The 287593-nt window shown below is 48.6% G+C and overlaps 3 protein-coding genes, 1 long non-coding RNA gene and 2 other non-coding genes across 13 annotated transcripts; all 6 read right to left on the bottom strand.

Moving 5' to 3' along the window:
- Positions 1-6075: 6075 nt before the first annotated feature.
- On the bottom strand, positions 6076-36179 carry SAG (S-antigen visual arrestin). Its single transcript, XM_061120115.1, has 15 exons — positions 36117-36179; positions 31767-31827; positions 29330-29374; positions 27000-27193; positions 25655-25714; positions 23946-24022; positions 22792-22927; positions 21754-21838; positions 19762-19834; positions 17255-17392; positions 15086-15163; positions 11912-11935; positions 10025-10080; positions 7335-7350; positions 6076-6297 (listed from the first exon to the last, which is right to left on the bottom strand). The coding sequence occupies exons 1-15, from the start codon at positions 36177-36179 to the stop codon at positions 6189-6191; spliced, it is 1215 nt and encodes a 404-aa protein (XP_060976098.1). The 3' UTR covers positions 6076-6188.
- An 11385-nt stretch (positions 36180-47564) lies between these two features.
- ATG16L1 (autophagy related 16 like 1) lies at positions 47565-91295 on the bottom strand. Of its 6 annotated transcripts, none has more exons than XM_061122488.1 (18): positions 91007-91292; positions 86979-87072; positions 80787-80892; positions 80011-80084; positions 78973-79224; positions 75802-75867; positions 73136-73222; positions 72418-72474; positions 71413-71515; positions 68688-68793; positions 62627-62697; positions 61908-61979; positions 53326-53446; positions 52972-53077; positions 50939-51088; positions 50794-50841; positions 49917-50018; positions 47565-49129 (listed from the first exon to the last, which is right to left on the bottom strand). In XM_061122488.1, the coding sequence occupies exons 1-18, from the start codon at positions 91119-91121 to the stop codon at positions 49036-49038; spliced, it is 1824 nt and encodes a 607-aa protein (XP_060978471.1). In that variant the 5' UTR covers positions 91122-91292; the 3' UTR covers positions 47565-49035. The 6 variants fall into 6 exon arrangements, with proteins under 6 accessions (XP_060978471.1, XP_060978472.1, XP_060978466.1 ...); XM_061122483.1 differs by lacking the exon at positions 47565-49129 and adding an exon at positions 49136-49713 and having other exon boundaries at positions 91007-91295; XM_061122489.1 differs by lacking the exon at positions 72418-72474 and having other exon boundaries at positions 91007-91291.
- LOC133041853 (small Cajal body-specific RNA 6) lies at positions 55026-55287 on the bottom strand. The gene has a single exon (XR_009689410.1). It is a non-coding gene; the product is annotated as a small Cajal body-specific RNA 6 (non-coding RNA).
- On the bottom strand, positions 70168-70443 carry LOC133041852 (small Cajal body-specific RNA 6). Its single transcript, XR_009689409.1, has one exon. It is a non-coding gene; the product is annotated as a small Cajal body-specific RNA 6 (non-coding RNA).
- An 18919-nt stretch (positions 91296-110214) lies between the features above and the next one.
- LOC133041630 (uncharacterized) lies at positions 110215-122194 on the bottom strand. 3 transcript variants are annotated; one of them, XR_009689271.1, is made up of 4 exons: positions 121245-122194; positions 121046-121161; positions 114260-114427; positions 110215-112126 (listed from the first exon to the last, which is right to left on the bottom strand). It is a non-coding gene; the product is annotated as an uncharacterized LOC133041630 (long non-coding RNA). The 3 variants fall into 3 exon arrangements; XR_009689272.1 differs by lacking the exons at positions 110215-112126; positions 114260-114427 and adding an exon at positions 119204-120714 and having other exon boundaries at positions 121245-121640; positions 121805-122194; XR_009689270.1 differs by lacking the exons at positions 110215-112126; positions 114260-114427 and adding an exon at positions 119204-120714.
- Positions 122195-123517: 1323 nt separating this feature from the next.
- On the bottom strand, positions 123518-277252 carry INPP5D (inositol polyphosphate-5-phosphatase D). Its single transcript, XM_061122482.1, has 27 exons — positions 276945-277252; positions 259315-259378; positions 222045-222195; positions 219537-219711; positions 215459-215599; positions 186793-186880; positions 180752-180832; positions 180522-180593; positions 178984-179107; positions 167399-167505; positions 165377-165479; positions 162859-163055; positions 162332-162449; positions 157122-157218; positions 156462-156600; positions 154520-154628; positions 154242-154330; positions 147848-147929; positions 145193-145282; positions 142850-142963; positions 141453-141535; positions 138253-138340; positions 133941-134090; positions 131558-131654; positions 130693-130959; positions 126018-126618; positions 123518-124729 (listed from the first exon to the last, which is right to left on the bottom strand). Exons 1-27 carry the CDS (start codon positions 277076-277078, stop codon positions 124727-124729), a joined length of 3564 nt encoding a protein of 1187 aa, XP_060978465.1. The 5' UTR covers positions 277079-277252; the 3' UTR covers positions 123518-124726.
- Positions 277253-287593: the final 10341 nt, after the last annotated feature.

Here is a 287593-nt window from a genome sequence, read left to right as displayed (position 1 = left end):
CAGTACATTCTGAGGTACTGTTGTTGTTCAGCTCCTAAGTTGTGTCCCTGTGGTACTATGGAGCTATGCTATTGTCCCCTTGCCCTTTCAAAGGGCTGCTACTAGGGACACAATGGCTAGGGACACACAGGCTGTCCTGCCTGCTGGTCAGCATGCTCTGGCCCCCACTGCACGAGGCATTGCTTTCCAGAGGCAGAATACAGGAGACCCACCACTCCTGGGGGCCACAAAGTAGCATCTAGTAGGGGGACATGGCCAGGGGAATGGATTCACAGCCAGGACAGGGCATGGCACAGCCTGATGCAGAAACTCTCTGGGGACACGCTAGGGGCCCCTGGCCCACCGGTTACACTGCCCACTGCTGTACCCACTAGCCACACATGGCTACTTCCAATTCTATTTCAGTTAATTAAAATTAATTTTCAGTTCCTCAGCCACACTGGCCACATTTCAACTGCTCAGTAGGTAAATGCGGTTTAGCTGCTACCACCCAGGGCCACACGAGATAGAACATTTTCTTGGTGGCAGAAAGTTCCCAGATGCAGGAGTGCATGAGTCCCGTTGACGAGCCACCGGGCACGTGCCAAACACTTGACCAGCAATTCTGGGCTGCACATGAGTCCCCCAGAGCAAGCTCAATGGTCTCATTCTAGAGATGAAGACCTGAGGTTCAGACACCTCTCCCAAGGAACGCAAGAGAGGCAGAACTTCACTTGGACCATGTGATTCCCAAGTCCTTGACCCTCTAGGGCTAGGCCTCCTAGGAGGCTGAAGCTCAAAGAAGTAGCAGAGAAGGGTCTTGTTAGGGGCTGACTTGTGTCCCCCAACAGCCGTACATTGAAGCCCTAATCCCCTAGGACCTTAGAATGTGACTGTGTGTGCAGACAAGGTCTTTAAGGAAGTAGTTCAGTTAAAACGAGGCCATTGGGATGGCCCTAACCCAGTACAACTGGTGTCCTTGTAAGAAGAAATGTGGACGCAGGCAGGGCCCGAGGGAAGACCACGTGAAGACACACAGAGAAGTCATCTGCAAGCCAAGGAGAAAGGCCTCAGAAGAATCTGACCACACCTTGACCTCAGGCTTCTGGCCTCCAGAATCCTGAGAAAATACATCCTGTTGCTTAGGCTCGCAGGTCTGTGGTACCTTGTTATGACAGCAAGGAGCTGACTGATAAGGGCACAAGGGGAAGCTATCCTGCCTCTCCACAAAGACTAGTGGTTTTATATCAATTGATTGCAACATGGCCATGCTAAGACGCTTCAGTCATGTCCAACCCTTTGCAACCCCATAAATTGTAGCCCATCAGGCTCCTCTGTCCTTGGGAATCTCTAGGCAAGAATTCTGGAGTGGGTTGCCGTTTCCTTCTCCAGGTGTTCTTGCTGACCCATCTCTCACGTCTCCTGCATTGGGAGGTGGGTTATTTTTTACCACTAGCCCTACTTGGGAACACAACCTTTACGACTTCCCTGGTGGCTCAGACGGTAAAGCATCTGCCTGCAATGTGGGAGACCTGGGTTCGATCCCTGGGTCAGGAAGATCCCCTGGAGAAGGAAACGGCAACCCACTCCAGTACTCTTGCCTGGAAAATCCCATGGACAGAGGAGCCTGGTAGGCTACAGTCCTTGGGGTCACAAAGAGTCGGATAGGACTGAGTAACTTCACTTTACTACTTGGGAAGACAATAACCGTATAGTGTGATACATGAGTGCAAAAACCTAGGTGTGTTGGGGGGAGGGACAGTGCTGTTGTCTATACCTTTTGGATGCTCACAGGGTACCTGGGATCCAGAATCCATCATTTTAGAGGTGAAAAGCCAAGGGCATAGATGTGAACTCAGGAGAGAGTTGGGAGGTGGAATCTGGCTGGAGAGGAGTCTATTTGCAATAATGAGAAAGTCCTAGAAATTGTCATAGCCAAGAGGAGCCTTAGGAAACGTGACCACCAAATGTCATGTGGGATCTTGGAACAGAAAAAGGACAGTAGGTTAAAAACTAAGGGTATCTGAATAAAGAATGTACTTTCCGCTTAATAAGAATGTGTCAATATTGATGCATTCTAGGGCTTCCCTGGTGACTCAGATGGTGAAGAATATGCCTGCAATGCAGGAGACCTGGCTTCGATCCCTGGGTTGGGAAGATCCCTAGAGCAGGGAATAGTTACCTGCTCCAGTATTCTTGCCTGGAGAATTCCATGGACTGAGGACCCTGGTGGGCTACAGTCCATGGGTTCGCAAAGAATTGGACATGACTGAGCAACACACACACACACACACACACACACACACACGTTGATGCATTCAGTGTGGCCAGTGTACTATCCTAGTGTAAGATGTTAATGATTTAGGAGACTCAGGGTGTGGAGGGACATACTGTACTTTGCCACTTTTCTGTACATCTAAAACTATTTGAAAATAAAGTATATTTTTAAAAAGAGTATTAAGCTTAGTAAGAACTGTATTACGTTCTGCAATCGGAGGCACATAACTGGCATATTTTCTCTGATGATCGGAGAAGCCTTTGTGTTCTAGGGTGGCTGCGGAGCTGTTCCCTTGGAGACCTCCCCCGAGGTGGTGCCTGTGAGCACGCAGTCACCGGGCGCCTCCTGATGGATTGAGTCACGCTGTGAATCATCGCTAACAATACGCTGCTCCTGAGTCTACCCCACCTTAAGGGCATGTTCGAGGTGGCAGTAATAACACACTTCACATCCAACCTAATCTTTCTTTTCTCGACCTGTCAGTTCAGAAGGGCACCTCCTGTCAGAAAGAACCGCTTCATGTTAGGATAGATGAAACGGTGCACTTGAAAACATGGGAATTATTTTACCCTGAACTAGGGTGATGGCTGACATCTGGAGCAGGACATTTCTTTGCTGTGTGCAACGTCAAGTTTCCCTGGCCCCCGGGGACCTGTGTCACCAAATGCTGCCCCCCATACGTTTCCAAATGCACCCACCTCCAGCCCCCTCCCTGCCCACCTGCTGAGGATCAGTAAACTAGACCCTTAGGGCCATGAGGTTAGACTGGGAGGCAAGCAATGAAAAATCTTAGAGGAATAGGAAAACATACTCTAAAAAGAAGTTATCTACACATGATAAAAGACACACACACAGACACATACGTGAATGCAAGTAAAAACTAAAATGGGGGAAATATGAAAAACATGGATGGACTATATGAATGTCAATTTCCTGGTTGTGGTATCTGCTATAGTTTTGCAAGATGTTACCTTTGGGGAATCCCTCTGTATTGTCTCCTACTACTGCATGTGAATCTATAACTACCTCAATAATATTAATATTTTCAACTTAAAAAAACTTAAGGGCAGCCATTGTTGAGTCATAAATGCCAGTCTGCCCCTTCTTCCCCGACAAACTCTCATATACAGATTCAGCATCAAAAGATGAGCAAAGGGCATTGCCTGGAGGTCCAGTGGTTAGGACTCCACACTTCCACCATATGGGCACAGGTTCGATCCCTGGTCAGGGAGCTAAAGTCTCATATGCCTTGTGGTGCGGCCAAAAAAAAAAAAATGAGCAAAGTTCTGATTCTTATCGACTCCAGGAAACCAGAGTTTAAGTCTTGACTTCAACTCTCACTAGCTGGTGTGACCTTGGGTAAGGGGCTTAACCTCTCTGAACTGCAGTTTTCTCATCTAATGAATGGGAGGCATGGTTGGTGCTTCCCAAGCATAGTGCAGATACCCAAAAAAACAGCAGCTTTCCCTACTTCTCCAGCCCTTTGGTTGCAGCACTTTGCCCCAAGTTCTCAGACACCACTTTCCCCCTGCAGCACCCTCAGCTCCCTGGCACCCTGTGTCTCCCACTGCACATACCTAGAAAGCCCCGGGCCACCCATCCAACCTGCACACAGACATTCTGCGTCCCGATACCAGGGGTCTGCATGCCAAGCAGACACATCCCTGGTGCACAGGCTCAGCCAGGCGATATTCCTTACCCTGGTCAGGCAGCGGTGGCTCATTTCCTGCTCCCACCCCAGAGCTCTCACGGGGGTGGCCAGCCGCAGATGGTAAACTAGCCAGCACGCGAAAGTCAAGCGTTTTGTTACCAAAATAACCTGGAGGGCCAGGGCTGTTCTGACCTTTGTTCTCCGGGGATTGGCCTTCCTCTCTGGCTCTCACACCCACACACTTTCAAAGGTCCGGCCTATTACTGTCCACCCTGACTTAGGATATCCTGGGGTCGAGCAATGCAGGAACCGAGTGACTGATCCTCTCACCAGGCCTGCCGGGCACAGTCCCAGGTCCCCGTCTTGCCCAGGATCTCCGGCGGGAGCCAATCACAGCCGAGCTGTGGGCGTGGGCAGTAGGCAGGCAGCAGAAGGGCTCGGATCCCCAGAGGAGCGTACCTCCAACCCTGAGTGTCCTGAGACAGGGGCGTGGCTGGAGTGGAAGCCTGCTTGCTGTTCCGTTAGCATGGCAGAAAAAAAACGACAGGGAGGTTGTGTCCAACCCTGCTCACACACAGGCCAAAGGCCCAGTTTTCTGCCTGTATTATAATTAGCTCTTCTCCAGAAATGAATTCTCATTGCGGTCAATGTCGGAAGGCCTCCTATTCATCACTCGAGTTCAGACTTCGATTTGTGAGTATGGGATCCCGTCCTAGGTTCCCGAGGAGAGCCTCTGATCTAAATCCCAGTCCTCAGGACACAGACAGCCTGTAATTGTGCCGAACAAACCCAGGTGTGGGGCTTTCCTGCTCTGGTCCTCTGCCACTGCTCTTGGTCCTGGAGACCTGACCCTGAGTGTCCAGCCCACACTGGCCCCCTCCCATCCACCCTCATGCCTCCTGTGAGTGGGTTAAACTGTGTAGAAGGCTCCAATCTCCTTTCATCCTATCCCCTTGGGGGGTCAACACATTCCCCCAGGCCCTCTGTGGGCACCAAGAGAGCCATTCAGTCTCTCTGCCGTCAGCAGCAGACCCCAAGGCTGGGGTACCACAGGCCAAGAAAAGGACTCCAAAGACGGGGTCCTGGCATCACCTCGGTTACATCTTCTCCTTCTTCAGCTTCACTTTCCTCCTGGACATGAGCTTTCCTCTCCCTGACCCCTTCAATGCCCAATCCCAGTGAAGGCAGTCTAACCAAGAAGCCCATGGGGCTCATGGAGAACCCCCTCTTCTAGGACAACCCATTCCCAGGGCTGGACTCTGCCATCGCTGGCCCCGAGGCGTTGATCCCCTGGCCAAAGTCGGGCCAGACTCTCCTTCCCAGGAACAGCACACCGGAACCAGAGCCTCAGAGACTAGGAGCTTGGTGCTAGGCCACCAGGGGTGAATGGCCAAGCCAGAGGGCAGGACCCGGAGCTCCTGGGCCATGACCCCTGGGGCTTCTCTGGTTTCCACCCACCCCAGGTGTGGCAGCTCAGATTCTTCTTTAAGTCAGTTCTCTGAGCCACTCTGAGTCCTTCTAATGCATTCCTTTTCCCCCATTTACACCAGACAACTGGAATTTCACGGCTTGCATTCAATAAAAACAAGCCAACAACCCAGAGCTCAAGCAGGACTTAGATTCAAAGCAAAGTGAAAGTGAAAGACGCCTAGTCGTGTCCGACTCTTTGCGACCCCATGCACTATATAGTCCATGGAATTCTCCAGGCCAGAATACTGGAGTGGGTAGTCTTTCCCTTCTCCAGGGGATCTTCCCAACCCAGGGATCGAAACTAGGCCTCCCACATCGCAGGTGGATTCTTTACCAAAGTTGAATAAGAGATGAAGAGTGGTTTTGTCCACATTCATCCACTGCCCTGTTTCTCTGGGGAGACTCTGTGGGTGCCTCAGGATAGCACAGGTCACTAGACACACTGCCCCGCGCCACCCCCTTCCCCAAGTTTCCAGGGAAACAGCCTACCCCAGAGGCCCTGGAGAAAGCCTGGGACACGCCAGCCCCCCGTCGGATGAGCAAATGATTTCAGGATGGCTTCTTACCTTGAAGGGTCCTTCTCCCCCCCAACCCACTCTCCCATGCCCCCGCACCCCCAGACTCAAGGCTGCCCCTTGCGTGTTACTAACTCAGTCAGCCTCCCCAACAAGTCAGCTTGACTCACAGCCGGGGCAGAACAAACTTTATTTCTGTGAAAAAGACCCACACTTTGTAATTCAGCATCACTAAAGGGCTAGCCCTGCTACCACGTGGCTAATGCCCCGCATCCCGCATCCTGAGCCGGCCTCTTCACTCATCCATAGCCGCCTCCTGCTCTGTCTTCTCTTCCTTATATTCTCCTGCATCTTTCAGATTTTGGCGAGCAAACTCCTCAAAAACAAAATTTTCATCCTGAAAACTAAAATAAAAACAAAGAACATTTTGATCAAGGCATGTTCTTTGGAGCTTGCGATGAAATTCGGAGGAAAAACAAGGTCCTTGATCTTCCTTTTGCAAGAGGAACCCGTCAAGTTTCTCCCACTGATGCAATGGGGGACAAGGCCGTCCTCCTCCTAGCCTTCCGCGTAAAATCACTTTAGCAAACAAAAATATGAAACAATGAAGGAACCCACAGAGCAAACACACATGCTTGGGATAACTGTGTGTGTGTGCGTGCACATGCATACGTGTGTCCTCATGTGTGTGTGCCCTGATAGTAGGGAGCAACAGGAAAGCCAGGCCGTGCGCCAGTGTTGAGAGCGTGGGGTGTCTACAGAAAGACCCCCCTCAAAGGGGTTTGTTTTGTTTTGTGCAGGTCTTAGCCTATCAGTAACCACTGTTGTGGCTGGCTCAGCCCTCATGGTTCCTGTTAGGATTGCAAGACGCCCTTCAGCAATAACCATCCGGAAACTTTGAGAAAATAAAGGTTTATTACTTACAGGACCTGGGAGGTACACAGCGCACCTGGGGCCACACAGCAAAGTCATGGATAAAGAGAGCTCAGAGACATGGGCCTGGGGTGTTCTGCCTTTATTTGGGTTGAGGCGGGGGGAAGTCTAGAGTTTCAAGGGCTCACTCTTTATTGGTGAGTTTTAAAACAGAAGAGCGGGGAATTTAAAGCACACTAAGACAAAAGAACAAGTGGCTCGAAGGATCTGTTACTGAAATCAACCAAAATCTCTAAAACAGAGGCGCCTCAGTGCGGAGAGGCGGCCTGGCTGGGATCTAGTCCTGTGGCTGGCAGTGTGTTTATTCGAGATAGCCATCTCTGGAGTGGATGCCTCTTTGAAGTAAGTGGATGCCTCAGCAATCAAAGCTTAAGTCAGGCACTTGCATTTAAAAAAAAAAAGAAGAAGAAGGAGAAGAAAAAAACAAAACACACACAAGTGTGAAGGCTCGCTCTAGGGTTGTGGAGGAGGAGGTCACAGAACGGGGATAATGCCGGGCAGTGCTCACCTTTCCATGGCGGTATCTGCGAGCGTGGAACAGAGGAGAGACATTTGTTAGCATCCATCCTGTCTAGCAGAAATCTTCTCCCTTCATTAGGTCATTTTACAGGTGGAGGAATAAAAGGCCAGGAAACACGCATTTCATGAGAATTGCATGTCATTCCTGCTTCTTGGCCAGGTCCCCCTCAGAGGGCCTTTCTCCCTGCATTTTTGTTGTCTTTAAGTCATTTATTGATTTGACTGCTCAGAGTCTTAGTTGCGGCACGTGGGATCTGGTTCCCTGACGGGCCCCTGCATTGAGAGCCCAGAGTCTTAGCCACTGGACCACCAGGGACATCCCTCTCCCCGCATTTTTAACCATCACCTCCTCCAAAAGTTGCCCCCACAACCTGCACCTCCCCAGATGGAACAGCCACAACCTCACCTCTAGACCCTGTCCCTGCTTAACCTCACCCTCTCTGAAGCTGGGCTTCTCTTTTCAAAGCCTTTCTCCCTACGATACGTCCTTTGGACCCTGTCCAGATCAGAGTCCCCGGGAGCTGTTGACGGCCCACCTCCCATGTGGTGGAAGTACACCGGGTCCTGCTTCCACGTCCCACTCTCTAGGGGTGAGTCCTGGGACTTGACACCGAACCTGCACCCCAGCAGCTATTGGGGGGGTGAGGGGACCTATCCCCACTGCACAGGGGACCTACCAAGAGGCTGATGCGTCAAAAACAACACTGGGCAAGAACCATCCTGGACACCCCCGCCTCGGTGATGAGCATAAAATTATACTAAGTGCGACCATCAGCCTTGAAGAGAGTCAACACCTGAATTCTGTAAGAATACTCTAGATAGAGGACAATAAAAACTCAGTAGCATTTCTCTAGCACTTACTGCGTACAAATCACTTGGCCTCTAGCCCTGGCAAGGCTTCTTAACTCTAGTTTATGCTTCCTCTGTTTAGCATCTCCTCGTCTAGACTCAGGGAGTCGGGGACCAGGCTAGTGAGATATGAGTGTGCATCTGCAAATGAAACTTGGGACGCATAAACCTCGGGGAATGAGAACTCCTAGCCTGTGGGGTGATTTCTTCTTTCTCCCTGAAATCTGACAGTATGAAAGATCATTGTCTTAGCCTTGATGTTGTAATACCAGTGTAAGGGCCATAATGACTGGAACATGAAGACGTCATACCCAGGAAAGGAATAACCCCACTTCCCCCAGGAGAAGTCTTAAAGTCTGTTCACAGGGCCAGAAAAGGATCTGACACCAGCGATGACATCTCCTCCAGTCATAGTTTTAAAACAGCCTTTTAAAATGTCCTTGAAAAAAAAAATAAATAAATAAATAAAAATAAAATGTCCTTGAAAGGGACCAGACTGCATCACAACCTCACAGTTTAAAATAGTGCTTTAATGACACAAGCATAAATGAATAATAATAATAATAAAAATACAGTTAGGCTGTGTGTTTTTCCCCCAAGGGAAGTTTTTGGCAAAGCACATTGAGTATTTGAATCCAAAATATTTGGAAGACATACTTTGAGACAAAATAGTTTTGAGACAAAGCCAAAATGAATACGGGGGCTCATTCTGATGTTTAAATGCTGTCTCATTATCAGTGTAGAAAGGCTTTTTATAAAATATAAGAAAAATAAACCCTGCTTGTTTACACCACTTTTACTTAAAATGTTCTTAATTACTGTAACTCTGGAGGGTTCTCATCTAGACATGTCCATTTTTCTTTCCTGCCAACTAAGCCACCTTAACACACAGTGGAGAATTTTCCTCAGGATTTCTGAGATTGCATCCATATTAATTTTGCTGCTTCATTTATCCCTTTCAAAAAAGCTGTGCTATGCTTAGTCACTCAGTTGTATCCGACTCTTTGTGACCCCTTGGACTGTAGCCCACCAGGCTCCTCTGTCCATGGAATTCTCCAGGCAAGAATACTGGAATGGATTGCCATTTTCTTCTCCAGGGGACCTTCCCGACCCAAGGATCAAACCTGAGTCTCCTGCACTGCAGGCAGACTCTTTACCGTCTGAGCCACCGGAGAAGTCCAATTCATGTATCATACAATTCACCTATTTACATGCACAGCTTTACAGCTAAAGCCCTCTGGTTTTTAGCTTGCTCACAGAGCTGTACAACCATGGCTTTATTTATTTTTAACATCCATACAAGAGCCAATGGACTGACAATTCAAAGGAGCCCAGGCGTTAGGATCCCAGCCTGATCCTCTTTTCTAGTAACTTCTGTATTCTCATCACAGCTGCCACTCTCAGAAACACTCACCTTCTAAATTCCTATTAATGCTCCCAAATGAAATGCAAAAGCATCAGGCTGTCAAATTTATCTTTCGCCCGAATTTTCTTTAAGTCTCAATCCAAGCTTATTTACAGCAAAGTGCCTGCTCTTAAATCATTCCTAACAAAACCTAACAAGATAGCCCGCATCCAAGCAAGGATGCTACATCCTCCAGGCACTCACTGGAGCTGGACAAATCGCCTGGACCACTGGCCAAGCTCCCTGACATAGTCGCTGAGCCCTGGTTTCTGGGAGGACCCGGGGCACTTGAATGTGGCCTGCAACCTTGGATGCCTGGCCCCCTCCGTGCCCAGAGACGCGGTCAAGGAAGAACTAGCAGTGACTAAGTAAGAAACCCGCGGGTGGTGTAGGACTAGAGAAAGCCAAGACAAGGCGTGACTGACCTGGGTCCTCTGGCTGAGGGTGCATGAGGCGGAACGGCACCTCGGTGGCCACTTCACTGGAAACAAAGGAGGCAGAGCGGTCAGGATGCTCATGGCTGTAAATGCACAGCTGAGCACTGTGGCTGCAGAACTTCAAGAAAGATCCCCAGGCCCCAGCTGAAGGAGGACTCAGCGAGGTCCACAACAAAACAAACCAGAAATCAGGAAGTGGTCAGGAAGGAATCTTTAAATGTATTCCCTGAAATGTGTTCCGGAAACTCCACTTGCACGAGGCTGAGGCGGCCAGGATTTTGGGGTCTCCCTTCCTCCTGGTTATTAGTTTCAGGGACATGCTAAGTAGTGGGACGTCCAGGGACATAGTGTATGCTAAGTCAGTTCAGTTCTGTCTGACTCTTTGAGACCCTGTGAACTGTAGCCTCCCCAGGCTCCTCTGTCCATGGGATTCTCCAGGCAAGAATACTGGAGTGGGTTGCCATGCCCTTCTCCAGGGGATCTTCCCAACCCAGGGATCCAAAGTATGTCTCTTGCATTGACAGACGATTTCTTTACCACTAGTGCCACCTGGGCCCCCCTGGTGGCTCAGAAGGTAAAGAATCTGTCTGCAATGCTGGAGACCTGGGTCTGTGGAGAGCAGTCCCTTGGGATGAGCAGAGTCCAGCCAATTCCAGAAGCTACAGGACTTTGAGGCAGCTTGGAATTTATACAGGAAAAGGAGGGCAGGGAGTCAGGAAGGGGCAGGAAAATCTGGACACAGGAAGAATGGAAAGGGATTGAGAGGGACAAGGGTTACTCCCTGTTTCACCCAAGACCTACCGCCTCCCACCCTGGGGTCACTGCTTTGGTCAAATCTCATTTGTTGATAAGGTGCTCTTGGTGGATCCTCGTGTGGCCAGGGTCTAGGAGAGAAGTTGCCCTGGGCTCCATGGGAGTGGGGGGTGACAGGAGTCAGTGACGGAATATATAAGGTCAGCACCTGCCTCAAACGTGTCTTACCTGCTGCCTCTGGGTGCCTGATTTAAAAGGCTGCTGTCACTATTCACAAAAGCCCAAAGCTGGAAACAGCCCAAATGTCCACCCGCCGATGAATGGATAAACAAAATGTGGCCCACTCATACCGTGGACCGAATCTCAGCCATCAACAGGAAAGAAGTACTGACATGTTACAACACTGACACTGCAAACATGCCGGGTTGAGGAGGGGACAAATATTGCCTGATTGTCACGAGGGGACAAATATTGCCTGATTCCGTTCACATAAAATGTCCATATGAGGCGAATCTACAGAGTTAGGAGGTAGATGAGCAGTTGCCGAGGAGTGGGGAGAGTAGGAGAGATGGCTCAGCAGGTACGGGGTTTCCTTTCGGGACACAGGGTACAAGAGCTAGAATTGGTGAGAGTCATACAACATTGTGAGTGTCCTTGATGCCTCTGAACTGTACTGTTTGTTTTGTTTGTTTGCATCAAATGGCAGGTGAGTCTTAGTTTTCCAACCAGGAATCAAACCTGTGCCCCCTGCATTGGAAGCACACAGTCTTAACCACTGGCCCACCAGGGAAGTTCCTAAACTGTACAGGTTTAAATGGTTAAAACGGTAGACTCCACGTTATGTATATTTCACCCCTGGACACACGTGCGTACACACAGGGGCAACTGCATGGAGTGTGCCTGTTTTCTGAGGGTGTGTCCATGTGCGTGTCTTCATCCAGGGGCAGACCCAGCTACTGTCTCCACGAAACATCCCAGCCTCACCCCATCAGTCAAGGTTTGCACGGTGTGAGCGGGCAAGTTTCCCATCATCGCTGAGCAGGACACTGTCCTGTTTTAAACCCGAGGTTTGTCCCCTTCATACCCTGGAATCCAGCAGAGAAGGAAGGTGATGAGGCTTACCTGGAGGTGAGCTCCCCCAGAAGGCTAGGAAACAAAAACACAAACAGGGTGACTGTCCATGGCGGTAACACGACCCTCCCTGCCGTTATTCAGAAGTGGACACGTCCCCCTCGGTTCCTTCATCACCCACGGCTTTCAGGATGTTTGCGCTCCTCACGGTGCACTCCGCTATTCCTCTCTGCTTATAGCTTCATGTCTTTCTCAAGTGGATTAGTTAAAAAGAGGAATCACTTAGGTTTAAGCCCTAAAGTTCAAGAATAAACCCTGGTCCAGAATTTCTCTCGTGGCCACAAAGGCACCATGAAATACCTGCTAAATGCTTACCTTGATGGCTACATTTGACTCTGTTTTAGATCCTCTCAGAGAAAGTGATACTGTATCTATATATGTGTGTGTGTGTATATATATATTTTTTTGTGTATATATATATATATATGTATATATTTTGTCCTTGCTGCAGGGCATTTTGGATCTTAATTTCATAGCCAGGAATCGAACTTGTGTCCCTGGCGTTGGAAGCACAGAGTCTTAACCACTGGACTTCCAGGGAAGTCTCAACACTATTCGCTTTGTGAAACAGGACAACTACAAGGTTATGTTAATGAAATCTGCAAAATCAACCCATGTTCTACTTTGTGGTCCCAACCAAAATTTGGGGAACTCTTCATCCACTGAGACTTATGGAATATACACATAGATTTGCCTTGATGGCTGAACTACCCAGGACTCATTAAGGTAAAAGGCCAGAGCCTTTGACAATGGAATTTGAAAAGGAAAATGAGAAGTCGAGTTTTCCCCTTTCAATGAGATTTCTTTCTTTTTATTACCATGCCATGTGGCATGTGGGATATTAGTTCCCCAACTAGGAATTGAACCACACCCACTGAGTTGGAAGCACACAATTTTAATCACAGGACCACCAGGGAAGTCCCTTGATGAGATTTTTAAATGGAAAGAAATTGAATTCGAAAAAAGATGGAAAACCATTTCCTCAGAACTATGAGATATCTGCGCTCTAGTGTGAGAAGGAGACTCCTTAGTCCTGTAATGGCTTTTTTGGGGGGCAAGGAAGCCCTCCCCATTATGGATGGAGCCTCCTGAGATGCACTGTGAATTCATTTCCCAGCTACCATGCTTTTCTGAAGAGAACTAGAGATCTCTTCAAGAATATTAGAGATACCAAGGGAACATTTTATGCAAAGATGGGCACAATAAAAGACAGAAATGGCATGGGCCTAAAAGAAGCAGGAGATATTAAGAAGAGGTGGCAAGAATACACAAAAGAACTGAACAAAAAAGATCTTCATGACCCAGATAACCATGATGGTGTGATCACTCACCTAGAGCCAGACATCCTGGAATACGAAGTCAAGTGGGCCTCAGGAAGCATCACTACGAACAAAGTTAGTGGAGGTGATGGAACTCTAGTTGAGCTATTTTAAATCTTAAAAGATGATGCTGTGAAAGTGCTATAGTCAATATGGCAGCAAATCTGGAAGACTCAGCAGTGGCCACAAGACTGGAAAAGGTCAGTTTTCATTCCAATCCCAAAGAAGGGCAATGCCAAAGAATCTTTAAACTACTGCACAATTGCATTCATCTCACATGCTAGCAAAGTAATGCTCAAAATTCTCCAAGCCCGGCTTCAACAGTACATGAACCATGAAGTTCCAGATGTTCAAGCTGAATTTAGAAAAGGCAGAGGAACCAGACATCAAACTGCCAACATCCGCTGGATCATATAAAAAGCAAGAGTTCCAGAAAAACATCTACTTCTGCTTTATTGATAACACCAAACCCTTTGACTGGGGAGATCACAACAAACTGTGGGAAATTTTTTAAGAGTTGGGAATACCAGACCACCTTACCTGACTCCTAAAAAATCTGTATGCAGGTCAAGAAGCAACAGTTAGAACTGGACATGGAACAACAGACTGGCTCCAAATTGGGAAAGGAATATGTAATGGCCGTATACTGTCAGCCTGCTTATTTAACTTATATGCAGAGTACATCGTGCAAAATGCTGGGCTGGATGAAGCACAAGTTGGAATCAAGAGTGCCAGGAGAAATATCAATAACCTCAGATATGCAGATGACACCACCTTTATGGCAGAAAGCAAAGAACTAAAGAGCTCTGTTTGAAAGTGAGAGAGTAGAGTGAAAAAGCTGGCTTAAAACTCAACATTCAAGAAACTAAGATCATGGCATCCGATCCCATTACTCCATGGCAAATAGGGGAAACAATGGAAACAGTGACAGACTTTATTTTCTTGGGCTCCAAAATCACTGCAGATGGTGACTGCAGCCTTGAAATTAAAAGACACTTGCTCCTTGGAAGAAAAGCTATGACCAGCCTTGACAGCATATTAAAAAGCAGAGACATTACTTTGCCAACAAAGGTCCGTCTAGTCAAGGCTATGGCTTTTCTAGTAGTCATGTATGAATGTGAGAGTTGGACTATAAAGAAAACTGAGTGCTGAAGAATTGATGGTTTTGAACTGTGGTGTTGGAGAAGACTCTTGAGAGTCCCTTGAACTGCAAGGAGATGCAACCAGTCCCTCCTAAAGGAAATCAGTCCTGAATATTCATTGGAAGGACTAATGTTGAAGCTGAAGCTCCAATACTTTGGCCACCTGATATGAAGAACTGACTCATTGAAAAAGACCCTGTGCTGGGAAAGATTGAAGGCAGGAAGCGAAGGGGATGACAAAGGATGAGATGGTGGGATGGCATCATCGACTCAATGGACATGAGTTTGAGCAAGGTCTGGGAGTTGGTGATGGACAGGGAAGCCCGGCGTGCTACAGTCCATGGGGTTGCAAAGAGTCGGATACAACTGAGTGACAAATGAACTGAACTGAACTGATGCTTTTCTGAAGCACAGTCAAAGGCCTTCTCCTTTTTTAGATCAACTTCCACAGGTGACCACATGCATACCCATTCTTGCCGGGTGTAGTGTACGTGTTTTGCAGTCTGCTTTTCTACCTTTTTCTCTGTAATGTTACATCAGGCAGAATTGTGAAACTAGACAGAGTCTTTCTCAAACCCTACCATGTAATTGGCAGAATTTGTGGACCTTTCTTGCTTTCTGTCTCCCAATCACTCGGGAACAAAACCATTCAGATGGCTGACAGCCAGACAGAGCAGGCGGCACGTTGGGGCGTGGACACTCACCCTGACACTGTGAGCTTCACCTTGATCTGGTAAGATACCAGGATCCCCATGACGGTCTTGTCTATTCCCTCCTTTACGCTGTTCAAACAGAGAAGAAAAACAGAAGAATGCAGAGGAGCAGTAGGAAGCAGAGACTAGATGGATCAACCCTTCTCCCTAGGCTCCCCAGGTGGGGGACCACCCTCTCCAAGAGACCAGGTCATCCGTGTTTTGCTGTGTCCTCACTGTCTGGGGCGCTGGAAGGCACTGGGTGGATGGGTATTTGTTGTCATTCAGTCACTAAGTTGTATCCGACTCTTTGCAACCCCATGGACTGCAGCATGCTACGCTTCCCTGTCCTTCGCTATCTCCTGGAGTTTGCTCAAACTCATGGGCTTCCCAGGGAGCTCAGTTAAAGAGCAGGTGAAGAATCCGCCTGCAATGCAGGAGACCCAGTTCGATTCCTGGGTCGAGAAGATCTGCTGAAGAAGGGATAGGCTACCCACTCCAGTATTCTTGGGCTTTCCTGGTGGCTCAGCTGGTAAAGAATCCACCTGCAATGCGGGAGACCTGGGTTCGATCCCTGGGTTGGGAAGATCCCCTGGAGAAGGGAAACGCTACCCACTCCAGTATTCTGGCCTGAAGAATTCCACTAACTGTACAGTCCATGGGGTTGCAAAGAGTCGGACATAACTGAACAACTTTCACTTTCACGTCAGTTGAGTCCATGACACCATCCAACCATCTCATCCTTGGTCACCCCCTTCTCTTCCTGCCCTCACTCTTTCCCAGCAACAGAGTCTTTTCCAATGAGTCGGCTCTTCTCATCAGGTCGCCAAAGTATTGGAGCTTCAGCATCAGTCCTTCCAATGAATATTCAGGACTGATTTCCTTTAGGATGGACTGGTTTGATCTCCTTGCAGTCCAAGGGACTCTCAAGAGTCTTCTCCACAGTACCACAATTTGAAAGCATCAGCTCGAGGCTGGGGACTAGGGGTGGGCTTTGCTTTACCATTGACTGACCGGATGACCTTGGCTGAGCCTCTCATCTGGTGAAACCTCAATTTCCTCATCCATGAAATGAGTAGAAATTCACCTTTTTCACCAAAGAAAGCATGGAGAGATGGGCGTGTTTATATAATACTCCATGAACGACGGAAGATCTTTACAAACACACATGTCATTTTGAACTTTGTGATTCCTTCACCCTTGAGTTCCTGGATCTAGAGTGTTGTCTCCCTGTTTGCCCATCTCCCAGAGCATCACAGACATGCTTAGAATCTAACACGCCAGCTGGCAAATCGTCCTCAGAAACCCTTTGGCTCCCATGATCCTGCTTTCTGCCTGGTGTTCACTGCCCCAACTGTTCATCTCAGAGCTTTTCCTGACAGCATCACCTGGAGGCGATCACTGGGGTCGTGGGTCACACAGGATGGCGAGGGGGCGCGGTTACACAGAATGGGGAGCTGGCAGTGAGCCCCGAGCCTGGTGACAGCTCCTACCCCCGATCCTCAGGGCTCTTCAGCACACGTGCTCCCAGGAACAGAAGCCCCAGAGGACGGTGAGGAATGGCAGGGGTATTTGACTTAGAAGCTTCGATCTAGTTTTTTACTGGATCCATTGCCTCAGTTCAGCCCAACATTCTGAGTTGGGTCAGCAGATCAGTGCTTAGTTTCATTTAAACCAAGCTGATGTCCGTAGCCCTCAGGACCTCCTGTTCCTTACCTTTCCAGATGGAAATGAATAAATGATGTTTCCATCCTTCGTGAGGTACTCAGTTCAGTGCTAGCTGATGCTATTTCTTAGAGGTATGAGCTGACTTTTCTGGAGCACTTAGTGTGTGCCGGGCCCCACATTTGGTGTGGCCTGTCTCCCATAATCCGTATCAGCTCTTATACCCTACGGATGGGGAAACTGAGGTCCTCACTCAGACAGCTGATGTTGTCAGGCTGGGGTGGCCCAGACGGTCAGCAAGGGAGCGGGGCTTTGGCACAAGGCTGTCTCCAGAGCCCAGAGCTGTAGTCGCTACGTCATAACAGGCACGGGCGAGAGGGTCCCTGCTCGGGCCACTGAGCATTGGCTTTGCACCGCCAGCCACCATGCCGTGTGCCAGCCGTGAGCACAGGACTGGGATGAGAAGACCCAAACCCCTTCCCCGGACCCCGCCAGCACTGAGTCTCGGGGTCTCACATGGTGCTGGAGGCCAGGTTCGTGTCCTCATGCTTGATCTTCCCGTCCAGGGCGATGCCCCTTCTCTCGCGGTTGTTGGCCAGCAAGGGCACCAGCGTCAGCGTCTTGGTCAGTGAGCTGTTTGGTGGCACTTTTTCCCTGTAGGAAGAAACACGGCGGATTTAGCCAGCTGCTCTTATGGCCACCGCGGCCCCCAGGAGACCTTGTCTATGCTCACGCAGTTCCCAGAAGCCAGGTTCCCCTCGACTCGTGGGAAAGAGCCCGGAGGGGCTGTGCATGTCTTATTAGAAGGAGGAGAGCATCAGTGACGTCTCACAACAGGCTGGCAGCAACACTGGAGCATTTCTCAGCCTGCTCCCATGGCTGAATTTCTGGAATGTTCTGTGGGGTGAAGTGAGACCGACTGGCCCAAGGATCAGGGACCACACCCAGTTTCCTCCTGAGACTCCGTGAAGCACATGATGGGCTGCAGGGTGACCGGTCAGGGCCAACTGCAAGCCCAGGCTGGGCATCGTCCGTGTCAGGAGGCTCAATGTGTACCCAGGGAGTCCCCCACATGAGCTGGACAGACTGGGCTGTTTGGGGTTCAGAGCAGCACAGGCTTTTTCTCCCCCAGACTGCCTCCATCACCAGCCAGGTGGGGCCTCCCCAGCATCCGATAGACACAGGGACCTCCTGCCAAACAGTGGGCCTGGGTGCAGCAGAGGGCACAGCAGCGTGGCTTCCCCAGGTGGGGCAGCGTCCCCGGCTCACGAAGCAGTGTCTGAGGCTGGAGAATCAGCTCTGCCACTTGCCAACGGGCTGTCCCCAGGCCTGTGCCAACAGCCACTGTGCAGCCTCACGGGCTCTCTGATCGCAGAGCCCAGGCGGGCTCTAGCCATGTTCCTGGCATAACCTTCATCCTTGTCCCCGGCCAGAAGGCAGGGCCCTGGAAGCCCTGCCCGGGAGCCAGCCTCAGGCCTTTCCTCGGCCTGCCCCCAGACATATGGGGAGCCCCACTGCCAGCCTCCCCAATCTCCCTGGGGAGTTGAAGGCGGCTGTGGCTTCTCCGGCCTCCAAGTGCACACAGGAGGCTCCTGGGCACAACCTTTACAGAATCCTCCTTGAGACAAGGTGGCCCACATCCTTGCCTTTGGGACCCAGGGGGAATCTTCTCTTAAAAAGCTTGGTTTGGGCAGCAGAGTGACAGAAGCAGAAATTGCCTTGTCAAGGTAACTGCAGTAGGAAGGGGCCCCCGGGCTGGCCTTCGACCATGGCCTGTCCTGCTGCACCCTGGCCGACGGCCTCTTCCAAGACCCTGGATCAAAGCCCCACCTGGCCACTTCCCGGCACCTTTGGGATCTGGGACTGGATGGTGGGTAACAGCTTGGGCATCAGGGCTGACCTGGTTCCCAGGTGGCCTGCCCACCAGAGCCCCCAAAGCCTCACTTTCACTCCCACATATTTGGATACCGAGGATGGTGTCCAGTTTTCTAGGACTCTGATGTAAAACGAGCTAAAAATAGGACCAGATAATGGGGTATATTAGGGGAAACCTCAGCTGGGGACCATTTCCTCCTATCATTGTTGGGCACATGCCAACAGGTGAGCCAGGAAGACTCCCAGGCACCGGTATGGGCAAGGATGCAGTCTGAAAGTAGAACTGACCCCAGGCTTGGCCCCGTGGAGGCAGTCAGTGGTTCATTTCCTGCCTCTCTCCCCTGAGATATAAACTCAGGCCAGGTTCTGCTTTAAGTAACAGTTTATCCTGAAGTGGCCTTTTAAATATTATATAATGTTTTCTTGCTGAATCGGCTGTCTTTCCTCACCCCACCGCCTTCCTCCAACGATGAGAGTATTTTTGTCGTACAATGGGGCTTGGAAAACAGGAAAACACCTTCCCAAATGATCCTTCCTGGGTGGGGGGTTGGTAACCCCCGAAAGCTGTGCGTTAAATGAACCTGAGTGCCTAGCTCAAAGTAAAACCGGTCAGGTCTCTTGCTGCACCGTGAAGAAGCCATCGCAGCGTTCTCGTTTGGGTTTTATTGTTGGTTTGTTTTCCATTTGATTTTTATTCTAATGGAGGGAGAAAAGTCACTCATGACAAGTGGCAGAGTACTGAGATAGCATTCTAATCTCCTCGTCATGGGTACCAGATTTTCAAATTGTGGAGATGATCAAAAGATAGAGAACCCTCATGTGGGCTGACAGGTTATTTGATGATCTGCTCTGGGGGTCAGAAACAGTATCAGATTCCTACCCACTTATTTAAGGATCAATAGAAGGCTCTAGCCCTTCCTGCTGTAACGGTTCAGGCTTCATTTTTCTCCTCCCCATCATTTCCTAGCTAGACCCAGCTCTCAGAACTCTTGTGACTTTGCAGCCCATGAAGTGAGAAAAGGGGAAGGACGTGGCAAGCTGGGGAGCTGGCTGACCGCTCTACTTCCTTCTGCAGCAATGACTGAAAAGGGGAACTTGACAAAGAAGCCGGAACCGCCCAGGAAATAGAAACCCAACCCGCTACTCACTGTGTTTCCTCCGCAGCCACCGGCTTGATGTAATAATCACTCGAGTAGAGAACCACGTTGGCCACTTGTTCCACTGCAAAGGGAGGTCAGGGTAGGCTGACTCGGTGCGGGGTCCTGCATGCCGCCTCCTGGGGGACATGGTTGGCCTTCCCTCTCTAATGGCCATCTGAGTGCACTTCTCAGGCTCAGCTTTAAGGCTGAGATTCCTGTTCTGGCCTCAGGCCAGGCTTCCCAGGTGACGCTAGTGGTAAAGACCCTGCCTGCCAATGCAGGAGACATAAGAGAGGCGGGTTCCATCCCTGGGTCAGGAAGATCCCCTGGAGGAGGGCATGGCAACCCACTCCAGTATTCTTGCCTGGAGAATCATGTAGCACACGACTGATCTGTGGGTGTGGTGTAGTGGATAGGAAGGTGGGCTCTGGGGCCGGACTACCTGGGCTCAAATCCCTGCCTAGCCATCAGCGGTGGGGTAGTTACTGAACTTCCTCGAGCCTCAATTTCACCATCAGCAAAATGGGGGTGATAATCGCATCTAACTTATACAGTTATTGTGATAATTTAAAAAGGTGATATTTATTTATTTATTTTTTGGCTGCACCTTGTAGCATGAATAATTTCTCCAACCAGGGATTGAACCCACACCTCCTGCAGTGGAAGCATGGAGCTTCCTGGCCCACCAGGGAAGCCCTCAAAAAGATGATTTTTAATTTCCATTAAAATCAAATTTGAGAATCAAAAGAAATAATTTGTGTGAACTGGTCAACACAGCGCTTGGCCTATATAAAGTTCTCAATGTCTGCCTTCAGAAATTCAACAGTTTCTTTCAAACATTAGCGGTTTGGATGTTTGGATTCATAAAATTTTGAAAAACAACTTAAAAAATAATTATCAAATGATACTTTCTCCGTCCTGCTGCTTTGTGAAATACCATATGGAACACTACATACAACATACTAAATAAATCACACCAGGTCCTACAGAGACTTAAAGGCATAGAAACTGAACTCACATAAAAACAAAACCTTAATGTAAACATGTATATTAGCATTAAGAAAAATCTAGAATATTTCAGTGTAAGTGCATCTGATTCCTGAGCCTTATCTATGATGGACAAGAGGGAGAGAGGAACGTAGTGGATGACACTTAGGTGACCAACTGTCCTGGTCTGCCTGGGACTGGCCTGTTTTAGCACTGGAAGTCTTTGGTCCTTGATCCTGGTTAACCCAGGACAGTTGGTCACCCTAACTCTGTCTCAGTCATCAAGGGCCTGAGGGAGATGTAAACGGACAGGTCTCCCTTCCAGGTCATTCCATCACGTCTTTCCACGTCACCCACATGAGACCAAGATCTGGGAGCATCCCCGCTCACTTTGACGCCCTTTGACCTGAGGCAGTGTGCTGGACCAGTGGGACCAGTAAGTCACAGGCCCCTTTCCCGAATATATGGGAGGCTGGGCCATCACATGGCAACACAACAGCAGCAGTGACAGTGGGGATGACCATTTACAAAGCATGTCCAGTGCACTCAATCAATAGATCACAAAAAAAAAAAAAAAAAAAAAAAAAAACCAGGAAGGTAGACCAGGAAGCCCTGCTGTGACTGCCCGCTGGATTCTGAGACGATGTGCATAGCACAAGCCCGCAAGGGACCCCAGGGTTCCCAGGCCAGGTCCCCCCACTGCTCTGTGCAGAAAGGAAACCCCTCCCCCCACCAGACCTGGACCCTCCAGGAAGGCAGGACAAGGAAGGACAGGAAGACGTCCTGTGGGGGATGTTGTTCCAGGATGGAAGATGACTCTAAGCTGGGCAGGAGACTACAGAGAGGACACTAAAGGGACCTCCGCCTCTAAGGTCCTGCTGCCCTGGCAACAGAGACAAACGGGAGGTTCCAAGGACCCAGGAGGGCCTGAGAGACCAGAGGAGAGACCCCAGGAAACTTGGCCACTGGGGACTTGGAAGGCTCTGCCATCCAGCTTGGAGCAGAAGGTCCTACCTAGCACTTTAATCTTCTTCACTGTCTTCTCTGTGCTGTTGGTCACGGTCACGGTCACAGGAATGGGCTCCCCGTGGTAATAGATCTGAAAAAGTTAGCAGATGGGGCAGAAAAGGGAAAGAGAACCTGGTCATGTCTTTCTAAATCCATCCCAGTCCTTTAACTGGAGGCAAAGTGGCTGAATTCCCACGCTTTCAAGGAAGACAAGGTGAGGGCATCGTGGCTCCTGTGGGGATGTGTCTGGTGCAGGTTCTGCTCTGTGTGTGGGAGGCTGAGGCGATGATGTGGGCTCTGGACACAACACCCGAGTCCCGAGAGTCACACAGAGCAGGCCCTGGGGCTCTTGAGTGGGATCATGAAGTTATTTGGGGCAGAATGAGTGAAAAGAGAGGAGAATGTGGTGGGGGGCAGAGGTGGAGCTCATCCAGTGGCGACTCTGTGCTATACCAGATGGGCATGTTGTTGTACACACACACGCACACATATACACACGCATGCATGCACACACACACACGTGTGTACACATGCATGTACAAACACCCATGCGCGCACATATACACATGTGTGCACATGCATGTACACAGACATGCACACACACATGCACACATACGGTCTGCCAGGCTTGTGTCAATGCGTGTGTGACTCTTGTTGACCAGAGGGACCAGAGACAGCCCTGGCCAGCAGTCCTTCACCTTTCTTGGCCATGACATTCACACGTGACACAGCCACCCCCTTACTGTTACTGCCCAACTTCAGTTTGAGGGAAGCAAACAATTTGTAACACCCATTGACGCCGCACTAAGAGGCCCCCTGGGCCAAAGATGGGAGGGCAAACCTCCCCCACATTGCTGGGACCCACTATGAGTAGAATGCAAGCCAGTTTGGCCCTATACTAAGGGTCACCTTCACTGACTTCAAGTTACGAAAAAGTCCAGTCATCCTCATAGGTTGGTGTTTACCACTACATCCAAGACTGCCCGCAGCCCACCCCCAGATGAGGGCCTGGGTGGGCTCCCTGCAGGCCGGCTCCGCAGTCACCTCTTTGCTGAGCGAGACGGCGAGGCGCAGGGGCTTGTCCGACATGAAGAACTGCCAGGAGGCCTCGGCTCGGGGCTGGGGACCCATCTCGCGCGGCGCGTGCTGTACCTTCCGGATCAGCAAACGCACGGAGCTCCTGCGGACGAGACGTCACGGACGGTCCCGCACCTGGGCCTCTTCGGGACGGCCCACCAGGTCGCCCCACCACCCCCCGCCTCATCCCCAGGCTGGGGTCCCTCGGGGATGCTCCTGATGGATGCAGAAGGACGGTAGCCAGGTCAGGTCTGGGGGCCGGGGCCTGGTGGGTGGTGTGGACCCGTCCGCCCTCCGAGGGTCCCTCTCACCCTCCCTGAGGACCCCGGCTTGGGCTCCTCTCAGGTGCAGCTGCGGTGGGAATGTGTGCCTACATGACGTTTCAGAACTCTCTACAAATGTGACAGCTTGTCATTGCCATCTGATACAAGCATCCTCAGGTGTGAATGCTGAGTATGAGGGGGCAAGTGTTGAGGGCACAGTTGGAAACCTCATTCAGGAACAAGAAAAATGAACACCAGGGCCTGGGAGGACAGGAGTCATTGCTTAGTGGGCAGAGTTTCTGTTCAGGGTGATGATGGCATTTGGGATACAGATAGTTTGGGGATATTTCCCAAATGCTATCATCATTTATATACCATTCAGGATAGATATATCATCACATATATATCCCATATGTATTATCATACATATCCCAAATGCTATATATAGATAGCAGACAGTGTACAAGTGGTTATACAAGGTAATGACTATGTTTAATGCCACTGGGCTGTACCCTTGAAAATGGTTAAAATGGTCAACTTCGTGTTATGTATATTTTACCACCACCACAACAAAATGCAAAGGAAGAAGGAAACTCAAGATGGAGGCTTTCAGGAGCTTACACGAGGTTGATAATGCTCCTGTCATTTTCTTCTGCTTTCCCCCTAGATGGTCAGCCATGGACACCCACCCCATGTGTAGATGGTCCCTCCTGATGGTCCTGACCTGGGGAGGCTCCGTGACCCACCACAACAGCCATGTGGGAAGAGTCTGTCTCACAAACATAAAGTGAGGGGTGGTTTCTTACCCCCACCCCTTAACTCCAGACCCCTCACCTATTCCCTCAGCCACACTCTTACTTCTTGGGAATTTTGTCCTCTTCCATATCCGTGCTGTGTGTGGCGAATGCTTTGATCTCGAAGTCGACCCCACAGCTCTGCAAGGGGGCAAGAGATGAGACAGGGCTGCGGTCTGCACCTCCCTTCTGGAGCTGGATGGGGTCACAGCTCACTCGGGGGGATGTTTCATGACACTTTCTTTTTCTGTATCAGTCATTTGCTTTTCAGAGCTGCACCAGTCAGACTAGATCTGGGGACATCCCTGGTGGTCCAGTGGCTAAGACTTTGCCTTCCATTGCAGGGGGTACGGGTTCAATCCCTGGTCGGGGAGCTAGGATCCCACATGCCACGGGGCAACTAAGCCCACAGGCCATAACAAAGACCCAGTACAGCCGAAAAATAAAATAAAAATTTTAAAACTATTGTAACAGATTCAATAAAGACTTTAAAAATGGTACACATTGAAAAAAAATCTTAAAAAAATAAAGACTAGATCTGGAAGTGTGCTCATGATGAAATAATGGCATTAGCTCAAGGAGAGTGCCCAGCGAAGCCCCAGCAAAGGCCACCAGCCTGCAGGTCGTGCCCCCCCAGCAGCTGCAGAGGGTGAGTCAGGCATCCTGACTGGTCCTCGCCTCCCTCCACCTCTCATGGCGTCCAGCCCACCCCTCGTTCAGTTGTCCTCGGAAGTGGCTGTGCGTGTATGTTACTGATGGTCCACAGCCTGCAGCCGGCGGACAGGTGCAATGCTCACAGGGCCCGTGGGGGTCCACAGACGCCCGTGCTGGGGCTCCAGTGCCCGACCCCGGCGGGCAACTGCTCTGCGGCTGCAGCCAAGCGTGGCCAGGCTGCCAGGGGACCTGGTGCTGGCAGCTCTCCCAACTTCTGAAGAGAAGCTGGAAATGGAAGTTGGAGCGAAGGCTCCTGAATTTTAAATCAACAAAATTAAAAATCTTGCAAGGGTGGAACAAATGCATCTGCCAGCCCCTCTGCCTGCCCCCCACCTGGCCCCAGCATGATCCCCTGCCCCCGTTAACCTCCTTCTCTCTTGTGTTAACACGAGGGGGTGGGGATGGGGGCACCATTGTGAGGCTGGGCCCTCCACCAACTAGCTCCCCGCAGGCTGACAATAGCATGTCAGTCACAGTCCTACTGGTCCTGTGAAACTGTGGAATCTCAACAACGCTAAAACCTGGCTTGAAAATAAATACGCATCCGTACCCACCAGCACTTGGAGTTCTTAGCCTGCACCGCTCCACGCCCACCCCATGGCGCTTCCCGCCCAAGCCAAGCTCTCCCACCTGTCTACCTGGGGCACGTGCTGTTCCTTCCTTATGAAACGCTTAGCACTTCTCTCTCTCTATTGATATTGACCAGCTCCTATGTGTGCTCCTAGACCAGCTAACAAGCTTTCTCAGGAAGGAGAGAGACCATCTGTTTCACTCACAGGGCTACTCATGGTTAGGAAATGCTCAAGGCAAGTGATAGGCTCATTATACGTTCTCTCTACTTTTGGGTAAGTCTGAACTCTTCCACAGTAAAAGGCTGAAGTATTACACCCTTGCTTGTTAATTGGTTATACCTCAAACAAAATAAAACATTTAAAATTAAAGAATAAAAAAATTTAAAGAATAAATAAATAAAACAGACTGCTTAAGAAAAAAAGAGGCTATTTTAAAAAAATCCTTTGAAGGAATGAATGAATCCCTGGGATTCATTCTGGAACCAACCTTGCCCACATCTTGCGGAGCTGGCTGCAGCATCACTGAACAGGGCAAGTAGTCAGGAAACTGTGGAAAGAAACAACAGATCATTTCTTTCAGAGAATGTTATTCCACGTGTATTCCACCATGCATGCATGGTCAGTAGTGTCCAACTCTCTGTGACCCCATGGACTGCAGTGCACCAGGCTCTTCTGAACAAGGGATTCCCCAGGCAAGAATACTGGAGTGGGTTGCCATTTCCTCGTCCAGGGGACCTTCCTGACCCTGGGCTTGAACTTGAGTCTCTTGTGTCTCCTGCATTGGCAGGCAGATTCTTTACCACTGGTGCCACCTAGGAAGCCCATATATACATATATATGTATGTATTATATATGTAATGTATATATATATATATACACACACACACACACACACACACACAAAACATAAACCTTACTATTTCAAGCATACAGTTCAGCAGCATTAAGGACATTCACATTGTCCTGCAATGGTCCCCACCATCCATTTCCAGAACTTTTCCGCCATCCCAAGCAGAAGCTCTGTACCCATTAAACATCAATTCCCCAATTCCCTACTCCCCCATGACCTGGAGATCACCCTCCCTCCTTTCCGTCTCCACCAGTTTAACTCCTCCAGATCCTCCATGTAAGTGCAAGCACACAGCATTTGTCCTTAGGCGACTGGTTTCTTTCACCTAGCACCACGTTTTCAAGGTTCATTCTTGTCCTAGCCTGTGTCAGAATCTCCTGCCGTTTTAAGCCTGAACCGTATAACTCTGGAGGAATATGTAATCTTAAGACCCACAAACATGCTAGTGAAGAGGGTAGCTACCCCCACAGCGAGTTCAGGATGGAGTCATCAGAGGCAGGAACATTGGCCCCAGGGTCCCTGGTTCCACCAGGGATTTCTCTCCCATGACCCCCAGGCTGTGCTCAAGGTTACAGACAGGATCTCATTTCACTAAGATCTCCTGGCTCACGGGGAACTCTTGCCTGCTTAGAAACTCCTCAGGGCCAACTGCGGGGCACGTCTTTCTTTTTATAGACAAGTGCAAGTGAAGGCGTGACACGCACGTATAATTAGGTGGTCGGATGCAGTTTAAATATTTAAACTGTAGGTTGAAACGGTGCCTTCAAAGGCTAGGAGGCTATTTTCAAGGACTTAAAAAAAAAAAGACAATGACAGCCTAGGCAGTCTAGAATTTCCTCAGTTCTAGAAGGGTGCAATTTGAAGGCCTGCGCATGTGAAGCCATTACTCTGGACCTGTTCCTTGGCAGCCGGTCACATCACAAGGTGCTGGGGGTGGAAGGAACCAGTGCAGTGGAGGGGGGGGTGCTGCGACATCACCTACCGTGAGCAGGAAGGGGTAGGTGTTGGCCCCCAGCTTCTTAATCAGGCTCTCCTGCAGCTTCGTGGTGGCGCCTGAGGCCCCCACGGGAGGGAACACCTGGACCTGGGAGAAGTAGAGGTCCCTGCGGAAGCTCAGGCCGATCACGTCGATGTCTTCCTGGCCGTAGCGGAAGGCACACGTCAGAGACACGTACACTGGGAGAGAGACAAGAAGGGTGGGCTTGGCTGGCCGGTCAGTCGGTCAGCCTAGCACCCCTGCCTGGGCTGACACCGCCTGCCTGCGGGTCTTGGCATTCAGCCTTCAGCATCCCGAGGGGCTGGGACCTGGGGAACTCATCACCCAGCTGGCCCTTCCCTCCCTCTGGCTTATGTTAATTACTCTAAGGGGCTGGGTAGGAGGGCAGTGAGGCCCCTGGGAGGGGTCACGTTTTGTCTCCTGACTCAACTGTTTCCCGCACCCTCCCCCCTTTCCCTCTTGATCCACCAGCTCAGGGACCTCAGGAGACCTTTAAACAGGGTGAGGTCATTCGGGGTCTGAGGGCAGGAGGTCTGTCTAGAGTTGAGAGCAAAGGTAAGAAGCAGAGCAGGAACAGCGCTAGGGAGTAAAACTCAAAACTCAGGAATGCCTGATCTGGACGTGGTCAGGAGGGGAGTGAGCCGGGGGGTTAAGGGACCAGACGGAGAGGTGAAACCAAGTCCCAGAGGAAATCCGTCTTTTCACATGGCTCGGAAACTTAATTGAGCTTTCTCTAAATCTTCGGCACTTATGAAAATTCACTGTGGTTAGACGGATGTAAATGGTGCCCCTGGCGGACCAGAGGAATTATATGAGGCTACACACGTCTTGAGTAGGAGAGGGAGAAGAGGGCGACAGAGGATGAGATGGCTGGATGCCGTCAGTGATTCAATGAACATGAACTTGAGCAAACCCCAGGAGATAGGGAGGAACAGAAGGCCTGGCATGCTGCAGTCCACGGGGTCGCAAAGAGTCAGACACAACTTGGTGACTGAACAATGACACGTGTTTTGAGGATGGACTGTTTACAGCTGTCGTTAATGTGGTAAATAAAACCACACGAGGTGCCCTGCGCTTGAATGGAAAGCACACCCCCCCATGTCCTCGGGAGCTGTGGGTGGAGGATTTTGTCTGTGTCTACCTCAAGGATAAGTGCCCCTTGGCGCTAAGCTCAGAAGAGTCACTGATCACTTGCTTATCCCTCAGCCGACATTTGTAGGAACAAGGTGCCCAGAGATGACCTGGATTTATGCCTGCCTTTCCGGAAAATGCTTTCCTGGCCAAGGGGGTGGGCTTTCAGGGCTGGGACTGGGCTTCTCCTGGTGTAAGAGAGGAGCAGGGCTCTGCCGGAGATAGCAGAGGAGGGCAGCTGTCAGCCTGTTTCTGCCCTGTCCCCAGGATGCTAGGGCCCTACAACTGACATACTCCAGAGCACATCCAGGGTGAGGAACAACTCCTTGTAGGCTGCTGATAGCCACGCCTCTAAGAGGCACGTTTCGAACGGAACTGAGTGATAAATCAGATGGACTCCCATTTAATTGACATAACTGGTATTAGCATCACATTGCTTGCCGCACACTTCACAGCAGCCAGAGATCACCGAGCGTGCTGCGCGGCCGTGGTCCAGAACCACCCGCATGTGCTCAGTCACTTCAGTCCGACTCTGCGACCCCATGGACTGTAGCCCGCCAGGCCCCTCTGTCCGTGGGGATTCTCCAGGCAAGGGTACTAGAGTGGGTTGCCATGCCCTCCTCCAGGGGATCTTCCCGACCTAGGGATGGAACCCAGGTCTCTGATGTCTCCTGCATTGGCAGGCGGGTTCTTCACCAGGAGTGCCACCTGGGAAGTCAAGAACCACCCGAGTCAGCATAGAAAAAACTCTGCCTTCCAGCAGCCTCCATTCCTCGCTTTTCAGATAAAGTCAGAAAGGAGCCCTCCTGAGTCTGCCTGGACATGGAACCATAGGACACTGTGGCGAGGGGCATGAGCACACAGTCTGTGGAGGGGCAGCCCTGGGCTCTGGGCTCCGTCTGCCGTCCCTGATCTGGTCGGCTGGGGCAAGCGGCTTCCCTGAGTCTCCACCTCCTTCTGGCAGATGCGGACAGCAGGCCCTGGTGCGAACAGAGTCCATGTCCCGAGGATCGTACGAGGGAGTGCGGGTCAGAGGCTCTGGCAGCGAGAATGGGTGTGCAAGGGCTTCCCCACCTCTCCTTGCACACACACACACACACACACACACACACACACACATCCCCTTCCTGCAGAGAGCCGAGACCAGATCGCCACTCCCTGGAGGGTGGAGGAGCACCCCTCACCTCTCTTGCCCTTCACGAGCTCAGGATCCACCAGTACGACGCCGTCTAAACCAAGAGAGAGAGAACAGTGAGGGTGGAGGACGTGGGAGAAGCAGAGGCTTCCTGAAGAGTGTGTGTGGCGCATGCTCATATCACATGGAATCCATTTTCGTTAGGGGAATCTTAGAAACGGAAGTAAACAAAGGGAAAAAAGTCACCCCATTTCCACTACCCAGAGACACCCATTGCATGATTTCTCCAGATTAGATGCGTTTATGGAAAAGTTTTTACTAAAAAAAAATGAGAACATACCATACTGTTTGGTTCACTGCTTTGCTCACTCAACTGTATATTCCAAACATCTACTCACACACACACACACACACACACACACACACACTGACATAGTGTGTATTAATCATTTAAATTGGAGCAGATGTGTGGCCATTTGCTCCAATGAAGAGATTTGTTATAAATTATTTAATCAACCTTCTCGTGTTAGGGCATTCAGGATGTTTTTGATTTTCCCCATTACAATTAAACTGCAGTGGACACCCTTGTAGGTAAATCTCTATCCACGGTGGACTTGAATGTGGCTTTTGATAACATTACTGCCAAATGACAGTTCTAGAAAAGGACATTGCTGAGGGACATGCTCATCTTACTGCCTGAATTGCCAATCTTTTACACTCTTTTTTTTTAAACAACAATTTGAGTTGAAGTAATTATAGATTCACAGGAAGCTGTAAAGATAGCACAGAGGAGTCCCCATGTGTCCTTCATCCAGTGGTTACATCTTAGATAATTGCATACAATCTCAAAACCAGGAAGTCGACATGGGTACAGTGTGTGTATAGTTCTAACTTGTTTCATCAAGTGGAGATTTTGTGTTACCAAGACGGCAATCCCGACACGGAACTGCTCCCTCACCATAACGATCTCCCTCCAGGGTTGTGCCTTTGTAGTCACACCCAACTATCTCCCCCCACCAACCTTAGCCCCCCGAAACCACCATTCAGTTTTCCTTTTCTATAATGTCACCATCTCTAAGACGTTATATAAATGGAATCGTAAAGCATATGGCCTCTTGAGATTGGCTTTTTCCACTCATCACAGTGCCCTTGACACTTACAAGCTCTAGCATGGGTTGGTAGTTCATTCTTTTTTTTTTTTTTAACTTAAAATTAAGTTAAAAATTAAAAAAAAAAAATGGTGGTGCATTGTGGCATGTGGGATCTTAATTCCTTGACCAGGGATGGAAACCATTCTCCCTGCAGTGGAAGCCTGGAGTTTTAACCACTGGACCACCAAGGAAGTCCCTGGCAGTTCATTCTTTTCCACTGTCAAGTAGTATCCCAAGGCATGGACATGCCCCAGCGTGTTTAACCTTATTCACCTATTGAGAGACATTTTGGCTTTTCCTAGTTTGGAGCCATTACAGACAAAGCTGCTGTGAACAATCACATACAAGTTTTTGTGTGAACATAATCTTTCATTTCTCTGTGATAAATGTCCAGGAATGCAAATTGCTGGGTCATATAATAAGTATATATTTAGCTTTTAAAGTAACTGCCAACCTGTTTTCCAGAGTGGCTGGAATTTTACAATTCCCACCAGCAATGCCTGAGTGATCCAGGGTCTCCACATTCTCGCCAGCATTTGGTATTGTCACTGTTTTCAATTTTAGCCGTTCTGACAGGCGTATAATGATATTTCATTGTGGTTTTAATTTGCATTTCCCTAACGACTAATGTTGTTGAATATGTTTCTTTTGTTGTTGTTGTTGAACATTTTTCTGTGTGCTCATGTGCCACTCATATATTTTCTTCAGTGAAATGTCTTTTCACTTTGTTTGTCTATTTCCTAATTGGATCTTGTTTTCTCTTTAAACTGGTGAGTTTTGAGCTTTCTTTATATACTCCAGAGATGAGTCCTTTGTCTCTCTCACACTCTTTAAAATTGTCTCCAATCAGCCAGTGGCGCCTGGATGATGTTTTAATTTGCCTTTCTTTGATTAGATTATTAACAAAGCCAGATTTAAAAAAAAAAAAAACAAAAAACACAAAACTAGTAGGTGTCTGATGACTTAAAGGAAAACCAGCATTAAAATCTCACCCCAGACCTTCCCTGATGGTACAGTGGATAAGAATCTGCCTGCCAATGCAGGGAACCCTGGTTCGATCCCTGGTCCGGGAAGATTCCCACATGCTGGGGAGCAACTAAAGCCCATGTGCCACAACTACTGAGCCTGAAAACTGCAGCTACCGAAGCCCATGTGCCTAGAGCCCGCGCTCCACAACCACAGAAGGACCGAGATGAGAAGTCCACGCACCACAACTGGAGAGGAGTCCTGCTCGCAGAAACTAGAGAACGCCTGTGCAAAGCAACAAAGACCCAGTGCAAGCAAAAAAATACACATATGTAGATTTAGAAAGATCTCACCCCAAAATCGACTTACCCACAGGCTCGACTCGTTCAACGTGGTCTATGTAGTCTCTCTTCCCCAGGTAGATGGTGACCTGTGAGAACAGAGATGGGTGCTCAATGGTCAGAGTACCCGGAGGCAATCATGTGAAAAATCGGCAACAACGGGGACATTTGCACTCGTTCTGCTCAGCCTCCCTGTCCTCCTCGCGCCCTGCTTGGCCGTAGGCAACGCTGTGGGCAGAGACAATGGACTGCGGGCAAGCTGTGGTCTTTCCTCAGCCTCCGAAACTGCTCCAAGGAACTCTTTCCAGCTCTTTCGGAAGACGCTGTTCTCCCCGCCTTTTCCCACCGAGCCCAGGTCTGCTGTCAACCAGGCAAACTTGGTGGATTCGTTGCTGATACTTTAGTGGAAAGTGATGCTTATGTGCATGAGGCTCCTGTCAGCTGTTTGCATGTTGAACCTTTCATGTCTAGCTGCAATCGAAAGGTTTCACCTCCTTGTTAGAAGAATTTCTGAACTCAGCTAGAGGCAGATGTTTTGGCGTCCCTGAAATCCTATCGGGTGAGCATCTATACAGATACAGCTTAAGAAGCGGGGAAGGAGTCCTGGCTGGGAAGGGAGAATCAGGTCCCAGCCCTCGTCCTGTCTCTTTCAACGCCCCTGGCAGCAAAGGTCCCTTTACCAACCCCCACTGTGGGAGAGCGTGGGCTGGATTCACCACCGCCACCACCTTAGGCCATGGCACTGTGACCGTGGTGGTGAGAATTCTCTCATGCATCTTTCAGCCATCACCGTGTCTAATGCAGTGTCTGGTACAGGCAGGAATTTAATCGACATTTGCTAAGTGCATCAATGAGTGAATGCATGGACCCTGGCTAGCCCCCTCTTCCCTAAGCCTCTGGAATTCATATGTCTCTTTCCATGGACAGTCAAAATAGTTTCTGTTGGCATTAAATCATCTCCTATATCTGCTCCCTTGTAGTGGTTATCCAGGAGGAGTGGATCTCTGTGGCTTCCAGGTTATTTGTGTGATTGATGTTGAAGCACCTGATCATAACCAGGTGCTGGGGGCGGGGTGGGTTATGGTGAAAGGATGCTTTCTGGGTTAAAAAAAAAGCTCAGCGTGTAAAAAGCCCAGAGCCAAGAGAATGCTTCTGGAGCTGCCTATGGTTTCACCTGCAGGTACGTAGCCACCAAATGGAGATGCAAGTGGCCAGAAAGGATCTTACAGGACCAGACCCTGAAGATTCCAGGAGGATGTGGAAGCATTTGAAACAGGATGAAAGGCCTGCAATTAAGGGGTATGTGGTGCTTGCCCTGTACCAGGTACCAAGCTAAGCACACGAAGTACGTTATTTCATTTAATCCTCACAACTACTCTATGAGCTAGGGGTTAAGCCCATTTTATGGAGGAGAACACTGAGGCTCTGGCTGCATTGGCAGCAAAGTGGAGAAGGGGTTGGCGAGAGGAAAGCCAGGTAGGCAGCTGAAAGCGGTCGGGAGGAGGAAGGACTGAGGAGTGAATGGGAGGGGAGAAGGTAGGGGGACAGAATGTCTTCTCCTTTTTCAAGCTGTGGCTGTGAAGGAAAGAAAGCTGGAAAGGGGACGGGGTCAAGGGGCTATTGTTGTTCTTGTTCTTGTGTTTAAGATGCATGAGGTGGGTCCTTGTTGTCATGCTCAAGCTGGTACTGGTAGAGAAGGAGAACCTCGGAGGGAGGAGGCTTTGGGATAGGACCCAAAGGAGGTGGTGGGCCACGATCCAGGCTGTAAGTAGCATGAACCTCAGTGGAAGCAACAGCACGTCCTCTGCTGCAATTGTACGCGGGGGAAGAGACAGGAGCAGGTGGAGAAAGTGGGGTGGACGAGGCAAGGCTCCAGCAGGTCTGCTGCTTACCCATCTGACAGCCACATGCACCATCTTCATGGATAAGTCACCAATTGCGTCCAGGGCCCACCATCCCCAAGTAGTTGTGTTAAGGAGGGCACCCCAGAGGATCATTCTTTTTTCCCCCAAGTTTTACTGAGATATAATTGACATATTGTTTAAGTTTAAGGTGTACAATATAACGATGTTTGTGTAAATCACAAAGCTACAGGCACAAAGCTATAAGCTGAAACTGAAACTCCAATACTTTGGCCACCTGATGCGAACAGCTGACTCATTTGAAAAGACCCTGATGCTGGGAAAGATTGAAGGCAGGAGGAGAAGGGGATGACAGAGGATGAGATGGTTGGATGGCATCACTGACTCATTGGACATGAGTTTGGGTAGGCTCTGGGAGTTGGTGACGGACAGGGAGGCCTGGCGTGCTGCAGTCCATGGGGTCACAAAGAGTCGGACACGACTGAGTGACTGAACTGAACTGAACTGAATAGCCACAATAAATTTAGCAAACATCCATCATGAAGGATGATTCTTGAATGGCCTGCTCCCATTCTTTGGGCTCAGGATGGGCTGAAGGTGGGCATGTAGTCAGTTTTGACCAATGAAATAAAGAGAAGTCTGCTGGAGAAATACCTCCTCACCCTTAAGAGACCCCAGGAATCAACAGCCTTTTCCTTCTTGTGGAAGGAAGTGAAGGTGAGTCCCCGGAAGCTGGGGCAGCCGTCTTGCCACCAGCCAGAGGATGAAGATCGCAGAAGACGGAGGAGTGGAGAGATTCACTGGCACACCATGCCCAAGGCCAGACAATACTTGCAGTGGGAATGAGCCTAATATGGAGAGTCATGGATGAATTATGTTTTCCTCCTACATACAAAAATTCTAAGTTTCCAAGGTCAAAGGAGGTCTAGCTAGGTGGAGTAAGGAAAAAGTGAGAAAGTGATAATACCCAGCAGGAGTGGTTTCTCTCTTCTTTTGCTGGAAGTCAAGATAAAGTTCACTGGAAAGAACCACGTTGGAAGAGAGCTGGGAGGATGAAAGATTGCGGGGTACCTGACTTGTCACCCTGAAGAATCAGGATTGGGTGGAAGTGATGGAGATCCTCAGGGAGGAGAGGAGAGGCGAAGGGGAGAATGTCTGTGCAGAGCCCGTGAGGCCCAAGAAGATTCAGAGAGTTTCCTTCAGGCCCAGTGTAGGCTTCAGGAGTCATCTGGAAGGATGACCTAGGTCCACATCCTCCAGTACTTATCTACTGGTGGCCACCAACACTTGAAATATGGCCACCCCAAACTGACATGTGCTGTAAATGTATAACACACATCACGTCTCAGAAACTCAGAAAATAAATTTAATATGTCATCAGTCTTCATTGGAAGGACTGATGCTGAAGCTGCAGCTCTGAAATTTCGGCCACCTGATGCAAAGAGCCGACTCACTGGAAAAGACCCTGATGCTGGGAAAGATCAAAGGCAAATTGAAGAGGGGGTGACAGAGGATGAGATAACTGGATGGTATCATTGACTCAATGGATATGAGTTTGAGCAAACTCCAGGAGATAGTGGAGGACAGGGAAGCCTGGCATGCTGCAGTCCATGGGGTTGCAAAGAGTCAGATATGACTTGGTGACTGAACAAACAGCAAACAAATGTTTTCAATACTTTTTATACCATTTACATGTTGAGTTTTTTGGTTATATTGGGTTAAATAAAATGTAGTATTAAAATGAATTCCCTGTTTCTTCTTACCATTTTAACATGGCTAATAGAAAATTTTAAAATTAGAAGTGCAGCTTGCATTGGATGGCACAGAACCAGACTGTCAGCCCCTCGAGCCATGCAAGGAGACACCATCCACAGAGGCTGTGGGGTGGGCCCTCGATTGGGTCTCCCGGGCCAGGAAGTTCACAGGCACATCTAGACTACCTACTGTCCCCCTGATGGAGCCAACAGTGGCATCACCTTTGCTGGGTATGCAGGGTGCCAGGGTATTGGTGGCCGTGCAGCCACAGTGGGCACTGTGGAGCATCAGGAGACGTGCCCTTATCCAGTGGTCCTGGAGGCCCATTAGGGCTTGAGAGCTTGGCACCTGGGGTGGGTGCCAGAAGGTAGAGAATTGCATGACCCAGCATCAGTGCTCTCCCCAGGCAGGTAGGCAAGACGAACGAAAAAGGCCCAAGTAAATTATAGGCGTTACCAAAACAACGTCTGAAATGTAAGTCAATGGTTCAAGGCTAGAAAAAGAAGTAAAACTGGAGGAGAGGGATTGGGAACTGAGAGATCAGGAGAAGATGAAGGGTCCTGGGGCTGAAGTCTTGTTGAGACTGAAGTACTATTTCTGCAAGTCATCCCTTTACATCTCATGTATCATCCAGCAGACAGAGATGGATGACACAGACATCACTTCCACTGACCTCACAGGGCTTTGATACTGATCCCATCTATTCGAAAAAGCCCGTTAAAAAAATCATCACTCGAGCCCCTCACGTCTGCCCCACTTACCGATTTGTCACGGGAGATCTTTTTGAAGATAACGTGGTTTGGGGCGGGCTTATGGGCCTGCATGTTGACTGTCGCGTTAACTGTCCCTGGCAGCTTCTTCCACTTTAGGGTGTACGTCAGGTGTTCGAGGGCTGTGAAAAGGTAAAGCCATCCTAAATATAACGTCGAGAACATTCTCAGAATAAAACCTACTCATGAGATACTGCGCATCCATTAGACATTTCCTTCTACCTCGAGATCCACGTTTGACTCAATAAGGCCTTTGTCTGGTTTGTATTTCACTACAGTGAACTGCCTTTTTTTTTTAAGGTATTTATTTTTTCTTGATAAGCCTCAAACACTTCTTAGTAAGCCTCACCAGCAAACCTCACTTCTTAGTAAACCTCACTTCAGAAAGATTCCCACGAGAAGGTTTTACTTTGAGACTAAGCCTTGGCATCGTCACAGTAAGCCAGATTGATTTTAAAATTCTATCTTGACGATGTATCATGGCAATTAAGGTAGAAAAAGTTCCTGCAAACCACAACCTAACCACTTCATGAATATCATTTGAAAAATCCGTTAAATCCTCTAAAAGTTCTGCTCAGCAATTCACACTAAGCAGAGTTCTCTCTCACCATCCCCAGCTCTACCCACAACAAACGGCCGTCCGAGCTGTCTGAAATTCAACGCCTTCCGAGTTTCCTTTACAAGCAATGTCCGTGGAAAGTAACTGGGTCAGAATGACTGCACGAAGATGTCAGTTTTCCCGGTCCTGGCTCTTTCCCAGCCGGCCCCGAGGTTCTGAGAAGGCTTTGCTGGAGGGTGGTCACGTACCTCGTGCGACCAGCCTGGAGGGCCCTTCGGGATGTGTGCCCTTCGGGATGAGGAGACAGCCAGCCCCTGCCCCGTCTACCCAGACAACTCCACACGGGCCCCGGCTGACCGCTCAGGGGGATTTGTAGGGAGCTGGGAGAGGGTGCCCCGCACCCACATCTCAGTGTCTAGAAGCCAAATCCCACTGAAGGAGCAGAGCAGTAACTGGATTAGTGCTGAGGCGGACGAAATGGTAGCTTCAGCAGTTCTCAGCATTAGGCAAGGGCCTCTCGGTCTCTCTCCAGAGGGGCTCACAGTGGGCTCGCAGGAGCCAACCCGCTTGAGCGGGGAAGGGTGGAGGAGGGGAGGGATGACAGCTAGACCAAAGCTACTTTCTATCTTAACCCACTTTGGGTTCTGGAAATAGACTGATTATCCCTTCCTCCCGCTATCACCAGGAGAAGGGATTTTCCAGAGCTCAACCAGCTTGATTAAACTCAGCAGGCAGCTAATGCAACCTTGGGGGTGGGGATAGAGACAAAAAGGTCAAGGAGAAATGTCAACCTCAAGATGAATCCTGGTGTTACGCAAGCCAAACAGGTGCTGTCCTTCTCCACTACCCCGTGGTCCTATCCATTAGGTCATGGGTCCTGTCAATTTTGCCCCTGGTATCCTCTGAATCGGTCGAGTCCTCCCACCCCCGCAGGGTCCACACCAGCCCCTTGGCTTTCCTGGACAATAATGTCTACTGCTGTCTGACTACATCCTTCCAAGCCCTGAGTAGCCACCCTCCCACTCAGCATCTCACCTTGTTCTCAGTTATAGGCGCAGAACTTTATTTCTGAAAAAATATTTGTTATTTGGCTGCACTGGGTCTTAGCTGTGAGGTCTTCAGTCTTAGTTGCGGCATGTGGGATCTAGTTCCCTGCCCAGGGATCGAACCTGGGTCCCCTGCATTGGGAGGTGGAGTCTTAGCCACTGGACCCCCACGGGAGTCCTAGGCACAGAACGTAAAGTCACACACTCCAGCCTCTGCCCTCCCCTCCCCATCTCCCTGCACTGCACACCCATCATTGCTTCTGCCTGGAATCACCCTCTTCTCCCACGCTCCTTGATTCTTTCCACCCTTCAGACTCCGGCTCAAGAGTCACTTCCTGACCTTTCACCTCCCCCAAGTGTTGTAAATCTCATTTTTTTTTTCCTCCAAAAAAAAAAAAAAAAAAAGTCACTTCCTCAGGGGAGCCTTCCCTAATCTCCAGACTAGTTTGGAGGCTCTTCTGCATCTGATGCTTGTCTGCAAGATAATTTTATGGTCTTTCATCTATGCTTGACTCCAGGCTCCATGAGGTCAGGGACCCCATGCTGTTTTGTTTCCCTTATGTTTATATTCCAGTGCCTGGAATAGAATATTCAGGAAATGAATGCAGGGGATGGTGAGGCCACTGACACGTGTGTGTTTTGGACTTGAGCTGGTGTCTGGAAGTGAAGCCAGTCTAAGCAGAAAGCCAGTTCTGATGTTTGGGGTGTTAGTATCTATTGAAACACCCCAGTGGCTTCCCACCTAAACCCTGCATGATCTGGGCCCCCTTTTCATAACTTTGTTCACTTTGCTCCAGTCAACTGGCCTCTTTGCTTTTCTTCAAACCTGCCTCAGGGCCTTTGTACCTACTGCTTCTTCTTCTGGAACACTTTTCCCACAGTCACCCGGCTCATTCCCTTGATTCCTCTGAGTCTTGACGTCACCGTCACCCTATCCATCTGTATCCTGGTGTACCACCCCATCCAACACTTCTGTCCTCTTCCTCTGCATTACCTTCCTCTGTAGCACCGACAACCATCTAACATAGAGGAGAACTGATTAATTTCTTCTTTATTGTCTGTCCCCCCGCCACCACTGTTATATTGTAGGTTCCAGGACTGAAGAGATTCTTGACTGTTTAGTTCCTCTCCCATCTCCAGTATCTAGAATCGGGGCCTCAATAAGCTTGGAGAAAATCGATGAGTTGCTGGATTGCAACAGTATGCTGGCTGGCAACAGCTGAAGTTGGGGAAAAAATTTCATTTCTATGAGAATAAAAATTTAAAAATATATCTAGATCTATAAGTGGATCTAGTTCCTTAACCAGGGATCGAACCAGGATTCCCTGGGAGCAGGGAGTCTTAACCCTTGGACCGCCAGGGAAGTCCTAACTTTTAAAAATTTTAACGGAGGAATGTCTGCTCACAAATGTAAAGAGAGTGATAGAATTAGAAAAACATCACTCGACAAACTCTGACTGTATTAATTGTGCCTTTTTATTTTCTGTAATTTTGATGCTTCGACATCTGGGGCTTTGCTGACCCTGGAGAAACTGCCATCCCAGGGCTAGTTTTTTCCCAGAGTGACTGTTTTTCACGTCCGTATCAGCCAACCCAGGATGTGAACACACCATAGGCCTCCTTTCCTGCTTTGCTGGGGGTCTCACACTCCGAACCATTATTGCCCTGCTCCTGTCAGCCATCCTGGGGCCAGGTGTCAGACAACTGGAGACAGCCCCTGCACCCCAGAGCCTGCTGAAGTAAAGAACCCATCTTAAGTCTGCTTATCTTGTCTCACCAGTTCTTTCTCAAGGAACCACAAAAAACCTCTTGCCCATGTTTTCTCCTCGATCCTTCTACCATCTCACTGGCCCCTGGTGCTTCCATGGGTGGCCTGCCCCACTTTGAGGAACTGTAAGTAATAAACAATCTTTTCAATGACAATGTCTTCTGAGCCATTGATCTCACCAGAGCTGAGTAACAGTAAAACTTAACATTGTAAAACACTGATGACATTACTGACTCAGATGAGGATTCTTTACTGGTGTCAAAACCATTATGTGAAGAGTTGCAGGGGAAATGTCTGTTCCTACGACACCAGAGTGATGCCATATGGATCAAGACTTCACAAGGTACAAGCCTTCTGCAACCACATGACAGGGGGAGCAGGTGTGGTCCGAAGTCAATCAGCATCTCCAAAGAGTCAACCACTGTGATGTATCATCTTGAGACAGCTGGAATCCATCAAGCCTTTAGACATCACTTCTCATTTGTAGGACATACAAAGAATAGCTAGATGAGACCACAAGAAAGCTACCAGATGAATGTAGAAAGCGGCTGGTATCTTTCATAAGTCAATGTCATAGAAAAGAGATGCACTGGATTAAAAGACAGTTAAGGGACTCAACATTCAGATGTACTGTGTGGTCCCCACTGATTAAACAGGATGTATAGACATTTTGGGCCCATTTGGAAAATCTGAATATAATCTAGTAACGTGTCAGTAATATGTTTGTTGGGGCCTCTCTAGTGGCTCAGACGGTAAAGAATCTGCCTGCAATACAGGAGACCAGGGTTCAATCCCTGGGTTGGGAAGGGCCCCTGGAATATGTTTGTTATTTGACCTCAGACAGGTGGCATGGAAATTACTGGACGAGGAAGGTTGAGATTGTGACTAAACAAAGGTCACAGGATGGTATGTGTAGTATGATCGCATTTTGCAAATGCACAAGTCTATGTGTGGACATATGTGGACACACGTGTGTTTTCATACACATTATATGCACAGTCTTCAGGGATAGGAACCAAGGAGCTGACATTGGTGGTCTGTGTGAAGGGAATGTTAGGTTTTGTTTTTAAGAAATCTTCTCTTTTCCCTTAAAAAAAAAAAAAAAAAAGGAAGAAATAAGAGAATTTCCTGGTGGTCCAGTAGTTAAGACTCTGAGCTCTCACTGCTGGGGGCCTGGGATCAATCCCTGTTGGGAAATTAAGATCCCATAAGCTGTGAGGTGCAGTTAAAAAAAAATTAAAAAATAATAATAATAAGAGGAAGAAAAATGACCGGGGCCCTTCTAGTGTCTCCATCAGCTGGCTGCCCTCGAGCTGTGGGCGCCCCTGGGACCCCCACTCTCCTGTAGCTGTGTTAGCCCCAGGTCCCCAGGGTGGAGGTCGCAGTCACTGACCTGTCAGCACTGGGACAGGTAGGAGAACCTGGGGTGCACTGCACGCCAGACCTCACTCTTTTTGGAGATCGTAGTCTCTGGTAGTCATTCCCAGACCCTGGTCTGTAATGCATTTTTCTCCGCTTGGTGAAGAATCGAGGAAAATGAGGACACTGTTGTCAGTTTTTTCATTTCAGTATAAAGGGGGGTTCTTTATTCTAAGGTTATGAAGTTCTAAATTTTTCTTTTTTCTTCCTTATTTGAAGTTTTAAATTTTAAATATAAATGTCCTTCTTCCTCCCAATCTTTATAGATACATACTCTGCATGCAACCAAAGCTACCCATCTTAAGTGCAGAGTTTGATGAAGACACATTTCCGTTGCCCCTAAAGGTTCCCCGGCATACATTTCAGTCAACTCCCTGTCCCAGGTAACCACTGATTTGCTTTCAGTCATTTGTTTTGCATTTTCTAGAATTGATTATGAATTTAAACAAACAGAGAAAAGCCAGAATAGTGTGATAAACACCCCCATAGTCCACACGGAGATTCAACATTTCACTGCACGTGCTCATCTATCGCCTTTTTCCTTTTGAACCATTTGAGAGTAAACTGCAGACACACACTTTACCCATAAATATTTCAGAATGCAGCTGCTAAGCATAGGGACAAAGTGTTCTTCCTTTTATAAAATAGAGAGGCGCGTAGATGGCAGTTTAGAAAAAAAAAAAAAAAATCCTTACTTGGCCAAAATGAAAAGTTTTCCAACTCTTGTTACAGTTCTTCTGGAAATTTACTGGTCTATTAATTCTCAGAGTCTAGGAGCCACTCCCTGGCTATGCATTACTTGTTTCTTGCGTCAGATCCAGTGAGAAGCAGCTACAAACCCCGTGTTTCATTTCCCAACACGAAACGCAGTGCCAGCTCGAGGGGGTGGAGGGTGGGATGTACAGCTAAGAAGCTTAGAGGCTTTGAGGCTAGGTGATCGTCTTAAGGGTTTATTAGGGCACATGCATGAGGGAAACTGCTTCAGTCTGCTAACCCATCAACTACAAAATGAAAACTTGTGTCCTCACGGCCTTAGTTCTACTGAAGCAGAGAGCACTGGACAAGTTTGAGGTTACTGTTATTTATGAAGAGTGCCAGGGAACCAGAACTACCCTAATTCCAACATGTACCTCGTAGTCAACTGGCCGTAAGAATAGAGGGCTGTTGTTATGGGTTGGGCTGGCTAATGTCTGAAATCCTAAGTGGAACCCCATGGGCAGGGATCTTTGAAAAACATCTAGTCTACATGCCATCCCTTGTGTTGAGCTCCTCTACAATATCCACAGGAAGTTGTTGAATGCTTCCAGGGATAGGGGAATCACTACCACTTCTCTTTGAAGTAACCGGGGGTGTGAGGAAATTTTTTGTGAGGATGGAAATCAGCCTCCCTTCTACCTCTCTGCATGGGTCTAAGTTAATCCAATCTCTTCCACATGTCAGTTTTTCCTGATTAGAATTTTGTTTGTTGTTAGAATATAGGTGCTCAGTCCTCATGGGCACTGAAACACTCACCACTGGGGTCCTCCCCAAGACAGATGTCAAACATCCATCCTGAGGCATCACGCTGACAATGGTGCCTAACACTCCAGGTTTCTGTGTGTGGGAAGCAAGCTGTGCAAACAGCCCCAGACTAGGGCCCTGGATTGTCATGGCTCACTGATGAGTCCACTTCAATCCCGAGAAACTATATCCGCCTCACTGTATTCTTTTCTCCATCTGCAGAAGGAGTCAAGGAAAGGCATCAAATGTAGAGAAGACCTTGAAAAGGTCCTGATCCACTTTCTTTCACCCTGACGTGAGCGCTTCTTCCTTTCTGGTCCTACCACGTGGGTCCCGACGCTGGAGGGGGCTTCAATGGTAATGAGTTTGGGGTTGACACCATTGAGGTGCTTCCTCCTGAAGTTGAGCTGAAGCTGAAGCTCCAATATTTTGGCCACCTGGTATGCAAAGAGCTGACTCATTGGAAAAGATTGAGGGCAAGAGGAGGAGGGGGCGGCAGAGGATGAGATGGCTGGATGACATCACTGACTCAATGGACGTGAATTTGAGCAAACTCTGGGATATGGCAAAGGACAGGGAAGCCTGGTGTGCTGCAGTCCATGGGGTCACAAAGAATTGGACACAACTTAGCAACTGAACACCACCACCACACTGAGATGCTTACTCCTGTAGCTGAGCAAAACTAGGCAGAGCCTTCCGGAGGAGTCTGCTAACAGCGTGTCTCCTCAGACTCCCGTGTTGCAGCCCATTTACCCCTCCGTGTGATGGTATTCAGAGGTGGGGCCGTCAAGCAAGGTCATCAGCGCAGTCCTGATCCAACAGGATCGCCACTCTCCTTGCACAAACAGTCCCGTGAGCAGACAGCTCAGCGGCAGCAAGGCCTCAGGATGGACACCCGCTGGCACCTTCAGCCAGGACTCCAGTCTCCGGGTGTAAGACGCTTCTGTTGTGTAAGCCTCACAGGCTGCAGAACTTCACCCTTGCAGCCCAAGTTGAGCAAGATGAGGGCCCACGCTTCTCTACGGAGAGACCAGAAGTTTAGAAAAAAAGAAAAAGGACACTCATCTAGCCTTTCTTGTTGAAACTCCACGTGGTGCTCATACAACACTGTCAATGCACTAAATGCCATTGTTCAGTTTAAAATGACTAATTTTATGTTAATTCCAACTCAATACATTTAAAAATAGTAGAAAAAGAAACTCATTTATTTTTACCTTGTGACCCAGTGCGTGTCTGCATGCTAAGTTACTTCAGGGGTGTCCAACTCTTTGCAAGCCTATGGACTGTAGCTCGCCAGACTCCCATCTATGGGATCTTCCAGGCAATAATACTGGAGTGGGTCGCCATTTCCTTCTCCAAGGAAATTATTTCGGCTGTGCTGGGTCTTCACTGCCTCACTCGGGCTTTCTCTAGTTGCGGTGTATGGGCTTCTCATTGCAGTGGCCTCTCTTGTTACAGAGCCCAGGCTCTAGGCATGCATGCTTAGCTGCTCCATAGCATGTGGGATCTTCACAGACCAGGGATTGAACCCATGTCTCCTGCATTTCAAGGCAGAATCTTAACCACTGGACCTCCAGGGAAGCCTGTCTTTTCTTTCTGCTGATTCAATTCTATTAAATAAAAACTTTTATTAAGAGTACCCACTCTGTGCTTAGCATTACCTGAAAGTCAAAGATATGGTTGATTCTGAGACTTCTAGCTTATGACCCCTTAGAACCTCTGCTGCCCCTTCAGGGAGCAGCAGAACATATGGCTTTCTTTCCATTTGGCTGTGCTGGGTCTTAGTTGCTGTCTGCAGGATCTTTAAGTTTGGGCATGAAAACTGAGTTGCAGGATCTAGTTCCCTACCAGGGATCAAACTTGGGCTCCTTGCATTGGGAGCTCAGACTCTTGGCCACTGGACCACTAGAGAAGTCCTTCATATGGTTATTTAGAAACTGGACCGCGTACAGCCTATCTTCTTACGGGCCTGGCTCACAAGCATACCTATCTACTGTTTAAGTCCGTTTCTCTGGAGAAATGAAGCCCAAAGCCTGACTTCCCCTGCTCTCCTCCCCAGGTCCTAGGGTGGGAGCAAATCCACAGGGCCTGGCACACAGCAACCTCCAGGGCGAAAGTTCCTAGTGGTGGTGGTGGTGGTGGTTTAGGGGCTCAGTCATGTCCGACTCTCTGTGACTTCATGGACTGTGTAGCCCATGAGGCTCTCCTCTGTCCATGAGATTTTCCAGCTAAGAATACTGGAGTGGGTTGCCATTTCCTTCTCCAGGGGATCTTCCTGCCCCAGGGATCGAACCCCAGTCCCCTGCATTGCAGGCAGATTCTTCACCAACTGAGCCACCAGGGAAGCCGACGATGTTCCCACGTGGGATACACACATCACTTATGGGAGGAAAGTCAACCAAATCCAGCTGGGACCTCAGGTGCCAGAACCGCTGTGGAGATTCTCCTCCATGTCCCCTTGCTGCTGGGCAGTGCCCTGCAGAGGCAGGCAGGGCTGCCCACGCCATCTGCTCCAGCCAGTGGGTAACAAAGGTGACCAGGTGGAGCTACAATTGGTGCTACAGACGCCTGCCTTCTTAGTGCATCGTCCTTGTTTCCCTTGCTGATGGCAAATGAATGGCCAGATATGAGGGAACCCACCTAGCTATGCCCGCTCACAGAAATGATGCTCGTTTGGAACCACTACATGTCATGGCACTTTGTTATGCAGCAAAAACTAACTGGATCTTGACTTAAGCAAGCCAATGCACTGGCACCATCAGGAGAATTCAAACACGGAATGGATTGTGGATGACACTGTTATTTAGTCGCTCAGTCGTGTCCGACTCTTTTGTGACCTCATGGACAGTGGCCCACCAGGCTCCTCTGTCCATGGGACTTTCCAAGCAGTAATACTGGGTGTGGGTTGCCATTTCCTTCTCCAGGGGATCTTCCTGACCCAGGGGTGGATGACACCGGGTCTCTGTTAATTCGGAGGTGTAACTATGGCATGGTGTCCTTATTAGGTCGCATGCTGATCTAGGGGAGAAATGGCACACTTCAGGTTTGCTGTAGAATACTCTGGAAAAATTGCTGAGAGGCAGGAAGGGGGCTCTGACACTGGTTGTTTCCTCCGCCCCTGTGGGTTCTGGATCCTCCAGACATGGGCGCTCCCATCACGCCCTCCGCTCAGGGTTGGAAGAGGGTAGCTCGGCGCCCAGCAGGATCCACGAAGGAGAGCTGGGAGCAGCTGAAGGCCCACTGTGGCCAGACCATCGAGAGGGCGGAGGAGCGTCTGGAGGGGACGCAGGGAAGTTGAGGCACAGGTGGAAACCAGAGCTCCGGGAGACAAGAATCGTCTTCTGGATGCGAGTCTGCTCTCATGGGCACGCACCACACATCCGACCTAGAATCTATGTGAATACGGATATGCTTCACTTTACTCAAGATTTCCAAAGTTTACTGGCTTGAGAACTGGGCATTTCTAGTGAGCAGGCTTTTAGTAAGACACACGACGATGCAGTGCAGACAAGCCTGGGCAGCTGGCCCCCTGAAGGGGCACCTCCCGCCGCCTCACACTGTGGGCGGGTGAGGTGGATGTCCCTGGGCACCAGGGCCCGCCTGGGGGCCAGGACTCTGGAACAGCTTCTTGCTTAGCTGGGAAGCCCTCCCCCAATCATGACAGGAGACCCTTCACCTCTGACAGAATCCGAGACCCCTTATGAAAACAGGCAGACTTGCAGGTTTCCTCACTGCCCCTGCCTCTCCCAGGGCCCCGCCCAGGCCATGAGCTTCAAGTCCATGCTCTCGTTCCCCAAAGTCATGGCTGGCTGAGGCTGTGCCACAGGTGTGAAGACACACAGGTAGCTCAACACACCTGCAAAACATGGACTTCCCCAGCACACACGCTCCTGCGGGTGGGGCAGGCCCCTCTGTTGTCCAGGGTCCACACGAAATCCCCCATGTGCCGTGATGTGAAAAGACATGTCGGGGCCTTACTAGATTTGTCAGATAAAAGGTGAATGTGTGCACAGTATATGCCTTACAAGACAGACACAGAACCTGATACATCACACGATTCTGGGAAGTGACTCAGGGAATATAAACTTTATTTTTGCCTGTGTCAGGTGGCATACAGGATCTTAGTTCCCCGACCGCAGACTGAACCCATGCCCCTTGCAGAGAAATGCTGAGTCCTAACCACCGAACTGCCAGGGAATGTAAATTTTAAGTCTTGAACTGTCAACCTGAGACATGCCAATGTTGGGATCAAAGCCCACCCCAGCTCCAACCAGCCAGGACTCGCTCAGGGAAATTTTAAAAACTCCCATGCCCACTCCTGCCCTGACAAATGGAACCAGGAGCGCCGGGGGAAGGGCCCAGAGGACCTGAGAGACAGAGAACAAACCATGAGGGGGAGGGAAGCATGTTCCACCTTGGTGGGAGCCCGGCCGGGTGAGCTGAAGAGCGCTTGCCAGAAGCAGAGAGCAGACGTGCTCCCCTGCAAAGTCAAGGGAAAGAGGACAATCAGGCTACTGGCTTGCTTGTGTTCAGCCTTTCTGAAGAATGACTTACCTCCTTGAAGTTGACTGCCATGGGCTCCCCTCCTTCCACTACCCCCAAGACTTCGGATCATGATGAAACCCCAACTCGAGCTGCTGGGCGACTGTGTGGTGATGGGCTGGAGAGAGGTCCTCGGGAGCAGGGGGGATACTCCAGGGTGACCCTAATTTGTTACGGCACAAGGCTGCTTCTAGATATCTTGAGCTGCTCTGAATAAATCACTCCTCAGTGAGGAAATTTATGCCCCTTCAGCACAGAAGAGGCCTGGAGGCTGAGAGACTCATACAGTTCACGATCTAGTCTACGGGCAGCGTCTCTAGTGCGGGGACCCGGGCTCCTGCGGCCACAACGCGGAGCACACCACACAGCTACCAAAATCCCCAAGAGAGCCTTCTCTAGATTCAGTTAAGATCTGCAAATAATGTGAAACTAGAACACTGACGTTTATAGACAGCAGTAACAATGAACCATGAGGAAAGGCAATGGGAAAGTGTTAAACCATTATTAAATGAGTTAAACGAATGAGTACCAGGAAAATAAATGAAAGAAATAGCTTTTTGCCCTTAGGATGAAGAGGAATAAAATAACCACCAAGAGGCATGGAGTTTTGAAAAGTATATAACAGATTTCTTCTTTTATTTACAATCAAGTTCTGTTGGGCAACATAATTAAATAAATAAAAGATGTGCCCTGGCCTGTGAACTTCAACTCCTGTCAACCCAAGTCCTCTGGACAGCACATGAGGGAGGCGAGGGCCGGCGAAACGGGGCGCGTGAGCCCCCCGCTCCTCGCCCTGCCCTAGCACTCGCCCCCAGCAAGTGTCTGGAGGACGAGTATGGAAGGAAAAAGATAAAGTGCAAATGAGTAACTGATAAAAATTAATGGTGTTTCAGCCGCTCAAGAAACTAAAATTTTATAAACAAGTAAGATGGTAAAGATACGTGTGTTTGTTTTTAAAAAAAAAAAAAGAAAAAGAAAAATAACTGCACAGGCCAGTTTTTCCCTGGCCTAGTCACATGTCCTGAAATCTAAAGATGGCATTCCCATGATTGCTGGAACGGGCTTCCTGCAATAAAGCACCGAGAGGGTATTGCACGTAGGCCTGGCAAAGCGGCGTGACCCGGAACCGCTGGCTCGGGGATAATACACCCGAGGCTCCTGATCCCACCCACCAGCCACCCTCACCCCCGCGTGGCGGGAAGAAGGTGGCGGGCTGACGGCTGGGAAGTTCCAGGGGATTCGGGAAATCAGTCTTCGCTGATTGACAGCACACCCGCTTTTCTGGAAAAAGTGTTTTGCGCTTCCTCTCCTACCCCCACCCCCATTTTTTTTTTTTTTTTTAAATGAAACAGATTTATTTCTTAGTCAAGAAATAGATATGTAGAACTGTTGGCAGCAGGGGTGGGGAGAGGCAGTTTTGAAGAACAGTTGCTTTCCAAGAACACTTCGGGAGAGCTAGGGAAATTCCAACAGTGATCAGATGAGACCAGAGTAAGAGCCTCTAATACAGACACAGAGCAGCAAGGAGGACCCCAGGCCCGCGTCTCCTCAGAGACCAGGGCAGCCCCCATGGGCTACCTGAGGGCAGGGGGTCCTGTTCGGGTTTCTGTTGATCCAATGATTAAAGCAGGTCCCCTGGGAAAACGACCCAAGGGGACAGGACATGCGTCAGGCCAGGCCCGACCCTGGAGGACGGGAGGAAGCACAGGGGAGAACCAACGCCCTGGCGTGGGGGCGCCTTTGGCACTGCCGCCCAGGGGAGAGCGCGGGCGCCCGCGCGCCCCCACTGAGGTATGCGAGGCGGGTGCCAGTAGTGTTGTTCTCGCCCCTCAATCAGGGCAGGACCCGAACCCCTGGCTGAGGGCTGCAGTGTCAGTGTTTGCAGTGTTAGCTCTTCCAGGCCGGCAGGGGCCTCAGCCGCGACCCTCGGGGACCCTGCTCGCAGGCAGGCCCCGGCTCGCCTCGCGCTCTTCTCGGGAGGTCAAAGCCACACCCAACACGCCCCCTGCCAGGACAGAGCCGTGGGGCCCGCCTGCTCCTCCAGCTCCAGCTCCGCTCTCTCCCGACGAGGGGCTGTCAATACTCCGACCACAGCACGGCCTTACTTCCTTTGTCCACAGTGACCACGTGGGAGCCGGCAGGGGACCAGGCCACCGCGTTGATGGACGAGCTTCAAAGGGAGAGGTGGGGACACGGGTGAGACCTCAGTGAGCTGAGCGCCAGGCTCCCTCGCCATCAGGGAGTCAGTCAGGCCTGTCCCAGCACCCGGTTTACTTGCCAGTGTGGCCCCCCACGCGCAGACAGGCGCTCACAGAGCAAAAGAACTTGGAGAAAGCCTGCTGTGATTCTAGGGGGCAGTTTAGGAAGGAAGGGAGCCAGGCCTCATCACGTTTGCCCTCAGGGAGTAGCTGAGTGAGCTAAGAGCGACACTGCAGCCAGGAGCGCCACAGGGCGCCCGGCTGGGGAGCGGGAGACGCCACCCTGAGCGGCAGCCCCGGCCGGGCCTGCCTCCTCAGCAGCAGCTGAGCCTGTGGGGACAGGACGAAGCTGAGAAAAAAGGGCGCCTGGGGCAAAGTATGTGAAAACCAGTGGTCACAAGCAGTCACTTTTCTGAGGAAAGGGACTAGAAGGGAGATGGGGCTGCAGAGGAGGAGGGCAGTGAAGGGGCAGGAGGACGCGGGGGTGCGCACACGATGAAGAGGCAGAACACAGGGCTCCAAGCCTTTCTCCAGCGGCCGCCCTAACTGGAACGTCCTGGAACATAAAGGAGCAGGAGCCGGCGGTCTGCGGTCCACTGAGAACGGCCCCAGCTTCTCTCCACTGACCTCGCCCGCGGCAGAGAGCCCCAGTGGACATGGCCCTCATGGGGTTGACCTCGGGTCCACGCCCGGGAGAGCACCAGGCCCTGGGATGGAGCCACAGGCCTGCTCAGCACCTCAGAGGGGCCGCCGTCTTACCTGTGATACTTTGAGAGGACCTTTTCCACTTTCCCGGACAGCACGTTCCAGATGTACAGCGAGCCCTCGGCCGCACCCGCTGCCACGTAACTGCCGTCAGGGCTGGAGGACACACAGAGAAACGGCGTTCGTCACCCACTCTCAAGTCAGCGTCCTCACGGACCTCTCCCCAGCAAGTCAGGTTTGGTCTTCGCTTATGAGTCAAACTCATGACCACTCCTGGGTACCCAGAAACCCCAGGACGCTATTCATAGCCGTTTTGGCTGAAAGCTGTTAGACCGTTATCTGGCCTCACCAGCTGATGAGAAACGGTGCCAGCGCAGCACCGTTCCTTCCTGGGGGCACACGTCCCCAGTCTTCTCAAGCACACAGGGAGGCCAAAGGCAACCCCAAGTGGTGAAGGGTTTCCCTCAGCTGGTGAACTGCCCGGTCACACGGTTCAGCGAAAGCAGAAAAGGAAGGACATGAGGACTGTGGAGGACCTTCTCCACAGTGCTGGCCCTGACCGTGGCAGTGTGTCTGTGAGAACGGAAAGGGAGGGAGCCCATTCCATTCCGCTGTGCTCCAGGAAACTCCCCACGCTGCCCGAAAAGCTCTCAGGGCTCTACTGTAACGAGCAGACAGAGGTGAACAAACCCGTTTATCACTGAAGCTTCCAGGAGGGCACACATTCTCAGTCATGGAAGGGACACTTTAGAAAGAGGGAGAGACAGCAACATCCAGGACTGAACTTGCAGGTACGCTCTGGGACACTTGCTCGCGTGGAGACACTGTACAGATTCAGCTCATTTCCCAGTGGGAGGAGGCCCCTGCCCTACCCTGAGATGAGCCGTGTTGGGGCAGGCGGGCTGGGGCAGGAGGCGCCCTCCCAACTAACCTGAACACAGCTCTCGTCCAGTCGGAGCCACACTTGAAGCCTGGTGCGCTGAAACAGACAAGGCACCGTTACCCTGGAGTCCATGCCACTCAGGGTGTGAGCGCAGGCAGGCCTCTGGAAACCCAGCCAGAGTGTCTTCAGTTACCTGAATGTCTGCCTGACAGCATTTATTCGTAGGTCAATAATTTTCAGCAGGTCATCTCGAGAGCAGCTGAGGAGTTCAGTTCTTTCTGGGTTTAAGTCCAGGGCAGTGATCTTTCCCAAGAGCTCCATCTCTCGGACGATACTCTCTGATCTACGAAAAAGATGGAAAATCTGAGAAAATGTAACAGAAAGGTCAGAACGTCCCCATTCCAAGCAGGGTGGCATGCCATGGAGCGGGAAGGGTAGTCAATTCAACAAGAACGCAGTAGTCTTCAAGGACAGCAGAAGTGCTCCCAACCCCACACAAACCACCTCAGCCTCGGCTTTTATTATTTTGCCATCAACAGATTCTATTAAGTAGCTGTGAGTATCAGAACTCTGAAACTGGTAAGAATTAATTTCCTTGCTCATTTCTGAAATACAGTAATTGCCAATCAGAGCTTCTGATCAGTATGAACCAAGCAGGGCTACTGTTTAATTTGTTTTACTTCAATTTTATCATTTCAGCTTATCCAAAGAGATGTAAATCTGCTTTCGCGGGTCTGGGCTGCGTTCTACGGACAAGTGCGGACTCTCCTGGGAATCCTGCCATACAAAGTTCAGCTCCCAGGCCCTCCAACCCATCCTGGCGACTCTAGACGTGGAGCCCGGACACCCTGGCCACCTCTTCTTCCTTTTTTCCTCCCAGTTCTCCTCTGGGCCGCAGTCCACGCCAGGTCTGTGAGTAGCAACCCTCCACTGGGCCCTGCTGGTGATATAGCCAAAGGAGCTGCTAACCCTCCTGTGGTCATTCCGTTGTGAACTTTCGATGAAAAGGTTTCCTACCCCAAACCACAATGAAGGCAGAGAGTTTACTTTATTGCTGCCGCTCCAGCTCCTGGGACTCAGGGCCTTCATCTGCTAAACTAGGGGCTGGACCAGGAGCCTTCTAATGTCCAGCTTAGCTCCACAATTCCGTGCTTCAGTTCAACTGTCAGCCAACCAGTACACCTGAAACTAATCACAGTCACCCACTTCTAACCAACCCAACCTCACCCCGACTAGACGCCTCCCCTTTGACTCCCCACACCTGGCCCGTCACCGAGACCCTAGCTCTCTTTCCATTTCCAGCCACTCAGCCCTCCCGACGGCTCCCTGAGGGCTGCCCTCCTGTCACTTCACACACCAGCTCTGATGAATCTACTCTCATGTCTTCAAAGTCCTCCTGTGAGGATGTCTGAATTTTTCTCCCATCCAACTTCTCAAAAATTCTGTTTTCCCAAATACTCTATTAGAAGCTGCCAATTAATGCTCTTTTCTGAATATGTTCACAGCATCCTCTCCCTAAATCTGTCATTTATTCTCCATCTTGCTTTACTTCTTTCTCCCCTTCCTCACCCTCCACATCTAACCTGTAATAAGCACCATCCAAACTCTCCCAGGAACCGACTCCAGCTCCACATCGCCCTCTGCTGCCCTGAGTTCAGCTCCTCAAGGCTTCAGTGACTTCCCTGCTCCTCAGACATCCTCTAAAACGGCCGATGTAATCTACCCGACTCTCGTGAAGGAATCTCTTGCTAAACACCTGACGGCTTATAAGATCAATGGCGTGCAGAGCCTGCGGCAATCCGATCCCACCCACCCTGTTATCTGCTCTCGCCTGACTCGCCCTGCCAGCTGCCCTCTGGGGCTCTTCTATTGGCTCATCTTGAGAGAGTCTTTAACATCCTTGGACAGCGGTGCCTAGCCCTGCTTCAGCACACCCTGCAGACTGGTATGTTGGTCTCCCCAGTTATGCTTGAATCTACTTGACAACCTAGTTGTTCCACTGTTTACCTGGCAGCTAGTACAGTGACCAGTGAGGACACAGGGCATGCTCAGAGGTGACAACTCTGACATTCTACTTCAGGGTGAAGAATATCCAACCGGGAAGATAATGTCGGCTGGAGCCCATTTCTGCCATTTCCAGGGCAGCAGCACAACCCACACACAAGACACCATCACAGTTCTAGCGCCCTCTCATCCCCCTCCCCACCAAGCTCGTGGGTGTTTTACCGGATGTCCCAGAAACGAATCTTCTTGTCAAAATGCCCACTCATCACACACTGCTCTGTGCAGACAATGTCATTGCAGCTGGATCCCGCAAATACCGTCTTTATGCCTAGAAGAACACCGAACACAAGCAGTCAGGCAGAGGCCCCTCCGTGCTGTGCACCCTTGCTTAAGGCGTCGGAACTGTTTATTTAAATGAAGCTTCAAACTTGAAAAACAGCCCCTACATGATCGCCACCCGACTTGAGACCACACTTGAAAATGTGTTATCACACTAAATGCAGGCTTTAACGCAGAAACAAACAGCTCCACTGTTAGTTATCAAATCTTTCAGACACAGAGACTGAATTTCCTCACAGACTTTGCTGCGTAGATCCCAGAGTTTGAGGGTCCGGTCGTGACTTCCAGAAACGATACGTGCGTTGTCCAGCAGGAACTTGGCAGACAGCACTTTGCCACTGTGTCCCGTGAGCGTGTGCTAGGAGATAGGACATAGCCAGGGTGAGCCTCTGGGCGCGACGCTGGGAGTCAGGGGCCAACTGCCTGGGAGCCAGCGCCTCCAAACACCCTGAGGTCCAGTCAGGGGAACTCAGAGACAAAAGGATGAGCGGCTCAGGGAAACACCCAGAAAGCCTGTCTCTGGGTACTTCCCACCGGTGAGGTATCAAGATGAAGAGAATAATCTCCCATCATAAATTTTAAAAAAAGGCTATAGAAAAATAAAAAATCCAACACCACTAGAACAAAGTTCACATGACCACATCCTCAGAATAAAGGAAGAGCAGGCAGAGGATCCAAACAGACATTTTTCCAAAAAAACACATACAGATGGCCAATAGATACATGAGAAATGTAAACTGGTGTAGCCATTAAGAAAACTGTATGAAAAAGCCCTCCAAAAATTAAAAAAAAACTGAAACCCCGTATGATCCACCAATTCTATTTCTGGGTACTTTTTCCAAAGAAAACAAAACCACTAATTTGAAAAGATATATGCACCCCTATTTTCATTGTAGCATTAATCACAACAGTTAAGATATGGAAGCAAGCTAAGTGCCCGATGGTAGACAAATGGATAAAGACATGGTAAATATATACAATGGAGTATCAAGTCATAAAAAAAGAATGAAATTTTGCCATCTGTGACAACATGGAGGAACCTAGATGGTATGCTAAGTGAAATGAGTCAGACAGAGACGAATATCACACAATTTTACTTATATGTGGGATCTAAAACCCAAATTTAACACCATACAAAACAGAAACAGACTCAGATATAGAGAACATACTGATGGTTGTGGGGGGAGTGGGGGGGTATGAGAGAAAAGATGAGCAAGATTAAGAAGTACAAACTCCCAGTTACAAAAGGATTCACAGGGATGGGATTTGCAGCCACAGAGTACAGTTAATAATACTGCAATGACTTCGCTGACAGATGATAGGTGGATGTATGGTGATGATCATTTGGCAATGTATAGGAATAATGAACCACTATTTTGTGCATCTGGGACTAACAGTGTGGTAGGTCAATATGAAAAAAAAAAAAAAAAAAAAGGACGCATAAAAACAGTATAATGAAGTACTCAGTAAAGGCTCTACCAAAGACAGCATACAGAACGAAAACAAAAATAGGATATCTGCATTTAGTCTTATTAGCCAACGAAATGGAAAAGAACAATGCATACACTAATGGCATCTATTTAATATTATTAGATTTATGCTGCCTCTTTAATCTTGTGTGTTATAGAAAAATAACGTTTGTCTTCTCCCAAGCATAAAAAAAAAAACACATGTAGAAACTTCCTGAATCTGTATCCTCTACTGAGGCTAATTACACAACTTAAAAAGGGGGGAGGGGATGAGCACCTGCTTGAAATTAGTGCTATTACAGATACCTGTCTGTACTGTTCTTGCCATTTTCTGCAAGTCGGAATTATAAAAAGTCAGTTTCCTATTTAAAGCAGACCAGGCAGGATCACTGGAGGCATAATTTATAAAAGGAAACATCAGGACTCATTAAATAAACAATTAAGACTTCCAGGCGTTTTTCAATCAGAGGTCTCAGCTTGAAACGTCAGACCACAGCCAGAGTCCAGCATTCCCAACAATCACCGCTTTTTGTGACCAGCTGTTGGATGCCAGCCATGGCGTCTCCCCGGGTGGCCAAGGAACGTAGCACTGGGTTGTAACAGAGGGTCGCTGCCCTCTGCCCATCACTGCACTACTGGAGCCCAAGTGGAGAGCCGGCTGGGGGTGGCAGGGGTGCCAGGAAAGGATTTGGGGAGTCAGCCAAGTCTTTCCTATTTCTCATCATGGATCAACATATTTATGTGTGGAAATCTCAGAGGCTCAGAGGGCATTCAGGTATTCACCAGTGTTTTTTATAATTTTTTTTTAAAGGGGCTTTTTTTTGGGTTGTTGTTGTTTCGAGGCTTGTGGGATGATGGATTTTAGTTCCCCAACCAGGAACTGAACCTGGGCCCTTGGCAATGAAAAGTGTGGCATAGTAACCACTGGTTCGCCAGGGAATACCATCCTCACCACCCCAAAAAGCAGCTTCTAAAAGACCCTAATATATTTACTATAACTGCTACCTTCCTGGGTTTCACTCCAAATCCCTGAGCTGAGATCTCAAAGTTGAATTATCATTTTAGAAACCAATCTTCCCTCTCTGCCCAGTAGAACAACTCCACATTATCACAGGAACAGAAAGCTCAGGGCCGCATGTACTTCCCCTCTTAGAAAGGGAAGTCTGCCCAGACTCCAAGCCTCCTTCCTCTCACGTTTAAACCTCTCTGAAGCTGGAACAGCATCCTACAATCATGGCCAGCCAGGTGGCAGCCGTGCCGAGGCTGTGTGACAACCCCCTACTGATCCTTCTGAAAAGATCAAGAAAGCTCTAGCAACAAAGCTTATGTTAAATACAGTGTATTTAACCTGTTCTACTGAAAAATGCTCAGTAGAAGTCATCTGATCTGCACAAACCCTGGGGAGAGACCAAAAGCTCGTGCAGGTACTTCTCATGCTATGTAAGCTATTAGTAGAAAACTATTTCACCAAAAAACTAAAATCGCCTATCACACACACCAGGAGGGAAAAACACTGCTCGTTAAGTGGACAATGCCAATGCACTCATTGTGCTGACCCTAACTGCATGTTAATATGGAAATATCCCTGCATATTTATCCACTACATTTTTGTTTCTTTCTGTACACATTTTTCCCCTAGTTGGAGTATAACTGTTTTACAATGTTGTGTTAGTTTTGTAACCCACTGTATTCAAAACTGCATAGCCTGGGCATCCACTTTTAATTTCACGGCACAAGCAATTTTCCATGTGACAGCTGAAAATATACAGTTTGGGGGTCTCGCTGTTTGGCCAGAATACCCTGGGTCTCTAAGTCTGTAAAAGACTAATCTCTTCCTCATGCTGCTTAGAAGGGCGACCCATGCACATGGCACACAGTTGACCCTCTAGAGTTTCTGTAATGTAATTAATATAGGCAAACAGTCTATAATAGGTAAACAGGCTTCAAGTAATGAGATTATAATCTAATTGAAACTTCCTTGGCCAGCAGATACCTAGATTCCTTTAAAAGTTTCACAATCAGAAATGATACTGCAATGAATATCTATGAGTATAAGGCTTTCTTGTGACTTATTTCCTAGCTCTTCACATGTGTTACTTCTAAAAACTCTGGATTTCTGCTTATCTTCTTCTTGTTCAGTTGGACAAAACCTGAATGAAGCTAGCTAGTTCCATCTCCATGCTCTCAATGGTATTGAATTTAGCTCCTGCAAGGAGATCCAACCAGTCCATCCTAAAGGAAATCAGTCCTGAATATTCATTGGAAGGACTGGTGTTGAAGTTGAAACTCCTGATGCGAACAGCTGACTCATTTGAAAAGACCTTGATGCTGGGAAAGACTGAAGGCAGGAGGAGAAGGAGACGACAGAGGATGAGATGGTTGGATGGCATCACTGACTCAATGGACATGAGTCTGAGTAAACTCCGGTAGTGGTGATGGACAGGGAAGCCTGGCCTGCTGAAGTCCATGGGGTCACAAAGAGTCGGACACAAGTGAGCAACTGAACTGAACTGATTCACTTAAAAATTGATTTTTAAGTTATTTTAAGTGGATCAGATTTATTTCAAGTTCTTTTACCCATTCAGTATTTTTGATACTTATTAATATCTAACATTTAACTTTTGGAACTTCCCTGGTAGCACAGTGGATAAGAATCCACCTGCCAATGCAGGGGATGTGGATTTGATTATTGGTCTGGGAAGATTCCACATGCTGCAGAACAACTAAGTCTGTGCGCCCCAACTACTGAGCCGCACACCCTACAGCCTGTGAGTGGCAACTACTGAGCCCACACACCCTAGAGCCTATGTTCTGCAACAAGAGAAGCCATCACAAAGAGAAGCCCACACACCACAAGGAAGAGGAGCCTTTGCTCCTTGCAACTGGAGAAAGCTGGAGCAAAGCAATGAAGACCCAAACAGCCCCCCTGGAAAAAGGTAACATTTAACTTCTAACACTACTTCAAGGTTTTATCTTCCTCTTTCAGAGCCAACATGAAGTCAGAGCAGCCTGAGTCTCCCAGCGGAACGCTCTCTGCCCTTTGCTCTGCACGGGCCTGCCCCGTGCTGCAGGGCCGCCCACCATGCAGGCAGTAACCATCAACGCAACCAAGACAGGTGACCTCAGAGAAACGCAGGCCTTGATGAGGAGGTTTCTGTAATAAAAACCATCATCTGAGAGCCAGGCCACACTGAAGCCCCTTGTCCACATCAGCGTTAGAGAGGTCGGCAGGGCAGGTTCTTCAACCCAGTTCCTCAGTTTTACACTCATCTTTTGAGGTTTTTTTCCTGGCTTTCCTGGTGGCTCAGATGGTAAAGTGTTTGCCTGTAATGCGGGAGACCCGGGTTTGATCCCTGGGTCGGGAAGATCCCCTGGAGTAGGAAATGGCAACCCACTCCAGTGTTCTTGCCTGGAGAACTCCCGTGGACAGAGAAGCCTGGTGGGCCACAGTCCATGGGGTTGCAAAGAGTCGCACACGACTGAGTGACCCCACTGTAAGATTGTTTAGGCAGAGTTGAAAACACCCCACCTTGAAAGGTGTCTTCTGGAACGGACCCCTTTCAGCACCAGGCTGTTTCTAGGACACCTTTCCCAAAAGAATTTTAAAGCAAGCACTCGACCAGCCGCTCTGGCCTTCTGGTCTCACCCGACACCACCCCCTCAGCATACGAGCTGAGGAGACACTGACCAGGGCTTGCAGCTCGTGTTTCAGAACACGGATGCCCATTCAAGCCTGCTAACATCCTCTGCAAAATATAGCAGCCAGAGCCTCCTGGACAGGGAGCCTACTCACTTCCTGGGCCCTGGTAAGGGTTTCATGTGGTTTCTGTGGGTATGCGAACTTGCTAAAAAGGCCTTCTGACCTCCTTCACACATTTACCAAGTGAGAGGGCGCGGCTGTGAGCCCTGGTCCAGCACAGGAGGCTACAAGCCCTGGCACCAGCCCCCAGCTCGTCAGCACCCAGCTTGGGGCTCCAGCAGCTCCTCCAGCGAGACTCGCCCACCTCTGCAAACCAGCTCACTCTACCTCCAGGTCTCCTCCTAATTTCAGACCCAAAAGCTGACACCTACCTGTTCAGAACTCTTCTACCAGGTACAAATACCATCCCACACCCAACTCCTTGTTTCACTCATCTAAGGGCCTAAAACGTAAGGAAGGCTGTATGTCCCTTTGCACTCTTTTGAGAGTTTTGCTATATCTCAGGTGAAAATGATTCAGGCCAACAGAACACAGGAAACAGCACAGGCCTCAGTCCCAAGTCTCATCTTTTCATCTGTTCACTGCTGACCCCAGGCAATTCTGCGGGCTTAGCGAAGCCTCGGTTTTCCCATCTACCCATCTCCCCTGGATTCCTGAGAATTAAAAGCAGTAACGTATTAACATAATACAGCTAGTGGATGCAATGAAGTTCTAGCAGAATTATTTAAATCCCTAAAGGATGATGCCATCAAGATTTTGCACTCATTATGTCAACAAATCTTGAAGACCCAGCAGTGGCCACAGGCCTGGAGAAGGTCAATCCTCAACCCAATTCCCAAGAAGGGTAGTACCCAAGAATGTGCTAACCATTGGACAACTGCACTCACCTCCCATGCTAGTAAGGTCATACTTAAAATCTTGCATGCTAGGCTTCAGCCAGACGTCCAAGCTAGGTTCAGAAAAGGAACAGGAACTACAGATCACACCGTCAACATTTGCTAAATTATACAGAAAGCAAGGAAATTTCAGAAAAACATCTATCTGTTTCATTGACTACACTAAAGCCTTTGACTATGTAGATCATGACAAACTACAGACAGCTCTTAAGAGGGATGGGAATACCAGACCATCTTACCTGTCTCCTGAGAAACCCGTATGTGGGTCAAGAAGCAACTGTTAGAACCCTGTATGAACAACTGATTGGTTCAAGATCGAGAAAGGAGTAGGACAGGGCTGTCTGCTGTCAGCCTGTTTGTTTAACCTATACGCTGAGCACATCATGAGAAATGCTGGGCTGGATGAGTTACAAGCCGGAATCAAGGCACGTGGGAAAAACATCAAACTCAGATATGCAGATGACAGCACTCTAATGGCAGAAAGCAAAGGAACTAAAGAGCCTCTTGATCAGGGTGAAGGAGGAAAGTGAAATATTAAAAAAACTAAGATCATCGCATCCAGTCCCATTACTGCATGACAAACAGAAGGGGAAAAGGTAGTGACAGATTTCCTCTTCTTAGGCTCCAAAATCACTGAGGACTGTGACTGCAGCCATGAAATCAGAAGACTGCCTCTTGGCAGGAAAGCGATGACAAACCTAGACAGTGCGCTGAAAAGCAGAGATACTACCCTGTCGATAAAGGTCTGTATGGTCAAGGCTATGGTCTTCCCAGTGGTCACGTACGGTTGTGACAGCTGGACCCTAAAGAAGGCAGAACACCAAAGAATTGATGCCTCCAAACTGTGGTGCTGGAGGAGACTCCTGAGAGTCCCTTGGACAGCAAGGAGATCAAACCAGTCAATCTTAAGGGAGATCAACCCTGATTCACTGGAAGGACTGATGCTGAAGCTGAAGCTCCAGTATTCTGGTCATCTGATGCGAACAGATGACTCATTGGAAAAGGCTCTGATGCTGGGAAAGACTGAGGGCAGAAGGAGAAGAGGGCATCAGAGGATGAGACGGCTGGACAGCATCACCGACCAAATGAACATGAACTTGGGAAAACTCTGGGAGATGGTGAGGGACAGGGAGGCCTGGAGTGCTACAGTCCATGGGGCTGCAAAGAGTTGGACACGACTGGGCGACTGAACAACAACAACAACATACGTAACACACTCGACTACTGGGTCTGTTTTAAGGTCTGCAAGAGTAATCCAACCCCACCACAAATTTCCACCGAGTAACTGATGGTTACCTAGAGAAGGCATGCCCAGGATGGACTGTGATGCTACCAGAACAGGCCAGACCACCTTTCCCGGCTGAGGATGCGGGACCATCGGGCCTCAACTGAAAACTCACCCGAGCATGTGCACAGATGTGAACCGGGACTTGAGAGGCGTCCAGCCCTGCCCACAAGCATCCAGCAGTCCACCTCCCTGTTCCTCCAAGAACACGAAACAGGCCCTTCAGCTGTCATTAGATAGCCGTCTCTGTCATCCTCACGTCTCATGCTTTGCACGTCTTTGGACGTGCAAAGTGGATCGTCTTTCAGCTAAGAATCAGGAACTACAACCCTTTATGTGCGAGCTAGCGCCTGTGCTGTGCCGTGTTTTAGTTGCTCGGTCATGTCTGATCCGTGCGACCCCATGGACTGCAGCCCGCCAGGCTCCTCTGTCCATGCGGATTCTCCAGGCAAGAATACTGGAGTGGATTGCCATGCCCTCCTCCAGGGGATCTTTCCAGCTAGCACCTAACACTGGCTATTTTCCATACAGTTCCGTGAAGGAAATGGAAAGCCCGGTGGTGAGTGAGCGGTGGGTTTCTAGCCATTCTTCTGGCTCCGTCCCTGCACCACAGCCTCAGGCCATTGGAAACGACCTCCTAGACCACTGTATTGCAGCCCCCCAACTCCCTGTAGATTATCTCTAGGAAGTTCATCTTCACATCATACATTCTGCTTGTCATGTGAGTTGACGCACAGGTTTGTATCAGGGGGTAAAATGCCTATCAGTGTCAAGTAAATCCTCCACCTCATCTTTCAGTAGCCTTCATTTAATAAGCTCATGCGAAGGCTGCTTCAAGCTTAAGGAGAAAAACGTGTCTTTAAATTAATCTATATCTTCTAACTAGAACAAAAGTGATATAACCATCAAATTTCTGTCTTTGTATAGAATCCAAGAGACTTCTTGGCGAGTGTGGGTTTAGACTGCAGATTTCTTCAACATCTGAACCCACGGTTCTTACTCTCCCGTACACCTGTCTCCTGGCTTTGTGTGAGGTGTTTTATCTCTATCATAAGTGCACCCACAAGAACTTCTCCATAGCCTACTTTCCAGCTCTACTTTGCGAGATGATTAAGTCTTGGGGTCCTTAAGAAACACAGCTTACACGCTGGTGCTAAAATAGCTGAAGTTAAGCTAAGACTGACCTACCTAAAAACCTTAGCTCTTATGAACAGAAGTATCCGAAGTCTTTCATGGAAATGTGATGGTTTCCTACGGCGAATATTTCAGAGCTGGATATTGGACAAAGAACGTGAAGTGGAAACATCAATTTTCCTAAGGAGGAAAGGGCAGGGGGAATCAAGTCTGATCTGCAGGACAACACACAATTCTCCTAACACATCACCCTGCCATTTCCTACATGTTGTGACTGATACCCAACCACAGGAGTCTGGAGGTTGTACTGACTTTCCTTCTTAACTGGGTCTTACCCGTAACCGGTAGTCATCCACGGTCCAAATGCGGCTTGCAAAATCATTTGAGGCTGCTAAGAGGTAAGATCCCTACAGGAAAGCAGGGGAGAAGGAAAAACAGAGAACTTCAGTTCACATGATACAAATTTCCTCATATCAAACCCAAGAAGGTTTAGATGACAAAAACCATATACCTGATCTGAATACCGTTAAAACCAGAATTCTGTTAACTTATCAATCCCTGTTACCTTCAGACCTCTCTCCTGAGCCTGCTCAACCTTGCCTGAAGGCTGTAGATATTACACCTCCAACTCAAAATGGAACTCATCCCCCTGTGCTCACTTCCACCCCACTTTGGTAAGTGCAAGTACTAATTCTCTACACCCGCCCAAGTCCACGAGCCCAGAGGCGCCAACTCCCCAGCCTCACCTCCCAGCTGTCCCCCAGCTGTAGACCGTCTCCCTTCCACCTGCACTGACACAGCCCAAACCAGAGCCTTTATCAAGTCTGGCAAAATGCTGACTAACTGGGTTCCCACAGACCCATCTTCCCTACCTATCTTCAACCTACTCACGATCAGCACTGACTTCTTACCCTATTGGCATCCTTTTCTAACATTAAGATAGAAAACAGCAGAGAAACCAGGTAGGTTATTTTTAAATTTCAAGAACCAGAGGTCGAAAATGGTTTCTAAATACCTCTCAACTCACCCATTTCCAAGGATATTAGGTACTTACAGCACTATCAAATTCAATGCTTGTAATTCCTGCATTACTGCCGGACAGGGAGCCCTTGAGCTCACATTTGTCTGCATAAAAACAAAGATGCCAACATACCAATTAAAATGAGGCACTTGAAACACAATGGAAGCTAATTACATGGTCAAAAACAACTTCCCCGCATCTTTACAGAATCAAGTAGTAGGACAAACAGCATAATGAGACCAAAATTTTCAGCTGACCAGTTCGCAAAGCGATGAATGCACTAGAGGGTGCAGAGCCCAGCATTTTCCAGTTGGCTCCTACATTGCTCTTTTTAAGAAATTTAGTGTCATCAACTCCCTTTACAAAAGTGCAGGACTTTAAAAACATGTCAGTTGACCTACAGTTTATTTAGTTATTTAACTTACACAAACACATCTTCGTCAACTTAACTATCACTTTCATAGAAACTGACCGTTAAAATTTCAGAACCCAAGTACGAAAAGAAAGTTCTACTTATAGTTATGTAAACTGGCTAGTCATTAGATTTCCAGTAAAGCTATTCTGGAGTTTCTGGGATTTATTTGTTCACTCTACCTATGTGAACCTAAGGTTCTGGTGAACCAGTCGCCTGCCAGCGCTCCCCTGAAGCCCACCTCACCCCCAGGCTCTCACCAATAGGCCCGGCCACTCACCCCTGGACTCTGCTTGCAGACTCTGGTCACCCTGAGGGCAACTTTACAGATAAAAGGATAAATCTCAATGATGCTGTGATTAAATTCCTTCTTTAAAGGGTATCTTAAGGATAACCTAGATAGACAAGCTAGGGAAATAGTTAGGGAACCATTCAAATCAAATTCATAAGACAGGAGCACAGAACAGTATACATTTCAATGGACAGCCTTTTCTTTCAGGACTTCTGAATGCTAATAAAAATGACATAAATATGGATTTGGAGCTGTCAAATACATTTATGGCCAGGACTATTAAGCTGGTGAGCAAATCCCTGAATTAATTTGCAAAATACAGCACCTTTAATGCCTTTTCCTGGATCCTAGCTTTCAAATGATTTTCAAGAGTCTAAAAAAGGTCGACACCTACTAATTAAGGACTTTATTTAGATTAGATCTTTATACAGACAAAAATACTATAGCAAATTCTAAAAAATATCTCTGTGCTAAGTCACTTCAGTTGTGTCCGACTCTGTGCGACCCCATCCCTGGGATTCTCCAGGCAAGAACACTGGAGTGGGTTGCCATTTCCTTCTCTCTGTGGCTCATGCCTAAAACATTGCTCTGTCTGGCAGGTGACAAAGTGCCAAAACCTCAGCAATGATCACTGAGCGCCAGTCTGCACAAGAGATGGAGCCCAAAAGACCAAAGATCCTCCTGTTTCATGAAAGGCCTTTTGGACTTGGTCTCTTCCAAGATTCAGTAAATATTAGCCAAGGGGGGGGGAAATTATACACCAAGTAAGCCATCTGTGGAGGAAAAGTCCTATAATTAGTTAGAACATGACTGATATTTGTTCCTGAAAACTTAATGCTGCCAGATATTCTATGTTATTTCTGTAGATTTAGTAGAAATTTTTCATTTTACTAACACAGTTTATGCTCTGGCACAAATTATGTCAGTATTAATTCTGATTAGTGTTCACTTCCTCTTTGACAGCAAAAAGCTAATACTTCTACTAGTGGCTGGATCTCTAACTTTCTTACAGGTATTTTTACTGACCAAGGAGTAAAACAAAAGTATTTCTAGAGCTATTTGTATTTATTTGCAAGGTATAATCAAAATAGACTATCTGTGCAGATATTTTTTTAAGTCACCAAATCTCTGTTCTTATCATTTTATGATTAAGTTTCAGCAATTCACCCAAGCTCAGGCCCTAGCTCACCACTCTGTCCACATAAATCACCCACATAGATCAAGAAGCGTCTGTGAGTTTTCGTCTCTCAAACAGGGGTGATACCCACCTGTCTAAGAGCACAGGGCTACGGTGAGGCTCAGAGGAAATAAAACAGACAAAGGCATGACAGCGCTACCTCTTGTTGGACAGTGAGCACACATGTGCTCCAACTAAGGAAAGCTGACAAAGGGGTTCCTACAGAATCCTTCAGCCTGTCCTTTGACCTTGTCTTGTTAAAAGTACATGTATATTTAACCAAGTATCAAAATGTGGAAAGTGGGCCATGCCTAAGCTCAGACATCTGGGAGAGGGTTTCACTAACTCCCCTTTCTTGTTTCAATGCCATCCCATTTTGAGTACTCCGAGGTCACTCCTAAAACAAAACGTAATCAAAGAGACTCTTGATCTTGGAAGAACAAGCCCCCCAGGTAGGAAGGTCTCCAATTTGCTACTGCGGAAGAGTAGAGGGCAATTACCAATAGCTCCAGAAAGAATGAAATGGCTGGGCCAAACTGGAAATGATGCTCAGTTTTGGATGGGTCTGGTGGTGAAAGTAAAGTCTGATGTTCTAAAGAACATTATTGTATAGGAACATGGAATGTCAGGTCAATGAGTCAAGGTGAACTGGACGTGGTCAAGCAGGAGATAGCAAGAGTAAACATCAACATTCTTATGAATCAGTGAACTAAAAAGGACGGGAATAGGTGAATTTAATTCAGATGACCATTTCTACTACTGTAGGCAAGAATCTCTTAGAAGAAATGCAATAGCCTGACATTCAACAAGAGTCCGAAATGCAGTACTTGAGTGCAATCTCAAAATTGACAGAATGAACTCAGCTCATTTCCAAGACAAACCATTCAGTATCACAGTAATCCAAGTCTATCTCCCACCGTAATGCCAAAGAACCTGAAGTTGAACAGTTCTACAAAGACCTCCAAGATCTTCTACAACTAACACCAAAAAGAGATGTTCTTTTCATCATAGGGGACTAGAATGCAAAAGAAGGAAGTCAAGAGGATACCTGGAGTAACAGGCAAGATGGCCTTGGAGTGAAAAATGAAGCAGGTCAAAGGCTAATAGAGTTTTGCCAAGAGAACACACTGGTCATAGCAAACACCCTCTTCCAACAACACAAGAGAAGACTCTACACATGGACATCACCAGATGGTCAACACTGAAATCAGACTGATTATATTCTTTGCAGCCAAAGATAGAGAATCTCTATAAAGTCAACAAAGCAAGACCTGGAACTGACTGTCGCTCAGATCATGAACTCCTCATTGCAAAACTCAGGCTTAAGTTGAAGAAAGTAGGGAAAACCACTAGGTCGTTCGGATATGACCTAAATCAAATTCCTCATGGATTTACAGTGGAGGTGATGAGTAGATTCAAGGCATTAGGTCTGGTAGACAGAGTGCCTGAAGAACTATGGACGGAGGTTTCTAACACTCTACAGGAGGCAGTGACCAAAATCATCTCAAAGAAAAAGAAACGCAAGAAGGCACAGTGGTTGTCTGAGGAGGCCTTACAAATAGCTGAGAAAAGAGAAGCAAAAGGCAAAGGAGAAAAGGAAAGATATACCCAAATGAATGCAAAGTTCCAGAGAATAGCAAGGAGACATAAGGCCTTCTTAAGTGAACACTGCAAAGAAATAAAGGAAAACCACAGAATGAGAAAGACTAGAGATCTCTTCAAGAAAACTGGAGACATCAAGAGAACATTTCGTGTGAGGATGGGCACGATAAAGGACAGAAACAGTAAGGACCTAACAGAAGCAGAAGAGATTAAGGAGAGGTGCCAAGAATACAAAAATGGTCTTAATGACCAAACCATGATGGTGTGGTCATCATCTAGAGCCAGACATCCTGGAGTGTGAAGTCAAGTGGACCTTAGCAAGCATCACTACAAACAAAGCTAGTGGAGGTGATGGAATTCCAGCTGAGCTATTTCAAATCCTAAAAGATGATGCTACTAAAATGCTGCACTTACTATGTCAGGAAATGTGGAAAACTCAGCAGTGGCCACAGGATTGGAAAAGGCCAGTTTTCATTCCAATCCCAAAGAGGGACAATGCCAAAGACTGTTCAAACTACCAGACACGTTAGCAAGGTAATGCTCAAAATTCTTCAAACTAGGTTTTAGCAGTATGTGAACCAAGAATTTCCAGATGTGCAAGCTAGATTTAGAAAAGGCAGAGGAACCAGAGATCAAATTGACAACATTCATTGGATCCTAGAGAAAGCAAAGGAATTCCAGAAAAACATCTACTTCTGCTTCATTGACTATGTGAAAGTCTTTGTGAGGATCACAAAAAATTGTGGAAAATTCTAAAGAGATGGGAATACCAGACCACTAAAGACCTCTAAAGAGACAGGAATACTTACCTGCTTCCCGAGAAATCTTTATGCAGGGTAAGAAGCAATAGTTAGAACCAGACATTGAACAACTAACTGGTTCAAAACTGGGAAAGGAGTAATACAAGGCTGTATATTGTCACTTTTCTTATTTAACTTCTATGCAGAGTAAGTACATCATGCAAAATGCCAGGCCGGATGAATCATAAGCTGAAATCAAGATTGCCGAGAGAAATATAAACCACCACAGATATGCAGATGACACCACTCTAATGGCAGAAGGTGAAGAGGAACAAGAGCCTCTTGATGAGGTGAAAAAGAATAGTGAAAAACCTGGCTTAAAAATCAACATTCAGAAAACTAAGATCATGGCATCTAGTTCCATCATTTCATGGCAAACAGAAGCGGGGAAAAGTGGAAACAGTGACAGATTTTATTTTTTTGGGTTCCAAAATCACTGTGGATGGAGACTGCAGTGAAGAAATTAAAAGACACTTGCTCCTTGGAAGGAAAACTATGACAAACTTAGACAGTACATTAAAAAGCAGAGACATCACTTTGCTGACAAAGGTCTGTCTGCTCTTAACTATGGTTTTTCCAGTAGTCATGTAGGATGTGAGAGCTGGACCAGAAAGAAGGCTGAGCACTGAAGAATTGATGCTTTTGAATTGTGGTGTTGGAAAAGACTCCTCAGAGTCCCTTGGACTGCAAGGAGACCAAACCAGTCCATCCTAAAGGAAATTAACCCTGAATACTCACTGGGAGGACTGATGCTGAAGCTTCAATACTTTGGCCACTTGATGCAAAGAGCCTGCTCATTTGGAAAAGTCCCTGATGAAGGCTGGAGAAGGAAATGGCAACCCACTCCAGTTTTCTCTACTGGAGAATCCATGGACAGAGGAGCCTGGCAGACTACAGTCCATGGGGTCGCAAGAGTTGGACACAACTTAGTGACTAAACCACCACCACTGATGGAGACAAAAGGAGAAAGGACGGCAGAGGATGTGATGGTTGGATGGCATCACCGACTCCAACTCAGACGTGAATTTGAGCAAAATCTGGGAGACAGTGAAGGACAGAGGAGCCTGGTGCAAAGAGTGCACCAATCCATGGGGTCGCAAAGAGTTGGACATGACTTAGCCACTGAAAAACAACAACAAGATGATACACCCTCCTTTTAAACTAATTAATGGTTGTGCTGCGTCTTCGCTGCAGTGCTCGGGCTGTCTCCAGCTGTGGAGCATGGGCTCGAGGGTGGGCAGGCCCAGCAGTTGCAATCCACAGGCTTAGTTGCTCCTCGGCCTGTGGGATCTTCCTGGACCAAGGATCGAACCTATGTCACCTGCACTGGCCAGATCTTTAACCACTGGACAACGAGGGAAGTCCCATACTCGTCTCTTTAGTCTCAAGCTTAGATACAATGTCATTTTCCCCCCCAGGTGATGGCCATTGGCATAATTAAATACACAGACTGATGTGTAATTTTATTACTAATTTTTATGTGCAATTTTACTAGTCCATGACTAAGACTTTTTTATTTCAAATCTAAAACCTGCCCTATCTTAGAAGATGCTCTGACTGGCATACACTTGAGAAAACACGAACGCTAAAGTATCTGGAATTTAGTAGCATTCTCTCGCCACTACTTGGAAACCCAGAGCACACACAGACGCGGCTGTGTCAGCTGTAAAGGGTAACTGGAAGTAACAATGCTTTGGTCAGATGATTCCTTACACAAAATACCGCAGATTTCAAGAAGATGAACAATTCAGACTGCCAACCAGACGTCACCAGCACACTTCTTTCTGTGTCTCACTCTGGAGAGACCTTACCTCCAAACACTTCCCAGAGCTTCACCCTGCGATCCATGCCTCCCGTGGCCAGGAGCCGGGAGCCCGGGCTGAAATGCACGGCATTGACCTCCCCGTCGTGCGCGTCCTGCAAAACAGACGCCAGCTTCAACCTGGGGTAACCGCCACTCCCAAGAAGGGGGTCAAGACAGATTAACGCTCTGGACGCTTAACCAGACGTTAAACACTGCTCAAAAAGTCATAAATGTGGGTTCCTGGCCCACAGTCTCCAAGGATTCTATTGTCATTAAATTCTTATGTTTTTTTTCCTATTTATTAAAATACTGTGCAATATTCTTAAAAAACATTCAAAACCTGTAGAGACTAACTGCCTAAAGTTTGTCTTTGAGTTAATTTTGTTTCTTCTAAGAATAATGTAATGTCAACCTATACTATGATCTTCACAGCTTAAAAGTAAATCTGTGGTTAACTGTCTCTCTTCTGGTCCAGACTGCATTAAAACACATATTAAACTATGTATCAAATTAGTGAAAAAAAATCCTTTTTTTTAAAAAGGCTTTCATTTTGATTGTCCAAGGGAGGGTGCACCTAACATGGACAGTCCTAACAAGAGCAGCTGCCGGTCCTACCAGGAGTCAGCGTTAGAGAGGATCCAGGAGTTCGTCCTGGAGACAACACGGCACTAATATTCACTGTTACAGCAGCCGGACCTCCGCCAGGTTTCTTAACTTTCTGAAGCCTCAGTTTGCCCATCTATAAAAATAAGGACTTCTGCAAGCTCTATAGGCTTGGATTGCGTCTGACCAAGACGAAGCCTTCAATAAAAGTAACAGGTGTTATTTTGGGAGAACTTAATTCTTCACAGAGAAATGTCTTGAGACTGGCATCCACACTGGACACATCTGAAAAGACGGCATCTGTGTTCAAGCTGAGAAGGGAAACCAGACAGGAAGCTCCCCAGCCTAGAGTGGGGTGAGAGAATAGTGGACGTCACTATCATCTCCTCTCTGAAAAGACCATGGATTTCAAAATATCCATGAGTAAAATCATGAGATCTGCTTTAAATTGCTCCAGCAAAAGTTTGTGTATGTGTGTGGTCGTAAGACTGGCTAATGTGACTAACTGAAGCTGCCCAACAGCAGTTTTTAATCCCTATTTCTACTTACATTTGAAAATTTTCATAATAAAAAGGCTGGGGGAGGTGAAGGCTGCAACACATGGATTGTAAATATTAAATCACTAAAAAGGTCACTCACTTGCCTAAAAAGGTCACTTTAGGAATACAAAATCTCATCTTTGCCTTTGCTTGGGACTGAAAAAGGTACCCCAACTGCTGAGAAAGTGACTCATAAAGCTGACTGGACTATAAATAGCACTTATGATTGCTTTGCCTTCTCGCCATCCTCTCGAGTCCCAGTGCCGAAAAGCCATCTGACAGGCGGTCCAACTTTCCACCTCCATACGATTCGTTTTCTTTCCAGTGCTCCCTTTCCACCCTGGAGGTCTCAGATTGAAAACTTGAGATCATGCACCATCACACCCATGGCTGCCGCTCATCAAGCTCCAGCGTGGCTGGTTTTGTTGGATACTGGTCAGCTGTGCACTGTCAACTCTTCAGAAGCATGCACTGACAGAATCCCATGCTATCAGCTGCTCCATTGGCCCACACACATGACTCAAATGTGATGGGAGGGAAAAATGGGCTGCTGGGAGCTGAGGGCAGGGCAGGGACTGTGACCTTATGTGCAATCAGACCTTTTACCAATCATCACTGACCTCCGAGGGGCCCGGCCCGTTAAGAGAATCATAGTTAGGAGCACAGTGGGAAGGGGCTGGAATGGTTCCCCATCCACCTCCTCCTCCAGAGCAGGACTCTCTTTACAATGACCAAGGTGGCCACTCAGTCAGCCAGTTCACTGTACAGAAGTAACTATTAAAAGTTTCCCTTTATGCCTGAAACTGAAAGCTCCTGCCAGGTAAACTCCACCCCATTCTAACAGCAAGTCTTTCTCTCCCCAAAGCTGCTCTCCCTGTGCAATCAAAGCATCAGCCCAACTAACTGGGCTCTGCTCTCCCCCCCCGACCCCCGGCCCCCTCTGGTAGCCCTGAGCCAGGGACTCTGTTTCCCTGGGCGGGTCTCATGCCTGCTCAATCACACCAGCAGGGACCTGGATCAACCTTTAGTTCTAGGACCCAGCTTCTCACACCAGTGTTGGCCGTGACATCACAGCAGCTTCTGCCCAGGCCTGTCTCCTGCTTCCAACCAGGTGTTCCTGATGGTTAGAAGTCATAGGGACGTGGGCATAATTAACGAAGCCAAGAGCTGCCCAACCGACCTTCCAGAACAGATCACTGACTAAAAACTCTTAACTGGAGCCAAGCAGTGATGCCAAATGCGAGAGTTATTCTCTCACGTTTCACTATCCCGAGTCAGTGTCCTCCTGTCTCACCCTTCCCGTCCTTTCTCTCACCCAGGGCTACATCTCAGACGGCGGCTGGAAACCAACTCTGTTCTCTGAAGACGAGCAAAACTAATGGATTTTGCTTTATTTTACCCAAGCAATCTTGCTTTGCTTATCAAAATATAATCAACCCTTTCTATCAGAGAGCCAACAGGTGTAAAAGCTCCACGTAAATGAAACCGGAATGGAAAGCTTAGCTGCAGCAGGAGAAAGGATCCCTCAATGGTCAGGCTCTGTTTCCGCGAGAAGCTTGGTGAGGCTTGGGGATGATAAACCACACTTACAAAGACAGACACTGCAGTCGTCGGCACCCTCACTTCTTTACTAGCACTGGGATGAGGATCCACGTTATCCTGGGGAACTGGAAAGGAAGAGACAGAGCGCCTCCTAAGAAGTAACATAAAGGACAGTGTTAGGACTATACGGACTCACGGTCCGCCCGCCATCTCAGCAGGGACTCAAAGACGCCGCTTATCAGTAGCTTCTTTTCCCTTCGAGACCCTCCAAACCACAGAACGAGCCCCCCGAACTGGAAGCGCCCTGACACAGTGACAACTGGAAAGACAGCACTTACCTTTGCTCTCCTTCTCGCTAACTCACAGACCCCGAAACACAACACTGAAAAGCAAGTCTGAACAACCGCTGCCCCCATCAAATAAACGCTAGACACGCCCTCAACTTAGCGTGACCACGAGCTCCAAGGGGCTCGTGGGTATTTTCACAAAACTATTTCAGGATGACTCCTAAGCCTGGTTACCATCACCCTCGGGGTACACTTGTGGTCAGGGTGGAGCTGAACACATGCCAAAAGGAAGAGCGGCCAGAGCTTGAGTTCTGCACAAAGAGCTCAACCTATCTGCCCCGCTCAGAGGGCGGACGGCGTGCCTAGGCACATGCAAAGCGCCCTGGTTATTGGCACATGGACACGTGATGACTGGGGCAGTGAAGCGGTGATGAACGTGGTTATCAACGACCCACACTCGCATGCTGGGCTAGGAGAGGATAACGTTTTCACCTGGCAGCATCGGAAGAGTGATGTCCCAAAAGGGGAGACTCGGACAGACTAAAGGGTAAGGCCAGAGGTCAGCACGCAGCGGGATTGAGAGAGAGGAAGTTGAGGGAAAAAAGGAAGAAGCTAAATGAAAAGCTGAAATTAAGGCATCTGCATATACTCTGCACTGAGATTCTGGTGCACGTTTAAAAAACACTAACAAATCATGTACATGTACTTAGGTATATTTATACACATATATATACACACAAGGAAAGGTGAAGGTTTTCTAACCTACCCAAAGATATTAGTGATAGAATCCAGAAGGCCTCCAGCAGGCTGCGAGAGTCGCTTACTAAAGAGGAGGGGAGGATAGGTTTAAACCTTAGAAACATTCTGCCCAATCAATCAATCAAAAACAGTCCACAAAAATAGGTTCCTGGGAGTAATGTTTCCCACCGAGCTCCCAAACCCAGCAGAGAACCCCTCCCAGGACTGAACCACCAGAAAACAGAGGGAGGGCAGGAGGGAACACCCAGCCTCGAAACCTCAAAAGGAGTAAGATTCCCGAGCCTTAAATTAACTTCCCTGGAAATGATGCCTTGGGCAATAAATCGTCTAACTGACCTAACAACTTTTAGTAGGGTTAAAGACAAACCCCATTCTTTTGGTCCTGCTTTGGCAAATTAAAAAAAAAAAATCCTGGAGCCCTGGTAAGAATTAAACAGTATGCTCTAAACAATCACCCAGCCTAACAAGGTCCCTCCTTCAGGAAGCCGCTATACTTCTTTCTGCTTCTCTTCACGGCTGGAGGCACCACTGAGGGATGGCTCCTTCCTAGTTACGGAGGGGCGAACGCAGAAAGATGGGGCTGCTCTGAAGCCCACACCCTCCAGGTTGAGTGAGGGGGGCTGCACGCTCCAGCCGGGGTCCCCGAACTGCTCTCTGGTCCTGCCCACGGCGGCTGCCAGGGTGCCCCCCGAGCGCTCCATTCCTGGCACAACCCGTCTACCTACGTGGCCGCTCTGCTGATGGCTCGCACAGGAGAGGTCTCCTCAGGGTGCTCAGAGGTTTCATCCATGAGGACTTCAATGTCATCATCCCTGGAAAGAAGGGCGAGAGGCCGAGTCTTTGCTTCTGCTGAACAGAAGCTCTGTGATGAGCCTGCTCTGCTAAGGCCAATAGGCAACGCCACTTCCTAATCACACACGGCCCAGGAGACTTGGTTGGGACAGAGCCAGTTTCAGCTTCTCTCGAGAAAAAGGAGCTTCCATCAGAGCAACATGAAAAGAAACAATCTAAGTCGAATCCAGAACTCCAGCTGAAAATAACCTGAGAAGGGAGCTCTGGATCTCTTCAGGTCTAAACACAGCTCCCACTTGAAAAGCACTGAAATAGTGGCTTATTAAGTCCATAACCACATAACCAGGAGCAGGGAAGATTTTCCTCATCAGAAGTCTCCTGCACGCCAACCACCAGACTGCAGTACTCAGCAAGAAACAGTTCCCAGGAGGCGGGCTGAGCAACACATGCAGGACAGCTAGGGACAGCTACGGTATACAAGAATACGCCAGGACAAGGGGACGGTCCAAGGCAATAAGAAGATGGACTGCTAAAAGGGCAATGAGATCAACGGGCACATAAACAACCCGGGTCTAAGTATTACTTTAAGAATAAAAGACAGGAAAGCAGAATCTAAACACATTTCATCTTTGACTCTGGCTGTTCGATGCTTATGTTTAAGTACTTGGTGTTTCTGACATTTGGTGAGTTCATCACATTACATGTGAAATAAGTCACAAGAATGTGTTCCTGGGGCTTCCCTGTTGGGCCAGTGGCTAAAACTCTGTGCTCCCAACATAGGGGGCCTGGGTTTGATCCCTGGTCAGGGAACTTTATCCCACGTGCCGCAATTAAGAGTTTACATGCCTCAACTAAAGATCCCACAGGTCACAAGAAAGGACAAAGATCTTGCATGCTGCAACTTGACACGGCCAAATAAATATTTAAAAAAAAAAAAAAAAATGTGCTTCTCTGCTGTTTATCCCACCAGAGGCAAAGCCCCTCTGGAATTCCCCTTCCTCCCCATTTTCCTGGTTGGAGGAAAGGCAAGTAATTAGTTTGGTCTTAACAACCTCCTACCAAGTTGCAATCTTCATGGAGAAGTAAACTGATAAAAACTAATAACCCGAGACTTTATTACCAAATGTTTGGATTCACAGGAACTTGGAAGAGATTCTCCCATGATTAATTATCTGGATTATGTAAATATAATCTATACTTCAGAACCTGTTACCAAGCAAGTCAAACCAAGTTCAAGTAAATTTATTTTCCTTGGCCACTGATTCCAGGATCCCGTGTAAATGACCCCCATCTTGGCCAGGGCTTAGAGGAGAACAATGGTGGGGCCTGAAGACAAGAACAGGCTGGGCTTTCTTCTCCTCTCGCCGGTGGTTTGGGAAGAGTCATCTCTGTTCACACAAGGGTAACACAGAACAGCAGAGATGGCAAGAGTGATAAACATGAGCTGAGCCTAAGTAAATGGTTTGTTTAAGACAGAACTGTACAGTTACAGGTACTTGAAATTGCACAAAGACCTAGAACCGTGAGAAAATACCAGCATCTGGTAACTTATCAAAACCCTTCAAAGATGAAAGCATTCTTTGACCCGGAAACTCTACTTTTAGGGAAGCACAGGAGAGTAAGAACAGGACTTTACAGTCAAACACCCTGAGGTTTCCAGCCTGCCCCTGCCACTTGCTGTGGGTTTGGGGCAGGACGCTTTACCTTTCTACACCTACTCACCTGTTCACATTGGCCAATAGCAGGCAGACAAATGATGCTTTCATCAGATGTTACTTTTAAGGAGAACCAAATCTCATTTCTAGATCAACTATTTAGCTACTTTGCAGCTCTGGGCAAAAATACCTGACATTCACTTTCCCCATGTGGGAAGATAGAAGATACACACACATGCTACATCTAAAGCAAAGGCTTGGTATGAGATTTGTTATCTTATAAATCAAGACCTTTGGCCAATGACTCCTAGATTAAATGAAACCACTCCCCTTCATTTATAAGGAAGCAACCAACATTTTAAAAGAGAGGATCATAACTATAATATTATATTTCACAGTTTATTTCAATGGGGGGGAACAAATTCTGAACCAGAGCAAAGGGAATTTAGTCACTAAAATACCCACCACTCTCAAAACAAAGCCTCAAATCTCAGGGAACACCCTCCACCTGACTCCAGATTAGGAAAAACTCCATCTTGATTCATTTCCTTGTGTTCTAGGAGATCCCAGTTTTCACTCAGGCTTCAAAGGTTTGCCCAAACTCCACATGAAGTCACAAACCAAGCAGAGAGCAGGAGACACAACCCGAGCCCAGCAACACAGTGCAACGGCTCCAACTAGAGGCAGAAAATGGGTCAGGGTGTCAACAGGAAGACAGCAAGGCTGTTGCTGGTTAAGGGTGAAGGAAGTCAGAACTCACCCTTCCTGGAAGCCAACAACTTCCTGGAAAGTAATGAGTGTTTTTTATTTTCTCTCCTAAGTCTTTTACTTTTCTTCCTACAATCTATAAAATGGTTTTACAAAAACAAAACATTATAAAGCTATTTCAGAAGAGCAAACCAAATGACTAAGAGCATAGTTTTAATGTGCAGCTCTCTACTCACTGCTCAACTGGCAGAGGCTCCTTTGCTGCTTCTGCGAGCTCCTTCTGCAGCCGGGCTTGCCGCCTCCTATTAAAAAAAAAAAAGCCCACTATTTATGCCTACTTAAAGCAAACAAGGGGTCTTGGCTCATAAAAAACTACTAGCTCTAATAATATATTTTAAGTGCATATTTTAAGTGCACTGAATATTCAAGTAACTATTGCCCTGGGCAAACACACCCAGAGGCCCAAACCCACACTTGTACCATCAGAAAGGACCCCATTATAATGGATTTCAGAACAAAGCCCTAGGAGGTATTATGTTAGTAGAGAAAGCAATGAACCAGCAGAGAAGCCTGTCCACAGAACCCAGGGCCTCTCAGGACAGAAACGTTCCCCAGGTTTATCCAGGGTTAGTCATGATGGAGACTTAGTTTTCTGCAGTAAACAGTCTCACACTAACAGATCAAGAGCACAGATAATCATAAAAATGTATGTATTCCTGGCACGGTTTTATTATGTTACAGGTTTAACTTATTAAACACTTATAACAAGCTTCGAGGGTGAATATTATGAGTCCATTTTACAAACGCGGAAACCGAGGTACAGTGAGATTCTTCAGCTGTCAAAATGCACGCAGCTTCAATTTACTAGGGCTGAACACCCAAGTCTCGGCTGTGGCGGAAGCCTCACATGGTCTGCAGTTGCTTCCACTCTCTCCCCGCTCTCAGAGCCATTTTTGGCTTCCCTTCCCAAGTCCTAAATTCAGGGGCTTCTTAACCTTTAAGCCTTGGCCTCCCCCTCTTTTCCATGGCGATTTCACTTGTATCTGTGGTTTTGCCTTTGAGGTGGAGGGACCCCCCCAACCTACAACTCCAGCCCTGCTCCTGAGCTCAGGTCAAGAATTCTGGAAATTTTTTTTCTAAAATGCTTCTACCATAGTGGGAACTTTCAAAAAGGGCAGGTCCTGCAGGTGACACAGCAGAATTTGCAACAGGACAAGGCTGTAGCTTAAAAAAAATGCTTCACACTCTTAATCCCATACCTGACCTGGAAGATGAAAAGTCGGTTTTAGTTTACAGAATAAGTGACAAACAACACAAACTAACAGATTTTCCGTAGGTGGAATTAAGAGGTGACCTCTAAACCATCTCTGAGGGAAGAGCAGAGTCTCGGGGTGGGGTGTGTAACGCTCCCCTATAGGAGAGGCAGCTGCCTGGTAGGGGCGGCTAAGGCACACAACTTGAGGCACAGGGAGAAGAAAACGGCCGCAGCCCAGCTTTCATCAGAAAGGCCGACAGGAAACCTTCTCTGAGAGCTGACGGCTTCCCCAGAGCGTCCCACACATCGGCCACTGTGCCGGCCTGCGGGGACACACCCAGACGAGCAAGGGAGGCAGCACAGGAGCAGCTATTTCAAAACAGTGCTCCCCTGCGACCCAGGTAAACAGAAGCTGCCAGAAGAGGAAGGATACCTAATCTGGGCAACTGGTAGGAAGAGGGGCGGGGGGAGGCTTCTGACTGAGTCACGTGATGAAAAGGACGCCCAGGCCCCACACATGCACTCAGAGGGTAATTCGTGCAAGGGCACATTCCCAGGAAAACATCGCATGGGACGCAACCGGGGCAGGTGTGCCACGCACCTCACACCCCGCTGTCACCAGAGTCTGGGTTGTTCTCGTACCTGTGACATTCCAACACTCTCCCTCCGCATAACGGCACGCCGGCTTCTCCTTCAGGCAGCTTCTCCCCCTCAGTGGATCGACTTCCAGGGAACCCCCCATGTCCTCACCACTCCCCAGCTGCCTAAGAGCTCCACATACAAGCCACACAGGGAAGCCCAAGAATGCTGGAGTGGGTAGCCTCTCCCTTCTCCAGCGGATCTTCCCGACCCAGGAATCACACGGGGTCTCCTGCATTGCAGGTGGATTCTTCACCAGCTGAGCTACCAGGGAAGCCCTTATAAGCCACAGAATTTAACTTAAACGTGAGACAGAAAGAAAACGAAAATGATAGTTCACTTTTTCTTAATATTAACTTCAGTATGTCTGTTTTTAAATGACTTCATAAAATCCCACTGTATGAAAATATCAGTTTCTTTTCCTCCCAAGGTAGATACCGCTTCTGACTTTTCACTTCTGTGAATAACGGACAATCATGGAATTGTATTTGTGAGCCAGTCTCATGACTCACGATGAATTTCAACAAGAGGAACACTTCTCAGGCGCCCGCCATCTCCAGAGCCCTCCAGGGGGTTGAAGAAACAGCTCCCCTTCCCCATCAGAAATGTCCCACCTTCCTTCCTACCAACAACCCTTTTAACCAAATTCACTGAGCCCGTCCACTTCTTTTACAATCTATGCTTTACATCCATCTGTCTGAATGCTCACCTGTTTCTTAATAGACTCTGTACTAAGGACATGCATTTTATAGCTGCATACCCTTATTGGTTGTTTTACAGTGTTCTTCAATGTTAAGAAACCTATGATTTTTATACAGTCCATTTTTTATTACCATTACCTTTCATGTTTATAAAGTCTTCCCATACTCCTATTTAGGAACTTATCACAAAACAACAGAGTAACATTTTTTTCTTCTACCTTTTACTTTCTGTTTTCACACAGATTTCAAAATCTTTCTGCATACAGTATTTGGTAGGACTAGGGCTCATCGTTATTAACGTTCTTTCCTATTCCATGTATTCATTCTTTTAGATTTTAACTACGATAATCTTTTCAAATTCTAAACTACTGACGTGGGGATTTAAAATCAAATATTCTAAATCTTTTAGACTCTTATTACTAGTGACGTTGGCCCACAGTCATTCTGTACACTGGCAAGATCAGAATTTTTAGTTGGGGCAATTTTATAAAATGAGGGGAAGGATTTTAATCTTTTTCTAATTCCGGTTTAATTTATAAGGTTCAAGAATTAGCTTTTCTTCTTGAAACATGGAAAGAATTCACTGGCAAATACAGTAATGGGCCAAAGCCCCTCAGGGAGGTAATGCTCTGCTCAGCTATAAAAGTGTTCTCATAAATCCACGTCTCTTTTTTACCCACTACTGTCCCTTCTCCTTCTGGCAGTGTTTCCTGATGCCCCCTCCCCGTGGTTAGAGCTGCCAGGTGTGTCCTGCTTTTCTAGCTTCTACTGCACCAACGATGAGACTCACTGACTGCGGGGTCATCTCCCACCTTGAGTCCTTTTCATTCTCCGCGTTTAGGCGGTTGGCCTCCTGGGCTTTCTCGGCCATCCACCGCGTGACCAGCTCCTGGTTCTCCTCGGAAGTCTTCCGCAGCTTCTCCTCTAGGGCGGTGAAGGTGATCTGCAGGGCGTCGTACTCATCCTTCAGGGTCTGGTTGGCTCTTTCAAGGTCCTGAAGCTTAGTGCGCAGCTCCTGGCACTCGGCCTCCAAGTCTGAGATGGTCTGCAGGTATTCTGCAATTCTGAAAGAACGAGGAGAGCTGCGTGAGCCTGGGCCCTGCAGTGACCGCAGCCACCAGCGCGGGCACCTCACCTGGCCAAGCCCAGCCCCGGGGGTTTAGGGACAATCCTGTTAGCAGAGGCAACACCTCGGGCAAAGTTCACCAGACTGAATGAACAGTTAAGGTTCAGAGAAGCAGGGTGGGAAGGAAGAGGGAAATTCTGATGCTGAACTGAGAGCATGGTGATGGCAGCTCAGCAGGAGGCCAGGGATCCGTGCATTCCATCCCCTCCCTCGCTGAGACTAAGCAAGCTCCACACCTTTCATTCTAAGCCTCCGGAGAGCCCTCGCGAGAAGAGGCCCAGAGGAAACCCAGGCTCCCCTCCAGCTCAAAGGTCCTAGATCTGGAGGCTCTGTTTATCGGGTCTGGCAGGCTTCTCCCAGATGAGGAATAACCTGCTCATAGCGCACCCCTGTTCCCGTGCCCACACAGGAGATGCCGCTCCCACCGGTGGCGGTGGCTGTGGGGAGAACTCGGGCTGCCTCGTGTTCACTTCCCAGAGCCAAGCTTACTTCTCAGGGGGTGTGTCTCAGGGGTATGTGTGTGCGGGGATCCCAGAGGCCTGAGGGCACTGTCCTTGCCTTTCACATTCTCAGAGGGTAGAAAAGGACCCTGTGCTATGCTTGCACAGAAATGAAACTGGTGCCGAGTCCAGCGTGGGGGCTACTGGCCCCACGCACAAGAGGACAGTACAACAGGAAGTGTGACCCCACGCCCAGTCCTGAAGGAGGCCTGGTCTCTACTCACTTGGCTTCATTCATCTGCATTTCCTTGTCCTTCTGCTGCATTTGGTTATTCAGGTCAATCACCAACTGGGCTAACTTGGGGGGTAAAGAACACGTTCATCATTAACAAGAGAGTTTAGCACCTCAGTTGGAAATTAGTTAAGAGTGACTTATTTGAAAGAAAAAAAAATAGGTGCCTGTGGGGTTGGGCCACGGCAGGAAGAAGAAACGAGCTGTGTGGAAGAGAGAAGGGCCGACAGGGAAGCTAGGGAGCTCAGCGTGTGCCTCCCCTGCTGCAGGCAGCCTGGGACAGACCTGTGATGTTCTAGGTTGACTACTGGGCTCCTGCTGAGAGCGTCTGTCTACCCCCCACCCCGGCGACCTTTCCAGATTCTTAGCTGATGAAACCATCAACTCAGCTGAAGACCTTTATAACCTGCCATTAGACCACCATCCAGGGTAAACAGAGCCCAGAAGGTGCTTCGTACCAATGAATTTTTCTCAAACTGCAGGGTTCACACTTCATGATGGTTATCAGTAAACTTTCAGTCGACTGAGGAGTAGGGTTCTTTCTACGTTTTCTCCACTTGTACCTTTCATGCCTCCTGGGAGTTATCTCGAGGGTTGCTGATGGTGGGGTGGAGGGGGGTGGGTGTCTCACCTTTCCTGTTGCTTCATTCCCACAGAGAGAGCTGGCAATGCTGTATGTAGCCCAAATGGCTGCAAATGCCAGTGAAAGTACCTGCCCCCCGCTGCCCCCACCCTCAGGGAGAGATGAGAAAGGCTATCTTTCTTTACCTCCCCACGTTTCTTGTGCAATTCAGTCAGTTCTTCTTGGTGTTTAATTCTCAGCTGGGCCATTTCTTGCAGCTGACTATCATTCCATGAACCATCATGTCCGGGACTAAATGCCCCAACCAGGCAGATGAAGAGAACATGCAAAAAAGAGGGAAAAAGAAAAAATCAGACCCTAGACCCCTTCAATCAGACACTGGAACAGTAACTTTGGAATCTGAAGCCTGCAGATGACAGCACAGCCAATAAAGCAGTTCAGGTCTCCAGGCCAGTGGAGTCACGAGTCACTACAAACCTGAAGCAGAGAGGAGGGGCCGTGAGACACAGATAAAACCAACCAGTCACAACCCAACCGCCAGCCGTGTGGCTTCCGGAATGAAGTTCAGGTGAACGGGGAGGAGACAAAGCAGTTCCCTCAGTCGACAGGTATCTGAGAGCCAGCTCTGAGCTGGGGCTGCTCTGGGAGTGGGCAGAAGGCAGGGACACTGCTCTGCCCACGTGACGCTGCAATCGGCCGAGAGCACAGACCACAAGCGAGAGGATGGACGGAGGCTGGTGGTCAGATGTGCTGTGAAGAAAAACTTAGCAGTGTAAATAAAGAAGGGAACAGAACGATAGGGCTCCTGTTCCATGTGGAGTAACCAAAGGCAGCCCGAGAGGTGACGCAAGACTGGAGACACGACAGAAGTGAAGAACTAGCCGTGTGGGCCTGGGGACAGGGCTGTGTGAGCGGAGGGAACAGCAAGTGTCACAGAGGCTGGAGGCGGGCAACTCGAGGCAGGGGTGCAGGGGGTCAGGGAGGAGCAGGGAGGTCATGCAGAGTCTCCCAGAGGCCTGAGGACTGTGGCTTTTCCTCTGCATGATCGGAAGCCACTGAGGGTGTTGAGCAGAGGAATGCCTTACGTGTCAAAGGATCACTATAGCTGCTGGATGCAGAGTGGGCTGCAGGGGGGCAAGGGCAGAACAGGGAGATTGGTTAGCAAGTTATTTTACAGTCTGGACTCGAGGAAGTGCAGATCAGGACAGGGCAGCGGCAGGGGACGTGGTGAGACGTGGTCAGATCCGAGCTAGGTCCACTGCGGAAAGAGACTGCAGGACTTGCCTCTGAACTGGCCGTGGGGAACGACAGAAAGACAGGAGTCGGGGATGACTTCAAGGCTTTTGGCCTGAGTGGCTGATCAAAGGCAGACATTACCATCTCAGGAGAAAGGGCTGTGGGAGAAGGCGGAGGCAGGGGGCGGCTGAAGAACAAGGTCACCTCGGACATCCATGGGGGTACGCCGAGTGGGAAAAGGCACATTTATTAGAGCCTGATTTCAAGTAAAGAAGTCCAAGCTGGAGGCTGACACAGAGACACTGTCAGCAGACAAACGCATCTGAAGCCGTGGACTAAGTTCAGGTCACCCTGAGAGCCAATGGAGTTTGGGAAAGTCTGCAGATGTGTGCACACTACCTCAGAACCTGCAGTAGGTGACCAGACTGTGGATGGGTGACTCAGGAGACCGGTCTCAGCTGGAGCTCCAGATGTAAACCATCAGACCATAGTGAGCAGCTGAAACCACCATCCAGGGGAAAGATGGCTGGCAAACTAGGGTACCACCACCTGAAGGGAGGATGGGGGAACCATCTCCTCCCAATGACTAGCAAGAGATAAAGAGGGAAAGGGGAGCAGAGTGATGCTCCCTCCGTCTCTAAAAGCATTTTCATCACAGGTGCTAAGACACCCTAATGCTGCGTTCTCTGAGGCAACACAGTGCTTCCTCAATCTTGGCCCAAGAGGTCGAAGTCTGGAGACTAGAAAGTGACCCACGCCTTATAAGAAACCACCCTAAGTCAGGCAATAAAAGCAACAGGCTTACTAAAAAAAAAAAAAAAGCAACAGGCTTGGGTAACTGACTCTGTATGAGAATTAGGAAGATAAGAAATAACTGCTATCAGATTCTCATTTTAATGCGAAGCAAAGTGAAATATGCAAAACATCAAACTATTCCCTTCTTCCAAGAAGCTGGCATTGTAGAGACAAAGGCAAGGCAAGGACCCAGGGCGCTCATTTCTCTGCTCACAGCCTTTTCACTGCTTCCAATTTTACTCACCAAAGAAGCCAAACTTCTTATAAAGCCCAGTGCTCCACTAAACAGAGAAAAGGATCATCCAGACAGCAGGTTTTAAGAGATTCTTGGGCCTCATCCCAGATGGACTCATCAGGTCCAACTAAAGGGCCGATAATCTGCGTTGACAGTCTGCATCTCTGACGCTCTCGGGACCTTCGGGTGGCTCACAAGGGCTGAGCAGCCATCAAGGCAGGGGCTCCTAAATGTCAGAGGTCATCAGAATCACCTAAAAGGCTTCTTCACACAAGATGACTGGGCCCTACCCCGAGAGCTTCTGAAACAGGAGGTCTGGGGTGAGGCCCAACATTCCGCATTTCTAACAGATTTCTAAGGCTGCAGTCCAGGGAGCATACTTAGAAAACGGTTGGAGTCAACTATTTCCCAGGAAAGAGTTTAACTTTAATCTCTTCTGTTAGCAGAGGGATTAAAACACTGAAGAGGGGAGCCAGAAAATCGATGAGAGAAAGCTGTTTAAGCATAGTGTGTTTTAGAATTAACTAGAATGGGATGGGCAGGGCAGGACTTAAGGACAGCCGGGAAAACAGAGAAAGCAGCCAATCAGACCCCATCTCCTGGGAACACGCGCATCCCGCCAGCACACACCTCTTTGAGTTGGTTTCCCCATGCAGCTCAGGTCCTTGAGAACAAGGACTCTGGCTTGTTCATCTTCGTATCCCAGCGCCTGGCCCACAATGGTGTCTCAGTGAACGAGACCCCTGCCACAGTCCGGGAATGGAAGCACAGGTAGGCAATGAAGGGGAAGGCACACAAGTGCAAACCAAGGGACAGACGCAGAGGATGCTGTGGGCAAAGAATCAACTGGCCGGGTGACTGCAGAGGGGGAGGGTTGGGACACTGAGGGAGAAAGGGAACCGCAGCTGACTTGTGGAAAATAAGGACAGGAATGAGGCAGTCAGGAGGAGGCCTGGTTAGGAACACAAGTTTACAGGAAAGCAAGGACCTCCATTTACATTACCACCCCAGTGCTGTGCTTAATCGCTGGGTCGTGTCCAACTCTGTGTGACCCCAGGGACTGTAGCCCGCCAGGCTCCTCTGTCCATGGGATTTCCCAGACAAGAATACTGGAGTGGGTAGCCTATCTCTTCTCCAGGGGAACAACCTGACCCAGGAATCGAATGCAGGGGTCTCCTGCATTGCAGGCAGATTCTTTACCAGCTGAGCTATCCGGGAAGCCCAACCACCCCAGTGATACTCAGTTAAAAGAATGTTGTATATTTATTTATAGTACCTTTCCAAGCAAATGAGTTTGGCTGATAGATAAAAGATGGAGGACTTTAGTCACCAAGAGTCTTATTGTTGTTTAGTCGCTCAGTCATGTCCGACTCTTTTCGATCCCATGGACTGAAGCACAACAGGGTTCCCTGTTGTTCACTATCTCCGGGACCTTGTTCAAACTCATGTTCATTGAGTCAGTGATGCCACCCAACCATCTCATCCTCTGCCACCATCTTCTTCTCCTGCCTTCAATTTTCCCCAGCATCAGGGTCTTTTCCAATGAGTCGGCTCTTTGCATCAAGTACTGGAGCCTGAATATTCATTTGAAGGACTGACACTGAAGCTCCACTACCTTGGAAACGAAGAGTCTAACCAAATAGAATGTTCCAGGATTTCAGCTGACTGAATTTAGGTGAAAAACGGTCACATGGCTTCTCTACACCTAAGCTGACCAGAACACAGCAACTACTATTTTAAACACTGAGGAGGCCTCCCAGGGCCACAGCTTAAGCACGCTCTCCTGAATTGTGCTTAGACAGAAATGCAGCCGAGGATGGGCCATCTGTCCCTCTGTCCACTCCAGTCTGTCTGGAGACCATCTCGCCAATGAAGAAACATGGATGGCAGGTACTGAGCAGATATGGCGACAGGAATAAATGAAATAAGCTACATCAAGCATTTCTGTTTTTCTTCTAAAACCCTAAATTACCATCAACTTTGCTTTTACAATGGGGAAAATGTAACTGACATACCAAAAAACATGTAGATTTTAGAGCAAGAATGGGTATGGTTACCATGTAAGTTGTATGCATGCATGGTCATGTCTGACCCTTTGCAACCCTTTGGACTGTAGCCCACCAAGCTACTCTGTGCATGGGATTTTTTAGGCAAGAAGTGGGTGCCATTTCTTCCTCCAGGGGATCTTCGCAACCCAGGGATTGAACCTGCGTCTCCTACACTGCAGCCGGATTCTTCACCCACTGAGCTATTGAGCAAACATGGTGAACAAATGGAAAAGGAAGACAGTAATGAGAGGGTAACAGGCAGGAAGGCCAGGGGTCTCCAAACAGAAGAAATAGGCTGCAATTGCCAGACATTTTTCTCTCTCTTAAGCAGCAGGAAGAAACAAACTAGAGATATTTTTCTTCTTCTCTATACAAATTTGAAAGGAGGTTTCTCTTAAAATGCTGTGTTGCCATGACACCTGGTTTCACCTGAAGCTAACTATTCTCAAACCTTGAGTTAACCAATACATTTTTTCTTATGGAAATGTTTGTCTTAAGCTATGTTAATGTCAACCCACTCCAGTACTCTTGCCTGGGAAACCCATGGACAGAGGAGCCTGGTAGGCTACAGTCCATGGGGTCACTAAGAGTCGGGTAGGACTGAGCGACTTCAATTTCAGTTTTCACTTTCATGCACTGGAGAAGGAAATGGCAACCCACTCCAGTGTTCTTGCCTGGAGAGTCCCAGGGATGGGAGCCTGGTGGGCTACCATTTATGGGGTCACACAGAGTCGGACACGACTGACGTGACTTAGCAGCAGCAGCATGTTAATGTACCCCAGACTCTGTCTTCAAGTTGGTTCCGCCAAATGGCTCAACCTACTTGACAAACCAGTATGTTATCCTCAGATACTGTTCCCTTAATCTATGTAAATGAAACTATTTGCATGGTAATCTGCCCTTCTGCAAGATTCAAAGTCAATTGTTTTATGGCCTGGGATGAATTATCTGGCGCCATTCTAAATTTTAAGACATTCCTTCCTTTTCATTAACAGACTGCGAGTGACTATATAGCATACAGCTAAAGACTAGCAGGGGGGCACTCTTTCTGCCCCCTTCTGATGCCTATGTCAGAAGCTTTCTCTATCTCCTTTATACTTTAATAAAACTTTATTATACAAAAGCTCTGAGCGATCCAGCCTCGTCTCTGGCCCTGGATTGAATTCGTCTCCTCCGGAGGCCAAGAATCCTGGTGAAAGGTTGTTCAGCAACAACCTTTCAGTAAGACTCTTGAATGATTGCATTTAAGCTGCTTAGGACCCTCAGAAAGAGACAGTGCAGGACCCAAGTAAACATACCAAACTCCCAGCATGAACATACACTCACAGGTTTAATGAAGCAATACCTACCCTTCCTATTAAAATGCAGGTTTTCCCCTAGTCTTTCTTTAAAAAAAAAAGAAAGCTTTTTGAAACTCACTGGTGTGATCACATACTAAAATATGCTGCAACATACTGAACTAAAAAAGATTAAACAGACCTGTACTGCTTATGTTTACAGGCCTTTGAATCCTGTACCAGCAAGATCTATGTAAATCTGTTCAAGAGTGCTTATACCTTATTATTTAGAAAAAGTGAGGCTTTGTAGGTTAGAGAAGCTGGCCTGGCCACTCGTCTGAAGCAGTTTCTCAAGCTCACATCATACTGATGATGAGCCTTCTAGTGGGGAAGTACTTACATGCCTTCAAAAAAAAAGATTTTAGCTATGTGGCTTCAGAAGCTTTGATTTGAAAGGAACTGACAAAACCTAAAAACTGTAAACTGAAAGTTGCTCTGACTCTTTGTGACCCCATGGACTATACAGTTCATGGAATTCTCCAGGCCAGAATACTGGAGTGGGTAGCCTTTCCCTTCTCCAGGGAATCTTTCCAACCCAGGGATCGAACCCCGGTCTCCTGCATTGCAGGCGGATTCTTTACCAGCTGAGCAACAAGGGAGGCCCAAACAAAACTGGAGCACAAACACAGTACTTGGTTTGCTTCGAAATTGGAGAAGTGACAATTGAACTGAGACAAATTTCAATTAAAAGGGGGACATAAATAACAGAGGATAGTTTCCAAATACCTTATCTCATGTCTGTTTGGTACGTCATGCTTTTCGGCTTGTAGCTTATGGGCCAACACTGAATGAAGATCTGACTTTTCCAGCAACTTGTTATCTATCAAAGAAAAAAAAAGGTTAATATAACCTATGTACACTTAATTACTACTTAATGTCTCATAAAGATCTGGACCAAAAAAAATAATCAGAAGATGATGGGGCTGGTTTCACTTTTATGAGGTATCAAAGTACTAGGTATACTGCACTTTGTCACCAACTGTAGCAGTTGTCCAAACTCCAAGAACATACACTCCTTAGATGCTTCCTGGCCTAAGCATAGGCAGCCAGACAAAGGAATCTGAAAACTCCCCCCAAAAACATCCCCTCTCCATTCTTTCTACTCCCACAGCTTCCTACCTGGGGAAGAAGAAGCAAACAACATACCAAAACACAATGGAAAAATGAAGTGCTATGCACTACTAAGTAAAAGAGGAAAACTACCTTAAATTCAGATCAGAGCACTAGGGATACAAATACAAACCAGAGTCCCTGACCACAAGGAGTAAAACATACATGGGTGGGGAGGGGTGGAGGTCAAATATAAAAAGGAAGAGAAAAAGTGAGCTTTTACTCATTGTCTCAGACAGTTTCACATGTGCAGACAGACAGTCCAGGCAAAAGGTTTAGAGCTGCCTAGTAAGTGGCTAGAAATAAAAGTGACTCCAACACATGAGAGGGCAGGATGGGAAAATTCAGACCTCTTCTTACTGGCAATGGTGAAACAACAGATTTTAAAAGCAAGCAGTCACTGGAAGGACTGATGCTGATGCTCCAATCCTTTGGCCACCTGATGCGAAGAGCCAGCTCACTGGAAAAGACCCTGATGCTGGCAAAGATTGACGGCAAAAGGAGAAGGGAGCGGCAGAGGATGAGATGGTTGGATAGCATCACTGACTCAATGGATATGAACTTGAGCAAACTCCAGGAGATAGTGAAGGACAGGGAAGTCTGGTGTGCTGTCGTCTGTGGGTTGCAAAGAGTCGGACATGACTTAGCGACGCAACAAGTGACATTAACAGATAGTAATGAGTAAGAAGTCAAAGGTTATTCTGAGGTTCCCTGCTTGACCAACTAGGTGCAAGATCCTACCATGCTGAAGAATACAGGTGCAGAGAGTTCAAAAAAGAGAGTTCTAGAACCATAATAAATGTGACGGGAACACAATAAGGAAGTCAAAAGTCAAGTCAGGGCTAGAAATGACAGGCACCCAGGGGGCCAGTGAGATCAGAAGTGGAACGGGTGCACAGAGCAGAAGAAGAAAAGTGGCCCCAGGAAACTTACAGAAAACCCACATCTGATGCGGGCTTTCACTAACCCCACATGTCTGAGATGACAGCTGCTTCACGACAAAAACTCGACAGGGTTTACGCCAGTGACCATTCCTGTTAGAAGGGCTAGTCTTTCCTCTTAGAGTGGAGCCCCATTTTTTTCATCTCTGAAGATGGAAAGCCTGGGCAGAAACAGAAACACTGTCTTCATCTATATTAATTTAATAAACTAGCTCAGAAGAGGGAAGGGATTCCAACCTTGAATGTTCACCTGTGTCAAAGGGCCTTGATAAAGATCTTCAAAAATGTTACAGATGGATGCCTGGTGGTAGTGGGTCTTTCAAAGGACAGGAGGTATTCAAGAGGGATCCTTCCAAAAAGCTCCTCTCACTCAAGAGAAGGATGGAGAGGGAGGGGAGCCGCCCGCAGTCCCCACGGCCTCTTCTCATCTTCCTCTTCAGGCCCAGAGGCAGGACTGACAGCAAACTCTGTCCCCCTCTTTGAGAAGCGGGGCAATGAAGAGTGGGACCGTTTCATAGTCAAGCCAGAGGTGATCTCCCAAACATCAACCCCTGCCTAAACTGGAGATCTGCACAGGCCAGGGTAGCCACGTCCTATTGCTCCTCACCCCATCTCCTCTCCAACTGCTCCCCCGCCCCGGGCTTGTACTCTTCACTAGGCTGTTTGAAGACATGTTCCCTCTTAAGACAGGACTGACCTGTCTTTCTGACCAGCCTTTGACATCCTCCACTCCCTTCAAGATGTCCATTTTCAAAGTGCAGAAAAACATTCAATTGTGTCAATGCGATGACAAGCAAGCACCTTCCATTTATAGACAATTACGGAGATGGCATTCAAAGCACTTGCCCAGCACTGTATTTATGAAGCAGGCAAGGCAAGCTTCACCCCGATTTTATAGATGCAGGTAAGTGAGGCTGGTAAGGGGACTGTGGTCAGACGGCCAACTCGATGTGACAGCTTTTAAAGAATAAGCATGTGATGAAATACCTAATGACCTGAATTTATGTAACCCATGAGGAGTCATGTTTGAATAAGGAGTCTCCTGTGCTTCCGGCTTTCTGAAATAGCACCAGGCTGCCAGTCTCTTAAGAGTGTAAAGAATTAGTGTAACAGTGGCACACCCATCATCTCCCTTTTCTTCCATTTTAGTTAAGAGGATGAGCTCAGCTAGGACCATTTCTTGGGGAACCCAGTGAGAAAAGCAAAAATGCAAAAAAGTTAGGAGCCATCAAGCCTGGGTCCAAATCTAGACCCTATCTACTCTGCTGTGCTTCCCGGAGAAATTACCTAACCTCTCTTGGTCTCAGATTCCTCATTTGTATAAAGGGCAACAGGACCTGTTTCAGGAATTTTCAGAAAGAAAGTGAAACAATACATGCCAAATACTGCAGCACAAAAGCTTGTCTATACATCAAATTTACTTGGGGAGCACCAAGAAATACTGACCCCCATGTCCCACCGCATTCCTGTGGTTTAGTTGGTCTGGGGTATGGCCTGGACTTTGTAATTTTTTAAAAGATCCCCATCTAATTCTAACCTGCAGTACGTGTAGGAACCACAAATTTAGCATGATCAGAATTCAATGAAGGGTATTAACTACTATTACATTGAATCTCATCATCAACAGAATTTGAAACCTAAAGGCATACTTCAAGGGGCAGACCTGGAACCAGAGGTTCCAACAGTGCCGGTTTCTTCCCCCAAATGTGTCATCAGTTAGGGTAAAATGGGGGGTGAGGTAAGGAAATGCTCATTAGAAGGCATCTAAGGGCACAAATCCAACCAGTCCATCCTAAAAGAAATCAGTCCTGAATAGTCATTGGAAGGACTGATGCTGAAGCTGAAACTCCAATACTCTGGCCACCTGATGCAAAGAACTGACTCACTGGAAAAGACCGTGATGCTGGGAAAGATCGAAGGCGGGAGGAAAAGGGGACGACAGAGGATGAGATGGTTGGATGGCATCACCGACTCGATGGACATGAGTTTGAGTAAGCTCCGGGAGATGGGGATGGACAGGGAAGCCTGGCCTGCTGCAATCCATGGGGTTACAAAGAGTCGCATATGACGGAGCGACTGAACTGAACTGAAGGGCACAAACATTTTTGTACTCAAAATTGCTGCAGCAGCGGTGGGTGTGGCCCACTTCTTTCATATCCAAGTTTTCAGTAACAGTAAAGCCTACGATGTCCCGACTAAAAAGTGAGTTAAGACTCAAGATGTGTCACGAAGAACTCGAAGGCGGAGTGTAAGGACAGGTCTTGAGAAATGAAAGGCAAACATTTCGTGATACTCAGAGCACTACGCTAATGCCGCGAGTTAATGCTTCAAGTCAGTGCCCATTTCAGTAACACGATGCCCGAAACAGCCCGTTTCTGGAAGCTACCTATTTAATTACACAAGCATAGGGTGCGGAGCAGCTGGGATTTACACATACAAACGTGCACGGCGTCTGCCCATGAAGAAAATCCAAGGCTTGCAGAGAAACCCTCCACAGTCACACTCAAGGATAAACGGAAAAGAGGAAAAAATACAAAAAGGCATGGGGCTGCGCCAGGCGTTGGGAACCCGGGGCGGCAGCGAGACGCGCGAGAGGCGCCGGGGCCCGGCCTGGGGTTCCTGCTGGCGGCCCCGCATGGCTCGGCGGGGTCCGCCCGCCCGCCCTCTGGGCCCGCCCGCCCCCTGGGCCCGCCCGCCGCTCACATTGCAGGATGATCTCCTCGAACGCTTGCCTCTGCAGCCGGTCCCGGCGTCTCAGCTCCTCTGAGATGTGGCGCTTCCAACGCGGGAAGACGGCGGTGCGGAGGCCCGACGACATGTCGCGTGCTGCCCCGGCGCCTCAGCGCCGCCGATCCGAGCGCAGACTGGCGGCCGCGGCCCGCACCATGAGGGAACCAGCGGGCGCGGGAAGGCCAGTGGCCCCTGCGATCAGCTCCACGCAGAGACCGCCCCCGAAGCCATCCAGGACGGACTTCCGGCTCCTGGCGGAAATGGCTTTGAACCGAGCCGGAAAGCCTGCCTTCTCATCCTACGTCTCGCGCCACGCGCACGCCGGCGTCCGGCGCCGACTTGCGGCGCTGGGTGATGACATCATCCCGATACCGGAAGTGCCGGTGGTAGAGATGTGGCCGCTGGGAGGCGTGCGGGCTACGTTGGAGGCTTGGTCCGTGGGTTGGGGAAGGAAACGGTGAAACGGCGTCTTCCGCCCACTTGCTGTCTTCCGCCCACTTGCTTGCTTTTCCGCGTTTTATACTTCCTTTTCTAGCCTACTTCTGTTTTCTTCAGGTCAGTTTACTGAGCAGAAGTAAACTCCCCATATGGTAACTGTGTGATCAAGGATATGTGACAACCTTCCTAAGCCTCAGCTTCCTAATCTGTAAAATTGCGCGCGCTCTAAATCGCTTCAGTTGTGTTCCAGTCTCTGCGACCCCATGGACTATGGCCCACCAGGCTCCTCTGTCCATGGGATTCACCAGGCAAGGATACTGGAGTGGGTTGCCATTTCCTCCTCCAGGGCATCTTCCAAACCCAGGGATCAAACCTGCATCTCTTACATCTGCTGCATTGGCAGGCGGGTTCTTTACCACTAGCGCCACGTGGGAAGCCCAGGTGAAATGGGGAGGGCCCCTAAATGGGGAAGGAATGATACCTACCTCACAGGATTGCCGTGAGGGTTAAAATAATACCTATATAATGCAAATCACACTGTGCTTATGCATGGTAAGCTTAACTTTACCTAGATGCTCCGTTTCCTTCTAAGTCTTAATCAAAGTTTGGTTGCTTTAGCAAGAGCATCCCATTAGTCTTAGAAAAGACTTTTTATTTTGCAATGAAGAAATAGATTGCAAAGAACAGGTAAAGAAAAATGTGAATATATTAGCTACGTGAATCGTTAGAAACCTAGAAATTGTCTACTACCTAAAAGTAAATGGGTCCTTAGAAGGTATTTTAAGGGTGGGGATACAAACAGGATTTTGAAAGAAAAAAAAAAAAAGGACAGTTTGCCGGTAGACAAAAATGGGAGATGGAAGTCTTGGGAGAAAATGGCACGTGTCAACTAAGTAGAATGGGAAAACCTAGTCTGTAGTAGAATTACCTGAGCTCCATCTGCCTTTAACAAGTCAGTGAATTTATTACCTGGAACTGGAACTGGACGAAGTAGGAGGCAGAGGAGAAGAAAGGAATGTCAGAAACTGCCTTTTCTTTCTCTGTCTAAAGTTCAGAGGAAGATCCTTCACAAGCAAATAAGAAGGCCTTTGATCTCCTGTGGCGCTCAGGAGTAGGGCAGTTAAGCTTCTAGAGCCACAAAGATATTTCATTGGCAGCCAGTACTGAGTGATCTGGATGTGTGGGAAAAATCCATGGGGATCAGAAAAAGCAGGGACTTCCTAACACTGAAGCAAGTGAAGAAGCAGGTTCTGAAAGTCACCAAAAATGCCTCTACATGTAATAGTGGCACCAATCTCAGAAGAGCCTAGCCTCAGTTCTATAGACAGCTGGGTATGCTGATTTCCACCAACCCCCCCCCCCCCCCACAACACACAAGATTGTGATTAAAACACATTAACGAATTTGCAGGAACAGCAATTCCGCTTACAGGAATGTATCCAACAGATACTTGGACAAATGACCACAAAGAGGAAGCCATCAGCATTGTTAATAAGAATGGAAAGTTGGGGGGAAAAAACCTGTATTTCCACCAGAAAGAAAGAAAGAAAGTGAAGTCACTCAGTTGTGTCCAACTCTTTGGGACCCCATGGACTGTAGCCTACCACACTCCTCCGCCCATGGGATTTTCCAGGCAGGAGCTGGAGTGGGTTGCCATTTCCTTCTCCAGGGAATCTTCCTGACCCAGGCATCGAACCCAGGTCTCCCGCATTGTAGGCAGATGTTTTACCACATGAGCCACCAGGGAAGTCCTAATTTTCACCAATGAGAGTTAAATTACTGTATATTTATTGTTCAAAAAAAGTTTATAATAAAAGCATTAATAAGTTTCCTACATACAAACCTTCACGTTTCGAACTTTCAAAGATGAGAATGTGTGTTCTATCATTGTCAGTCGTGACAATGCAGCTTGCCCTCCATCTCCTGTTGCTGGTGATCGTTCAGTTCTACCATCTTCCCTCCTCCAGTCAGTAACTCCTCTTGCCTGGTCCCTCGGTGCCAGCCCCTGTATGCCAGCTGTTGTGCTGTACTACCGTGCTTTTTATGTTACTGTAAGATTAAAACTATTTTCTTTATTTTTGTGCTTGTTTTTTAAGTACTATTTGTCTGAAATGTATTATAAGCCTATTACAGTATAGTACTATGTAGCCGGTAGTGTTATTTTGACTTTGTTGGACGACCAAATTGGACTCATGAACCCACTCTTGGAGTGGAACTCATTTGTACATAGGGGACTTATGGTGTATGATATAAATCTAATTGATGTAAATGTCCCTGGATCCTCATAGGCAACGTTTGTTGAATGAATAGAGAATATAATGATTAAGTTAAGGTTATAAAGCTCTGCAGGTCCGCCCTCTCCCTAACCAGCCGAGTCTAGTGCGCACTGCAGCCTCAGTGGTGGTGCCTCCTCTCTCCTGCTCCCTCTTGCTGCATCACCTTTGGATTTACTGTGCCTCTGTTGGACAAACTCTTCCCTTTTGACTTCTCTGAGTTGATTCCTATGAGTTCATTCTCAGCTCAGTAGTCTCTTCCTCACAACCTTCAAATAACAGACCTTCACATCTAGGTCAGATCTTCCCATGACATGCATGCCTCTCCAGTCTAGCACTTAACACAACTGTGGCTTCACGTGTATTTTATCATTCATTACTTGATTAAGGCGTGTCTCCCCCCACCCCCCACCCACCAGACTAACCTCCATGGCAAGAGCCCATCTGTCTTTGTTCATCACTTTATCTCCAGTAAGAGTGCAAAGCCTTTCTTTTTTTTTTTTTCCCACCTTGGCCTTGTGGCGTGGCTTGTGGCATCTTAACTCCCCCACCAAGGATCAAACTGGGACCGTTGGCAGTGAAAACACAGAATCCTAACCATTGGACTGCCAAGGAATTTCCCTGAAGCCTTTCATAGATTAAGTACTCAGTAACTGTTGTTCAAACAATGAGTGGAGTATAAAAAAAAATTGGGGCGGTAGCATTGCTGGTGTTGTTCTGTTGTATGTATTTTCTATATTTTATATGCATTTCCTAATTGTTGTGCATTAGTGTACAGAGGGGTGGTAGAGGATGAGATGGTTGGATGGCATCACTGACTCAATGGACATGAGCTTGAGCAAACTCCGGGAGATAGTGAAGGACATGGGGTTGCAGAGTTGGACATGACTTCTTGACTGAACAACATACATGTACTAAACGTGCAAGAAAAGTTATAGAAACAAACTGTGGTTGTTCAGTTGCCAAGTCATGTCCAATTCTTTGCGACCCCATGGGCTGTAGCGTGCCAGGCTTCCTTGTCCTTCACTATCTCGCGGAGTTTGCTCAAGCTCATGTTCATGGAGTCGGTGATGCCATCCAACCATCTCATCCTCTGTCATCCCCTTCTCCTGTTGCCCTCAATCTTTCCCAGCATCAGAGTCTTTCCTAGAATCAGAAATGAACATAGATTTATTGATAAAATCATTTCTTCAGCTCTGTGGGAGATAACTAATAAGCAGGAACCCTTCTACAATATTATGGGCCTTGCACTCTTCTGAAAATTTCATGTATTGTAATTCTTTTAACCCTCTCAACAATCATGCTCAGTAAGAATGTTATTGGCTACTGTTAGCATCTTTAGCCTCATTTATATATGAAGAATCTGAGGCATGCAGGAGTTAAGTCACCGGCCTGGGCATGCCTGGGTTCAAATGTAGGCAGTTTGACCCTAGCATCTGTGCCTGAACTACTGCACTCCATTGTGTAGTCTCTGAGTCTGCTGACATTGCAATTTTGGCTCCAGAATACTTAAAACCAAGAATAATTTGAAATGATGAAATCAGTGCCCAAAAGGGAAGGTAACCTGGCAAGGAGCAGGTGTGTTCCCAGGGTTCCGAGGGAATGGCTGGAGGGGGATGAGTAATAGGAAGGAGGAGGAAGTGGCTTGTCTGAATATTCCAGAGACAAATTATGGATCTTCAGAGTGTTTTGTTGTTGTTGTTCTGGTAACTACTGAGTGTCTAAAGGATTCAGCATGCTTTTCTGGAGAGCATCATCTATGAAATGGATTCTGACGGTCTGGAATGGATGTAAGATAAATGTGAAATGATGCTCTGGTTCTGAGGAACTCAAGTCCAACCTTCCAAGGATGGTCCTATTGACTCCAGTCCTTTCCCGTTTGGTCCTCTTTCTTTCCTTTAATTTTCAATCAGCAAATGGTCAAACAATCAAGTCCTAGTGTGGGTCAGGCATAGGGTTAGCTCTGCCTGGAAACAAAGATGGTCCAGGCTTGGATCCTGACCTTAAGGAGCTCACTGTGCAAGAAGGAGGATCTGAATGTGATTATTTATGAATGTAAGGACTTACAAAGTAAAAAAGAGCCAGCCTGAAGGCAGTGCCCAGGGGTTTTGATTCTCTTCTGTTCTTCTTTTCTCTTTTCTTCTTTTTTAAAAATATAATTTCCTGATTTAAAAAAAAACATGGCTCTTAATCTTTATTCTCTATTTCCACTTCTTTTTAGCTCTTCTGAAAAGTAGATCACTTAAAGTGAAAGTAAGCCAAGTAATGGAGAAGGAAATGGCATCCCACTCCAGGATTCCTGCCTGGAGAATCCCATGGACAGAGGAGCCTGGCGGGCTGCTATCCATGGGGTCGCAAGGAGTCGGACATGGCTAAAGCAACGTAGCACACTCACACACAAGATAAGTTAACCATGTTCCTGTGTAACCTGTTTATCGTAGCCTAGTAAACCTAGTGATTGCTAGAGTGAACCAAGGATAGCCAAGAATACAGCTGACATGGGTTTTCAGACATGCGATGATTCCTCCAAATGTTGTTTTTTGGATGGTAATCATGTCCCCTTCAGGCATGTGTCCTCAACATTTTTACCCCTTGACTTTTTCTGTTCTCCCTTTTCTTAGTGTTACTGTGTTTGCATACACACAAGTAAATACCACAGGACATTTTCATTATAAAGACTCTCTTTCATTTAAATCAGTTCTAATGAGATGGATGAAACTGGAGCCCATTATACAGAGTGAAGTAAGCCAGAAAGATAAAGAACATTACAGCATACTAACACATATATATGGAATTTAGAAAGATGGTAACGATAACCCTATATGCAAAACAGAAAAAGAGACACAGATGTACAGAACAGACTTTTGAACTCTGTGGGAGAAGGTGAGGGTGGGATGTTTCGAGAGAACAGCATGCATATTATCTATAGTGAAACAGATCACCAGCCCAGGTGGGATGCATGAGACAAGTGCTCGGGCCTGGTGCACTGGGAAGACCCAGAGGAATCGGGTGGAGAGGGAGGTGGGAGGGGGGATCGGGATGGGGAATACGTGTAACTCTATGGCTGATTCCTATCGATGTATGACAAAACCCACTGAAATGTTGTGAAGTAATTAGCCTCCAACTAATAAAAGAAAAAAAAAAAGACTCTCTGTGCCCATGGACTAAACCCCATGCCATTCTCCTCATCCACTCCATTATATATTGACATGTAGATTTCATATTTTAAAAATGACTGTCTGACATGGGTGTTATCCCTATACCCCAATACAAGCATTATAGTAAAGTTTAACTTTTTAAGAGAAAGTCCTTGTTATCCCTTCTATACATTAACAGTCAAGTGTTTGAAATTGTGGCTGGAGGATTCAAGATGGCACATCTAACCAGCTGGGACAATGGCTAGAGAGGGTGTGTGTCTCTGGGAATTTTCCCCCTTGGTTTGCCTCTTTACTCTTTGAAGACATGATAAAATCTCTTCCTCACCCAGGGATGGAACCTGCGTCTTTTGCATCTCCTGCATTGGCAGGCATGTTCTTTACCATGAGTGCCACCTGGGAAGTCCTATGTTTGTCAACTATTCTCTGATGCATCCCAGTTAGGGATGTGTGTGTATATTTGTATGTGTGTTTGTTTCCAACAAAATTAGTCCCTTTGTTTAAAAAAAAATTACAAATAAGTGTGCAAAATTAAATTTCATGATTAAATACACATAAAGTAAAATGCATACTTCACATTGAAACTCATAGACAAAGTTAGTTGGTTACATGACATTAAAAGAATTGGCAAAACTGAGAACTTGCTGCTGCAGATATTAATGTTTGCAACCTGAAATCAAAATATAAAATTAAGTTTAAAGGGAGTTTAAGAAAATTAAATATATGCCTCAAGAAATACTAACAACATAGAACCAATAGCCTATTTTAGTTACCAAATGTTAAAAAAAAAAGATGTTCCTCTCATTCCCAGAATGTCAGTGTGTAGCTATTTTTAAAAACCGGCAGAGAAGATGAGGAGAAAGCAAAGTGGAGCTGGCCAGCCAGGGAGGCAAGGATGAATGACCTTTCTGTTCTGGTTGGGAAGGGGGGGTGGTAGGGATGTATCTAGAAGACAATCAGATCTTGGATTCCTGCTAGTGGCTCTCTGGTGCCTTATTAAACTGTAAGCTTATTGGGACTTCCCTGGTGGTCCAGTGGTTAGGAATCTGGTGGTTAGGACCCCTGCAGGGGGCACAGGTTTGATCCCTGGTCAGAGAACCAAGATCCCGTGTGTCAGGCATCATGGCCAAAACAAAAAAAAAAAAAAACTTAAGATCATCTTTCTCTTCTCAAGTCTTGAATTCTGTTATGGAAACCCTGCACCTACCCCACACCCGTTACCGAAACCTTAAATGTTTCCTGCTTCAGGAGGTGTGAGGAGTGGACAGGAGGAAAAGAAAAACCACTCATTGTCTCACTCAAGCAAGAACTTAAATAGATGTGGTAAGTCTGAGTGTGGGTGGACTAATTTACTAGGGGAATTAGGATGACAAGCAGACTGAAGTCAGCATTCCTAATGTCAGCAGTACTCACCCCTTGTGGAAGTTAGGAGGATGTCAGCTGCAAACAGAAATCTTTAACTTGTAATTTAAACCAGGGGTTAGCAAAATACAGCCAGTGGCTCAAATCCAGTCTGCTTGCTTTTGTGTGGCCTTCAGACTAAGGAGAGTTTTTGCATTTTTAAAGTAAATAAGGGCCTGAGTGTTGGCCATCCCTCCCTTGGGCTTCCCTGGTGGTTCAGATGGTAAAGAATCTGCCTGCAAAGCAGGAGACCTGGGTTCAATCCCTAGGTCAGGAAGATCCCCTGGAGAAGGAAATGGCAACCCATTCCAGTATTCTTGCCTAGAGAATTCCATGGACAGAGGAGCCTGGCAGGCTATAGTCCATGGGGTTGCAAAGAATCAGACATGACTGAGCAACTAACATATATACATATGCTTCTGATGGAAGCTCAAACATGATGGAGCATGGCCGGGAAATCAAGGAGGCGGGGCCTTTGGGAGGTGTTTAGGTCAGGAGGGTGGAGCCTCACTGAATGGGATTAGGGCCCCCATAGGAAGACATCTGACAGATCAAGAAAGAGGGCTTTCCTTGGCTACAGAAACTTCTGGCACCTAGATCTTGGACTCCGTGGCCTCCACCCTGTGAAAAATAAATATCTGATTTTAACCCCTTGGGCTGTGGTGTCTTCTTAAAGCAGCCAGAGCTGATGAAGACAGATGCCCCGGCCGTGTTTCTGAAACATCACTAGAACTCATTGCAGGCTGAGAGCCTTGCTTTGTAACTTTCGCTCCTCTGGGGTCTGGCCCGCATGTGGTCTGACAGCTCCCCCAGCCTCATCTGGTGACCCTCGTCTCCCTGCTTTCCTCCCAGGCGTCTCCCTGTGTAGTAGATCTGGTGCATCTAATCCTGCCTTGGCATGTGCTTCTCAGGGAAGCAGAGGAGGTGGTGATGAAACCCAAGTACCAGGGGGATGGAGAAGAAAGGAGCTGCCAGCCCTGCTATAGACATTTTGGGGGTCCTGTCCCCACAAGTCCATTCTCTTTCCCTCTAACAACATCATGGGTCTAGGGGCCTAAGTTTCCATCACAGGACTGGACCTTTCTGACCCATTGCTCTTTGGAGGAACCATGGACACTTGACGCAAGATGGGCCAGGTTCCTTCTCCAGGGGTCCAGGCGTGGGGAGCAGGACTTTAGGGTTGGAGCGGCTAGGCAGAGCCAGGGCAAAGCCAGAGAGACCAGGAATGAGAGGGGAGCTGACTGTGAACAGGAGCAAGGAACATGGGCAGAGGAAAAGTCCAGGGAAGACCGGGGTCAAGGAGGAGCCCTGCTCTCCCTGCCACGCGCTGGAGCCTGTGAGTCACCAGCACTTCCTGGCCTCTCGCTGCCCGGTCTCCACCTGTAGCTCTTTCCTCTTCCTTGTAAGCAGAGAGCCTTGACTAAGATGGAAATCTAGAGCCTCACAGCTGGAAAGCCCCTTAAACGTAGCTTTATGGCAGAGACCCAAAGTGGGGAGTTCCCTCCTGTCCTGCCTTTGCCAGGATCTAGGGAAGTGAACCAAGTGTGGCTTTAGCTCCTGGGTCTGGAGTAGGGGCTCCTAGCAGGCAGAGGAAGGCCTCACGGTGTCCGTTCTCAGGTCGGGGCTCATAACTGGGGAGGTGACAGCTCCTCATGCTGCCACGCTGTCTGCCAGGCCCCAGGGTGACTTCTCACATGAGGGCTAGGAAGGCAGATCTCGTGCAGGGCAAGGAGGGGGCGAATGGGATCTTCTCGACTCCTCCCCAGCAATCCTGCACTTCCGGTCTGTCATAAGTCACAGCATCTCTAAGATCCATGGATATGAATTTGCTTTACCTTTGGGTAACTAAATAGCCCATTTCTCTGAGTTCTTCCAAAGTAAACGCAGTCTGGGCAGATCTTTTAAAGGAAAAGAAAATCAGGGAATGCCTCTGCTACAGAGGTTCCACCTCCAGAAACTGGGACCTGTTAGCAACCTTTCAAGTAGCTTTTCTGCTAAAATTTAAGAAACAAAAACTTAAATCCCACTGTGGGTGAGCACTTGTTTTATGGGCTGATACTCCTTAAAAACAAACGAAAATATGAATGCCTTTACTGAAAGATAAAATATCCATTGTTGCTGAGTCTATTCTGGCTGAGATTAAAAAAAAAAAAAAAAAAACCTCTATAATTTCAGCTGATATTTAGTGAGTGAGGTTCAAAGAGAAAATATCAAGAAAATTCAGAATTTTTTAAGTGGCTGTTTTGAATTCTGAATTTTTGAATTTTGGGAAAAGTTATCAACATGGCACCAGGTTAATAGAGGCACACACAGGGGAAGTTTTGGGGACTGTTGGAAATGTGATGCAACTGTCAAGACCACATGACAGCAGCAAATCCAACTATGAAACTAAGTATCAGTGGTATATTTGCTGGGCCACAGGGTAAATGTGACAAAAGCTGTCCTTGCGCGCGCGTGCACACACACACACACACACACACACACACACACACAAGATGTTTTCTGGAGTCTGTCTCTGTGTATTTGACATCTGTATCCCAGGTGCAGTGATTTGCATATTCTGATGCTGGGTTCAGATCCATTATTCAACTCATGGGCAGAGTCAAGTTAAATGTAGAAAATGCAAGCAAGTGACATTTCAGCCTGAGTTAATAGAATTTATTTTTGACAGAGCAAATGACCTTTCATCACACAATTATCTGGGGATTTATAAAATGTCTTGGGGACCTGAAAACACACTTGTGATCAGAAGCACTTTTTATTGACAGATTTGTTTTTTAAAAAATGTGTCCTAGCAACGGAAAGTTAAACCAAGAGAAAATTTGAAGGAATCTATCGGCACTTTACCCAAGTAGGCTACTTCTCTCCTTCTCTCCTGCTGGTATTTTAGCCCTGGTGAAAACACTTATGGCTGGTTTCGCTTATTTATTTATGTATTTTTGATGTGAACCATTTTTATAAAGTCTTTATTGAATTCGTTGCAATATGCTTCTGCTTTATGTTTTGTTTTTTTGGCCTCGATGTATGTGGGATTTTAACTCACTGACCAGGGGTCAAACCCCCTGCATTGGAAGGCAAAGTCTTAACCATTGGACCACCAGGGAAGGCCCCTCTAAGGCTGGTTTCAAAAGGCTCTTCTCTCCTTGAATATCTGATCATTTTGGTAGGATTGGGTTCCACTAAGGTTCTGACTCTAGTGGGTTATAAAAACAGAGAAGTCTAAATACATCTGGCCATGTAACTTTCCATATTTTTTTTACCACTTTATACTTCCATCCATGTGTAGAATCACTTCTTTGCCAGTTTTGGTAGTACAATTAACAAAGAAAATCTTTGCTATTTGATAGACGACAATTGTGCCTGACTATTGTTTTAATTTGATAAAATTGAACATTTTCCCATCTATTTGTTTATTCATGATTCATTCTCTTTAGGGTAATCTCTATCTAAATCTTTTGCTCATTTTGTCTAGTCAAGAAATAGACAATTTCCTGTGAATTGCTTTGGGGGAAGACCAGGAAGAGATGATTAAAAAGATTTTTTTTTCACAATTTGTCCAAGATCCTTTCTTTATAAGGCAGATAGGATGTGCTCAAACTGGTTGCTGAACTAATGAGAGTGAGCACATTAGCAAACATCTTCTAAGGAAGTTGTGAAAGTTCCTCACTTGGAATTTTACTTTTTTGAGGTATTGTCTTATCTGAGTGTTTCCATAGCTTAGCATTTCTATGGGCTTCCCTGGGAGCTCAGCTGGTAAAGAATCCACCTACAATGCAAGAGATCCCAGTTCTATTCCTGGGTTGGGAAGATTCCTTGGAGAAGGGATAAGGTACCCACACCATGTTCTTGGACTTCCCCGGTGGCTCAGATGGTAAAGAATCCTCCTGCAACGCGAAAGACCTGGGTTTGATCCCTGGGTTGGGAAGATCCCCTGGAGGAGGGCACGGCAACCCACGGCAGTATTCTTGCCTGGAGAATCCCGTGGACAGAGGAGGCTGCAAAGAGTCAAATGAGACTGAGTGACTAAAGCACAGCACAGCATTTCTGGATCTTTAGATGAAAATTTCTGCTAAGTTATCATTATCAGGGTGGTCTTCTGAGGGAGAATTAGACAAATCTATTTAAGAAGGACATGCGGTAGTCTAGTAAGTACTCCACCGTGGCAGCCGTGTTGGGCAGACAGCTCTGAGCGATCCACAGAGGACAAGGTGATGGCTGCTTTGCATTCATTTGGACCTAAAGATGGAGGTGGTGGTACCTCTCCTGTAGGACCTACTGGATTGGCTGGCGTGCTTTTTAGACTATCTTTTCTTTAGAGTCTTGACCTCTTTTCTTTTTTGGGTCTGGGTCCCTTTGTGACTTAAATAATGAACTCAACAAACATTTATTAAGTTCCTCATGTATGCGAAACACTACTCTAGGGGCTAAGGCTAGAGCAGTAATTTCTGCCATTAAAGAGTTCTAATGGGAGATGTGAAAACTGAACATACTAATGGAGTAAGTTATGTATATCTGAAGGTGATGAGAGCTGTGGCCAAAAGAGAGGGTGGAGTCGAGCACGGGCAATGGTAAGGGGTGGGGGCGCAGTTTGTCTATCAGTAGCGTGGTCAGGATGGCCAGCATGGTGGACTTCATTGAGAAGGTGAGGCTTCAGTAAAGACCTGAAGGAGGGGAGGGAATCAGTTAAGAGGTTATCTGGGGGAAGAGCAGCCAGGCAGAGGGCTCAGAGAGAGCAGGCTCGTAGCAGGTGCATCAGGAGCCCACCCGGTCCTCCGCAGCAGCCAGTGTATTCCGCCCTGTGTTGAAGTGAGTGTTAAGCTGAAGGCTGTCCCTTCCCTGAAGGACTGCCCTTGGCTGACCAGGGCCGTCTCCCCTCCATGAGATGCCTGGGAGGTGGTCAGTGACTGGCCGATGGGAGGGGGCACAGGTGCCTGGTGTCCTTGCCTCTGAGATGCAGTGTGTGTTCTGGAGCACCGCAAGAACGGACTGAAGATAGACTTCTCTACACACCGAGGTTCTGCCTAACTTCTTCCCCTGGTCTATCCTGCTTCCCTCAATGGCTGTCCTGCTGCCTGGAGTGAGAGTATTTCAATACATTGCCAGGCACAAGAAGCGCAGTCTCAGACTCTGCTTCTAGGGAGTCCAGCCTAAGACAACCCTAAGGCCAGAGCTTGTCTCAAATGTCCAAAAACCAGCAGGAAAGCCACTGTGGCTAGAGCACACCTCCCAGAGGAATGTATCCATTCAAACATATTTGCATACAATTCTGCCTCGGACACTATGGAACTGGATTCAGCAGCCCAGGCGTGTTTCAGGGTTCCTGCCTAAGGGCTGGTAGCCCCACAAGTTGACTTCCTGATACACCATCTGTGCATGCATGCTTAGTCACTCAGTCATGTTCGACCCTTTTTGACCCTTCAGACTGTAGCCCTCCAGGCTCCTCTGTCCATGTGATTTCCCAGGCAAGAACACTGGAGTGGGTAGCCAATTCCTCCTCCAGGGTGTTATAGCCACGCTTTCCGGGAAACAAACTCACTCAGAAGGACAATGCAGATAGTGGAGTGCAGTTTATTACGCCGGCAGGCCCAAGGCAGAGTCTCCTGTTAGCCAAGGACCCCGACCAGCATTTGTGAAAATCTTTTATACCCCATGCGTTTTATGTGTACGTGTCCAAACCCACTACCCCAATTCCCTTGAGACTTACATAAACAAAAGAAGGGTAAATACAACTACAATAACCCCATCATTCACGTGTTATGTGTTCAAACAGTCAATAATCAATAAGCCCGCAGTTACATTCCAAATAGTTAATAACCGATAAGCCTGTGCTTACATTCTGATAGATAGTGTCTGGAGGCAGGGGTGATTAGTGTCTGTTTTCTCTTAGGTGATGAGTAACCTGGATATGATCTTCAAGGTTCCCCTGTCCGGAGGGGGTCTTATCCTTCCATTGTCGTTCCCACAGGCACTAAGCAGAGAGTTCAGAGTCCACTGGAGAGGTGGCCGAGCACGATCAGCACAGACAGGCCTGAGATGGAGTCCAGGCCCTATGAATTCCTTCTTCAAGGGGATCTTTCCAACCCAGGGATCAAACCTGTGTCTCCTGCATCGGAGGAAGCTTCTTCACCTGCTGAGCCATGGGGGAAGCCCCTGTATACCATCCATTCCTTCACCTAAGGTTTGGAAGTGTACCTTCTCAGACAGAACTTTCTGTCTTCAGTTAGGACAAGCTGCCTATTTGCATCTTTCCAAAGTTGCTTTCCTAGACAATTACAGAATCCATCTGCTACGAACCGAACTGTATCCCCCGCAAAATTCATATTTTGAATCCCTAACTCAATGTGGACATAGAGCTTTCAGGAGATAAGGCTCGATGAGGTCATAAGGGTGGGGCCCTAATCCAATAAGATCAATGACTTTATAAGAAGAAGGGACAGAGAACTCTCTCTCTCTCTCTCTGTCTGCTGTGAGGACTCTGAGAAAATAGCTATCTGTGAATCAGGAAGGAGTCTCTCACCAGCAACTAAATGATGTGGTATTTTGTTATAGAGTCTGAGAAGACCATCAAAACTGCAAAACCATCAGCAGAGCAAACATCAGCTTTGAAAATTCCAGCCTTAGGTTTGTGAAGATCACTTTTGTGATCCTGTTGGGAGACAGTTCCTGCAATGCCCCTCACCCAAGCCAGGATGTCCTTGGGCCACTGACAGAGGGTTTACAAACGGGAGGCAAACCGGACTTAATTTTCTATTTTCACACCTAACCATAAGATGGAAGCATTGTAAAAGGTCTGAAGCTAGAGACTGAGGGAGACATTTCTTAGAATTTTAATCATTTCCTGTGTAGCTGCTGTTCTGTGAATACACGGTAATCTCCTCTTGTACAGAAAATTAATTCTGAGAGGTAATTGGTTTATTTTTTGATGTAAAGTGCTTAACCCACCTCCACATATCCTGGCAACATAACCAAGCTCTCGACAAGGTAAGCACCAATTTGGAGCCTGACGCATGGCTCATAATTCTCCACTTTTCTTGTGTGAGCTTTGCCAAGTACCCTGAACCTCTCTGAACCTCAGTTTCTCCCTCTGTAAAGTACAAATAAGACCCACCCTGCAGAGTAATGAGGATCAAAAAATGAACGCATGTGACACTGCATTTTTTTCCTTGGTCAGACGGCGTCCAGTATTAGAACTTCTCTGAGCATTCTCTGTGGGTAACCTGCTGGATCTTTGTGAATATACCTTGTTAGTGATTAGATTGTCATGTGGGCAAGCCAAGAGTTGGAGATCTGGAAGAACATTCTATGATCCTAGATACACACCTGCCTCCAGGCCGGTGCTGAAAAGGATACCTGGGTTGGGAGTGGCCCTGGGAAGGAACAGAGGAGGGTCTTTAGGAAAAATGGACTAGTTAGTTCCCAACTAGCTACACCAGCCTTACCTGGGGAGGAGATGTTTTAAATGCACATTCCTGGGTTTACCTCTCCCATGTCCTCAGAGCTACTGAGTCAATTTCTTTGTGGGTGGCCCCAGAACCTGTATTTTTATTTTTTAAAGACTTTATTTTGTGTTGGGGTATAGTCAATTAATAATGTTGTGATAGTTACAGGTGGACAGCAAAAGGACTCAGTCATACATATACATGAATCCATTCTCTCCCAAAGCCCCCTCCCATCCAGGCTGCACATAACATGGAGCAGAATTCCCTGTGCTGTACAGTAGGTCCTTGTTGGTTATCCATTTCAGATATAGCAGTGTGCACATGTCCATCCCAAACTCCCTAACTATCCTTTCTATCCATCCCCCACCCCCTGCAACCATAACAGAATCTGTGTTTTTCTGCACCTCACATGATTCTCATGCACATCTGAGTTTGAAGGTCCAGTAGAGCTACATCAGATTTTACAGTCGTTATCAGGTTACTGTAGATTCTGCACCTGTTACAAATAAATGTTTTGAATGGCTTGCTTAGAGCAGTTTGCAGCTTAAATTTATTCCCCATAACAAGCAGTATTCATAGGCAATTTATTGACCATAAAATTTGGAGCTTATTATATGTCATCTAGGATTAGTAATGACATCATGTAAAATATTCCTCAAGCCATGTATTATCACATGTGCATGCTAAGTCACTTCAGTCATGTCCAACTCTTTGCAACCCTGTGAACTGTAGCCCACCAAGCTCCTCTGTCCATGGGATTCTCCAGGCAATTATAACGATTTAATAGGAACAAACCCTTTTACATGCATTCACTGAAAGTCAGTTAAGTCAAAGATGAGGAAAGACGCACAGTGGTCCTTGGGGCTTCCCAGGTGGCGCTGTGGTAAAGAACCCCTCTGCCAATGCAGGAGACATAAGAAACCCAGGCTTGATTCCTGGGTGGGGAAGATCCCCCAGAGGAGGGCATGGCTACCCACTCCAGTATTCTTGCCTGGACAATCCCATGGAAAGAGGAGCCTGGCGGGCTACAGCCCATAGGACTGCACAGAGACACGGCATGCAGGCACATGCAGTGGTCCTAGAACCTGGGCATCATCAAGACCATTGCATCATGAGATCTGAGCTTTGTTTTGCTGCTTGAGGGTCTGATGCCAAGATGCACAGCCAATTAAATGGCAACAAAATGCATTTGCAATGAACGGAGAGCAAAGGTTCACTTAAATTTAGCATTCTGACTTCATTAAAAATCTTTATCCCCGCGCATAGAACACACTGTGAAAAAGAACAGAATGACATGAAACAACCCCTCTGTCATCTGGAAGTCTATATTTAGAAACATTTCTAAATGTTGCCGCACCACTGGGATTGTGCAAAAGATTTTCCTTTTCATTTTGCTACACTATGAACCAGAACCAAAAATTTAAGACACTAGTTTTAATATTTTTTGTTAACACCACATTGTTGAATGGTGTTATATGCCAACGACGAGAGAGAATGGGTAAAAAAACCTGTTGTCCATATGTTGCAGCATGAATAATAATTGCGTGAGTGGAAACAAAGAAAGAGTGAGCCTCAAAATTCTATGCACTGTATCAATTACTGTGTCTCAGGATGCAGCTCAGTGGGCTCAAGGACACAGTTGTGGGTGTCAGAGGTGCCGTCCTCATAGGTCTTTGGAGGTAGGACCCCCCCAGAGCCTGATCATCTTGAGGAAGCCTTACTTGAGGATCTTCTGGGTACAGTGAGTGCCACTGGGTATTTATTATGATTCTCACTTTTCATTTATTACCTTCAAGTGTGCACATGTGCCAAGTCGCTTCATTTATATCCAATTCTTTGCGACCCTATGGACTGTAGCCCACCAGGCTCCATTGTCCATAGGATTCTCCAGGCAAGAATACTAGAGGGGGTTGCCATGCCCTCCTCCAGGAGATTTTCCCGACCCAGGGATCGAACCTTCGTGTCGTATGTGCATACTCAGTTTTTTAGTCTTCTTGCAAATGACAGAGAAGGTAACTAGCCTCAACTAGTCAAGGGTGAAGTAGGGATCTGAACCCAGCTCTGGGTTCAAGTTCTTCCCCCTCTTCTATTACACCTCTTTGTCTCCTTGGCATATGAATCATGTGTTCAGCCTTTGGAACAGTGTTTCTCAAAATGTGATGCCCTGACCTGGCACCAGCATCAGAATGCTCTGGAATGGGTGTTGAAATTCAGATTCCTGGGCACCATGGAGACCAGGGGAATCCTTCCTTCTGGTGGGTCCAGGAATCTGCACCCTCAAAAGTTCCTCTGGTGACTCTCATGCATAATGATCTTTGAGTACCATTATTTTTGAGGCATGCAGACAGGCCAGTGGGAGACAGCAGCCGCCATGAAACCAAAGCAAAAACTTCCACTTACTTTTGCATCGTCTGCAGCAAATTGCAAAATCCCAGCCTGGTTTCCACCTGGTGCTCAGTGTGTGCTTTTGAGTCATCTTGCTTTGTGATCAGGTGGTATTTACTTGAGGAATCAAATCCTCGTATTAACATAAGCAAAACATAATTAGAAAAATCTGTTATAAAAACCATTCTGCTTTCCAAGCCAAATATAAATGACTTTGGAGTAAGTCATGCCAGGAATCCCACTTTGTTAGCTCATGTAATTAAGAATGACTCTCTTGCCAATTGCTGTCAATGTCTATTTTTCTTAATTGCTTGGACATGTGCCCCCTCCTCCCCCACCTTCTATTCCCAGTGTATGCCTAGTTTGAAAGAGTTGCCATCAAAAGATAATCTTAAAAAAAAAAAACCAACCCAAAGATGATCTTACTCATTTTTGTAACAAGTTGTGCTGGCTTTTGCCCGCCATCCCTTCACCCACCCCCCACTTCATGCACTCTCTGACCTCCTCAGTTTGTTCCTTGTCTGGAGGCTGACCCCAGTGGACAATATCACCATGAAAGCTCCCTTGCCCTCTGGTCTCTGGTTGAGTTTGGCCAATGGGAAGGACCAGCAGGAAATAAAAAGGCAGGAGAAGAGGGAAGTCAAAGTGTCCTAACCCCATGCACTTCGCTACTGTTATCATTATTTTTTAATGGCTATAGCTTCTTGTGGGGGTGGGGGCCCTCTTCCTGTCTTCAGCTCTCACTGCCTGGGGTAATATCACACCACTTCAGATCTCTGGGGAGTGATGGCTTTCTGCTGTTGCACCATCCTCAGATGACTGTATCCCCAAAATAGTCTCCTCGTTAATGTCCCTCTTGGGTGTGCCATATCTTATACATTCAGGTGCATCTATTTACCATCTTGGGTTATGTGCATACAAAGATGTCCAGTCTACCCAAATTCCTGAATTAATTTGCAAATATAATTATTGAGTTAAAATTGTTGGGTTTATTTTCAAATATATATGTGTGAAAAATATTAAAGAGTGATAGCCTACAACCTCCCACCTTCCTAAGGAGGAAAAAGTGTTGGTTCCTTGAGGAAATGCAGAGATGGACCACGGGGAATGGAAAGACGTGAGAGTCTAAATTGAGCTTGATAAAAAAGGGATTGCATGAGCTAGGACAGAGAGAGGAGACTGAAGAAGAATGGGTGTAGAGGTGGGTGGTGGAAGGGGAAGGAAGGAGGGAAGAGAGAGGAGAGTGGGCTGCCAGGAGATGGAGAGAACGGGGGAGGATGGGTTTGAAGATTTTAAAGCAGCTTTCTGCGGATTACACAGTAGATTCCCTGATGCCCAGCAAGAAAACTTTTGGTTATGATGCACATTGCTCTACAAGGCTGTGGTTTTTTTTTTTAATTAATTCTTATTGAAATATAGTTGCTTTATAATATGTGTTAGTTTCTGTTGTACAGCGAAGTGAGTCAGCTATTGTTTCATTCAGTCGCTAAGTCAGGTCTGACTCTTTGTGACCCCATGGACTGCAGCCGGCCAGGCTCTTCTGTCCATGGGATTCTCCAGGCAAGAATACTGGAGTGGGTTGCCATTCCCTTCTCCAGGGTGTCGTCCACCCCGGGGGGATCGAACGCTAGTTCTCCTGCATCTCCTGCATTGGCAGGCGGATTCTTTACCGTCTGAGTAACCAGGGAATGGTATCAGTAGTGTATATATGTCAATCCCAATCCCCCAATTCCTCCCACCCTCCCCTTTGCCCCTTGGTATCTATATATTTGGCTGAGGGGATTTTGAAACATAAGAGTTCTTGGACATTTCTCCCATGAAAAGGTGGAATCTATTTCTTGTCCCCTGGAACATGGATTTACTTCGACTAGACTGGTTCTGCGTGAAGGCAGAAGATAGGCCAGCAGTGTTCCATCTGCAACTGAGGTCCCAGCTGATGGCCAGACCTGCCATCAGGCGAATGTATGGTTCCAGCTCCCAGCCTTCAAACCCACTGTCTGACAGTGAATGGAGCTGGGACAGGCTGTCCCTGAAAAACTCTGCCTGAATTGCAGATTTGTGAACCAAAAGAAGTGCAGTGGTTAGTTATATGACAATGGGTGACTGGGATGGTTAGACTTGGGTTTCTTCAATTGGCCTAAAAGTGGACTAGTGTTTGTCAGAAACAAGGAGATGATATGGAAAGGTTTTTTATACTCTTACCAGCCTCCTGAAAAATGCTTTTTAGGGAAGAGTTAAATAGCTAATATTAAATAGCTAATATTAAAACTAGACTATGTATGTCTAGTATGTGGGAGGTACTTAATATATTTACATATTAGATGAGCAAATAAGCCATGTGGGGTGGGGAGTGGGACCCTTGGAAGGTTGCTTCAGTACAATAGCTACTGAGGGTGGGTTTCTTTGACTCAGATTCTGGCTAAGTGGATGACACAAGTTTGGATTGGAGCTCATTCGTTCTAGTTAATAAAGAAGGGAGGTCCAGTGGCTAAAACCCTGCACTCCCGAGGCAGGGGGCCCAGGTTCAATCCCCAGTCAGGAAACTAGGTCCCACGAGCTGCAAGTAAGATCTCGAGTGCTAAAACTAAGAGTTCACCTGCTGCAACTAAAGATCTTGTACACCACTGACACCCAGCACAGCCGAATAAGTAAATTTCTAAAAATATTAAAAAATAAGAGAGAAGGGAGCCAGGAGACAGCTCAGTGATGCATCTATATGTAAAAAGAAGGGAAAATTCAGTTCAGTTCATGACGTTAGTCATGTCAGACTCTGCGACCCATGGACTGCAGCACGCTAGGCCTCCCTGTCCAATACCAACTCTCAGAGTTTGCTCAAACTCATGTCCATCAAGTCAGTGAGGCCATCCAACCATCCCATCCTCTATTGACCCCTTCTCCTCTCTCCTTCAATCTTTCCCAGCATCAGGGTCTTTTCCAATGAGTCAGTTCTTCGAATCAGGTGGCCAAAGTATTGGAGTTTCAGCTTCAGCCTCAATCCTTCCAATGAATATTCAGGACTGATCTCCTTTAGGATGGACTGGTTTGATATCCTTTCAGTCCAAGGAACTCTCAACAGTCTTCTCCAACACCACAGTTCAAAAGCATCAGTTCTTCGGCACTCAGGTTTCTTTATAGTCCAACTCTCACATCCATATGTGACTACTGGAAAAACCATAGCTTTGACTAGATGGACCTTTGTTGGCAAAGTAATTTCTCTGCTTTTTAATATGCTGTCTAGGTTGGTCATAGCTTTTCTTCCAAGGAGCAAGCATCTTTTTATTTCATGGCTGCAGTCACCATCTGCAGTGATTTTGGAGCCCCCCAAAATAAAGTCTGTCACTATTTCCATTGTTTCCCCAACTATTTGCCCTGAAGTGATGGGACCAGATGTCATGATCTTAGTTTTCTGAATGTTGAGTTTTAAGCTCTCCTCTTTCACGTTCATCAAGAGGCTCTTTAGTTCTTCTTCACTTTCTGCCACAAGAAAACATGGGTCTAAAAGTTAGTAATGGAGTTTTTCAGAGAGAATACCATCTTCTTGCAGCAGACCAACTTGGAGAGTAATGGCTATAGTAAAGTGACGACCCCCAGACATGGCAAGGATGGGCTTTGCATGCAATGGAGAGCCATGTTATTCCACAGCACAAAGTTAGAAGATTGTGGGGAGCTCTAAGCAGAGGTGGGGTCAGCACAGGGGGTGGGACATCCCAGAGAAAGTAGCTCAGAGAGAAATTTCTGCTGGCCAGGTGACGTTAGAATTTTCAGAACAAAGACATCTACTAGTTATTTGTGAATTGTTGGCTGCGATATTTTGTGATGAGGCAACCAAATCTTGACCCCAAATTTCAGCGAAGTCTGTCTTCCACATGAGCTTTCCCTCATGGACCAGAATGGGGGCAGAAAAGGGTCAAAACCCAGAAATACGGAAGAAATATGGAAGTGGAACTGGAGACCACTGGATGACACATAGCTCCTTAGGAATCCCCTTCTTTGATGTTTGCTCTGGAAATTAAAATACATATCTTCAACACATCACAGTTTACTTAGAATTAATATTGTACCACTTCATGCTTCCCAGGGCTTCCCCGGTGGCTCAGACAGTAGAGTCTGCCTCCAAGGCAGGAGACCTGGGTTTGATCTCTGGGTCGGGAAGATCCCCTGGAGAAGGAAATGGTTACCCACTCCAGTATTCTTGCCTGAGAATTCCATGGACAGAGGAGCCTGGCTGGCTACAGGCCATGGGGTTACAAAGAGTCAGACACGACTGAAGCGACTTAGCACGCACACACCATTTCAAGTGAAATGTTTAAGCCTGACAGTCATGTAACTTCACTTCCCACCCTCCTCTATCTTTTTTGTTACAATTATCATAAGTATTTCATTTACATACTCTACAAAATCTATAATTAAAGTGTTATAATTACTTTATACAATCATATTTTTAAGAAATTAAGATAAAAAGTCTTTTCTATTTATCCACATATTTTACCATTTCCAATGCTTATCATTCTTTCCTGAAGAACCTTGTTTCTATCTATTGTCATATACCATCAGCCTAAAAGAATTCCTTTAGTTTTTTGTTTTTTTTTTTTTTTTTGGTAGTTGATCTGTTAGCAATGAATTTTCTGTTTTCTTTGATCTGAAAATGTCTTGATTTCATGTTCATTCTTGAAGGATATTTTTACTCTGACTAGAATTCTGGGTAGATTTTTTAAAATGTCTTTCTCTGCTGAGATTTCTTATCTTTTGCTCCAGGAATATTTTCCTTTATGTCCCTGGGTGTAATCATGATAACTGCTATAACATCTTTATCTGCTAATTTCAGTGTCTGGAATGGGATTGATCTCTGTTGCTTAACTCTAAGATGGGTCACGTTTTGCAGATTCTTTCTATATAAAACAATTTTGGATTATATCCTGGATATGGTGAATGATATTGTATCCTGGATACCATGAATGATAATTGCAGATCATCAGAATTCTGTTATGTTCCTCTGAAGAATGTTGACTGATTTTTTTTTTAAGTAGTTCATGTGGCTGCAGTCAAATTGCAAAACCTGTCTCTCCTGAGATGTTAAGTAGCTTCTCCGAAGTCGGGCAGCTAATAGGTAATAAATGTTAGCTAACTTATGAGTTAAACGCATCTTTGACAAGGAAGCCAGGGACATAAAGGAAGCCTGGCGTGCTGCAGTCCATGGGGTGTCGCAAAGAGTCGGACACGACTGAGCGACTGGACTGAACTGACTTGACAAGCAATATTTACTTCTTGACGTTTTCATTTGTGTTTTAAAATGCATCCCTAAAACACACACTCCCTTGGCTTCCTCTTGGTTCTCTTTGATGGGAACCCTGCAGTTGGTGGAGTCACTCCCTTCACTCTTTGTTTTCTCCAGGCATGTACCTTACAGCAGCAGTCCCCAACCCTTCTTGGCACCAGGGACAGGTTTTTGTAGAAGACAATTTTTCCACAGACCAGGGGTGGGGGATGGTTTAGAGATGATTCAAGTGCATTGCATTTATTGTGCACTTAATTTCTATTGTTATTACATTGTGATAGAGAGTGAAATAATTATACAACTCACCATCAGTTGCCCCTTACTGAGAGTTTTCATGTGTCTGCAAGCAACTGATTCATCACGGTCTCTGTGCAGTCACGCCTCTCTGCTAATGATAATATGTATTCGCAGCCACTCCCCAGCGTTAGCACCACCGCCTCAACTCCACGTCGGATCATCAGACATTAGATTCTCATAAGAAGTGGGCAACCTGGACCCCTTGCATGCACAGTTCACTGTAGGGTCTGAGTTCCTATGAAAATCTAAAGCAGGCGCTGATCAACAGGAGGGTTTGCTCAGGAGGTAATGTGAGCCGTGAGTAGTGCTCAGTCGTTTAGTCATGTCTGACTCTCTGCGACCCACGGGCTGTAGCCCGCCAGGCTCTGCTGTCCAGGGAATTTTCCAGGCAAGAAATACTGGAGCAGGTTGCCATTTCCTACTCTGCGGGATCTTCCTGACCCAGGGATTGAACCCGTCCACATCTCTTGCTTTGGCAGACAGATTCTTTACCACTGCGCCACCTGGGAAGCCCATGAGTGACAAGTAGCAGCCATAAATATAGATAAAACTTCCGGACTCACCTGCTGCTCACCTCCTGCTGTGTGACCTAGTTCCTAACAGGCCGCTGATAGGTACCAGTCCATGGCCCGGGGTTGGGGACCCCTGCCTTATAGATCCGAAGTGCTTCCTTCCAGCTGCAGAAACACAGCGGTCCTTTGGCTTCAGGCAGTAGAGCCTTGACCTGGATCCTCATATCCAATAAATGAAGCAGCGTTAGGGATGCCAGATAAAACTCAGGACACTCAGTTAAATTTTAATATCAGATAAAACCCTATACCTTTTTAGTGTAAATTATTTGAGACATACTTATTATGGAAATTAATAAAGACCAATCAAGTGAGAAAAGTCACGGCTATCTATTCAGAGCTGCAAAGGGGACAGCCATCTTCACTGTTTCAGGAGCAACTCACAGGCAGGCAGAGGCGTGGGAAAGCTTTCTGGTAGAAAAGGGAGGACCAATGGGCAGCGGGCATCTGGTCCCACCAGTTCATGGCAAATAGATGGGGAAACAATGGAAATAATGATAGACTTTCTTTTCTTGGACTCCAAAATTACTACAGATGGTGACTATAGCCATGAAATTAAAAGATGCTTGCTCCTTGGAAGAAAAGCTATGACAAACCTAGACAGCGTATTAAAAAGTAGAGACATTCCTTTACCAACAAAGGTCTAGTCGAAGCTATGGTTTTACCAGTAGTCACATATGGATGTGAGAGTTGGACCATAAAAAAAGCCGAGTGCTGAAGAATTGATGCTTTTGAACTGTGGTGTTGGAGAAGACTCTTGAGAGTCCCTTAGCCAGCAAGGATATCAAATCAATCAATCCTAAAGGAAATCAGTCCTAAATATTCATTGGCAGGACTGATGGTGAAGCTGAAGCTCCAGTACTTTGGTCACCTGATGCGAAGAACTGACTCATCAGAAAAGACCCTGATGCTAGGAAAGATTGAAGGCAGGAGGAGAAGGGGACGACAGAGGATAAGATGGGAGGATGGCATCACTGACTTGATGGACATGAGTTTGAGCAAGCTCTGGGAGTTGGTGATGGACAGGGAAGCCTGGCGTGCTGCAGTCCATGGGGTCACAAATAGTCAGACATGACTGAGTGACTGAACTGAACTGACAGGGGACCCTGGGCCTGGGGGAGCTGGAGGTGACCAACAACAAGTGAGGTGTCCTATGTGGCTGGTTTGGGGTCTGTACTTGGCTTCCTCTGGTTGTTCCTAAGTTGGAAATGGGGACAAACATTTGGGAAGCTGTCCATTATTAATCAAATCGTGGCCATTTGGGGCCAGGAGCTGTTAAACAACAGCTGACTTTCTGGACTGTCAGCAAAGACAGTGGTCTCATTTCCTCCAAGTCTGACTTAGAGTATGCCGTCTTCCTGGGCCAGTTACTTGGGATGAAGGCTTGGTTTCCTGGGCAGGTTTCTGCAGGTTGTGGGTCAGAGATCTATTTTTACAGATGCTCTGGACACCATCTGTGTGTATATTCAGTCTCTTATTGTATTATTTGGGATATAATGACACTAAATATCCCTTCAGAGAAGTTTCTCTGAGCACTTGGGAATCTCAGCACAGAATAGAAACAGCAGAGGCCACTGCTGGGGGGCTGATGTGGTTTTAGAACTGGTAGCACTGATTCTATCAGGTGGCAGAGCAGACATGTTGGGACCCCACCCACATCACACCTGTCAAGTCCCACCACCCACGTGTGACTCTTCAGGCCTGAGGGTGGTCTCTGTCCATCAGAGTTGGCTTTGTTGTAGAGGCTTGTGTTATCAGCTGAGGAATTAACATCCTCCCCATTTTGTTGTTCAATCTCTAAGTCGCCTCTGACTCTGTGACCTCATGGGCTGCAGCATGCCAGCCTTCCCTGTCCTTCACTATGTCCCGGATTTTGCTCAGATTCATGTCCATTGAGTCCGTGATGCTATATCTAAACATCTCATCCTCTGCTGCCCCCTTCTCCTTTTGCCTTCAATATTCTGCAACATCAAGGTCCCTTTCAGTGAAAAGACATCAACAATTGGCTGAGGAATTAACAACCCCAGGGCAGCCCTTAACCGTGGCTCCTGAGAGCAGGTGTGCAAGCACCCAGCTCTCTCATGACACAGGTGTGTTCCACGCTGGCGTCCGCACATTAAGTCCCATTTGGCCACAGTGGCTACCAGCTTCAAGAACATTCTTTCCTGGTCTCAATCCCTTACTCCCTTTCTAGTGCTTCCTGGAGTTACTCCCAAATATTTCCCTTGCACTTGGAAGTTTTGTCTCAGGGTCTGTTTCTGGGAAACCCAAACTCATAAGACAGCTAATGGAGGTTAGCTGACCCCAAACTGACCTCCCTGAAACTTTTATATGTTGGATATACAAGGTTTCCAAGGTGGCGCAGTGGTAAAGAATCTGCCTGCCAAATAGGAGACAATGGTTTGATAAGGTGGAGAAGATCCCCTGGAGAAGGAAATGGCAACCCACTCCAATATTCTTGCCTGGGAAACCCCATGGACAGAGGAGCCTGGTGGGCTACAGTCCACGGGGTCGCAAATAGTCAGACACGACTGAGTGACTAAACAAACAACAAAAGATACCAAGTGAAGGCTGTGGACCCAGCAGAGGCAAGAGGCAGCAGAGCGATGAACACCCATCAGAGGGGCCCCAGGGCCAAGCCTGGGCTCACAGTCTTCCGTACCCTGCCCGCTCAGGGGCTGCTATTGTCCCCAGTCCCCTGAGGCGAGTCTGTGCAACTTCCTCCCCTCCACATGCCCTGGTGACAGACCCCAGCCCCTGAGGTGACCTCCACGTGTCTGTCTCTTGAAATGGAAGGAGCCTAACAGCCTGGCAATGTGTCAGTGAATTCACGGGATGTGCCTCCTTTCTCCTAGTCTTCAGCTTTTAGTAGTTGTGGTTAGATGTCAGAATGAGTGCCTTTCAGTTCAGTCACCCAGTTGTGTCTGACTCTGTGACCCCATGGACTGCAGCATGCCAGGCTTCCCTGTCCATCATCAACTCCCAGAGTTTACTCAAACTCATGTCCATCGCATCAGTGAGGCCATCCAACCATCTCATCCTCTGTCATCCCCTTCTCCTCCCGCCTTCACTCTTTCCCAGCATCAGGGTCTTTTCCAATGAGTCGGTTCTTAGCATCAGGTGGCCAAAGTATTGGAGTTTCAGCTTCAGCCTCAGTCCTGCCAATGAACACCCAGGTCTGATCTCCTTTAGGATGGACTGGTTGGATCTCCTCGCAGTCCAAGGGACTCTCAAGAGTCTTCTCCAACACCACAGTTCAAAAGCATCAATTTTTCAGTGCTCAGCTTTCTTTATAGTCCAACTGTCACATCCATACACAACTACTGGAAAAATCATAGCTTTGACTAGATGGACCTGTGTTGGCAAAGTAACGTCTCTGCTTTTTAATATGCAGTCTAGGTTGTCATAGCTTTTCTACCAAGGAGCAAGTGTCTTTTAATTTCATGGCTGCAGTCACCATCTGTAGTGATTTTAGAGCCCAAAAAAAGAAAGTCTGTCACTGTTTCCATTGATTCTCCATTTGCCATGACGTGATGGGACCAGATGCCATGATCTTAGTTTTCTGAATGTTGAGAGTCTTTACCTCCAAAAAATAATTCTCAGGGGATGCGTAGTGTGGCGGTTATCCACTTCTGGGTGACGTGCCCCTCCCCTCCCTTGGAGACATTTGGCGATGTCTGGTGGGGAGTGTGCTGGCGTCTGGTGGGCAGAGGCCAGGGATGCTGTTGGATGCCCTACAGAGCACAGACAGCCCCCACGAAGAGTGATTTGGCCCCTGGCGTCAACAGTGCCAAGGTCAAGGGCCTGACCCCATGGTGAGCACCCCTTGTCTCTATCTTTAGTTCCAGAAGGGTTAATTCCTCAGGTTAACTCCTGCAAATGAAGGCTCGTGTGTGCCAGGCCTGTTGCTGCTTTGTTCTAGTCCATCCACAGCTGTGACAGGGACAGAGTAAAGGGACAAAGTAGGTGATTAAGTAGTTAATCCCACCAGGGGATTGCAAGTAGAGACAATATGGGAGACCCCTGTAAGTTAATGATTACTCCAGAAAGTAGGTTTGCTTCACCACAAAACCAAGCAAGCTTGCTTAGCAACAAAACCATGCCGCAGAAGCACAAGGCATGCCCCCCATACAGTAAAACGGTGGTGGCAGGAGACCACATTTTGCCCAGTGAGCTCAGTAAGTTAGTGATCCCTAGGACATGCTCTGAGCACACAGGAAAAATGAAAATTTGTGTGCCTAGCCTTACCATGTAGAAACAAGAAAACTCCTTTGCATCAGGAGGAGCTGATGATGAAAGCATTCCATCTACTCAAGAAAGACAAAGAAGCTCTTCTCCCCCTCCCCACTTTTCCTTTGTTTATAAAACAAAGTTCCTGGGGCACAGAACTTCTTGCCTGCCTGCTTGTAAACCTCACACGCATCTTGTTCTAACCACTTATCTATCACTTTGCCCCTCACTGAATTCTTTTCTGCACTGAGACATAAAGAACTGTTTGTACCAGAGCTCTTTGGGGCCCCCAGAAACGACACCCAATGGTCTCAGCTGGACAGGATGGATTCCTGGTGACAAACTGGAAAAAACATAGGAGGACAGGAGGAAATCGCGAGGAGACCCAGCCCTGCTGTTGATGGAGCCCTGCTGACGCTGGGCGTTGGAGCCGAGGCTGAGCCACACCTACCAGGTCCAAGGCTTGGGCTCTCCTATCCCAAGGGTCATGAGTGTGACCCAAGGAAGTGATCTGTCAGATCTGGAACCAGGACCTGGCCCTAGAAGCCAGGAGTGAGGGAGTCACCCAGGAGGAGGGGTTCTGAGATGTTCGTGGCAGCTTCTACATCAGTGACCTTTGAAGCATCCGAAGCCAAGACAGAAACACGAAGAATTACGTGGTTCTGTCAGATCATCAAATTGATTACAACTGACATTTGCTCAGGGTAGACATGCAGCCAGGGTTATTTATTTATCTTTTTAATAAGAATTTTTTTTAAAGAATGCATTTAAGGCTTCTCTTCTTTACCTTCAGGGTCATTGACTTTTTTGGTTACAATTTTTTTTCATCTTCATCTTCAGAGTGAATTTTATTTTTAAGATGACATCTCTTTATTTTAATTATTTTGGCTACACCATGGGACATGTGGGATCTTAGTTTCCTGACCAGGAACTGAATCGATGACCCTTGCATTGGGAGAATCTCCAGGGAAGTCCCCTGTTGAAAAAAATCTCTTTGGCTCCACTGCACTCGACATGTAAGATCTGGAATCTTAGTCCTGTGACTAGGGATCAAACAGATGTCCTCGGCAATGGAAGCTCCGAGTCTTAACCACTAGACCACCAGGGAAGTCCCTGCAGCCAGAATGATTTATTTCAAGTAGATCTCATCTTCACAAGGACCCCATGAGGTTGATGTTACTATTCCCTTGTTTGTACAGATGAAGAAGGGAAGCCAGGTTAAGTACTTAAACAAGGTTGTACAGTGGGTGGGCAGTGGGGCTGGGGGTGCCCCAGACTCCAAGATCAAGATCTACGATCACACCACAGGGGCAATCATTCTAAATACTTAATCCTAAATCATTCTCCCGGCAAACCCTGGAGGAAATCATCACATGGCCTTTTGTCCACACACGGCAGTGTAACTTCTGGCTTGTGCATCTGCCTCTTCTGGAAGCCGGGGCTATCGTCTTATTCCTCTCGGGTCCTCCAGGCATGGAGCCTGACACGCTTCAGCACATTTAGGCAGTCCAGCTCCAGAGTTTGCTCTCAGCCACTACGTACACGGAATGCTCTTTTAAAATAACTGAAGTGAGACGAACCACTTCTGGGGATGTGCTCAACATGAAAATTCAACTTGCATCCCGTGCACTAAAGCCTGATTCCACGAAGTGCAGAGGATGGCCTTGGCCTCGGCCCTGCCCCCTCCTTCTCAGGGGCCCCGCCAGCGTGTCCCCCGGTCACTCCTCCTGGTGCCCCCCTGCTCTGCACACCAGGTGGAGGTGAGGCATGTGAGATGCTGAGGTCCTCGCTGGGGTTCTGAGATTCAGGTGGAGCAGGCTCGGGGGAGCCCCTGAGAGGGACCTCCTCTGACCTCTCGGGGCAGGTGCCTCCTCACCCTTGACTTTCCTACCCACATGAGCAGGCACCTGTCATCGCTCGAGCCCCTGCAGGGTGAAGCTGTGGCTGTGAGTCATTTTCTCGGCAGCGCGGGAAGCAGGAAGAAGCCGATGGAGGGAGGAGTAGACACGTCAGAGCCAAGTCTCACTGGAGACAGAGCGGCCCAGGACCGTGCGGGTCACAGAGCTGCTGTGGGATGACTGAGATGATGGCCAGCTGGTCCCAAATGGCCAGGAGCACCGACCGGCACTGCTGTGGTGTCCGGCCGGGCACCAGTTCAGGGGCTCCCTACGAGTCCCCAAGTCTGCTCCCCTTGGCTCAGGTCCTCAGAGCTGCTCCGTCTGTGTAGGTAAAGTGACCCAGCTGGTCCCCTTGGCCTCAACTTGCCCATCTGCCTCATCCAGTCCCTGGGCCTCAGCTAGCCCAGGCTGCTTATCTTCTAGGCTTGCCCAGACTCACCCTGCCCCTTGGGTCCCTACCTTCTTTGTTAGTGACATCCTTGCCCCCACGGGGGAGGCCTCTACCCATCTCTGTTGGTGACCCCCCTGCAGTTCCCAGTTCAGCGGCTTCCCTCATTGCTGCCTGAACCTTTTCCTCCTGCTCCTCAAGGAGAACCCTTGAGAGGCCTCCCACACCATCTTGTCTCCTAGGAAGTGGAACTAATGCACTCACCGGACACCTATGATGTGCCAGGTGCAGATGCGTGGTCACTGAATCCGCACATCCACACCACGCTCAAGGCTCCCTTCTGCCCATTCTACAGATGAGGAGGCTGAGGCTCAGAAACGCTGTTTGGTACAAGATCACATATTTAGGAAACAAAAGATATTTAAACCTCATTCCTCCTGACTCTGCAGCCCATGATACATACCAGCCCTCCTTGAGGTGGTCCCCTTCGATCAGCATGCTGACCCTAAGGCCCAGCACACGCCTTTAACATGTGGTTTAGGGAAGACCGCGAGCCTTCACACCTGGTGTAGAATCACTCCCAGCCCAGCCCAGTGATGGTGGAACGCTGGGAGCTGAGGGGAAAGGAGACTGCCTGGACTCTACCTGCCGGGGCTGTTCCCACACAGAGTGGGTTTCCCAGAAAGGAAGCTGAAAGGCGGGGGCTGGAGAGGGGTGGTGTCTGGGGTGGGGGGTGGTGAGACCACACATTTGCATCACAAAGGCTCTTCTTCTGCTGGAGTGAAGGCTTCGAGCTGGGCTTGCTGCCTTGCAGAATGCTTCTAGGCCTTCAGATCGTTGGATCTCCATGGAAATTAGTCTGCCAGAGAGAGAAGCTATTTTAAGGACATGCGATGAGAGACCCTGTAGGCTGGGATAGAGAAGCTAGCTGTGGGGGAGAGCTTTTCTGAATGACTCACTCATTTCCCTCCTATGGGGTCGGGGGGGGGGGGGGGGGGTGGGGGAAATGGCATGGAAAAAGACCTGCAGCCCAGGGTGGAGGAGCGGCACAGCCGACCCTGACACTAGGAGCCACGGCCGCCATATCTCGGGTGGAGATGCCGGGCGCACGCCGCTGAGAGAGGCCTGCAGGATCTCAGCACCTCCTGTGGCCATCAGATCCGCGGCTTCCAACCAGCTTTCCTATCATGCAACGAAGCAAAAGATTGCTTCTTAAAAAATTTTAAAAAGTGAGTGCAGCAGCTTCGGTAACCTCAGGGAACACAGAATTCACCGTAGGGGCAGGGGACGCCATTGTGAGGCTGCTGCTGGCTAAGTCGCTTCAGTCCTGTCCGACTCTGTGCGACCCCATAGACGGCAGCCCCCCAGGCTCCCCCGTCCCTGGGATTCTCCAGGCAAGAACACCGGAGTGGGTTGCCATTTCCTTCTCCAGTGCATGAAAGCGAAAAGTGAAAGTGAAGTCGCTCAGTTGTGTCCGACTCTTAGCGACCCCGTGGACTGCAGCCTACCAGGCTCCTCTGTCCATGGGCTTTTCCAGGCAAGAGTACTGGAGTGGGGTGCCATTGCCTTCTCTGCCTTTGTGAGGAAAGCTCGTTTAATCCACCTCCTTGGTTAGGGAGCTTGGTGAAGAACAGCTAAAACCACACAGAGGTAAATCACTTTAGGTGATAAAGAGGTGGGAACCTCTCATCCTGCTGTTTATTGAACAGGGACTCTGGTGTTTGGGATGCCCATGGTGGGAAGCAAGCAGACATGGGGGAGAGATCTGGCCCTTAGAGATGGTGGTGGACCCAAGCCTGGGGAGAAAGGTGGTCAGGGACCTTGAGGGGTGGGTGGGTGCAGGGCTGAGCAGCTGAAAGGACGAGAGCGAAAAGCCTTTAATTTCACAGTGTGCAGTTTCAGGCATCAGGGAGGGCCCCACTGTCCGTCAGCTTACAGTCAAAGTCCTGTTTGGTGCTGAGGCAGCTGGTATTGGCGCTTGGGGTAGTGGTGGGGGGAACACTGAACCTGCTCAGGGTGCCAGAACTCAGACCACAGCTGCTCCTGGAGTCACTTCTTCTGGGAGCCCTCAGAAATGGTGAGGCGGGCCTGGATGTCCATTCCAGGCAGGGGTGGGTCCAGGCAACATCCACGCTGGCCCTCTGAGCTGGGCGCTGCTCCCTGACCCATGAACAGTGCAAGCTGCTCCTGCAGGTGGGAGCGCTCAACCTGGCAGACTGTTTACACGTGTTTACTGTCTCTGGAGCTCAGCAATGAACACTTACAAAAGCCAGGAGGAACTGGTGGCTGCAGGGCATCCCTGGAGTCCCCGCAAAGACATGTGCCATCTCCAGCGAATCCTGGTCCTTTTTGTTGTTCAGTCACTCAGTCGTGTCCGACTCTTTGCGACCCTAGGGACTGTAGCTGGCCAGGCTCCTCTGTCCATGGAATTCTCCAGGCAAGAATACTCGAGTGAGTTCCTGTGCGCTCCTCCAAGAGATCTTCCAGACTCAGGGATCAAACCTGCATCTCCTGCATTGGCAGGCAGATTTTTTTTTTACCATTTAGCCTCCAGGGGAAGCCTCCTGGTCCTTGGCCAACTTCAAATCCACTCTACAGAGTCCCTTCTGTCAGGACAGTGCTGGCCCATCTCCACTGCAAACCTCCATAACCACCCCTCCCCGGGTGGCTGCTCAGCAGCCCCAACAGCCTAGAAGCACATCTGTAGCTGAACATCAGGAAAAAATGCCACACAGATGGGAGCTGAGAAAAGCACAATTTATTGGTCACACGGACTGACAGACATGGGGATGTGAGATGCGTACCCATCCTCTTGAACTCACACACACTTCTGGATTTGGTTTCCTACATTAATTTCATTAGGTCAAAAAGCAACAGACACACAAAAATGTCACCAGTCCATTCTCCTAGTAACCAAGGAAGCAGGGCCAAAAGCCACAGAGTTCAGAAATAAAAGACTGCTTTGAGGGCCAGGAACCAAGAGGCCCACCCTCCCCAGCAGCCGAGTGGGAAAGCTGGTTTTCTGTAGCAACTAAGGAACAGCAAAGACTTTTCTGTCAGCTCGATAAGATACGGCTCGTGGCGCGGCTCATTCCATGGCCTAGCGGTGCCTGCCCACCTGGAGGAGGGCACAGGGACTTGGTACAAGCCTGGCATCACCAGTCTGGGCTGAAGCCAGATCTCTTTACTGGAGAGCAGGAATTTATTTTCTTTCTACTTCTGACTGAAGAACTCGGGTGACCCAGAGAGATCCCCGTTCACACGGGCTCAGCTGGATCCCAGCGGCTTTAGCTATAGCAGTTTGCATCACTGAAGCTAGACAAGGCCAGGTTCACTGTACCCTAAATTAACCACACACTCAGAGCTCCCCAAAGGTCAAGCCCTGCCTCATTCCAGGAGGGCACTGGCCTTAATTTTTAATGCTTTGTCCAAACTACTCAGGACATACTGTTTTGAACTGGAAGGGGGTGGGGCGGTCTGGGAATGTGGTTTTAGTTGACTGAAGACTCAACTGGTAATGTTCATAAAGCACTTAGCACGGTACCTGGTAGGTGCTGAGTGCTCCACACATGTAGCCATTATTATTATTAATATTATTATTACTTGTATCTCCACCCAGGAATCAGCACTCTAGTTCCTTTCTTCAAAATGTGAGCCGCAACAAGGCTCTTGGGTCCCAAGTACCAAGATCAAGCTGGGGGCCCAGGTGTGCGGGTTGTTGGGTGCCCATCCGGTGTGCTGCTTCTTCCAACTTCAGCACTGACGGTCAGGTTTCACAGCCAGTGCGCCCTGCTGACCACACAGAAGTTAGGCCCTCTCCGGAAAAACACGAAGCCCTGCGCAGGAAGCTGGGTAGGAGGAGTGAACAGGGGTCCTGGGAGAGGGTCCTAGTGGCTTCGCATTGCTCTTCTGGGCTCCTGTCTCACTGGCGGCTCACCAAGGGCTTCACTGCAGGACAAGAACAGAAGACTCAGCACTGCATCATTGCCAGGCCACAGCTAACTCAAGGTCCCCATGTCTTTGCACGCCCCAAGCTAGAGCAGGCTTCCCCTGACATAGTGTTGAAGAGAGTCAGCACACTGTTCTCAGAACTTACGCATATTCTAATACATGTGTATATGTGTTACGTGCATACACAGTAATATGTAATATATATGAAATAATATGTAATAGATAATACATACTTTACATGTAAATTGTAACATACAGTAGTGATATATAACAAAATTTAGTCCTCCCTGTAAACCTATGAGGCAGGTTCCACTGATTGTTCATCCACTGACTGATGAGCAAACTGGGGCCCAAGGCCCAGAGTCAGAGACTGGGGTGGGGTAGAGAGCTGGGATTCAAACCCAGGACAGTCTGGCTCCAGAATCTGCTCTTAACCATTATTTGTTTTGCTCAAAAAGAAATCTGTCTTATAAGAAGGAAGGGGACATTGAGTATGAAGTCTCTAAAACACTGGGCAATTTTAAAGAACTAACACTAATGATGATGGTGAAATAGAAATGATCTGGGCTCTTTTATATTTATGAAGCCTTATTCTTCTGTGGTATTGGAGAAGACTCTTGAGAGTCCCTTGGACTGCAAGGAGATCCAACCAGTCCATCCTAAAGGAAATTAGTCCTGAATATTCATTGGAAGGACTGATGCTGAAGTTGAAACTCCCATACTTTGGCCACCTGATGCTAAGAACCGACTCGCTGGAAAAGACCCTGATGCTGGGAAAGAGTGAAAGCAGGAGGAGGAGGGGATGACAGAGGATGAGATGGCTGGATGGCATCACCAACTCGATGAACATGAATTTGAGCAAGCTCCAGGAGTTGGTGATGCACAGGGAAGCCTGGCGTGCTGCAGTTCATGGAGTTGCAAAGAGTCAGACAAGACTGAGCGACTGAACTGATTCTTATAGGCCTGACATAGAGGACTCAGTTTACCCACAGCCTCTCCTTTAACCCTTCAACTGTAGGAGCAGGGATTTTTGGGTCCAGGCTGGGTTCAAATCCTGTCTTCATCTCCTTTCTCCTTTGCAGTTCCCAGGGCAGGGTTTCTTGGAACCCACTCCTGGGTCGGGTTGGTCTACGGCATACATGGCCGTGGATGAGAGCCCACGCGCACCAGAGCACGTTCCTAGCCTGGTGGGTTGCAGCAGACGCATGCACACACAGGCACCCTCCGACCACGCAGGCATACTCCCGCGCATGCGCACCCGCCTGCCCACGCGCCCGGAGCGCACCTGCATGGCGGTCCGACTGAGCGGCGCGTCCTCCGGCCGGTGCTTGGCGTGGTGGGGCAGCTCGGCGTTGTCGCGGTAGTCGCGGCCCTTGGAGTGCTGCAGGTGCAGGACGGCCGGGCTCTTGACCGGGAGGGGCGGCCGCTGTCCCTGGGCGGGCAGGGGCTGCTGGCTGAGTTCCGACCTGGAAGGCTTGATGGGCCTCTTGACCGGCACCGGGACCTGCGGGCCGGCCGGGGCCTTGGGCTTCCCTTGGCTCTTGTCCCCGCCCGGCGGGCGGCCCTCGGAGGAGCAGGTGAAGGAGCGGACCCGGGGCGTGGGGCTGAGGAAGGGAGCGGGCGGGGGCGCCGGCTTGCCGGTCCCTTTGCCGCCCTCGGCTTCCTGGGCTTTGGAGAGCAGGATGCTGGGGGACACGATTCCTGGGTCCGGGCAGGGCGGGGGCTCCTTCCTCAGCATCTTTGGGGACTCCTGCTCTTTCCTGGGAGCCGGCTTCGGGAATGCGCTCACAGACCCGTACAGGGGGTTCTCAAACATCTCGGGCTTGGTCAGCTGCGGCTCCTCCGGAGGCAAAGGTTCCCCTACACTCTTTGCCACATCGCCGGGCCTGGAGCGTGAGAAAGAAGACGCACAGGGGAAAAAACACAGATGGGGAGTGACTGCTGAATGCCTTCGGGGTTTCCTTTGGGGGTGATAAAGACCTTTCGAACTAGATCGAGGTGGTGGTTGCCTTAACACAGTGAAGGCACTCAATGCCACCTAGTTGTTCACTGGGAAAATGTTAGGCTTCATTTTATGTTACGTGAATTCCACTATGACTAAAGAGACAAGAGAAGGAAGTGTTACTCTTACGTTGATGGTCTCACAGGTAACCTCAATTCTTTCCTTGGACATTTTCCATCATAGAAACTGTCCACACCAGAGCATCACTAAGCAAGGGGGACTAGCAAATTCTGCTTTGAGCCACAGAGGAACAGAAGCCTGTGCTACTGGAGGGTCCCAAGTTCAGAAGCTCCATTTAATAGAAGCGTGGAAACCCCACAAGTGTGAGATGCTGCCCCCGGCATAGGCGGTGGACGTAAACCAGATGAAATCGGTGCTCACGGGACCCATAGTCCCTATTAAACCCAGTGTTCTTTCCTCTGCATAAAGCCCTCTCCCTGGGGAGCTCCTGGTGAGCGTGGTTTCCTTTTTACCCTCGGTCAGAGTGAGAAGGAAACAATGGTGTTCATGCTGAAATTAGAAGCCACCTAGAGAGATGCATCAGGAAACAAGCCAGTAGCGAGAAAACAGGCCTGTCTGATTTAAAGCTAGAGAAGGAGGTCCACGCTGTCCCCAGGGTAGGTAAGAGCTTCCTTTGTTTGTGTTTCCTGATTTACTTCTGCTCTTGCTGGAGGTGGTTTCCTGCAGAGCTAACTAGGAGAACCAGGAATGGGGACACGTTTTGCTTTCTGGCCAGTGGCGTGATCTCCCTGGGGCGTGTTCTGTGTTCTACAAAAATGAGGAAGCTGTTGAGAAGAAAATGTGGGTCCCTGGGAAAATGCACCAAACCGTTCAGGCCGTGACGCCTCGTATTGATGGAGCATGTGCTGCGGTGCTGCTCAGATGTTGCTGAACAGCCATGGCGAATGGACTCTTTGGGGAGGAGGTGTGGGCAGGGGACAGAGCTGAGATGTCATCCTCTCACTGGGGCCAACGAGACAAGAAGATGTGGGGTTTCGGGACACACAATTGGGCTGTCGCTCATTACTCTTTGGAAAGACCTGGAAGCTGTTGCCTAAGCAGAAGGCTACCCCTCCCCTCCAGGCCATCCTCAGCATCCGCTCTGGATCCCCAAAGACCTCTGCTCTGAGTTAGCCTGGAGAGGAAGGGGCAAAAGGGTGAAAGCAGCATTGGGTGAAACTTCATCCGAAGTTTCGGATGAAGAGGCCAGAAGGGGAAAAGAAAGGTGCGTGGCCTGCTGCCTGAAGCTCACTCTCAGTGATGAGATAGGAAGGATCCTGCTTGCAGAGAATTAGGGGCAGGGCCAGGAAGATGACCCTGGATGCAATCATTTTGCTGATTTCAAAGATGGGCAGGCAAGCAAACTTCCCTCAAGAAGGGGGCTTCTGTCACTGTCAGAGAGGGGGAGGCTTGGTGGGGGCGGGGAGACTGGGGAAGACTGCTTTTAAAAAGTCTTATTTCCTTGATGGGAAGTCACAAGGAACCAGCTCCCATAGTAGCCACGGCTGTGGAATCAGCCAGCCCATCCCCAGGGTACAGAGTGGATTCCTGGGGCCAAATGACTTCACTCCCCAGATCCGGAGTCTGTTCTTTTCTAAAGGAGCAAAGCACCAAGCAGGGTCTGAGAAGAGCCCTCTTTCTCTCTTTTTTTCTTTTTTTTCTATTTAAACTTTATTTTGTATTGGGATATAGCCGATTAACAATGCTGTCATAGTTTCAGGTGGACAGCAAAGGGACTTAGCTATACATATACACATATCCATTCTCCCCGAAACCCCTTTCCCAACCAGGCTGCCACATAACATTGAGCAGAGTTCCCTGTGCTATACAGTAGGTCCTTGTTGGTTGTCCGTTTTGAATATAGCAGTGTGTTCGTGTCCATCCCAAACTCTAACTGTCCCTTCCCTCTGGCAACCATAAGTTCATTTTCTAAGTCTGTGAGTCTCAAGGAGAGCCCCCTTTCTAACCACATGACTTCAGCCCAGGGTGACCAGTTGTTCCGGTTTGCCCAGGATTTAAGGGTTTCCTGGGATGTGGGATTCCTGGTGCAGAAGAAGGGGACAGTGTTGGGCAAATTGGGATAGCTGGTCACTCTGCTTGGTGGTTGTGCAGTGTCAGGAGGACTGGGACACCCCCTTTCCATAACCTTCTCTCAGGCTGAGTGGGGGCTCAGGAGCAGCAGAGGACTGCAGGCATTCATGGGAGCCCCCAGCTTCTTGCCTCCAATCACCTCCTTGCTGAGAAGCAAGCTGAGTACCCACCCCACCCTGTATCTATAGATGTCCCCTTTCTGAAGCTGTCACCTGTAAAACAGGAGGGAACTGCTGGCCACCGTGTTCCCAGCTGTGTGCTTGAACTTGTGCTGTGTTTAGGTTAGCACAAAGAGACATTTACTTTGGGAACTTAACAACATTTCACTTGAACAATCCCCCTGTTCGCTGTGGTTGTTTCTAACTCTGTTTCCCGGGGTTGCCAAAGAGAGGACCTTTGCCAAAGAGGCACCTCAGGACCCAACATACGGTGGCTTTTGTTCTCATTTTTCCAGGAGAGGAAGCTAGGCTGCTTCTCCTTCTGGGTTTCTTATGGAAAGACCAGAGTCCATGATGTTATCAACAAAGTCTGAAAACTAGAGGTACAGAGACAGACAAGACTGAGCCTGCGCTGTCTGGTCCCATCCTCCTTCCTTCTGTCCCTTCCATCCTTCCATCTGTCCAGTTGTTTTTTTTAAAGAGAACAAAACTTGAGAGAATTATAAACTGCTCTTCAAGCCAGAGGAAACTCCAGCCAGGCCCGGTGAGAGTGTTGGGAGTGGCAGGAGATGAGGGGAAACATGTTCTATAGTACGATCTTCCCTGACTCTGAAATTCACGACAGAAAATGCCAAGAGGGATGTGAGACCTCAAGAGAGAGGAAGACAGACCCAGAGTGGTTCCCCCGAAGTCATCATAAACGGTACCAGCCACCCCCAAAGGAAGCCTATGCTGACGATACTTTGCGCATCGTCAGTCATTGTTAATTAAGGTCTGCACTTTTAATTTCCGACACCCTGTGGTTATGGGACGCCTGGAGGGCTCTGGAGCCTGCGTTTGCAGGAGGTGCACTCGTGGGTTTGGGCAGCAGCTGTGCAGGCTTCTCCCAGGCTCCCAGCCTCCGGACACGTGCTACCTGGACCAATGCTAGATGCAGGCCAGCCTTCTCTAACCACTGGGTTTTTTCCCCGAAGTTTCACGGCCAAACCCCCTCCCTCTGTGGGCTGACTGCTCGCCTCCCCTTGGGGATTCCCAGTCCCAGCTGCTGCTTGTTCGAACTGGTCTCAACAGGACAGAAGGGAAAGTTGCACCTGAGAGCAGGAACCACCATGGTTGAGAGGAGACCGGGGAACCGGGAGCTGGGGAGGGACTCCTATGTGGAAATTCCCGTCTCTGCTCTGCAGGGCCCTCCCGGGAGTGGGAGGTTGATGGGCGTTTACTGTTTATAGAAACGTATTTTTCAATGAAGGTTGTTTTTACAGGACCGTGTTTTTCCTTGGCAGTATGTTTAATTTTTTTTTTTCTACATGTTTTTTAAAAAACCTTTCAAAGGACTTCCCCAGTTGTCCAGTGGCCAAGACTCCACACTCCCAGTATAGAGAGCTGAGGTTTGATCCCAGGTCAGGGAACTAGATTCCACTAAGAGTCTGCGTGCCACAACCAAAGATCCAGTGTGGCGCAACTAAGACCTGGCACAGCCAAGTAAATGAATATTAAAAAATGAACCTTTGCAATTTACACCAATAGGGTAGGAATTGGAGGTTCCACATGCATTTCTCAAGAACCTCCTGTGTTCTAGGCCGTGAGGGTGAGTCAGTGACCAAAGTGGGACACACGTCCCCACCCTCAGGTAGCTTCTATTCAAGGCCCAGGCTTCCTGGCGGTGAAAAGCCAGGGAAGGGTGAGGTCACGGTGAAGAGGACACTCACCTTGACTCCTGCGTCCTGAGGCAGGGGCCCCGGGTTGCTGTGGATGATGTAAACTTCTTGGGTGATACGGGTGGTTGGGAGGGTGGCGTTGGGGGGCTGTCTCCCCTTCCAGGTCCCAGGGCAGAGTCTTTGAGCGGCTGGTCATAGCTCCAGGCCGTGGGCTGCTGGTCAGGGGACAGGGTCTGCTTCAAGTGCCCGAAGGCCCCCACCCCCATGTAGCTGGGGTTGATGATTTCTGTGATGCCGGAGCTGCTGCATGGAGGGACCCTGTGAGGGGAAGGGGGATGCACAGTCATACCTCACGCTCCTCCGGGGCAGCGCTGGTCTGAGGACAGTGTCCTTTGGTGTCCGTCAGGGCTCCTCAGGCTCTCCCTAACCCCGGTGACTTTCCCCCTTGGAACAGGCTGGGGCTTTTAGCTCTGGGGCCGTGACTGCTAATGTCCTTGGTCTTCAGGAAATACGACACCAGTCCTGTGTGATTATCTCTCTAGCGGCTTCCTCCTGGAGTGGGCGCCTTTCTAGTAGTCTGTGTCTTCCCAAGGCAGGGACTGCACCTAACGTGCCTTGGTTTCTCTAGAACCTGACACATGGAGGTACTCAGTGTTGGGTGAACTGAACTTTGCAATGCAGAAGAGTCTCCTTGGCCTTGTTGTATTCACACCAACCTCCCCTGAGCCTGGGGTTTGTGGTCAGAAGCCTTGGAGCTGGAAGCAGGACAGGCCTCTTGTGGCTGGCACTTTCTTTCCCTCTGAGTCCTTGCCTTCTCTCTCTTCCACCTCCCCACTCCCCGTTCTGGGTCTGTAAAGCCAGGCTAGTTTGCAGTGAAGCCCTGGCTCTTAGCCACCCTCCAGGCCCCCCAAGCTACCTGTTGGCAGGTTCCCACTGCTTCATGGGGTCATGGCTGGTAAGGCTTTTCAGGGACTTGGGTCCACTGGATTCATCCCGTTCCGTCTTCACAAAGTCTGCAAGAAAGGGGCCAGGAAAGAGTACGTGAGAGTGTGTGAGGGTGCAGCCCCCAGGGTTTGGGCCAGGATGGCTCAGAGGTTTCCACTGGCGTGCTGAAGCTGGAGAGTGAGTACTGGCTGCCTGAGGGCAGAGATTCTGAGACCTCGTGTGTGTTTGGTGGTTGATTGGTTATGCCTGCATGGCTCCAGGGCTGGGAGAGTGGGCACGTATGACCCAGAGTTGTCATTTCCTACGGCATCGTCAACTCGGTGGTGTCAGCAAGGGACAAAGCCGGCAGCTATTTCTTGGCAGATCCGAATAAAAGAAATACAACAAGGTAGCGCTGCAAGAGCACCCAGTGCCCAAAGCCAACCTGTTCACGAGCTTAATGGGGAACTGGGACCCCATCTTCATAACGGACTCTGGTTGTGGCTGCAGGGGTACCAGGTCCCCCTCAGGTCTAGATCCTGCAAGAGAAACCAGCTCCCAAGGGCAGAGCCAGGAGGCACACTCATGGGAGGCGGCGCCCTGGATGCCCCCAGCCTTCCACAACCAGGGGCTGCCAGACTGTCCACAGGCACGAGTCCTGCTGTCTTGGTGTTCATGTGAGCGGCAGGACCCTGTCACATTTACAAACCTACGGATGCTTAGCAGGGGCTGAACCTGCACTTTCACCTTGGACCAGCCACTTGGCTTGGTGTGTGACCTTCAGCCAATCACTTAACCTCTCTGTGCCTTAGTTTCCCTATCTACCAACCAAGGACAAGACCTGGCTCTCAGAGCTATTGTGACAAGAGAAATGAGGTGGCATTTAATGGATGATCGTTTCATGCATCAAGTATAACATGAAAGCCTGACTCCTTTTAGACACTGTTATTTGAGCACTTTTGAGGAAGAATTAAGGCGAAGCGGGAAAGGAAAAAAAAATTATCTATTGTCTGAGAAGGAAGACAGGCTTGATTAACATATTTTGAGAAGCTCTGTGCCTCTCAAATCATTTATTTCAAAAGCAGGGAGGTTTTAATGGGATGGATGCTATTGAGAAGGACACATGTTAATTTCCAGGTTTCAAAAAATGTGTGCAGGGTTCAGAGAAAATTACAAATTCACATCTTCCTTGTGTTCTCTGTGTTACTAGGTCTCTTGACCACATTTCAGTAGTCTCACAGTGAAGTTGTGACAGTTCTCATCTCAGAGATGCGACGTCTGAACTTGCCTAACGCAGTAGCCCGCAGCCTTTTTGGCACTAGGGACCAGTTTCATGGAAGATAGTTTTTCTACAGACTGGGGCGGGGGAGGAGGGTGGTGGCTTCGAGATGAATCAGGTACACACTTACTGTGCACTTTATTTCTAATATTAATACCTCAGCTCCACCTCAGATCGTCATGCATTAGGTCCCAGAGGTTGGAGACCCCTGGCCTAATGGGAATCAGCAGAATCTTCTTTGGGGACCAGTAGGGAATGACTCTCTGATGCTGGCATTTCACATGGGGCGAGCAAACACCCATGATGAGCATTTGCATTTGCTCCCACGCTTGTCTGCATTGGTGTCCTTTCTGAGCCACAAGAAACGCATCCTCCCGATGGCCAGCCAAAGTAAGCAAGTGGCAAATAGTGGGGAGAGAAAGATTGAGTTCAGGTTCAAAGAGGTTGCTAGGGGACTCTGCCAGAGAAAAGAAGGCCTTGGAGGCTGGCTGGGATTAGGATCAGGAAGGGCCAAAGAAATGTGCTCAGGATGAGAGTGGAGCTTCCAGGTGAAGGTGATACAGAAGGTGCAGAAGCCCAGGGTGGGTACCAGGAGGGCAGGCTGTAGACACATACGAGGGCGTATGTGTATATATGAGTGCGCACCACGTGGCCACGAGGAAGAACAGGAACCACGTGGGAAATCCTAATCTCAACTGCAGCTGTGGTTTCAATCCCCCTCGCCCCTCAGCCAGGAAAGAGATTGTGATTAATCGGCAGGTCTGTGTGCAACCCCGGTCCTCCTGGTGGAGGTGTTCACAGGCGGTGCCAAGGCCCGGAAGGCTCACGTGAGGGCAGAGGACCTGGGAAACCCACACGCTTCACCTCCTTAGAGATGTGAGTTGACTGGGGTCAGGGAAGGGTGATCTGGGGCTGTGGACTGTTGCGGTTCTGTAGGGAAATTCTCGAATCTACAGAGGGTTCAGCCAGATTGTCCCTGAGGCCCTCTCCAAGGCTGGATTTTCGTCTTGAGGCCTCAGCAGACAGGATATTCCATGCCTGTTCCCCGCCCAGTGGCCGCTGAGAAGGGAGCAGGGCAGGGGGCATGTCCACTTACCGTAGAGCTTCTCCCTCATCTTGCCCTGGGAGGTCTGCAGCTTAATGTCCCCCTGGAAGTGACCCGTCATCTCTCCGTGGTGGGTGAGAGGCGTGTAGATGGGGAGCTGAGTTTCCGTGGCTTCTAACCGAAGAGCAATGCAGCCCTCGCCTGGGGAGGTGGGGGGCACAGTAGTCAGGTCAAGAGCCCCTCCTTTCACCGGAGAAACACCACGCATTTGTCCTGGAGATTTAGCCCCCCTCCCAGAACTGCAGTGGCCAAGGCAGGGATTATGGGACTAACCTTTCAGAACAACTCCTCAGCAATTTGGGGAAAACAGCTCAAACCTTCAATGAACTCCACGCAGATAAGTGGATGCAAGAAATTAAATTATAGAAAATCCAGCAGAAAACCAGAATTAAATACTAATCTGATTGCTGGAGAGAAGGAGAACCTCCCAAGGTTTGAAGCAGTGTGAGAAATGACAAGACAAGACTGACAGATAAGAAGATATAAGAGTTTAAAACTTCTGCATAGAGGAATTTTAAAAAAATGGAAAGAGGACTGACTGAGGCCATTTGCTGCAGCTAGCTTCAGAGAGGGTATTTTATCTGAACACCTCAAAAATCAAATCTCCAGCAGAGTAATGGGCAGACTACCTCACAGACATTTTCTACAAAAAGAGAAATGTAGCTGGTTAATTTCATTACGCTAAATGGAAACCAGTTCAGTCTTCTGAGTCATCAAAAATGCAAATTAAGGCAGCACTTAAGGGACTCTCGCAGACATGAAACTAGCAAAAGGAGAAGGAAGCAAAGAACACTCAGTGCCAGTAAGGATCTGGGAAGACCTGTACACTTGTACATGAGAAGGTCAACAAGGCAAGATGGAGCCTTCACAGCCACCAATTTGATGATGAGGGCCAAGAATCACAATTACAAGTACACACTGCTTTAGCCAGGAAACATGGGATCTTGTCCTAAAGAGATGATCCAAAAGAATAAATGTAGCCGAAGGAGACTGAAAACTGTCCACAAAGAAGAAAAGGCAACCCTCGTCCACTGTTGGTGGGAATGTGAACAGGTGCAGCCACTGTGGAAAACAGTACGGCATCTCATTACCAAAAAAAAAAAAAAAAACCCAACTAAAAATAGAATTGCCTTATGATCCAGCAGTCTGACTCCTGCTCATGTATCTGGAGAAAAGGAGAAAACTCTAATTCAAAAGGATACATTCGCCTCTATGTTCATAGTAGCGCTGTTTACAGTAGCCACGACATAGAAGCAACCTAAATGTCCATTAACAGATGAATGTGGTGTGCACACACACAATGGAATATTAGCCATAAGAAAAAGAAATAAGGCCATTTGAGGCAACAGGAATGGACCTAGAGCGTCTCATACTGAGTGAAGTAAGTCAGACAGAGACAAATATCATACGATATCACTTACATATGGAATCTAAAGTATTGTTCAGCATATTTACAAAACAGACTCGCAGACATAGAAGACAAACCCATGATTACCAAAGTGGAAAGAGAGCGTGGGGGGATAAACTAGGAGTTTGAGATTAGCAGATAAAACCACTACATATAAAATAAATAGCAGAGTCCTACTGTGTAACACAGGGAGATATATTCAATAGGCTATAATAAACCATAATGGAAAACAATATATAATATATATCTGCATCAATTTGCTGTACACCAGAAACTAATACATTGTAAATCAACTTTAATTTAATAAAAAATAAAAATGTCCACAAAGAGCTCCATTTCCACATTATTGATAATACTAACAAAAATAATTGGCAGAGCCTCAACAGTGGTAGTAAGGAATACTTTTTAAAATGAGGATATAAAAGATTGAAAGATGGCAAAAAAAAAAGATACAGTAAATTCATGGAATATTATGAAATCATCATGAAGACTGGATTGGAGGATCATGGAAAATGTGTCTTATCTAATACTAGGTGAGGAAAGCAGACTATAACTGGTGTCTCTGTGGTAATTATTCATGTAGAAATCTATGTGCCTATGGATGAACACTGGAGTGTGAAAGCAAATAAATATGAGACTGCTGGATGATGATTTTTCCTAGTTATTAGTATCATGGGTCTTCCAGGTGGCGCTAGTGGTAAAGAATCCACCTACCAATGCAGGAGACAGACATGGGTTCAAACCCTGGGTGGGGAAGATCCCCCGGAGCGGGAAATGGCAGCCCACTCCAGTATCCTTGCCTGGAGAATCCCATGGACAGAGGAGCCTGTCAGGCTACAGTCTATGGGGTCAGAAAGAGTAGGACACGACTGAGCGTCTGAGCACATCAGTGTGATGTGCTAACTGTCAGCATGAACACCAAGAGAAGGAAACAAACGAGGACCTCAGCGTTTGAAAGGAAGCTGGAGCCTCAGACCCACATGCCCGTTTCCTGCCAGTAAACCTCCTGACACTCAGGCACCATGTGGATCCTTTTTCTTTGCTCCATCAGACTCCTCGGGCTCTGCCCGCCCCTGCCCTAGCTCAGGGACCCTCTTTTCCAGTGCTGTGGTGGGAGGGAGTGGAGGGCACGATTCTGTAGCTGCGCTATCTGGGTTCAAGTCCAAGGTCACGCAGCAGTGGCTGGGTGACCTTGGACAAGTCACTTCATTTCCTTACCTCTGCAACGAGGGTGGCGATGGCGCCTAGATCCCAGGGCTCTGGGCAGAGCCTGCAGAGCGGACGACAGACACATGTGGGCACCCTTCCTGTCTGCAGCCTTTTTCTGCTTCCCGGCTTCCACTGATCAGCATTAACCGTAGATTCTTTCCATTGGAAGCAGACGCCCGCCCTGGACCTCACTGCCCATGCTGGTGGGCCTCACGCCCTCCGCCTCCTCTCCCCACTCACTCCCTCACTGCACACATTTCTCCGAAGTCCAGAGATGATCTGCAGGCTTTCAGTCTGCAGGACGCGGTTCTCTACTTGGCCCGATCTCTTGGCCACGTTTGCTATCATGACCACCCGCCCCTCTCAAGCAGCTCTGATGGCGTCCATGACCCCAGTCTTCCATTTTCCTCCCACTTCTCTGTCTAAGTCTCCTTCCCCTGCTCCTCCCCACAGCTGACCCCAGTTCAGGAAATGGAAACATTAGCTCAGCTACTCAAACCACGAGTGCAGGGCCATCCTCCACCCTCTTCCCCAGATTCCCGTGTCAAACAATGTCCCTTTGCAGTACCTCTCAATTTTAAACATTTTTTTTTTAATATCACCACTTTCATTCTGGCTCCCTCATCCATCATGTGGTCATGTGGTGATGTTGTTCAGTTGCTCAGTCATGTCCAACTCTTTGCGATCCCGTGGACTGCAGCTCACTAGGCTTCCCTGTCCTTCACTATCTCCCAGAGTTTGCCCAAACTCATGTCCATTGAGTCAGTGATGCCATCCAACCATCTCATCGTCTGTCACCCCCTTCTCCTCCTGCCCTCAATCTTCCCCAGCATCAGGGTCTTTTCCAGTGAGTTGGCTCTTCGCATCTGGTGGCCAAAGTATAGGAGTTTCAGCTCAGCATCAGTCCTTCCAATGAATATTCAGGGTTGATTTCCTTTAGGATTGACATCCATCATGTTGATCACCACAAACTCTTTAAGTTTCTAACTTGTAAAGCTGACCATGTTATCATCTTGCTCGACTCTTCAGTGGCTTCCTCCCATCCCCAGGATGTGGTATGTACCCCTAACCTGGCTTGTATGGAGCTGCCAATCTGGCTCCTTGCCTCCAGCCTCTGTCTGACTATCTGTCCCCTCACTTCATGCTCTAGCTGCACTATTCATACCAAGTTCAAGGGCAAAGCTAACACCTCGCTGGAGCCAGGGGCAGGCTGAAGATCTTAACAGAAGATGGTGTCTCTCTAGGAGGACAGTTGTTGGGGCCTCAGGCCTGCTCAAACCAGTCTGGGCTGGGCATTGAGCAGTGCCAGGCGGACCTGGGCTCAGATGAGGACTCAGCCAGTTACCACCCTGTGACTCACTTTACCTCTCTGAGCCTGTTTGCTCATCGACTAATGGAGAGGATAGTGTCTGCTTCACAAGGTCGTGTCAAGATCAGTCAAGTAGGATTTCAAGTGCCTGGCATGGAATCCGACACGGGATTCCATCTGCCCCTCCATGGGTGGGAGGGGCTGTGCGTCCTTCTCGGGAGCCTGATGGGTCAGCAGGATGACTTCCTGGTAACCGTCCCTCTGGCAGGACCAGGATGGGCAGCAGGTGGGTTTTTTCTGTGAAGGAGATAGCTCCCCTCCCTGACATGGGTGGCCTCGATCGCAGGTACCCATAACGCCTCTCCCGGGACCCTTACCATAGGATTCGTCGCTGTCGGAGGACTTGATGCTGATCAGGATATGCTGGTCCAGCAGGTACTCGGGGTCAGAGATGATGGGCTTCAGCTGCAGAGAGAACAGCACGGGTTAGCATGGACAGGTGGGGGACAGGCTCGGGGGAGCCAGCCCAGAGAGAGGGGAATGTACGGGGAAAGGGACATAGATGTTCTTTTTAAATTGGAATCTCTGCTTTTCCTGTCCAAGAGAGCAGGAAGGTACTGTATGTCCACCCTGCCCAGCATGATGGGGTTAACTTCCTTTCTGAGCCCCCAACCCCGTCACACTGAACCCGGGGCCCTGGGGAGAGAGCCTGACCCCAAACATGCCTTCTCCCACACCACCTCCCTTCCCTTCCCACACCCGCACACCCCACGATCAAGGCGGGGAGGACGGGGCCAGGCTGATACTCAGATGTCTGAACGCACCCCACTCCCAACAAGAGTGCAGCCCTCCCCTTGGCCCCCCGTCCTGGGATGGAGGCTGCATTGAAGGGGGCACCACAGGGCCTGCCCTCTGTCTGGGAAGGAGGAAAGCTGTGTCCACCCGCAGGAGAGCTTCCCGGGTGGGCCTGCAGGGTCCTGTGGGTTGTTGAAGGGCGGCTCAGCAAGTGGCAGGCACAGACCCCAAGTTCCAGCCCATCCCTGAGCTCCTGCTGGTGTGGCCGGGGGCACGGGGCAGGGCCGGGGGCACGGGGCAGGGCTGGTCTGCAGGCACAGGGAGGGGCTTTACGAGGCTGCCTGCTCCTGCGTGCCGGCTACTGCTTGTGACTTCCTCCCATGAGGGCTGTTCCTCGTGTGGACCCCAACACAGAAGGCCTAATAAAATGCTCGCAGGCTGCCCCCTTCCCTCCGCTCTACAGACACCGAGAGACCCCTAGTGCGGGCCTCTGGGTCCATGCCAACTGACGGGATGGACTCTATTCAGAAAGCTCCAGAACAGGTGACTGGACATGGCGGTGGGAGCTCTGGGCCATTCTTGAGGCTCCAGCGCTGCCCCCAGAACTCGGTTCACTGATGTGCTCAAAGTCAGCCCCGGTGCTGGGGTGCTGCTGAGGCAGGAAGAGGAGCCCGCCCCCCCCCATCACCGGGCAGCAGGGGGAGCGGGAGGTGGAATCTGAACACAGAAGGTCTGCGAGGGAAACGGCACCTTTTGGGGGGCAGGGAGCCTCGTCAGGTGCCTTGGCGGGGTGCAGAGGGTGAGATGGGGGGGTGACAGAGGGGGGCCCCTGAGATGCTGGGGGAGCAGAAGAGACCGAGAGCGAAGAGAGGGCTGGGAGCCAGGCCGAGGAGCTGACATCAGGGACCCCACCGGATGCAGGAAGCGGGGCCAGGAGCAGATGGGCGCTCCAGAAAGACCCCTCAGCCAAGAGGGAGGGATGGAGCCCCCTGGGAGATGGCAATGGGGTGGGGAGGGTGGGCCAGAGGCAGGAGGGGCGGGAGCGGGGACGTGGGGACCGGGATGCTGCCATCGTTCCCGACTTCATGGAAGTAAGAAACATGCTGTCCGGGTGCTTCCCGGGGGCAGTGGGAGAGGGTGAGGCGGGGTGGGGTGGGGGCTGAGCTGGGACATCACCTTGGAGCCCAGGGCCACTGGGACTTGGGTCCTAAACACAGCACCAGATGGGGACTTCTGTCAGCTCCGCCCCAGCCTCTTTCATGCAGCATGCAAGTGTGCTGACTGTTTGCGACCCCATGGACTGTAGCCCACCAGGCTCCTCTGTCCATGGGATTTGCCAGGCAAGAATACTGGAGTGGTTTGTCATTTCCTCCTCCAGGGGATCTTCCGGACCCAGGGATCAAACCTGGGTCTCCTGCGTCCCCTGCATTGGCAGGTGGATTCTTTACCACTAGGGCCACCTAGGAAGCCCCAGCCTCTTGAAGGACCCCAATCTAAAGTATACCCAGACTAGAAGACTTCGGGACTCGGACATAGGTCTTTTCATATGTGGTCCACAGGTCGGTTCCAATCAACAGTTGAGGCCAGTGCAGGGAGCCCAGGCCCCTGAGACCTGCTTGCCCACACTAGCCTGAGGCCGTCCTTTAAAACTCACTTGGGGCATCACATTCCAGGGAATCTTCCAGGGGGCCCTGAGACCCCTGCCCTGTGTGAAAAACCTGCCGGGCCCTGGACACTCCCTCTATGTCCCTCTCCCTTGTTAACTGATAAAGAAGCAGGGCCCTATTCCACGTGTCTCCAGAGTGAACACTAGACATGTCCATCATCAATGTAATGTCACAAAAGCCGTGCTGGGTCCCAGTTTTCTGTAATAAAGACAAATGTGTTCCCATTAAGGTTGCCTGCAATTCCACCCTCTGCCTGCTGGGGGCCGAGGACAGGTCAGGTTCTCTGTGCATCCAGAGCCAACAGTTTTCTCTACTCCTTCGTGTGATCCTCCGAGCCAGAGCTGAACAGAAGCACACTGCAGGGGAACTGGGGCCTTGGGTTGTGGGTCCTGGGTCTGTCACTGCAGCTGGGTGACCACGAACAAGCCTCTCTGGGAACTGCCTCCTTTCCTCTCTCTGTAAAATCACGTGGTCAGACGACACACCCCCTAAACCCCTTCCATGATCTATCAGGGGACTGAAATCCATCTAGGAATACTGGGGCCACCAGCTGAGGGTGAGAGTTGGGCCATAAAGGAGGCTGAGCACCACAGAATTGGTGCTTTTGAACTGTAGTGTTGGAGACGACCGTTGGGAGCTCCTTGGACTGCAAGGAGATCAAACAGTCCATCCTAAAGGAAATCAGTCCTGAATATTCATTGGAAGGACTGATGCTGAAGCTGAAGCTCCAATACTCTGGCCACCTGATGCGAAGAGATGACTCATTAGAAAAGACCCTGATGCTGGGAAAGATTGAGGGCGGGAGAAGAAAGGGTCGACAGAGGATGAGATGGTTGGATGGCATCACCAACTCAATGAACATGGGTTTGAGCAAACTCTGGGAGAGAGTGAAGGACAGGGAAGCCTGGCGTGTTGCAGTTCATGGGGTCGCAAAGAGTCAGACAGGACTGAGCAACTGAACAACAACAAAAGATGCAGCCCACGTTTAACCACTGCTGGGAAGAGTGTCATAAACCATCGTGACAGAGAGGCAGCTGCTTCTGCCTGGCCAGAGCTCTGCCACTGGCCAGCACCTCTGGCTGATGAACACAAAATCATCTCTGTTCTTGAGTTACCTTTGGGAGGGTCTCGCCAAACTTCACCACCAACTCCCCTTCGCTTCCTTCTTCATTTTCTCCTTCCTGACTCTTGACAAAACCTGTCGGGGGGAGAAGAAAGCAGGTTTTCAGAACAACAGTACAAGAACCAGACAGAGAAGACTCCTGGGGTCACTCCACCAGGACAGTGAGGACACCCACCCTCCTCTTTTATCTGTTGGGGCCACAGCATTGTTGAGGAGCCAAGCTCGCTGGAGATTCTGTTTTGGTTCAGCGGATGGTCATTTGCCAACATGGTCTAATTATTTTTAGGAGACTCAGAGATTCCCCTCCCTCTCGGCTCCTCTTTGCCACAAACCAGGCTAAGGAGGAATCATCACATCATAGGCGAGGAGATTAGGAAACATGGCTCTGGCTCATCCCACGCCACTCAAGATAACAGCCTTTTGAAATGCTAATTTAAGCTTCCTAACATGCTGTTTCCATAGAAATGTATGCAAATGTCTCGATAGTTTATTAAAAACACCCGCACAAAAATCCTCGTCATTTTTGGAAGTGCTATGTCCTTGCTCGGTGAACTGGGACCCGGGGAGACTTCAGGGAGAAGGCGGATCTGTCACCAGGAGGGGAGCCCAGGCAGAGTCTGCGGGCGAAAGGTGGGACGGCACTGCAGCAGGTGGCCCACGTCTTGTTCCCAGTTTCTGGAAGCATCTGTCATCCCGTCACACAGGGCCTGCTATTGTGGGGTTGACTCCCCACTTCCCACTCCGGGCCATCTCCGCGAGGAGAGCTAGAGACCGCACAGGCCGCCTCACCGTGGAGCAGCTTTAGACAACATGCCTAGAAATGTCACCTAGAAAGACTGTTGCCTAAACCCAGTTATGTGCAAACCGCTCCTGCCTGATGGGAGGCTGTCCATCTCCAACTTGCTTTCAGATGCTCAGACCAGCTGAGAAAGATGTCTGAGAGGCAGGAAAGAGGAGGGGACCCTGGGGAAGAACAGGTGATGACCAGCAGCTGCTCCCTCCTGGTGCTGGCCTCCACGAGCTCTGGACCTTTGCCCAGGACTCTCTGGTCATGCCAGATCCCCGGCTTGGGGGATCCATGAGTGGGCCAAACTCTGCCCGGAGGGGCAGGCAGAGGATGCCGTTGCCCCGCTGCCCGCCTGGTGCATCTGTGCCCCAGGGACCACCCGACCCTGGAGCAGCAGCATCGCAGGTCACTGGGGGCCCCACAGTACCCGGGTGTCCTCTTGTACTGTCCACCCATAGCCCCACTCTCTGACCCTGTCCCCACTGAGGCCCACCAGGAAGGCCTTCCCAGAGACAGAAGGGAAGTGCCACCAAGGACCAGGCGTTGGTGAAGGGGCCCTGCCCGCGTCCCCCCAGAAGGCAGTTAGTTGAGCAAGCACGTACTCTCCAAGCAGCTGGAGTGGAACTCCAGGTAGAATTTGGTCTGGGACTTGGTCTTCAGTGTGGCGTAGCACCCGAGAAACTCGATCTGCCCTTGGCTGTCAGTAGTCCCGGGGCCTGGAACGGGGGAGAGCAGAGGTTTGGTTCCACAGTGTCCGGAGATGGAGCGCTTCGATCCAGCCCCCCTCCTCCCCTGCAACACCGAGCTCCCTCCTCGCATCCAGGGTCTAAACAGAGGGAGGGTGTCCCCTGAAACCCCACCACCCACGTGGGTAACAGCCTCTCCGATGAGTCCAAGCTGGTGCAGGGCAGAGAGGGAAGAGTTCTACGCTCAGCTTTGCCACCGAAGCTGTGCGGGCCCTGGATGACGCCCTTAACACCGCGGCCTCCCCAGGGGTTCCGGCAAAGAGGGCTGGTAGATGCCCAAATCGATCTTGTTTCTAAGTTCACATAGTGAGGCAGGCCAGCTCTTCCTTCCAGGCCCAGTTCCTCCTGTTCCTTACTAGGAGCTCCCTATGCTCACTGGTACCCAGGTAACTTGCAGGTGTGGTCTTCCTTTAGATGATGCTTTTGTGAGTGTCCTGAGACTGACTGTGAACAGTGTCCTGTCCTTCTGTACAAACTCTGGGCCACCTGAGAGCAAGGACACATGCCCCCCCCCGGCCCCATCCTTCCCCTCCTTCCTGCTTTCCTTTCTTTCTCCCCTTGACTGAAGACAAACTGACAAATATAATTTGAAGTGAACAGCAGGCTGAGTTGATACACACAAACACTGAAGTGATTTCCAAGATCAAGACAATACTATCCATCATCTCACATAATTAATTGTTCATTCACGTGTTTTGGTAAAAACAGGACCTACTCTCAGCAGATTTTAAGTGTACAATGCTGTATTATTATCTATAGTCATCATGTGGAATATTAGAGCCCTGGAACTTCATTCATCTTATAACTGGAAATCTGTAACCTTTGACTTACCTCTCCTCCCCCTCAACTTCACCAGCTCCTGGCAACCACCACTATACTCTATATGAAATTGGCATTTTTTAATAAGGACCCCACATATAATTGATACCATACGTATATCTTCTACTTGTTTCTCTGTCTTATTTCACTTAGCTTTCCTCTCTCTTTTTTTTTTTTTAAACACCCAGCACCAAGGCCATGCTCCCCTTAGGTAGATGTTAATCCTGGTCATTGGCGTTTGTGAACATCTACTGTGTGCTCAGTTGCAGTGGACGGAGGACAAGGCTGACTCTGGGGATGGGATGAGGGTCCTCACTGAGGGTGTGATGCATGGGCTGCTTTATCAATGCTGCAGGAACTCAGAGAACAGAGAGAGGGGTGGGAGCCAGCAAGGGGTGGAAGATTCTGGAAACGCACAGTGGCCAGAGCTAGGAAGGAGACAGGATGGTGGGTCAAGGCTTGTGTAGAGAGCGAAGGTCACATAGCTGGGGCCATGGATGTCAGACCAACCGCCCACGGGCAAGAGTGTCTCAGGAAGACAGGGTTCCAGCCTTGTTGACATGAAGGACGAGGAGCAAACCAGGCTTTTCCAACCTGTGTTAGGCCTTGCACTCAGCCCTCCTAGATAAGCCCTTACTGTCTGCTGACTGTGGAAGTGGGGAGTGGGCAGAGGAGGTGACAACATGGCTTTCTGGTCACCCAGGCCCAGGGCTGGCCACGCTGCAGACGACATCCAGACCTCTGCTCGGATGAGGCTGGCCCGGCAACCACGGCTGAGCTGGATTATTTGCAAAATTACCTGCAGATCTATAGAGTACTATTTACTCCAGTATTTCCTCAAACGCAATCATCTGCATCCTATCTTCACAATTTTTACTGCCTACCACGCACCTGTCCTAATATTGACTTAACATTTCCTTTAAATAGACTCACTTTAAAACCTTAAATAAATGTATTTACATAAAAGAGTGCATCACAAGACTAAATGGAAAACCAGTGTTGCTTGCCTTACATAGAAGCATCACATTTAAAGCATGTTAAAATAAACGCATTACTAATAAGTGTTCATCCATGTCCCACCCAGAATCGTGACACCTATGCTGAACCTTGGGAATCACTTATTTTTCCCAGTTTTAAAGACTGTATTAAAACTGAGGCTTTAAGAAGCTGGCACGCTTGCCAAAGAGAGAAAGAACACGCTCTGGATTGAAATCATGGTGCGATTTGAACATGAAGGGACCTGACGTGCGGACCATGGGCTTGCCTGGAAGGATGAGCCTTTATCTAATGCAGACAATTGATTGCTGCAACCAGAAGACAAGTGCCCAGCCCTCCTGTCTGCATGAAGAAGAGAGGGACAGACACTGCCCCATAACTTACCGTTCTTGGAGACAAACTGGGAGGTGACTCCTGCCTCAAATGTGGCAAAAACAGGGCTGTGGTCACTGGTCATGATGTCACTGGTGCTGCCTGCAGGGGAGGGAAGGAATTTCTGAGCAGGGGAGGAGAGATACTTCTAGTCGAGCCAAGGATGGTGAACGCACGGCAGAAATCAACTGATGCTTATGGAACAAATTTCATGGTTTCATATGGTTGTTCCATTACCTTTCACAACCATGCTTGATAGTCTCCATGAAAGCCTGTGACCCTCTCCTCCGTGGCTAAATATCCCTGTAGTAGTTTTTTTTCTTTTTTCCTAAAGACTCGTGAGTTTTTAAATATATAGATCATTGTGTGTATGAACTGTGGGTGTTTTTTCCTGGTTTAACCACTTTGCTGCCTTGATGAGGAGCTCATGGCACAGAGTGGGATGGGGATTTCGGGTTCCTGAACCCATCACTGTCCCCCAACCCACAATGCCTCGGGAGAGCGTGGAGGTGATGGAAGAGTAGACACTGAGTATAGATGATTCTTTTAAGGAGCCTGGCACTCAGATGAGAAGGGAAGCCAGTGGAGCTTGTTTAGAGGGGATAACAGAAAGAGCAGAGGGTCTAGAAGTCTAGAGTTCTGAGTGCTTGTGATAGTTAGGTGGAGACGTTTGGCTGAGTACTCAGGGCTGGAGATTTTATCTTCTGCTCTGGAGTCAGGATGTTAGGTGGTAGCAGAAGCCACAAGGATGCCTGGGCTTCAGAGGGAAGACGTGAAGGCTGAGAAAAGATGAGGGTGACAGGCCAATGACGGACGCGCCCAACATTACTGGGCCAAAGGACACACAGCATAGGGGACGGAGAAGACGGTGAACAGAGATATATCCTTCTCAGTAAGGCATGTACAAATCGGCCAGAAAAAAGAGATACACATACCACCCCTCCAACTACCGAAGGGAACGGGCAGAAAATTCACAAGAGAAATATGATAGATGTCCAATAAACAAGGAAAAAAAAAAGCTCACTTGCAAACAACCACCAGAAAGACAACTTTTGAGAACTTCCCTGGAGGTACAGTGGATAGGCATCTACCTGCCAATGCAGGGTACACGGGTTCGAGCCCTGGTCCAGGAAGATGCCACATGCCTCAGGCAACTAAAGGCCAAGGGCCACAACTACTGAAGCCTGTGCGTCGAGAGCCAGTGCTCCATGGCAAGAGAAGCCACTGTAATGAGAAGCCCAAGGACCACAATGAAGACTAACTTCTGCTCACAGCAACTAGAGAAAGCCCATGCATGGCAACCAAGACCCAGGACAGCCAAATATAAATTTAAAAAATAAATAAATAGTGAAATCATTTTTTTTTTTCCCCAAAAGACAACTTGAAACAACAAGGAGATGGATGGAGAAAGAGAAGCAAGGAGAAGCAAGATGGTGGGGAGGCTGGGACTAGGGGAGAAGGAGGGCATGCAACAAAAGGTGAGAAGCTTAGCTAGGCCAGGAGGAGGGCACCCCGTCATACTGAGACAGAACGGAAGGGGGAGGCGGGACCCCATCTCAAACACGCTTGGCCACTGGCAGGAAGAAGTCAGTGAGGGTCTCGTGTTGTGTGAAGCAGGAGATGAGGGAAGGGGGGCAGTCAGGCCAAGTGTGGGGCCACTGATTTGTAGTGGAAACAGAAGAGCAGTTAAAGGGTGGGCAAGCAGGTTTTTGAAAATTGTTCTTTAAAATATTTTAGATGTGGGGGACTTTCCTGGTGATTCAGTGCCTAAGACTCTGAGCTCCCAATGCTGGGGGCCCAGGTTAGATCCCGGGTCAGGGAACTAGACCCCACAGGCTGAGACTAAAAGTCTGGCATACAGCAAACCACTTCAGAGAGCCTGTGTGTTGCAACTGAGACCCAGCACAAATAAATAAATATTAAAACATATCTTAGATGTGTATTGAGCATGATAGCATTAGCACTAGGAGAACTGCTTGAAACCTGGGAGGTGGCCTTCCCTGTGACTGTATGTGTCCTGTGGGTCCTGCCTCCCACAGTCAGTCTGGGCTTGGCCACGTGACTTCTTTGGGCCAAGAGCACATCAGTGAATGTGAAGCAAGCAGAGAGGGCAAGCGCTTCCACAGCTGGGACTGGCTGCCAGGAATCCCCGGACCCAGGCAGCAGCAGCCTGAACCAGCCTGCGGGCTGGGAGTGGATTTTCAGATAGATATTACGAAGCCAGAGATAACTGATACATACTATTGATGTCACAACCTGGAGACCCAAGCTCAAGGTTTACCCCCACTTCTTTGAGTCCGGACATTCACCCCCTTTGTTTTCCCAATTTCCTCCCCGCTAACTACTCACTAAACCCTCTTCAGCATGCCATGAAATATCTTCAGCAAAAGGCCCGACCTCTTCACCTTCCCCTTCATGTGCAAACCTGGCCCTTCCTGGAAGACCCTGCAGCCTCCTAGGCGAGGCCTGGCTTTCCTCCCCTTCCCGACACGGCCCAGACCCCGGGCAAGACAGGGAAGGCAGCTGTGTCCTCCCAGCTCCTCCATGCCGCTTCCAGACCAGTCTCCCTCCTTCTTTCTAAAGACCCCCATGATAGGCTCGCTTTGAATGCCAAATAAAGGCAGCCCTTTAACCTAGGGAAGTGAAACCTCTTAACTTGCTACTCACCATAGGACTGACATACCACGTGTACCAGGGGGTAAGACTTCCAGAGGACTCGGTCACACCAGGAGGGCAGATTGTACTTCATCTGCAAGTCAAATTCAAGGTTTCGTAAAATGCTACCTAATAGATAGCTAGTTAGCTAGCTAGCTAGATACAGATATAGATAGATAGATTTAATGCTAGCTAGCATGCTGCTGCTGCTGCTAAGTCGCTTCAGTCATGTCCGACTCTGCGACCCCATAGAAGGCAGCCCACCAGGCTCTGCCGTCCCTGGGATTCTCCAGGCAAGAACACTGGAGTTTGCCTTCTCCAAATGCTAGCATAGCCTGGAGGTAAAAAAATTGACAAGACCATTATACTATAAGATATAGAAATTCAGGCCAATCTCTCTCATGAACATAAATACAAAATATTTATAGTATTAGCAAATTGAATAATATAGATAAAGATAAAATAAAGATAATATACCTTTACCAACTGGATTTATTCCAGAACCGCAAAGGTATTTTAATATGGAAAATCATTCAGTGTAATTCACTGTATTAACAGAGTAAAGGAAGAAAAGCACATTGCATCCATAAATAAAGAGAATTTGACAAAATCTCATATCCATTCAAGATTAAGTATATATATTAAAGAATAGAAGGGAATGGCCATAATCTGATATAGTATTTGCAAAACAAAGCAAAAACTAAACTACCCCTTACAATATTTGAGGCTTTTACTCTGAGATTAAGAATGAATCATGAATGTCTGCTATTTCTGTTTTTAGTCAGCATTACAGGTCAAAAGCAAAGATCAGAAGAAAGAGCATATAGCAACACCTCTAGAATCATGAATGACATAACCATTTTCCATCCCTATTTTATGCCCCCAACATTATTCCACACCCACTGCTATCACAGCACCTATAAAGCATTTGATTATATTTGCTTGCAAGTTGTTTTCATTAAGTGATTTAGAAACTTTTTGAAAAACAGGAATCTTGTTGACTCTGCTATAATCCAGAATGTGACCCATGGACTATTAATATTTGAATATTTTATTAAATAGCAGTGTCCCCTAAAAAATAAATAAATAGCAGTGTCCCCTAAAAATAAATAAATAAATAAATGAATAGCAGTATCCCCTAAAAATAAATAAATAAATAAATAGCAGTGTCCCCTAAAGCCCCTTGTCCAAGTTACTATTGTAAAAAAAAAAAGAAGCATACTACTATTAAAAGAAATCATAAAAGAAGAGATTAACTCATGGCATCTGTAATCCTTGAGTTCACCTGCTACTGGTTCTTAATAGAATTTCCCCAGAAGTGGTTTTCAACTCTTTCCACCTGCCTTAAGTCCTGGCTCCACGGTCACATCCCAAAGTTTCAGACACCTACACCCCTCCTTTAATGAGGTTCACCTGGCCATGCTCCCTTACCTATCCTCCTCACTACTTCAGAATGTCTTGTTGCTTTATATTCTCTTACTTTTTTTGGACTTAAATGAACCCCTCTACCTGATTTTCAACCCAATCTTTGCTTATTTTCTCCAACAATTTACTTTAATAAAACACTCTAGCTACTCGTCCCCCCCCCGAACTCATTCATCCATCATCCAACCAGGTCAAAGGCACTCATCCAAGGCACTCATTCACACATCCATCCATTCACTTACCTACCCATCCACTTACACATCCATCCCTCACCTACTTAACCATCCAGCCATTCAGCCATCCAGCCATTCATCCATCCATCCATCCACCTACATATCTAATCATTCAAACAGTATGTACTATGACAAGCCCTCTCCAAGATACACGAAGAGCAGGATGTCTGTTGGGTGTCAAAGACAAGGCAAACTGGCAATAACAACCCTCCTTAATGAATATCCCCTTTCCTTTTAAGTTCTAGCTCTTTCTCCTCTGCATGCTAAGTCACTTCAGTCGTGTCCGACTTTTTGTGACCCTATGTACCATAGCCCACCAGGCTTCTCTATCCATGGGATTCTCCAGGCAAGAATCCTGGAGTGGGTTGCCATTTCCTTCTCCAGGGGATCTTCCTGACTGAGTGATCAAACCCACATCTCTTACATCTCCTGCATTGGCAGGTTGGTTCTTTACCACTAGTGCCATGCCTGCAAACATAATATTTCTCATCCTAAAAGAGCCTATCCCTGACACCTCCTTCAATTACTCTTTTCTTCTTTTTGCCATTTTTCTTTCAAGAATGTTCTCTTTTCACTGCCTCTATTTCTGGACTTCCCATTACTCTTTCCTAACTTGAGGTATATACATCCTGGTCTTCCAAGGTGGCACAGATGGTAAAGGATCTCCCTTCAAGTGCAGTGGACGCAAGGGACTTGTTTGATCCCTGAGTTAGAAAGATTCCCCTAGAGGAGGAAATGGCAACCCACTTCAGTATTCTTGCCTGGAAAAATTCCATGAACAAAGGAGCCTGGTGGGCTACAGTCCATGGGGTCACAACTGAGCGACTGAGCACACACACATATACAACCTACGTATAGTAAAGTGCGGTAATCTATGCCGTACAACTTGAGGATTTTTTTTACATTTGTATATGCCCATTTAACCACCACCTAGATCAAGCTGTAGAAAATGTCTATCATCCCGAAAGGTCCATTTGTGTCCCTTCCTTGTCAATGCTACCGCCTCTGAGAGGTAAACACGACCGTGACTAAGGTTTCTCCATTGATTAATTTTGCCCACTCTTGAACCTATCAGTGGACTCATTCAGTACTTATTCTTTTGTGTCTGGCTTCTTTCAACCTTCTTCATCCTATTTCTTGAATAAATGTGTTTTCATTTTATTGCTGCAGTTGTAATCCATTGTATGTATAAATCACATTAATCAATTCTACTGTTGCTAGAAATAGGGTTGTTCCCAGTTTTTGGACATTATAAACAAAGGTGCTGTAAATGTCCTTGTATCTGTCATTGGGTGAACAAATGCACTACTTTCTCTCGCGTGTACACCAAAGCAGAACTGCTGAATAGGGTAGATGCACGTTCAGATTTCAGAGATGCTGCCAAACTGTTACTTCTTAACACAGCAGTTCTCAGCACTGGCTGCTCTGCAGAATTATTGGTGGAGCTTTACAAAGACCCAGAGAACAGGGCCCCACCCCCGATCTGTTGCATCAGAACCTCTGGCGAGGAGGTGGAGACATCTGTATTTCTGAAAAGACTCACCAGTGATTCACCTGCACATTCTGAGTGAAGAGCCACTCTGACCCCCTTGCAGTCTGGATCTCACCCCCAAGACTCTAAGCCAAGGGACATCCCTGTGGGTCCCGTGGTTAAGAATCTACCTGCTATTGCAGGGGACATGAGTTCAATCCCTGGTCTGGAAAGATTCCACATGCCTCGCAGCAGCTAAGCCAGGATGCCACAACTTCTGAGACTGTACTCCAGAGCCCGTGATCCACAGCAAGAGAAGCCACCACAAGGAGAAGCCCGCATGCCACAAGTAGAGAGGAGCCCCCACGTGCCCCAACTAGAGAACGTCCACTAGTGGCAATGAAGCCCCAGCGTAGCCAAAAAACAAAACAACCTCTATGGCAACTGTTCTTTCAGTGTCCACCCAAACCCCTGAACCTGAGTCCGGCTGCTTGCTCAGGGCTCCTGTGAATGTACCTGTTCTCCTTGGCTCACACACTCCATGCTGGTGACCACTGATCCTGGCAAGTCGTTCAGCCTGGCTTCTGTGATGCTTTGAGCTGTCTGCTTGGTCCTCTAACCATCTACATCCACTCTTTTTCTGTCTCCTTTGTCATCTCTGCTTCTCCCTCCCCTCTCTGAATGGAGATGACCCCAAATCTGTCCATAGCTCTTCTACGATCATCGTCCACGTACTCTTTGGTGACCTCACCTATTCCCATGGATCTGACCATCTTCTCTGTGCAGACAGCTCCCAGATCTACGACCCAGCCCTGGCATCTCACTTTAGCATCAGTCTAGCATTCTTAACTGCCCTCTGGATGTTTTCTTTGGGATTTTCCACTCACATTACACAGTGAGGCTTAAACAAGCTCTACTTTCCCCTTTGGAGCCAGCTCTGCCTTCTGATCTCACAGTTTATATTAACGTCAGTCAGATGGATCAATATATCCTGCTTTTCTTCTTTCATTTTCACTGTTTCCCCTCTGGCTTCAGGCCCAGTTATCTCTCAGCCTCCTTGTTGGTCCCCTGCGTCACCCTCATGCTTTACACTGATGCAGACCGGTCTTCTCTGTGTATCACCGTGATGCTGCCAGCCCTTCAGGGGGTCTTGTAGTGGCTTCCTGAAGCAGGTGCCCATCTAACAGGTAAGAATGCTTCGCCTGGCGTCAAGGAACTTCCTCTCTGCCATCTCAGGCCCCCGCCTCTTCCTCCTCATACTCAAGTCCAACTAGACCATTCCCTCACCACCTCCAAATGTACCCGCGTGGGCCTGCCCCGATGGTGCCTTTAAACCAGACGAGCCCAGCCACACAGCAGCCAGTGAGCACCTCATGAGGTGTCCTGCCCCAGGTCTCAGACTCCCCTTGGTAGGAGTCCTGGGTCTGCCCTCCTCCTCTCTGCTTTTTCCCCTTCTCTAACTCCTGCTTTGTTCAGGCATCTCCCCAACTCCTGGCCTTTCTCTTCCACTTTCATCCAGTCTTCTACCTGCCCCTGAGCCCAGCTGTTGCCCAGAACTCTCTCCTTTTCCCCAGGCCTCTAGTGGCTGGGGAAGCTCCCCACTATAGCACCCCTATCCCCCGGGACCCAGCACAGGGCTGGTCCTCCTGGACCAGCCCCCAGAAGGTGATGGGTGCCAGATTTCCTGCCTTGGCACCTGCTCCGGCAGTCCTTTCAACCTGAAGTGGATCAGCCCCCCTCAGCCCTTGTCCTGCCTCTTTGCTGAAATCCAAGTGCCCTTCAGGCATCTCAAAGCCCCTCTTCAAGAAGCCTCCCGGATTCTTCCCTGCCCCAGTGGTCATTTCCCTCGGGGAGTACTCCTCATAGAATTGGGCATCGCATTGTATTCTATCTCTGGTTAGGGCTTCCCTGGTGGCTCAGACGGTAAAGAATCTGCCTGCAGTGCAAGAAGGAAGATACCCTGGAAAAAGGAATGGCTATCCACTCCAGTATTCTTGACTGGAAAAGCCCATGGACAGAGGAGTCTGGCAGGTTACAGTCCATGGGATCAGAAAGAGTCAGACATGACTGAGTGGCTAACACTTTCACTTTCTGATTAGTTGTGTCTTTATCTTACCTTTCCTACTATAAACTCTTTGAGGGCAGACATCTAACTCATCTTTGATCTCCCAACACCTAGGACAGTGCCTAACCCATCACAGGTCATCGGTAAATACCTGTTACACAAGAATGAATGAATGCCTTATAACAGTTTCCTCATTATTCCATGGAACACAAGTGGTCTCATAAGATATTAACTGATATTTCATGACCACCTGAATTTGGCACATGAATTTTCCCATAGAGAACCCTGTGCTCATAAACCTGTAAAGGCACTGATAAGTTCTGAAGCAAAGAAGCTAGTATAATGATGATTCACTTGGCAGATTAGAAAATATATTTATAGGACTTTAAAAAGAGACAGAAAATATACAAACAGCTCATATAGCTTAATATAAAAAAACCCAAATAACCCAATCAAAAAATGAGAAGACCTAAACAAACACTTCTCCAAAGAAGACATATAAATGCCCAACAGGTACATGAAAAGATACTCAATATCGCTAATTATTAGAAAAACACAAACCAAAACTACAACGAGGTATCACCTCACATTGGTCAGAATGGCCATCTTTATTTTTAAAAGTCCACAAATAAATACTGGAGAGACTGTGGAGAAAAAGGAATCCTCCTACACTCTTGGTGGGAATGTAAATTGGTGCAACCACTATGGAGAACAGTAGGGAGTTTCCTTAAAAAAACTAAATATAGAGCTGCCATATCATTCTGCAATCCCACTCCTGGGCATATATCTGGAGAAAATTCTAATTTGAAAAGTTACATGCCTTTCAGTGTTCACTGCAGCACAACTTACAAGAGCCAAGATGTGGAAACAACCCAAATGTCCATCAACAGATGGACGGATAAAGAAGACGTGGTGTACAGTCACACGCACACACACAGGCACATGCACGTGCACACACACACACATGTGTGCACACACGTGAACAGAAGCATCATGAGCCAGCTCCTCACAGGGGCATGTCTGCTTGCCCAGCCTGTCCCTAGGTGAGGGTTTTCTCTGTGACACGATCAACATAGCATTTCTAATGCCATTTCTTTTTTGTTACCTAGTGGATGAGGGTTCTCTTCACTTCCTATTCGCCGTTATGGGAATGGACAAAGGAGGGCTGAGATGTGCAAGGCAGGTGGAGACGGAGGACAGGAAAGGACTCACCCCTGTGGCTTTCTGCTTAGTGTAGGCGTATTTGTCCCGAGTCATTCTTTCAAAACGATAGGTGGGTGCGAATGTGATTTCTTCCTCCTCTGAAATCAAACAAAACGGTGGTTTCAGTTTTGACTTCCCATGTTTCACATCTGGGCAAGTTTCTCCCTTTTCCAGGTATCACTCTCCCCCACCCACTGAGGATGTTTGGGGAAAAGGGAGACAGGACGATGGAGGGAGGGGGCCCACGAGAATACAATGGTGGTCGAGAAAATGATGGTTGTTCTTACCAAAGTGCAGGAAAACCTTCTGCTCCTTCCTCTCCATGAGCAGCTGGTCGTGGGACAGGAGGTCTGCATACTGCTGCTGCTTGATCTTCTGAATGATGGTTTCTGCCTCCTGGAGCAAAGACATGGCCAGGCTACTGGTGAGACGAGCCCTTCACCACATGACAAGGGGCACATCACCTACCTGCTTGCCTGTCACACCGGGACTCCAAGCCCCTAAAGTTGCTCCAGACCCTGTTCTAGAGATGTCAAGTTGGTGCTTATTTACACTCAACCATTTAATAAGGAAAACCTTGCAAGTGTAGTGAAATATCAGCTCAATAACAGAAGTTTCTGCCTGTTCTAAATTTGCAGAGGGACATTATTTTTGCACACGGACTTCTAGCATCCTTTTTCTAAGACTTCCTTGGTAGGTATGTCTCCCTTGCTCTCTCATTGTCTCTGTGAGACAGCTTGTTCATAAGGCTATGAAAGGATCTGAGACCCTAGCCCCTGAATCTGTGGGGACCAGGCCTCTGTGATCTGGGCTCAGACTCCGAGAGTCGCCATGACATTGGTGGGGTGTGCTAGCCTCGGGATCCAGCTGTCCTCTCTCCCAGGACTTATGACACATCCACTCTGGCAGATGCACTGGGCTGACCCTCTGGGGAGTGAATGGTTGGGATGGTCCCTAATTGGGAAGGGTCAGGATCTATGGGGCCCCTGTCTACCCCATCCCCTCTGCCTGCTCAGTCAGAGGGGAGAGGAGGAATTCTCAAGAAGCATCTTGGGAGGGAGGGAGGGGTTGAGGAGGGTGAGGAGGGCACAGATGGGCCAAGAGCCGCTGTGGTAGCAGGAGGCCCAGAAGGTGCGGGATGTGGAATGCCTGGGAAAGCATCCGGGAGCAGAGCCCCAAGGCCCAGGTTCAATCCCACTGTCAGAGATCTGTGGCCAACCCAAGGCCATCCTCTCAGGCTGCTTGTGCTCTCAACTGTAAAATCAGGTCTGTCTCCACTGTCCCCTCCCCCTGCACAGACACCAGCGCAAAGGACCCCTGTTACACAGGGAGCAGACAGGCATGGTTCTGCTCCCAGGCCTGGCCCCTGCCCCCTCTTTCAGGAGCACAAAAGTGACCGCATCTCGTTCTTATCATGTCCAGGGGCCACGCCAGTCCACTCCTTCCCAGGGAATCCTTTGCCTTCCCCAAGGAAGCAAGGCCGTCTGTGCCAGGGGGCCCCCGCTGACTGCTGCTCGTTGGATGGGCGTCCAGCTTCAGGAATGTCTTCCTCAGGCTGCCTGGTGACCCATGATGTGGGGAGAAAATTGAGCTGGTCCCCACAGATTTCAGCCTTTCCTTGGGATCTGGGACCGGTGAGTTGAGAGGCTGCTGCTGGTCAGCTAGGGCACTGGAGTGGCAGAGAGGTGGTAGGGAGGGGTGGCCAGAACAGGAGTGTGGGAAGTAGGTGTGAGCAGAAAGTGAAAGTCGCTCAGTCGTGTCCGGCTCTTTGCGACCCCATGGACTTTACAGTCCATGGAATTCTCCAGGTCAGAATACTGGAGTGGGTAGCCATTCCCTTCTCCAGGAGATCTTCCCAACCCAGGGATCAAACCCAGGTCTCCCGCATTGCAGGCAGATTCTTTACCAGTTGAGCCACCAGTGAAGACCAAGAATACTGGAGTGGGTAGCCTATCCCTTCTCCAGTAGATCTTCCCGGCCCAGGAATCAAACTGGGGTCTCCTGCATTGCAGGCGGATTCTTTATCAGCTGAGCTATCAGGGAAGCCCGGGTTGAGCAGAGGCCAATGGGAAAGAAAGGCAGTGGCTCCATAGTTGGAACAGTGTCGAGTCCCAGAGGAGTGGCCACTCTGGCCCAGCTCAGTCTGTGTGTCCGCACGACCCTCCGCCCTGAGCCAGCTCAAGGGAGCCTGTCCCGTGTAGCCCCGGCCCCGGGCAAGTAGCCCCTCACCCAGGTGGGCAGCTCCACGCGGTAGTTGAGATCCCCGAGCCAGAAGAGGTGGGTGAAGCGGTGAGTGATGTTAAAGGAGCTCAGCTTCTTGTCTCCCAGGGCCAGAAACCGGAGAATATTCATGTAGTTTTGGTTTCGCCTAGTGAAACGAAAAAGCAGCCAGCTTAGCACGGGATTGTGGGTTCCCTACGCCATGGGCCAGGAAGTCAGAGCGAGACATGTGGGGAAGTGAGACTTCAGTCTCCTGCAACTACCAATCTGATGTGGTCCCTGGGCTGAACTGGGAATGCAGGGCAGGGCCCCGGGAGCATCCGCTCTGCAGGGACTCAGAGTCATCAACCTTCTCAATGACTCTGCATGACTGGGCCACCATAGGCAAATCGGGCTTTCACCTGTGACAGTGCCCCGAGGAGGATTTCCTCTTGAGAAGCGGAGTGGTGTTTGGATGTCTCTGGTTAGTGACATAAGGAAGTGTCTGCTCTGTCCCCTAGGCAAGATTCACCCACACCCCTGTGCCACAGGTCCCTTTGATGAGACCACAGGAAAAGCCCTTAGAGGCCAACAGGGCAGGGCTCGGCCGAGGGCTTACGGGGTCTAGGTGTTGAGGTCTATCTGGGCAAATAACCCCAATAGCTGCTCTCGGGGAGTGAGCTCCATTACCTGAGTTTCTTTTCGCTTCCTGAAGTCAGGTGGCTGTTAACAAATCCCAAGGAGGTTCCATTGAACATGAACGACACCCCCACGGCTCCCTTGTTCCCTAAAGGGAGGGGAGAAGGGAGAAGTCAGAACACCCGACAGGCAAAGCTGCCAAGAGGTGGGAAATCAGGGTGAAGCCACGCCACACATCAGGAGAGAGCAGCCGTGGGAAAAAGTGGAGGCCAAGGAAGAAGAGCAGCTTCGTCTAGGGTGAGAGATGGCAGGGGATAAGAACTGGGGTGGGGGGTAAGAGTCCTCCAGGACAACAAGAAAACGGGGTGAACAGCCGGCAGCCTTGGGGTTCTCGGCAGGTCCAAGGGAGGAAGCTGCTGGTGTAAGTCATCCTGGCATCGCCCTCTAAGCAGGTGTGTGTGTGTGTGTGTGTGTGTGTGTGTGTGTGTTTCCCCACAGGCCCAAGCAGGGCCATCAGAAATACTCCGAAACCTTGAGAAGAAGAGGTAGGAGGAGGAGCCGGCGGCTGGGGTGGGGCTGACCTTGCACCAGCAAACCCCAGCCTCCCGGAGGGGCCAAAACCTGCACTGAGACCCGGGGTTCTGAGTGCGTTCCCCCAAGCACCAGCAGCAGCACCACCTGGGAACTTGTTGCAAGTGGACGTCGCAGGCCCTGCCCCAGATCTGCTGAATCAGAGCTTCGGGAGTTGTTGTTTTTCAGTTGCAAAGTCATTTCTGACTCTTGCAACCCCATGGGCTGGGCTGTAGCCCTTCAGGCTCCTCTGTCCATGGGCTTTCCCAGGCAAGAATATCAGAATGGATTGCCATTTCCTTCTCCAGGGGATCTTCCCGACTCAGGGATCAAACCTGCATGTCTTGCATTGGCAGGTGGATTCTTTACCACTGAGCCACCAGGGAAGCCCTAAATATATTACATGTTTGTTGTTGTTTAGTCACCAAGTCATGTCCAACTCTTGGTGACCCCATAGACTGCAGCACTGCAGGCTTCCCTGTCCATCACCATCTCCCAGGGTTTGCTCCCAGGGTCCACTCACTTAGAGAGTGGGAGCCAGAAATACCTGTCTAACAAGTCCTTTTGGCCGGGAGTTAGGCCAACACTGTCCAGACAGTTTTTGCATTTTTAAATAGTTGGGGGAAAATCAAAAGAAGAATATTTTGATTAAATTGATATGAAATTAAAATGATATGAAATTCAGAGTCTATAAACAACATTTTATTGGAACACAGCTATGCTCTTAGAGTCCAGTAGTTATGACACAGACGGCATGACCTGCAGAGTCTGAAATATTTACTATTTAGCCTTTTAGACTGTGAAGAAAGCTGAGTGTGGAAAAATTGATGTTTTTGAACTGTGGTGTTGGAGAAGACTCTTGAGAGTCCCTTGGACTGCAAGAAGATCCAACCAGTCCATCCTAAAGGAGATCAGTCCTGGGTGTTCATTGGAAGGACTGATGCTGAAGCTGACACTCCAGTACTTTGGCCACCTCATGCGAAGAGTTAACTCATTGGAAAAGACCCTGATGCTGGGAGAGATTGGGGGCAGGAGGAGAAGGGGACGACAGAGGATGAGATGGCTGGATGGCATCACCGACTCGATGAACATGAGTTTGAGTAAACTCTGGGAGTTGGTGATGGACAGGGAGGCCTGGCGTGCTGTGATTCATGGGGTTGCAAAGAGTCGGACACAACTGAGCGACTGAACTGAACTGAGCCTTTTAGAGAACAAGTCTACCAGCCCTGCTCTAGGTGGTTCTGACACATGCCAAAGTCTGGGAACCTTCTCTGCCCATCATGGTAGCTATGAGATGTGTTGGTCTTGACTGAGATGGGCTGTGAGTATGAGACACAACAGAATTTTAAGCCTCAGTAGAAGAATGGACTGTAAAATATTTAATAAACCTTTAAACTGAATATTCATTGAAATGGTAATATTTTGAATGTATGAGCCCTGGTGGCTCAGACGGTAGAGAATCTGCCTGCAATGCAGGAGACCCAGGTTCAATCCCTGGGTCAGGAAGATCCCCTAGAGAAGTGCATGGCAACCCACTCCAGTATTCTTGCCTGGAGAATTCCATGGACAGAGGAGCCTGTCGGGCTACAGTCCATGGGGTCGTGAAGAGTCGGACACGACTGAGTGACTAACACTTTCACTTTCATAATATGATATATTGATATGATTTTTTTTTATATGTTATATTGTTAAGATTGACTTTCCTTGTTTCCTTTTCCTTTAATTTAGTACTCAAAATGTAAAACCACCCAGCTGGCTAACATTCTGTCTGGGCTGGACAATGAGAGGGCCCTGGGGGCAAGCCAGGCTGGGCCTCCTAACCCACGGCTCTCTCCCCTCTGCCCTGGCGATGATTCCCCTGCCCCCAGGAGGCCCCTCCTGTCAGCTTTCTCCCCAGCCTGGGGCCTAGGTTTAAGTCCTTGCCCACCATTTCCCTGTCACAGGGCCTTGGGCAGGTTTGGGAACATCACTGTAGCCTCCAGAGCCCTGTCTGTGAGTGGGGCTCACGATAGTCCCTGCCCCCACAGGGTGTTTGTATTAAATGACACACAGCCTTGCCCCAGGTCCACCCTCTAGGAGGTCTCAGCTCTTCCACCTGTCAACCAGCACCCACTGAACTCCTGCCCTGTGCTAACCATGGCTGGGAGCCATTTCAGGGGAGGGAAATAGGGGTAGATTGGCCCCAGAGGAGAAGAGGAGGGGAGGGAAGCAGAGACTGGCGCGTGGGAAATCCCCGCCTCTAAGCTGCCCTCTGAGAACCATGAAACTCAAGACTGCCCGGGCCTGCTGCCCGCCTCTCTGGCCTTGTCCCGTCACCCTGTAAGGCTGAGCCCAGCGACCACAGGGCCTTTGCTTTGCTGCTCCTGCCACATGGAATGCTTCTCCCTTACAAGGACACTTCCTCAGCTCTCTGACTTTTCAGAGAGGCCCCTAGACCCCCATCCACCTCAAGTAGCCCCTGGAGCCCCCCACCCCCTGCCACGTCTCTTTGCCGGCATGCTCACTCCCCACCAACCCGCTGGCAGTCTGTCTGTCCAGCTGTGGGAGCACCCCTGTGTGCGGCAGACAGGAGCCTGGGGGCCCAGCACCGTGCTGGGTGGGGCTGGGGGCACAGTCAGCTCCATCCCGCTGAGGGTGGTCCTGTCTTGTAATGGGAGGTCTGAGCAGGCTGTGGCCGGCGGCTGGTGGAGGGGGCGGGCAGCCCCGCAGAGGGGCTCGAGGGCTAGAAGCGGGTTCCTGGGCAGCAGAGGGCGTGGGCGGCAGGGCAGGGCAGCTGCTGCCACAGGAAGGAAGGCGGACAAGTGGGTGTGGTCGCGGGCAGCTTGCGGTTTGTCAGCAGAAAGGCTGAGGGAGATTTTCACGTTCAGTGGCGGCAGTTCTATTTCCTGTCACCTCTGGGGCTCTGTCCTGTCCCTGACGCCAAGCACCAGAAATCGTCGGCCTCACCCTCACTGCCACCCACAGCCCCTGTGTGGGTGCACCTGCCCCCATGCACTCCCCGCCACTCACACACAGACTGACAGGCTCACTCACAGACACACACACAGACTGACAGACTCACCTTCAGACTGACAGACTTACGTTCACAGACTGACAGACTCAACCTCACAGGCTGACAGACTCACATTCACATACACAGACTGACAGACTCACACGCACAGACTGACAGCCATATTCACCCACAGACTGACGCATACACACAGATAGACTCACACACACAGACTGACAGCCATATTCACCCACAGACTGACGCATACACACAGATAGACTCACACACACAGACTGACAGCCATATTCACCCACAGACTGACGCATACACACAGATAGACTCACATACACAGACTGACAGCCATATTCACCCACAGACTGACGCATACACACAGACAGACTCACATACACAGACTCACAAGCACAGACTGACAGCCATATTCACCCACAGACTGACGCGCACACACAGACTGACACACTCACACACACAGATTGAGAGTCATATTCACCCACAGACTGACGCATACACACAGACAGACTCACATACACAGACTGACAGACTCACACTCACACACACAGACAGACAGTCATATTCACCCATAGACTGATGCATACACAGACAGACTCATACAGACTGACAGACTCACACACAGACTGACAGACTCACACTCACACACACAGATCGACAGAGTCATATTCTCCCAGACTGATGCACACACAGACAGACTCACACACACAGACTGACAGACACACACACACTCACAGATTCACACTCACAGACACTCACACTCATACACACATACTGACAGAGTCATATTCACCCACAGACTGATGCACACACAGACTGACTCACACTCACAGACTGACAGACTCACATTCATACACACAGAGTGACAGATTCACATTCGCACACAGACTGACACACACACACAGACTGACAGACACACTGACACAGACAGACTCACACACACACTCACTCACTGACTGACAAATTCACAAATACACACTCATGGACAGACTGAAAAGACACAGAAAACTCACACACACATTCACATTCAGACTCCACATACTCTCTTACACACACACAGACTCAGGCACACACACACTCACACACATACATATGCAGCCTTCCGCACTTGTGTCAGTTCTCTGAAGCAGCCTGACTGGTCCTACTGGTCCTACTGATACCAGCGTTTCCACCTCCACCTGTCTGTCTAGATCTAGACCAGGGGTCACAACCTAGAGCCTGTGGCTGAATCAAGCCCCCGCCTTGTTTGTAGATACAGTTTTCTAGAACATGGCCATGCTCTTCCAAGTTCCTGCTGTCTACAATTGCTCTTGTGTGATGGCAGCAGGGTTGAGAAGTTGCACGTGGACTGAAGAGTCTAACATATTTACTACCTGACCCTTCAGAGCACGGCTGTTGAACTGTCCTTGATCCCTGACACTCAAGATGGGGCCTGTGGGCCAGCGGCGCTGACACCACTGTGAGTTCATCGGAAACACAGGAGTGTCAGGCTCCTCCTGAGAGGTGCTGAGTCAGAACCGCGTTCTGCCAGATCCTCAGAAGCACTGGGGTAGACCCCGCATGCACGCGGCCTGGGAGGACCATCCAGAGCACTGGAGGCCGGGAGTGCCACCCATCCCAGACAGGATGGACATGCGCGTGTGGCAGAAGCGCGCTCGCTCCCGCCCCAGCTCACCCAGTGTGTTGGCAATGCCCGTCTTCACATTGTCGGTGCAGATGTGGCTGATCCGGTTCTCATGCTCCGGCTTGGCCAGCACCACGATGCGGATGTTCCAGAGGGTGTGGATGGCGATCTGGTGGGGAGGACAGTGCTGTGACTCTGGGCCAGGACTCAGTGCTTGACCCCAGAGCAAGAGTTGCACACCCAGCCCTCACCCCCAGGTGTGGGGCGGCCTGCTGGTCATTCCTACACTTTAGGGGACCCCTAAGGATGCTTACAAATGATGCAAAATGTCTAAAAGATAGGGCCAGCACTGACGAGTTTTCAAGGAAGTAAAGGTTACCTACAAGCTCGGGCAAGGGAGAGGGACGACCCCAGTGATCAGCAATGCCCAGGGACACCATTAATTATTGGATACAGGTGACCCTCTCTGGCCCTGGATGGCAGGGGGACCACTGAGCACACTCTTGCCCCCGAGATGCTCCCGACTTGCCAAGCCCACTGCCCTGGCGTCCCACCCAGGGGCCGTGGCCACTGCTCACTGTTTTAAAGGTCATGCTGGTAATCTCTTGCAGGGAGTGTTTGAGTATCTCCAGCCACTCCTTCTCTCCCAGGGGGTCCTCCTGGGTCCCGATCACATAGATGTCATGGGGGATGTAATCAGCTGAGTCGTCCCGCGTCTTTCCCTGCCCCTTGGAGAGAAACCAGGACGTGATCTTCTTGGGAGGGGGGGCGTTACCTTCAACAGCAAAACCCAACACCGAGTGAGTCAAAGGTACATCAGGAGAAGTCAGAACAGACGTGGGGGAAACATGGGGAGGGGGCAGGGGGGTCACATAGTCACTGAAAACCCGTCAGGCCACCCAATGAAATACCTTTGATACAGAGCTAGGTACTATCGTGTCCCAGGATGTTACACTGATTTGTAAAGACAACATTAAGCTTCAAAGGCTAGAAACACCCAAAGATTCCATGTAGCAACTTGAACTCATAGCACAGACGTCAGCCACTGTCCTAGTCTTTGGGATTATAGTGGTCACTGGGACACAGGCCTTGAGATTACTCTCCATTGAGACAGCGCTGTCAGTTGACAGGTTTAGGATGGAGCCTTCTAACCCACAGTTAGGAGACAGCAACGCCCTCATTGCACAAGAGAGCTCTCAGCCGAAGACCGAGAGAGGCCATGCAGGAGTCAGCCAGAGGAATTGAAGAGCCTGGAGCCCCTACGCCCCACCCATGTCCACTGTCATTGCAAAAACTGAGCCGAAACAGCTCAATAAAGAAACAATGATAAAGATTTATTTCCCCCAAAATCTTCTTGGAGGTTGAGTCAACTTTTTTTTCCCCCAGAGAGATAACCATCCTGGCTCACAACTGCCAAGAAGCCAAGAACTGGAGTGACCTGACCTTTGCTCCCGCTGTGGCTCAGGGTGGGAACATAAGCCCTGGGGCCTGGTGGTCTCTGCCCGGGGAGACCCTCCCACGCTGCCCTAGTCAGCTCCTTCCACGGCGTGTGAAGGGCGTGCCTGCAGCTCTTCACCTGGACGGTGCACCGCCAAATCAAATACTTCCATGCTTGCAGAAGGAAACAGGGGAAAGGGCTGGACGCCCGTGTGCATGAAACCCCAGGTGTGAGAGCTGAGGGACTCAGGAGGCCAATAAGAAACAACCGACAGGGAGTGAGGGACACAGGAACTAGGCCAGCATTCTGATGGGTTGACCAAAAAGTTTGTTCTGGTAAAACCCAAATGAGAGTTTTGACCAACCCAATACTTGAACGCGGCTGTGAAACCCTTCTTCGGGTTTCTGGGCCTGAAGACCTGGGGAGGCTGAGGCTAGTGCAGGGACGGGGGCAGCTCTTCTGAGTTCCCTGAGTCCAGCCCATCTTCCACCCAGTGACGGGCCAGGGGTCCCGTGTGGCTTTTTCATTCAGATTCCCACTCCTGCTGCTCAGCCACTTCCTCCCAGGAGACTGGTCTACTGCATAGGGAGGGGGGTGGCCCTGATTCTGCTCCAGACCACAGAGGGGGAGACACGCCCAATTAAATTTGAATTTCAGATAAACAATGGGTAGTTTTTAGAACAAGTATGTCCCGTGTAGTAACTATCTAAAATTTAAATTGACTGGAACTTCTGTATCTACTTAATTTTTAAAAATTTCTAACTGAATATTTAAACTAAGTAATAACTTGCTACAATTCATATTAGTATAAAAATGTGTATTAGCACCTGAGTATATACTATGTATGTTTAGTACAATGGATATTTGGTGTATATTTGCACTGCTAACTGAACTGTTATACTAAATAATTATTTAGAGTAATTATATTCAGTATAACATAGTATATTAATGTACTTAGGATATTATATTTGGAATATATTAATATATAAATATATATAGCATAATATATATTTAGTATGTATTTCTGCTTCCCAGGTGGTTCAGTGGTAAAGAATCCGCCTGCCAGGAGACATGGGTTCAATCCCTGGGTCGAGAAGATCTGCTGGAGTAGGAAATGGCAACCCACTCCAGTATTCTTGCCTGGAAAATCCCGGACAGAAGAGCCTGGTCAGCTATAGTCCACGGGGCAGCAAAAGAGTCGAACAGACTGAGCAATTGAGCACACACAGGTATGTATTTCTAGCTAAATTCTTATACTAAAAAATAATTTGTTGTTTACAGGAAATTCAAATTCAGCTGGGCATCATCTTTTTTTCTCTTTCTCGCTCAATAAATCTGGCAGCCCAAATCAAAGAGGAGGTTCCTTCTTCCAGGCCTAAAGCCCCTTGGTGAGCTGCCCAAGGCTGGCAGGTGCCCAAGGGCCCCTTCACCTATATATTCACACTCTTTACCTAAAACTTTCCATTTCTGACAACTACGTAACCCCTTTCAGCTGCACTCGGCAGCTGAGAATCCCAGCGCTCCTTTCTTTTGCCCCTGGTCTCAGGATGGGTACCCACATCTAGGGGCTGGGGGTGGGGCGGACAGACGAGGATGCCCAAGGCAGCAAAGCAGAGCCTGGGGGCAGAGCCGGGAGGCAGGGCGGCAGGCAGACCCACCCATGTTCCAGGTGCCAATGAAGATGGTGATCATGTCGGGCTCCGGCTGCTCCGAGTGCTTGTTCTTCATCTGCTGGAGGAGCTGGCAGAAGCCTTCCCTCTTCTAGGAATTGAAGGGCAGACAGACTCAGAAAGGCCTCCGCCTCCCTGCACATGACACTTTCAAAGGACTGGTCAGCTTCGAGAAAACTGGGGGGAGCGCGGATCAGTGCCGACTTCCAGCAGAGCCATCTGGAAATACGTGCCCGAGGTCTTAAGAGAGCGGCTTCTCTCTGACCCCACCCTTCCTCTGCAAGACCCGACTAAGGAAAGAACCAGGGACCCTGCGAAGACCCGACCACCTCGTGGGTGCTGCTGCAAGTGTTTCAACATAGAAAATCCTAGAGGCCTTCCTGTCCAGGCTTAGGAGGTAAATTACTGTCTCATGGGTCATCCATAGGCTAGAAGACCATAGATTTAAAAAAATGTGGGTGCAAAAACACTTCATCAACAAGGGTAGATGGTCAAGATACATTGTTTAGCATGAAAAGCCAATTGATGAAAGCTACGAACAGCACCACTGTGTTTGTATTGAAAAAAACAAACAAAAATCATCCTGAAAGATAGAATCCAAGGATAACTAATGTATATGAATGTTTCTATTTTAAACTTTTTATTTGTATCAGTTATTTTTTACCAATAAGAATTAGATTACTTATGCAATGAAAGAAAATTTAAACTAAAGAAACTAATGAGAAAGAAAAGACCCCATGAAGGCTGTCTTTCCCTGTAGCCTTCACTTTGTTGTCCTGGTACACAGCAGGGCACAAAGTGGATGTGGCCCTCTCATGGCTTATAGTTCAATAGCGGAGGCAGAGTAACCAAGTGCACCCCAGAGTTTTAGGCTGCACCATGTGAAATTAGCCACATTTGACTGTCTCAGACCTCTGTAGGTGGCAATCTCCTATCATTCAATCTAATTTAATTACAAATCTAAGTTTCCGCTGAAGAAAGCTGCTCACTGAGAATTGTGATGCTGTCTTTATGGGAAATCTGCGTTTGGCTAGGGGCAGCTCAGAACTATGTGCCTCGGTTTACCCTTGTGCCTCATCTTCCGAGCACATGACCATGAGCAGAAGTGGGTTTTGGACCTCTGCCCATGTGCCCAGCATGTTGCCTCCCCCACCTGTCTGGCCCCCACTTCCTTGTTTCTCCCCAGTTCCTTCTCTGTCATTCCTCCCTTTTCAAACCTCCTTCCAGCCCTTTTCACCCTCTCAGCCAATTCTGGGACCCCCAGAGCCCCCACTTCCCTTCTACCAGCTCACCCCTGCCACACAGGTAGACAGAGCCGGGTCCCAGCACTTGATGGGGCAGTCCCCGTGGGCCCGTGCCAGGAGCCCTGTCCCTCCGCCGCGGGGCTGACACAGTCAGCCACCCTTGACTTGCTGGGAGCCCCGTGCCTGGCTCAGTGGAGCCGGACGCTGCAGGATAAACAGCAGGGCTGCAAGGCTGGGTTTCTGCACCTGGTTGGGACGTGTGAGGCGGGAGCTCGGGTCACAAAGACTCCGTCTGTACAGATGCCCCCACAACGCCCAGATCCCAGGTTTCTCCATCAGCCCACCCCTCTCTCATTCCAGCAGCCAGACCTGGTAGGGAATCTCACTTCTGCTTGGGGGCAAGTGTAGAAATGGAGGGGGTGCTGGTTGAGACTCAGATTTAAATCTGGGGTGTCTCTGAGGGCCTCCGGGCACATCCCAGGGAAGTTCAAAGCCTCCCAAGGGGGCTCAGGGCTGGTAAGACGTGGATGATAAAGGAGGCACTCTTTCATAGGCCGGCGTGGTGGCAGAGGGAGAGGATGGGGCTACTAGCTGGCCTGGAATGCATCCCCCCACCTTTCTGGGCTTGGCTTCAGGTGGGAAGTGGGTGTGAGAGCTGAGCGAGCTGACGGTACCCAGTACCCACTTCCTGGCACACAGCAAGCCTCAGAAACTGTGCCTCCGTCACTCCCCTCCTGGTTTGTCCTAGGGCTTTGTGGTCACTTACTTTGGAGTCAGCAAAAACGTACTCCTTCCGCAGGGTCTTCTCCTTCTCCGTTTCCACCAGGATCACCAACTTGTTCAGAAACTTCTGAGACTTGATGAGCTGCAGGACTTAAGAGGGATGGAAGTTTATTGTTCTCATCATCCTCCAACACGTGCAGAGTCTCCAGGGCACTCTGGCACCTGACCTCAGCAGTCCTGACTTTTCTGGACCCAGGCTAAGCACCAAATCTGTGCCTGGTCTCCCAGATTCTTGCTCCTCGCTGGTCTTCCAGGGAGGAGCTCAGGGTTGGGAAGGGTGGAGCCTGGACTGGGAAGAGGTGGCCTGACGAGGGCAGAGACAGCGTGCCGGTCCATCTTTTAAGCTCTCTCCCTCTCGCCCTTCCTTCTCTCTCTCTCGTCCTCCTACCTCCTTTCCTTCCTCTCTCTTCCTCCCTTCCTTCTTGTGCTTGTTTGCAGTGTATATCTAAATGAAAATTTAAATATTTGTATTTCTGTCAGTGATTAAAAGAGGCTCAAATCATTATCAACAATAGTACTTCCCAATTCCACCTCCCTCCAGTGTCCTGTTCCCTAGAGGCACTCACTTTCAATTCCCCGAATGGATTTTTCTGTTGTGAATTTTATTAAAACTTTGTGTCTTTCAATAAGACGCTTATATTGCTACTTCCTGGAGTTTCAATCTTACATACTTCCTATTACATATGGACTTCCCACCATAGAGGATGAAGATTTAGCTCTCTTTCACATTTAGCCTCTTTCCCTACCTCACCATTCCCCTCCCCCTGCCAGTGTATAATTTCAGCGCCTCCACCATCCCTCTAATAATTACGTCATCATTTTGGCCGGATAAGCATTCCATGTTTGTTATTATGGGAATGCTCTTGACAGACAAGCCTCGATTGCTTGCTTTTTCCCACACAACTTTCTGTTTTTTTCCTGGAGTTAATTGCCATATTTTTCCACTGGTCCAAACTCTCTCCCTCTGTAATTCTCTTTTCCATGAGGCCAGGCGCTTTCATCAGTTTCATTGCCCTGAAGGTTTCTCTCCCAGGGCCTCTGGGTCTTCTCCTCTCCCGACCAGTCCCCTCAAGGTCTGATGCAGAGCCATGACTTAGGGCCTGCCCTCTCCATCATCCAGGAAATCCATTCACCTCTGCCTCACTCGTATTGGACCCCACATCTTCCTCTTCCTCAGTTTATGCCTTCATTTTGGTAGGGCAACATCTCTAGCAGCTTCCCAAGAAAGAGGGGATGGGATGAGTCACTTTTGGAGGCTTCGAATGTCTGAAAACGCTATACTCACACTTCCCTGACACAGCTCTAAGTTGGGAATAATTTTCCTCAGGGCTCTCGAGACCCTGCTCCATCATTTCTGGTTCACAGCATTGCTACTGAGACATAAAATGTCATTCCGATTCACCTACATGCAGAAGAGTTCACAGGCAGGCCTGACTGCTGTCCTGGGAGAGTCTGCTTGAAGGTGGCCCTTGGTTGGCATCTAGGACCTTGGATTTGGGGAGTGTATCCAGCACACCTGGAACTAAGAGCAACTCACTGTGCCTGTGCTACCTGTATGAACAGTGCTTGTGGTTTATGCTGATACTAGTTGTCCTCCTGGGCTACAGTCCATGGGGTCACAAAGAGTCGGACATGACTGAGCAACTAACACTAACTGGGTTTCCCCCGAAAGTCTCGACTATAGGTGTGTACCAGGCTGAAGGAGCCCAGGAGACCAGTTCAGTTCAGTTCAGTCGCCCAGTCATGTCCGACCCTTTGTGACCCCATGGACTGCACCACTCCAGGCCTTCCTGTCCATCACCAACTCACAGAGTTTCCCCAAACTCATGTCCATCATGTCGGTGATGCCATCCAACCATCTCATCCTCTGTCGTCCCCTTCTCCTCCCGCCTTCAATCTTTCCCAGCATCAGGGTCTTTTCAAATAAGTCAGCTCTTCTCATCAGGTGGCCAAAGTATTGGAGTTTCAGCTTCAACATCAGTCCTTCCAATGAATATTCAGGACTGATTTCCTTTAGGATGGACTGGTTGGATCTCCTTGCAGTCCAAGGGACTCTCAAGAGTCTTCTCCAACATCACAGTTCAAATTCTTCGGTGTTCAACTTTCTTTATAGTCCAACTCTCACATCCTTACATGACTACTGGAAAAACCATATCCTTGACTAGACGGACCTTTGTTGGCAAAGTAATAATGTCTCTGCTTTTTTTTTTTTTCCCCAATGTAACATGTCATATTTATTACTGGTCTCAGATTGATAGTGAGGAAATAAGAAACATCAGGAGCCAAGCATTACAGTAGTGATGTTCTCACTGTGATTTGTCTCTGCTTTTTAATATTCTGTCTAGGTTGGTCATAACTTTCCTTCCAAGGAGTAAGCGTCTTTTAATTTCACTGCAGTCACCATCTGCAGTGATTCTGGAGCCCCCAAAAATAAAGTCTACCACTGTTTCCACTGTTTCCCCATCTATTTACTCCCCTATGTGACCAGCCCCCAGTGAAATCCTGGGATGCTGAGTCTCTAACAAGCACCCCTGGTAGATGGCATTTCACACGTGTTGTCACAACTCAGCAAGGGAGGAATTCAGCTCATCCGTGTGACTCCAAGGGGAGGGGCTCCTGGAAGCTTGTGCCTGGTCTCTCCTGGACTTCACCCCAGGTACCTTTTCCTCTTGTTGACTGTACTCTATCCTTTCAACTGCAGTGAATCACAGCAATATGACTCCATGCTAAGTCCTGGAAATTTTCCTGGAGACTCAGTTAACCTATATATGATCTTGGGGACCCATGCTGTTGTTTAGTCACTAAGCCACGTCCAATTCCTTTGCCACCCCATGGACTGTAGCCCGCCAGGCTCCTCTGCTCATGGGATTTCCCAGGCAAGAATATTAGAGTGGGTTGCCATTTCCTTCTCCAGGGGATCTTCCTGACCCAGGGATCAAACTCAAGTCTCTTAACATCTCCTGCATTGGCAGGTGTATTCTGTACCACTGAGCCACCTGGGAAGCAGTGGGGACCCATGACACAACCTGTAATCTATCTTTTGCTTTGAAGTTTTTGGGATCTTTTCTTAGAATCCAGTGTTGGGAGACTTTTCAACGTTGCATGTGCCTCAGGCTATGTTGGAATATGGTGGGCTGTTTTTAGTCTGGAAACTGGTGTTGTTTAGTCCTGAGAACTTTTCTCAAATTGTTTCTTTAATGAAATTTCTCACTGTTTCCTTTTTTTCTCTTACTGACTCTGATTATGTTGGTACTGGATCTCCTGGACTGACCTTCTAATTTTTAAAAACCTCTTCTCTCCTATTTCTCTTCCCTCTATCTTTTTGTTCTACCTTCTGGGAGTTTTCCTCAATTTTATCTTTCCACCCTTCCTTTGAGTTTTTATTTTAAAACTTTCTGGAAAAAGTTCTGCTATAATGTTTTATTTCTTCTTACCAATGTCCTTCCATTCCCTCCCTCCTCCTCCTTTTTCTTCATTTTTATTTTATTCTCTGAATGTTCCTTGAATAGCATTCTGTTCTGGTTTCATGGCCCAGTTTCTTTAAAACCATCATAATTTATTTCCTCCAAGTTTGTCTTTTTGCTTATTTCTGCCTTGAGTCTTCTCCTATTACAGGCTTCCCTCCAATGACTGGGGGTCCTTGGGTCCCAACAGTGACAGTGGGGGACTGTCCAGCAAGGCTTCTCCATGGGGTGGTCTCACGGGGAACCTCTTCATGGCAGTGTCTTCAGATTTTTGTTCCTGGGTTGGTCATCTTCCTGCCTGCAGGTAGTGGGCCTGGCTGGCAGCATCCCAACCTGGGCAAGGATAAAGGCTGGCATCTTGGCATTCAGAAATACCTGTTATCGAGTCCTCTGTGTCTGGTAGATTCCTCTGCCTTCACTGTGCCCGCGGCCTCCCAGTCCCTTACCTCCTCGAAAATAAACTTTAGGTCTTCTGCCTAACGTGTGAGGGGAAGCCACTGGCTGTGTGGAATGGGTGGGGATTTGGTGGGTCTAAAGTCTTTAAAAAGATTTTTATCCAGTCCTGCTGTTTATAACCCCAGGTTCACCCTCACTCCAGGCGCCCCTGATACTATCTGTTCCTCTGCCCTTTGTGGTTCTGTGGTGTGAGTCAGGCGTCTCAGCTTTTCCTATGATACATTTAAAATTTAGCTTTTTTGGTTCCTATAGCACGGTTATCATGATCCATCGCTTTTCAGAATTGTGTTGCCGTCATTTTCTTTCCTGTTTTCTTTGTCCCTCTGAGTTTTGCCTTTAGGAAGGGAAAAGACAGTCCTGTGTGTGTTCAGCTACCCTCTTGAGCTGAAGTCTCACTCAAGGGAAATCGTGGGGGTTCCGCTCTCAGAAATCCCATTGGCCTTATCAGCAGTGGTAAATGTGCCATGGCATGGGTCTTAACCGCAGCTGGAATGCCACAACTCTTCCAAACCTGCTGCTATTAGGCTGTGTCTCCTTCCCTCTGAACGTCTGGTTTCCTTCACATCTACTTGCAGAACTGTGTGGCTTCCCTGGGATGTGAGGTCTTGATGGCTCAGAATTATATTAAAGTGAAAGTCGCTCAGTCCTGTCTGACTCTTTGTGACCCCATGGACTATACAGTCCACGGAATTCTCCAGGCCAGAATACTGGAGTGGGTAGCCTTTCCCTTCTCCAGGAAATCTTCCCAACCCAGGGATAAAACCCAGGTCTCCCACATTGCAGGTAGATTCTTTACCAGCTAAACCACAAGGGAAGCCCAAGAATACTGGAGTGGGTACCCCTTCCCTTCTCCAGTGGATCTTCCTGACCCAGGAATCAAACCAGGGTCTCCTGCATTGCAGGCAGATTCTTTACCAACTGAGCTATCAGGGAAGTCCCAATTAGTATTATTAATACTAATATGAGTGTTAGCAGGTTCAGTAAGTGGCCCACTTGTTCCCACACCTAGTTAAAGAGAATCTTGTTGGTTCTTCCTCCCCTTGTCCCTCTCCATCTCATCCATTAGTAGGTATGGGCAAGTCTACCTCCAGAACCTGTAGATCACGGGCTTCCCTGATAGCTCAGACAGTGAAGAATTGGCCTGCAATGTAGGAGACCCAGGTTCAATCCCTGGGTTGGGAAGATCCCCTGGAGAAGGAATGGTTACCCACTCCAGTATTCTTGCCTGGAGAATTCCATGGACAGAGGAGCCTGGTGGGCTACAATCTTTGGGGTCACAAAGAGTTGGACAGGACTGAGCGGCTAACACTTTCACTTTTGGGTTTCCCTGGTGGTAAAGAATGGTGGCAAAGAATGGTAAAGAATCTGCCTGCAATGTAGAAGGCCCGGGTTCTATTCCTGGATTGGGAAGATCCTCTTGAGAAGGAATGACTACCTACTCCAGTATTCTTGCCTGGAGAATTCCATGGACAGATGCAGGCCACAGTCCATGGGGTGGACACGACTGAGTGGCTGAGCACACCTCCAGAACATTCCCAGTCTGTCCATTTTTCCCCATCTCAAGCCACCACCACTTCTTGCCTGGCTACTGTCACTGCCCTTTAATTGGTCTCTGCATGTCTGCCTGCCTCCTGCCATCACTTATTCTCAGCACAGCAGCTAGAGTTCATTTTAAAGGCAGATCACACCATGCTCCTGCTTAAAACTTCTTTAATGCCTGCAATGCAGGAGACTTGTGTTTGATCCCAGGGTCAGAGAGATCCCCTAGAGTAGGACACGGCAACCCACTCCAGTACTTCTGCCTGGAGAATCCCCATGGACAGAAGCCTGGCGGGCTGCACTCCATGGGGTTGCAAAGAGTTGGCCACAACTGAGTGACTAAGCCCTGGTGGCTCACTGCACTTAGAGAACATCCTGGGCCGCCAAGGCCCCGGGACTGTTGCCCCATCTCTGCACACCTGTGCTCCAGCCTCCCCGCCTCCTCACACCTTGAAACCTCTGCCCAAGGGCCTCTGCCCCTGGTTTTTGCATAGCCAGTATCTTCTTGATGCTCAACGTCAACTCCAACGGCATTTTGTCATTTCCTCCATGACTGTCATGTCCTCCCATTTAAGTTCCCAGATGAGAGCTTACCACTCCCTGATGCCTTCCTGGTTTGTGCACTCGTTTCTTTCTCTCCCTGACCCTTCCTTGGATGTCACCTCTCTCGGGGCTAAGAGCACACCTGGCGAGCTCAGCTACACATCCCCAGCACTCAGCAGGTTGTAGCTGCTCAGTGAGTGAGAACATGATTTCCTTACATGGCAGCTGCCCTTTCCTAGGTATGAGAGACCTTGATGCCAAAGCTACTAATGAACATGGTGACCAGAACAAGGCAAGGAAGCTCCAACACCTGCAGCCAAAGGTTTCCTCCAAGAGGGCAGCACTTTACAATAATAACTACGATTGGAATCTGACTGTGTGTCAGAACTGCTAAGGACATGCCTCACCCCACCGGCCCTCACAGTAGCCCTATAGGAATCCATTTCACAGATGTGAACATGGAGGCTTGGAGTAGTTCAGTCACTCGCTCAGGGTCACACCATTATTAGCCGTGGACGTGAATGTGGTTTCCCCAGAGCCCCTAGACCCTGAGGCACACTGCATCGCCACTACCAGCTGCAAAGAAGCCACCTAAACACACAGCCACATGAGCTGTGTCCTTTCACTGACCTCCAGTCATTCATTCACTCGTGCACTCAGTATGTGTTTATTGATCACGTATTCTGTGCCAAGCACTGTTCTAAACTATGGGAATTCAGCAGTGGACAAAGACCACCCACCCCCGCCCTCCTGGGCCCTGGGGAGCCCACACTGACGGTGGCGGGGGGTCAGGAATTTATAAGTGACATTACAAGTGCTCAATCCGCAATCACCGAGCTCACACCTGCTGAGAACCAGGTCCTGTGCGAGGACTTGTGGATTCCAGGGCAAGTGAGGGGAAGACCCCAATCTTTGGGGCAGGGGACTTGTGAACAGGTAATTGTGTTCTGACATGACAGGTGCCATGACAGAGGATGAGCCAAGCCCCACTGACCCTGAGGGAAGACAGGAGCCAGGCTGGTGAGGCCCCAGAGAACTGGCTGGCAAGCCCTGGGCATCTGTGCTTCCCTATTAAGGGCTCACAGACCCATACCACAGTAGTTCATTCTGGACTCCAGCTGGGTTTTCTCGGGGCCACTCATCTCCAGCTCGGCTCTATCCCCCTCCAGGATCTCATGGCACCTCCCCACTGTCCATAACCCACAAAAGTGTACACTCACCCCCCAGATGGTAAACCCGTCCATGCTCCCCAGCCTCCAAGAGAACATCTCCAACTCTTACTCTGCATTCAAGGCCCTGCCCACATCTGGGACACCATGCCCTGCTGGTCTTCCCTCCAGGGCCACAAGTGACATTTGATTTCCCTAACACCCTGCTGCATTCCTTGCACATGCCTTTCTCTGAGTTCAAGTCCCCTCCCTTACCACATACTTGAACTCCTATTCAGCCTTCAAAGCCCCAGACAGAGCCACCTCTGTGGTATGAGGCTTCCCTGCACCACCTTACAACAGAGCTAATCAATCCTTCTCCAGGGCTAAGCTCACATCTGACACATGTTGTAATACATGCTCACGTCAGCTTTCCCTCCTAAACCACAGATTCTTGGAGGGAGGGCTAACCTCAGGGCTGGCTCACAGGAGATGTTCAAAAGAAAAAGGTCCATTGAATTAACTGACAAGAATTCACAGGGCTTCTCAGAATCCTAACAGGCATTTCTTTCAGTTCAGAAACCTCAAGTGTTTTAGAGCAAGCGGGCACTCTCTGACAATCTCCTTACTCATCTGAGGCTTCCGTTTCCTCTTATCAAAATCGGGCCCACCTCTTTCAGTTGTAAGTCAGTCTCCAGGACAGTGAAGAGGAACTTAGTGTTCTACGCTGATCTCTCAGGAGTCCCCCCTGCTCACACCTTCAGGAAGTCCCCAGTTCTCCTGCCCAACTTGGCAGTGGACGGAGCAGTCCCGCCCCTGCCCTGTGACCGCAACTGTGAGTATGACAGCCTGTCACACTCCAGTGTCTCGGGGCTTCACTTCCTGCTCTGTCCTCCTCACTGATCAGCTCTGCCGTCCTCAAAGCTGCCCTGGAGGGATAATTATACCATGATGATGGTGCTCATGCTCAGTCGCTTCTGTCATGTCCGACTCTTTTCAACCCTGTGGACTTTAGCCTGCCAGGCTCCTCTGTCCACGGGATTCTCCAGGCAAGAATACCGGAGTGGATGGCCGTGTTCTCCTCCAGGGGATGGTGGTAGCAGTCAAATTTATTGAGCATCTGCTAGATGCTAGGCAGTGTGTGCTTTGATGTTTACTTAAGACTCATGGCTGCCCTACAGGATGCTACTATACCCATTTGACAGAATAGCAAACTGAGGACACTGCTCTGTCTCTACCCCAGGAGAAGCTTCTACCATGACCACAGAGTTGGGCTCACAGGGCTCACTGTAGTTCTTGGCAATTTCAATCAGATATCTCTCCACCAGGATTTGGGGTGGGGCCTCCACACTCCGTTTGTGCAGTAGCCCATTATTCATAGTTCCAATCTGGTTGGTCCTAGATAACCTGCACATTCCTTGCTAGAGAGGGCTCTAGATGAAGCTCACAAGCAGCTGACCTGAGACTTCAGGCTGGGCTTCTGACACCTCCCTGCTCTATCTACCCGCTTCTCCAGGCTGTATCCCACCTCCTGCACAGGGCTGGTCCCCAGACTTCCATCCCCTTGCAGCCCTGAGAGCATCCCTTGGACTTTGGTGCCTAAGCCCAGGTGGGACTCAGGAGCAGGTTGCAGGACAGGGCAGACGCACATGGGGCAACCCCCCTCCCCTGGCCCTGGACACTCTGCTGTGGGGTCAGTGCTGCTGTTAGGCACAGGGAGGGACCCTCACACGCATTAGCTCGTCTACTCATGACAAGCCCATGAGACATTACTATTACTCCCATTTTACAGATGAGAAAATGGAGGTACAGAGCGGTTAAGCCACTAGGCAAACAGGATACAGCAAGCAAGTGGCAGAGCCTAGATTTGAATCCATGCAGTCTAGCCTTGGAGCCCATGCAAGTTCTTATCCGCTGTCCTACTGTTCCCAGCACAGCGTCTGGCATCAAGTTTTTGCTGAACACACAATCTCCCCACCCACGGAGGTCCAGTTCTAGGGTTTCTTGGGGGCAATGGGAGGAATCTGCAGGACTTGGCTGTCAGGTCAAATATCTGCCCTCTGAATACTCAGCTCAGGCCAGTTTTCTCAACGGGGTGAGGCTGTGGCTTGTGTCATGTTCCCCAGAGACCCATGTGGGACATGCCGTGACCTGCTCCCATCTGCTATCTCTGCTGGCGAGAGCTTCAGGGCAGGTGGTGCTGACCCAGGACAATCTCTCAAGGCCACTCCAGCTCAGGGCTAACTAGCAGAGGGCAGACAGCATGGAGCCCACGCTCCCAGCAGGCACCTGCTCTGCAAGGCTAGTGAGGCGGGATTTCCCCAGCTTCTCAACTCTGGCCATCAGTCATGATCTCCAACTAGAACCTGTCTCCAGAACATTCTATCTATCCCACAAGCCAGGCCTCTAGCAGATCCAGATGAGAATTCCCCACTTCCAGACAGCAAGAAAAGGGTTTTCATATAACCGCATGTATACAATATCTATGTATATGTGCATGTGTGTATAACTACAACACAAGTTTAATGAAAAAGTATTTACCTTTAACTCTTTGCAAGGGCTTCCCTGGTAGCTCAGACGGTAAAGAATCCGCCTGTAACATGGGAGACCTGGGTTCAATCCCTGGGTTGGGAAGATCCCCTGGAGAAGGAAATGGCTACCCACTCCAGTATTTTTGCCTGGAGAAACCCCATGGGCAGAGGAGCCTGGTGGGGTGCAGTCCATAGCATCTCCAAGAGTTGGACATGACTGAGCAACTAAGCACAATTACTCTTTACAAAACTCCTGTGACATTTTCTGCTTTCTTGTCTGTTCTTTCTCTTCTCATACCACTTTATTAACAACAAAAGATGCTGATCATGCCTGGGATTGCCAGATAAAATACAGGATGTCTGGGATTCCTTTTCAGAAAAAGGCATACCTTTATAAGTATGCTCCAAGTATTGCAGGGGACATACTTGTACTAAAATTTTTCATTGTTTATCCGAAATTTAAGTTTACCTGGGTATCCTGTATTTTTATTTGCTAAATCTGGCATCCCTAGTTATATCCTACTAAACAGATTTTGAATCCCTGAAGGATTAAAAAAATACTGTTTATGGACCAGAGGGACTTTGTCTTCAGGGGTTTGAAAACCTGAACTAGAACACAAACTGTTGTGTTAGGGGGGAAATTTATTTAAGGGATGAGTCTGCAGCGATTATTACTGTCTCGGGGAATCTGTCAGTCTTGTGAGGATAAACCAATATCAAGTAAGGAAATGGGGCTCAGAAAGTATCATGCTATGATGATACATGGACTCCCCGCCATTGTACAGATGGAGAAACTGAGGCTTGGAGCTGCCCCCTCCCCGGCAGGCAGGGCTCTGAGCCCAAGTAGTGATGTCAGGGCCACATCAGAGCATTTTCCACCATTCTGCTCTGTTGCCTCTCAAAGCCCACTTGCCCTTCAGGGGTCCCACCCCCAAGAGCCTCTCTCTAGCATTTCTCTTTCCCTGACCTTGGCCACACTGCTGGCTTTCACTTTCCATCCTCACCGACAAGGCTGCCAACTCCAGACTCTGCCCCTTAAATTGCCTCCTACCCCCAGTTATTCTCCATCCATCACCTGTGGCTTCCAGCACGCAGTAATAGCTGAAATCATCCTACTGATATACTTATTGGCCACTCAGTGCAATGGGATGTAAATTCCACGTGCGCAGAGTCTTTGACTATCCTGCTTGCCCAGGATCCCCAGTGCTTGGCCCATAGCAGCTTCTCCATAAGCCTTTGGTGTGGGAACATTTTCCATCTTACTGATGAGACTGTTTGAAATGCAAAGCCTCAGCTGCTCAGAGCTGACTCCTATGTGCTAGGCTTTCCTAAGGAGACTTACATGTAGATTAATTCATGGGGACCTTATGATCCCCATTTTACAGATGAGGAAACTGAGGCCCAGGAAGGCTAAGGGCCGTGTGCAAGGTCACACAGGTGCTAATTGGCGGAGCTGGGAATATCCAGTTTGAATTTAGAGCCCATGACATTAATGCCAGGCTGGACTGTGCCTGTGCTACCCTAGGGCTGTGCTACCCTGATTTGATCAGCAAGGCCTGAACCAAGCACAAGGATGACCACACACATCAGCCCGCCTCCTAGTGGGAAGAGCACATTCGTATGCAGAACCGCCACCCAGGGCCAAGGGTTTCCCCAGAGTGGGAGGAAGCAGGTGGAGTGTTTGGAGCAGGTCCCAAGGTGCAGGGGGCGCAAGAAGGGAGCCCGAGAGCTGGAAGGTCACCACAGGCAGGGTAGGGGCTGGGAGGGATCCCAGCAGAGGGTGGAAGGCTCCCGGCAAGACTGGCTTTCCCGACAGCCTGCTCCTCACAGCCGACCACAGTAAGGATATTAGCAGAACGAGGATTTTACGAACGTTAGGGGCCTTACTTTTCTTGTGGGTGTAGAACTTGTCCTCAGAGCTGTCCTTGGACTTCTTAATGATCAGTTTCCCAGTCTCAACATCAACTTTGAGCTGCAGTTTCTGAGGAATCCCCAGAGATTCTGCCTTCACCTGTGGAAAGAAGGAAGAGGAGGGAAGGGGAAGAAGAGGCGCTGGTCATCCCTTCTCGGTGCTTTCTCAGTGTCGCCCGTGAGCCCCTCGTCCGTGTGACCGGGAGGCCCTTGGCCGCCGTGTGTCCCTCCCGTGCGGGATCTCTGGCTTCTATTTCTGAGCCTCCTTTGCCCCAGAGGGAGTTTTCGCTGGCAGCTCCTGAGAATCGCTGAAATGTGGAAGGAGCCCAGCTTGTCTGCTGTGTGCACATCAGCTGTTCTGCTAACAGGTCTGGTGGAGGAGACAGATGAGCTACTAGAAGATGCTTTATTTGCTGTTTAATCTGACAACACTCAGAAATCTCATGAGTCATCTCCTTCCACAGAGGATTTTATAATAGGTTGAAGCTCCCAGGCCTTGTTACAACCAATATGTGAACTTATTACTGATAACAATTAGGAAGAAGACAATTGTCTAGGCACTCAGAAGATGGACATGTACCTTCTTTTTTCCCTTTCAACTATAAGCAGCATCCCTTGGCTCTGTACATTTTGCTTTTATTTTATTATTATTATTTTTACCATGAGGTATGTGGATCTGGGCTTCCCTGGTAGTTCAGACAGTAAAGAATCTTCCTGCAATGCAGGAGACCTGGGTTTGATCCCTGGGTCGGGAAGATCCCCTGGAGAAGGGAATGGCAACCCACTCCAGTACTCTTGCCTGGGAAATGTCATGGACAGAGGAGCCTGGTGGGCTACAGTCCACGGGGTCCCAAAGCATCAGACAGCACTAAGCAGACATGTATACACACACATGTGGAATCTTAGCTCCCCAACCAGGGGTGGAAGCCTCACCCCCTGCAGTATAAGCGCAGAGTCTTAACCACAGGACCACTAGGAAAGTCCCAGAAATACATCTTAATACAGAATTTTCATCAGGGCTCAGAGGACGTGGGGGTGGGCATCCCATCCTGTTTCTGAACGTGAAACCAGGGCAGGACGAGACTCTCCACAATGTCGGGGGAATACAAGAAAAGCAAATTTCTGGGCCCAGAGAGTCTAACTCAGTCATTTTCAGGGAAATCATAGGAATCCCTTTTCTTCCCCTAACCCCCACCTCGAGGCACTATTTTGCAGCCTGTCCAGGGGCCCGCCTGTTTGATGACTCTCACTGCCCCCACTTGGAGAAGGATGAAGTTTTGGTATCTTGGATCAATGAGAAGCTCTTCCCATGGGATCTGCCCCATTTAGAAGGCTCTACAGATTCACCGGGGCACCCATCCTAACGTTTCCTCATCTTTCCAGGGAGTTGGTTCTGCTGAATTCCAATCTCAGTCAGCCATCGGGCTCCCTGCTGAACCTGGAGCCCTCCTTCCACTGGGACCAGAAGGCCGGCCAACCCCCCACGTGTGAAGTGCAAGTCCACGGACACGAACCTCAAAAGTGACCGGTGGGATGAGCGAGCGCCGGTGGGGAGACTCCGGACCCTCGTGCAGCAAGGCCTTGACCTGTGGGCAGAAACGCGTGGGGTCTCAGGTTGGAAGGCGATGAGAAGGCAGCCCGGGCTGGGACAGGGTCACGGGGACACCTGGGCATTCTCCAAGGGAAGAGGGGGCCACAGAGAAGCCCAGGGAAGCAGCAGGATTCCACCCCCCTACACACACACCTTATCTTCAATAGAGGACAGAAGACTTGTCAGTTGACTGAGCTTGGCCACCATGTTGATGGGACTGGCCTCGCCAGGAACCTGGGACACGAGAAAAAGAGCAGATAAGGACGGGATGCTGAGGGCCAGCTGTGAGAGGCATCAGGCTGAGCCTAAAAATACACTTCCAAAGCATCTCTGGGCCGAGGGACAGGCTAGGGGAGGAACTGCTGGGGTCAGAGGTTACGAGGTGATGCCAAACGTGTTCTCAAATGGCTGGACTGTACATCCTCGCTGAAGCGGGTGCTGTCAGATGAGCCTGCGTGTTTTTGTTAAAGAGGCAACCATTTGGTACCTTTCACCAAAATGAGTTGAACCAGGAAACAAAGACAGGCATGCTACTGGACAAGAGATTAGCCTGAAATTATTTTCAGGTTCCGATTTTAGGCTTCATCCTGGTTTCCCCACCAACAACCCCACAAGCAGGATTACTATCCCTCTTTGCAGGTAAGGAAATCAGGGATATGATATGTACAGTCATCTCAAAATTATCATGACCAAAAAGCACGCCTTCCTTCCTTCTTCCCTCGAAACCTGCTACTTTCCCAGGGCTTCTCACCACCTCTATTCGGTTGCAGAAACAAAACTCAAGATCTGTCCCGGATCACAACATTTCCACCCTCCTACGTGTACTCCATCTATCGGCGCCGCTGCAGGACTTCCAAAACAGCCAGGCCCTGCTCCAAGCCCCCTCACCCACCACCAGGAGAAAACAATGATCCAAACCCTTAAGGACTCGGTGTGACCCCCTCCTGAGCCCCAGCCACACCCCTCCGACCTTCCGATCTGCCCATGGCCTGGAGCCACACTTCCTAAGGAATCCTAGAAACATAAATGTCACCAGGGGAGGCCACTGCCTTGCCATTCAGGTCTCAGAGTCACAGAGCGGTCTTCCCTGACCACCCAAGCCAAAGACATCTCTGCTAGATCACCATCATATTGATTGTCAGTTTGTTTTTTGTCTGTTTCCCCTGCTAGCACGTAACCTCTGTGAGGACTGGGGCCGGGAGAACTGTGTCCAGTGCTGTGACCTGGGGCCTTGGCCAGCAGAGATGCTCAGTCAAGTTGTTCACTGCGTGCGTGAGGCTCAGAGAGCTGACATTACATGTCGGAAGTCACACAGCTAGTAAAGGCACGGCAGGATGTGAAACCATGTCTTCTTGGCACCAGGACCACAGTCTCGAACATTTACTCATTGAAGAAATACTTACAAAGCCTCGATTCTGTGCCAGACATGGTGCCAAGGTGCTGGAGGTATAGAGCTGAAAGGGCACCATCCCCACCCTCCAGAAGGACAAGAAAACCAGATTGGACTATTCCAAACACTAAGCAGGGTAGAATGAGGGTGATCACCAACCAGGTGCTGCCCCTTTACCACACCCCACCCCCCAATAAGTCAGCCAGGTCACACAGACGTCTGACCTCAATTTCCCCCGGAGAAGGGAATGGCTACCCACTCCAGTATTCTTGCCTGGAGAACCCCATGGACAGAGGAGCCTGGCGGGTTACAGTCCCTAGGGTCACAAAGAATCAGACACGACTGAGCAACTAACAGTTTCACTTTTTTCCATTGACCACTTTATCTTTTAAAACTATTTTTATTTATTTATTTGGCTGCACTGGGTATTAGTTGCGGTATGTGGGATCTTTAGTTGCAGCCTGCGGGATATTTTAGTTGCAGCATGAGAATGCTTAGTTGCGGCAGGCGGGATCTAGTTCCGGGACCAGGGATTGACATTGGGAATAGGAGTGTGGAGTCTTAGCCATTGGACTACCAGGGAAGTCGCCCACCAGCCACTTCAGTACACTCCTTCTGCCATCACTGACCGCTATCACTGCTAACATCAGCAGCACGGCCACGACAACCACCCCCCACCACAACCATCACCACCATCATCGCAGCAGTTAATATTTGTCAAAACTTTCTGTAATTCTTTCTGGTTTGGCCCTTGCTCCTTGATAAAGCTCCCAATCAGTCTACAGTTATTATTGATCGAGGGAAGGGCTTGCTGGAGTGGAGCTGGGATGCAGGTAAGGATGGAGCAGGAGAGCAGGTGAGACAGTACAAGATCCTTTGTTTTAGGGGTGTTTTTCTCGAAAAGAGTCAAGAAGATAAGCAGATTCAAGCCCCCTCCTCCCCCGCCCCAGACACTCTGGATCTTTACCATGGTCTTCATCACCTGGTGGTAGGATGGTGTCTTCCCCACTCTCTTTTGGAATCTGTGTCTTTTGGGGCAAAGATGTACAAAGTAGAAATATAGCTACTGACAAAGTGGAGTCAGTTCTTGGAACAAAAGGTATTCAAGAAAGCTGGAGTTTTCCTGTACTACCTTGCTAGGTAGAAGACTGCACAACAGTACGTGAACTGTGAACTTCCAGATGTTCAAACTGGATTTAGAAAAGGCAGAGGAACCAGGGATCAAATTGCCAACATCCACTGGATCACTGAAAAAGCAAGAGAGTTCCAGAAAAACATCTACTTCTACTTTATTGACTATGCTAAAGCCTTTGACTGTGTGGATTACAACAAACTGGAAAATTCTTCAAGAGAGAGGAATACCAGGCAACCTGACCTGCCTCCTGAGAAATCTGTATGCAGGTCAAGAAGCAACAGTTAGAACTGGACACAGAACAACAGACTGGTTCCAAATCTGGAAAGGATTACGTCAAGGCTGTATATTGTCACCCTGCTTATTTAACTTATGTACAGAGTACATCGTGTGAAATGCTGGGCTGGAGGAAGCACAAGCACTGCCGGGAGAATATCAGTAACCTCATATATGCAGATGACACCACCCTTATGGCAGAAAGCAAAGAACTAAAGAGCCTCTTGATGAAAGTGAAAGAGAAGAGTGAAAAAATTGGCTTAAAACTTAACATTTAGAAAACTAAGATCATGGCATCTGGTCCCATCACTTCATGGCAAAAAGATGGGGAAACAATGGAAACAGTGACAGACTTTATTTTGGGGGGCTCCAAAATCAGTGCAGATGGTGACTGTAGCCATGAAATCAAAAGACATAAACCTCCTTAGAAGAAAAGTTATGACCAACCTAGACAGCATATTAAAAAGCAGAGACATTACTTTGCCAACAAAGTTTCGTCTAGTCAAAGCTATGGTTTTTCCAGTGGTCATGTATGGATGTGAGAGTTGAACTATAAAGAAAACTGAGTGGAGAAGAATTGATGCTTTTGAACTGTGGTGTTGGAGAAGACTCGAGAGTCCCTTGGACTGCAAGGAGATCCAACCAGTCCATCCTAATGGAAATCAGTCCTGAACGTTCATTGAAAGGACTGATGCTGAAACTGAAACTCCAATACTTTGGCCACCTGATGTGAAGAGCTGACTCATTGGAAAAGACCCTGATGCTAGGAAAGATTGAAGGCAGGAGAAGAAGGGGACGACAGAGGATGAGATGGCTGGATGGCATCACCAACTCAATGGATATGAGTCTGAGCGAGCTCTGGGAGTTGATGATGGACAGGGAAGCCTGGCATGCTGCAGTTCATGGAGGTGCAAAGAGTCGGACACTACTGAGCGAGTGAACTGAACTGAATGCACATGACCATGAGATGGTGGGTACACTCTGCCTGGCATGTTTAAGATATTTGTGCTCATCTATTGACTTTTCCAGTCCTTGGTTTTCAGATGGGAACATTGAGTCAGAGTGGTGAGTCAGTTGTCCAAGGTCACACTGCTGGTGTTGACCTGAGATTTGGGTCACTGGGTCTCAGCTAGTGGGGCTCTTGACCTCTGGGGACATCTGACAAGGTCTGGAACATTTTGGGGTTGCCAAAATTGGGGGATGCTAAGGACATCTAGTGGGTAGAGGCCAGGATGTGTTAACATCCTACACTGCACAGAACAGTCCCCCACGACAGAAAATGACCTGCCCCAAACATCACTAGCGTTGAGGTTGAGGTCAAAATTCACAACTCAGCCTCAATATGGGCAAACTGGTCTGAGTGCCACCCCTGGCTTTATGGAAGTTGACCCAGTTATTTCACTGAGCTTTTCAGTTGCACTTCAGAGGATGTGGGTTCCAAGGTTAACAAGTCTCCATTCTCACATAGGGCAGACCCAGGGCTCTCCCTAAACCTCACATTTTGCTAATGCTGCACTTTGCACCTCCCAGCAGTTTCTCAGATACACTCCATGCAGGGGTCCCCATCTTGTCTTGCCGACCTAAGGGAAAGGGCCCCATGCTGGTAAGAGGCTGCCACCTCCAGATGTGCCACCCAAGCAGTTTCACTTACTCCCTCACATAACCCTGCAGTGGCAGATATAACTATGCCCATTTCACAGATGAGGAAAGTAAGGGTGGGGGCAGAGTCATCTATGGAACTTGGATGTTTCTGATGCACAGGTCAGGGTTCTTTCCTCTACCCTGGGTGGCCTCGGAACTCCCTTTTCCATTTGTGAAATTTCTGAAGGCATCAACACAGTCTCTGCTTTTTCAAGTCAGGGTCTCAGACGGGAGGGTGGTAACCAGAACCCTTTCTCTACATCCTGATGTCACCCCCATCCTGTCGCTACTCTGACCTCTGCCGCCGAATGCAAACACGCTGGTCGTGGCATGCAGCGCAGATGCTGGGGCATGACTGCTCTTAGGTTATCTGGAAACTTCTCCCTCTTCTAATCGACTTCAAAGGTTTGGGTGTATGTTCTTAGAGTCAAACTATTTAAATTTTAGTGTCTGGTAGGGCTCCTGTTTTGTCTAGATTCGCTTTTACTTTCCCGGAAACGAACCCATCATTCACTTGATGAAAGCAAAATTACATTTGCTTGTTCCCCTCCCCCCCCACTTTGAATTTTTAAGTTGTACAAACAGAATAAAAAAACAGTTTCTCAGTAAAAAAAAAAAAAAACTCCAAAAAACCTTCTGGGCAAACGTAACCCAGGTCGCTTCGACTCCATTCCATCCCCTCCTTGCGGTGACCAGAGTAGCCTTTTGGGTATAAACACACTTGGTACAGTTTTCATGTGTAGACTTACACCCTAGTTTATTTATGGTTCAAACGTTTGCTTTTTCCACCCAACAGTATACCTTGAAGATCTTTCTATATCAGTGCATCCACCTTAGTTCAGAATTCTGCATCCCACTTCTTGCTTTTAGAGACAAAGCTACACTAAACACCTTTGCCAACATCTGTGCAAATGTGTAGGCCCTAAGGCAGCTGCCTAGAGGTAGCTGGCTTGATTTCAAGATGCTGGGCATTTAACATTTTCATGCAAACAGCTAAATTGCATTTCAAAAACCCATTTGCACTCACAACTGTAAGCGATGAACCCCTGAGTCCTGACCCCTGTGTTGGAGCCAAGTCCTGACTTCACCAATCAAATTTGCCCATTGGAAAGGCAAGCAGAGGTCTCCCTGCTTTCCAACTCATTTTTGGCTACTAATGAGGTGTTACTAACATCTCTTCAAGGGTATCCTGGGGATTCCCAGTCCCTCTTTAGTAAAATAGCCTTTTAAAATCCTCTCCCCATTTAAAAATTTTGGTTGCTTTTACTTAATCATGTGTGGCAGGGTTTGCTTTTTAAACATATTAATTCTGTTTTTAGCTTTGTTGGGGACACTTTCTGTGACACAGACAACTTCGCAGGCTTTGGCTCCCAGTGTGTGTGTGTATGTGTATGTGTGTGTGGGTCTGTGTCTGTGTCTCAGGGGCCACCTTCACTTGCTCTTCCTGGGGTAAGAGGCGGGACCAAACCATTAGGTACCTCCAGTTTTTGTCAGTTTCTGATGAGAAAAGGCCTTGCCTTGTCTCCTTTATTCAGCACTAATAAGGAGTTTTGCTGGCAGTTCCTCAAATCAAAATTCAGTGGGGGCAGGAGGCATAAATCTTACTGAGGGGCAGGATCCTGAAGTTCCTTCGCCTTAGAGGTGGGGGTCCAACAAAGTCCCTGGGACATTGGTTACCTCTTCTCCCCACCTCCCCATCCACCCTCCCTCCCAGGCCCCTCCCGCACCTGTTTCATCATCTCCCAATGTCTTTACCTGAGGCCGCGGACGCAGGCCGGGGGAGAGCTGCTGGTCAAACAGCCTCTGCAGAGATTCCAGGGTAGGGAGGGTCCGGATGACTTCTCTGGGGGCAGGAGACAGGGTGAAGGCCAAGCATTAGTGAGGACCAGCGTGGCATCGTGCACACAGGCTCCAGCTGGAGACGCAGTGTGGTCACACCCACTCTGGCAAAGGCAGGGATCCTTCGCAGAAGGACAAGCCCAGGCAAAGATCCAGGCTTGCCAGAGCACCCCCCCCCCCCCGCCCCCACTCCTGCCTGTCCCCCACAGGGACCACACTGGAGCCGTGATGCAGAAATCTGATTCACCTCTGTTTAGCCACACTTGACTGTGTAAGCCTGTAGAAACTCTGAATCTAGCAACCCAAAACTACTTGGAAATAATTTAGTAATCCATGTCCCCAACTTGAGTGTTTATAAGAATCACCCTCACGGAGTGTTAAAAATGCAAATGTCTGGGCCCCAACCTGATTTGGTCTGGAATCTGCATTTTAATTTTGTGCCCCAGGGGCTTCTGGTGGGGGCCATCTGTGCTTTCTGGTTCAAATCCCCACCTAGCAGCTGAGGTGGACACCCCGGGGGAGGTCTGTCATTGTCTGATTCACTGACAATACCAGGACTTGATTGATTGTTTGTTCCCATCTCATCATCCATTTTCCCATTGCTTTGGACAGGGTGGGCAGACAATTTTGAGTTCTATTTTTTCATCTATTATTTCGTCAAAAACTGTTCATGTTTTTTACACATTTAACATTCTTAGTGGCTTCCAAATAGTCTATTAAGTAAATGTGCCCAAATCAATTGCTAGATATTTGGGTTACTTTGAGATTTTGATAACTATAAGTAAAGGCTGCTGTGAACAGCTTTGTTCATATAGCTTTTCTTTATTTTCTTTTTTAACTTAAAAAATTATTTTTAATTGGAGGATAATTGCTTTACAATATTGTGTTGGTTTCTGCCACATATCAACACGGATCAGTTATTGGGATGTGTATATTCCCTCCCTCCTGAACCTCTGCCCCACCTCCCACTCCATCCCACCCCTCTAAGTTGTCACAGAGCCCTGGATTTGAGCTCCCGGTGTCACACACCAAATTTCCACGGGCTATCTCATTTTACATATGGTAATATATATGCTTCAGTGCTCTCTCCATTCGCCCCAACCTCTCCTTCCCATCCTGTGTCCACAAGTCTGTTCTCTATGTCTGCATCTCCATTGCTGCCCTGGAGATAGGTTCGTAAGCACCATCTTTCTAGATTCCATATATATGTGTAAATATTTGTCTTTCTCTTTCTGACTTAACCTCACTCTGTACAATAGGGTCTCAGTTCAGTTCAGTCGTTCAGTCGTGTCCGACTCTTTGTGACCCCATGAATCGCAGCATGCCAGGCCTCCCTGTCCATCACCAACTCCCAGAGTTTACTCAAACTCATATTCATCGAGGCAGTGATGCCATCCAGCCATCTCATCCTCTGTCATCCCCTTCCCCTCCTGCCCCCAATCCCTCCCAGCATCAGGGTCTTTTCCAATGAGTCAACTCTTTGCATGAAGTGGCCAAAGTATTAGTGTTTCAGCTTCAGCATCAGTCCTTCCAATGAACACCCAGGACTGATCTCCTTTAGGATGGACTGGTTGGATCTCCTTGTAGTCCAAGGGACTCTCAAGAGTTCTCCAACACCACAGTTCAAAAGCATCAATTCTTCGGTGCTCAGCTTTCTTTAGAGTCCAACTGTCACATCCATACCTGACCCCTGGAAAAACCATAGGGTCTAAGTTCATCCAACTCATTAGAAGTGAGTCAAATGTGTTCCTTTTTATGGCTGAGTAATATTCCACTGTATATGTACCACAACTTTTTTATCCATTCATCTGTCGATGGACATCTAGGTTGCTTCCATGTCCTAGCTATTTCTTCTTTACTTTTTTTCAATTACAGTTTCAAGGCAACCAGAGATGATGGCTCTTGATTAACATTGCAAAGCCCTTGAGTGATGGTGGCCTTGGGCACTATTCCAGCCTGCTCATCATCTGTGCTATCTGAATTCTGTAGTTCTCTACTCTCTCTCTCAGTGGACATAACTGCATTTTAATACTGATGGACTGATTTGCATTGAAGGAGGAAACAGACAGAAGAGGCTCCATCTTGAAAGCAAGACTCCACGTTGGTCCGGTCTGTGGACTTTGAGCTCTATGCCCAGTATCTATGGAAATGACATACCAACTGGAAAACCAGCCCCCTGGATAGAAGAGCCCCAGGGCTCGTACCTAGACTCTCTGTTGCCCAGAAGAATACCCTAGTTATCTGTGTGACCGAATAGAATCATAAATTCTATTATGCATGTTGGGTATGACCACAGGCCTATTGATAATTGTCCACTGTTAACTACCTAGGCTTAAGGCATATGAATCACGGGTCACCTTTGATTGTATCTTTCTTTTCCTTTGTTCAGACTAGTTTCAGGGAATTTGGGGAGGTGGGTTTGGGCACGTACACTTAAGGTATATAAGGTTTTCAGAAAAACTGGTCAGGGTCCGGAGCTAAGAGGAGACTGCCTTGGGCCCACCAGTGTAATCAACTGCACCCTTCTATCTGCATTGTCCTTCTGAGTGAGTTTGTTTCCCAGAACGCGTGGCTATAACATTTGGTGCATTGGCCGGGAAACTCCTCACTTTGAGGAGACAAGTCCCATTTGGGACTACTCTGAGGCCTTGCAGGTCGAATCCTCTAGAAGGGGAAAGGAGCTTCCCCCTTCTGGAAGGATTCTGCTTCTCAATGCCTGGACCTTTCACGCTAGCAGGTAGTGGACGGCAGCAGGGGAAATGAGCGGTCAGGTGAGGAGGAACCCACCCGGTAGGGTGGAAGAGGGGGCCTGATCACCCCCCTGGGAGGGATTAGAAGGGGCACAGACCCACAGGAGCCTGGAATAGGCAGGTGGCAACGACTGCTTCGTACACAGATCGACAAGCGTGCTAGGGCTTAGGAAGGGAATCTGTGAAGGTCATTTAGGAGGTGTGTCCACGCCGTCTCAGGGAAAATTATTACCAGCAATCACCAGGGGATGTTTAGGATAGGAAACTGGTCCTTGTATGCTCATATTCTGCCCTCCCCAAGGAGGTGTCCCATCTGCTAAGAAATTCTTGACCCCCTCGGAATTGTTAGGCTAGAAGGAGGGGGACACAGAAGTGAGTATGAATTGGCTTTTCCGGAGATGGCCTGGGACATGGGATATTTAACCCATCTGTATTTTCATCTGCACCTGATCAAGCCCACCAAGGCAGAACGGACTTTAAGGGAGAAAGAGTCTTGGACCATGTGGTATTCTGGTTCAGCTGTGCTGACCAGCAGGTGAAGACATGCCAATCCCCCTTCTCCCTCTGGGATCTGGCAGGTAAGGCTCTTCTCACCCCAATTAGGAAGGAGGCAGAATGGCAATTTAAATGTCATTGAGTGGAAATATCAGAAGTACATAGGGTACTGAGACCTTCGTAGACAGAACGAAAAGAAAAAGTAGAAGGTCCGAGAAGGTAAGCAAGATGGGGAGAAGTGAATCTAAGGCAACTGTATTGGATGCATGATTAAAAATTTAAAGAAGGGATTAGGGTGAGACTATGGGGTAAAGATGAAGCCTAAGTGCCTCCACATACTCTGTGAGGTCGAACGGCCCCCTGTGGGAGTAGGATGGGCACCAGAGAACACCGTGAACTCAAAAATAGTGGAAGCAGTCTATAGAGTAGTCACAGGAGAGCCAGGACACCTGGATCAATATCCATATATTGACTCATGGCTCGGGTTAGCTCGACACCCTCCTACTTGGACAAGGTTCTGTATCCAGAAGGGACGGGGGGAAATATTAATGGCACAAAAATTGACTGATGATAAAAAAGGAAATTCTACAGGATTTGGATGGGGATGACCCGACCCCTCCCCCATACTGGATAATGACGCGCCTGCCTCCCAGTGCTCCACCAGGACCGGAGCCCGCCTTAATGCCCGATCCAGGGCCAGGTGAAGTTCCTGCAGCAGCCGCTGCTCTTCCACCAGTTCTCCCGGAGCTTGTAGAGCCGCCGTTTTGGCAGGGTCCAATTCCAGCAATGGAGACCTCTGGTCAACGCCCCAAGAATTCCACCTCAGCTGGACCTCTTAGATTGTACCCACCTCTCCCGGTGAGTCCCGATGGGAAGGGGGAAGAAAACACAGCAATTAGACAGAAGCTGTGCTCCACCAAGGAACAGGGGGAAAGAACCCCACTACAGATGCCCCTCAGAGAGCTACAGCAGCCTCCGGGTCAGGACGCATGTGGGCACTACCATCAGCTCCTGTAGCCTGTTATCACCAGCCATTTTCCTCTACGGATACATTAAACTGGCAGAGACATGCTCCACCGTACTCGGGGGAGCCACAGCCAGGATTAGCCTAGTGGAGACTATTGTTTGAACCCACTGCCTTACATAGGATGACATAATCCAACTGCTGGTCTCCCTTTTCACGCTGAGGAAAGACACAGGATCCTAACTGAGGCCAGAAAACGGTTCAGAGAAATGGCACGCGAGGGTACTGCAAACCAGCAGCGTGGGCAGAACTAGCCACCCCCCGATGAGAGGCCCGATTGAGACTGTAACGCAGAGGAAGGGAGGAGCCACCTGGAGAGATATCCGGTGGCTGTTTTACAAGGCCTCAAGAGGGGGCCCGAAAAACCCATGGGTATGGCAAAACCCTCCGAAGTGGTCAAAGGGAACGCGAATTACCATCTGAGTTCTGCGAAAGACTGTGCGGGGCCTGCAGACTTTATACGCCAGTAGACCCAGCCAGAGGCTGCTGGGTCTCAGATGGTGATAAATGCAGCCTTTGTGTCTCTAGCCTACCCTGAAAATGTCAGATGGGGGGACACCAGGTGACTCATGAATGTTTATATATCCCTGAACGCTCAGTACCTTTCTTAGGAAGACACTTGCTGTCTAAATTGGGGGCACAAGTGACCTTTCTCCCCACGAAAGACCCACTGTTCAAGTGGGCTCAACCACTCTTCCTCTCGGTAACCCCTCAAGATGAATGGAGGTTGCACAATCTTCCAGCAAGGAAACCGGAAGGGCTAAACAGTCAAGAGAGAGTTAACTCAACAATTCCCTGAGGTCTGGGCGGAAGCGCCCCCCACCCCCACCCCCAGGCTTGCAAAACAAGTCCCACTTGTAGTAGAACTCAAACCCGGTGCAATTATGTCAGCACCCGCCTTAGGCCTGCCAGACCTTGCTAAGCCGTTTACTCTTTACGTGAAAGGACACGTGTGTGACTCTTTACGTGAGAAGGACAAGGAGGCGATGGGAGTGTTGTCCCAGATTATGGGGACATTGGACAGACCAGCGACTTAGCTATAATCAGCTGGACAATGTTGCCACTGGGTGGCTGGGATGCTTACGGGCAGTTGCTGCAGTTGCCTTACTGGTCCGGGAGGCAACCAAGCTGACTTTGGGCCAAGATTTGTTCGTAAAAGTCCCACATGAGGTCAACACTCTCCTGCGAGGGGACCCCCATAAATGGCTGTCAACATCCCGGATTACTCAACACAGGGACTGTTATGTGAGAACCCCCTTGTCAGGCCCTGAATCTGGCCACTCTCTTTCTTGTGGGAGAAGGCGGGCCCTCACAGGATTGCAAGGAAATATGCCAGCAGACCTGACTTGAGAGACCAGCCAATCCCGGACCCAGATTCGGTCCCATACACCAATGGCACCAGCCTGGTGAAACGAGGACAATCACTGTCGGGATGCGCAGTGGTCATGGAAGAAACCATCGTTGAGGCTAGCTCTCTGCCATCACACTGGTCCACTTAACAGGCCGAACTATATGCTCTAATCCAGGCCCTCCAGCTGTCAGAAGGTAAGAAGACAAACACTTACACAGACTCCAGGTATGCTTCTGCCACACTACAGGGCTCTGTATAAGGAGAGAGGCCTTTGACAGCTAGTAAAAAAGATATTAAAAATAAGGAAGAAATTAAGACCCTAATAGATGCTGCCTGGAAACCAGAAAGGGTTGCTGTCATACACTGCTGAGGACATCAAAAAGAGGATACCCCCCCGGGCTCAGGGAACAGACTGGCAGATAAGACCACTAAGCAAGGAGCCGAGGGCTTGGGGGTGACAAGTGAAGCCCCTATTTAAGCTCTCCTATTGGCTGAGCTCCCTGAGCTAATGCTAGACTCTCCAAAATACACTGAAGCCCAAAACCAACCAGCCAAAGTGGAAGGGGCCATCAAGACTGAAAAGGGATGGTGGGAATTGCCAAGTGGCAAATTATTGGTACCGGAGGAGATGGCACCCACTCTGGTAAGCCAAACACACCAAGCGACCCATCTAGGCCATGATAAACTGGAAGAGCTAATCGAAAATATTTCTTGGTTCCCCACCTCTCTTCCCTAGGCAGGACAGAATCTCAGAACTGCACTGCCTGCTCACAGGTCAATGCTGCCTCTCGGCACAGAAAGAAACCTCCAGGGATTCAGGTAAAAGGCACGCTGCCCTTTGAACACCTGGAAGTGGACTTCACTGAAAGGAAACCTCACCGACACTACTGTACATATGTCAGGGCATGTACATTCTTGGGATGGGTGGAAGCTTTTCCTACCTGGACGGAAAGAGCATCAAAATTGGCCTGGTACCTGCTTAGGGAGATAGTTCCCAGATTTGGATTTCCTACCAGCATTGGATCGGACAATGGCCCGGCTTTTGTAGCTGATTTAGTATAACAAGTAAGCAAAATTTTAAACATCAAGTGGAAATTACAGACAGCATATAGGCCCCCGAGTTCTAGGATGGTGGAAGGAACCATCCGGACACATAAAGAGACTCTCCAAGAGGATCACAGAGACTGGCTGTGGGGGCGACTGGTTTCCGATGGCTCTGCTCAGACTCAGGATGACCCCACAGTCCCATGGCTCTTCTCCATACAAAATTGTGTATGGGAGATCCCCTCCCATAATAAAACAGGTGTCAACAAATTCGCCTCAGGTAAGGGGAGATGAGATTTCATAGCAGATGGAACAACTGGGTCAGGGAGTAAATCAGGTAACTAAGTTTTTACAAGAAAGGATGCCATTCCCCCTTGGGGAACAGATTCACGAATTTGTGCCCGGGGATCAGGTATGGTCAAGGACTGGACACACGACTCCTTGGCCCCACACTGGAAGGGTCCGTATACTGTTGTTCTAAGCAGCCCTACTGCAGTTAAAGTTGCGAGTGTCACCCCCTGGATCCACCACATGAGGGTGGAGAGAGCATACCACACAGACCCAGAGGAGGCCGAGTGGACTGCACAAAGGACTCCACTGATCCCGGTGAAACGGAGATCATCTTAAAGAAGAAAAAGAGATGAAGCTCTACAATCAACTGCTGCTACAAGGACTCGCTGGTATCATCCTGAGACTAACCATAGTTTCAGTACAAAGAGGGACCTGTGCTATAATTAAAGTTGAAAGTTGAACGTTGTGTATATATTCCTGATTTATCTGGCTATATATCAGCCACCCTAGATGACATGAAAGGTCAGGTAAAAGTTATGTCTGATGATAATCTTCCTTTATGGACTTCAGTCCAAAAAGGGTGAAGGGTGATTGGTGGAAAACTATATTTACCATTGTTATAGTTGCCTTGATCTGCTTTGTGGACCCTCTATTTTACAATGTATTATGAACTTTGTAACCCAAAGGTTGATGTCATTCTCCCAAATTGGAGGTCGGAGAGTCAGGGTGCAATATATCCCTACGAATGATGCTCATACTATGAGTTAAGAGCATCAGGAGGGGGGAATGAAGGAGGAAACAGACAGAAGAGGCTCCATCTTGAAAGCAGGACTCCACGTTGGGCCAGACTGTGGACTTTGAGCTCTATGCCCAATATCTATGGAAACGACCTACCAGCTGGAAAACCAGGCCCCCGGAAGGAAGAGCCCCAGGGCTCGTACCTAGACTCTCTGTTGCCTTAAAGAATACCCTAATTATCTGTGTAACCGAATAAAATCATAAATTCTATTATGCTTATTGGGGTATGACCACAGGCCCATTGATAATTGTCCACTGTTAACTACCTAGGCTTGAAGCATATGAATCTTGAGTTAACTTTGATTGTATCTTTCTTTACCTTTGTTCAGACTAGTTTCAGGGAATTTGGGGAGGTGGGTTTGGGCACGTACACTTAAGGTATACAAGGTTTTCAGAAAATCTGGTCAGGGTCCGTAGCTAAGAGGAGACTGCCTTGGGCCCACCAGTGTAATCAACTGCACCCCTCTATCTGCATTGTCCTTCTGAGTGAGTTTGTTTCCCAGAACGCGTGGCTATAACATTTGGTGCATTGGCCGGGAAACTCCTCACTTTGAGGAGACAAGTCCCATTTGGGACTACTCTGAGGCCTTGCAGGTCGAATCCTCTAGAAGGGGAAAGGAGCTTCGCCCTTCTGGAAGGATTCTGCTTCTCAATGCCTGGACCTTTCACGCTAGCAGGTAGTGGACGGCAGCAGGGGAAATGAGCGGTCAGGTGAGGAGGAACCCACCCGGTAGGGTGGAAGAGGGGGCCTGATCACCCCCCTGGGAGGGATTAGAAGGGGCACAGACCCACAGGAGCCTGGAATAGGCAGGTGGCAACGACTGCTTCGTACACAGATCGACAAGCGTGCTAGGGCTTAGGAAGGGAATCTGTGAAGGTCATTTAGGAGGTGTGTCCACGCCGTCTCAGGGAAAATTATTACCAGCAATCACCAGGGGATGTTTAGGATAGGAAACTGGTCCTTGTATGCTCGTATTCTGCCCTCCCCAAGGAGGTGTCCCATCTGCTAAGAAATTCTTGACCCCCTCGGAATTGTTAGGCTAGAAGGAGGGGGACACAGAAGTGAGTATGAATTGGCTTTTCCGGAGATGGCCTGGGACATGGGATATTTAACCCATCTGTATTTTCATCTGCACCTGATCAAGCCCACCAAGGCAGAACGGACTTTAAGGGAGAAAGAGTCTTGGACCATGTGGTATTCTGGTTCAGCTGTGCTGACCAGCAGGTGAAGACATGCCAATCCCCCTTCTCCCTCTGGGATCTGGCAGGTAAGGCTCTTCTCACCCCAATTAGGAAGGAGGCAGAATGGCAATTTAAATGTCATTGAGTGGAAATATCAGAAGTATATAGGGTACTGAGACCTTCGTAGACAGAACGAAAAGAAAAAGTAGAAGAAGGTCTGAGAAGGTAAGCAAGATGGGGGGAAGTGAATCTAAGGCAACTGTATTGGAGTGCATGATTAAAAATTTAAAGAAGGGATTAGGGTGAGACTATGGGGTGAAGATGAAGCCTAAGTGCCTCCACATACTCTGTGAGGTCGAACGGCCCCCTGTGGGAGTAGGATGGGCACCAGAGAACACCGTGAACTCAAAAATAGTGGAAGCAGTCTATAGAGTAGTCACAGGAGAGCCAGGACACCTGGATCAATATCCATATATTGACTCATGGCTCGGGTTAGCTCGACACCCTCCTACTTGGACAAGGTTCTGTATCCAGAAGGGACGGGGGGAAATATTAATGGCACAAAAATTGACTGATGATAAAAAAGGAAATTCTACAGGATTTGGATGGGGATGACCCGACCCCTCCCCCATACTGGATAATGACGCGCCTGCCTCCCAGTGCTCCACCAGGACCGGAGCGCGCCTTAATGCCCGATCCAGGGCCAGGTGAAGTTCCTGCAGCAGCCGCTGCTCTTCCACCAGCTCTCCCGGAGCTTGCAGAGCCGCCGTTTTGGCAGGCTCCAATTCCAGCAATGGAGACCTCTGGTCAACGCCCCAAGAATTCCACCTCAGCTGGACCTCTTAGATTGTACCCACCTCTCCCGGTGAGTCCCGATGGGAAGGGGGAAGAAAACACAGCAATTAGACAGAAGCTGTGCTCCACCAAGGAACAGGGGGAAAGAACCCCACTACAGATGCCCCTCAGAGAGCTACAGCAGCCTCCGGGTCAGGACGCATGTGGGCACTACCATCAGCTCCTGTAGCCTGTTATCACCAGCCATTTTCCTCTACGGATACATTAAACTGGCAGAGACATGCTCCACCGTACTCGGGGGAGCCACAGCCAGGATTAGCCTAGTGGAGACTATTGTTTGAACCCACTGCCCTACATAGGATGACATAATCCAACTGCTGGTCTCCCTTTTCACGCTGAGGAAAGACACAGGATCCTAACTGAGGCCAGAAAACGGTTCAGAGAAATGGCACGCGAGGGTACTGCAAACCAGCAGCGTGGGCAGAACTAGCCACCCCCCGATGAGAGGCCCGATTGAGACTGTAACGCAGAGGAAGGGAGGAGCCACCTGGAGAGATATCGGGTGGCTGTTTTACAAGGCCTCAAGAGGGGGCCCGAAAAACCTATGGGTATGGCAAAACCCTCCGAAGTGATCAAAGGGAACACAAGTCACCGTCAGAGTTCTGCGAAAGACTGTGCGGGGCCTGCAGACTTTATACGCCAGTAGACCCAGCCAGAGGCTGCTGGGTGTCAGATGGTGATAAATGCAGCCTTTGTGTCTCTAGCCTACCCTGAAAATGTCAGATGGGGGGACACCAAGTGACTCATGAATTTTTATACATCCCTGAACGCTCAGTACCTTTGTTAGGAAGACACTTGCTGTCTAAATTGGGGGCACAAGTGACCTTTCTCCCCACGAAAGACCCACTGTTCAAGTGGGCTCAACCACTCTTCCTCTCGGTAACCCCTCAAGATGAATGGAGGTTGCACAATCTTCCAGCAAGGAAACCAGAAGGGCGAAACAGTCAAGAGAGAGAGTTAACTCAACAATTCCCTGAGGTCTGGGCGGAAGCGCCCCCCACCCTCACCCCCAGGCTTGCAAAACAAGTCCCACTGGTAGTAGAACTCAAACCCGGTGCAATTATGTCAGCACCCGCCTTAGGCCTGCCAGACCTTGCTAAGCCGTTTACTCTTTACGTGAAAGGACACGTGTGTGACTCTTTACGTGAGAAGGACAAGGAGGCGATGGGAGTGTTGTCCCAGATTATGGGGACATTGGACAGACCAGCGACTTAGCTATAATCAGCTGGACAATGTTGCCACTGGGTGGCTGGGATGCTTACGGGCAGTTGCTGCAGTTGCCTTACTGGTCCGGGAGGCAACCAAGCTGACTTTGGGCCAAGATTTGTTCGTAAAAGTCCCACATGAGGTCAACACTCTCCTGCGAGGGGACCCCCATAAATGGCTGTCAACATCCCGGATTACTCAACACAGGGACTGTTATGTGAGAACCCCCTTGTCAGGCCCTGAATCTGGCCACTCTCTTTCTTGTGGGAGAAGGCGGGCCCTCACAGGATTGCAAGGAAATATGCCAGCAGACCTGACTTGAGAGACCAGCCAATCCCGGACCCAGATTCGGTCCCATACACCAATGGCACCAGCCTGGTGAAACGAGGACAATCACTGTCGGGATGCGCAGTGGTCATGGAAGAAACCATCGTTGAGGCTAGCTCTCTGCCATCACACTGGTCCACTTAACAGGCCGAACTATATGCTCTAATCCAGGCCCTCCAGCTGTCAGAAGGTAAGAAGACAAACACTTACACAGACTCCAGGTATGCTTCTGCCACACTACAGGGCTCTGTATAAGGAGAGAGGCCTTTGACAGCTAGTAAAAAAGATATTAAAAATAAGGAAGAAATTAAGACCCTAATAGATGCTGCCTGGAAACCAGAAAGGGTTGCTGTCATACACTGCTGAGGACATCAAAAAGAGGATACCCCCCCGGGCTCAGGGAACAGACTGGCAGATAAGACCACTAAGCAAGGAGCCGAGGGCTTAGGGGTGACAAGTGAAGCCCCTATTTAAGTTCTCCTATTGGCTGAGCTCCCTGAGCTAATGCTAGACTCTCCAAAATACACTGAAGCCCAAAACCAACCAGCCAAAGTGGAAGGGGCCATCAAGACTGAAAAGGGATGGTGGGAATTGCCAAGTGGCAAATTATTGGTACCGGAGGAGGTGGCACCCACTCTGGTAAGCCAAACACACCAAGCGACCCATCTAGGCCATGATAAACTGGAAGAGCTAATCGAAAATATTTCTTGGTTCCCCACCTCTCTTCCCTAGGCAGGACAGAATCTCAGAACTGCACTGCCTGCTCACAGGTCAATGCTGCCTCTCGGCACAGACAGAAACCTCCAGGGATTCAGGTAAAAGGCACGCTGCCCTTTGAACACCTGGAAGTGGACTTCACTGAAAGGAAACCTCACCGACACTACTGTACATATGTCAGGGCATGTACATTCTTGGGATGGGTGGAAGCTTTTCCTACCTGGACGGAAAGAGCATCAAAATTGGCCTGGTACCTGCTTAGGGAGATAGTTCCCAGATTTGGATTTCCTACCAGCATTGGATCGGACAATGGCCCGGCTTTTGTAGCTGATTTAGTATAACAAGTAAGCAAAATTTTAAACATCAATTGGAAATTACAGACAGCATATAGGCCCCCGAGTTCTAGGATGGTGGAAGGAACCAACCGGACACATAAAGAGACTCTCCAAGAGGATCACAGAGACTGGCTGTGGGGGCGACTGGTTTCCGATGGCTCTGCTCAGACTCAGGATGACCCCACAGTCCCATGGCTCTTCTCCATACAAAATTGTGTATGGGAGATCCCCTCCCATAATAAAACAGGTGTCAACAAATTCGCCTCAGGTAAGGGGAGATGAGATTTCATAGCAGATGGAACAACTGGGTCAGGGAGTAAATCAGGTAACTAAGTTTTTACAAGAAAGGATGCCATTCCCCCTTGGGGAACAGATTCACGAATTTGTGCCCGGGGATCAGGTATGGTCAAGGACTGGACACACGACTCCTTGGCCCCACACTGGAAGGGTCCGTATACTGTTGTTCTAAGCAGCCCTACTGCAGTTAAAGTTGCGAGTGTCACCCCCTGGATCCACCACATGAGGGTGGAGAGAGCATACCACACAGACCCAGAGGAGGCCGAGTGGACTGCACAAAGGACTCCACTGATCCCGGTGAAACGGAGATCATCTTAAAGAAGAAAAAGAGATGAAGCTCTACAATCAACTGCTGCTACAAGGACTCGCTGGTATCATCCTGAGACTAACCATAGTTTCAGTACAAAGAGGGACCTGTGCTATAATTAAAGTTGAAAGTTGAACGTTGTGTATATATTCCTGATTTATCTGGCTATATATCAGCCACCCTAGATGACATGAAAGGTCAGGTAAAAGTTATGTCTGATGATAATCTTCCTTTATGGACTTCAGTCCAAAAAGGGTGAAGGGTGATTGGTGGAAAACTATATTTACCATTGTTATAGTTGCCTTGATCTGCTTTGTGGACCCTCTATTTTACAATGTATTATGAACTTTGTAACCCAAAGGTTGATGTCATTCTCCCAAATTGGAGGTCGGAGAGTCAGGGTGCAATATATCCCTACGAATGATGCTCATACTATGAGTTAAGAGCATCAGGAGGGGGGAATGAAGGAGGAAACAGACAGAAGAGGCTCCATCTTGAAAGCAGGACTCCACGTTGGGCCAGACTGTGGACTTTGAGCTCTATGCCCAATATCTATGGAAACGACCTACCAGCTGGAAAACCAGGCCCCCGGAAGGAAGAGCCCCAGGGCTCGTACCTAGACTCTCTGTTGCCTTAAAGAATACCCTAATTATCTGTGTAACCGAATAAAATCATAAATTCTATTATGCTTATTGGGGTATGACCACAGGCCCATTGATAATTGTCCACTGTTAACTACCTAGGCTTGAAGCATATGAATCTTGAGTTAACTTTGATTGTATCTTTCTTTACCTTTGTTCAGACTAGTTTCAGGGAATTTGGGGAGGTGGGTTTGGGCACGTACACTTAAGGTATACAAGGTTTTCAGAAAATCTGGTCAGGGTCCGTAGCTAAGAGGAGACTGCCTTGGGCCCACCAGTGTAATCAACTGCACCCCTCTATCTGCATTGTCCTTCTGAGTGAGTTTGTTTCCCAGAACGCGTGGCTATAACATTTGGTGCATTGGCCGGGAAACTCCTCACTTTGAGGAGACAAGTCCCATTTGGGACTACTCTGAGGCCTTGCAGGTCGAATCCTCTAGAAGGGGAAAGGAGCTTCGCCCTTCTGGAAGGATTCTGCTTCTCAATGCCTGGACCTTTCACGCTAGCAGGTAGTGGACGGCAGCAGGGGAAATGAGCGGTCAGGTGAGGAGGAACCCACCCGGTAGGGTGGAAGAGGGGGCCTGATCACCCCCCTGGGAGGGATTAGAAGGGGCACAGACCCACAGGAGCCTGGAATAGGCAGGTGGCAACGACTGCTTCGTACACAGATCGACAAGCGTGCTAAGGCTTAGGAAGGGACTCTGTGAAGGTCATTTAGGAGGTGTGTCCACGCCGTCTCAGGGAAAATTATTACCAGCAATCACCAGGGGATGTTTAGGATAGGAAACTGGTCCTTGTATGCTCGTATTCTGCCCTCCCCAAGGAGGTGTCCCATCTGCTAAGAAATTCTTGACCCCCTCGGAATTGTTAGGCTAGAAGGAGGGGGACACAGAAGTGAGTATGAATTGGCTTTTCCGGAGATGGCCTGGGACATGGGATATTTAACCCATCTGTATTTTCATCTGCACCTGATCAAGCCCACCAAGGCAGAACGGACTTTAAGGGAGAAAGAGTCTTGGACCATGTGGTATTCTGGTTCAGCTGTGCTGACCAGCAGGTGAAGACATGCCAATCCCCCTTCTCCCTCTGGGATCTGGCAGGTAAGGCTCTTCTCACCCCAATTAGGAAGGAGGCAGAATGGCAATTTAAATGTCATTGAGTGGAAATATCAGAAGTATATAGGGTACTGAGACCTTCGTAGACAGAACGAAAAGAAAAAGTAGAAGAAGGTCTGAGAAGGTAAGCAAGATGGGGGGAAGTGAATCTAAGGCAACTGTATTGGAGTGCATGATTAAAAATTTAAAGAAGGGATTAGGGTGAGACTATGGGGTGAAGATGAAGCCTAAGTGCCTCCACATACTCTGTGAGGTCGAACGGCCCCCTGTGGGAGTAGGATGGGCACCAGAGAACACCGTGAACTCAAAAATAGTGGAAGCAGTCTATAGAGTAGTCACAGGAGAGCCAGGACACCTGGATCAATATCCATATATTGACTCATGGCTCGGGTTAGCTCGACACCCTCCTACTTGGACAAGGTTCTGTATCCAGAAGGGACGGGGGGAAATATTAATGGCACAAAAATTGACTGATGATAAAAAAGGAAATTCTACAGGATTTGGATGGGGATGACCCGACCCCTCCCCCATACTGGATAATGACGCGCCTGCCTCCCAGTGCTCCACCAGGACCGGAGCGCGCCTTAATGCCCGATCCAGGGCCAGGTGAAGTTCCTGCAGCAGCCGCTGCTCTTCCACCAGCTCTCCCGGAGCTTGCAGAGCCGCCGTTTTGGCAGGCTCCAATTCCAGCAATGGAGACCTCTGGTCAACGCCCCAAGAATTCCACCTCAGCTGGACCTCTTAGATTGTACCCACCTCTCCCGGTGAGTCCCGATGGGAAGGGGGAAGAAAACACAGCAATTAGACAGAAGCTGTGCTCCACCAAGGAACAGGGGGAAAGAACCCCACTACAGATGCCCCTCAGAGAGCTACAGCAGCCTCCGGGTCAGGACGCATGTGGGCACTACCATCAGCTCCTGTAGCCTGTTATCACCAGCCATTTTCCTCTACGGATACATTAAACTGGCAGAGACATGCTCCACCGTACTCGGGGGAGCCACAGCCAGGATTAGCCTAGTGGAGACTATTGTTTGAACCCACTGCCCTACATAGGATGACATAATCCAACTGCTGGTCTCCCTTTTCACGCTGAGGAAAGACACAGGATCCTAACTGAGGCCAGAAAACGGTTCAGAGAAATGGCACGCGAGGGTACTGCAAACCAGCAGCGTGGGCAGAACTAGCCACCCCCCGATGAGAGGCCCGATTGAGACTGTAACGCAGAGGAAGGGAGGAGCCACCTGGAGAGATATCGGGTGGCTGTTTTACAAGGCCTCAAGAGGGGGCCCGAAAAACCTATGGGTATGGCAAAACCCTCCGAAGTGATCAAAGGGAACACAAGTCACCGTCAGAGTTCTGCGAAAGACTGTGCGGGGCCTGCAGACTTTATACGCCAGTAGACCCAGCCAGAGGCTGCTGGGTCTCAGATGGTGATAAATGCAGCCTTTGTGTCTCTAGCCTACCCTGAAAATGTCAGATGGGGGGACACCAAGTGACTCATGAATTTTTATACATCCCTGAACGCTCAGTACCTTTGTTAGGAAGACACTTGCTGTCTAAATTGGGGGCACAAGTGACCTTTCTCCCCACGAAAGACCCACTGTTCAAGTGGGCTCAACCACTCTTCCTCTCGGTAACCCCTCAAGATGAATGGAGGTTGCACAATCTTCCAGCAAGGAAACCAGAAGGGCGAAACAGTCAAGAGAGAGAGTTAACTCAACAATTCCCTGAGGTCTGGGCGGAAGCGCCCCCCACCCTCACCCCCAGGCTTGCAAAACAAGTCCCACTGGTAGTAGAACTCAAACCCGGTGCAATTATGTCAGCACCCGCCTTAGGCCTGCCAGACCTTGCTAAGCCGTTTACTCTTTACGTGAAAGGACACGTGTGTGACTCTTTACGTGAGAAGGACAAGGAGGCGATGGGAGTGTTGTCCCAGATTATGGGGACATTGGACAGACCAGCGACTTAGCTATAATCAGCTGGACAATGTTGCCACTGGGTGGCTGGGATGCTTACGGGCAGTTGCTGCAGTTGCCTTACTGGTCCGGGAGGCAACCAAGCTGACTTTGGGCCAAGATTTGTTCGTAAAAGTCCCACATGAGGTCAACACTCTCCTGCGAGGGGACCCCCATAAATGGCTGTCAACATCCCGGATTACTCAACACAGGGACTGTTATGTGAGAACCCCCTTGTCAGGCCCTGAATCTGGCCACTCTCTTTCTTGTGGGAGAAGGCGGGCCCTCACAGGATTGCAAGGAAATATGCCAGCAGACCTGACTTGAGAGGCCAGCCAATCCCGGACCCAGATTCGGTCCCATACACCAATGGCACCAGCCTGGTGAAACGAGGACAATCACTGTCGGGATGCGCAGTGGTCATGGAAGAAACCATCGTTGAGGCTAGCTCTCTGCCATCACACTGGTCCACTTAACAGGCCGAACTATATGCTCTAATCCAGGCCCTCCAGCTGTCAGAAGGTAAGAAGACAAACACTTACACAGACTCCAGGTATGCTTCTGCCACACTACAGGGCTCTGTATAAGGAGAGAGGCCTTTGACAGCTAGTAAAAAAGATATTAAAAATAAGGAAGAAATTAAGACCCTAATAGATGCTGCCTGGAAACCAGAAAGGGTTGCTGTCATACACTGCTGAGGACATCAAAAAGAGGATACCCCCCCGGGCTCAGGGAACAGACTGGCAGATAAGACCACTAAGCAAGGAGCCGAGGGCTTAGGGGTGACAAGTGAAGCCCCTATTTAAGTTCTCCTATTGGCTGAGCTCCCTGAGCTAATGCTAGACTCTCCAAAATACACTGAAGCCCAAAACCAACCAGCCAAAGTGGAAGGGGCCATCAAGACTGAAAAGGGATGGTGGGAATTGCCAAGTGGCAAATTATTGGTACCGGAGGAGATGGCACCCACTCTGGTAAGCCAAACACACCAAGCGACCCATCTAGGCCATGATAAACTGGAAGAGCTAATCGAAAATATTTCTTGGTTCCCCACCTCTCTTCCCTAGGCAGGACAGAATCTCAGAACTGCACTGCCTGCTCACAGGTCAATGCTGCCTCTCGGCACAGACAGAAACCTCCAGGGATTCAGGTAAAAGGCACGCTGCCCTTTGAACACCTGGAAGTGGACTTCACTGAAAGGAAACCTCACCGACACTACTGTACATATGTCAGGGCATGTACATTCTTGGGATGGGTGGAAGCTTTTCCTACCTGGACGGAAAGAGCATCAAAATTGGCCTGGTACCTGCTTAGGGAGATAGTTCCCAGATTTGGATTTCCTACCAGCATTGGATCGGACAATGGCCCGGCTTTTGTAGCTGATTTAGTATAACAAGTAAGCAAAATTTTAAACATCAAGTGGAAATTACAGACAGCATATAGGCCCCCGAGTTCTAGGATGGTGGAAGGAACCAACCGGACACATAAAGAGACTCTCCAAGAGGATCACAGAGACTGGCTGTGGGGGCGACTGGTTTCCGATGGCTCTGCTCAGACTCAGGATGACCCCACAGTCCCATGGCTCTTCTCCATACAAAATTGTGTATGGGAGATCCCCTCCCATAATAAAACAGGTGTCAACAAATTCGCCTCAGGTAAGGGGAGATGAGATTTCATAGCAGATGGAACAACTGGGTCAGGGAGTAAATCAGGTAACTAAGTTTTTACAAGAAAGGATGCCATTCCCCCTTGGGGAACAGATTCACGAATTTGTGCCCGGGGATCAGGTATGGTCAAGGACTGGACACACGACTCCTTGGCCCCACACTGGAAGGGTCCGTATACTGTTGTTCTAAGCAGCCCTACTGCAGTTAAAGTTGCGAGTGTCACCCCCTGGATCCACCACATGAGGGTGGAGAGAGCATACCACACAGACCCAGAGGAGGCCGAGTGGACTGCACAAAGGACTCCACTGATCCCGGTGAAACGGAGATCATCTTAAAGAAGAAAAAGAGATGAAGCTCTACAATCAACTGCTGCTACAAGGACTCGCTGGTATCATCCTGAGACTAACCATAGTTTCAGTACAAAGAGGGACCTGTGCTATAATTAAAGTTGAAAGTTGAACGTTGTGTATATATTCCTGATTTATCTGGCTATATATCAGCCACCCTAGATGACATGAAAGGTCAGGTAAAAGTTATGTCTGATGATAATCTTCCTTTATGGACTTCAGTCCAAAAAGGGTGAAGGGTGATTGGTGGAAAACTATATTTACCATTGTTATAGTTGCCTTGATCTGCTTTGTGGACCCTCTATTTTACAATGTATTATGAACTTTGTAACCCAAAGGTTGATGTCATTCTCCCAAATTGGAGGTCGGAGAGTCAGGGTGCAATATATCCCTACGAATGATGCTCATACTATGAGTTAAGAGCATCAGGAGGGGGGAATGAAGGAGGAAACAGACAGAAGAGGCTCCATCTTGAAAGCAGGACTCCACGTTGGGCCAGACTGTGGACTTTGAGCTCTATGCCCAATATCTATGGAAACGACCTACCAGCTGGAAAACCAGGCCCCCGGAAGGAAGAGCCCCAGGGCTCGTACCTAGACTCTCTGTTGCCTAAAAGAATACCCTAATTATCTGTGTAACTGAATAGAATCATACATTCTATTATGCTTATTGGGGTATGACCACAGGCCCATTGATAATTGTCCACTGTTAACTACCTAGGCTTGAAGCATATGAATCTTGAGTTAACTTTGATTGTATCTTTCTTTACCTTTGTTCAGACTAGTTTCAGGGAATTTGGGGAGGTGGGTTTGGGCACGTACACTTAAGGTATACAAGGTTTTCAGAAAATCTGGTCAGGGTCCGTAGCTAAGAGGAGACTGCCTTGGGCCCACCAGTGTAATCAACTGCACCCCTCTATCTGCATTGTCCTTCTGAGTGAGTTTGTTTCCCAGAACGCGTGGCTATAACATTTGGTGCATTGGCCGGGAAACTCCTCACTTTGAGGAGACAAGTCCCATTTGGGACTACTCTGAGGCCTTGCAGGTCGAATCCTCTAGAAGGGGAAAGGAGCTTCGCCCTTCTGGAAGGATTCTGCTTCTCAATGCCTGGACCTTTCACGCTAGCAGGTAGTGGACGGCAGCAGGGGAAATGAGCGGTCAGGTGAGGAGGAACCCCCCCAGTAGGGTGGAAGAGGGGGCCTGATCACCCCCCTGGGAGGGATTAGAAGGGGGTACAGACCCACAGGAGCCTGGAATAGGCAGGTGGCAACGATTCCTTGGTACACAGGTCGATGAGCATGCTAGGGCTTAGGAACGGAATCTGTGAAGGTCATTTAGGAGGTGTGTCCTCGCCGTCTCAGGGAAAATTACTACCAAGCGATTACCAGGGGATATTTAGGATAGGAAACTGGTCCTTGTATGCTCGTATTCTGCCCTCCCCAAGGAGGTGTCCCATGTGCTGTGAAATTCTTGACCCCCTTGGAATTGTCAGGCTAGAAGGAGGGGGACACAGAAGTGAGTATGAATTGGCTTTTCTGGAGATGGCCTGGGACGTGGGATATGTACATTCTCAAGATGGGTAACAACTTCTCCTACCTGGACTGAAAGAGCATCAGAAGTAGCCTGGTGCCTGCTTAGGGAAATAGTTCCCAGATTTGGATTTCCTACCAGCATTGGATCAGGCAATGGCCCGGCTTTTGTAGCTGATTTAGTACAAGTAAGCAAAACTTTAAACATCAAATGGAAACTGCACACTGCATATAGGCCCAGAGTTCTGAGATGGTGGAATGAACCAATCGGACACTTAAAGAATCTCTCCAAGTGGATCATAGAAACTGACTGCTCCTGGGTGGACTTGCTTCCGACGGCTCTGCTCAGACTCAGGATGACCCCACAGTCCCAAGGCTATTCTCCATACGAAATTGTGTATGGGAAGCCTCTTCCCATAATAAGACAGGTGTCAACAAATTTGCCTCACGTAAGGGGGGATAGGATTTCACAGCAGATGGAACTGGGTAAGGTAATAAATCGGGTAACTAAGTTTGTACAAGAAAGGGTGCAATTCCCCCTTGAGGAACAGATTCATGAGTTTACGCTTGGTGACCAAATATGGATAAAAGATTGGAAACATGATTTGCTAGCCCCTTGGTGAAAGGGCCCTTATGTTATTCTAACTACCCCTACTGCAGTTACAGTTGCAGGTATTGTCCCTTGGTCCATCATACGATGGTGAAGAGAATATACCACGCAAACCCAGAAAATGCTGAGTGGACTGCACAGAGGGACCCCGCTGACCCGAGAGAGACTAAGACCATCCTTAAGAAGAAGGAAAAGAAGATCCCAGACGAGCCCCTTCAGGATGAAGCCGCACAATCAACTCCTGCTCCTTGGCCTCATCAACATGATTTTGAATTTAACTTCTGTTTCAATTCAGGACAATGTTTTCATCTCATGGGCACATTCCTACGCAGACTTCCACAACACCTACAACTGCTGGGTATGTGGGACTATGCCTCTGTCTGTGATGGATGGACTTCCTTGGTGGGTGTCACCACTCCGGCAAGGAGATTTTAAACCACTCTGCTCTTTTCTGGGATGACAAAAAGAGACTTTCCTCTCTCTTGTCAATCATAACCTCTCCTTGCTCTCTTGGTGTAAGACCTACAGTCAATAGAGTCGGGTCATGGGGTTACATTTGATATAAATGCCAGTGTAACAAAAGCCTAACCTACAACAAGCCCCAGTAAATCTACCTTATTTACATGCTAGATGGACAAGATCTGTGTTTCAATGGTATGAGCATATTGCTGCCTTATTCGTACCCTCTATAGGGACAACAGGTATTATGATTAAAGCAGAGGCCTTGACTAATTTCACAAAACAGGCCCTCCTAGATAGAACAAAAGCCATGCAAGCCTTAAATGAAGAGCAAATCCAAATGAGAAAAGCAGTAATTCATAATAAAATGGCTTTGGACATACTCACAGCTGCTCAAAGAGGGACCTGTGCTAAAATTAAGGTTGAATGTTGTGTATACATTCCTGACGTATCTGACAATGTATCGACTGCTTTAGACGACAAGAAAAACCAGGTAAAAGCAATGTCAAATGAAAACATTCCTTTCTGGACTTCAGTCCTATCTTGGGTGAAGGGCGATTGGTGGAAAACTATATTTACCACTGTTATAGTTGCCTTGATAGTTCTGCTTTGTAAACCCTGAATTTTACAATGTATTATGAACTTTGTAAGCGGAAGGTTGATGTCATTCTCTCAAACTGACAGTCGGAGAACCAGGGTGCAATATTTCCCTATGAATGATGCTCATAATATGAGCTAAGAGCATCAAGGGGGGCGGAATGAAGAAGGAATTCATAGGGCCTGGACTCCACCTTAGGCCTGTTCATGCTGGTCATGCTCGGCCACCTCTCCAATGGACTCTGAACTCTGGGCTTAGTTCCTATGGAAGCTACAACAGAAGGATAAGACCCCCTCTGGACAGGGGAATCTTGAAGATCATATCCAGGTTACTCATCACCTAAGAGAAAACAGACACTAATCACCCCTGCCTCCGGACAGTATCTATCGGAATGTAACCACAGGCTTATCGGTTATTAACTGGTTGAAACGTAACCACGGGCTTATTGATTATTAACTGTTTGAACACATAACACATGAATGATGGGGTTATTGGGATTGTATTTACCCTTCCTTTGTAAGTCTCAAGGAATTTGGGGTGGTGGGTTTGGACACGTACACATGGGGTATAAAAGATTTTCACAAATGCTGGTCGGGGTCCTTGGCTAAGAGGAGACTCTGCCTTGGGCCCGCCTGTGTAATAAACTGCACTCCATTATCTGCATTGTCCTTCTGAGTGAGTTTGTTTCCTGTAACGTGTGGCTATAACACTAATACTTCATTAAAGAATTCTAAGCCAAAAAAATTCTAAAGCACTAATTCGGAACATGTTATGACATCAAATAGATCCCCCTCACTGTTCTCCTTTTTTAAAATGACATTTTAAAAGCACAAGTACATATACACAAACTGAATCTTTAGAATTTTCTAAGAATGATGCTGTTATTCTCTATATTTCCAACTTGGGTAAAATTTTGAGAATTCTGGCTTTCAGTCATGCCTGGAGGTGTTGGTTAGGATTAGAATGACCAATGACACATTGGGACTTGAGTTGAAAGACTTGAGCACTGGTCTTATGATACAGAAAGGATTTGTCCAAGGAAGTTCCCATCAGCAGCGTCCCTGGGAAGCTTGTCTCAGCTTTAGGTCACCAGCTCAAGGGAAAACGAGGAGTAAAGGGTTATACAGTCCATGGAATTCTCCAGGCCAGAATACTGGAGTGGGTAGCCTTTCCCTTCTCTAGCGGATCTTCCCAACCCAGGAATTGAACCAGGGTCTCCTGCATTGCAGGCTGATTCTTTACCAGCTGAGCTACCAGGGAAGCCCACTTGGTCTCAGATAGATGGTCAATTTCCCCAAGATTTCCATTCAGTTTCCAGCTGGAACATCCAACATCTCTCAATCCAGATCTGCAGTCTCAGAAGGAATATTCTGATCCTTTGTTGTTTTCTTAATTTTCCTATTCCAATTTTTGCTTTTTTTGGCTTTAGCAAAAATTTCTCATGCAATTTCTTTTTCTTTTGTTAAATGTTTAATGGAAGGATTTTACTGTTTGACTGTCAAGTGTAATTGGCTTTACATTTGACACATATTGCATTATTAAGGAGGTATCCTTCTATTCCTTTTTAAAATATTATTTTTAAAAATTAGAAATTACTTTTATCAGGTCTATTAGGACATCTATGCAAATGATTTCTTTATTTTTAACCTACTGCTAAATTACAGTGTTTTATGTTGACATGCTTTTGGAATGATTTCTTAGATAAAACCTACATTTTTCATACCACTAAATTATATTTGCTAGAATATTACTGAAATATTATATACTTATATTAATAAATGAAACCAGATATAGTTTATTATTTTAGGCTATTATCTTGATTAGGTTTCTGGATTGGAATTGTACCTTTCTTGAATATTGAATTAGGTGATTTTTGTCATTCCTGAATAATTTATAAATTATGGTTATATTATTCCTTGTTCAAAGTTCAAAGTAGGGCATGCACAGTAATTTTTATGTTTCATATTTCACATTAAATATTTATTATATTTAATTATAATTTGAAGATTTGCAGCTATGTAATTGTATTCTTTATGGCTTGTAAATCTTTAATGCAAATTATTAAATCTCCTACATTTCTAATTTTAAAAATTTCCTTGACTTTTTCCCTAATTTATTTTTGTTTTTAATTATTTCCCCCTTGCTCTTTTCCTTTCCAGCTGTTTTTACTATTCATTCACTTAACAGAGATTTCTTAAAGACTTTGGTTCACTACTATATCTCTAGCCCCTGGAACAGTATCTGGCTTTTGGTAGCGTGTGTCAATTCGCTCGTATCTGACTCTTTGCGACCCTATCGACTGTAGCCCGCCAGGCTCCTCTGTCCATGGGATTCTCCAAGCATGAATACTGGAGCAGGCTGCCAATGCTCTCCTCCAGGGGGTCTTACCAACCCAGGAATCGAATCCACGTCTCAATGTCTCCGGCATTGGCAGGTGAGTTCTTTACCTGGGAAGCCTTGGCTCATAGTTGGCACACATCCAGTCTTTATTCACAAATACTGGACAGATGACTGTTTCCAGTACCTTGCTTGACTGGCAGTATCTATGTCACAGGCAGGGTATGGCCCATGATGCCTTCAGGAGACTGAGAGCCTGGATTAAGCTTGTGTGTTTCACTTATTATTCTGGCCCCGCCCCCTTTCTGTAACAGAGCATTTACATCTTTGGCTTTTCCTCCAAGTAGTGTTTTGGCTACATCACCTAGAGTTCTGATATACAGAGGCTTGATTTCTCTGGGTTCCCAAACCTATCCCAGGCAGGCTATCATTGCATCAAGTGCCTTCCTTAATTCAACTGTGATTTAGGAGATGGTCTAAAAGCACCCAGATGGTGGTGGCTAGTTTTGTTATCTCTATTTTCATCACCATTCTGTGTTCTGGGAACGCAGAACGGACACTTCTGCTTCGGGTGTATTCATATCCAGCTGCTCAGGAGGCTGCTGGGTTCTTATTTTTAGGATCACCAGCACCCTAACATTTCTGGAAAAAATTCTTGGAAACTTTCTGAAGGGAAGGCATGTGATTAGTACATTTTTACCACTTTTTTTAAATCGGCAGACTCCTTAGGCTTTTGAAGGATATCTATGTTAAGTTAATCCCAAGGAGAAATCAGCAGTCTTCTTGGAGATGCTGCTTCAGCCTTTTTATCATGTCATCAAAGAGTATGAATACTATTAACTATCGTAATTTTGAAAAGTAATGGTGCTATTCATAATTAATTACTTTCTGAATTCATCGTTGCTTGTGGCTTAGAAGACTGTAAAAAGAGGTTTCAGTACTCCTGTTTGGTTGTTCTGTGACTGGATCATTATAAGGCTTCTTAATATCTGGATTTAACTCCTTTATGAGCCTGAAAACTTTTAAAAAAAAATATGTTTAGTTATCAAATAAGCATCATTTTTTCCCTGCTTCTTGGAGAGCCCACCCTACCAGTTATAAGATGAATCTCTATGCCCTATTTCCAAAGACTATTGTTTTTTTAACCACACATTCTTTGCAGGTGCTTATCTAGTCCTCTCTTGTTTTATATATATATATATATATATATATATATATATATATATATATATATATACACGCTTTCCTGACACTGCTCTGTTTTGTGATTTGTTTTATAAATCTGCTTTGAAAACTGTGGGTTTATTTTATGGCCTCCAAAGAAGCAGTTATAATGATGATGAGGTATTTTTGTTTATTTGGTTGGTTTCTTTATTAAAATCCTTACTTAATTAATAAAACATCCTCTCCCATACCTTGAACTGTTATTTTAAAATCCTACTTATTAAAAAAGAAATCCTACTTATAATTCTTCTTATTTCTTCATTTCAGGAGTTATCAAGTATTTCCAGACTCTGGAGACTTAACTTTTTGTTCTCTTTCTCTGCAGATGATCTAACTTAGGGTTACAAATCTTCCTAGAGCCTTTGTGCTGCTGAGGCTCTTTTAGTTGCAGGCAATGACATTGCAATGACATTTTTGCGGGGGAGGCTCTTTGCACTGCTTCTCACTCCCTAGTTCTCTGTGACTTTCCCATCCTCACCCTGGTGTCTGTGTTGGGCCAGCTGGTCTGAGTGGACAAACCTGCTACATTTGGCTTCATCCTCAGCCAGGTCCTTCTCCTCCACCCACCTCTCAGCATCAACCCCTGCCCTCTTCCCCTCCATGTGCACTCCCCGCTATGAGGACCTACCCCACGTGTCTCCCAGCTTCAAGTGCCCACTACATGCCGATGACTCCCAGATGTATATACCCTTACTCCTGAGGTCTCCTGGGATCTAATTTCTAGAACTAAATCCTTGATTGATGGCTCCGCCCACAGGATGTCTAACAACGCCTCAAGCCAGTGGCAGATCAGACAAAGATGATCCTCCTCAACCTTTTCCTCCTTGACGTCCCCCATCTGAGTAACTGGCGTCACCCACCACTCAGCTTCTTGCACCAAAAATCTAGGGATCACCCTTGATTTGCCTTCCCCTGACCCTACATCCATCTGCCAGCTCCACCAATCCACACCCGCCCAGGGCACACCAGCTCTCAGTACCCACATTCTCCCAACCATTGGGTCAATTAACTAATATCTATCAGCTGTTCCTGTATGCCAGGCACTGTTCAAAGCCAGGACTCAGCAGAATGCAAAGCAAATCCCTGTCTCCTCTGACTTCTTTTCTTGTGGGCCAGCCTCACATCATGGCAGCTCCCAGCTGTCTGCTGCTTTCGGTCTGCCTCCTATGGTCCAATCTCCAGAGTCCTGACTCAGATTTCAGCGCCATACTGAAAATCTCCACCTGGCCTTGGGAGGCCTGCGTGATGTGGTTCCTGCCAGTGTTGCCAGATAGCACACAGGTTGTTGTTTAATCGCTCAGTCGTGTCTGACTCTTTTGCGACACCATGGATTGTAGCCCTCCAGGCTCCTCTGTCCATGGGATTTCCCAGGCAAGGATACTGGAATGGGTTGCTATTTCTTCCTCCAGAGGATATTCTCCAACCAGGGATTGAACCCGCACCTCTTGTGTCTCCTGCATTGGCAGGTGGATTCTTACCACAGTGCCACCTGGTTCCTCAGGTTTTCTAAAATGCCATCCCTAACTGCATCTCCAAGCCTGACTATCACTTTGCCTATGAAGCAAAGACAAACAAGTGGAGGTACAGGATTTAGAACATCACAGTGTCTCTGCTTCTAACTCAAAGATAACCGTCCAGTAAATAAAGGCATGGAAACCTAGAGAGCTAGCTGCGCTGAGGAAGCTGCTGGCACCACAGGGGTGAGGTGACCTAGATTCTAGGAAAGTCCAGGGAGCACAGCAGTGTTGGGCAAAGTTGCTGGGTGGCTACATGAAGCTTATGGAGACACGGAAAGGTACAGCTCCGCCAGGACAAGGAAGCAGCAAACGCCAGGACCCCCACTGGAGCAGAAATACAAACATGCTACCAGCCATCATGAAATCGTGCTTCTTAAAAAGGAAGTGCCGTGTGTGTGTGTGTTTCCTAGTAGTAAATGATTTATAACAACAGCATCATATGGAGAAATAGCTTTCCCTGGAAATCTACAAAAATGATGGCTCTGGGTTCAAAGGCTGAAACTGCATTAGTTGCAAGCCAATTCATTGAAATGAAACCTGACTGGGCAATTTGATGAGTGCTCGATTTGTCAAAGAAATTATTTGCTGAATTTACCAAATGTACTGATTGTGCTTTTAAGAGCCTTTAAAAGGAAGGTTCAATTTGATTACTGATGATGAAAGACTCTTTTTTGCATATCAACTAAGTGAAGATAGATAGGGCACCAGAGAAATTGACAAAAGAATTTTGAAACTGATGTTTATGTAATAAAACACAAAGTAGAGGCTGATAAAACCTCACCCCCATGAAATGCTATTTTTCCAACCAAAATGCTGACCTTTCATTTGCCATGGGATTGTTTTGGGTCTTTGTAATTTCTTTCAGATGCTTTAAAATGTGATTGTCAATTTTTTCAAGCATTTAAAGATATTTTTGTCAATTCTTCAGATAGCATGTCAGTCTTAATTTTGTTTCTAATAATCAAAATATTTTTGTTTTTGTTGTTCAGTTCCTAATTTGTGTCTGACTCTTTGTGACCCCCACGGACGGCAGCATGCCAGGCTTCCCTGTCCTTCACTGTTAATTTTAATGGTAATGAAATTAAAACACGGAAAGGAATTGGAATTTTTACCAATCCGTCCTTCAGTGAATTCACTCGCAGAACACTGGCATTTTGGTGAATCGGCTCATTTTAAAAACCTGCCACCACTGCAATCTCGGGCCATCCCTACCCACACAGTAAAGGGCTGACTTTAATTTATCTCCCCTTGGTGACCTTATGTGCTTATCAAATGTGCTGGCTGCAGCAAGAAGGACAAGAAGCAGTGAAAGCCTTAACCACCGCATCCTGAGCAAGTGTGGAAGGGCTGGCAGTGTACTTCCGCCCACCCCTTCCCATGGCAACTGGCCTCAAATTAACTTTCTTTCTCTTTTTTTTTTTTTTAAACGCAGCCACCACCAAGTTCAAATACCATGAAAACAAAACCTCCAGCAACCACAGATTTCTAAGTCCTACTGACTGCTCAATTATCCTAAGTGACAGCTGGGCCAAGTGCAGGGATCACCCTAATGAGCTGATTCCTGGTCCGCTGTCCGCCCCCCTCCCACCCCCACTGGGCAGCCATTACCCATAGAGCTCCTTGCAGAGGAGTGTGGTCAGTTTCTTCAGGTGAGGGAGACTGCTGGAGCCCGACTTCACAAAATCAGAGTCCAGGGAGAGCTGAGTGCTTAAATAATCTTGGATGGCTTTCAGATGCTCTTCTGGAATCCTGAGGGGAAAAAAGTAGAAATGACAACATGTTTATTTGGTTCCTTTATCCATAGACACTAACAGTAACAGGTAGAAGAAGAAATCTGTATTCTCAGAGCCTGCAGCTGAGACACCAGCCTCCAGGAGAACGTTTCCTGCACCTGGACAGGCTCCCTGGGTCTCACTGAAGGCATGGAGAACAGGTCAGACCAGCACAAAGGGCCCAAAAGGCAGACTCCCTCTTAACCCACCCATAAAGGCTTTTCTGGTACGTAACGTGGAAGGGAGCCATACTCTACTGGCTGGGGATAGGAATCTTTATCCTTTGACAAGGAGACAGAAGAGCTCTGAAAATGTACAGAGGACTTGCTTTCCTGCTTCATCTATTCCTAAAGACAGAATCTAAGGGCTGAGGGATGCTCTAGTCTAGAGAAGGCAAATAGCTCCAGCTCACAGACCAACTTCCAAGTTCACGGCCAAAGGCCACCTGGAGCTCCATGTCAAGGAGGTTCCCGGTCATCTGAGGCTCTGAGGGGAAGTCTCAGTGATGAGTGATGGGGCTGGGGGTATGGTAGTGACAGCCTAGGTGCTGGGCCTTCACAGCTCCAACCCCTGCTCCCAGTCTGGTCCAGTCCCTTTCAGCTTCTGGATGAAGCACATGGGCCTGAGTCAGGACCTGTCCTTGCACAGGACAGCCCAGCAGAGGCAGAGCCCAGGCCTCATCGCACCAGGGCCACCCCTGAGGCTGATCATACTTCTACATTCTATCCCCCAGCACTGGTTTTTTCTGGCTAATTTTAAAAAATTGAATTTTTGTTCCTATAATAATGAACATTGTAATCAGAGCGAGTATGTCCTGAACATACCTTACTAGTCACTCTGCTTACCATTTTATGTTCATTTTCCTTTTTTAAAAAGAATATTTATATATTTATCTGGCTATGCCAGGCCTTAGTTGCAGCACTCGGGATCTTTACTTTTGGCATGTGGGCTCTTAGTTGTAGTATGTGGGATCTAGTTCCCTGACCAGGGATCGAACCTGGGCCCTCTGCAATGGTAGCACATAGTCTTAGCCACTGGAGCACCAGGGAAGTCCCTCATTTTCTCCTTTAATCCTTAAATCAATGTTATGAGGCAGATATTACTATTATTCCTATTCCACAAACAAAGAACCCGGGCAGGGAGGCTTGAGGATGTTGATTTACATGTGTGAAAAAATTCGTACAAGCCTTAAATAGCTGTGCTCCAGCCTTGACATGCAATCAAGGTGAAACTAGAGATCGCAGCTTTTCTCTGTAGGATCCTGGAAAGAATGAAAGGTTGTTGCTCTTAAGGTTGAAAAGACATGGATTAGCCATTTTGACTTATTTAGCTTAAGTTAGTAACTATTCATATACCGGTTTTCATAATATTTAAGTTTAATGTATACTCATTCTGGATCTTGATCCAGTTTCTGCCTCAGTCTGGTTTACTAAAAAGGACAAATCTCTCCTATAGCATTAAGATACGTACTTTTAACAGTTTTCATGCCTGTTGACTTGTAACTTTGAGATCATCAGTATTTGCTTTAGGAAGTTATGTCTGTTAAAAATGTTTGTTGTCAAAAAGTGTTGACATAAAGATGTAGACTCTGTTTATCAGAGCAAGTTGATTTTACTCAGTAGTCTTGTATTAACTATGATCTAACTGATTAGATCTAATTAGCTTGCACAAAAGACTGTGCAGTTTGTCTTATAATTAAGAATAATATAAAGGCAGTCCTCGGTGTACAAAGGTATTTCACAAGCAACATAGATTAACTTGCAAACACAAGGCAGAATCTTAGTTTTTCGTGCCCAGAAGAGAACTGAGGGCAGGCACCATGGTCTCTCTTGTGTGTTTCGCCTGCACACGCCCATCTCTAAGCAGAAGTTTTAGGCAAGTTTCAGGGCTGTCTGTTAGCTGATAAGTCACACCAAAGAGGGCTTCCCAGCTGGTTCAGTGGTAAAGAATCTGCCTGCAATGCAGGAGACATGAGATCGATCCCTGGTCCGGGAAGATCCCCTGGAGAAGGAAATGGCAACCCACTCCAGTATCTTTGCCTGGGAAATCCCAAGGACAGAGGAGCCTGACGGTCTACAGCCTACAGGGGTCACAAAAGAATCGAACATGACTTAGCAACTGAACAACAACAACATATCAAAGAGGGCCACCTCCTGGGCTCACTAGTCCTCAGCTGCCCCCACCACCCCATCTTAGGAGCCGCGTGGAGGCTTGGCTGAACACCTCGTCCAGCCTCACAGGGCCCTGAGTCCCTTAAGAAGACGTGTCCCTAGAGAGGAGGGACTGATAAGGAGATAGAGCCAAGAGAACACGTGGGAGAGTTGGGAGGAGCTGGGCAGCAGGGCCACTATTGAGCATCTTTGTCTATTTCCTCAGGGACTGCACTGCATTTGGCACCTAAACCCTCCAAGACATAGAGCCGCAAGGAAACTAAAAACAATGGGCCCTGCATGGACTCTTAATAAGTATTTGTTATGCAGACACATGTATCAGGATGATCATGATAATGAATCAACATATTTAAAGCATATTTAGCTTCTTGGTAAACAGAACGAGGAATTCCAGGAGGGTGCAGAGAATATAGTCTGGTAAGCCTGGAGAAGAACTAGAGGATATGTCAAGGTGGAAATAGGAAAACACCAGGTATCTTAGCAACCGGCAGTTTTTGTGTTCCTTCAGGCCTTTCCTTTGTATTTTGCCAAATCCGATGGCAGGGGAGCAGCCCTGGGTGTCATAAATGACGCTTTCAACTTGGAGATGTTGTTGCATGAGCCCTGCCAATAGGATATTCTTTGGGGGCCTTTTTCTCATAAAGAAACAAAAAAATGTTTTGAAATGATTAACACGTGGAAATGACTATGTGCTAATTCATTCACTGAACACAGATCTAGGAGTTCTGACTCGAAGCCGGTGACATGCTGGGTGCTGGGGACACAGTTCCCCTCATGGAGCATCTTCCCTGTGGAAGCCATCCCTTGACCTGTGCTAAAGTCAGGGCCTCTGATTGGCAAAATAGCCAACACCCTCCCAGGCAATACTGCCACCTCGCATCATGCAGCCTGCTAAGGGGGCAAAGGAGCTGCGGGACCTCACTGACATGGACCAGTCTGGTGCCACCCATGGGACCAGATCCTGAGAACCCTGGGTCAGGGCAAGTGAAACAAACAGGGAAAAGGACTGCATCTCACACCTTCCACCACACAGGCGTCCCTGGTGGCTCAGATGGTAGAGAATCTGCCTGCAATGCAGGAGACCTGGATTTGATCTCTGGGTCAGGAAGATCCCCTGGAGGAGGGCATGGCAACCCACTCCAGTACTCTTGCCTGGAGAATCCCATGGACAGAGGAGCCTGGTGGGCTACAGTCCATGGGGTTGCAAAGAGTCGGATACGACTGAACGACTAACACTTTCCACCACAAAGAAAGGAGTGGTACGCTGTGCAGACCTCACAGTTCACATCACCCATGGACTGTTGCTCTGGCCTATCTCCTGGTGACAAGGATGGTGGCCGCCTTTGCACGAGGCCCAGAGCATGTCCAGTCTGCAGTGCAGGCATCTCCTCTGCTGGGGCCATCTGAATCAGGGAGAGGTGTTTGGGATGGGAATAGATGTCATGTGAGTTCATGGGAGGCCCCAGCCAGGGAATTACAGCCTAGGCCCCTGAGTCTGGAGCAGGCCCATGACATTTGCAGCAGAGAATCATCCATCATTCCAGAATTAGCTCCTGCCCTGGGGCCTGGTGGACACGGAGCCTCTGGGCAGGGCCATTCAGTGCCCATTCGGTCAGAGCCACCCTGAGAACTAGAGACACACCATCGGGAGGCCAGTGGGCTCCATGACACACTGTCCTGGGGTGAAGGGAAGCACAAGGTGAGCTGCCTGGATATCGTGGGGCCCGCCAGGTGGAGACTCACCCACTGGTGTCCATGGTCTGCAGTCGCTGGAACAACGTCTCCGAGAGGCTCGGCCGGCTGACCTCGGCCGCTCGAGGGTTCTCCATGGAAGCAGGGGCCTCCTTAGCCTCGCATGGCCCCGAAGGTAACGGGATGATGTTTCTGGGTGGCAACTCGGGTGGAGACAGGGCCCCTTCTACCCAAGACAAGAGCAGGAGAGCCGTCTGGGCCGAATGCACCCTCTCTCAGCATCTCCACCCCCCCGCCCCCTTTGTTGGTGATCTCCCTGCCCTCCTGTCACGTGAGGTCCAGGCCAGGCGCCCAGCCACAGACCCGTCTATGCCCACTCTGTTCCTTCCCATCCTTGCTCCTTTGCCAGCTGACTCTGGGGGAGCTGGCCAAGGTCAGGGACCTGGTCTTGGTGGTCTCTGGCCCGGGGCCTAGCATAGAGTTTGTCCCATTGAGACGCTCTGCAAACACCTGCTGGGATAAGACGACCGCGCTGGGCTGGGCTGCTGGCCTTGGAGAGGTGGAATCAGCCGCCTCACAGCTCAGCAGGACAGCCGGCCATGGGGCAGGGCAGGGGCCCTGAACCAGCCGACGCTGGGTGCCCATCATGGGAGGAGCGGGACAGGGAGCAGGCAGGCCCCAGCCACACTCCCACCTAGGCCCCCTTTTCTCTGGACTTTCCAGTCTCCATCCTTCCTTCTCTTTCCCTCCAGACGCTCAGAGACAATGGAAGAGAGTGAGGGGCTCCCTCCACCCAAGTGACCAGACTCGGCTTGGGAGATGGGGCTCCTGCCCACTAACTGGGAAAAACTTCCGTCCTGCATGTAGCAGAGATTGGGGTAGGGGCATGAGTCCTGAGCCCCTGGGGCCTGTGACATCTTGTCCCAGCCTCTCCCCACACAGAATGGCCATCCCCACGGGCCTGGCCACAGACCTCCCCCGGGGACATCCTCTTTGAAGGATGAGCCCTGTCTTCCTCACCTGGCCTGGGTTCTTTCAATGGTCATGAGTCTGTTTAGAGCCCCACGGGGGCACGCAGCACCTTGAGGAGACCTGAGCCAAATCTGACACCTTGGACTGGACCGGTGGGGGCGGGGGTGGGGGAGGGGGTGAGAGTTGGGGAGGCGTGGGGTGGGGGAGGGGGAGGGTGGGGTGGGGGTGGGGGGCTCCACCTCAAGCCAACAACAGGGCCTTGCTTGGGGAAGGGAAGCTGGCCATTGTGAGATTGTGCATCTCTTTCCAGTTCTTTCAGGGAGGACTTTTTCAAGTGTTGGGGTCTTTTTCTAGATCATCACGCCCAGAGGGGAAGAAACGGGGGGCGGTGTGTGTAAGACGGAGTGCAGAGGGCATTTCAGCAGGATGGCGTCTCAGTGTCGAGGCCAGCCTGGACTCCTGGGGACCGCTGGGTGACACACGGCCCCGGGCACAGCCCTGGCCAGTGCCCCAGACTCACGGTGGATGTGTCAGCTCTGGCTATGTCACAGCTGAGGGCACCTCTTTTTGGGCCAGGGGAAGCGAGAAGGGGCACAGCTGCCTCAGCCTGTGAGCGGTCCCCCTCAGCCCCTGCAAACCTGAGCACCTTTGAACACACTCTGGCTGGGCCTCACCTCCAGGAGCAGGTGGCTATTCAAAGCTGACCCTCTGGCGAGGCCGCCGAGGCGTTGTGCAATCACTTGATGTGGGTCTTCAGGGAGGTAATGGAAAGGGGGCCCGCAGAGGTGGGGGAAAGGGCGCCCTGTGGACGGCTGGGAGCAGCCGGGGACAGGAGGAGCCAGGCCGGGGACCTCAGCACCTCTGGTCTAGCCTGTCCTTGCAGGGAGACCCTCAGGGGTCTTGTTGGTTCCAGGCCCTGGGACCTGGGACTTAGGGGGATCCCTGACCGGTTGAGAGTCTCAGTTACGTATCTCAGGGGTTTCTTTTAGGACATGAACATTAAGGGGAAGAGAAGGGGCGCTCCCTGTCCGACTCTTGCCTGTGTGTCTGTCCCTCCACTGTTAAAGCAGCAGGACTGACTCTCAGATACCTTTCAGGGGCTGTACCTTTTTGGTTGTTTGTTTTAATGATACTCTCACGAAACACCTTTCTAATCCTTCCAGTTTGGTGCAATGATCTCTTCCTCCCTCCACTTTACAGCAAAATTCAGCTAACTATTTTGACAATGATTTTAATAGCATTGAGTGTTTACTGTGTACTAGGCTCTGGGATCTACATTGACTCATTTGATGACACCGAGAGGTAGACCTGATTTTTAGTGTCTCTTTAGGAGAGGTCTGTGGTTCGGAGAGGTTAAGTAATTCATCCGAGGTCACACAGCTAAGAAGATGGGGAGCAGGAAGTTTGACCTAGGCCTGCCTGACCCCAGAGCCTGTGTTCCCAACAGGTCTTTAACCACCATGTCACCCCCTCTGTTAACCGGACCCACCTAATCTACAAGCACTTGAAGTGAGAGAAATACCCCAGCACTTAACCACAGGACTCAGATGGCAGGGACCCAAGGCACTTTCCCTCCGCCTTTCCTACCTGTCTCCTCTTCTGGTTCATCTCCAGTGTCCTCTTCCTCCAGGGGCACAGGATACTGCAGGTGGGTCACCAGACCCATGTTTTCCTTCTTGTAAAACTCGATGAGCTGGTCCAGCTTGGTGAAGAATCTCATGGGGACGCCTTCGGACGCCTGAGGACAAATCCCAAACAGAAGCACATTGAACTGACTGGGACACCACCCAACCACAAAGGCCACCTGCAGCGGAGACCAACGAGACCGAGGGAGTGACCACAATCCAGAAAAAGTCCTGGGCTCCCACACAGGGCCTGGCCACCATGCCCACACCCTCGCAGCCTGTAACCAGCAGCCCCTAACAGCCAGTCTGCAAAAGGCACAAATAGAACAGTAAAAAAAATTTTTTTCTTTTGGTTTAAAAAAACACTTTTCTTTTAAAAAGTATTATGTTGCAGAAATAATGCATTTTCGTTATGGAAAAAATCTTAAATACATAATTAAAAAAAATCATCTGTAGTCCCACAACCCCAAGAGACATATTTTCAATAGTTTAGAATATTTTTTCTAGACTGTTATGTATTTGTGTGTGTGTGTGTGTGTGTGTGTGTGTGTGTGTGTGTGTGTTTGGTAGGGGGAGTTATTACCCCTCCTCCCCCAAGAGCATTAATTTTTAAATACGGGAAAAATCTATTCTAGCAATTGTTTTATTTTTATGTTTTTCATTCGACATGATTCTGTTTTACCAAAACTCAGAAAATGGTCAAGGCAGCACAAAAATCTTCCCTGATTTGTATCTCTGTTGCTAATGACAGGGCCAAGGGAGGTTAATTCTGGGTTGTTCAAATGCCCTGGGGCCAGGTCTCCTTATCTCTTGCTCAATGGCTTCAGCTGGAAACTCAAGTTCGGCTGCAGACGGTGTCACCCACAGAGGCCCCGCCCCTCCGGAGGCTCCGCCCCTGCTGAGGCCCCGCCCACACGAAGGTGCCACCTCTGTGATTACCCTTCACGGGTCATCAGGCAGCAGGGCAGGATGAAGAACCGCAAGCAGGATATTTAGGGTCTCCTGGATGCTGTACCCTACGGCTCCTAACCCAGCATGCCCCAGCATCCTGCCCATCCTCCCTGTCCGGTTCCCTGATCCACCTCCCCTTGGTGTTCCATCCCAAGGAACTTGTACCACTGTCTCCCCACTGGTCCAGCCAAAAACCCAGAAGACTGCCTCCCCCCACCAACACACAGAGGGCAAAGCGGACAGTGTAAGGGAGGGAAGACATCTGGAAACAGACCAGGACCCAGAACCTGTCCTTGAGCCCTGTTCCTGGTGGTAACCCCAAGTCGTGATGAGGATGTGTTCGCCTTCAGAGATTCTGCTTCTGTCTCTTCCCTTTACTCAGGCTCCACACTGACCTCTCCATCTCTCTCGCCACATGTATTTGTGTGTGTAGTACAATGCACACATGCATATAAATTATACATGAGGGCACATTTGTGTGTTTGAGTATGTGGCTTAAGCTATTGAGTAGACTAGTAAAGAGTTTAACAAGAGTGTTTTGATTATTTTCAATAAATTCCCTTGTTTTCACAAAGCCCCACATTAAAGCAATTTCTTTTGAGCATCATCGAACCAGAGCGATCTCAGCAGCAGCAGCCAGGCTACCTAAAAAGTAACCTAAATAGGTTCAAAACCCAAAATGAGAGGCATAACAAAAATAATTTGACACGACATAGGGTCAATGAACTCGATTCACTTAGAGCAGTCCTGACAGGTGTCATCCTGTTAAAGAATTTACAGCTAATGGATGACAAGCCATTAGGCATATGGAAAAAGGATGTGAAATATCAAAGAAAGTCAAGGTGAAATGACTCATGTGTGAGTCTGGAAAAGGGCTCTTAGCTGGAGGATGTCTGGGGAATGTGTGTCTGAGACAGCACATGAACTGTAGGAGTTAGATGCCCCGATGCTAAGACACATATTATTTTATGTACTGCTAACAGCTAAAGCATAAAACAAGATACACCATCATTCTGTGGGCACAGCTGACTTCAGAGATGTTTACATGACAAGCACCTTAGAGATGATGAAATATGCTGAATATTAAGCATGCAGAAGAACACTTCTGTGTGTGTGTGTGTGTGTGTGTGTGTGTGTGTGTGTGTGTGGTGTGTTAGTCTCTTAGTCATGTCTGACTCTTTGTGACCCCATGGACTATAACTTGCTAGGCTCCTCTGTCCATGCAATTTTCCAGGCAAGTATACTGTAGTGGGTAGTCATTTCCTTCTCCAGGGGATCTTCCCAACCAGAGATCGAACCCCAGTCTCCCACATTGCAAACAGACTCTTTACTGTTTCTACCACCAGGGGAGCCTGCAGAAGAACAGAAGACTCTAAAATTCACCTAAACACTATGGATCCAGTGAGTGGGGAGTGCCGTTGGTGAGAGAGAGACATGGGGCCCCTGCCCGTGCTAGGACTGAACACAGAGGCCAGGGAACCACAGTCTGGCAAACGTGGGCTGCGGGCTGTCCAGGTGGCCCAGGTTCCCAGGAAGGTAGAGAATGAGTCCGATCTCCAGGAAGGCGGAGCTAACCGAGGAGTGGGCGCTTGGTGGCCCTGTGTGTGGAGGGTCACCTTCCTGCACATGCTGTATCACAGCTCCCAGGAGGGGAGCAGCGAGGGCCAGCCTCAGGCACTTAAGGGACAGGTCTGCAGGCAGCAGATGACCGCAAAGCACACACTTGCTGTGCACACGTGAGTCGGTGGGGAGGGAGCAGGCTGTCTGAGCAGGTGGACACAGACACACGGACGCAGAGTAAATGGTGAAGGCAGGACACCAGCCGGGCCACAGGGCTCTGTGGGGGAGATGTCCCTGCGAAAGTGTCCTCATAAGTCTCTGTCATTGGCTCTGAGACTTGAAGGGCTTCTCAGACACTCCTTGAGAGCTGGGGTTCAAAGCACATTCAAGAGGGGCAGGAGGAGAGAAAGGTCAGGGTGCCCAGAGTTGTGGCGGCTTCTGAGCTGACCAGCCTCATTCGGGGGGGTCCGGACATGGGGGTCGGAGGCTCCGTGTACCCAGGAAGGAGCAGCCCCGCCACGGCCTTCTCACGCCTGCGCTGGGTTGAGAAAGGCCCTCCATCGAGGCAGGAGGACGGCCAAATCAAAGGCGACATTGGGAGTCGGGGCTTCCAAGAGGACAGTGCCTTGACCGTGGGGAACCGACGCCTGGTCAAGTCCATATGTGCCTGCCCGTGGTGCAGCCCATTGTCGGGGGCAGGATCTGCTTGCTGTCATGTCCCCGGATGGAGCTGCAGGGCCGGACTGCTGGGGCAGGGGTGCTTGGCAATTAGTGCTTGGATGGACTTGCAGTACCGGGGTCAGGATGGACACTCGGGGGGAGAGAGGGGCAGAGAAGGCCCTCAATGGGCCTGGGAGGGGGTACAGAGAAATGGCTGGGGGAGCGGAGGTAGCAGGGGAGCACTCCCCCCTTTACACTGCTCCCCCAAACTGATCTCCCCAAAGTGATGACTTTTCAACAATTTAATGTAAAATGTCTGACTTTGAGGTTGTCAGATCCTGTCAGGAAACAGATGCCATGTTCAGCTGGGGGGTTTTGGGAAGAATTTTAGTGGATGGGGTGTAGGAATACCAATAAGAGGGGGTGTGGCCCTCCACTGCCAGCGAAGTGGGGCATCAGTGTCCACTTTGGACCGACCACGGGGGAGGGTGGACTCAGGACCCAAAGAGGCTGCTGGCGCAGGAGCTGAAGCCTCTGTGAAGCCAACCCCCAGACCCTACAGGAGGGAATGGGGGCGGAAGGCCCCCCACCCTCCATCACCCAGCTGTGCTTCGAATTTGCCCAACCCAACAGGAAACCAGGAGACTCGAGGGCGTCTGGGGTTGAACGCAGCCAGCAGCCACACACGGAGCCCGGGTAAGAAGACGCCCAGGAAGCGGCGGAAAGGGGAGTCCTGCGGGCAAGGGCAGCCGCCGCGGCGGGGCGGGGACCGGACAGGCTTCTGGGGCAGGAGCCGCCCTGGGTTCCTAACAGCCGCCAGACTGCCTTCCTCATTCCGCAGCTGCTGCCTTCCTGAAGAGATCCCCCAAGTCATTTCGAAACAGAGAAGGAAATCCTGAAGGCCCACGCTAGCCAAGCACTGTGGACGCTGCTCTGCGCAGTTACAGATAGAGGATTTCTGCTCCGTGACAGCCCTCGCTCCACGAACAAATACACATGCCTTCTCTCTGGAGCAGACGCCTAGCACACAGATCAGACAGAGTGATCTGAAAAAGCCCAAAGCAGCAATTCCTGTGGTAAGTTGGCTTTTCATTCATGATGTGCGGGGCAAAGAGCAGGCAGCCCTCAGGGATTGACTGAATGGACACGACTTTATGTTCATCACCAAAGGTGATACAGAAGGGAAAAAAAAAAAAAAAACACCACACAGTTAGTTCAGATCCTGAGACAAAACAGCTGACTGATTTCTTGCCTCCCCTTTCCAGGTCTATGGAAATTTCCAGGTGATTTCCAGCAAGATCGTTTCAGGATCTGCAGACAGTGACTCATCAAACCCAGCCGGGCCTGCTCCCTCTACAAGCTGACAAGTTTTTGAAAGAGAGGGACTCTGCTTGGTTCAGCCTCACATGGTCACCCAAGTGCCTTGCAAGGGTAATGACAGGCCCTAGTCCTGTTCAGAGAGATGTGTGCCTTGCCTAAAACCAACCTCACCATTGAAAAGCTCTAGCTGGAGACACAGGAGTGTGGCTTATTGAGCTGGGCCTGGCCGGGAGAGGTCCCTTCACTCTAGGGCTTGGCACCTGTGTGTACCCACGTACAATACTCCTGGGAAGGTGCAGAGCACGGGAGGTGGGTGGGGGAGGAAGCCCCCACACCACCCAGGCCACCAGGGTCTTTAAAACAAAGGACAGCGGATGTCCAGACTGTGGGTGGCTTGGGGCTGCGGCCTCTGAGAAAGGCTTTGTCCCCAGAACCAGTTCTTGGGCTCTGACTTTCGGGTGTGGTCCAGATGGAGGGGAAGCAGGGCAGGGAGGCCAGAGCGCTGGCCAGGCTGAACTTTCCCAGAAGATAATTTTAACTTCACACTGTCTGCTGCCTCTAAGTGGGGAACTGAAAGGAGGCAAGCCCCACCAACCCCTCCCAACCCCAGGAGGAAGCCAACTAGGGGGTCAGGAAGAGGCTGCTGCCTTCATTGTAAAATGAAAAGTATATAGAAGCACTGTGGAAATTTTACAAATAATGGGCAAGCGTTAAGAAGTGGGGTGGGGGAGGGGATTTGCTCATTATCTCACTACAGCAAAGTGTTTCTTTTAAGTCCATAGGAAAGTCTCTGAGCTCTGTCATACTCAGTAGTATCCGACTCTTTGCGACTCTACGGACTGTATTATGCCAGGCTCCCCTGTCCATGGGATTCTCCGGGCAAGAATCCTGGAGTGGGTTGCCGTGTCCTCCTCTAGGGGATCTTCCCAATCCAGGGATCGAACCTGTGTCTTTTAAGTCTCCGGCATTGGCAGGCAGGTTCTTTACCACTAGCGCCACGTGGGAAGCCCAGGAGAGTCTCTAGAAAGATCTTAAGTGGGGAAATAGCACCATTTGTCTGCTGTGAGGAGAATGGCAGGGAGGTGTGTGAGTGGCGGGTGTCAAGACCATTTCTGTTTTCCTGGTGCAGAGACCCCCAGCCCGAGGAGGCTGGAAGGGTGATGGAGGCCTCAGAGGCAGTAGTCGGGGAGAGCTGGATTCAGCCCAGGCCTCTGAGTTGCCAGACCTGGGGCTCCCACCCATCCAGGGAGGCAACTGCCATGATGGAGCGGAGCGAGAGGGAGTGTGGAATTTGGCTGTCTGGGCCCAGCATCCCAGTCCCACCTCTGCCCCCCAGTATCAGAGATCAGCCCTGCTGGGGCTGGACTCCCACCCCACCCTGTCCTGCCCGCCTCTCACGGTTTGGAAGCCATTTCCTCTAGCCCTGTCTCTGCCCTCCCCGTCTCTGCCAGCCCCTCAAAGGCTTTCCTGGGTCTTCCTTCTGCCCTCAGGACTGGTCTGAATCTTTAATTGCCTCCTCTCCCCACAAACCTCCAACTTGGGGAAAGGAGGGAGAGGCAGAGGGACCAGGTCATGGGTCTTGTGGTTCTGTTTGGCCCTGCAGAGTTTGGGTTTTGTTCTAAGAGTGGTGTAAGTGGGCGCTGCCCCGCTCCTGCCCCCCACCCCCGACAACCCCAGTCTGAACTGGGAAGGTACCGTGGAGGGGGAGGGCGTCAGGGTGGAGATGGACCTGGAGCAGCCTTGTTAACACCTGGGAGGGGATGGTATCTGACCCGGAATGGACAACAGAGGTGTCTCCTTAAAAGCCGATCAGCCCTTCCTCTTTCCCTGCACATCCCCTCCATTTTTAAAGACACGTGCGATGATCTGTCTGCTTCCTTTCCCTGCTCTTCCTTTGAAGTGACCGGAGCCCGTGGGGCACTGGGGCCAGGGCCGAGGAAGTGGTCAGCAGGCAGAGGATGTAGGTGGGGCAGGGAAGGTCAGGGCCTGGCCGGGGCCGGGGCAGCCGAGCAGGAGACTGGCAAATGATGAAAGAAAAGGGGAGATGGGAGCTGGGCTTCTTGCTGCCGGAGAAGGGAGTGGGGATAGACTGAACTGTGTCTGTAGTGTCGGGCTGGAAGGGGAAGCATCAGTGTGAGTGCAGGTTAATATTTTTTATGAATGCAAGTAAATACTGATGCAGGTGTGTGAGTGTGTATGTTTGTCCACACACATTTCCTAGTTCTGTCTTCTAGGAGGATCCAGAAGCAATAACTCCCCAGGTGCAACGAGCCTACCTAAGTACTGTAGTGTTAAGTCTAGTGCTAAGTCGCTTCAGTTGTGTCTGACTCTTTGGGACCCCGTGGACTGTAGCCCACCAGGCTCCTTGTCCATGGGATTTTCAGGGCAAGAATACTGGAGTGGGTTGCCATCTCCTTCTCCAGGGAATGTTCCCAACCCAGGGATAGAACCTGCATTGGCAGGCAGGTTCTTTATCACTAGCGCTACCTGGGAAGCCCAGGTGTAAATACTGTTAAGTCCCTACATGTGAATGAGTTCCATTCTGAGAACAGGTTCATAAATCCAATTTGTTTGTAAGTCCAATAAAGTTAGCCTAGGTACCCAACTGACACAATTGGCCATATAGTACTCTACTGTAGTAAGTTTATAATACTTTTCACACAAACAATATATAACAAACAAACAATAGTAGGTCACCTCAAAAAGCTCAGTAGTACAGTACAACAGCTGGTATGCAGGGGCTGGCATCAAGCGAACGGGCAAGAAGAGTTACTCAGGGGAGGAGGGAGAGGAGGTACAGCTAAAGGGTCACCAGCAACAGGAGACGGAGGGCAAGCTGCAATGCCGCTCATGCCTGACGCTGATGGGATGCACATTCGCATCCTCGAAAGTTCACAACTTGAAGGTCTGTATGTAGGGGACTTACTGTACCACCCTCCACCAAGAAGAACCAGCTCCTTGGATGGCTGAACTTAGAGTCGGAACAGGAAAGATATAAGGTGAGCCTGGAACATCTCTTACCCCAGAAAGTAAATGTTCAAAAAATGATGCAGATTTGTCAAAAGGATACAGGAGTCAGGAAATGACGGAAAGGATGGTTGAAAGGACCATCTGGCACAATCTGAGCATCAAAATGAATACTAAAAATAGTGATCATTTATTGAATAAAATAGGAGTTCATGAGTCTATACAGATGTAAACAAATGAGAGGAAAGCTCTTTTCCCAGTAGAATGCCAACTAGTAACTGTCACAGGGATGATGGGAACAGTCACTGTTTGGCAACCATCATAGTAATAATGGATTCGGGAAAGAATCAACAGACGCCAAAGATGCCGAGACTAGTGGGTGAGACTTTGAGGAGGAGTGGGCTCTCTAGATTGTCCCAATGTGTCTTCTCACAAAAGAGTGCATCCTTTAAAAGGGGAAGATAGTACCTTTTCAAAGAGGAAACTTGGCTAACCCCACTTTAACCAAGTGGCAAAGTTAACTTCCCTAGTAATGGGACAAAGTGACACAGTGCTCTCCTGGGCCTAGTACACGGAGGACACAGCAGTGCTTCTGTGGTACCTGCCAAAATGCAGCCCCTGGACCCAGTTGCATGGAGACACCTAAAAACCCCACTCTGACGGATAGTCTACAAAATTACCAGCCCATTCTCTGAAAAAATGCCAAGTTTCATCAATCTAGTCAATCCTAAAGGAAATCGACCCTGAACTGATGCTGAAGCTGAAGCTCCAATACTTTGGCACCTGATGCGAAGAGTTGCCTCACTGGGAAAGACCCTGATGCTGGGAAAGCTTGAGGGCAAAAGGAGAACGGGGCAGCAGAGGATGAGATGGTTGGATGGCGTCACTGACTCAATGGACATGAGTTTGAGCAAGCTCTGGGAGGTGGTGAAGGACAGGGAAGCCTGGCAGGCTGCAGTCCATGGGGTCGCAAATAGTCGGACTGAGTAAGAAAGTGAAAGTGTTAGCCACTCAGTCATGTTCAACTCTTTTCGACTCCATGGACTGTAGCCTGCCTGCCAGGCTCCTCTGTCCATGGAATTCTCCAGGCAAGAGTACTGGAGTGGATTGCCAGTCCCTTCTCCAGGGGATCTTCCCAACCCAGGGATGGAATCAGGGTCTCCTGCATGGCAGGCAGATTCTTGACCATCTGAGTGACCAGGGAAGTCCCTAATGACAAGGGATGTGATATTCACAAGCAACAAGGGATCCTGAATTAAACTTTGGTCCAGAGGGGCAGGTATAAATAAATAAATATTTGTTTACATATATAAATATCTGTTTATATATGAGTATATATATAGCTTATATTTTATAAATATGTATAGTGAAAGTGAAAGTCGCTTTGTTTGTCAGACTCTTTGTGACTCCATGGACTATACAGTCCATGGAATTCTTTAGGCCAGAATACTGGAGTGGGTAGCCTTCTCCCATGGATCTTCCTGACCCAGGAATCAAACCAGGGTCTCCTGCACTGCAGGTGGATTTTTTACCAGCTGAGCTACTAGGGAAGGGCTTAAATATGTATATGTAAAACATAAACAAATATTTATTTTTAATATAAATATTAAATAATATCTATATATTGCTATAAAGGGCATTATTAAGACAAGGGGAGAAATTTGAATGGGATCTGAAGACTCTATGTTAAGTTCCTGATTCTGATGGTTGAACAATGGTTATGTAAGAGAGAGTACATATCATTTAAGAAAAACACATTGAAATATTTAGGAGTAATGGGTTATTGTCAGCAACTGACTCTCCAATAATTAAAAAGATAATAATAGCACGAGAGCAAGAGAATGAGAAACTTATTATGCTAAAATGTTGACTGGGGAAAGTGAATGAAGGGCATACGAGAAATTTTTGTACCATTCTTGAAACATTTCTGTAAATCTGATGTTATTTTCGAAATAAAAAGTGAAAAAGATAATCAGGGTGGAAAAGATCTATATCCTAATCAGGATAGTGGTTCTATATAAACACTCCTTTGAAATATACATTGTAATAAAAAGTTTTTAAAAAATTAGAGTGTATAACCTAGCTCATTTGATTAATGTTCACACAAGAACAGACACACACCCAAACAGGAGGGGTTTAAAAGATCTTGTCCAACTCCTTTCAGAATAATGAGGAGATTTTTCTCAAAACTAGAACAAATCCAAAATGTACACAGAACTGCAAAAGAGCCAGAATTGCCAAAGCAATCCTGAGGGAAAAGAACAAAACTAGAGGTATAACCATCCCAGACTTCAGACTATACTGCAAAGTTATAGTAATCAAAACAGTGTGATACTGGCACAAAAACAGACACATAGATCAATGGAACAGACTAGAGAGCCCAGAAGTAAACCCACATATCTATCGTCAATTAATCTGTTACAAAAGGGCAAGAATATATATAGAGAAAAGAGTCTCTTCAATAAGTGTGTGCATGCTAAGTCACTTCAGTTGTGTCCAGCTCTTTGCAACTCAGGCTCCTCTGTCCACAGGACTCTCCAGGCAAGAATACTGGAGTGGGTTGCCATTCCCTTCTCCAGGGGATCTTCCCGACTGAAGGATCAAACCCACAGTGTCTTATATCACCTCCTTTGGCAGGTGGTTTCTTTACTATTAGCACCACCTGGGAAACCCCTTCAACAAGTAGTGGTGGGAAACTTGTCCAACTCCTTTCCCTTGGACTAGAACATTCCCTCATACTTTATACAAAAATAAACTCAAAATGGTTTCAAGATCTAAATGCAAGACATAAAACCATAAAACTAAAGAGAGCATAGGTGGACCACTCTTTGACATAAATTGCAGCAATATGTTCTTGGATCGGTCTCCTAAGGCAAAAGAAATATAAACAAAAATAAACAAATGGGACCTAATTAAACTGAAAATCTTTGCACACAAAAAAAAAATCCATCAACAAAATGGATCAATAAAACCTATAGAATGGAAGAAAATACTTGCAAATTATGAGACCAAAACCAGGTTAATATTTAATGTACAAATAGCCCATACAGTTCAATAAAAAATACAATAAAAAATGGGCAGAAGATTTGAATAGACATTTTTCCAAAGAAGACATACAGATGGCTAACAAGCACATGAAAAGATGCTCAACATCGCTATTAGAGAAATATAAATGAAAATCACAGTGAGGAATCACCTTGCAGCTGTCAGAATGCCTATCCTCAAAAAGCCTGCAAATAACAAGTGCTGATGGGGTTGTGAAGAGCAAAGAATCCTTGTACATTGTTGACAGGAATGTAAATTGGTGTGGCCACTTATGGAAAGCAATATGGAGGTTCCTTTAAAAACTAAAAATAGAACCAGACTGTGATCCAGCAATTCCACTCCTGGGTTTAAACCTAGAAAAAATGAAAACACTAATTCAAAATGACACATACACTCCCTATGTTCATAGCAGCACAATTTACAATAGCCAAGACATGGAAACCACCTCAGTGCCCCTCAACAAACGGCTGGATTATAAAGATGTGGTATACCCACAGAACGGAATATTAGCCATAAAAAAGAACGAAATGACGCCATCTGCAGCAACATGGACGGACCTCGAGAATACTATGCTTAGTGAAATAAGTCAGATAGAGAAAGAGAAACACTGTATGACATCATTTTTAAGTGAAATCTAAAAAATAATACAAATGAATGAATATATAAAACAGAAACAGGCTCACAGATATAGTTATCATACTTGTTATCAAGTGGGAGAAGCAAGAGGTGAAGGACAAATTAGTGGCATGAGATTAAGAGATACGAACTACTACATATAAAATAGATAAGCAACAAGGATGTACTATATATATATAGCATAGGGAATTACACCCTATAATGATACATAATGTGCAAAAATGCTGAATCACTCTGCCGTACTCCTGAAATTAGCACAGTATGGTAAATCAACTATACTTCATTTTGTTAAAAATGTATCTTGTCTAAAAATGTCTATTTATTTTAATTGCAAGAAAGCTTTTCCCGTCTATATATTTCTGGAAGTCTCTGTACAAAAACTACATCCTGGAAACATCTTGGATGCTCAGATAATCGTAATAATACTGGTATATGAAGAATACAAGACAATCACTGAACCGCTTAGCCTAAGTGGATGGAGGTGAGATAGCAGGTGGCCCTAGTGGTCATGGTAACTGCCTGCTAATGCAGGTAGACGTGGGGGTTTGATCCCTGGGTCGGGAAGACCCCCTGGAGTAGGAAATGGCAACCCGCTCCAGTATTCTTGCCTGAAGAATCCATGGACAGAGGAGCCTGGCGGGCCGCAGTCCATGGGGTTGCAAAGAGTCAGACACGACTGAAGTGACTTAGCACGCACGCGTGCACAATAGGTGTGCATGCTGTCAATTGACCCGGGGGAGGGGCAGCACTCAGTCACTCACACTTTTCGGGCTGGGGCTGAAAGCCACTGCTGAGCAGGGCAGGTTTTGATTTGATTTGTGACCAGGAGTCGGGGATAGGGGGTGGGGCGGGGGCAGCCTGGCGGGACAGGAAGGGCAGGGGGCTGGGGTAGGTACTGATGTAGTTTCTTTCTCTCCTAGGCCCCACGGGCTTGGTTTAGCTTCTAGGAAAAAATAAGAGAGAGATGAGACTGAAGCCAGGTTTTGGGCGAGCAGAACCTGACAGACTGCTAGATGGGCCTTGGCACTTAGAACAGAGCCAGGCAGGGAGGGACGAGGACCCTGGTGTTCTTTGGTGCACAGGGCAGCGTGGAACTTCTTCGCATGTCTAGCCTGCCACGGCCCCGCAAGAGCAGGAGACGGGACGGATGCCCTGTGTGGAGCCGCCACTGGACGGTCAGAACGCGGCAGCACCACTCGCCGGACAATTTGAAAAGGCCACCGTCTGGCAGTCAGGCTGCAGGGAGCCGGAGCTGCCCTGTCTCAGAAAAGGCCTGGTGGTGTGGGTTCTTGTGCTGGAAGGCTGTGAGTGGCACCCGGAGGATGGAAGAGGTGGGTGGAGAAGGTGAGTCCTCCAGGTCTGGGTCCAGGTCCCAGGGAGGGGAGTCCTCCTTTCCTTGGGTCTTATTTTGAACTGGACAATCCTGAGTATCAGTCCCTCCAGAAAAAGTTGGTCGCGGTGATAAGGACACAGTTTCCTGCTGTGTGTCCTGGGTCAGGGGCAGGGGAGGGAGCCCTCTCAGGTCTCCTGGAGCCTCTCTGGCCCTTTGCAGGTGACGGTCCCTCTTCCCAGAATGAAGAAGCTGGAACAGGGCGAGGCGCGTGAGCTGTGTTATCTAATTCCCAGTCTCTCTAGTATCACATGTGGGAGCCACTGCCCCATCCTACAGACGAGAAAACTGAGTCTCGGAGAGGTAGGGCCACTTGCCTGGTGATCAGAGACATGGTCAGGAGAGCAGTCAGTGCTGAGGGGACATTTCGAGAAGAGGAAGGGGATGGGAGGTGGGGGGGTGGGGGAACTTTCTAGCTAGACACGAGGGCAGGGTCTAGACACGGGGCCCCACCGACTCGGGGTGCAACCAGGTGACGGGAGATCCTCCCATAGACTCCAGCTTCCAGCAGCTCAGCGGGCAGCTGGTGGTGAGAAAGCTGGCATGTGGGCAAAGCGCTCATCCAGGGTGGCAGCGGGCCCCTTCCACAGGGTGGTGGGTGGTATCAGGAGGGGAGTGGCTGACACTTGCTATCTGTGGACACAGTCCTGTCTCCACTACCTGCCTCGTGGGTAGGGTCCTAAAGCCACTTGTCTGGGGGTTTGAAGAGGGTAAGAGCCAACACCAGGCTTGTTCTGAGCCTTCTGCGGGCAGAAGGGAGGGATGTGGCAGCTCTGGGCGGAGGCATGAGGCTTAAAGGAAGAAACGGGGAGACTGGGTGTCAGGCCAGCCCAACCCCACCCGTCAGCAGCAGCCAGAGGGACATCGCTGCTCCAAGTTCACACCGGGGAGCCCCCGGGCCCCCTTCTGCCCAGATCCAGAGGTCCCGGCACTGGTGGGAGTGGGCTGTGTCTCGTGCCCAGCCAGCAGGCTGGGGTCTCCCATCTACCTTGTTCCTCCAGCCCCCGTCGCCTGAGGCTGGGTTCTTCAGCTTTGCTCTCTCCTCGTTTTGGGCAGACTTCCCAGAACTGCTTGGCATGGGCTCTGCTCGCCTGCCAGTCTCCACGCTCACTTCTACACCTACATCCTTCCCTGAGTTTCAGGGCTGACACCCCCACTTCCCCACCCGCGCCCCCTCCTCGGGCCTGCAGCCCCCCACCACTTGCTTCCTATAGCCATTCCGCCCGGGTTGCCCCTGACCGGCCACGTACCCAACACAGCCAGTGACTGGCAGGCCTGCCTCCTGCAGCCTCCCACTGGCAGAGCCCCGGGTGCCAGGTCAAATCCCAGACATGTGTGTCCCATAGGCTCGTTCAGTTTTTTGGTCTGTGAGTGGGATCGCCACTGGGATGTTGAGATCATAAGGCCCCAAATCTCTGCCTTTCACTTTCTGATATTTGAGCCCTGGGAGTAAGTCCTGCACTCCTTGCAGACTGAGCAGCTGACAAAGTGCTTTGAACCACTCACATCAAAGGAGCTACAGGCAGGGGGACTGGGATGCTTACACCTCTAGCAGGTACTGAAATGACAGCTCTCAGATGCATCATCTGAGGTTGGTGTCATCGCAGTCGGAGTAAGAGGGCAGAGGACCACAGCACTGCCTGCTAGCACCCAGTCTGTGTGCTTCAACAGTGGAACCCTCATCTGGGGGCCCGCAGTGAAGACCCTGGGAGAGGATGGATCCTTTGTCAGGAGAGGCACAGCTGACAGCTTAGAAATCGAATCACACCCAGCATCACAGAGAGGTTGTCAGCTAACTACGGAAAAGGTCTCTCTGCTTTCTCTAAGCACTCACATGAACAGACGCCAGGAGGATGAAGAAGGGGTGCCCTGCTGTAGAATTTTGCAGCCACAGCCTCCATCATGGTACCTAGGGTGCTGTCACTGCACCAGAGCACAAAGAACTTACATCCTTGTCCCATCGATGTTGCGCTTGCTTTGATCAATGCAATGTAGGCCAAAGTGTCAGTTCCCAGCTCAGAGCTTCATGGACATTGTGGGTTTCTCTTTGCCACTCCTGGGCCTCGGTGATCTGATGAGAAGAGGTACCCCAGCAAGCTGCCAGCCCCCCAGCATGGGCCAAGAATAAAGATGTGAGGAGCAGGAGCAGGCCCATATCTAACTGGAAACCTGGACTCCAGCTGAGTTCAGGAGAGCCCCGCCTAGCTCAACCAACAGCCCCAGGAGAGGAAAATAAATGTTTGTTGTTGTGAACTCCTGAGATTTTTTGAGTGTTTGTTACACAGCAAATGCTGACAAATACAAGTTTGAAGAGAAGAATGAATTTTTCCTGAAATGCTACCTCCTCTTATTGAATGTTCATGACATAATTTCTCCATTTACCAGTGAGAAAGCTGAAGCTCTAGGAGGTTAGGTAACGAGTTCAATGTCACACAGCTTGTATGATCACCAGGACCTGCCACAAGGGACACACCCACATTCTCTGCACACCTGCTCTCCAAAGGCCACTGTCCTGCTACCTCATCCTTCCTGTAGACCTCCAGGCCTCTCAGGGCCCTGTCATCTTTCTGATGAGTCTGAACCCCACTGTAGCACCAGAGATCCTGTCCCCACATCTCCCTCTACTCCCTAGACGTCTGTAGGCCCTGCTTCTCAAAGCCACTCTCTGGGCTCAGCTTGTCAGCCCACCTTCTGCACCTGGGCAAGGCTGGAGTAGACCAGAGCTGGTGGCTCCTCAAGCCAGCAGGCAGACCACCCACCTGTGCTAACCTCTTACCATGTGCCCCAACCAGGGCTGGGCCAGGGGCATTCGACAGGGATCAACAGAGACCCAGGCCCTGCCCACAGCCTAGCAGAGAAGCAAGATGTGAGACAATAAACAAGTGAATGATGACAAGCTGTAGAGGCTGAAAGATGTCAGTGCCTTGGGAGGGTACTGCAAGTGGACTAAGCCTGGTGGGTCAGGGAATTATTCTTTAACAAGAAAACACTTAGGCTGAGATGCAAAGGCTGGAGAGTGGTTGCCCAGGTCACAAGACCAGGAGAGGAAATGCTGACGAAGGCAAGTCTGAAGGGAAGGAGGAAGGAGGCATCACGGCAGGTAGTTACCGAGCAGCACGTGCTCAGTACTGGGGCTGATATAAACGTGTGGTTTCTCACCACACTCAGGTCCTGATCTGGAATGTGGTAGGTGTCTTATCTAGTCCCCAGATCCCCTTACCATCTATGCCCCGCCGCCTCTCTCCTGGGGGCTCTGTGCTTTGGTGCTCAAGGCTTGAAACTGCAAACTTAAGTGATTCTGCTTGCAAGCTGGAGCCACCTCATTCATGTGAGACCCAGGAGAAGCCAGGCAGTCTGATTCTCTGTGCCTGAACCAGCTAACTCATGCCCGGATGCAGCCCAGCGCTTCATCTTGGTGCAGGACAAACCCAGATGTGTAATTCTTACCCCAGAGCTCCCTATAGGGTCAGGCTGGCTCTGAGACTTCACCTGAAATTGTACCTTTGCTTGGCTTCTCTTCATCACCCATCCTGTGTCCCCCACTCTCTCACTGGGTTCTCCAGGGACCCTCTCTTTAATCAATCATTGATACCCAAGCTGGGGGTCTGCTTCTGAAAGAACTTGACTTTTGACAGTCAGTTCCCCAAATCAGTCCTTTCACTTGTCTGTCTCAAACCCTCCGTCAACAACTTGATCCAAGGATTTACCCTCAACCCAAGCCCCTCACCAAAAGCAAAGAATTTGGACCCTCACTTGATGGAAGACTTGATCAGACTTAAAGTCCTTAGCTTCCTCTTCCTCCCCTAAATGTGACTGCCCATGAGGACCACCACTCCCTGCTCCCTCCTTATCTCCCTGCTGGGCTCAGCAGACTCTCAGCTCATATCCTACCTCACTCTGCACAGACCAGTTGAAAATCTAACTCTGTGATGGGGCCTCTGGTCCTGTGAGTCCCTAAGCTGCCAAGAGGGAATATAGGGTGTCAAGTGAGACTGGACATGCTCGGAAACTCAGCACTGAGGTGACAAAATGAATCATGTGTTTACTTCCACATTGAGAATGAATGAACAAATAGATGAATATTGTTTTGAGAAGCCAATCAAACTTACTTAAGTTTCTGTCAGTCTTACCATTTTACAGATGAAGAAACTGAGGCTCAGAAAGGCCAGATGACTTGTAAGTAGCAGCACCAGGACCCCAACTCAGGTCTCAGGGCCCTTACTCTCACTTCTGTGCTCCTGGACTCTGAAAGGCTGTTGTCCTCCGACATCTCAGCCTGCAGTGTTCTGAAACCTTTGGTATGAGGAAGCCTACTTTGAACTCCACCCAAAGGACCTTATTTACTAATGGATATTACATAATTAAAAGCCTCTCTCCCTTCCTTCCTCCCTCAACATTTTGTGTTGTATAAAGAATTCCGGGAGTGTAGACCAGTGCAGCCATTCCAGAGAGCAATCAGATACAATTTAGACAAATTAAATATGTGAATATCCCATGACCCAGCAATTTCACCCCTGGGCCCATTCTCCAGGGCTTACCTTGGACCACCTATGTGGATGGTCATCGCAGGTTTGTTTGTGGTGGAGAGACCTTGGGGGAACTGAGTGCTCATCATGGGGAGAGTGGATGGGTAGAGTGTGGCCAAGGTGTACAAGGGAGTGTTATGCCGCAGCTAGAAGCAGACTAGATGCATATGTAGCAACATGCAAGGGTCCTTTGGTGGAGAAAGTAGAAAAGAGAATGAGGACTCGGGTATCACTCAGCACATTAAAAATGCATGCGTGCCAAGCAACAGTATGTATTTTGTAAGAACCTATTCAGATACAAAGACACCCACTCACCGGTTGCCTGTTAAAGGGAGGGTTATGCAAGTGCAATGTAGGGCTAGGAGGGGTTAAAACAGCTTGTGAAGACTCGGCTTTATAGTGAGAAGGCGCTGCGGCTTTGATCACGTAATCTGATTGCAAAAGTTGGGTACTTTGTTGTGGCCTTTCTGATTTGACCTGAACTAATTACCAAAATCTTCTGGGTCTCAGTTTCCTCCTTGGTCAAATGGGAAGGGAAAAGTGGACAAGGGGAAGTAATATTCAGTTAGAAAGCAGTGTGGCCCAAAAGAAAAGGCACAAAATCTGAAGTCCGATGTGTCATTGAAGTAGGCAGGGTGCGAGACACTAGGGTGAGGTGGGGACTACAGCACATTGGAGAAATGTCCGCTGAAAGGGACCAGCTTCTGCTCAGCTCCAGTTATATTCCCGTAGGGTAACTCAAGCCAAGAGTTGCCAAAAATTCAAAACATTCAGGGAAAGATAAAAATATAGATTCTTAGATAAAAAATCTCATATTTTTAATTCTTGCAGCTAATCTTTTAGAAACAGACCGCAGCAGTCACAAATTCAGACCTTAGCTCCAACATTCAGTACCTGTATGGCCTGGAGAATGGCATGCAGCTATCTAAGGCTGAGCCAGTTTTCTGGTTCCTGACTGAGGATTCTCAGATCTACTCAGCCAGGTATTAAAATGGGCTTGTATTATAAGTCCAGAACATGGCTCCACTGTCATCAAGGGAGTATCTGCTCTGTGTTGAATACGCTAATTAGTACTGTATCAACTCCTGCTTTTCAGATGAGTAAGCTGAAGCTCAGAGGAATGAAAAATTAACAAGAGTCAGGTAGAAAAAAATGTCTTCTCCAAATGTGATGAAAAGGAATGAGTAAAACTGAATTGAAATAATGTATAAATGAGGGTCTGGGGATTAAATGGGCTCTACGTAAAGTGGAAGTGATTATTAATCTGTCTGAGCCCTAACAAGTTACAGGAGCCTCTAATTAAGACATCTATGGTTCCAGGGGAACTTCCCCAGTGGCTCCGTGGGTGAAGAATCCGCCCGCAAGGCAGAAGACACAGGAAACGTGGGTTTAATCCCTGCGTGGAGAAAATCCCCTGGAGGAGGAAATGGCAACCCTCTCCAATATTCTTGCCTGGAGAATCCCATGGACAGAGAAGCCTGATGGGCTACAGTCCAAATGGTCACAAAGAGTAAGAGATTGAGCATTCCGCTTGGTCGCAGGGACTTCCCTTGTGGTCCAGTGGTTAAGACTCTGTGCTCCCAATGCAGGGGGCCCAAGTTCTATCCTTGGTCAAGGAACTAGATCCTGCATGCCACAACTAAAGATCCTGCATGTTGCAACTAAGACCTGGTGTAGTGAAAAAAAAAAAGAAGAAAGAAAAAAAAAAAAAAAGACATCTGTGGTCCCAGAGGCAGCAGACCTCACTGGGCAGTAGCCAGCATGAGTTTCTCATGGACCAGGGGTGTGCTGAGGCCCACCTGTGCCTATTTGTTCTGGCTCAAAAGCCAATTTTTCCAGAATCCCAAGAGCTTGTTGTTAAATGATGCCACTATGGTGGAGGCGCTGGTGAGAGCATTCACGGCACAGAAACCGGCCAACATTGCAGACCAGAGCTTTGTTTTCTTCCCTGGAGAACCGACTGTCAAAACATCTGCCAATGCAGGGGGCCCTGTGCCATTTATCACTAGCAAAATCATTGTCTCAGTTCTTAGAGGCCTGGCTTCCTGTGCACACATGCATGCCTCACCCTCTGCGTGGCCTGATCTCTGGAAGCAACACTGGATCAGGAAGAAATACCGTAGACACCAGATGGTTAACGTTTCATGGTGGGAAAGCAGAGGGGATTACTGTTCAGTGAGGGAAAAAAACACTTTGTAATGAAGATGGCAAAGGCACAGATCAAAACAGGAAGCTTTCAGCCTGCCTTGCTGGGGAGGTGGGATCGTCTGAAGCTAAGAGACGCTGAAAAGGAAGAAGAGCAAAGCGTTGTGGTTGGCAGGGTACAGTGACACGTGTGGGTTGTCCAGGCCCCCAGCGGGGCTCAACCTCGACCTCTGGGGGACAGCGGCTCAGGGCAGGCAGACAGGAGTGGATGGGCAGCTTGGGGTAAACATCTGCCCTGCAGAGGAACCGAAAGTCACCGTTTGCAGGCTCCTGCTGCTCTGAGGAAGTGACAAAGGCACCCTTCCACCGTGAGACTGAAGCCCCGGACAGAAAGGGGGATTGCAATGATACCTGCTTCTACAGAATCCAAGCCTCATCCCGGGGAAGGAAGAGATGAGAGAGCTCCACGGTGGAGAAGGACAAAGAGGCAGGGACCGGAAGCTGTGATGCGCACAAGGCAGTTGAGTGAGCTTTGCGTCCACCCCAGGCGAGATGCTAGATCAGCTTACTGACAGCATGGTTTGTAAGATGCGCTAAAGCAAGGGGTGGCCCTTGGAGCCAGCAGGGGTTCACTGGGATGAGACCAAGCTGGCTACTGTTAAGATAGTAGAAGGTCAATTATGTTTGCTAGCCTGATAAACTAGATCATTTGTTGCATCTGACAGAGATCATGGCTCAATTGCCTACAGAGGCAGAGCAGGTGATATAAACAAGAGGAGTTGGCTGGGAGTGAGACAGTAGGAAGAGGTGGGGACTGTGACACATCAGAGTGAAATGCCTCCATGAAAGGTGGGCTCCAGGTACATCACATGGGATCATGTGCGTCTCAGGTTACCAGCTTCCAAATTTTCTAGGGAAGCTAAAAATTCAGTATTATGTAAAATCTCTGAATTTCCATATTTTAAAATTATTATTTTTTATTTATTTTTTGCCCACCCTGTGTGACTCACGGGATCTTAGTTCCCCAACCAGGGATTGAACCCAGGCCCTGGCAGTGAAAGCACTAAATCCTAAACACCAGACCTCCAGGGAATTTCCAAAATCTCTGAATTTTTAAAAAATACCTTTAATTGGTTCATAATTTTTAAAAAAATGTCAGGCAAATAGAGCACCAAATCCAATGCAGGGGCTGCCAGTTTGTGCTCTCTGGTATAATCTATATAGATTTCAATAAAGCATTTTGTGATCTTCATCGGTGACCTTTGTTGAGAACCACATGGAGGAATATTGGCTCGGTGGAGAAGATACCAGCGTCAGTCTGGGGTTTCTGCTGCTATTGGGGTCTCCCTCTCATTTACATCAGCAATTCCAATTAGGATCCAGGAAGTGGACTTGTAACTGTGAGGCTACCACCAAGCTAGGAGGCATCTCAGATATGCTGGATGACAGACAGAACCAGGTCAAAGCAGGGCTTAGTGATCTAGAGTGAGGGACTGGTTACAGAGAAGACCCTCCTGGACACCGACCCCATGGTGACGCTTATCAGTATCCCGTCCCCTCTGCCATTCTAGTTTGAGCATTGTTTGGTAGGTCCCTTCTTGACACTACCATTTTTGGCCTTTTTTTCCTTTAATGAAAATTTTTATTTCCTTGTCTTTGTTATGCATCCTCCTTCCAGAGCAGAAACATCCTCCAAAATCAGGAGCCAGACAAACAGGGAATGTCATTGCCACTAACGCACATCACTTCACCGCAGGTTCCAGGCAGCATGAAACAAGCCAAAACAACTTCCCTCCCTGCAAAAGACTCGTATTGAGAAGAAAAGACAAATCTATCAGTATTTGCAGACAACAAGATCATGTACCCAGAGATGTCAAAAGAATGCGTTCAAAAATGATTAAAACTCATAATCATGAATTCAGAATTGCTGAATTACTGAATTCAGTAACTCAGAAAGATTATGCAAGCCCATCCTACAAAAGTCATAAGACAGACGCCAACAAAACCTAATCAGAAAATGCCATGGAAAAGACAGATTCTGTTTGCCAAGGTAGCTAAAATGACATCACATCCAGTAACAGTGAAGATGTAAGAACTCTGTGGAAAAAATAAAAAAGACAGTACAAGAGAGATAGAAAAGAAAATCTGAATAAATGGGAGAGATGCTCCATTCTCTGACAGGACTTGACAGTATGAGGATATGAGCTATCGTCTAATTAATCTATAAATTCATTGCAATTATATAAAAATTCAAACTGGATTTTTTTAGGGCCCTTTAAAGCTGATTGTAAAATTGATCTGGAGAAGAAAATGCACGGAAACCACCAAAGAATAAAGAAAATAATAAATAGAGCTCGGTCTCTGGGATACACACAATAAAGTCACAGCAACAAAAACATTACGGAACTGAAGCAAGACTAGATTCATCAGTCAGCGAAAGACAAGGAAGATTCCCTAGATTAGGACTATGTGAATTTGGCACGTGATAAGTGGCATGGTGAATCAATGGGAAAAGGATGGGTTATTTAATCTATGGTGTAGCTTTCCCTAGAAGATGGCGATAGACTCTACTTTTTTTACCAAATGCAAAAATAAAGAGCTGAATATGAAAGATTATTATAAAAGTGTAGGAGAAAATAATATTTTCCCTGGATAAATAATTTTGAGATGAGTGATTCACAAACTCAGAATCCATAAATGAAAACATTAGATTACAAAAACTTTTAAACTTCCACATGACAAACGAACCATAAACAAAGTTTTTTAAAAAATGACAGGCTGGGAGAAAATATTTACATTGGAACTAACAAAAATTAATATGCAAAACATATGAAGAGCTTTTTATAGTCAGAAAGATTTTTTAAAAGGAAAAAACTGACAAAGAATATAAATAGCTAATTCCCAGGAAAAGAAATACACATAGCCAGTGCATATGTGAAAATACAGTTATCCTCATTTCTTTATATTTATTTATTTGGCTACACTGGGTCTACGTTGTAGCATGCAGGATCTTTGCAGGTTCGAAGTCTTAGTTGCAGCCTGTGGAATCTAGTTCCCTGACAAGGGATTGAACCCCATGCTCCTGGCATTGGGAGTGCAGAGTCTTAGCCACTGGACCATCAGGAAGTCCCTGCTGATTCCCATTTCTAACGAGGAAAATGCAAAATAAAATATTGAGATTGCATTCTCCCCCACTGTTTGATGAAAGTAACAGATGCTGATAATGTCCGGTATTGAGATAATGTCCAGTACTGAGAAGACAGGGGACATGGTGGGTGCAGAGTGGTATCAGGTGTGAGATGACTCACCGGAAGAGGTTTTGGCAGCTTGTTTTGGCTGTATCTACAATATACAGATTGTAGATTGCATTCCTTCAACCTGGCAATAGTTCATCCCAAAGGGAACCTCCACACGTGCACAGCACAGACAAACCTACCGCTTATTGCAGTATTGGTTTTTCTTTTGTAGTAATAACCGAAAAAAAAAAAAAAGAAAGAAAGAAAATTGTCTAAAAGGAGGAGGACGAAGTATATTGTATGACAGTTGAAAAGCACAAAGGTATATGAACAAACTAGGCTGGATCTCAAAGACAGATTGCTATGGGAAGAAACCAAATTGCAGTACAATATGAACAGCATGATCCCATTTATAAAAGAAAAAACAAAAACCCTATACATTTGTACAGGCTCAAGTTTCTATGTAAATGCACCCAAAGTGGCAAATGCTGAATTGCTGGCAGTGGTTCCCCTTGCAGAGGAGGGGGGAGGCGGGGGGAGGGGATGGGGAGGGCAGACTTTCACTTTCTACTCTGTGCTTCTGTTTTGTTTGAATGCTTGTAAAAAAATATATTCATGTTTCTCTTGAACTGAAAAAGAAAGCAAAAAAAGTATATATATAGAAAGAAAGAGAAAGAATACAGCAGCAACTGTTGTAAGTAGACCTGCCATCCTCAGACAAGATCTTGATGCCGGGGTCTCTCCACCTGCCCCTGACCTGGGAGAGCTCTACCTGAGAACGAGTACGGGGCTTTGGGGGCCTTGCCTTGGGGGCTCAGTCGCCGTTCACACAACCCGGCCATCTCTAGTAGAGTTTCACACGACAACGGCAACACGTTTTTCAAGAAATTACCCCACCACCCAGTTTATGTGTTGAGTGGTTCAAATTCATCACATGTTTTTGCTAGAGCAGTTGAAGGAATAAAAGGTAATTTTTAAAAAATTTTTGTTTTTTTTCCCGAAACATTGTGAATGTACTAAGTGCTGCGAAATTGTTCATGTTAAAATGATTGATTTTGTGTTATGTGAATTTCATCTCAATTTGTGCAAAAAAACCACAAAAACATGCAACCACCACCTCCCCACCCCCGGGGCACCCTGTTATCTACAGAACTGACTCTAAATTCCCAGCCCAGTGCTCAAACCCTTCATATCAACCTGATCTCAACCTTTTCACCCCCAGTTTTCTCTACTGGGAGTCCTATTTGGGACCCCACATGACAGCAACCCTACCCCCAAGATTTCTGGGACAATCCTGTTTCCTGTAATAAAATTTTAAAAAAAATAAAGACAAGAAGTGAAAAGTTTTAAAAAGTATTACTATAAAAGTTATATCTTGGCCATGGTTAAAAAGAATCAAAATAGTATGAAAGTTATGAATTGCAAAGTAGAAGCCCTTCTCCCGTTGGTAACCCCAAATGGTAACCCCTATTCTTGTTAACATTTTTCAGATACCTCTTCTGCCAACTCTGATGTTTGTGCAGTACTGTGTATATATTCTACCCCTTAGCAAACAAAACCCCAAACTCTCAAATGATAATATCATCTTGCACCTTCTTCTTTTAAATTTTGGGGATATTTCCAACCTATTACATGCAGGTCTACCTTAACTTTTTAAGCAACTGGTCAGACTTCACTTTATGTAGCAGTTCCCTGCTCCTCACAGTTACGTGGTTTGCCAATTCTTCTTGGTCCCCATTTTGAAGTGATCCTGCAGTGAATGTCCTTGTAAGAGTGTCTTTGCCCACGTGACCTGTTGGACACATTCCTATGGGGAGAGGGTCATTCCTTATGTGGACCAGGCACCATAGATGTTCATGGATGTTGACAACTTGCCCTCCAGGGTGTTAGCCCTGGTGTGCGTTCTTCTTCATCCCACGTGACACTTACTGCCATCTCCCCCACCTCAGACTTTAACACTGATCTTCACAAACCACTTGAGGATCTTGCTTAAATGCTGATTCTGAACCAGTATGTCTGGGCCTGATTCTCTGTGTTTCTAACACGCTCTAGGATGATCAACGGTTGTTGCTGGTCCGAGGACCACACTTCGAGTAGCAAGGTTCTAGAGCAATGCTAGCTAATTTAAAAAAAAAAAAAAAAGTGAGCCTTACATGTGATTTCAAATTTTCTTGTGGCCTTATTAAAAAGAATTTTAAAAAATCAGGTGAAACTAATTTGATGGTTAAATTTTATTTAACTCACTACATCCTAAACATTAGGATTTCAACGGGCAAAATTATTATGAGATATATTACATATTTTCTTTATTTTTTTTTAAAGTCTTTGAAATCTGGTGTATACTTTACATTTTGTAAAGTATTTGGACCAGTCACGTTTCACATGCTCAATGGCCACATGAGGCCAGTGGCTGCCGCATTCCCCAGTTCTAGAGAATCTCCTGGGCTCTATGGGGCTGAGGAACAATGTCTGTTTCTCAGACCCCAGGGAGTGGCTCAGGGTGAATAGAGTGGGAGACAAAAGAGGGGCACCAGGAGGAACGAGTGAGAACAGATTCAGCAGCCAAAGGATGTGTGGCCCAAAGTCGCCGTGAGAGGAGGGGGCAGTGGGAGGCAACTCTGGGTGGCAAGAGGACTCTAAGCAATGTGGCTATTATTACTATTATTATTACTATCTGTTCCTAGGTAACATTCCCAAGAGCTTTCTTTACATAAAAAAAAAAATTGAGATATGATTGCCATATAATATTATATTCCCTTCAGGTGTACACAATTGTATATATTGAAAAATGATTGCCACAATATGTCAGGGTAATGTCTATTGCTGCACATAGCTACATTTTCTTTTCTTATGATACAAACTTTTAAGATATACTCTCTTAGCAACTTTCAAACATACAATTCATTATTTTAAGATATACTTTCTCAGCGATTTTCAAACATACAGTTATTAACCATAGTCACCATGTTGTACATTGCATCCACAGGACTTATGTATCTTTTTTTTTTTTTTGAGTGCACTGGCCCTTTTTTGTGGCCCAGGTCTTAGCTGCCCCACGGCATGTGGGATCTTAGTCCCCTGACCAGGGATTGAATCTTCATCCCCTGCACTGGAAGGTGGATTCTTAACCACTGGACCACCAGGGAAGTCCCCTTATTTGTCTTATAACTGGAGGTTTGTACATTTTGATTACCTTCATTTTAAGATTCACAGCACGCTTAAAATTGTGTAGCATTCACTCTAGCTGACCAGGCTTGATACTGTTATTGCCAAATTTTTGCAAATTTTTTCTCCCCCAAATATCATAGGACCGTTGACATTTAAAGATTGCTTCAGTGAGTGCTCAAAGCACTTCACATAAGGTCCTTAAGACTATTTTTGAGATACCAAATATATTACAGTTTCTAAAGTTAAATTTCAGAGAAACACATTTACAGTGACAGTTTCCCAGAAGAAGCAAGGCCACGTTTCAACGTCAGGGGATTTTATTTCTGTTTCATATTTCAGTTTGAACTTCCTTACCCTTCTTGTGACTTTCCTAAGAGAAAAAGCAGAGGCAACAAATGTTGATCTGCAAGAATCCTTAATACAGAAAAAAGAAGACTTAGTCCAGAGAATAATTTTGTGGTTCCTGCCTGGCCGGGTGAAAACCACCCGAACTTCAAGCTGCGCTCACGTTGGAAATCTACTTATATCTCCATTTCTTTCAGGACATGCTGCTTTATTTATTTTTCTGCTTCTTGCTGTGTAACCATTTTCATCATGGGGTCCAAATCCGTTCACCCATACCAGCAGGAATAAACACTATGAGGTGCAAAGTATGGGGTGGGGGTCAGGGGTGCCGAGGGCTGGGTGTGTGGTGGGGATGTGTCCTGGGCCATCTGGGGGCCAGAGACTGTCCCAGGCCTGGGGCTCTGTGATTGGCTCAGTCCATCTCAAGATTGAGGAGGGGGTGCGCAATGGGGAAAGAAGGGGCGCCATGGGTGTCTGAGCCCTCCTCCAGTATGCAAAGTTCACCTTCAAAATAGCCATTTCCCTCTGACACACACAGTGCAGGAAGCTCATCTTCTTCACTGTTTCCATTTCCCCTTTTCTCTCACCCTCAGCAAAGGTCCTGTATTTAAGAGACTGCCCGACTGAAACTCCCCTCCTGCAGGAACTGAGCCGTTCATCTCTTAGCACTGCTTGGATACAGCTGTAATTATAGCTGTACAAACTCATCGATACACAAAGAACCTGGACTAAACATTATCTTTCAAAAGCTGTCATGGTCCCAGTGGTCCTGGGTACATGCGCATCCTCCGTTTCCCCACTGCCAGGAGCTTAGGAGGGATATTTTTAGCCTTAATTACATATCCCCGAGATGCTCTCCTTTCCAGCTTGCTTTTCTTTGTGTGAAACTCTCGAGGTACTCTGAGGGAGACAGAAATGACAGCTGGCAGACAAGCTCTGCGTCCTTAGCCTGGGAGTCAGCTTGTAGAGGAGCTACCTCGGGGCAGATGAAGCCTGGGGCAGCTCCTGATTAACTCTGCAGCCCGCCCCCAGACTCCCCCACTGCCTTTACTTCTTCCCAGGCCCGTCCTGGTGCGCCCACTGCACCCCTGCATGTAGGCAGAGCAGATTATGAAACAGCGGTCCCCATCACTCCCTTCTCCTCTCTGTGAATGTCCTTGTTATAGGAGGAATCGTAGAATTCTAGAGCTCGCAGGCACTTGGAGGTCTCTAGTCCACGCCCTTCCTTTTACAGGTGAAGAAATGGAAGCCATTCCTCTCTCACTCATATATTTATGCCTTGTTCAAGCTTTTAGCAAATACTTAGGAGGCTCAGATGGTAAAGAATCTGCCTGCAATGCAGGAGACCCAGGTTCCATCCCTGGCTTGGGAAGATCTCCTGGAGAAGGGAATGGCTACCCACTCCAGTATTTTTGCCTGGAGAATCCCATGGACAGAGTAGCCTGGCGGGCTGTGGCCCATGAGGTCACAAAGAGTCAGACACCACTGACTAACACTACTGAGCCCTACTCTGTGCCAGCCACTCTCCTAGAGGTTACAGATACAGGTGTGAGCCAGACAGACAAGGTCTTAGCTCCCCTGGGTCTTCCATCCTTACGGTGGAGACAGATGAGAGGCAAGTGGGTCAATAAATCACAAAGACCGTCACTGAGGGAGCTAGAACCACAGCCCCTCAAAGATGCCCATGTTGCAATGCCTGGAACCTATGATAGTGTTTTATTACGTGTTGTTGGGGAATTAAGATGCAGAGGGAATTAAGGTTATCTTGAATTATTTAGGTGGTCCAGTCCAATCCCAAGGGTCTTCATAAGGTAAAGAGGGAGGCTGGAGAGTCGGACCCAGAGAGGTGGCATGGTGGCAAACCGTGGCCGGCCATCCCTGGCTTTGACAATGGAGAAATGGGCCATGAGCCAAGGATCACAGCCCTGCTAACTCCTTGACTGTAGCCCAGTGAGACCCATTTCAGACTTCCAATCCTTAGAACTGTGAGATCATACATCTGTATGGTTTTTAAACCACTACATTTATGGTAATTTGTTACAACAGCAATAGGAACTAATCCCGTTAAAGACAATGATAAGGGTTATAAAGAAAAACAAAACAGAAGTATAATGAGGGCATGACTTTAGATGAGGAGACCTGGGAGTAACATTGGGGCAGTCAGCTATGTGGTGATGTCGGGGGACAGAGTCTGAGGCAGAGGCCAGGGCAAGTGCAAAGATCCTGGGGCAGGGAAGAGCTTTGGCAGGATTACCTATCTGCTCAATGCCTTTCCAGGTGAGAGAGTCATTTTATTGTCTGGTTTCCCGAGCAGCCACTGGTCTTTCTTGCAGACTTCTGAGTAACCTTCAGTTCTGTTCGTTTAAATGCCTGGCCTCCCTCTTTAAGGACTGGCACTGTGTCTTTTCCTTGTCCCAATATGAGGTGCTAAGGCCTCATTTGCCAGAGTCATTGGATTTGGGGAAACACATGTCTCCAAGACTTTAGAGCTTTCCCCCCAAATCATGAGGCAGCACAAATATTATGGAAAGACGGGGGGACACTCTGATCACCATCAGCCTCCTGGAATTTTTTTACTTGGCCAGGCAAGGGAGTTAAGGTTAACCTCAAAAGTTTTCTTGAGCACTGAGAGGGAAATTGGGGCACCGTCTTTCAAGCTAGGTGCAGCTGGGCCTTTCATTTGGCCAGTGGTCATGAAGACTGCCCTGGGCCGGGCTCCAGGGCAGACACAGAGATGAATGAGACCCTCACTCTGTTCCGGAGGCACCCATTGTCGCCTGTGGGAGACTGCCGCAGGGCTGAGTGCCACCCCACATGGCAAGGGCGTGGTAGTGGGAGGATGCAAGTGCTGGGGGAACAGAGGGAGGTGATCTGGGGGAAGGACTGGCTGGGTCATTTGCTTCCTCCAGTTTAAGGGGAGCTCCTTTTGCTGTAGAAGTTTCCCCAAACACCTCTACTTCAAGCTCTACAAACCTGGGGTTTAGGGTGTCATCTTGCTAAGTGCCAGGGATCTCTAGACTGAATGTTCTGTGCAGGCAGAGACTGGGTCTGTGAGGCTGACTGTTGGACTTCTTGTGCCCAACTAATATTTGTTGAATGAATGAGTGGATGAATGAATAGCTGTGCAGAGCTTCAGCTAAGTCATTCTGGAACATAACCACTCAGCTTAAGAACAGGGTCATCTTGAACCTCATTCAAGAAGGTTAATGGCTCAAACGCTATAGAACTCACAGCTGGTTGCATAGCTGGGGCCAACTTTCTGTGGTTGGGAAAGAAAAAGCCAGTAGATAAAAATGGCGGCAACATGCGATTTAATTTGGTGCTCACCTTCCAGCCGGGGAGCCCGACTGAAACAGAGAACCTGCCCAAGATGCAGAGGCCATTGACCAAGTCATGAAAAATCAGTGCCAAGTCAGTAGATACAGTGGATAGTGTGGACCCAATTAAGAATGACAACAGCAAGGTCAAAAAAAGTCCTAATTTTAAATGAAACACATAGGCTTTCTATATATTTAAGGGTGACAGCAGAATTAATTCATTCAGTAAATATCTACTGGGGGTTCCCCTGGTGGCTCAGCAGTGAAGAATCTGCCTGCAATGCAGGGATGCGGGTTCAGTCCCTGGGTTAGGAAGATCCCCTGGAGAAGGAAACGGCAAACGGTATTCTTGCCTGGGAAATCCCATGGACAGAAGAGCCTGGTGGGCCATAGTCCATGGGGTTGCAAAAGAGTCAGACACAACTCAGCAACTAAATAACAACAACAAATATCTACTGAATGCCCACTATATGCCAGGAACAGTTCTAAGAGAAACAATGAATAAATCAAGCAATAAGTATATAAAGTTAGATACTTACAAGTGCCATGAAGAAGATAAAGCAGGGTAAAGGGTTCAAGAGCCATAGGTGGGGGGCAGGAGGCAGGTAGATCTTCTTATGGAGTAATCAGTGATTATTTTCTTAGAGGAAAGACTCTTTTCTGTTGGGTAGCTCTAAGTAGCCTCTTACATGTACTAAGGTTAGACCCAGAATCTGATCTTGACAGTGAAGTTAGAGAAGACACTAAACCATTCTACAAGAAGCAAGTAGTTGCTAAGATATTGATTGGGTTTTGTGCTTTTCCTGGTTAGAGTTGGAGGAAGGGATATCAAACCCCCTAGGATGTGGGGCATGGAGAGAAGAGGCACGAGTGTCTGGGGGGCGGGAGTGGTCCTAGCAACACGGCACGGGCCACGGCTGGAAACAGGAGAGACGGAGGGGACACACACGTCAGACCACGGTCTGTGAACTGCTGGGGCAGTGAAACCTGACACTCAACTTAAATGTCTCTTTCTCTCCTTTGAAATTCCCCCAGAATAGTCCAAATGTTTGCATATTAAGGTACTTATAGCTGCACGTAACAGAAAACCTGATTTAACTACTATACTTGAACAAAAAGGAATTAACTATCTCACAAACAGGAAGTCCAGAGGCCAAGCAATAACCAGGCTGCTTAATCCATTCAGTTAATTTAATGGCATCATTGAGGACCTAGGTTCATTTCATCTTTCTGGTCTGTCCTCGGCATACTGGTCTCCCTTTCCAGTTATTTCCCCTCTTGGATGCAAGATGGCAGCAGCAACTCCAGCAATCACATCCGACAACAGCTTCCAAAGGTAGAAAATGGACACTTTCATCCTGTGTCCCCTTCTAAGACAAAAAACCTTTACCAGAAGCCCTGTGGAACACTTCCCATCACATCTCATTGATTACTATTGCATCATATTGCTATCAATTACATTACATTACAATATTTCTGAATATTCATTGGAAGGACTGATGCTGAAGCTGAAGCTCCAATACTTTGGCCCCCTGATGCAAAGAAATGACCCATTAGAAAAGACCATGATGCTGGGAAAGATTGAAGGCAGGAGAAGACAGAGGACGAGATGTTGGGTGATATCAATGACTCAGTGGACATGAGTTTGGGCAAGCTCCAGAACATGGTGAAGGACAGCGAAGCCTGGTGTGTTGCAGTCCTTGCAGTTGCAAAGAGTCGGACACAACTGAGCAATTGAACAACAACAACATTCCTGTGCTTAAACCCACCAACCACAGCTAGTGTTTGCTCCCGTGTGGGCTCTGCTTTGGGCGACAAATAAAAAACGGCCCACATGGGGCAAGGTGGACCGGAAGGCTTAAAGCATGAGAAGCAGGGACAAGATGGCCAGAGCGGGGAGGGGGAAAGGGTAGAGACAGTCATTTGGAGGTAGAGAGGGTGGATAGAAACCAGAAGAGCTGGAGTCAACACTCACTAAAGATCCAACAGAAGAAAAGTCTTCTGAGCCAAAGAAAGACCCAGATTTGCAAGGCGAACAGGCTGAGCACATTCCAGGAACTACTGATGCGAGGAAAATGACAAGGGTGGTAAAGAATTCCCACCAGCTTCAAAGTAGAAAATGAAAAATACTGGTTCCCTGTAACGGGACTGGTACCAGCGTGGCCTTGGATTTTTGTATCTTAGTACACTTTGTATACCAAGTGTTTTAAAAAAAATTTTTTTTTATTTTAATTTTTGGCCACACCATGCTGCATGTGGGATCTTAGTTCCTTGACTGGGGATCAAAACTGTGCCCCCTGCCTTGGAAGTATGGAGTCTTAACCACTGGACTACCAGGGAAGTCAGGTATACCAAGTTTCTGGAGACAGTAGAACACCGCCTCTGTAGAATTTTGAGGGAAAATTTGGTCCCCAAGAATTTCATCTTCATCAAGATTTCCTTTTAAATCTGATGGCAACTAGAAAATGTTTTGAGATATTCAGAAGCTTGGGAAACAGACCTGTCCTTGTTCTACAGCAGATTACATTAAAATGCAACGAAATAAAATTACATTAAATTGCAGGCTTCTAGAATGTTGCCGTCACCACCTAGAGGGACTGCTTGGTTGCTGTGGACCCCACCATGGGCCCCGCCGTGGACCACACGGCCGCTGAGTCCTGCAAGGTGGCCGCCATGCATGGCTTCTGTCGCCCGCGCATCTTCCGCTCCTCTTGTGCAACGTCAGGAAGTCTGTGTTCGAGCCACATCCTTCGCCCAGCGGCTCAGACGGAATCTTTTACTTCACTTGGTGACCACTCAGAACAATAACAGCTGCCACCCTCTTCCTGAGCTAAACAACAATGGCTCAACCGTCAACCCTCCCGGACACTTGTGACGGAACGGCTTTTAGAAAGTTGTTTTGTTTTTTTCTCTCTCTGCAAAAAGCCACACGGACCAGAGCAACATGATGGCCACTGTCAGGGACCAGAAACTGAGTCATGAGTCTGTCGCCTGAATGGCTCAAGCCACCGGGGTTTTCTTCCAAATGGGGAAAGAAGACCTACAGACTACGAGGCAGATGGTTTCAAATTCCCTCTTCACCCAAAGTTGCCTTAAAACCGAGTCTGTGTTCCTGTCTTGACTTCGACACTCACCAGCCAGCGTAGAGTCTCAACCATGAGAAAAGACAGGAGGTTTGCAGTAAACGTCACCTTTATGGGGGACCAGGGGAGGCTTTTATTTTCTCCTTTATTCTTCTGGGTAGGAAGGATGTCAGAAAAGCAGCAAGGGTGGGAGGGTCGCAGGGTGGAGCTGTAGGGCCCCATGCGCTTGGATGGTGGCTTCGGGCTGCGTACGTGCCAGCCTTGGGGCCTCCCCTCAGTGCAGTTCCAGCTGACCCATCAGGACTGCTAGCCCTGCCTTGACGCCCCCGGGAGGAGGGTCATTGCAAAAGGCCTCGGGAACCTCACAGCTCACTCTGGAGTCACCGCTCCTCCTGGGAGGGCCACTTCCCTTTCCATGTCGGGGCGGGAGTCGCGGCCTTACGAGAAACCCACTCTATTGGTGTGGGAAATGGGGCTGAGGGGCCGGCCCTCAGAGCCCTGCCCACCCCCGGCACCAGCAGCTCCGCCTCCAGTCTGGAAGGTTCCCAGGCTCAACGGCAGCTGTTGAACGACGGCTTAAATCCCCGGGCTGCTGGGGACGTTGTGGAAACCCGCAGCCCGAGGAGCCGAGCTGAGGGCGCCTGATCGCCACAAACTGGCCCCCTTCCCACCGCCCCTGAGCACTGCCTAGAACCTTCTAGAACACAGCCAGTCTCCCTTCCCCTCCCCCTCTACGCTGCCTCTGTGCCTCACACCTGTTTCCCTCTTTTTTTTGTTCTATCAGAACTGCCCCCCTGTCACTCATCTCTACCCCTCCCTCTTTCTTCTTTCACTTTTTCTTCCTCCCTCTTATTTATTTTTTGTTTTCTTTTCCTTTTTTGGCAAGCATCTGGGACCCTCGTCCCTAGCCAGGGATCGAATCCACAACCCCTCCATTGGAAGCAGAGTCCTAACCACTGGACCACCAGGGACATCCCTTCCTCCCTCTTATCTTTCTCTTTCCCTGTCTCCCTTTTTCCTCTTTCATTTGTTCCTTCTTTCCTCTCTCTTCATTTCTCCTCTCTCCATCCCATTTCCTGCCCTTCTTCCCTCCTCCCTCATCTGAGCTCGAGGTACCACTAACTTGACGCTGGTTCACAGGTGTCCTCGTCTTGTTTGAGGTCTGTTTCTCTCAAAGTAAATCAAGACTTTAAAGCCAGGCCGGCAGCTCCCCTTCTCCCACAACCCCCCCCACCCCCCCACTCCGCCACTGACCACTCCCCCCGGCTGAGTATTTTACCTGCAGTCTGGGAGGGCTGGGTTTGAGCCCCACTTTACAGCAGAGTCACACCCACGCCCGAGACCACACAGCTGGCACAAGCTTGACTTGACCCAGCTGGCAACTGGGTGGTTGGCTTGCCTTCCAGGTGCCTCAACTGATTTACTGCAAAGGCCAAATGTCATCTCTGATGAATTATCTGCAACCGTGGAAGGAAAGGCGGCCTCTCCCTCTGAGAGGTTCCATCTCCCTGCCTTCCTGTCCTCCTGGGACAGAATCCATCCTTCTCTAAGGCGCTCAACGCCCAGCTGGGTTTGGACACACTTTCTGGGGTCGAGAAATAGAAGGCTTAGCCAGGCAGGTCTGGAGCCTGGGCGTGATGCCCCACTTTTGCGGGGCTCAGCGACCTCCATGTTTAAATCACGGGGGTTGAATGAAGTTACGGTTTACACGCTTCCTTCCCATCTCTGATTTTTCGTAAGTCTGGGAACGGTAGAGTGACAATAGAGTCACCGAGGGTCAGGCTCGCTCCTCCACCTGAGCTATCTGGGGACCGTCACTCGACCGACTTCACGGGGTTGGCAAGAAACGGAGACAGAGTGGTTCCTTTGGTTTTGACAAAGAGCGGGAGGCCCCGGGTGAGAAGAGCTAAGGTGATTAGAATAAGATGAAAGTCTTTGCTGCTTCATTTGGCAATGTTTCAGGCCAGATCTTATTTGGGGAGCCTTCTATTCTGGGGGCACCCAACAGACTCAGGTGTAAGGAATGAGTTATTTAGAAACTGTGACTAAGCTCAGAAAAGAATATGAGGTTTTTGCCTCAACATGAAAAGAGGAACTGGAGTTAAAATAAGCCCTGATCGGTGAGCACTGAAGCTCCGACAGCCCCGGGACTTGTTCTGACTGTGCGCGTGGTTTAACCAGCTCCTCATGAACAGCTTCTCTGATCGTCTTGTGTGCTGCTGTGTTTTGCAGGAAGGTGTATCCTCGGGAGGGGAAATGGCCCAGGCTGCCTCGGCCCCCCAGCTCCCCGTACCCTGGTTACCTGGTCTTGGTCACCAGGCGGGTCCCAGGCCCAGTGCCCGGGCTGGGGACAGATGCATCCAGCAGGGCCCAGTTCTTCTACAAGATCTGCCTGGCTGTCACCCTGGCTGAGCATAGGCCTCAGGTAATGATGCCTCATTCCCACACCACAACTCTACCTGTTGTCCGAGCCGTGGGTGGGCCCCTGCTCCAAGACAGAGGATTCCAGAGAAAGCTGTTGATGGCCAAGCCGACCAGGTTCCCTTTCGGGACTGGCAACTCAGTAGTGAGCCTGTTGGTGGGAGCAGGGCAGACCCCCCAAGAGGGGCTGAGTCCTGGCAGGTAGCGCCTGGACTGCAGGGCCCCAAGCCCTTCTGGTCCAGGCCCCAGCCTTCTCCCTCCTTGCACTGTGCATCTCCCCCAGGGCTGCCCACACTGCTTGTACGTGTTAGCCAAACTGAGTCTCTGTTCTTTTTGACCCCCGCAGCCTGGTGAGGCCCCAGGTTTGGAAGCTGCTGCAGGATCAGCAGCTGTTCCCTGGAAAACGCGATGTCACAGCACCAAGGAGTGACGGTGAGAGGGTCCAGACCTGGGTGCAACTTAAGATGGTTACAAGCCGTGAGTGCAAACTCTGTACAAGAAGCCACAGTCAGGCCTTTTCCAGCTTACGACCTAGTCATACTTAAAGTCTTCTTCCCTTTGAAGGAATAAAAGAAACCACAAGGGGAAAAAAGATCAAAAGCCCCAACTAACTTTTAACTCGAGAGTTTAAACTCCTTTCAGCAAACCACCAATCAAGGATACCAACCTCTGTGGGAAAGTTCACACAGTCCTAGACTTGGGGAAAATTCAAGGCCGTTGAGCCCCACCAGCCCACCCAGGCAGGCCTCCCCTCGGGCAGTCTTGTCCCTGACAGGTGAGGAGCCCACAAGAAGACCACCATCCCAGTGGTGGGTGGCTGCCAAGTCTTGAAAAGACCGTCTATAGTATTAGGGTACCAACATGTGTTCCTAGTGACAAGGCTAAGACATGGGGGCATCCCAGACTATCCCAAAACATTCAAACGGGTGTTCTTTAGATACCATTGCAGATGCACGTGTGTGAAGGACCAAGAAGCCAGAAGCTACGCTCAGCCTGACCAGTGTGTGTGCGCACAAGTGCACTCAGTTGTGTCCGACTCTTTGCAGCCCCATGTGCCCCAGGGACCTGCCTGTTGTCCAGTTCTGTCTGTCCCACTTCCTCCTGAGTGTGTGTTGAGTCACTTCAGCCGTGTCCGACTTTGTGCGATCCCATGCACTGGAGCCCGCCAGGCTCCTCTGTCCATGGGGATTCTCCAGGCAAGAATACTGGAGTGGGTTGCCATGCCCTTCTCCAGGGTATCTTCCCGACCCAGGGATTGAACCCAGGTTTCCTGCATTGCAGGCAGTTTCTTTACTGTCTGAGCCACCAGGGAAGCCCGTTGCATCCTTCTGCACAAAATGCATTGTTGCCTTTATCTCCGGAATCAGTGATTGCACGCCACCTCGCCCGTTCCACTTCTACTTTCTTTTCAACTAGACCCCGCAGATCCTGTCATGGCTCCCCCGTGACGTGGTGTCCTGACCCTCGTCTATCCTGGCCGCTCTGCTCAGCTTGCAGGTGGGGCACTCCTCCTGTTGGTGTCCCTCCCCAGGGGCCGGAGAGCTGAGCGTCACTCCTCTGCCCCCACCAGCGAGAGCATGGCTTCCTTTATTCGGCCCACCGCCCTGCTGGCTTGGGGCAACCAGATAAAAAGAGCTCCCCTGGCCTCTGCATCTCCGTGGTCGTGCACTGTGATCACACAACACCCGTGGGGCTTGTCACACAAACCGTACAGAGGGTAGTTTTCCGGGACTTGCCACACCTGGTATGTCCTTCTTTAACCTTTTTTACCCCTTCTCTCTCTCCTTTTTTTTTTTTTTTTTTTTTTTTGGCCAAGTTGCACAGCTTGTGCTTTCAGGATCTTAGTTCCCTGACCAAGTATGGAACTCGGGTCCGCAGCAATGAAAGTGCCAAGTCCCAACCACTGGACCACGAGGGAACTCCCTCTTTAACCTTTATTATGCGGGTTTTATGTGTTCGGACTTTCCATGGGGAAATCAGATGTCATGATGCCTTTGACAGAACAGGTCTCTATGAGTTGAAAGGTATTATTTCCTGCTCATCCTTAGGGCCATCTTCTAGCCCTTCAAAACCTACGGTCTACTGTCCTGCAAGCTCCCTCTCTTCTCTCCTTCATGGCCCACTTACTCTCACCCATTCGAACACATCGAAGAAAAGAATCAACAACCACAGTCACTTTTCCTTTGCATCTGAGCATCCTTCTTCCCGATATTTCCCCTTCACACCCACGAACACAGACAGCGTCTGTGGCACCTGCTCCATCATGGCCCGGAGCAGGTCCCTTTGCAGGGTCACGCTTTGCCCGCTGAGCAACCCCAGCCAGGGTCCTCTAGGAGAAAGACAGACTCAGGCAAGCCCCACATCTAGGCTGCCTGGGACATCTGGTTTCTTCCCTTCTTTCTCTTTTGCTGCCAGTATAGGCTCCAGTCAAGGTCACATTTCGAGGTTTCTGAAAGACTTACCTGAACAGTGAATTTATCGTCTTCATTGGGCAGAATCCTGTAAGTGTAAACACAGTTCCGGTACCTGAAACAGACCAAGTGCTGAGTTAGAACCTATACATTCCTTTTTCTGGACTTCTAGTGGTCTTGCACAGAGGCACTGCCTGCCCCCTCCCGCCTCACCCCCCAGCACTCAAGGAGCCTCAGGGGAAGGGGGTGAGTCCCTGGGATGTGGTTTACTTTGGTGCTTGACATCTGTGTGGGTTGATCTAAAGGGGCCCTCCATCTGCTGTCCTGTTGGCCAAACAAAATGGAGCCAGAGTGGGTGTTTCAAGAAGGAATGAGACCCCAGTGGGGTTGATCACAGTTGGAGATGCCAAGTGGGAGGTTGGCACAGCCATAGAGGGGTTGTGCTGGCCAGGGTGAGGCTCACGCAGCTCTGGGTGGAAGTCCCCCACCCTCTGTGGCTGCTTCCCCAGGAGACTTTGCCCCACGGGTTCATTCTCCCGAAGGCCGTCCATGATTCCTTCAGAAACCTGGATTTTCCCAGATGCCTTAGGGTGAGCCTCAGGGTAGCTTCTAACACAGAAGTGCAAGGAATCCCAGATTCTCTTTCTAGTGGCTCAGCCCTCCTCTGGTCCAGAGGACTGCGATGTGGGAAGGCAGGGGAGTCACTTTTTACTTTCCTAAAAGCATTGAGAGGAAGGGGGGCTGTTCAGGTCTGAGCATGTGGGAAAGGGGCCCTTGGTGGGTGGCCCAGCTGGGGCAGCCAGCCTGCAGACAGCCTGGTGGCAGTTGGCATCCGTGGAGTTCCCCTGGCTTGGTTGCTGAGGCCATAGGCATAAGGAATTTGGGGGCCACCAGTTGGGTCTTACACTTTCAGTTGAAATGGCTGTTCTATCCTCCCACCCATAATCTCCCACCCCCTTTTCCCCCACATGGGATTCTCATGGACCCTGAAAACTTGCCCACCCCTCTAGACCCCCAGGCGGCTCCACACTGGCTCACAGAGGCTCATGTTGTTTCCATGATCGAAGTGATGCTTCAGTACAAAGCGGTCATTCATTTAACCCCTCCTGTGTGCCCAGAACACAACACTTATGTGTTATTGTTTAACTAGATTTTGAAGTTATACACTAGTTAAAAAAAAGTAAGACCACTCAGAAAGATACAAAATGAAAAAAAATAAATACATCCTTCCCCAGTACTCTGAATTCTTTGGAGTTCCTACTCCTTGTTGTAAATCATTTCAGAACGTTGCAACATACATGTAAATTGATGCATATCTTTTAAATGCAAATAGTATCATATTATATACCTTGTTCTGGAATTTTCTGCTTTTCACCAAAAGAAAAAAAAATTAGCCATCTGTCCAAGTCATGTTCCAGCCCGTGACCAGCTCATCATTTATTTGACTAGACTGTGATGATGAACAGGTAGGTTGTATGTGTGTGTGTGTGTGTGTGTGTGTGTGTGTGTGTGTGTGTGAGAGAGAGAGAGAGAGAGACAGAGAGAGAGTCACTCAGTTGTGTCCAGCTCTTGTGACCCTATGGACTGTAGCCTACCAGGCTCCTCTGTCCGTGGAATTCTCCAGGCAAGAATATTGGAATGGGTAGCCATTCCCCTCTGCAGGCGATTTTCCCCTACCCAGGGATCAAACCTGGGGCTCCTGCACTGCAGGCAGATTCTTCACTGTCTAAGCCACCAAGGAAGCCTGGACAGGTAGTTATTTGGGGCTTTTCACTACTATAAATAGTGCTGCAGTGAACACCTCTATTCTGACCTCTTGTGTACATTGGTGAATCCTCAGTAAAATCCTTTAGTTTCCCCCTCAGTAAAAAAGGGAGAATAATAACACAGCATCAACTTTTTGTGTAAGTTGAGCATTTAGACTAGTGCTCAAAACACACTAAACTACAAGCGCTGCCATCCGTGAGTGGTTGTGGATATATCTCTAGAAGGAGGACGGCCAGGCTGAAGGTTGCAGGCACTTTATGTTTTGATAGAGACTAACACTGCCTTCCAATGAAGTCATCACATTGTGTCTCCTACTAACCTGTCTCCTACCAACTGGATATGAAAGTGTATATTTACCCGCACCCTGCCAACTGGATGTTATCAGACATTTTAATCTTTTGCAAATTTGAGAGATGATGGCTGGCTTTAATTTGCCTTCCTTTATGAGCAAGGTTGAACGTGTTCTCATAAGTTTTGCTATTTGTGCTTCTTTTTCTGTGAATTCCTTTTCATGTCTTTGGCTCGCTTTTTTTTAAATTCATCTTTTGCTTATTTATTCATAAGATTTTGATATATGCTACAATATATTTTGGAGTTATTTATTTTTAACACTGTTTATTGATGTTTTTCTTCTTAGCTGTATAGAGGTTTTATAATTTTATGTGGTCCATCTTACAATGTTTAATGCCTTTTGAAACAATGAATGCTAAAAGAAAGTTTTGGAGAATGTTTAGGGTGATTTCACTTCCACGTGTCTCTTCATTTCGCATAGGAAAATTTCCTCTCTTCCTCTGATCCCTTTTATTCCCATCTCTCCCATTCCTGTCCTGTCTCCAGATCCTGAACTGACACCACAATTGGCTTATTTCAGAGATGGCCAGGATGAAGCTCTAATTCAGCATCACCCCACCTCCCAGAGATGTCCCCAGGGAAATGGGGAACCATCCCAGACCCCCACCTCACTCCCCCCATGCCCACCTGCTGCAGCCTCAACCCCATTTGTAGAGCCAACCAGGCACACGCCCCAGACAGTTGGAAGCCTGTTCTGCTCTTATCTTTCACAGCGTGTTCTCATGACACTTCCTCCTGTAGATATGCAAATAGGGCCAGGGCAGAGAACCGTCTCTTATTTGGCTGAGGGCAGCTAATTTATGGAAGAGGTGGAACAGGCCCCAAATATCAGCTTGTAAGAAGAAAGAAAGAACACAGAGTCACCAAGAGGGGTACACATTAAAAGCACAGAAGAGAACTTGATTCAGTGAATCAAGTGTGGCAGACAAGACTCTATGGCTTTTTCAAAGGTGTTCTAGAAACACTGAAACAGCTCCGTGTTACTCAAATGGATCAGAATCAAAAGCTATTACAGCAGAAGATACTTTGCCCTTAGATAGTTAACATTCAGCATCTCCTATGCATGGGGGTAGCGGGGGGAGCATACGTCATCCCTGGGACTGAATCAGTGGTCTTCAAGGAAAAGCATGAGCATCACCACCACCACCAACCCTCTGCCATGCACACCCCCTGGAGAGCAGTTGGTCCAAACTGGCTGCCACTGGGGGCTCTGCAAAGAGGTGGAAGTGGCCACTCCTCAGCCTCCCATACTCATCAGCAGCTGCACTTCACCCTGGTCCCATACACTTGGCATGTACATATATGTGCATGTGCACACGCATAGACAGATACATAACATACTAATATACATATGTTGTTGTTTAGTTGCTAAGTCGTCTCTGACTCTTTGTGACCCTATGGACTGATCCTGTCAAGCTCCTCTGTCCACAGGATTCTCCAGGCAAGAATACTGGAGTGGGTTGCCATGCTCTCCTCCAGGGGATCTTCCTGACCCAGGGATTGAACCCATGTCTCCTGCAGCTGCTGCATTGCAGGTGGATTCTCTACTGCTGAGCCACCAGGGAAGCCCACACAAACACATATACATCCACAGAATCTTACATACAGAGTGTTTACAGTGAAGATTCCACAAGTAAATCTCCTTTGACAACCACTGCCCTGGAACATAATCCAGACAACGTGCTCATTGGGGACCATGGGTCCTATTTAGCCCTTTCTCACCTCTCTATAGTGATCTAGTAACAATTTAGGGGAAGGGAGAGTTAGCTCAAATGGTAAAGTACTCACTTGGCCCATGAAGGGTACCGGGATTGATGTAGTTACAATTTAGGGCGCTAACCCTGGTCTTCAGTTGCTACTCCTTCCAGGGTCTGGGCCACATTTCAAAGCAAGCGTGTTAGGAATATTCCCATCAGAGACCCAGGCTGGGATGACGCTGGACTGGCCCAGCCTCCTGCATATGGGATCACTCTATTCTCGGAGGCGGTGGTGCTCACAGCAAATTTTCCATGCAACTCCCAACAGTCGTTGGGTGACTACAGGTGCCTACACTGTTCTCAGCAGGAGATGCTTCCCCCTGGGAAGGCATTTTCAGGTCACAGTTTGGGAAGTTTAACTCAAATGTAAGAGGATAAGCAAGTGGCAATAGGAAGAAACTACTTCGTGGCATTTTATTTATTCTTTCAGATTAATGTTACTATTTCTGTGTGACTATTCCTAGCTAAATAACCACTGAGAACATGCCCAGAAGCATCTTTAACTGTGGTGAGAGAGAGAGAAATCAAATTCTGAAATTTGAGAACCTCATTAGTGTCTGTCTCACTGGGCCGATCAGCTTAGCATGTTCCCGAGTTGTTTAAAAAACTCCTTTGTAACTCAATATCCTTCAGTTCTAATTTCTAATTGTATGTGTTTTCTCTTTTTTTCCTTGCTTGAGTGTTGCAGACATCTGGATGAGAGAGGATGGGAGAACAAGGATTGGAAGCTCTACATTCAAAAAAGCCACTTGAGTCCAATGTAGAAATTAGAGAAAATGTGTGTACACCCTACGAACCAAGGGTGCTCACTGTCCATTACCCAAAGCTCAAAGAATCCCAGTCAAAGAGAGTGAGGAAAAGAGGACATCGGTTCAGAAGAGAGACAGCAGGAGGAGGCACCTGAGGTGGCCAGGAGAGAGGTGAGGTGAGTGTAGCTGGGGGCCTGCAGCACACCCTACCCCAGCATTCTGGGGGGGAGGCCTTGCCTGAGACCCCCAGGAGGAAGCCCACCTATCCGTGCACCACACCACCCCTGCATCACTCAACCTAATCAGGTGAATCTCAGATCAGGGGACTCCCTCTCCCATCCCTGCTGATGCTTTATCTTTGGGAAGAAGAGTTGGGCAGAACCCAACCCAGTGTCTAAAAAAAATAATCGGATCCAATTTTTTCCTGACAGTTCTTTGCTGGAAAAGAAAAATCACCGGATCTATCAAAAACAGCGCCAGTCAAAAGGAGGGGGTACCATTTTTCTAAGAACTCAAAGATGATGTCTCCATGTTACATAGAAGCACTGCAAAAAAGATAAAAAGAAAATACACTCTGGAGAAGTCTGACTTGTGAGCTCAGTAAGATTTAAGAGACAATTGCTTCTCTGAAACTGGAGAAATCCATTGTGAAAACTGAGCAACAGGAAATAAAAAACTGGTCAGAAGTGAAAAACCTAGAGTTCTACAGTCAGCATTAAACACCAAGAGAGAGGCAGTGAATAGCAGCTTTGTGTTCTGGAGAACTTTAACAAGGAAGAAGATAAATCTGAGAAAGTCAGTCAGTACAGGAGGAGAAGGAAGATGAGAAATACAGAGGACACAGTTCTGTCCTCCAACATAAATACAGTAAGGGTTCCTGAACTCACAAGTAGCTTTCTTTTTTTAATTTTTTTTTTTTAGCTTTCTAATATAAAAAGAAAAAGCAGAACAGGTAAGTAAATCTAAGCACGTATGACTTTAAATTCAGAAAACTCAATGGACAACCCTCTTTTTATAAAGTATTTTTTTATGTGAACCATTGTTTAAGTTTTTATTGAATTTGTGACAATATTGTTTCTGTTTTATGCTTTGGTATTTTGGCTGCAAGACATGTGGGATCTTAGCTACCCGAACAGGGATTGAACCTGCACCCCCTGCTTTGGGAGGAGAAGTCTTAGCCATTGCACTTCCAGGGAAGTCCCAGAACAGCCTTCTGACAAACAGAATAGCAAAAAGAAAACAATGCAGATGACCTGGACATGGTTCTTGCACCCTCTCCTCCATCCCTCAACAGACCCACTCTCTCCTTCACCCACCCTGTGTCCAGCAGGCTGGCCTGTCGTGGGCAACGTCACCAATGTTAAGCGAATGGGAGGCGCGGGCAGGGTGAGAGGACGGTGAGATAGGGGCATCTGTCCCCCTGACCCAGCCCCTCGACCTGCAGCAGACCAGCAGTGGCTGAATTCCTCCACAGGAGGCCCTGAGCCTCAGGACCAGCAGTGGGAATGTCTTCCCAGGGTTGCCCGCCCAGGTTACTCCACCATCTTTATGCCTAGCACCCCTTTGATTATGCCATCTATTTCCTGTTGGGATCCTGGCTAACACAACTAGTAAGCAAAACCAGTAGTGAGTAACAGAGGATAGCAACAGCAATAAAACGGGAACCTTAAAATTACAGAAAACCATGCATAATTGTATGCCAGGAAATTTGAAAATGTCAACAAATTTTTTTTACTAAAAGACATATATAACTTAGCAGAAGTAACACGAAAACAACAAGGTCCAGTTGTAGAGGATGGGGAACCATAGTCAATATCCTGTGATAAACCGTAACGGAAAAGAATATGGATTTATGTATAACTGAATCACTTTGCTGTACTGCAGAAATTAACACAACATTTAAATCAACTACAATAAAGTAAACTTTTAAAAAAAGTTGCATGAGAAGAAATAGAAATCAAGAAAGAATCAATAAAAAAAAAAAGAAAATGAACTATCTCTATAGATGGCTCTGAGGAAAAGCACCTTTGCCAATTTTTTTTTCTATTTGAAAAAATCAGGTAATGATTATGCTTCATAAATGTTTCTGTGGTCAAAATCATATAAAATCAATTTCACTTATGAACAAAGATGCAAAAGTTCTAAATGAAATTCTGAGTATAATAAAGTCATCCATCGTAATCAAGAACAGTCCATTCTAATCATGCCAAAAAAAAAATGGTTCACATATTAGGAAATCTATAAAATCAAACTCTTTACCAGTTAATGAAATACAAGACACAGCTTAATCATCTCAATATATATTAAAAGGCATTTGATAAAAGTTAATACTCAGTTCTTCAAAACTCTTCATAAAACTAGGAAAAGACAGCTTCTTCTTTGACATGCCAAAAAAAAAAAAAAAAAACCTCACAACTAGCTATTATCCACGGCTAATTACGTGCCCGATACTGCATTAAGTCCTTCCCAGGTAGCACCAGGTTTGATACTCATAGTACTTCTGTTTGAGGTAGATATTTTCTCTTCTCAATATCCTCCACTGTAATATCTTAGAAATATCAGCCACTGCAATAAAATATGAACTCTGAATAAGAGTTACAAGTATTTGGAAAGTAGGCCACAAAATGATTATAATTCATGTATGCTTTGATTATTTAGCAAGAAAATCCAAGAGCAGCAAATGAAAATAATTTTTAACAACGAGGAGTAAAGTGATAGAATAAAAGTGAATTTATAAAATCGACTTCTCTGTGCGTTACCAGTTATTCCAAAAGGGTAACTGCAGAAGAAAAGGTATTCACAACAGTAGCAAAGTAATAAAATAATCAAAAGTAATCATACTAACAAATATGTAGGACCTGTGAAGAAAATTACCAAGTTAAAAATAATAGCAATAGCTGTATTTATTATTAAGACTGAAAAATACTAAAATGTCCACTTGTACAAGTTGTGTTATGGATTTCATGAAATTACAATCAAAGTGCCAATAGTGGACTTCCGTGGTGGACCAGGGAAGTGGTTAAGAATCCGTCTGCCAATGCAGGGCACATAGTTCGATCCCTGGGTTGGGAAGATTCCGCATGCTGTGGGGCAACTAAGCTGCAACTACTGAGCTCACATGCACTAGAACTCAAACTCCTCAACAAGAGAAGGCAATGAGAAGTCTGCACACCGCAACTATAGGGGACCCCCACTCACTGCAACTAGAGAAAGCCCGCATGCAGCAGTGAAAGCCCTCTGCGCAGCCAAAAATAAATAAATTTTTTTTAAAGTCACACTAGTATTTTTTCCAACTTGTCAAAATTATTATCTGGTTCATCTGGAAGAATACTTAAAAAGAACAGATATGCAAATCCTAAAGTAAAATAGTTTATAAAACAGTGGTAAGGCATTCAGTGTGAACTTGGTGTGAGAAAAGCAGACAGACATGGACCAGGCTAAACAGGCAAAAAAGAGATATGGAAGACTTGATACATGGTAAGAGAGAAGCCACGAAGAGCAAGGAATAAGTTATTCAGTGAGAGGTTTCAAGAAAGATGGTTACTTGAGAAAAATACCTATAAATCTTTGTCTTACACCATTCATTAATTTCAAAGAGATTAAAGTGTTCAGTGTAAAACAGTAACAGCAAAACAGAAAAGCCTACATTTTCTCCATATGCTTTTGCCAAATACTGTGCTAAGCACGTGATACACACTTTTCATCCAGTCCATCCAACAACACTACATGGGTATTCTTATCCCTGATTTTCAGATGAGGAGACCGAGGCCCCATAGCATTAGACAATCTACCAGAGCTTGGAAAGGCAGAGTGACCTCTTAGCCTGAGCCTATTAGCTCTAAAGGCCCTGCCCCCCACAGGAAGAAAAAGAAGCAAAATTCCCGGGTGCAGAAGGACTCTACATTGGAAAACAAAGGGAAAAAAGTCACAAAAGAGCAAGATTGATAGACTTTACAAAAACTTACAGTCTCTGAATGTGGTGGGGGGGGGGGGGCATGTCATGAAGTTTAAAGGCAACTACAGCGAAAATATTTGCAACAAATGTGATATAAGGAATTCATGCAAAGAGGTGCTAACAGAAAAACTACAGTTTCAAAGGAAAAAAGGCAAAGAGAGAATGAAGCAGACCATCCACAAGAGAGAAATGACGAAAGTCAATAATCCAAACAAGTTTATCCCGACTGTAATCAAGCAATGCAAATCAAAATGAATGGAAATTAGCTACCTTTCACCTTGTAATTCAATATATTTTAAAAATGAAAATATTCAGTAAAGGGAGGCTGGAATGAGGTGGGTGCTCTTTGGCACTGCTTACCAGAACATAAATTATAACAAGATTTCTGGAAAGTAATTTGTCTTTTCCATTAAGAGCCTTAAAAATATTATCCTTTGATCCAGTAATTCCTCTGGAAATCTATCATCAGAAATATCAGATATTTGCACAAAGACCTTCATCACTGTCATATTTAAAATAGCAAAACACTGTTAGTAACTTAAATGTCTGACGATAGAAGAGTAGTCCATAAATTATGGTGCATTGTGTAATAGAATTTGTGCATCTATTAAATATGATATTTAGGACAAAATGTTAACTAAATGAGAAAATGCTAATGTTGCTAGAAAATGCAGACTAAAATTACATGGTATTAGGCATATATTAATATAATATAGAGCTTATGGAACTTAAAGAGGTATGTATGTATCTACCTATGTATAGACATATCTATCTATCTAAATATATATAGAGAGAATATAAATGAGAAAATATAGCAACAAATTAATGGTATTTGTGTTAGTCTCTCATCTCAGTGATTGGGTGATTATTTTCTTCCTTAACACCTTGAATGCTATATGTTTTACTTAATACTGTATTTTTTAAGTTAACTTGAAAAAACGTGGGAGGAGAAGGGGACGACAGAGGATGAGATGGTTGGATGGCATCACTGACTTAATGGACATGAGTTTGAGCAAACTTGGGAGATGGTGATGGACAGGGAGGCCTGGCATGTTGTGGTCCATGGGGTGGCAAAGAGTCGGACACAACTGAGTGACTGAACTGAACTGAACTGCAAAATCACCGCCCTGTTTATCAGAGGGTCTATTTCTACACTGGCCCTGACACACGGGATGCCCAGCAAGACTCTCCCCTCCGGAGGACAGGTTTCTAGTTGGCGAGGGAAGGGCTGGACCAGCTGATCCTTTGGTGTCATTTACAGTAAGTAATCGAACCCAAATAGTCTGGGTCCTGGTACTTGGAAACACAACACTTTTCTCAATAATGGGACAAAGGGACTGTGATATCAGCAGGAGAGAGAGGAGGGAGCCGGTCCACAGAGCTGCCCGGGGGCCTGGCCTGCAGGGCTGTGGACACTCAGGCCTCCTCATCCGCTGCTGGGCTTCCTTGGAGCCTGCGGACTCTAGATCCCTCAGTCTCTCCCTCCCGTGTTGGCAGTTAATCACTCTTAAGGTGGCCTCCGCGTCTCGCCTTTCTCTTCCTTCTCCCAGCTTCAAGCAGCGCTTCTTCCCGGGCCCCGGGGCCCCAGACCTCTCTCTCTCAGCCCTCCAGGCGCTCGCCGGGCCCGCGCCCCACAGCCGCCGGCCAGTCGTGCGTCACCCGCCGCGTCCTCTTCCGGCCTCATGTCTCTGAGCGCTTCCTCTGAGGAGGCCCCACACGACAGCCCAGTGCCTCCCGGAGGCTCCCGCGGCCTCCAGGAAGCCCCAGGAGTGACGCCCAGCCACCGCCCCGCCTCTCCTCCTGCTGCGGGGCGCTCCTCACAGAGGGGCCTCCCCGCCCTGCCTCTGAGACGTCGCTCCTCACTCGGCAGCTCTAAAAACTCACGGCCAAGAGTCTCTCATACAGAGTGAAGTTACGTCCGAAGGAGAAAGATACAGTACGTCAATGGCGTATAGCCGGCGTCTAGAAAACCAGGAAGGATGAACCTACTGACAGAGAAGAAATGGAGACGCAGGTGTGGAGACTGGGCTGGTGGCCACGGCGTGGGGGAGGAGAGGGTGGGACCGGCGGAGAAAGGTGCATTGACACCCGTACACCATCGTGTGTAAAGTAGATAACCAGCAGGAAGCCGCTGCACAACGCAGGGAGGCCCGCCTGGCACTCCGTGACGACCTAGAGGCGTGGAGAGGGAGGGGAGGGAGGCTCGAGAGGAAGGGGATGTATGTATATAATTATGACTCATTCCCGTTGGTGTACGGCGGAGACCACAACAGCGTTTCACAGCAATTATCCTCCAATTCAAAAAAAAGAAAAGGAACAGCCCGTGTTCAGCGGGTGCTGACTGTGTATGCTTGTCGTCCACAGTCTCCCGTTTTATCCTCTCGATAATCCAGCGACAACAACGGAAAGACAAATCGCCCCATTTTTGACATGGGCAAAAGATACAAACAGACGTTTCTTCAAAGAAGGTATGCAGGTGGCCAAGGAGCAGAGGAGAAGAGGCTCAACAACATTCATCGTTAGAGAGATGCCAACCCAAGTCACAATAAGAGGCTACTTCACACCCACTAGGACGGCCATTACCAAAACGATAATAAGTGTACCTGCGGGTGTGGAAAAACTAGACCCTGCTGATGGGAATGAAACAGTACCACTACTGTAGAAAAGGTGGACAGTTCCACAAAAAGTAAAACGAAATTACCACATGACCCAGCAGTTCCACCCAAGACAGTTGAAAACACACGTGCATAAAAAAACTTGAACTTAAATGACCACAGCAGCATCATTTGTAATAGCACAAAAGGAAGAGCAACCCAAATGCCTGTCAACTGATGAACAGCTAAATAAAATGTGACCTTTTGATAAAATGGACTATTATTTTTCCATGAAAACGAATGATTCATACTACAACATGGAGAAATCTTGGAAGCATTATGCCAGGTGAGAAAAGTCAGATACGAAAGGCCACATATTGTGTGATTCTATTCCTATGAAATTATCCAAAACAGGCAAATGGTCAGAGACAGAAATTAAGTCAATCAGTAGTTGCCACAGTTTGGGAGGGATGGAAACAGGAAGTGACTCCTAAGAGGTTCAGGTTTTTTAGGAAGGGGAGGGGTGATGAAAATGTTCTGGTGTTAGATGGTGGCGATAGCATCACTGACTCGATGGACATGTGTTTGAGCAAGCTCGGGGAGTTGGTGATGGACAGGGAGGCCTGGCATGCTGCAGTCCATGGGTTTGCAAAGAGTTGGACAGGACTGAGCAACTGAACTGAACTGAACTGAACTGATGGTTTTACAACATTATGAATGCACTACACACCACTGAATGGTACACTGATTCTACAGGGTGTGAGCTTTACTGCAATAAAATAATTAAGCCAATGAGTGGGCATTTCCCCAGGGAGGACGCTGGGTGGGTACAGGGAGGTTAGCATCTCACAAGGCTAGAACTCACATGGGGCCCAGCCAACCGCAGAGGGCTTGCCCCTAAGGACTTCATCACATGACCTGAATTAGCGAGGGAAGAGCCTCCATCGCTGGGGCAGGGAGGAAGCCCTAGAGCACCACCTCTCCTGGCCATGCTGGGGCTCACAGTCCAGGAGATGGGACCACTCAACGGAGAAGCTCCAAAGTCTGTGCACAGGTGACTCTCACCTGTCAGGTAGACAGGTGCTCAGTCTCCTCAGTCGTGTTTGACTCTTTGAGACCCTACAGACTGTAGCCCACCAGGCTCTGTCCATGGATTCTCCAGGCAAGAATGCTGGAGTGGGTTGCCATGCTCTCCTCCGGGGGACCTTCCAGACCCAGGGATCGAACTTGGGTCACCTGCACTGCAGCCTGATTCTTTACTGCCAAGCCACTAGGGAAAAACACACCAAAGCCAAGCCTCCCCTGGTCCCGGAAAAATTGCTCCAGGGCAGTAGGCTAGGGCACAGAGAACCTGGAGACACTCGACTTGACTATGGGTTTTCCAAGTCACTGCACAAAGAAAGTACCAGGAACCTGTTAGGTGGAGAGGCCTCCCCAGGCACATCACTCCCTCTTGGTCCTGCTCGCAGAAGGACTGCTCAGAATAGTGGTCCCCGGACAACTAGTCAGCAAGCTGGACAGTCTCTTACACAAACCAGCTTTTAGGAGCCATGGTCCTCTGGCTCTGACTACTGTCTGTGCCAGCATCTCTCACCCTTTGTCAATACCAGATAGGAAAAACATTCTTTTCCTTTGCATGTACACAAAAGTAATTCATGAGCAGTATTTGTCATTGTCGTTGTTTAGCTGCTAAGTTGTGTCCGACTCTTTGTGACCCCACGAACTGCAGCACGCAAGACTTCCCTGTCCTTCACTATCTCCTTCACTCATGTTCATGGAGTCGGTGATGCCATCCAACCATCTCATCTGCTGTTGCCCCCTTCCCCTCCTGCCCTCAGTCTTTCCCAGCATCTGGGATCAGCATAAACTTTCCTAAACTTTGAAAGTGGGTTGGAGGAAGGAGGATTACATCAGACCCATTCACACCTTAGTAAATGGCTTTACACCTGTCCAGGACAGTCCTGCCCCACGCCCCTGCCAAGTCCCTTCTCTGCGCTACATCACGAGGGGTCTGCCTTCCAGGCCTCCTCTGACTCTACACACACCCAGACTTGCTGGCGTCTCTCTCTTTCTCTCTCCCAGGAACAGTAAGTTCAAGTCCTGGTCCTGCCATCATTAGTACTGTGAACATACAGCATGTTACCTAACTTCTCTGGGTCTCAGTTTCTGCATCTGTAAAGTGGGGATAATAACCACACTTCCTCCGAAGGCCAATATGGACAGTGAGTGAGATAGTGTGTGCAAAGAGCTTAGCATGACAGAACCTGACATGCAGGTTGTCTTCTGCTATTAATTTTAGACAGAATGCATCAGTATCCACCTTCAGTTTGCAGAGCAAGGCTGCAATGGTATGGCCTGCCATACCTCAAGGAGACATAACCTTCTTACTAATAAGTAGAATGCTTTGTCAGAGGGCACTTTTGGTGACAAAATGTCCTTCTAGGGCTTCTTTGTCTTTCTGGCCGTGCTTACAAGGCTACCAAGTCCAGGCTACCTTGTACTATCCCTGGGAAGGCAGCTGTGACCTTTGCCTGGGCAGCTTGTGGTTGGCCAGGTGCTGAGGGAAACCCAGACCATGTCCTCGCTGCAGCTGGTCAGGCCAGACATTGGTTTCAGAGTCACGGGTAGCACATGCCTGCCCCTGCCCCTGGGAGGAAAGCCAACTCTCTCCCGTGTGGTTTAGTGGGAACACCACTGGACCAGGCAGCTCCATCCTGCATGGTGGCTGATGGACCCAGAATATATAGGCTTCCTCCTGGGGGCTGGGCTGCTCTTACAGAGATGGCAGTGTATCTCTGACTCTTCTGGGCCATTGTTCTAGTTCAACCCGCCCAGCCAGGGCAAGGAGAGCCTAGCCCCAGCTGACCCGTGACCCCACACGTTGACAGACCCGAATCCCCAAAGGTGTACCTCTTCTCTGCAGCAGAAGGCACGTGGCAGGAGTGCTGGCCCCACGTGGAAGCACAGTCCTGGCAGGAGAGGAGGGCACAAGCTTGACAGGCCCTTAGCATCCTTTGTACAACAGGGGCAGGATGGTCCCCTCAGGGAGCTCCCCCTGACCTCCCTAGTCTGCTGGTGGGTTCGAGTGGGGCCAGGGGAGTGTGACATAGGCCCTACCCAGAAGACCCACTGCCCCTTGCCATCTCAAGCCCCTTGCTGCAAGAAGGCAGAGCTGGAGTCTGTCCATGGGGTCAGCTGCCTGGGGTCCTCCCCTCCAGCTCTCTGCACCCTGAAATGGGCCTCAGGGTCCCCCTAAAGCAAGGTTTTCTGAGTTGTGGAGGAACAGGAGGTAGGGCTGACCTCCCAAGAGGAAGTGCAGGTTTGCTAGGCCCGGGGGCGAACGGGCACCTGTGGGTCACATGGGCCAATGTCAATCGTAGCTTTGTCTTCTGGCGTCTCCCTCACCCCCTCCTTAGTTCCATTTAAATAGGCAAATCCTGTCCTCTTTCTCCAGCAAGCAGCCCCCTCCCGAGGAAGCTGCCCTCAGGTCCTGGAGCTCCAAGCATCTCAATCTAAACCGGTGTAGGAAGCCCCCTACCGCCCCCTTCTCTCAACTGGAGGGGCTGGGAACATGCTCGAGCCACTGGAGTCCAGGCAGGGCAGGTCTGGGCACCCGGGGCCCGAGGTCTTTTCCCGTATAGATTTTTCCAGCATAGGAGGGCCAGTCTTGAAGGCTTCCTTCTGCTTCCTTGCTCAGTTTGGAGCAGGGTCACTAAAAGGCCTTGACCCCATGGCTGGCTTACCTGGGGTCCTGCTCTCTCAGCAACTCCCAGAGAGAAGCTGAGGGTATCGACTGATGCCTGGGAAACTCAGGCTTGTGGAACCCCACTGGGGTGCCCCTCACTGGCCGAGGACCAAGAGCACAAGGTTTTCACCAGTCCCAGGAAGAGAGAAAGCTAAGGATGGGGTAGGAGGGTGGGGGGCTGTTTTTCAGGAAGTCAAACCTGTGTGATTTAAAGGACTGGCTTTTTGATTTTTTCTGTTTTGTTTTTTAAGAGCACGTTCTTCTTGCCTTTTCGGTGGCATTAAAGGATACTTCCATGAAATCAGCAGCTGAGAGGCGGCAGTTAGATGTCACTTAGCTAGGTTTTCGTTTTTAAATCTCCTTAATTGGCAACACTAAAGGTGGTAGCAAAAGGAGGTCTCCCAGGGTTTTGGAAAGTTTGGGGTTCCTGCCCCTGCAGGAAGCGTGACATCCCCCCCAACAGAGCCAAGGGGAGAAGGGAGCCCCCGGGCCTGGGGTTAGTGCCTGGCCTCACTGCTGGGCTCCCTGGGGAGGGCTCCAAGCCCTGCTGTCTGGAGCTAAAGGAGCCTTGGGGCTGGGAGACTGACAAGAAGCCCAGCCCTGGACTCAGAGGATGGTGGATATGGGGTGGGGTGTGGGCCACGGATACCCTTCCGAAGAGGCAGACCCTGTTCAGTTGCCAAGGCTCCGAGAGTAACTCAGCACCGGGGAGGGGAGGGGAGAGAAGGAGACGCAAGAGAGAGGAACGAATACTGCAAACCCTCTGGGATCTCAGTTTGGCACCAGCCAGCCCGGCAGTGTGGGGGGCTCCCCTGTGGCTCCGACGGTTAAGAATCCGCCTGCAAAGCAGGAGACCCGGGTTCGATCCCTGGGTCAGAAGGATCCCCTGGAAAAGGGCATGGCAACCCACTCCAGTTTTCTTGCCTGGGAAATCCCAGAGGAGCCTGACGGGCTATCCAGTCCATGGGGTTGCAAACAGTCAGATACCACTGAGCAAGTAACACACACACACACAGCGGGGCGGTGTGGACAAAGGCCTCAAGCTCTCTGAGGTTGCCCACTTGCCAAGTCAGGGGCGGCGGGACTAGAGGTTTCATGGCTTCTCCCAGCTCTGGCTCTGGCTGTCACAAGGCTCCCAGTTTGGAGTCAGAGACCCACCTTCCAGTCTGTAGCCTAAGCCTGACCACAGCTCCTGGTCAAGGGGCTGCTGTGAAGGTTAGTGAGCTGGAGCCTGGAAGCTCCCGAGATCTCCCGGGGAGGGGAAGGGCTCCACGTGGGCTGAGGGGAGGCAGATGAGGATGTCCCCACTGTTTCTCCGCCTGGGTTGATGGGTCCCCACAGGGGCTGTGCCTGTGGGGAAGACTGGGTCTGCTTCCCTTCCTCCCAGGTGTGAGAACTGGGGGCTCAGGAAGCCGGCCTTGGGAGGGTAAGGCTCTGATGCAGTCAGACCTCAGGCCAGGAGGCCAGCTGAAAGCCTGGGTTACTTTCTAAACACTCCCAGTTCATCCTGGTAAACACCCTGCCTTCTCTCGCTGCCACTGGAACCCAGGCTCACACCGGCTTGACAGGCACAAGACTAGGGTGGCAGCAGTCTGTCTGGGTGCAGCCCCTGGGGACGGACAGTGTTGACTTTGTCCTTACTCAGTTAACCCGTCTGAGCCTCAATTTCCTCATCTGCAAAAGCGGCCAGCAAAAGGACCTGCACTTCGGATTGTCGCGAGGTTGAAATAGGTTGACGCACAGACAAATGCTCAAACTCAACAAGCTCCAAATAAGGACCGTGGTCCATGACCCATTTCCCCTCCTGCATGGATAGCGGTAGGGTCTGCCTGCTCAGAGGGACCCTTCTGCAAGCCCAGGGGTGCTACCTGAGAGGTGCAGGTGAACACGCCCTTCCCCCATCACACCCGAGGCCCCAGCGGGCATGGTTAGACCGCAGGGCGGCAGAGTGCAGAGCCACGGGCCTCCCTCAGACGTAGGTGGAGAAGGGTGTTTCAAAAAGGAACCTTCAGCAAGTGGCCGGTTCCCCAGTTTGGGGACAACTGGCTCATTCAGCAACATCCCAGAGCCGGGGGCGGGGGGGCAGTCGATGGTGGCCAAGAGGCCTCAAAAGGTGGGGACACAGCTGAGGGCCAAGGACGGGTGAGAAGTGGCTCCTGCTGTTGGTAACGTGACTTCCTCTGCTCCCAGGGCCCCAGATACAGCTTCTGATCCTTTCTTGAGTGACTCCCCATGTTCACGGCTCCCCAGACAACAGCTTCCTCCAAAGACCCATACCCTGGCACAGGAAGGGTTCCCTCTTGCCACTTCCGTTCTTCCAGGAGGGTTTCCCAGCTGGGCATCTTTGACCAACACCTGAACTGACCCAGCTGCTTTCTAACACTCCCACCACCACGGAGCCCAGAGTTTCCACCCAGCTCTCAGGGCCTGGATACCCCCTCCTCCTCTTGGCCCCTGGAACCTCTAGGAAGCCCCTGGTTCTGCTGCTTGCTGGTTGCTGGGGTGTGCGGCCCAGGCCCCAGGCTAGTCCATGGGGGGTCCTGCTCTCAAAACCCCAACTCCAAGGCTGACCAGGTCCCCCAGCGGGCCTCAGCCAGACCCACCAACAAACCAGGGGAGCGTGCACGGTCGCTGGACACAAAAACAACCCCATCCCAGGGCAGGGGCCCTGACACGCCCCGAGCCAGCTTGCCCTGTGCCCAAGCGGCACCTCCATCACCTCCATAGCCAGGCCGGGCCGGGGTGGGCAGGTCGGGTACTCACAGCACACAGAGCGCGTAGGCCCGGGAGATGGACTCGCTGGCACGCACGAGGAAGCTCCCGTCCTTGCCCGTCCTGGAGAGCAGCTCTTCTGCCTTGGAGCGGGTGATGTTGCCATGGTTCCAGCAGGGGACCATGGTGGGTGCGGGTCTCCCCGGGGCCAGGCCTGGCGGCCTCACCACTGGACCGGACACCGAGCCGACAGGGGAGCTGGGCCCTCCTGCGCCGTGACCCCCCGTGGGTTCCCTCTCAGTCGCCCCAGCTGCTGCTGCTGCTGCCACCCGCTCACTGACTGACTTCCTGTTTCAGGCTCTCGGCGAGGGAAAGGAAGCTGAGCTGCAGAGAACTTCCTCATTGCAGAGCCCAAGCAAGACAGTCCTCCACCTCCCCCCTCACGGCCTGCTGCCCCTCCCTCTCACCACCCCCCCGCCCCACACCCCGCCCGCGCCCCCCACCCCCGGCTCCTTCCTTTAATGGGTCTCGGTCCCTGGCATGGAGAATATCAGCTCGAGTCCTCCTGGGGGAATCTCTCAGCTCCTCTGGCGTCAGGAGGCTCAGGGCCAGCCTCTGAAGGAGTGAGGCCCAAGCATTGTCCATTCTGAGGCCCGTGACCCAATGCCGCGCGTGGGGTGGCCACGCTCTGGACATCCACCCCAGCCCTCTGCCCTACCCTGAGCTTTCCACCTTCCTGTCTACTCCCTCTGACATGCCCATGGGCCAGAGGCTCACAGGGCTGGGCTTCTCAACTGGGGCTGAGGCCTGCACCCCCACCCCCTGCCGAGGGGGGTACCAGCCGAGCCCCCCTACTCATACCGAGACACACAGGGCCACCTGGGCACCATTCAGCTCCTGGGAGCTGGGAAGACCTTGGGCAACACCACCCGTGGGCTCCCTGGGGACAGCTCTGTGACACTTTATATCCATCATGGGGGCCGGCAGTTATATGGGAGCCCATGGCAACCCTTTTCCAGGGCAGCACATCCTGATCCCAGTGGCCCAGCTTAGGGACGGAGCTGGGAGGGCTCTTGGGACATGGACCTTTTGCAGGGTGACACCTCTGGATCTTTCTGGGACACCTGGGACACTCACACATGCCCCCCCCACCCCCGGGGAAAGTTGGCCACCTGGCAAGGATGGCGTTCCTTCCTGAGTCCCACGTCTCAGGTAGAGTTGGAGTTGGAGGTGGAGGTGGCCAGGCATGGTTGCCTTGGTCCACAGCTCAAAGGTGGGGGGTGGGGCACTGCCTTTGAGGAGGTGGGGCCTACCACCCAGGATCAGTAGGTACCCTGCTTGGACCCCAGACAGGGAGCCCTCAGTGCTCAGGTCAGTGCCCCAGGGTGAAGAGGCAGGTGCCGGCCTGTTGCAAAAGACCCCCGGTCCTGTGTCGGCCCTCAGCCAGCCCCCCAACATTGACAGAAGAAGCCGTGTCCAGGCAGCTGGGCCAGGCAAGCCTCCACTCAAATCTGGTCCTCTGCGTCCAAGCTGCAGGAGCTGGCTGGTTCCTTCTCCCTCTCGGCCTTGGTTTCCTCTTCTCTGCCTGAAGGAGAGCAGCCCCAGAGGAGCTCACATGTGCCCTGCAACAGTTGATTCTGAAAAGCAAAACTAACTGCTCTGATTCTTGAATCCTGAATCCTGGACCCGGCTTGCCTCCTGCCTGAGGGAAGAGTGGAGGGGTGCGGGGGGCGGGGAGGAGATGGTCAACTCAGGCCTGAGGAGGGGGAAACTGGGCCCATTAAAGGGGCCCCATGGGGTGGGCTGCCCCCCCTGTGGGGTCATCGCCGGGGTCCTCTCCAGCAGGGGTATGGTCAAGGCGTGGCTGTCCTCCGGCAGGCCTTCTTGGCTTCTAAGGGCAGTTCCTTTTGGAAACCTAGCCCAGCGAACTCCCTGGTCCCCGCATTCACCTTCTCAAAGCCAGTTCCTCCTCGAAGCCAGTTCCTCCCCCAGCTGCTCTGAGCTTCCCCTTCCCTACCACTGCCCCCTCCCTCCCCCGCACCAATGCCCCCTCCCTGCTTCTCTGAACCCAGGGAAGAAACTCCCAAGCCTTCAGAAAGCCCATATCAAGGCTGAGCTAGGTATGGGGCCACCGAGTTGGGGCTAAGAGACTTGCTCCTGGGATGCTCCCACCATACACTTCCCAGCCTTCTCCTCGTTCCCCTGCTGAGCTCCATCAGCTTCCTTCCTCGAAGCCCCCAGGTCGCTTCAGGGTCCTTCAGGAGGATCCACCCACAGTGCTGGCCCCGTAGCACCTTGACCAGCTTATCCACAGAGACCCACCCTCTAGCACATCCAAGACCCTTCCACTTACATCAATCTCCCCTAACACTCCTTCCCACCCGCCATGCCTCACCTCTGTTCCCACTGAGTCCCATCGTTCAGCAGGGTCGGGGTGGCCAGTGGGACTGTCCCTGCCATTTGGTCCAGTGTGGTTTCCCTTTGACACACACCACGCATATAAGACAGACACAACATATACAAGACACACACAGCACATACAGGACACACACAGCACACACAAGACACACACATGTCATCCATGTTCCCCTAATTTTTAAAGTCCATCCTATCCTGTCATGTCCTCCTGAGAAACCTGTATGCAGGCCAAGAAGCAACAGTTAGAACTGGACATGGAACAACAGATTGGTTCCAAACTGGGAAAGGAGTATGTCAAGGCTGAATATTATCATGCTGTTTATTTAACTTGTATGCAGAGTACATCACGTGAAATGTCGTGCTGGATGAAGCACAAGCTGGAATCAAGATTGCCAGGAGAAATATCAATAACCTCAGATATGCAGATGATACCACCCTTATGGCAGAAAGTGAAGACGAACTAAAGAGCGTCTTGATGAAAGTGAAAGAGGAGAGTGAAAAAGTTGGCTTAAAGTTCAACATTCAGAAAACTAAGATCATGGCATCTGGTCCCATCACTTCATGGCAAATAGATGGGGAAACAATGGAAACAATGAGAGACTTTATTTTTTTGAGCTCCAAAATCACTGCAGATGGTGACTGCAGCCATGAAATTAAAAGACACTTTCTCCTTGGAAGAAAAGCTCCGACCAACCTAGACAGTATATTACAAAGCAGAGACATTACTTTGCCAACAAAGGTGTGTCTGGCAAAGCTATGGTTTTTCCATGAGTCATGTATAGATGTGAAAGTTGGACTATAAAGAAGGCTGAGCACCGAAGAATTGATGCTTTTGAACTGTGGTGCTGGAGAAGACTCTTGAGAGTCCCTTGGACAGTGAGGAGATCCAACCAGTCCATCGTAAAGGAAATCAGTCCTGAATATTCATTGGAAGGGCTGGTGCTGAAGCTGAAGCTCCAATACTTTGGCCACCTGGTGCAAAGAACCAACTCATTGGAAAAGACCCTGATGCTGAGAAAGATTGAAGGTGGGAGGAGAAGGGGAGGACAGAGGATGAGATGGTTGAATGGCATCACCGACTTGATGGACATGAGTTTGAGTAAACTCCAGGAGTTGGTGATGGACAGAGAAGCCTGTCGTGCTGCAGTCCATGGGGTCGCAAAGAATTGGACACGGCTGAGCTACTGAACTGAACTGAACTGATCCTGTCATGGCAGTCTGAAGGCAGGTTGGAAAAGAATTTCCTGACATAGAGCATTTCAGAAGGGAGTGAGTTTATTATGAACAGAGAGCAGAGAAAATGTGGGCGCTGTGAGCACAGCAGGCCAACCTCCTGACAGACCAGGGAGAGCTGACAATTTTCGTGGGTTAGTAGCCAATTTTTATAGCCTCAAGACAAAGAAAATTCCTGCTGGAAGGTTGGCGTTAGGTGATTGGTTAGGGCATTCTATGGTGATCACTGAGGTGGGCGTTTTTGCCTAATTTGGAGTGAGGAAGCCTGCTGGTGATGATCAGGTCGGCGGGAGGGGGGGGGCAGGGGCTTTGGGGAACATTTACAAAGGGACTCAGTCATTTTCAGAGGGGATCTTGGTTCTGGGCTCCACTTCTGTGGCCTTGGGGCAGGGCTCCACACATCCCGTCTTCACTTCCTTCCCAACCCAATTACCCAAACTGTCTCACACTGTCAGCTTCCTTGTCCGCCAGCCCTTCTGCCCCTGACGTTCAGAAAACCCCAGCTTCTAGATCAGAAATGCCCTTATGGTGAATGGGGCTTCAGTAAATATTTTCTTCTGCAGGACCCCTGTCTACATATAAACAATTTCATTAAAACTTGTCTTTTAAAATTCAGGGACCCATGTAAGGTAGGGATTTCTCAATGACAGTTTAGAATAATGGACAGAGAGGAGATAATTATGTATGTTCCGGGTCCAATTGGCACCCTAGAAGAGTCTTTGTGATGTCTTTCTCTTCCTGCTCAGGTGCTGTTTTTTATTGTCAAATGCATCTGGCTGATTTTATATCCCATCCAGCAAGAGGAGGGGAGCAGGGCTGCTATTATTCACAGTCTGGTGGCATTCAGAACCTGTTCATAAAAACATAGGCAAAACACTCTCTGACATAAACCACAGCAGGATCTTCTATGACCCACCTCCCAGAATATTGGAAATAAAAGCAAGAATAAACAAATGGGACCTAATTAAAATTAAAAGCTTCTGCACAACAAAGGAAACTATAAGCAAAGTGAAAAGACAACCTTCAGAATGGGAGAAAATAATAGCAAATGAAGCAACAGACAAAGAATTAGTCTAAAAAATATACAAGCAACTCCTGCAGCTCAATTCCAGAAAAATAAAAGACCCAATCAAAAAGTGGGCCAAAGAACTAAAGAGACATTTCTCCAAAGAAGACATACAGATGGCTAACAAACATATGAAAAGATGCTCAACATCACTCATTATCAGAGAAATGCAAATCAAAACCACATGAGGTACCATTACACGCCAGTCAGAATGGCTGCTATCAAAAAGTCTACAAGCAATAAATGCTGGAAAGGATGTGGAGAAAAGGGAACCCTCTTACACTGTTGGTGGGAATGCAAACTAGTACAGCCACTATGGAGAACAGTGTGGAGGTTCCCTAAAAAACTGGAAATAGAACTGCCACATGACCCAGCAGTCCCGCTGCTAGGCATACACACTGAGGAAACCAGAATTGAAAGAGACACGTGTACCCCAATGTTCATTGCAGCACTGTTTATAATAGCCAGGACATGGAAGCAACCCAGATGCCCATCAGCAGACAAATGGATAAGAAAGCTGTGGTACATATACACCATGGAATATTACTCAGCCATTAAAAAAGAATACATTTGAATCAGTACTAATGAGGTGGATGAAACTGGAGCCTGTTATACAGAGTGAAGTAAACCAGAAAGGAAAACACCAGTACAGTATACTAACGCATATATATGGAATTTAGAAAGATGGTAACGATAACCCTGTATGTGAGACAGCAAGAGAGACACAGATGTATTGAACAGTCTTTTGGACTCTGTGGGAGAGGGCGAGGGCGGGATGATATGGGAGAATGGCATTGAAACATGTAAATTATCATATGTGAAACGAATCGCCAGTCCAGGTTGGATGCATGATACAGGATGCTCGGGGCTGGTGCACTGGGATGACCCAGAGGGATGGGATGGGGAGGGAGTTGGGAGGGGGGTTCAGGATGGGGAACACATGTACCCCCATGGCGGATTCAAGTCAATGTATGGCAAAACCAATACAATGTTGTAAAGTAAAATAAATAAATAATTTAAAAAAAGAATCTGTTCATTTTGAGACTCTCCTGCCTCTGCATTTTCTAACCCTGTTCTTTTATGTCATTACTCGTGGCACTGCTTCATCCATTGTGCTGCCTGTGAATACTGGCTTCCAGGGGTCCCCTCTGAGGTTGTTCTTTTGCTTGCTTGGTACCCACAGATCTTACCTAGAGCATGCCAGGAAATGCTAACAAGAAAGGAGGCAAGATGGCAGAGTAGGAAGCCTCTGCCTCTCTCTCTCTCTCTCTCACTTTCTGTGTGTCCCTGTCTCTCTCTTTCTCCTTCCTTCCTCATCATCCCTCTCCCCTTCCCTTCCTCCCTCCCTCTCCCTCCACTCCTTTCCTTCCTCCCCTCTCCTCTCCCCACTTCCCCACCTCCCCCCTCCCTCCCTCCACCCATGAACCCTGAGCCCACCTCCACCCGTGGTCACACCAAAATTAACCTTCTTACAGAGCAACTATCTAAAGAGTAGCAGGACAGATTTCCCACAGCTGAAGATGTAAAGAAGGGACCACGATGAGATGAGCAGGAAGGGCAGAGACGCAGCAGAGTTGAGATCCACACCCCCTGGGGTTGGCAGCCCCAAATGGGATGACTATCACAACCACAGGCATCCTCCCCAAGGAGTAAGGCGTCTGACCCTTACATCAGTCTCCTCAGCCCAAGGGTCCTACACCAGGATGACAAGCCCCTAGCATGTCCAGTTTTGAAAGCCAAGCAGGGCTTATGTTCAGGACAGCCAGAGGGCTTTAGGAACCAGAGACTCTGCTCTTCAAAGACACGCACAAGATGATGTAACAACAACATCTTACACATTCTGAGACCCAGTACAGAGGCGGTAGTTTGAAAGGACCCTGATAGATCAAATGTATTTGCTGACCTTGGAGAGGCTCCCAGAGTGGGTGCAAGGCAACTGGGACTCCCCTTGGGGACAGGGACACAGGTAGTGTCCATTTGGGGGAGCTTGTTCTACCCCAATAACACCAGCACTGGCAGGTGCCATTTTGGAGTCTTCCCTCTAGCGTATCAGTGTTGGGGACTCACACCCACTGACCAGTGAGCTGGTACCAGGTCCCCGCTAACCCTACCCTGGGCCACACAGACAACCATGCAGGGATCCAACCCCACTCACGAGAGGGCCAGCAGAGGCCCCAGTCCCCTCTGGGCTGCACAGCCAACCATGGAATAAGCCTACCCTGTCCTCCAGTGGGCCCACATCACTGCATAAGGCATGGCCTTGCAGTTATCTGGGCTGGGGTCCAGCCTCATCTACCACTGTGCCCACAGTACCTGACCTCACCACAACAGAAGGGCACACGCCACCATACAGGGCCACTTCTAGAGCCTAAAGCTCTGGTGACCAAACAGGAGTTCGCTGTTGGACCCCATAGGACATCTCCTATGTAGGGCCACTTCTCCAAGATTGGGAAAGGTAACCAACCTACCTAATACAGATAAATAAACACAGAAAATTGAGGAAAATAAGGAGACAGAGGACTAAGTGCCAAATGAAGGAACAAGCTATAACCTTAGAAAAAGAACTGAACTAAGAGGAGATAAACAATCTACCCCATAACAGGTTCAAGGTAATGATCATAAAGATGTTTACCAAACTCAGGAGAGGAATTGATGAACACAGAATTTCAATAGCGTTAGAAGACATAAAAAAGAATCAAAAAGAACTGAAGAATACAATAACTGAAACAAAAAGACACTAAGAGGAATCAACAGTATATTAAATGATACAGAGGAACAGATCAGTGATCCGAAAGACAAAGTAGTGGAAATCACCCAAGCTAAACGGAAGACAGAAAAAGAATTTTTTAAAGTGAAGATAGTTTGGGACTTCCCTGGGGGTCCAGTGGCTAAGGCTCCATGCCCCCAATGCAGGGGTCACTGGGTTTGATCCCTGATCACGGAACTAAGATCCCATATGCCACAACTAAGACCAGTACAGCCAAATAAATTCATCAAATAAATTTTTTAAAAGAATTTTTAAAAAATGAAGATAGTTTAAGAGACCTCTAGAAGAACATCAAGCATACTAACAGCTGCACTATAAGGGCCTCAGAAGAAGAAGAAGAGAGAGAAAGGGTCAAAGGACATATTTGAAAAAAATAACAGTTGAAAACAGTCCTAACCTGGGGAAGGAAACAGGTTCTGGAAGCACACAGAGTCCCTAATAAGATGGACCTGAAGAAATCCGTGCTAAGATGCATCATAATTAAATGGAAAAGATGAAAGATAAAGAGACGATCTTAAAAGCAGCAAGAGAAAGCAACCAGTTAGATACAAGGGAACTCCCTTTAGACAATCAGCAGACTTTCAGCAGAAACTGTGTAGGCCAGAAGCAAGCAGCACAACGTATTTGAAGTGATGAAAGACAACCTCTTCAGTGAATGGTTTGGGGAAAGCTGGATAGCTACATGCAAAAGAATCAAACTGGACTACTCTCTCACATCATGCACACACACAAAAATTGTTTGCTGGGTTAAAGACTTAAATGTACGACCTGAAACCATGAAACTTCTGGAAGAAAATGTGGGCACTATGCCATCTAACATCAGTACTAGTAATAATTTTTGGCACTATATCCTCAGGCAAGGGAAACAAAACCAAAAATAAACATATGATACTACATCAAACTAAGAAGCATTTGCATAGTGAAGGAAGCTATCAACAAAATGAAAAGGCCACCTACTGAACGAGAGAAGATATTTGCAAATGATATATCCTACAAGGAGTTAACGTCCAAAATACGCAAAGCACTCATACAGCTCAATGTCCAAAAGCCAAACGACTCGATTAAAGGTGGACAGAGCGTCTGAATAGAGCATCTCTAGAAGTTCTGGAAAAAACAGACAAAACTTCAGTGTTGAAGAAACAAACTTCCATGGCAGGTGCCAAGGCATAGGAGGGACTCTGCTTCTGAAATTTCCAGAGGTGGCAAGTGACAGAGACAGGAGCCAAGAGAGAAGTGTGATGATCCCGTGGGACCATGAAGCTACTTGTCCAGGGGTCTTTCCACCATGGACAGGAAGCAGAGTGGGTTTCAAGGTCTGGGAAGGGGGTCAGACGAGGAGAAGGATTATGGAGTCCCAGGTGTCAGGATGAGGGTTGGGGAGGAGGAGGTAGAGATGTAGATCACTTCACACATGGTGGACAATATTTCTAAGTATTAATCACCATGTTTCCCCTTCGCTCCTTTGCTCACCAAAGCACTTTACTGTACCCCAGGGCTCCGCAGTCCCCACCAGCCTTGGCAGAATTGGTGTCAACCATACAATCTTATGGGAAGGAAGTGGGGGAGTGAAAGTGGTTACTGAGTCATCAAGAACAAAAGGAGCTGAGATAGTTTTAAGTGTCAATGTGTCTGGGCCAGCGTACCCAGATATTTGGCCAAACATTATTCTAGATGTCCCTGTGAAGATATTCATAGAAGTGATTAGCCTTTGAATCAGTAGACTCTGAGTCCATTGCTCTCCAAAGCACAGGTGGGCCTCATTCCATCAGTGGAAGGCCCTAATAGAAAAAGACGGAGGTTCCCCAGGGAAGAGGGAATTCAGTGAGCAAACCGCCTTCAGACTCAAACCACAGCCTCAGCTCCTCCGTGAGTCCCCAGCCTGCAGCCCCACTCTGCAGATCTGGGGCTTGCCAGCCTCTGCAATCACATGAGCCAATTCCTGAAAATAAATCTGTGTACATGCATTGCACTGGCATTGTTTCTCTGGAGAACCTAATACAGAAGGAAAATACGTGACAATGAAGTTTGAAAGCTGCTCACTCAGCCGCGTAATGAGGAGTGAATTTCCCTCACCCCAGACCTGCGGTCTATGGGGTCGCACAGAGTCGGACACGACTGAAGTGACTTAGCAGCAGCGGCAGACGTGATACAAAGGCATCCTGGGGCTGTAGAAGGGGTGGAGTGCCGCCCACAGGGGACCAGGCAGGATGGGAGGCCCGAGCCTTCCCTCTCGGTGCCAGGGGTCCAGGTCAAGGGGGTCAGGCCCCCCGCCCCAGAAGGAGCGACACCCTCCTCTGTCCTGATTAACTTACCTCCCCCCCGTGTTTATTTGTTGTTTGAGTCGTTCAGTCCTGTCCAACTCTTGGCGACCCCATGGACTGCAGCATTCCAGGCTCCTCTGTTCAGGGGATTTTTGTCAGGCAAAGATACCGGAGTGGGTTTCCACTTCCTTCTCCAACCTCCCCCCATGGGCCCCTCTCAAATCAAAGGCCAGAGACGACTGTTACAGAGGGATCATACCTTTGACCCTCTGCTGGGAAGGAAGTCTTCCTCCCCCTCAGCCCTCTCTCTCCCAGCCCCGCTCCCGGCTTGTTCTGGGGGTCTGTCGGACCCCCGGCTCCCCCACCTGCTGACTCCTCCACTTCTGCGGCTGGCATCTTTGAGAGGACCTTTCCACATCCTCTCCCCAGGCTCCTGAAGACACCGAATGGCTTCCCTTTGGGTCCAGCAGTCCTCAGAACACTTGGCTGGGCCTCTCCCAGGCCCCTAAGCCTCAGGCCCCTGAAGAGCAGGAAGGTGTTGCCTGGTTCACGCACCGCCCAGCCCCCCACCTTCACCCCACCCGCACCACCCCACCCCTCACAAACCAGGCCCTGAGTTACACACAGAGGAGGAGGCCAGGGCGGCAAATCTCACTCAGTCATAAATGCCTGGGGTCTGTGGCGTCAGGTAAGGTGCCTGGCGAGGTGGGTGCTGTCAACCCGGCCAGAGTCTCAGAGGGGACCCTCTTGACTGGTGTCTGGAGGGCCAGAGCAGTTGCGGGGGGGCTCCAGTCTGCAGACGGCGTCCGTGACGCTCACTGTTGGTTTATCAAGAGGGCAGGACTCTGGTCATTTCTGGAAATAACCTGAAGGGGTCAGATTCCAAGCCTTATCATTCCCTGCCACCAGGGGGAGCCTCGAGCTCCGCCCTCCACCCAGGAGTCGTGTGTGACCT

Source organism: Dama dama, chromosome 20 (assembly GCF_033118175.1).
Source record: "Dama dama isolate Ldn47 chromosome 20, ASM3311817v1, whole genome shotgun sequence".
NCBI classification, from domain to species: Eukaryota; Metazoa; Chordata; class Mammalia; order Artiodactyla; family Cervidae; genus Dama; species Dama dama.
Note: the sequence above shows the minus strand (reverse complement) of the source record. Positions and strands in the feature narration are given on the sequence as shown.

What these genes read in the sequence shown, in the direction of transcription:
- SAG (XM_061120115.1), bottom strand. Translation starts at nt 36,179, where the DNA reads ATGCAGGCCCATAAGCCCGCCCCAAACCACGTTATCTTCAAAAAGATC. An exon ending in GCTCGTGAAGGGCAAGAGAG is followed by an intron (nt 27,194 to 29,329) that starts GTGAGGGGTGCT and finishes TCTCTCTCCCAG; the next exon opens with TGTACGTGTCTCTGACGTGT. An exon ending in CCTACCCCTTCCTGCTCACG is followed by an intron (nt 25,715 to 26,999) that starts GTAGGTGATGTC and finishes TTCTTTCCACAG; the next exon opens with TTTCCTGACTACTTGCCCTG.
- ATG16L1 (XM_061122483.1), bottom strand. Translation starts at nt 91,121, where the DNA reads ATGTCGTCGGGCCTCCGCACCGCCGTCTTCCCGCGTTGGAAGCGCCAC. An exon ending in GCATTGAATTTGATAGTGCT is followed by an intron (nt 61,980 to 62,626) that starts GTAAGTACCTAA and finishes GCTTTCCTGTAG; the next exon opens with GGATCTTACCTCTTAGCAGC. An exon ending in ATTCGTTTCTGGGACATCCG is followed by an intron (nt 51,089 to 52,971) that starts GTAAAACACCCA and finishes TCTTTTTCGTAG; the next exon opens with ATCAGAGAGTATCGTCCGAG.
- INPP5D (XM_061122482.1), bottom strand. Translation starts at nt 277,078, where the DNA reads ATGGTCCCCTGCTGGAACCATGGCAACATCACCCGCTCCAAGGCAGAA. An exon ending in ACGATAAATTCACTGTTCAG is followed by an intron (nt 222,196 to 259,314) that starts GTAAGTCTTTCA and finishes ATTTGTCCTCAG; the next exon opens with GCGTCCGAAGGCGTCCCCAT. An exon ending in GATGAGGGAGAAGCTCTACG is followed by an intron (nt 131,655 to 133,940) that starts GTAAGTGGACAT and finishes CCTTTCTTGCAG; the next exon opens with ACTTTGTGAAGACGGAACGG.